The sequence below is a fragment of the Lepus europaeus genome, chromosome 4 (genome assembly GCF_033115175.1).
Source record: "Lepus europaeus isolate LE1 chromosome 4, mLepTim1.pri, whole genome shotgun sequence".
Classification (NCBI taxonomy): Eukaryota; Metazoa; Chordata; class Mammalia; order Lagomorpha; family Leporidae; genus Lepus; species Lepus europaeus.
The window spans coordinates 146,098,559-146,379,792 of NC_084830.1; the positions used below are offsets into that span (position 1 = coordinate 146,098,559).

The 281,234-nt window shown below is 48.1% G+C and overlaps 9 protein-coding genes, 1 long non-coding RNA gene and 1 pseudogene across 29 annotated transcripts in view; 6 read left to right on the forward strand and 5 right to left on the reverse strand.

Moving 5' to 3' along the window:
* Positions 1–1,404: 1,404 nt before the first annotated feature.
* Positions 1,405–7,470, reverse strand: LOC133758059 (uncharacterized). The gene is made up of 3 exons (XR_009865757.1): positions 7,290–7,470; positions 2,577–2,762; positions 1,405–1,743 (listed from the first exon to the last, which is right to left on the reverse strand). It is a non-coding gene; the product is annotated as an uncharacterized LOC133758059 (long non-coding RNA).
* AFF4 (ALF transcription elongation factor 4) lies at positions 6,958–106,170 on the forward strand. 3 transcript variants are annotated; one of them, XM_062189172.1, is made up of 21 exons: positions 6,958–7,128; positions 40,703–40,829; positions 43,679–44,476; positions 48,168–48,212; positions 52,132–52,218; positions 68,265–68,301; positions 71,681–71,729; positions 73,790–73,844; positions 74,300–74,337; positions 75,323–75,485; positions 76,226–77,143; positions 85,767–85,855; positions 86,432–86,672; positions 93,012–93,106; positions 93,656–93,719; positions 93,831–93,967; positions 94,272–94,343; positions 97,175–97,268; positions 97,949–97,992; positions 99,091–99,311; positions 101,926–106,170. In XM_062189172.1, the coding sequence occupies exons 2-21, from the start codon at positions 40,707–40,709 to the stop codon at positions 102,051–102,053; spliced, it is 3,498 nt and encodes a 1,165-aa protein (XP_062045156.1). In that variant the 5' UTR covers positions 6,958–7,128; positions 40,703–40,706; the 3' UTR covers positions 102,054–106,170. The 3 variants fall into 3 exon arrangements, with proteins under 3 accessions (XP_062045156.1, XP_062045154.1, XP_062045155.1); XM_062189170.1 differs by lacking the exon at positions 6,958–7,128 and adding an exon at positions 35,059–35,079; XM_062189171.1 differs by lacking the exons at positions 6,958–7,128; positions 52,132–52,218 and adding an exon at positions 35,059–35,079.
* On the reverse strand, positions 28,580–29,238 carry LOC133758588 (high mobility group protein B1-like; annotated as a pseudogene).
* LOC133758201 (transmembrane protein 14C-like) lies at positions 81,069–81,401 on the forward strand. The gene is given in 3 exon segments (XM_062189390.1): positions 81,069–81,247; positions 81,249–81,274; positions 81,277–81,401. Coding segments are annotated over 3 exon segments (312 nt in total). The 5' UTR covers positions 81,069–81,086.
* A 2,008-nt stretch (positions 106,171–108,178) lies between the features above and the next one.
* LEAP2 (liver enriched antimicrobial peptide 2) lies at positions 108,179–109,046 on the reverse strand. Its single transcript, XM_062189769.1, has 3 exons — positions 108,940–109,046; positions 108,653–108,792; positions 108,179–108,466 (listed from the first exon to the last, which is right to left on the reverse strand). Exons 1-3 carry the CDS (start codon positions 108,994–108,996, stop codon positions 108,430–108,432), a joined length of 234 nt encoding a protein of 77 aa, XP_062045753.1. The 5' UTR covers positions 108,997–109,046; the 3' UTR covers positions 108,179–108,429.
* Positions 109,047–113,854: 4,808 nt separating this feature from the next.
* GDF9 (growth differentiation factor 9) lies at positions 113,855–125,173 on the forward strand. 8 transcript variants are annotated; one of them, XM_062189177.1, is made up of 4 exons: positions 113,855–113,969; positions 121,717–121,905; positions 122,356–122,666; positions 123,845–125,173. In XM_062189177.1, the coding sequence occupies exons 2-4, from the start codon at positions 121,805–121,807 to the stop codon at positions 124,804–124,806; spliced, it is 1,374 nt and encodes a 457-aa protein (XP_062045161.1). In that variant the 5' UTR covers positions 113,855–113,969; positions 121,717–121,804; the 3' UTR covers positions 124,807–125,173. The 8 variants fall into 8 exon arrangements, 7 of the variants coding, with proteins under 7 accessions (XP_062045161.1, XP_062045162.1, XP_062045157.1 ...); XM_062189173.1 differs by lacking the exon at positions 113,855–113,969 and adding an exon at positions 116,821–117,495 and having other exon boundaries at positions 121,209–121,905; XM_062189175.1 differs by lacking the exon at positions 113,855–113,969 and adding an exon at positions 116,821–117,495.
* LOC133758590 (cytochrome b-c1 complex subunit 8) lies at positions 115,316–116,549 on the reverse strand. 2 transcript variants are annotated; one of them, XM_062189772.1, is made up of 3 exons: positions 116,479–116,549; positions 116,163–116,329; positions 115,316–115,744 (listed from the first exon to the last, which is right to left on the reverse strand). In XM_062189772.1, the coding sequence occupies exons 2-3, from the start codon at positions 116,314–116,316 to the stop codon at positions 115,650–115,652; spliced, it is 249 nt and encodes an 82-aa protein (XP_062045756.1). In that variant the 5' UTR covers positions 116,317–116,329; positions 116,479–116,549; the 3' UTR covers positions 115,316–115,649. The 2 variants fall into 2 exon arrangements, with proteins under 2 accessions (XP_062045756.1, XP_062045754.1); XM_062189770.1 differs by having other exon boundaries at positions 116,462–116,539.
* An 18,516-nt stretch (positions 125,174–143,689) lies between the features above and the next one.
* SHROOM1 (shroom family member 1) lies at positions 143,690–152,124 on the forward strand. 3 transcript variants are annotated; one of them, XM_062189182.1, is made up of 8 exons: positions 143,690–143,747; positions 148,507–149,481; positions 149,560–149,615; positions 149,735–149,983; positions 150,247–150,798; positions 150,884–151,022; positions 151,108–151,380; positions 151,497–152,124. In XM_062189182.1, the coding sequence occupies exons 1-8, from the start codon at positions 143,697–143,699 to the stop codon at positions 151,827–151,829; spliced, it is 2,628 nt and encodes an 875-aa protein (XP_062045166.1). In that variant the 5' UTR covers positions 143,690–143,696; the 3' UTR covers positions 151,830–152,124. The 3 variants fall into 3 exon arrangements, with proteins under 3 accessions (XP_062045166.1, XP_062045165.1, XP_062045167.1); XM_062189181.1 differs by lacking the exon at positions 143,690–143,747 and adding an exon at positions 144,149–144,395; XM_062189183.1 differs by lacking the exon at positions 143,690–143,747 and adding an exon at positions 145,118–145,257.
* Positions 152,125–162,136: 10,012 nt separating this feature from the next.
* Positions 162,137–163,777, reverse strand: SOWAHA (sosondowah ankyrin repeat domain family member A). The gene has a single exon (XM_062189773.1). It carries the CDS (start codon positions 163,775–163,777, stop codon positions 162,137–162,139), a length of 1,641 nt encoding a protein of 546 aa, XP_062045757.1.
* Positions 163,778–201,430: 37,653 nt separating this feature from the next.
* On the forward strand, positions 201,431–225,025 carry SEPTIN8 (septin 8). Of its 6 annotated transcripts, none has more exons than XM_062189185.1 (10): positions 201,431–201,536; positions 212,117–212,237; positions 213,080–213,275; positions 213,559–213,745; positions 214,469–214,630; positions 215,198–215,294; positions 215,489–215,657; positions 215,822–215,954; positions 216,045–216,229; positions 224,538–225,025. In XM_062189185.1, the coding sequence occupies exons 1-10, from the start codon at positions 201,507–201,509 to the stop codon at positions 224,701–224,703; spliced, it is 1,446 nt and encodes a 481-aa protein (XP_062045169.1). In that variant the 5' UTR covers positions 201,431–201,506; the 3' UTR covers positions 224,704–225,025. The 6 variants fall into 6 exon arrangements, with proteins under 6 accessions (XP_062045169.1, XP_062045170.1, XP_062045171.1 ...); XM_062189186.1 differs by having other exon boundaries at positions 224,541–225,025; XM_062189187.1 differs by having other exon boundaries at positions 213,565–213,745.
* Positions 225,026–233,152: 8,127 nt separating this feature from the next.
* KIF3A (kinesin family member 3A) overlaps positions 233,153–281,234 on the forward strand; it is a 61,914-nt gene continuing 13,832 nt past the window's right edge. Inside the window, exons 1-11 of one of the 3 annotated variants that reach the window (XM_062189191.1) lie at positions 233,153–233,287; positions 236,044–236,317; positions 254,678–254,822; positions 254,954–255,038; positions 259,926–260,031; positions 263,221–263,360; positions 263,710–263,907; positions 264,187–264,361; positions 274,706–274,804; positions 276,308–276,379; positions 278,448–278,456. In XM_062189191.1, the coding sequence (XP_062045175.1) occupies positions 233,282–233,287; positions 236,044–236,317; positions 254,678–254,822; positions 254,954–255,038; positions 259,926–260,031; positions 263,221–263,360; positions 263,710–263,907; positions 264,187–264,361; positions 274,706–274,804; positions 276,308–276,379; positions 278,448–278,456 (1,309 nt within the window). In that variant the 5' untranslated portion in view covers positions 233,153–233,281. The remainder of the gene's footprint in view (positions 233,288–236,043; positions 236,318–254,677; positions 254,823–254,953; positions 255,039–259,925; positions 260,032–263,220; positions 263,361–263,709; positions 263,908–264,186; positions 264,362–274,705; positions 274,805–276,307; positions 276,380–278,447; positions 278,457–281,234) is intronic. The other 2 variants (XM_062189192.1, XM_062189193.1) reach the window with 2 other exon arrangements.

Here is a 281,234-nt window from a genome sequence, read left to right on the forward strand (position 1 = left end):
CTGATCTGAAGCCAGGAGCCAGGAGCTTCCTCTGGGTCTCCCACACAGGTGCAAGGGGCCCAAGGACTTGAGCCATCTTCCACTGTTTTCCCAGGCCATAGCAGAGAGCTGGATTGGAAGAGGAGCAGCCAGGACTCGAACCGGCGCCCACATGGGATATCAGCGCTTGCCGCAGGCAGAGGCTTAGCTTACTACGCCTCGGCACCAGTCCAGTAATAATTTCTTGACATAGGTAACTAACATACTATACAATTCACCCATCTAAAATGTACTATTCAGAACTGTGCAGCCATCACTAGAATAAATTTTGGAACATTCTCATCACCCCAGAAAGAAATCCTATTAGGAATCATTACCCATCCCCTGCTCTCCCCTTGACCCCAAGCCAATAGCCATAGACTACCACTAATCTATCTTCTGTCTCTAGATTTGTGTATTGGGAACATTTCATAGAAATGGAATCATAAAACAAATTTTCCCTTGTGACTGACTCATTCAGTGTAATGTTTTCAAAGTTTGTTCATGTTGTGACTTGTATTAGTATTTCTTTTTATTACCAAACATATTCCATTATGCGTACATACTAAGTATATTTATCCATTCATCATTTGAAGAACATTTAAGTTGTTTTCTACTTTTTGGCTCTTATAAAAAATGTTTCCATGAATATTCATGTACAGGTTTTGTGTAGAAATGTGTTTTGAATTTTCTTGGGTATCCATGTATGAGTGGAATTTCTGGGTCATTTGGCAACCATGTGGAACCTTTTGATTAACTGACAGACTGCTTTCCAAAGCAGCTGTTCTATTTTACACACTCCCTAGTAATCTGTAAGTATTCCAGTTCCTCCATGCCTTACTAACAGTGTCATTTTCCATTACAGCCATCTTAAGGGTTGTGAAGTGGCACCTCACTGTTTTCATTTGCATTTTCTTGATGTTTAATGATGTTGATCATTTTCTTAGTGCTCTTAGGTCTTTTGTACATCTTCTTTGGAGAAATCCCTACTGAGATTCTCTGCTCAGTTAAAAAAAACAAAAACAAAACTGGGATTGTCTATTGTCTATTTTCTTAGCCTAGTGAGCCGCAGTGCTGGCCAATAAATAAAGTTTTAAAAAAGAAAAAGATAAAGAAGTGTTTCTTGTGTGGCCGAGCTCATTCTGCCTTCTCGTCTCCCAGTCCTCCTATTTGGTTGTGACTTTTTACAGGACAGAGAAAAAGTTCTGCCTTGGGGCCTGCTGAGAGGGAGCTGTCTTCACCAACTCCCCAGACTTGTCACAGCCAGCTCCAGCTACCTGGTTCTTGCATGGTCTTGGCACCAGAGCCTGTTTTTTCCTAATTGGTCAATGAAATTCTTTTTTTTAAAAAAGATTTTATTTATTTATTTCTTTATTTGAAAGTCAGAGTTACACAGAGAGGAGAGGGGGAGAGAGAGAGAGGGAGGGAGAGGTCTTCCATCCGATGGTTTACTTCCCAACTGGCTACAATGGCTGGAGCTGCGCTGATCTGAAGCCAGGAGCCAGGGGCTTCTTTTGGGTCTCCCACGTGGGTGCAGGGGCCTAAGGACTTGGGGCATCTTCTACTGCTTTCCCAGGCCATAGCAGAGAGCTGGATCAAAAGAGGAGCAGCCGGCACCAGAACGGGCATCCATATGGGATGCTGGCGCCTAAGGCCAAAGGCCAAGGCATTAACCCACTGTGCCACAGCACCAGCCGCATGATTATGTTTCTTAACAAGTTCAACCTAAAATTAAAGTCAAAACAATTTTTACATGTAAAACTCCTATTACATTTCAAGCAACAAAAACTTAAGTCAAACTAAATGTCAAGTTGCTTTATATCTTGCTGTATTGCCTAAGTTAACACAAGAAATGAGATGCCCATTACACATAAATTTGCAGCAGACATCTTTGGACTTCACTTCAGGTATAAAGGAAAATTTCATGTTTCAGAATCAATTCAAGTGTACAGTTGAGGGTCTCTCACATAACCCTCAGCTAGAGGTTACTGCTCCTGATTTATAACAATATGCTTAAAAACATCAAGAGAAGAAGCTAACTGAATTTTGGAAATGTCTTTCAAGCAATGAATAGTCTCAGTTAAGATCATATGCCAGTGGACTGATGCCTTTCTGTGTGAAAGGATATTTCCAGGGGGCTGGTGCTGTGGTGTGATGAGTTAAACCACTGACTGCAGCATCCCATATGGGCGCCAGTTACTGTCCCAGCTGCTCCATTTCCGATCCAGCTCCCTGCTAATGTGCCTGGGGAAGCAGCATAGGATGGCCTACATGCTTGGGCTCCTGCACCCACGTGGGAGACCTGGAGGAAGCTCCTGGCTCCTGGCTTCAACCTGGCTCAGCAGTGGTCATTGTGACCACCTGAGGATTGACCCAGCAGATGGAAGATCTCTATTTCTCCCTCTCTCTCTCTGTAACTCTACCTTTCAAATAAATAAACAAATCTTTAAGACAGCAAAATATATTTTCAAAAGTGAATTACAAGCAATCTCATTACAGATTAGCATTAACAGAAGAATATTTGAAATCGTTTCAAAACTTTTTAAAGATATATTTACTTATTTGAAAAGCAGAGTCACAGAGGGAAAGTGAGAGACAGAGATCTTCCATCTGCTGGTTTACTCCCCAGATGGCCACAATAGCCAGTGCTGGTCCAGGCAGAAGCCAGTAGCCAGGAGCTTCTTCCAGATCTTCCATACAGCTAGGAAGGGCCCAAGCACTTGGGCATTTTCTGCTGCTTTTTCCTGGGTATTTCAAAAAATTCATGGAAAATGTAATTAAAAGATAAATTCTGGGTTGGGCATTTGGCACAGTGGTTAACTCATCACATAGGATGCCCAGATTTCAAACTGGAAATCTGGTTTGAGTCCTGGCTCCTGTGCTTCCCACTCTGCTTTCTGCTAATGTGCACCTTGGAACATCACAGATAATAGTTCAAGTCCTTGGGATCCTTTTACCCATGTGGGAGACTCTGGCTGAAATTGTGGCTTCTAGCTTCTGGCTTTGGTCTGGCCTAGCCCTTGCTGTTGCAGGCATTTGGGGAGTGAACCAGTAGATGGGATTCCTCTTCTTGTCCCTCTCTTCCAAATAAAAGAAAACCATAAAAAATAAGATAAAATTTCAGTTTAGTTGGCCATAAGGGCCACTTGGGGGGTGAACCAATGGAAAAAGGAAGACCTTTCTCTCTGTCTCTCTCTCTCTCTGTCTAACTCTGCCTGTCTAAAAAAAAAAAAAAAAAAAACCAAAACAGAAGCAGGGATAAAGACCTTAGAGGAATGGAATTGGTAATTCTATCTAGCCTATTGTCATGATAAAACAAAGGGTTGCTAAAGGCAGCCTGGGCGGGGTAGGGTGGGGTAGGGTGGGGGTGGGGAGGGGTGGGGGGGTGGTGGTGAGGGTGGGTGGTGGTGGTGGTGGTGGTGGGAAGCAAACACTTTGTTTAAAGCAGGAAAACCATATTTGCAGGACAATGCTAAAGAAAAGTCCACATTCACCATACTTTCTCTCCTTTGCTTTTTAAAGAAGGTCTCATTTGTACTGAAAAATTATCACAATCCTTTATGGAACAAAAAGCATAGTATTGTTTGGGTTCATCAAATAAAGTTCCAAAAGAAGCAAAGACACTTTATTAGAAGTCTTTAAAATATTTTTTCGATATGCATTTATTTTTTTTTTGACAGGCAGAGTAGACAGTGAGAGAGAGAGACAGGGAGAAAGGTCTTCCTTTGCCGTTGGTTCACCCTCCAATGGCCGCTGTGGCCGGCGCGCTACAGCCAGCGCACCACGCTGATCCGAAGGCAGGAGCCAGGTGCTTCTCCTGGTCTCCCATGCGGGTGCAGGGCCCAAGCACTTGGGCCATCCTCCTCTGCACTCCCGGGGCATAGCAGAGAGCTGGCCTGGAAGAGGGGCAACCGGGACAGAATCCGGCGCCCCGACCGGGACTAGAACCTGGTGTGCTGGCGCCGCAAGGCGGAGGATTAGCTTGATGAGCCACAGCACCGGCCTCAATATGCTTAAATTTATTTACTTAAATATATTATTGTGCAAAATGACAAATATTCTTTCCTTTTGCTATTTTCCTTCCACTCCTTATACAATATGGTAAATATTAAGCTTAATTCTAAAGAAAGCAAATGAAACTGGCAGCACTTCAATGTAATTTGGCAGTATCTATTGAAATTAAAAATATCTTTTGATGTAAGGATTCCAGTCTAATTATGAGGTAGGCACAATTGCCCAATGTATTGGATATTTCATGGCAGCTAAGCTAAATACCCGCCTGCAGCACACAATGGAATATTATATAGCTTCTAAGAAGAAAGAGACAGTTTTTTATTTACTAACATAGAAGGACACTCAAAATATTTTTAGTGATAAAACAAAGGACTGAACAGTGCATGTAGCAATTATGTAAAAATAACTATCAGGGCTGGCACTGTGGCGTAACAGGTAAAGCTGCCGCCTTCAGTGTTGGCATTGCATATGGGCGCCTGTTCGAGACCAGGCTGCTCCACTTCCCATCCAGCTCTCTGCTATGGCCTGGGAAAGCAGTGGAGGATGGCCTAAATCCTTGGGCCCCTGTACCTACGTGGGAGACCCAGAAGAATCATCCTGGCTCCTGGCTTTGGATTGGCTCAGCTCTGGCCATTGGGCCCATCTAGGGAATGAACCAGTGAATGAAGGATCTCTCTCTCTCTCTCTCTCTCTCTCTCTCTGCCTCCACCTCTCTAACTCTGCTTTTCAAATAAACAAATAAATCTTTAAAAAACTATCCCTGTATTTATATATATATATATTTATATTTATAACATATATATGGAAGGATCCATTAGAAAACACTAAATGGTTTCCTCCAAGATGAGTAGCTGAAAAGCAGGGATGCAGAAGCAATTATTTCTCATTGTATTAGGTCATGTTTTGAGTTTTGCATTAGATGGCCGGCGCCACAGCTCAACAGGCTAATCCTCTGCCTGTGGCGCCTGCTCACCAGGTTCTAGTCCCGGTCGGGGCACCGGATTCTGTCCCGGTTGCCCCTCTTCCAGTCCAGCTCTCTGCTGTGGCCTCGGAAGGCAGTGGAGGATGGCCCAAGTGCTTGGGCCCTGCACCCGCATGGGAGACCACAAGAAGCACCTGGCTCCTGGCTTTGAATCAGCGTGGTGCGCCGGCCGCAGCAGCCATTGGAGGGTGAACCAAAGGTAAAGGAAGACCTTTCTGTCTCTCTCTCTCTCTCACTGTCCACTCTGCCTGTCAAAAAAGAAAAAAAAAATTCATCAGATATAAAAAAGCTATGAATTGAGTTTTGCATTAGAATTCTTAATTTATATAGATATAAATTTAAAAAGATAAAGAATGAGGCTTCAAAGAAATAGTAGGTGTTCTGTTAGATTTTTTTTTTTTAATTTATTTACTTGAAAGGCAGAGTTAACCCTAGAGAAATCTTCCTTTTGTTGGTTCAATCCCCAAATGGCCACAATGGCCATGACTGGGTCAGGCTGAAGCCAAGGAGCCAGGTGCTTCTTCCAGGACTCCCACCTGGGTACAGGGGCCCAAGGACCTAGGCCATCTTCAACTGCTTTCCCGGGCACCTTAGCAGGGAGCTGGATAGGAAGTGGAGCAGCTGGGATGCCACCCAGCATCCATATGGGATGCTAGTGCTGCAGGCCTTGGCTTTACCTAATGGTACAATGCCAGCCCCCTGTTAGAAATTTTAAAACCAAAATTATTTTATTTCTGTTGATGCTAGTGGATTACCAGCCTTGGGGGCTGATAAAAGCATGCGATTTTGCACATTTCTTATATTACTTCATGACAATCCCCCCAAACCTTCGGATTTCATGAAAAACAATCTTTAAAACGTGTCCTTCAAAATAGGAAAGCTTAAAACACACACACATACTTCACGAGCCTCCTTCAGATAAAGAAAGCAAGTAGGAGCCATGAGTTGGTCAAGTGTTTTTCAAAGGATGGACAAGAGGTGGTCTCTGGACGGTTGACGCGCTGGGCTGTGAGACCCTGCGACCATCCTGAGAGGTCTCCCAACTCTGCCTTAAGTCTCGGGTCACTTCTGGGCGGGGAAAGACACGCAGCAAAGGGCTGAGAGTGATGTTCTAAAAAAAATCACTCGCGGTAGGAAACGCTGAGATGACAAGCAAGGGAAGAGCGGCGGCCAGCCTGGCTGCCTTGGAGCTGCTCCAGCGCCGTCCCGCGCCGCCTCCCGCACCATTCCCTGTCCCTTGTCCCTTTCCGCGGGACCCGCTGGGGGCCTCTGGATTCGAGGCTGCACGGCCGGGAAGCCGGGTCCACAGGGCTTCAGCTTGAGCCAGACCCTACCGAGGGGCGGCGGCCTGGGCCCCTCACCTCAGCCCAGAACCTGTCGATCCGGCTCGGCCCGCCTCGCCCTTCCGAACCTCACTAGCGGGCTGCGCGCGGGAGGGCGTGCGCGCCCGGACTTGCAGGCCCGGTCCTGCCTGGCCAGCCCTGCCCGGCGCGACCGCCGTGCCCAGGGGCTCGGGTCTGCACCACCTGGGCGGGTCCTCGGCCGGCCCCGGGTCTCCGGAGCCGACAGCCGGGCACGTCAGCTCCGCCGGGCGTCGCCTCGCAGCGCCGCAGGCCCGCAGCCCCTTAACTCTACCGGCGGGGCGGGGCGCGAAGGCGTCACGTGACGCCCCGCACCCGCCCGGCCCCGGTCACATGGGCGGCACGGCCGCTGCGTCAGTCACAGCCCTGGCTGCGGGAGACGAGCCGCCGCCGCCGCCGCCGCCAGCGGACGGGGCGGGGATCGCGGTGCCAGGTCCTCGTCCGGCCGCCCCCGCCGCCTCAGTCAGCAGCTCCCGGCTGGGCCCGACCGTCATGGAGCGGGGCGGGACCTCGGCCTCTGCCGACTGAGGTGCGCCGCTGCCGCCGCCGTCGCCTCAGCCGCCTCAGCCTTCCGAGGCCTCCGGAACCCCCGTCGCCGCCCCGAGCCCCTCGCCCTTGGCAGCCTGTCGCCGCCCCCTGGGCGGGCCCGAATGCGCGTCCGGTGAAGGTGCAGGCCCGGCGCCGCCGCTGCCGCTGCCGCTGCCGCTGCCGCAGCCGGGAGATGGTTCGGGCCTAGCGGAGCCGAGACTGGAGGTGAGGAGGGAGCGCCGGCGGCGCGGGGGAGGGGCCGGGGCGCGGGGCTCCCCCGGGCCGGGCCGCCGCGCACGGCTTCGGCCCTCGTCTTCGCGTCCCGGCCGCCAGCCAGATGAGAACACAAACCAGTGAGAGCGAGAAAAAGGCCGACCCCGTCCTACCCAGCATTCCCAGAAACGCATCTTTGTGCCGCTTCGCCCTTCCTCCCTCGGCGCTGGATCCACTCGGTACCTCAGACAGGCCAGCGGCTGGTTTGTCAGTCTGCGCTGCCCTCCTCTGTTTCGGGTTATGTCCAGGGAAAGAGAAAATAGGCCCAGATGCTGGCTATCATGACCCAACTAGTTCTCGCCTCCCTTCTCGCGATTCTGCGCGCCTCCCTCTTTCCCCCTCTGCAAGAGAAAAAAAGCGGGGGGGGGGGCGGATTTCCGCCTTTAACTGGCGAAGGGGGGGTGACTGAAAATGGGGACGTGGGGGTGCAGAGCTCGACGACCCCCGCAGCCTGCGTGCAGCCGCGGCCCCGCTCGGCCCCCTGGCTGCCTTTGGATCGGGCTGTCGCGGCCTTGCCTCCAGCTGCCCGAGCTCGGGGTTAATCTCGTAATTGACGTCAGTGCTTTGTTCCTTCCCCTCTTTGAGGATGGATCCTGGGGTGTAGGAGTTTGGGGGACGTCCCTTACTGCCTTTTCATTCACAGACGGCATCATCTATGGGAGCTGAGAGAACAAATGCGAAATGCTTGTGTATGGAGTTCAGACGAGGGCCAGGAGTTCTATTTAGCGTTCTCAGAGTTGGCTCAGTTGCAATTCAGAATTGTGAGGGTTTTTTTTTTTTTTTTTTCTTTCCCCCGGCCCGTGCCTTTTCCAATGACCAGTGTTGTTCTTGATGGAACCTAAGCTGTAGGTGACTAGGCTGTTTGTAAATGTGACGTTTGAAATGTGTGCTGTTGTTTTTAGGGCTCAGAAGCCGAAAGCTGCAAGCTTTGTTTCTGTGTTGATTCTGCAAAGCTTTGTAAAGTGCTTCGTTTATTTAACTGTCCTTTAACCTATCGAAATGGAAACGTTTATGAGAACTTTGTTAATTTGGGATTTGATAAGGGGCCTTTGTGGCTGTGAGTCTGCCTGAAATCATCTTTGGTCATATATGCATAAAGAAGTGTTGGCAAGTGGCCACTTGGTTTTCAACAAAGCTGGCTTCTTTAAATCTCTCAGGTTTATTTTCCTTATTTATCACTGCATCTTTCAGTCTAGACATGAGAAAAAAAAGTTATTTTTAATTATATTTTTGAGTTAGCTTACCAGTTTTTCTTTACACCAGAAGTTTCATTTCGTTTCCAGTGGTTTGCAGACTTATGACTTTAATTTTTGTTGGCTCTCTAGCAGTAGGCAAATTTTACTTGTAAGTAAAAATTTGCTTCACAGGGGAACAAGGTTGGAAAGTCTGTTTGATTAGCTGTGTTAATTGGAATGTGGTCCACAATCTTGGGGTGTAAAGGTGATTGCAGTGCTTTGCTGAAGCTGTGTAGTTAAGAATTCTTAAAGACAGAATATTTTTGTTCCAGTTCACTCTCTACTTGTCAGAGTCTCACATTCAGAGTCATACATTATCTTCTCTGTTTTTGACTTACTCAAACAGGTGATATATTCTGCTTTGAATTGCAGTTTTCTTGTAGTCTTTTATAATGTGTTTAGGGTGAGTACAGTATTAATTTTTCTATTTATCCTCCCCAGTATTATATACAATTATTAGATTAATTTGAATGTGGTACTATTTTGAATTTGAAGCTACTGTTGTGTTAAGTTACCCAATCTGAGATTCACAGGATAGTGTAGGTTAAGAAAGCTATATGAGGAAGTGATTGGCATTTGAAGGGGAAGAGTATCAGCTTCAGAATATGCAGGCTTCCAAAAGTTATGGATCTTAGCTTTTTTGAGGAGGTAAGGCAAATGTCAAGGTTTTATGTGTACTACCTGACAGGAACAAAGAAAACAGGTATTTCTTCTTTTGTGGCCATCTACTGGTTTAGAATGGAGTCCAAAATGAATGAGGCCTCCCTTTTCTTTGTAGTATTTCCCATACAATCAGAGAAGTGTTCTGAAGTATTGAGAGCACACCAAGAAGTGCAGTGTAGTATATTTCAAAAATTGATGAGTTAGATTTTATTTTTTAAGTCAGCCCTATTCTAAGGGTATCTTCTGTGATAACTTTTCTGTGTACTATAAAGGGTTTCTAGCTTCTCCCCACTCCTCATTATGTTTTACTTATTTTCTTTTTCTCTGATAATTTGGAATGATTCTATTTGATTTCTGGGAGGGTGTTGGCCAGCCTCAGTTATTGTGAAATAAGATGTAGTTAGTGACTAAAGACTGCTTAAGGCGAACATGAATTATTCCCTTGGTGATTTTTCCTTTGGTTTAAGGGAAGCACCCCCACTCCCTACACATACCCACCCATCTTGCTTTTTTGAAGTGATTCTTTAATACTTGGAAGAGATTGGTAACGAGCATTCTAGTTAGTAAGTTTTGGCTGATCCTTTGCATTCCTTTTTGTCTCGATGTTCATTTTCACTGGCATCATATCTGGAGAATTTTGATGGTACTAGCACATAGAAAACATTAGAACCACTGAATTTAGTTCCAAAATATTCCAAAACATTTTAATGTTGGGATCACTATTCTATTTTTGAAGGGAAAAAAATTTTACTTGAGTTCTACCTGCTGTATCAATTATACTTTATTTCAAAAGCATGTAACCTTAGGAATGTCTCCAGGAAGGCATTTCCTGTAACTTTACTGTTCTTGAAGTCCTTAGTGAATCATGGTGTGGATTTTAGGCAAAGAAACAGTTTGTTAGTGAGTACTGCTTTGAACTAATTATTATGGTAATTATTTTCTAGTATAGGTGAAAGAACCCTCCATCCCAAGATTTTGGGGTAAAAAAGTCAGAGACTGACATGCATAGATTGCCCTGGAAAGCCAGTGCATTTTGGTTACCCCGAGATTTTGGTGTGCTGTCCTGGGACCTGGCTGCCAGGGACTGCTTTAGGTTGAATGCCTCTCCCACCGTTTGGTCAATTTGGAGTTGCCTGGTGGGTTATGATGGTTCACTTTGACTCTCCTCATGTAATTATTAGGGAAGGGAGTACTGTGGAAAGCTGAATACACACTAGTGCTTTGCATAGACAGCTTTCTTGTGCTTTGACCATTGCTTCTGTCTCCTCCATCTGGACTATTGGTTTTCCTTTTTCATTTTCTACCTGGTAAAATTTGACCATCTTTTAAAGACCTAATTCAGGTACCATTGTCTTCCTAAAGTTTTGCTTGGTTCTTCACTCTGTGCCAATTGTGATCTACTTTCTTTGAATCTCTGCATCATTTTGCATTTATGGTAGTTATTTGTTATGCAGTTATACTGGAAATACAGACTGCTGGGGTACATCAAGCACAAGGTGTCAGGGAAGACACACTAAGAAAGGAAAGATTCTAAGTGTTGTAGCATTTCATTAAGTATCTAAAGATAAAGATTAAAACAGTAGTCACAATTTTATACACTAAAAATATGAACACCAGTTACTTAGTGTCATCAATATGCAGGCAGTGTTCACATTTCTTTCATTACAGTTCTTGTTCTGTTTTTACAATTTGTTTGAATTAGGATACAAAGAAGGTTCATACGTTACATCAGGTTTATTTGTGTCTCAACCCTCTTTGTTTTATTTTCTGAATCTGTAGGCTCTCCTTTATCTTTTTGTTGTAACTGTTCTCACACTATTGGTTTGTTGAAAATACCAAGTCTTTGAGAGTTCTCAGAGTCTGAATTGTGCTGCTGGCATCCCTGTGGTTGCATGTGTATTCCTCTCTCCCCTGAATTTCGTGTAAATTAACTATATCTAGAAACTTTATAGAGTTCAGACTTGAGTATTTTTTTAAAGACTTTATTTATTTGAAAGGCAGAGTTACAGAAAGAGGGAGAGGCAGACATAATCTTCCATGTGCTGGTTCCCTCCTCAAATGGCCGCAATGACTGGGACTGGGCCAGGCTGAAGCCAGGAGCCAGGAGCTTCCTCTAGGTCCTCCATATGAGTGAAGGTGCCCAAGGGCTTGGGCCATCCTCTACTGCCTTCCCAGGTGCACTAGCAGAGAGCTAGATCAGAAGTGGAGAGCCGGGACTTGAACCAGTGTCCATATGGGATGCTGGTGTTGCAGGTGGCAACTTAATCTACACCATAATGCTGACCTCTTGAATTTTTTAAAGGCAAAATACTAATTCGATAGTGTTGTGTGCTTCTTTTTTACATTTTTTTAAAAAATTTTATTTGTTTGAAAGGCAGAGTTATAGAGAGGGAGAGGCAAAAAGGGAGAGAGGGAAAGAGAAGAGAGAGAAAGGTCTTCCATCCTCTGATTCACTCTCCAGATGGCCACAACAGCTGGAGCTGCACCAATCCGAAGTTAGAAGGCAGGAGCTTCCTCTGGGGCTCCCATGTGGGTACAGGGTCCCAAGCACTTGGACCATCTTCTGTTTTCCCAGGCCATAGCAGAGAGCTGGATCAGAAGTGGACCAGCCAGGACTCAGACTGGCACCCATATAGGCCTCTGGCACTGCAGATGGTGGCTTTTCCAGCTGTACCACAGTGCTGGCCCTTCTTGTTTACTCGAATCTTCAGCCTTATTTCTATTTCTATCATGCCAGAGATTGTGTTCTTACTGAGGCTGTCTGTAATCTATGTATTGCCAAATTATATGTTCATTGCTTTCTTTACATCTTTCTGTAGCTGATACTGTTAACCATTTTCTCCATACTGTTTTCTTCCTTGACTTTTATGACTACCTCTTTCCTGCCTTTTGTTCTAATGGCTATTGTTCTGTACACACTGTTAGTTCTCTGCTAATCCTTTGATATTGGTAGTTCTTGATATAGATATTGCTATTGGTAGTTCTGGGTTTTAGCCTTGGCCTTTTCTTTTTTCTCTTCTTGGTGATCTCATACATTTCGGTTGCTTTAGCTGCCATATTTTGTGAGCACCAAAATCACTTCATCTAACTGAGTACCTCTTTTTTTTTTTTTTTAAGATAATTTATTTATTCGAAAGTCAAACTTAGAGTGTGTGAGTTGGATATCATTCCATCTTCCATTCGCTGGTTCAGTCCCCAAGTGGCCACAATAGCCAGAACTGGGCCGGACTAAAGTAAGGAGCCTGGAACTCCATCCAAATCTCCCTACGCGGTAGCTGGGAGTTAAGCACTTGGGCCATCTTCTGATGCTTTCCCAGGCACATTAGCAGTGAGCTAGATGGAAGTGGAGCAGCCAGGACTTGAGACAGTGCCCTTATGGGATATTGGCATTTCAGGCAGTGGCTTAACCTTCCATATCACAACGCCAGCCCTCTGAATACATACCTAACTTAAGCAAAAAAAATTAATTTGTGGTGAATATACTAGGTACCTATGAATTCTAAGAAAGATGATCAAGCCATAAGAGGACAACTGCAACTCAGGAACAGTTGGATCTGGGAGCTCAAAAATCTGATTGGGAATGTCTGTTTGTCATCTAAGATACAATGTTCAGTTAGTTCTCTCTTGCTGCAAATAGATTTTAACACTTGCTAATATCCTCTGAGTTTTGGGTCTTACCTTCTGCCATTAGACCTGACACCTTGGATCATCAGCTTTGATTAGGAGCCTATATTGCAATAACACACTTTAGTTGTGACATCCTGTGGAGAACTGGAGTAAAGGACACTTTAAAGCCTAACTGTCCACCTGGTTTATCCTGTGGCCATTTTGTACATGTTCATAGCCCTACTGTTTTCTAGGTGTAGTAAATATTTTTTGTTTACCATAATCTATGTACATCGGCAAATACCCTTGTTTCTTTGTCTATGAGAGAGAACTGATTTTCATAACTAGCAACCACATCCAGATTTCACAGGTCCTTTTTTTTTTTTTTAAATCAGAGTTACAGAGGGAGAAGGAGAGAGAATTTTCGGTCTGCTGGTTCACTCCCTTAATGGCTGCAATGGCCAGAGCTGGGTCGCTTTGAAGCTAGGAGCCAGGAGTTTCTTACAGGTCTACAGGGGCCCAAGGAAATGGCCATCTTCTGCAGCTTTCCTAGCCACATTATCTGGGAGCAGGATCAGAAGTGGAGCAGCTGGGACTTGAACTGGTGCCCTTATGGGATGCTGATGTTGCAGGTGGCAGCTTAACCCACTGAACCACTACACTCCGAGATCACAGTTCTTTTTTTTTTTTTTTTGACAGGCAGAGTGGACAGTGAGAGAGAGACAGAGAGAAAGGTCTTCCTTTTGCCGTTGGTTCACCCTCCAATGGCTGCTGTGGCCGGCGCACCGCGCTGATCCGATGGCAGGAGCCAGGTGCTTCTCCTGGTCTCCCATGGGGTGCAGAGCCCAAGCACTTGGGCCATCCTCCACTGCACTCCCTGGCCATAGCAGAGAGCTGGCCTGGAAGAGGGGCAACCGGGACAGGATCGGTGCCCCGACTGGGACTAGAACCCGGTGTGCCGGCGCCGCAAGGCGGAGGATTAGCCTAGTGAGCCGCGGCACCAGCCGAGATCACAGTTCTTAAATTCCAAATTCTTTTTTTTATTTTTTATTTATTTTTTATTTTTTTATTTTTTGACAGGCAGAGTGGACAGAGAGAAAGGTCTTCCTTTTGCTGTTGGTTCACCCTCCAATGGCCGCCATGGTTGGCGCACTGCGGCCGGCGCACCACGCTGATCCGATGGCAGGAGCCAGGTGCTTCTCCTGGTCTCCCATGGGGTGCAGGGCCCAAGTACTTGGGCCATCCTCTACTGCACTCCCTGGCCACAGCAGAGAGCTGGCCTGGAAGAGGGGCAACCGGGACAGAATCCGGTGCCCCGACCGGGACTAGAACCCGGTGTGCCGGCGCCGCAAGGCGGAGGATTAGCCTAGTGAGCCACGGCGCCGGCTTAAATTCCAAATTCTAAAGTTGATATCCTCCGTTAATATGGCCTAGATAGGGTTTGTCACAAGTCTGAAAACTATGACTAAGTACTGAATGTAATCATCTCTAACAACTGATACACAAAGTTTGGGGGAGAAGAAGGTATCATTGTCCCAAAACTTAAACCAAACCTCTCTGGACAGACACAGTATAAGGTAAATGACAGAACTGGTCCTTTGTGTAGGCTATGATTTGTTGGATCACTTCTTGCAGACATAGTGGGTTCTTTGGTCAGCCAAGTGAAGGTTTTCAACTCTGTCCACTGAGGTGATTTTATTTGTTGTCTTTTTTTTTTTTAAAGAATTGAGAGACCAGCTTACTAACTTCTCTTTTATAATACTCTGTTTATTTGAAAAAGAGGGCTCTCCCATCTTCTGGTTCACTCTCCAAATACCCACAATAGCCAGGGCTTGCCAGGCTGAGCCTGGGAGCTGAGGACTCAGTCCAGGTCTTCCACATGAGTGGCAGGGTCCAAGCATTTGAGCCATCATCTGCTGCCTCCCAGGGTGCGCATTAGCAGGGAGGTGGAATGAAAGCAGAGTTGGGACTCAAACCCAGGCACTTCAATATGGGATGCAGATGTCCCAAGTGGTAGCTAGACGGCTGTGCCAAACACTTGTTCTCTCTATTATCTTAGGTTAAGGTTAACACCAAGAAGACATTTGGGAAAACGTTGAGGGGAGGGTAATTCCTTAGCATAAGAGTTGGTAAATTATGATCCAGTAGGCCTAGTACAGTCTGCTGCCTGGTTTTCTATGTTGTGTGGGTTGACAGTGAGTTTCAAAGTTTTTAAATCAAAACATTGTTTTTGGTAGGTGAACATAACAGGAAACTCAAATTTTAGTGTTCATAAATAAAGTTGCGTTATAAAAAACAGCACATGGATTTGTTTATGAATTGTCTGTGGCTGCTTTTGCTGCCATGGAGGGAGAATTGCATAGCCTGCCAAACCTAAAATATTTACTGCTTGGCCTTAATAAAGTTTGTTGACTCCTGCTTTAGCAAATCAGGTGGAACTTGAGTCTGAGGATTGTCTTAAGATTGAACAATTAGTTACAGGCTCTCTATTTACTTTGGCATCTATTAGAGGTGTTTTTTTGGTGTGTAGACTGATATATATTTATATATTACACGAAATGTGTAATATTATAAAACAATTATATATAGATTTCTAGAATATATACTACATGGTATAAATATATGTAGCATATTGTATAGTAGTAATGCTGTTTCTTATTATATATTACATAGTATATATAGTGTGTATATTTAGTTACATATGAGATTACCTGAAAAGGTTTGTGTAAATGTAATTAAGCTTATTTTGATGCAAATTTTTTAAAAATTTTTTTGTTTTTTTTTTGTTGTCCTTTTTTGTTTTTTTGTTTATTTTTTAGTTTTTTTTGGTTTTTTTTTCTTTTGTTGATGCAAAATTTTAAAATTTATGCATCATTCTTTCATAATGCACATTTTCCATGAACTTTCTGAAGGACACACGCACAACAGGTGAATCTGAGCATTGACCTAGTTTTATTTGGGAAATCCAGCACCCTTGATCAGTAGTACCTTGAGAGCAGGATCATATTATATTACCTTGGAACATGTTTGTTCTTAATTCAGTTTGTGGATGGGGAGAGAATTTCCAGAAAAGCTGGGCATAAGTGAGGCTAGAAACTTATCAGTTAGTCTCTGGAAGTGTTCAGCAAATACAGATGAATGATTTTACTGCTTCTCAACCCCCTCACTTCCAAATCCTAGTTTTCCCCCCTTTCCCTGGGGAATGCTGCTACTAATACCACTCTTCCCAGAAATCTGCAAATGGTTCCATTTTTTTTTTTTTAAGATTTTATTTATTTATTTGAGAGGTAGAGTTACAGGCAGAGAGGAGAGACAGTAAGAAAGATCTTCCATCCACTAGTTCACTCCCCAAATGGCCGCAAAGGCCTGAAGCCGGGAGCCAGAATCGTTTTCCAGGTCTCCTACGCAGGTGCAGGGGCCCAAGGACTTGGACCATCCTCCACTGCTTTTCCCAGGCCATAGCAGAGAGCTGGATTGCAAATGGAGCAGCCAGGACTTGAACCGGTGCCCATGTGGGATGCCGGCACCGTGGGCATTGGCGTTACTTGCTATGGCACAGTGCTGACCCCTCTGTTTTGCTTTTCACATCTAGCTGGCACTCAGGATTCTAGTTGTTTAACATCTTTGAATCCAAGTCCTTTCTTGACATTACCAACATTTCTGTTGTTTCTGCCTTAATTCAAGTCTTCATTTCTCACCTGAATTATATAATAAGTTGTTCATTTGTGCCTTTATTGCAGTCTAATCTTCACCTTGTAGCAAAGTGATTTTCCCCTGTAAACTGCATTTTTTTTTTTTTTAATTTGACAGGTAGAGTCATAGACAGAGAGAGACACACACACACAGAGAGAGAGAGAGAGAGAGAGAGAGAAAGTCTTCCTTCCGTTGGTTCACTCCCCAAGTGAGTGGCTGCTATGGCCGGCGCTGCGCCAATCCAAAGCCAGGAGCCTGGTGCCTCCTCCTGGTCTCCCATGGGGGTGCAGGGCCCAAGCACTTGGGCCATCCTCCACTGCCTTCCCGGGCTACAGCAGAGAGCTAGACTGGAAGAGGAGCAACCGGGACTAGAACCCGGCGCCCATGTGGGATGCCAGCACCGCAGGTGGAGGATTAACCAAGTGAGCCACGGTGCCGGCCCAACAAATTTGTTTTTACTTTGCATCTTAAAACTCCTTAGAGGTGTTCTGTTTTTTTGTAGTTTTCTTCTTTCCAGGGGATTCTTGGACATTAATGAGTTTTCTGAAACTTTTGAAGGGCTATTTTATAGCTAGATTCTCTCATGGGGCTTTGTCGTTGTCTTTAGATTTTGCTGTTACTGATTTGTGACAAGTTATACTGTACTAGTGATGATTTCGCAGTGCCTTATGCAGGGAACGATGGTGAGTAAAGTTGGATCTTGACATGGTATGTGTTAGTACAGACAAGCCAACCCTGGAAGAACCTTGGTGTGGTAGTTGGATTGTGTATTCACTGTGAATTTTATCTGGTGGATGCCATCCATCAAAGTTTGTAGTGTAAGTGTTTTGTTGCTGTGTTCATCAGTGGTCATAGGTGATACAAACAGAAAGCAGATATCAGTAAGGTAGTTAGCCACAAATGAATAAGATAGATTGCCAGAGTTAACAGGTGAGGCCTCTGGAAAATCAGCTTTTCAGGACGGCCAATTGGTATGGTAGTGTAGAGTTGGATTTCACTGTACCAACAAATAAAGAATTGCAGTTGTCAGATTCATGTAGTATAACATAAGCATTTCCTGCATTAATATTATTGAAGTCGAATTATAGAAAGGGATTAAAAATATAGAACCAGACACAAGACTCCATATTTCAATGATTAAATGCATTGTTGGTCAAATTTCATTAATCTTATCTTAAATTTTGTATTTTGAAAGGTGTTTTTTTTTTTTTTTTTTTTTGGACAGGCAGAGTGGATAGTGAGAGAGAGAGAGACAGAGAGAAAGGTCTTCCTTTTTGCCGGTGGTTCACCCTCCAATGGCCGCTGCGGCCGGCGCATCTCGCTGATCCGAAGCCAGGAGCCAGGTGCTTCCTCCTGGTCTCCCATGCAGGTGCAGGGCCCAAGCACTTGGGCCATCCTCCACTGCCTTCCTGGGCCATAGCAGAGAGCTGGCCTGGAAGAGGGGCAACCGGGATAGAATCCGGCGCCCCAACCGGGACTAGAACCCGGTGTGCCGGCGCCGCAAGGCGGAGGATTAGCGTATTAAGCCACGGTGCCGGCCTGTATTTTGAAAGTTTTATATCTAGACTTATATCAGGGCTTTAAGATGAGCTTAAATCCAATTTTATGTTTATACTATAATTAATGTAATAAGATAATTGAAGTCAATACTCAAGATCTGAGAGTTTATTTTTTTGCCTTTTTTTTTTTTTTTTTGTTAATGATTTATTGTATTTATTTGAAAGACAGAGTTAAAGCGAGAGGTAGAGACAGAGAGAGAGGTCTTCCATCGCTGGTTCACACCCCAGATGACAGCAATGGCTGGAGCTGCGCCAATCCAAAGGCAGGAGCCAGGAGCTTCTTCTGGGTCTCCCACGCGGGTGCAGGGGCCCAAGAATTTGGACCATCTTCTACTGCTTTCCCAGGTGCATTATCAGGGAGCTGGATTGGAAGTGGATCAGGTTGGACTCGAACTGGCTCCCATACAGGATGCTGGCATTTCAGGTGGCGTCTTAACCCATTGTTCAACAACGGAGAACCTGATTTTTTGCCTTTAATATAGCATCTTTTTTTTTTTTTTTAATTTTTTTTGACAGGCAGAATGGACAGTGAGAGAGAGAGACAGAGAGAAAGGTCTTCCTTTTGCCGTTGGTTTACCCTCCAGTGGCCACCGTGGCTGGCGCGCTGCGGCCGGCGCACCGCACTGATCTGAAGCCAGGTGCTTATCGGGGTCTCCCATGTGGGTGCAGGGCCCAAGCACTTGGGCCATCCTCCACTGCCCTCCCGGGCCACAGCAGAGAGCTGGCCTGGAAGAGGGGCAACCGGGACAGAATCCGGCGCCCTGACCGGGACTAGAACCCAATGTGCCGGCGCCACAGGCGGAAGATTAGCCTATTGAGCCTGGCGCCGGCCTAATATAGCATCTTGAACATTTCAGTTTGAGAAACAAACTCACAGGCTTATTCAACCCATTGCAGTCATCTTTAGTTTGTACCTCCTGCCATTCTTGCTTCCCAGCTACTTCCATTCTCTGGGCTTGCAGTGCCCTCTCCTCTTCTGGGCTATTGTGCATGTTGTTCTCTCTGCCTGGCACACATGCTCCTCCTAGGCAGGCTAGCTGCCAGCAGATCTTACCTGAGGTGAGAGACAATGCACCTGCTGGGACAAAGGTAATTATTTGTATATGTTTAGCTCTAGTGCAGTCCGTGGCACAGTATATTCACCAGTTAAGTAGTTGTTGAACGAATTACATTAACAGTAAAGCCCTGTCCTGAAGAGGCAGATTTTATTTATAGTTTGTGAACTTTGAAAAGTAAAGGATTGGGCCAGTGCTGTGGTGCAGTGGGTTAATGCCCCAGCCTGGAGCGCCAGCATCCCATATGGGCGCAGGTTTGAGACCTGGCTGCTCCACTTCCAGTTCAGCTCTCTGCTGTGTCCTGGGAAATCAGTGGAAGACGGCCCAAGGCCTTGGGCCCTTGCACCTAAGTGGGAGACCCAGAAGAAGCTCCTGGCTCCAGGCTTCATGATGGCGAAGTTCCAGCCGTTGTGGCTAGTTGGGGAGTGAGCCATCTGATGGAAGACCTCTCTCTCTCTTTCTCTCTCTCTCTCTCTCTCTCTCTGCCTCTCCTCTCTCTGTGTAACTCTTTCAAATAAATAAATAAATCTTTAAATAAATAAAAAAAGTAAAGGATTTAAGTTAAAACAGATGTTGATCATTTCTGTACATGTTTTTTCCTTGCAATGTTATTTTTATCTTAGATATATTATTTTAGAAAAACTACTTTTAAAAACAGTGGAATTATTAGTGTCATTATTGCTTTAATGAATTATTAACGTATTATTAACATGTGAGAAAAAGATCTACTTTTTTAAAAAGATTGATTTATTTATTTGAAAGGTAGAGTTACAGAGAGGCAGAGAGACAGATGTCTTCCTTCTGCTGGTTCACTCCCCAGATGGCCACAACGGCTGGATTGCACCGATCTGAAGCCAGGAGCTACCTTGGGTCTCCCATGCAGGTGCAGGGGTCCAGAGACTTGGGCTATCTTCTACTGCTTTCCCAGGCCATAGCAAAGAGCTGGATAGAAAATGAAGCAGCCAGGACTTGAACCTGCACCCATATGGGATGCTGGTACTGCAGGTGGCGGCTTTACCTGCTATGCCACAGCACTGGCCCCCAAAACCTTTTTATTTTATTTATTTGAAAGGCAGAGTTACAAAGAAAGAGATGGAGATACAGAAAGAGTGAGTGAGATCTTCTGTCCACAGGTTCACTTCTTGAATGGCCATAGTGGCTGGGCCTAGGCCAGGCATGGAGCTTCTTCCAGGTCTCCCACATTGGTGCAGGGGCCCAAGAACTTGGACCATCCTCTGTCATTTTCCCAGAAGCATTAACAGAGAGCTGGAGAGGGAGTGGAGCAGCTAGGACTCGAACTGCCCTGGTATGGGATGCCAGTGTTGCCGACAGCGGCTTAACCCATTATGCCAGGATGCCAGACTCAAGACCTTTCTTAATGTTATCGAATACATCAAAAATCTTAGGGAGCAAATGAGAGGCAAATGAGAGACTATCTGTGGGTAGGAAAAGATGAATAACATCAGGTTCTTTTTTTTTTTTTTTTTAAAGATTTTTTTTTATTTACTTGAAAGGTAGAGTTACAAAGAAAGGAAAGATATGGAGAGAGAAATCTTCCATCTACTGGTTCACAAAAACTGGAGCTGGGCCAGAACCAGGAACCTGGAGCTTCAACCTGGTTTCCCATGTGGGTGCAGGGGCCCAAGTACTTGGGCCATCCTCTGCTGCTTTCCCAAGCACATTAGCGTGGAGTTGGATCAGAAGAGAAGCAACCAGGACTCAAACTGGTGCCGAAAAGGGATGCTATGTCCCAAGTGGGAAGCTTAATCCATTAACCCAGCCCCAACATTATATTCTTTTTTTTTTTTTATTAAACATTTATTTATTTATTTGGAAGGCAGAGCGAAGAGAAGGAGAGTCAGAGAGAGATCTTCCATCTGCTGGTTCATTCCCCTAATGGCCTGAACTGAAGCCAGGAGCCAGGCACTTTGTCCAGGTCTCCCATATGGGTGTGGGGGCACAGGGACTTGGGCCATCCTCTGCTGCTTTCCCAGGCACATTAGCAGAGAGCTGGATTGGAAGTAGAGCAGCCGGGACTTGAACCGGCACCCATATGGGATGCCAGCAACTGCAGGCCATGGCTTTACTTGCTATACCACAGCGCAGGCCCCTTATGGTAAACCTTGAAATGGTTATGTGCATACATTACTCAAATAAATACCTTTTAGGATTTTAGATACTTGGATTTTTTTAAGTTAACAGTGCATCATTTAGTTAAATTTATTTTTTTTTAAAAAAATGATTTAATTTTAATTTATTTCAAAGACAGAGAGACAAATGCTTCTTCTACTGGTTAACTCCCCAGTGTCTGTAATAGCCAGTGCTAGGCTCTGTCTTTCAAATAAATAAAAATAAATCTTTAGGCTGGCACCGCAGCTCACTAGGCTAATCATCCACCTGCGGCGCCGGCACCCCGGGTTCTAGTCCCGGTCAGGGCACCGGATTCTGTCCTGGTTGGGTGATAGGGACTCAAGTACTTGAACCATATTCTGCTGCTTTCCTGGGCTCATTAGCAGGGACCTAGATTGGAAGCAGAGCAGTTGAGACTTGAACTGGCACTCTGACATGGGATGCTGTCCTTGCCAGCAGCGTCTTAACCCTGTGACACACCGCTGGCCTCAGAGCTCCGACTTTTAAGAAGTCTGGTATGTTGAGTGGGAGGAGCCAGAGAAGCTGGGAAAACTGGGAAGGCTAGGTGTTCTATTGTATGTCAGGAGTCACAGATGGCTGACTGGTAAAGTGATAAAGTGCTTGTTGGATGTAGCAACCTGGAAATCACTAGTGATCTACAAGGAGTGGAATGTGGCAAGTTGTAAACAGTGGAATGTTGAATTCTGATTTGGTGCAACATTTTGGAAAGTACTTTAGGTAGATCTACAAAAAAATAAAGATGCTTAGACTAAAACACAGTAGTTCCACTTCTGGTTACCTGTTCTTGAACTATCTGATTAGCACAAAGAGAAATGCATAGCAGTTGTAATTACAGCATTGTTTATAATGGCAGAAAAAGAGGAAACTACCTAAATATTCATCAGCTGGAGAGTGGTTGACTAAACACAGCATTGAAAATAAGTGAACTGGGGCCACTGCTGTGGCAGAGGGGGTATAGCCGCCACCTGCAGTCCCAGATGCTCCACTTCCAATCCAGCTCTCTGCTGTGGCCTGGGAAAGCAGTAGAAGATGGCCCAAGTCCTTGGGCCCCTGCACCCACATGGGAGATCCGGAAGAAGCTCCTGGATCCTGGCTCAGATCAGTGGAGCTCCAGCTGTTGGAGGCAATCTGGGGAGTGAACCAGCAGTTTGAAGACCTCTCTGTCTCTCTGCCTCTGTCTCTCTGTAACTCTACCTTTCAAATAAGTAAATAAATCTTTTAAAAGAAAAGGAACTATAATAACATGTCAAGGTGGATTAACCTCATAATGCTGCGGATTAAAGAAGCTCAGAATCTTTCAGATATGCCCCTTTTTATAAAACTGAAAAGCATGCAGACGTTTTAGTGTCTTGTTTAGGGATACGTACATGTATAGTGAAAATATAAACAAATTTATGAGAATGATGAACACTAGCCGGCGCCACGGCTCAATAGGCTAATCCTCCACCTGCGGTGCCGGCACCCCGGGGTCTAGTCTCGGTCGGGGCGCCGGATTCTGTCCCAGTTGCCCCTCTTCCAGTCCAGCTCTCTGCTATGGCCCAGGAGTGCAGTGGAGGATAGCCCAAGTGCTCCTGGCTTCAGATCAGCGCAGTGGCCATTGTGGGGTGAACCAGTGGAAAAAGGAAGACCTTTCTGTCAGTCTGTCTCTCTCACTGTCCCCTCTGCCTGTCAAAAAAAAAAAAAAAAAAAGTGAATGATGAACACTAAGATCAGGATAGTGGCTGTTCCTGGTAGGGGGAGGAAGCACCCTAGGTATGATCCAGGAAGAGTGCAACATGATTTTAACTATTGAGGATGCTTGATTTCCTACAGTGGTTGATACATAAACAAGTGTTTGCTGTATTGCTCTTTTTTTTTTTTTTAAGAATTATTTATTTTATTTGAAAGAGTTACATAGAGCATGAGAGGCAGAGAGAAAGAGAGCTCTTCCACCTGCTGGTCCACTCCTCATTTGGCCACAACGTCCGGAGCTGTGCCGATCCGAAGCCAGGAACCAGGAGCTTCTTCTGAGTCTTCCACGCGGGTACAGGGGCCCAAGGATTTGGAGCTTCTTCTACTGCTTTCCCAGGCCATAACAGAGAGCTGGATCGGAAGTGGAGCAGCCGGAACTCGAACCGGCTCCCATATGGGATGCTGGCACTGGCAGGCAGCGGCTTTACCCGCTACGCCACAGCACCGGCCCCAGCTCCTTATCTGTTTTGGGGGCAACTTTTTACAAAATGAATGGTTGCTGAGTGTTTTTGTGAAGCCTGGCCCTGAAGGATAGTAGAGAAGAGACAGGGTGGTAGCTGGAGGTAAGGAATCAATGAAGACTTTTTTTTTTTTCAAGAATATGTTTGATCATGGAAAGGATTCATTGGAGAGCGAGAAGATCAAGTTGCTGGAGAGAAGGCAGTGACTGATAAAGTTCCACAAGATAGACAAATAGGGATAATTTTGGTTTTTTTGTTTTTTGTTTTTTTGTTTTTGTTTTTTGTTTTGACAGAATTAGACAGTGAGAGAGAGAGAGAAAGGTCTTCCTTCCATTGGTTCACCCCCAAATGGCTGCTACGGCTGGCACGCTGCGCTGATCCGAGCAACTGGGACAGAATCCGGCGCCCCAACTGGGACTAGAACCCAGAGTGCCAGTGCCACAGGCAGAGGATTAGCCTAGTGATCCCTGGTACTGGCTGATAATTGTTTTTTGATAGGAAGAGAGCTTTTTTTTTCAACCTTAAAGAAAGGAGAATAGATGTAGATGCCGATAGTTTGAAAGCTGATGGTTAATGGGAAGCTTTCTGATTTTTACTTTATTTTTTTAAAAATACTTATTTTTTTGAAAGTCAGAGTTACATCAAGAGAGAATGAGAGTCAGAGAGAGAGAAGTCTTCCATATGCTGCTTCACTCCCCAATTGGCCTCAACGGCTGGAGTTGTGCTGATCCAAAGCCAGGAGCCAGGAACTTCCTCCAGGTCTCCCACATGGGTGCAGGGACCCAAGAATTTGGGCCATCTTCTGCTGCTTTCCCAGACCACAGCAGAGAGTTGGATTGGAAGTGGAACAGCCGGTCTTGAACTGGCACCCATATGGGATGCTGGCGCTGCAGGCAGCAGCTTTACCTGATACACCACAGTGCTGGCTCCAATTTTTACTTTATTCTTAAAAATCTTTGTCCTGGCCGGCGCCATGGCTTAACAGGCTAATCCTCCGCCTTGTGACGCTGGCACACCAGGTTCTAGTCCCGGTCGGGGCGCCGGATTCTATCCCGGTTGCCCCTCTTCCAGACCAGCTCTCTGCTATGGCCCGGGAAGGCAGTGGAGGATGGCCCAAGTGCTTGGGCCCTGCACCCGCATGGGAGACCACGAGAAGCACCTGGCTCCTGGCTTCGGATCAGCGCGATGCGCCGGCTGCAGCGGCCATTAGAGGGTGAACCACCGGCAAAAAGGAAGACCTTTCTCTCTGTCTCTCTCTTCACTATCCACTCTGCCTGTCAAAAAAAAAAAAAAAAAAAAAAACCAAAAAACTTTGTCCTAAGACAAAGTCATTTGTGGAATGGAAAGTGGCTTTGAAGGAAAGTCATAAGATTGCAAGAAGTACTTGCAGAATAGGAAAGAACAATCACCAGACAAAAATCAGATGATTTCGGAGAAGCTTTGTGGACTTAGTTGGGTCTGATTTGTGTAGTAGGAAGATGAGAAACTCAGATAATAAAGATGTGATGAAGAAGGCAAAAATTGTGTAGAATTATCTTTGCATCTGTGTTTTTCACCAAATCACTTTATATTTGAAGGCTAGAAAAGTCTCATGACTAACTTTGGGGTGAGAACCTCTGTGCCATGTACTATCTTGGGACAGTGTTTTGTTAGTTTTGTTCTGGTCTCTGAGTATACAATTGTTGTTTACCTGCCTCGTAGGAAGTAGCTTCTTTAGACTCTATAATGAGTAGAGAAATCTTGTCAAACAAGACCAAGATAGGTTTCCTTACCAGGAAGCTTTATACTTTAACAGTGCATTGTGAATTTACAGTTAAATAGCAGTTGTTGTCTTTGGAGTTTGAAGGGATTTTTTTTTTTTTTTTAACATTTATTTATTTGAGACGCAGAGTTACAGAGACAGAGAAAGGTCTTCCATCCGCTGGTTCACCCTCCAATGGCCAGACCTGGGCTGATCTGAAGCCAGCAGCCAGGAGCTTCTTCCTAGTCTATCATGCGAGTGCAGGGGCCCATGCACTTGGGCCATCTTCCACTGCTTTCCCAGGCCCATCAACAGAGAGTTGTATTGGAAGAGGAGTAGCCAGGATACCAACCAGCACCCATATGAGATGTCTACCACACACAGAAGCTTAGCCTACTACGCCATAGCGCTGGCCCCTGAAAGGAATTGAAATCTTAGCTCAAGTCTCATTTTGAGTTTCAGAGTTCAAATTACTCAATAATTTGGTAGTTGCATGGCCCCATTTTTCAGTAAGAAAATTATTCTAAGAAACAGTGTAACAGATTGATTTCTGCTTAAAAGGGGAAAGTTAAACGTTACACATTTTACCCTTTAACCTGTTTAGAATTTTTAAATTAAACTTTTAAAGAATTATAATATATGTGTTTATAAAAAATTGTAGGGGCCGAGGCTGTGGCATAGTAGCTTAAGCCTCTGCCTGTAGCACATCCCATATGAGCACCAGTTCGAGTCCTGGCTGCTCCTCTTCCGACCCAGCTCTCTGTATGGCCTGAGAAAACAGTGGAGGATGGTCCAAGTGCTTGGACCTCTGCACCCACTTGGGAGACCTGGTGCAATCTCCTAGCCCCTGGCTTCGGATCGGCCCAGCTCAGGCCATTGACAGCCATTTGGGGAGTGAAAACTTCTCTCTCTGTCCCTCCTTCTCTCTGTCTGTAACTCTGCCTGTCAAATAAATAAATCTTTTAAAAAAATTGTAGAAGATGAATTTCCAATTGATTGGGAATGCACATTTAAATTTTTAATAGGTGCTAATTTTTTATTGTAAACTATACACATGAAATTTATTATTGGCTGGCGCCGTGGCTTAACAGGCCAATCCTCCGCCTTGCAGCGGCAGCATACCAGGTTCTAGTCCCGGTCAGGGTGCCGGATTCTATCCCGGTTGCCCCTCTTCCAGGCCAGCTCTCTGCTGTGGCCCAGGAAGGCAGTGGAGGATGGCCCAAGTGCTTGGGCCCTGCACCCGCATGGGAGACCAGGAGAAGCACCTGGCTCCTGGCTTCAGATCAGTGCGGTGCGCCGGCTGCAGCGGCCATTGGAGGGTGAACCACCGGCAAAAAGGAAGACCTTTCTCTCAGTCTCTCTCTCTCACTATCCACTCTGCCTGTCAAAAAATTAAAAAAAAATTATTATTTTAAATATGTAATTTGGTGACTTTAGATATATTCATAGTGTTGTATATCTGTCAGCACCGACCATTTCTGGAACTTTTTCATTATCCCAGAAACTCTGTAGAACAGTATTTCTCTGTTCCTCCATCTCTGTTCTGTTTTCTGTCCCTGTGAATCTGCCTGTCCCTGGTGTTTCATATTAAGTGGAAACTTTTTTTTTCTTTTTTTCTTTGACAAGTAGAGATACAGACAGTGAGAGAGAGAGAGAAAGGCCTTCCTTCCTTTGGTTCACTCCCCAAATGGCTGCTGTGGCTGGCACTGCGCCAATCCGAAGCCAGGAGCCAGGTGCTTCTTCCTGGTCTCCCATGCAGGTGCAGGGACCCAAGCACTTGGACCATCCTCTACTGCCCTGCTGGGCCACAGCAGAGAGCTGGACTGGAAGAGGGGCAACCGGGACTAGAACCCGGCGCCCATATGGGATGCCGGCACTGCAGGTGGAGGATTAACAAAGTGAGCCATGTTGCCAGCCCCAAGTGGAATCATATATGTGTGGTGGTGTCTGGTTTATTTCATATAAATTTTTAAAATTCATCCATGTTGCAGCATTTATCAGAATTTCATTACTTTTTTTTTTTGTCAAAAAATATTCCCTGGTTTGTGAGATATATAGATATATATCTATATATATCTATATATCTCACAAACCAGGGGAAAAAAATATATATATATATATATATATATAGCACATTTTGCTTATCAAGCTGTTGGGAGACACTTGGGTTGTTTCCGTCTTTTGATGATAGTAAATAATGCAGTTATGAATATTTGTGAACAAGGATCTGCTTATGTCCCTGCTTCTGATTCTTATGAATACTACCTGGGGATAAGATTGCGGAATCATATGGTAATTCTTTGTTACAGTTTTTGAGAAACCGTCAGACTGTTTAGCACAGCAGCTGAACGATTATACATTTCTACCAGCAATGCATGATGGCTCCAATTTCTCCACATGATTGCCAACATTAATTTTCTGTAGTTTTTAGAAAAGATTTATTTATTCAAAAGGCAGGATACAGAGAGGAGAGAGGGGAGAGGAAGACATAGAGAGAGAGAATCTTCTATCTGCTGATTCACTCCCCATAGGACCACAATGGCTAGGTCTGGGCCAGAATGAAGCAGGAATGGGGAGCTTCCTCCAGGTTTCCCACATGGGTGCAGGGGCTAAGGCTGTGCATTGGGCCATCCTCTGCTGCCTTCCCAGGTGCATTAGCTGGGAGCTGGATCAGAAGTGGAGCAGCCAGGACTCAAACTGGTGCCGCTTGGGATGCTGGAGTCAAAGGTGGCAGATTTATCCACTACACAACAGCGGCCCCTCGTTTTCTGTAATTAAAAAAAAAAAAAAAACTGTTAATAACTATCCTAATGGACATGAAGAGACATTTTACTGTGGTTTTATAGTTTGCAGAGTGTAAATTTTATACTTATTTGGTTGAGTTTGTATTCCATTTGATAAGTGGAATTATTTTCTAAATTTCTGTTTTGGTTTGTTTATTGCTTTGATGCGTGTTTAGAAATGCATTTGATTTTCTATGTATTGATCTTCTATCCTGCATTCTTGCTGAATTCATTTATTAACACCAAAAGATTTTTAGTGGATTCTTTTTTTTAATTAAAAAAATTGTATTTACTTAGAAGTATTCAGAATGTCAACAAAACAGCTGCAGCTTTTTTTTTTTTTGCAATTACAGAGTGGTATTCAGTTAACAGAACAATTATTTTGTATAAGCTGCATCAGAGACAACTGAAGATGAAAAAACTACCATCCCCATATATAAATAATTTGTGCTGTGCACCAACAAGAACCTGCTTTAAATTTTCATGCCAGTTTACAACTGCATAGTGTACCAGGCAAGGTTAGTGGCTATTGAAAATATCACCAGGACAGGGCTATCTAAAGACACATTCGGTAGTGTGTTAACTATACAGAAAAGACACTGTTCAGTTTAAAAACAAATCTTACACAGCCTTATATTTCAATTTTTTTTCTTTAAAAAGAGTGAGTTGTGTACAGGGGGGTTAAATGCTTTATAGACAAGAAAAAAAACTGCGCTAGAACCAACTTATTCATCATCATCATCATCTTCATCTTCCTCTTCCTCTTCCTCTTCCTTCTCATCCTCTTCATTTTCATCTTCCTCCTCTTCCTTCTTTTTCTTGCTCTTTTCAGCCTTGACGACTCCCTTTTTCGCTGCATCAGGTTTTCCTTTAGCTCAGTATGTGGCAATATCCTTCTCGTACTTTTCCTTCAGCTTGGCAGCCTTCTTCTCGTAGGGCTGCTTGTCATCTGCAGCAGTGTTATTCCACATCTCTCCTAGTTTGTTAGCAACATCACCAATGGACAGGCCAGGATGCTCTCCTTTGATTTTGGGGCGATACTCAGAACAGAACAAGAAAAAGGCCGAAGGAGGCCTCTTGGGCACATTGGGATCCTTGAACTTCTTTTTTGTCTCCCCTTTAGGAGGGATATAGGTTTTCATTTCTCTATCATAACGAGCTTTGTCCGCCTTTGCTATGTCTTCAAATTTTCCCTTCTCTTTAGCAGACATGGTCTTCCACCTCTCTGAGCACTTCTTAGAAAACTCTGAGAAGTTGATGGAAGCATCTGGGTGCTTCTTCTTATTCTCCTTCCAGCAAGTTTGCACAAAGAATGCATATGATGACATTTTGCCTCTCGGCTTCTTAGGATCTCCTTTGCCCATGTTTAGTTATTTTTCCTCAGCGAGGCCCACTGCTCGTCCGGCTCTCACTTGCCCTGGCGCTGTCTCTATGGAGCTCAATGTACTGCAATGGCTGTGAGAGCAGGAGCCAGACGCAGCCTCACTCTCTCCGCTCTGTAACCTTAGTGGATTCTTTAGGGTTTTCTGTATACAAGTTAATCATCTTACCTCCTCCGTTCTAGTATGAATGCTTTTTATTTACTTTTCTTGCATAATTCCTTTTTTTTTTTTTTTTTTAAGATTTATTTATTTGAGTTACACAGAGAGGAGAGGCATAGAGAGAGATCCTCCATCTGATGGTTCACTCCCCAGATGGCCCCAACGGCCGGAGCTGCGCCATTCCGAAGCCAGGAGCCAAGAGCTTCCTCTGAGTCTCCAACACGGTTGCAGGGGCTCAAGGACTTGGGCCATCTTCCACTGCCTTCCCAGGCCATAGCAGAGAGCTGGATAGGAAGCAGAGCAGCCAGGTCTAGAACCAGCGCCCATATGGGATGCCAGTGCCTCAGGCCAGGGCATTAACCCACTGAGCCACAGCCCTGGCCCCGCATTATTCTTTTGTTAATCATCTCCAATATGGTGTTGAATAGAAATGGTGAAAGCAGATGTCTTGGTGCTGATCTCTCACCATTAATTGTGATGAATTTTTTTTTTTTTTTTTTTTTTTTTGGAAAATGCCCTTTATTAGGTTTAAGAAGACCTCTTCTATTCCTACTTTGTTGAATGTTTTTAGCAAGAAGGAGTTTTAAAATTTGTCAGATTTTTTTCCCCCTCCATTTGTTGAGACAATCATTTGGTTCTTGTCCTTTATTCTATTTATGTGGTGTATTACATTGATTGATATTTATGTGTCAAACCAACCTACTTTTCCTGTATAAATCTCACTTGGTCATTGTGTGTAATCGTTGGATTAGTTTGCCAGTGTTTTGTTGAGAACTTTTTGTATTTATATTATAAACTTTTTTTTGATCTCCAGTTTTCTTATAATAGCTTTGTCTGGTGTAGGTAGCAGAGTAATATTGGCCTTATGGAATGAGTTGAGAGTTTTCTTTCATTTTTGGAAGACTTTGGCAAGGATTAACATTAATTCCTCTTTAAATTTTTGTAGGAATTACCAGTGAAGCCATCTGATTCTGGACTTTTCATTATAGGAAAGTTTTTTTTTTTTTTTTGTATGACTAATAAAATCTCCTTATTTGTTACAGGTTTATTCAGGCTTTCGATTACTTTTTTTTTTTTTTAAGATTTATTTATTTGTTTATTTGAAAGAGTTACAGAGAGAAGGAAAGACAGAGAAAGAGATATCTTCCATCCTCTGGTTCACTCCCCAAATAAACACAACAAGCCAGGACCAGACCACGGGAAGCCACGGAGCCAAAATCTTCATAAGAGGTTTTCATAAGGATGTGAGAGGCTCAAGTACTTGAACCATCTTACGCTGCTTTCCCAGGCGCGTTAGCGGGGAGCTAGATTGGAAATGGAACAACTGGAACTTGAACCTGCAACCATATGGAGTGCTTGGTGTTGCAGGTGGTGCTTAACCTGCGGTACCGCAGCACTGGTCCCTGTATTGTCTCGAGTCGGTTTTGTTAGTTTATTTCCTTTTTGGAATGTTGTCCATTTTGTTCATTGGTGAGTGTAGTTTTTCTTAGTATTCCCCTTTAATCCTTTTTATTTCTATAAGATTGGCAGCGTTGCCATCTTTCTCATTCTCCATTTTAGTAATTTGAATTTTCTTTTTTTCTTCGTCATTGTAGCTGAAGGTATGTCTGTTTTCTTGATCTTTTCAAAGAACCAACTTTTGGTTTTGTTGATGTTTATCTGCTGTTTCCTTATTCTCTATTTCTGCTTTGAACGTTATTTCCTTCCTTCTGTTTGGTTTGAGTTTGCCAGGCTCTTCTTTTAGTTTCTTAAGATTAGGTTAGTGATTAGAGATCCGGTTTTTTTAGGTTTATTTTATTTATTTGTGAGGCTGAGTCACAGGTAGAGAGAGAGGGAGAGAGACAGAGAGAGAGGTCTTCCATCTGCTGGTTCACTCTCCAGATGGCTGCAACAACCGGAGCTGAGCAAATCCAAAGCCAGGAGCCAGGAGCTTTTTCCAGGTCTCCCACATGAGTGCAGAGATCCAAAGACTTGGGACATCTTCCACTGCTTTCCCAGGCTGTTAACAGGGAGCTGGAGTGGAAGTGGAGCAAGCAGGACTGGAACCCCTGCCTATATGGGATGTGGGCACTATAGGTGGAGGCTTAACCTGCTCCATCACAATGCCTGCACCAGATATTTCTTCTTTATTAAAATCAGTGTTGTAAATTTCCCTTTAAGCACTGCTTTAGCTGCATTCCATAAATTTTGGTATGTTGTGTTTTTTCTTTTCATTATCCTTTTTTTGAAATGATTTATTTATTTTATTTATGTATTTATTTTTTGAGAGGCAGAGTTACAGAGATCCTCCATCCATTGGTTCACTCCCCAAATGGCCACATGGCTTAGTCTCGGCCACACTGAAGCCAGGACCCGGACCCTCTGGATTTTCCATGTGGGTGTAGTTGAGCTGTCTTGGGCTATCCTCCAGTGCTTTTCCAGGTGCATTAGCAGGGAGCTGGATAGGAAGTAGAGCAGCTGAATCTCAAACTAGTACACATATGGAATGGCAGCCTTGCAGGCAGTAACTTAACTTGCTGTGCCACAACATCATGCCTCTGTTTTATGTATTTGAAAGGCAGAAACAGCACTGGCTGGCCCCAAAATTACATGTGTTTTTTGTTTGTTTGTTTGTTTGTTTTAAGGTAAGTATAAAAAGACACATGTTAGTGGCTGGCACCCCGGCTCAATAGGCTAATCCTCCACCTATGGCGCCAGCACACCAGGTTTTAGTTCCGGTCGGGGCGCTCCTCTTCCTGTCCAGCTCTCTGCTGTGGCCCAGGAGTGCAGTGGAGGATGGCCCAAGTGCTTGGGCCCTGCACCCGCATGGGAAACCAGGAGAAGCACCTGGCTCCTGACTTCAGATCAGCGTGGTGCACGTGCCACAGCGCGCTGGCTGCAGCGGCCATTGTGGGGTGAACCAACGGCAAAGGAAGACCTTTCTCTCTGTCTCTCTCTCACACTGTCCACTCTGCCTGTCAAAAAAAAAAAAAAAAAAAGACACATGTTAGGGCTAGTGTTGTGGCATAATGCAGCTGCCGGCCACAACAGCATCCCATATAGGCACCTGTTTGAATCTCGGCTGCTTCACTTCCAATCCAGCTCTCTACTAATGGTCTGGGAAAGCAGTAGAATATGGGCCAAGTGCTTGGGTCCCTGCATCCATGTGGGAGACCGGGAAGAAGCTCCTGCCTCAACTCTGGCTGTTGCAGCCATCTGGGAAGTGAACCAGTGGATGGAAGACCTCTCTTTGTGTCTCTCACTCTCTCTGTCACTCTTCCTCTCAAATAAGTAAATTTTAAAAGAAAGAAAGAATGGCAAAGAGAGACAATGAAAGAGAGATCTATCCACTGGTTCATTCCCCAAATGGCTACAATGACTGGGGCTGGGTCAGGCCTAAGCCAGGAGCCAAGAACTCTGTCCAGGTCTCCCATGTGGGTAGCACTTGGGCCGTCCTCCTCTGCTTTCCCAGGCACATTAGCAGGGAGCTGGATTGGAAGTGAAGCACCTGGGACTACAGCCTGTGCTCTGGTTTGGGATGCTAACATCACAGGCAGTAGTTTAACCTGCTCTGCTACAATGCCAGGCCACCTAATTTCCTTTTATAATTCTCCTTGACCCATTGGTTATTTAGGAGGGTGTTGTTTAACTTCTACATATTGCTGAATTTTCCAATTTTCTTTATGTTCTTAAGTTTCTTATTTCTTTCTATTGTGATTAGAGAACATACTTTATATGATTTGATTCCTTTTAAGTTTATTTAGATGTGTTTTATGGCTTAGCATGTAATCTGTTTTGGGAAATGTTACATGAAGTATAGTTTAAATATCTGGCAGGTCTAGTTTATTGTAGTATCTTTCATGTTTAACATTTCAAATCCTGGGAGGCTGATTGTAATATATTCAAGTACTTCTCAAGTCTAGTGTTCTAATCCTTATCATCAGATTAAGTGATGTGAACTTTTCATAAAAGATAAAACAGATTTAGCTAAATTTCTTGCCTGAGCCGTGTATCAAGTATGTTATATAAGCAGAACTTGAAGATCAGGTGTCCTTAATTGTCCCATATACTAGATTACAGTGCCTTAGCTATTTATACTTCATTTGAGATTTGGCCCTTACAGTACTTTGTTAAGATATTTAAGAAGCTAATTAGAGAAAATCGCTTTTGATTTTTGTTTATGTTTGACAGTATTTATTATCAAGGATACTGCTCTACATCAGAATAATCCATATCAATCAGTAGTTCTTAGTTATAACTAAACCCCCTGAATCATCTATGATTTCAGGAGCTGCATTGGAAGATAAAGGGTCATCTGAAAATTACTGCCTTAGCCTTTTTAATGTTGATTATAGAGTATTATAGAGTAGTATGATGAAATGCTTTGCCAACTAGTTCCATCATGCTTGGGATAGGAATCATTCCTTTGTCCAGCATGTCTGTGTTATACATGCTACCCTCCTGTTACTTAGTAGTCATCTCGGTTATCACATCAACTTTCCTATTGCAGTGTTTGTGTTGTTTCATGGATCTCCAAAGGGCAAGAGTAGTGATGCTGGCAATTTGGATGTGCCAGAGAGAAGCTTTGACAACTTTTGTAAACTGGGAAGGTGAAAGTTTCTTTCCTCCAGTGAGGAAAGAAAAACAGTATATGCTGTATGCTGCTGAGATTGCTCAAGTCTGAAGTGACGTCGAATTTTCAGGGGCTGGCGCTGTGACGTGGTGGGTTAAGCATTTGCTGTCAACGCCGGCATCCATTGTGGGCGCCTGTTTGAGGGCTGGCTACTCCACTCCTGATCCAGCTCCCTGTTAATGTGCCTGGGATAGCACCAGAAGATGGTTCAAGTACTTGGGCTCCTGCATCCACATGAGCGACGTGGAAGAGGCTCCTGGCTTTGGCCTGGCCCAGTTCTGGCTGTTGAGGCTATTTGGGAAGCGAATCATCAGATGGAAGATCTTTCTCTACTCCCCTCCTCCCTTCTTCCCTCCCTCTCTCTCCCTGTCCCTCTCCCACCCTCCCTCCCTCCCTCTCTCTCTGTAACTCTGCCTGTCAAATAAGATAAATAAATGTTAAAAAATGAATTTTCTGCCCATGAAATTATGAACAAGGGAAAAAATTGATGCAAATTTTGCTAATGTATTGCAAACTACAAAAATTAATAGCTGGAGCTGGGGTAGCAGGTAAAGCCGCCACCTGCAGTGCCAGCATCCCATATCGGTGCTGGTTCAAGTTCTGGCTGCTCCACTTCCTATCCAGCTCTGCTATAGCCTAGGAAAGCAGTAGAAGATGTCCCCTGTCTTTGGGCCTCTGCACCTGCGTGGGAGACCTGGAAGAAGCTTCTGGCTCCTGGCTTCTGATTGGCGCAAGTCTGGCTGTTGTGGTCAATTGGGGAGTGGACCTGTGGATTGAAGACCTCCCTCTCTCTCTCTCTCTCCCTCTCCCTCTCCCTCTCCCTCTCCCTCTCTCTCTCTCTCTCTCTAACTCTTCCTTTCGAATAAATAAATAAATCTTTTTTTTTTTTTAAAAGGGTTAACAGCCACAGTGATTGGCCAGTGTTGAGAGATAGAAAATGCATCAGAAAATGTAGGGGAAAGACATGAACAGAAAATGTATTCTGATTGATGGTATTGTATTGTGCTGGAAGGAGCCTATATGAAGTCTTCAGCAAGGGATCCCTTGAAACTAGTGGCACCAAGCTGCTTAGGTAACTTTTTTTTAATAGATTTATTTGATTTTTTTGAAAGACAAAGTTACAGAGGGAGGTAGAGAGAGAGTTCTTCCATCTGCTGGTTAACCCCAGATGGCCACAAGGGCCAGAGCTGAGCTGGTCTTAAGCTAGAAGCTTCTTCTTAGTCTCCCACAAGGACTTGAGCCATCTTTTGCTGCTTTCCCAGGAGTGTTAGCAGGGAACTGGATCAGAAGTGGAGCAGCCAGGACTCAAACTGGTGCTCAGATGGGATGGTGGCAGTGCAGGCTGGGGCTTTAACCCACTGTGCCACAGTGCCGGCCCCATGGTAACTTTTGTTGTATTATATTGTTACATTTTAATTTTATTGCTTTTGATTTATTTTGCCTAATTTATAGATAAACTTTATCATAGGTAAGTATGTATAGGACAAAACATAATATTTGAGAGGTTTGGTACAGCTTGGGATTTGGGGCATCTGCTAAGGATCTTGGAACATATACAGGGCCGGCGCCACGGCTCAATAGGCTAATCCTCCGCCTGTGGCGCTAGCACACCGGGTTCTAGTCCCGGTTGGGGTGCCGGATTCTGTCCTGGTTGCTCCTCTTTCAGTCCAGCTCTCTGCTGTGGCCCAGGAGTGCAGTGGAGGATGGCCCAAGTGCTTGGGCCCTGCACCCACATAGGAGACCTGCCTCATGGCTTTGGATCAGCGCAGTGCGCCGGCCTGGCGGCCACTGGAAAATAAACCAACAGAAAAGGAAGACCATTCTCTCTCACTGTCCACTCTGCCTGTCAAAAAAAAAAAAAAAAAAAAAAAAAAAAGAACATATACAGATAAGAGGTGGAATTGTTATATAACCATGGGTGGTAAAAGATGCTCGTCAAAGCCAGACCTTTCCTTTCCAGAGCACCCCAACGCCATGTTGTCCACAGTTAGATTCACTTTTTATTTCTTTAGGTATTAGTTGAGCATGTCTACTCTGAAAGTCTAGAGTCTTCCTAAATATGAAACTTTTTAAGTGCTTACATGACATAAAAGTTTTCAGATTTGGAAGAAATTTTGCTTTTTGGGGTGAGAAATGTTTAACTTACTAGAATCTGTGGTTAATATTCCAAAATCTGAAGAAAAAAGGAACCCAAATCTGAAATATTTCTGATCCCAAATATTTCATTAAAATTTCATTTTATGTAACTGAGAAATAAAAATTATAGTGTCTGCAATAGGGAATTAAAATTATTTAATTAGATTAATTAGTTACCTCACAGAAACTTTAAAAAACTCCAGTGAGACTACACAGAGGCAGAAGGAATGGAAAGCAGAGCAGGCAGTCAAAAGTGCATGAGGGACCGACACTGTGGCATAGCTGGTAAAGCCTCCGCCTCCAGTGCCAGCATCTCATATGGACGCTGGTTTGATTCCCAGCTGCTCCACTTCTGATCCAGCTCTCTGCTATGGCCTGGAAATCGGCAGCAGATGGCTCAAATCCTTGGGCCCCTGCTCCTGAGTGGGATACCCAGAATTCTCCTGGCTCCTGGCTTTGGATTGGACCAGCTCTGCCAGTTGCAGCCCTTGGGGAGTGAACCAGAGGATGGAAGACTTTCTCTGTCTCTCTGTTTCTGGCTCTCTATAACTCCACCTTTCAAATAAATAAATAAATCTTTTTTAAAAAAAGGTGTATGGGGCCGGCGCCGCGGCTCAATAGGCTAATCCTCCGCCTTGCGGCGCCAGCACACCGGGTTCTAGTCCTGGTCGGGGCGCCGGATTCTGTCCCGGTTGCCCCTCTTCCAGGCCAGCTCTCTGCTGTGGCCAGGGAGTGCAGTGGAGGATGGCCCAAGTACTTGGGCCCTGCACCCCATGGGAGTCCAGGAGAAGCACCTGGCTCCTGCCATCGGATCAGCTCGGTGCGCCGGCCGCAGCGGCCATTGGAGGGTGAACCAACGGCAAAAAGGAAGACCTTTCTCTCTGTCTCTCTCTCTCTCACTGTCCACTCTGCCTGTCAAAAACTAAAAAAAAAAAAAAAAGTGGAGGGACTGGAGAGAGTATTGATAGTTCTGGACAAATTGCAATGGGGTTTGTGTCTTACTAAACAGATTGAAGAGATTTTGAAAATAGAGTAGTGGTAGAGTTGGAAGTATGTCTGAAGGAGAAGACAGAATTTGAAGTCAATAGAGTCAGATTTAATCTTAACCTTATATTCCCCAGTTAAAAGTAGATGACAGATTAAGAAAAGCATGGTTATTAGATAATCGAAAGTCTGCTACTATAATAGAAAATGGATAAAAGTGGCTCCCTGCTAATGTGCCTGGGAAAGCAGTGGAGGATGGCCCAATTACTTGGGCCCCTACACGCACCCTGCACCCTGGAAGAAGCTCTAGACTCCTGGCTTCCTCCTGGGCCAGCCCCAGCCATTGCAGTCATTTGGGGAGTGAACCTGCAGATGGAAGATCTCTCAGTCTTTGTCTCTTCCTCTCTATTTGTAACTTTGCCTTTCAAATAAAATAAATAAATATTTTTTTTAAAGAAATATTCAGTTAACCCATTGCTTGAGCAATGAAAACAAAGCTTCTTTTATAATGAATCATAAAAAGAATTTTTTGTAGGAATCATGTTTATTTTTAGGACTTATTTATTTGAATGAAAGGCAGTTAGAGAGGGGCAGGGCGGTGGAGAGAGAGAGAGAGAGAGATCTTCCATTCCACTAGTTTATTGCAGAAGCCAGGTGCACAGAATTCCATCCAGGTTTGCCACATGGGTGGCAGGGGCTCAAGTACTTGGGCCATCCTCCATTGTGTTCCTAGGTGCATTTGCAGGGAGCTGGATTGAAAGTGGAGCAGCTGGGACTTAAACCGGCACTCTGATAGGGAATGCTGGCATCATAGGTGGTGGGCTTAACCCATTGCCTCACAACGGAATGCCCCAGGAATCTATTTTTACAATATGTATATAAATATTTATTGAATGATTATTTTACTGACATTGCATACAGAAAATTAAATTATTTTCAGTAAATTTTCTGATCATTCAGAGATTGAATTTAGCAAACTTAAGAATATTGGTAGCTAACATGCCCCTTATACCTTATCAGATGTCAATAGCTTTGTAAAATGGTAACATTATAGCTCAAGAGGTCTGTTTGAAGCAAGCTTGGGTGTTAGTATAAAAATCATTGGTTGATCTAAATGTGCTGAAGGATAATGTTTTCTTTGTATATATTGCCTCTGAATACTTAAGTATAGATGTATTATGATAATCATTAGGCAAAGATTGAAATACCTTCTGTGGTTCTGTAGGGTGCTAAGTACCAAGGAAGCCAAAGAAAGCACACACTATTTCTGTTCGCTGCAGTATATTCATATTCTTGGCTAAATTTATTAGGATATTGCACAAGAAACAACTTGAATATGAATGTGAAACATTTAAAACATTTTTTGTACATTAAATTGCTTTATTTCCATAATACTAAGTGGTACAAATTAAGTTTTGTTTTTGGATGTCAGTTTTCACTGTTCTTTTTTTTTTCTTTTTTTTGACAGGCAGAGTGGACAGTGAGAGAGAGACAGAGAGAAAGGTCTTCCTTTTTGCTGTTGGTTCACCCTCCAATGGCTGCCGCGGCCGCCGTGATGCTGCCGGCACACCACACTGATCTGAAGGCAGGAGCCAGGTGCTTATCCTGGTCTCCCATGGGGTGCAGGGCCCAAGCACTTGGGCCATCCTCCACTGCACTCCCTGGCCACAGCAGAGAGCTGGCCTGAAAGGGGGGAAACCAGGATAGAATCCGGTGCCCCGACCGGGACTAGAACCTGGTGTGCCGGCGCCACAAGGCGGAGGATTAGCCTGTTGAGCCACAGCGCCGGCCAGCTTTCACTGTTCTAATCACTGATAAATGTCCACCCTCAAGAGTGTTATTTTTTTTTTTCTTTTTTGACAATTTATTTACTTGAGAGAGGCAGAGTTGCAGAGAGAGGGAGAGAGAGGTCTTCCATCTGCTGGTTCACGCTCCAAATGGCCGCAGCCGGTGGAGCTGGGTCCATCCAAAGCCAGGCTCCAAGAGCTCCCTCCCAAGTTCTCCCATGCAAGTGCATAGGCCCAAGCACCTGGCCGTTCCTCTTCTGCTTTCCTAGGCCATCTGGGAGCTGGATTGGAAGTGGAGCAGCCAGTATGGGTACCCCATAAGGGATACTGGCACCACAGCCAGATAGATAAATGCTTAACCTACCACACCACAGCGCCAGCCCCCAGTGTGTTGGTTCTGTCATTTCTAGTTGTATTTTTATAGTCTCCCTTGATTTTGATTTATGTTAATTTTCTGATTTGATTCATGAATTTCATTCTAGAAATACTCCATAGATATAACCTGCTTTTCCCCCTTTGCTTCCAATAGCCACCTTCCCCCGTTTGTTTTGTTTTGTATTAAAGCCAGGACACATAGTTTATAAAGTGTCTGCAGGGAAGAGTGTTGCAGAATTCCTGGTAATCTCTAGTTTCAGGGTTTGACAAGTTTTTTTTTTTGACAGGCAGAGTGGACAGTAGAGGGAGACAGAGAGAAAGTTCTTCCTTTTTGCCGTTGGTTCACCCTCCAATGGCCGCCGCGGTAGGCACGCTGCGGCTGGCGCACCGCGCCGTTCCGATGGCAGGAGCCAGGTGCTTATCCTGGTCTCCCATGGGGTGCAGAGCCCAAGCACTTGGGCCATCCTCCACTGCACTCCCTGGCCACAGCAGAGAGCTGGCCTGGAAGAGGGGCAACTGGGACAGGATCGGTGCCCCAACGGGGACTAGAACCCGGTGTGCTGGCGCCACAAGGTGGAGGATTAGCCTGTTAAGCCACGGCGCCGGCCTTTGACAAGTTTTTCATAATTGTCTGTTTAACCTGAATCCCTGCTGTTAACAAATGAGCTGTTTCTCTTGGTTTATTTAGTGGAAAGGCAGTATATTGTCGTGATTATAGAAGTGACACTCCCATTTTTTTCACCTACCTCTCAAGACTTTTTCAGTTCAATTTCAGGTTCTGTTACTAACTGAAGTTAACTTTGGAGTGTTACTGAAAAACTCAGTTTTGCCGTTTTGAGGTGTTAATTGAAATATTAATATATTTAGAGCAGAAATGTCATTTTTTAGGGAATCTAGAGCAACAGCAAAGCTGAGGTCAAACTGCCATGAGGATGGACACCAAAAAAGCTATATTTGGGACAAAAAGAAATCGAGATAAGGTAGATGCAAAGTAGAGAAAAGAACTGGACTCTGGGGCGGGGGAGGAGGGTAGTAGGTAGGAATGGGCTGTCTGCCACTAAGAACAAAGAGTAGATTCCCCGAGAGGAAGCCATTATAGGAAACAGTGAAGTTTTGGGTTTAAAGTACTATATAAGCTTTGGCTCACAGAGCGCTTTGAAAACTGGTAGGACCTAGTGATCTCATGAGTGGGTTCTCCCATTCTGGGCTGGAGTTGCTCCTCTGGATACTTGTGGAAGATGCTGTGAAAGACGCTGTTGGTGTTGATAAAGCTTGCCAAGACCCAGCTTCTGCTCTAATGCTGGTTATTACTAGGAAATCTCCAGTTGAACATGAAATAAACGAAATAAGTACAAAGAATTTAATTTTCCTTTTTTTCTTTTTGTGATGTAAAGCTTGTTTCTGTCTTCATAGCAACATGAACCGTGAAGACCGGAATGTGCTGCGTATGAAAGAACGGGAAAGGCGGAATCAGGAAATTCAGCAGGGCGAAGACGCCTTCCCACCTAGCTCTCCTCTCTTTGCTGAGCCTTACAAAGTTGTAAGTTATTCTGCTTTGAATGTTTTGTTTTCCTAATTAATAAGACAGTTTTGCTTTTAAAATGTTCTAATCTTGAATTTTTACATAGAAAAGAATTACTATGACTATTTAGCATTGTTTCCTTTCATCTAAGTAGAACATAATTTTTTGAAATAAACTTTTTAAAAGTATAATATGCATATAAAACAGTACAGAAGAAAGTTATGGGTTGAGCAAATTTTACAATGTAAATGACCTCATGTAATCAGTATTCACTAAAAGCACTTCCAGCACCTCAGAGTCCTCCATTCTTATCTGTACTCCAACAGTGTGGTCTGAGTTGCCTTCAGCATTCATCTCTCCTACTCCTGGCTATGCAACTATCCATGGGCAGGCATTCACCTTCCTGAGCTTTGAATTAAAGTTAAAAATTTTGTGAATCAGTATGTTGTTTCCTAAGTGCTTTTTGGATAAAATGTCAGTCAACGATGAATATTTCATAGATATGGTTTTTTCTCCCATTGACATTGTTAATTGCCATTCACATGCTTAATTTACTAAATTTTAGTGATTATTAATGGGTTTGAATAAATGTGTCTTTAGTATCAATTCAGTTCTTTTTGTATGATTGACCAAATTCTCTAATTTTCCTTCTAATGCTTTCAGTGATTGACAGTATCAGATTTATAGTAAAGCATGCTGCCAGACTTGTTTAATAAATAGAATCAATCACTATTTTCATTACTATCATTGAACTTGGTTTGAGATGTTACATAAAACACTGAATGGTACCATTTTTGGTGATTCTAATGTAACTTTTGTGGCCACACATATCTATCATTTGATTTGGCTTTGGATTGTATTTGAATTGTTCTTTACATTTTAAAGGTTACACCATATGTATAATAGCAAAAATATGAAGGTACTTTTAAAGGTTCATGGAAAAATGGAGTTAAGTTTATTTTTCCAAAAACTTTTAGAAGTACTCATGTACCCTGTATTACAACAGTAATGATTGTTCCTTTATAGTATGGTATTGTGTTAGACTTTTTTTCTGATGAAATATTAAAAGGAACAGCATAATCTAAGTTTAGTTTACTCCTATAACATTTAGATTTTGTGGAAGCTGTTTATGTGTTTTACCTGTAAAATCCAGTTGTCCAGAGTTTTTAAGCATTTTCTAATTCAAAGGCTGTCATGCCTATATCACTTATGTGAATGTAACACAAAACCTAAAATTAGGGTTTACACTAGAGAGTAAAAGTGCGATAGCCAAAAGAGGACCAGACGTTTATTCCAGAATGTCTGAATCATGCTATCATTTATTGTGTAATTGTACTGCAAAAAACTGTGTTTGATTTCTAATCTTGATGTTGTCTAAATAGATCTGTATTTTTCATTTAGTAGGATCAGATAGATTTTTAAAGAATCTAAAGTCATTGATTCTTGCCAATATCATAATAAATATTGGTGGCTCACTTTTAATTTCTCTTTAATGCAATCAGTGTTGTTCTTTGTGTATGAATATGAAAGACTCCTAAAACCTATAGACATCTTGGACATTTTATCATTTATGAATGGTTTTTTTAAAGATTTATTTATTTATTTGAAAGAGTTACAGAGAGAAAGGAGAGGCAGAGAAAGAGAAGGCCTCTGTCCGATGGCTCACTCCTCAGATGGCCACAATGGCCGGAGCTGCGCCAATCCAAAGCCAGGAGCCTCCTCCATGTCCTCCACTGCCTTCCCAGGCTATAGCAGAGAGCTGGACCAGAACTGGCAACCATATGGGATGCTGGCGCTTCAGGCCAGGGCGCCAGCCCACTGCACAACAGCGCCAGCCCCATAAATGATTTTTTATAACTTAAAGTATGTACTGTTGACTTGGAAGGTTGAAACATTTCTTGGTCAGAGATAATAGCCAGGATTTAAAACTTTATCAAGGAATTATCTATTGAATTTGCTTGAAGACTTTTATTAACATGGTGAATCACAATTACAGAGGAGGTTGAAATTTAAAAAACCATCAACCTGGATATATAACTTGTTTCACTAAATTTTTGTTTCTGCTTCTGAATTATGAGGAATAAATTCTTCATTGAATTAGGAGGAATAAAATTTTTGAAAGACTAACAAAATATGAATGTTAGCTAATCAGCTGGCCTAAAAGTTAACATTTAAGGGCATATTACTTTTCTTTCTTTTTTTTTTAAAAGACTTTTGCTGTTCCAGTATTTTTATTGGTAAAACTTAAGTCCCCCATCCCCTTAGAATCTATTGTATATCTATCTCGTTGTCCTGTAGTATATGTGCATATATAGTATATATGTAGTAATAGATGTATATTTTTAAAGATTTATTTATTCACTTGAAAGAGTTACAGAGAGGAAGACAGACACATGCACGCACACACACACACAGAACACCTGTGTGCATGTACACGGGCACTTCTATCTGCTGATTCACTCTCTAGATGGCCACAATGGTGAGGGCTGGCCCAGGCAGTACTTGGGCCATTACCACTGACTGCCCTTCCCAGGCCATTACAGGGAGCTGGCTCGGAAGAGGAGCAGCTGGGACTTGAACTGGTACCCATATAGGATGCCAGTGTTGCAGGTGGCAGCTTTACCTGCTGTGTCGCAGCACCAGCCCCTAGAATATTTATATTTTAGCATGATTAGTTTTAGACACATTGAGTGAATTTTTTTCACTATAAAGTTACATGTTTAGTTTGCTTCTAAATGTTGACTTTAAGCTATGAGGCCTTCATTTGAAAATCCTCTGTGCATTTGAAGTTTGGAAAATAAATTTTGACGTATATTTTATTGCTGACTATACTAATTATATACTTTTATTTTACTTTTTTTTTGTAGACTAGCAAAGAAGATAAGTTATCAAGTCGCATTCAGAGTATGCTTGGAGACTACGATGAAATGAAGGAGGATTTCATAGGAGACAGATCTATACCAAAGCTTGTTGCAATTCCCAAGCCTACAGTACCACCAACAGCAGATGAAAAATCTAATCCAAATTTCTTTGAACAAAGACATGGAGGTTCTCATCAGAGTAGCAAATGGACTCCGGTAGGACCTGCACCCAGCACTTCTCAGTCTCAGAAACGGTCCTCAGGCTTACAGAGTGGACATAGTAGCCAGCGGACCAGTGCAAGTGGAGGTAGTAGCACTAACAGTAGTGGCCAGAGGCATGACCGTGACTCATACAGCAGTAGTGGGAGCAGTAGCCGGAAAAAAAGCCAACATGGATCAGAACACTCCAAATCACGCTCTTCTAGCCCTGGAAAACCCCAGGCTGTTTCTTCGTTAAGCTCTAGTCATTCCAGATCTCATGGGAATGATCACCATAGCAAGGAACATCAGCGTTCCAAATCACCTCGGGACCCTGATGCACACTGGGATTCTCCTTCTCGTGTACCTTTTTCGAGTGGGCAACACTCAAATCAGGCTTTCCCACCTTCATTGATGTCAAAGTCTAGTTCCATGTTACAGAAACCCACTGCCTATGTGCGGCCCATGGATGGACAGGAGTCCATGGAACCAAAGCTATCCTCTGAGCACTACAGCAGCCAGTCCCATGGTAACAGCACGACTGAGCTGAAGCCCAGCAGCAAGGCACATCTTACCAAGCTGAAAATACCCTCCCAACCACTGGATGTAAGTCTTACATGTAGAGCTTTTAACACTGTGACTTTGTGAACATGTTGACCATAAATTCTGATTGAACTTGAACTGCCTATTTGCCTTAATAGTTAGGAATGTAGAATTTTAAAGATTAAAAAAAAATGTCCAAAGAAAGACTTGTGAGTGACTCCCAAATGGATCTTGCAACTGTTAGCTTCCATTCTTAGGAAATAGAGAAAATGTCATTCATGGATTTCATTTTAATAAATGACAAATCAATTAGGGAAAATTAAAGCATGATTCATCAATGTCTTGTATTTCCTGTTTTTTGATATGAAATAATATGTGTTTCTTTTGTTTAAAAGGAAACTTAGTTTCTCTATTCTTTTTGTTTACTTATTTATTTATTTATTTGACAGGCAGAGTGGACAGTGAGAGAGAGAGACAGAGAGAGAGAGGTCTTCCTTTTCTGTTGGTTCACCCCTCTGTGGCTGCTGCGACTGGTGCATCGTGCTGATCCGAAGCTAGGAGCCAGGTGCTTCCTCCTGGTCTCCCATGCGGGTGCAGGGCCCAGGCACTTGGGCCATCCTCCACTGCACTCCCAGGCCACAGCAGAGAGCTGGACAGGAAGAGTAGCAACCGGGACAGAATCCGGCGCCCCGACCGGGACTAGAACCTGGTGTGCCGGCGCCACAGGTGGAGGATTACCCCCAGTGAGCCGCGGTGCCGGCCACTTATTTATTTTTTATTTGAGGTATAGAGCCTGTATAAACTGGTCCACTCCCCCAAATGTTCACATCAGCTGTGGGGTTGAACACAGGACCTGAGAACACAATCCAGGTCTCCCATGTGGGTGGCAGGAGCCTAATTACTTGAGTCATCACTGCTGCCCCCAAGCATCTGCGGTAGCAGGAAAATGGAGTCAGGAGCCAGAGGCAATAATCAAACTGAGGCACTGCAGTGTGAGGCGCAGGCATCTCAATCACTAAGCTAAACACCCACTCCGACTTCTCTATTATAGTGATACTTAGGGATGAGATGTGGGCCCTGGTTCACGGTGAGAAATATAGGGACTGTGGGTCCATGGAGATGGGGATGTTGTAGAGTTGGAATGCTGTGGGTATTTTCTTTGGTTATACTTAGAGAATTGGGCCAGTTGCTCCAAATTGATAGGGGGTAGTTTGAAATTTACCATGTTTATAACTGTATACTACAATGTGATACTCAAAATAATCAGGGAAGTGAGCATTTATTATGAACCAGGTGAGATTTTTATTTTTCAGTACAATTCATACAATAAGGATTTTTTTTTTTTTTTTTTTTTTTTTTTTTGGACAGAGTGGATAGAGAGAGAGAGAGAAAGGTCTTCCTTTTTGCTGCTGGTTCACCCTCCAATGGCCGCTGCTGCCGCCGGCGCATCGCGCTGATCCGAAGTCAGGAGCCAGGTGCTTCTCCTGGTCTCCCATGCGGGTGCAGGGCCCAAGCACTTGGGTCATCCTCCACTGCCTTCCTGGGCCATAGCAGAAAGCTGGTCTGGAAGAGGGGCAACCGGGATAGAATCCGGCGCCCCAACCGGGACTAGAACCCGGTGTGCCAGCACCGCAAGGCAGAGGATTAGCCTGTTAAGCCACGGCACTGGCCATAATAAGGATATTAAAACAGAATGTTGGGGCGGGTGCCGCGGCTCAGTTAATCCTCTGCCTGCAGTGCTGGCATCCCATATGGGCACCAGTTTTAGTCCTGGCTGCTCCTCTTCCAGTTCAGCTCTCTGCTGTGGCCCAAAAAGGCAGTGGAGGATGGCCCAAGTGCTTGGGCCCTGTACCTGCATGGGAGACTGGGAGGAAGCACCTGGCTCCTGGCTTCCGATCGGCATAACTCTGGCCATAACGGCCATTTAGGGGATGAACCAATGGCAGGAAGACCTTTCTCTCTCTCTCTCTCTCTCACTGTCTCTTAACTCTATCTGTCAAAAAAAAAAAAAAAAAAAAGCCAGAAATTTATTAACCAGAAATCAGTTAATAACTGTGGGATTAAGAGTTAGGGATAGGCGAGATAAGAATCTTTCCTGTGGTCCTGGGAAACTTGGTGTTAGTGACATTTGTCATCTAATTATGCCTCTCAAGCTAGCAGTAAATTGAGGATTTGTTTTTCCTTCAAATAGCATGGTGCTTAGTCAGTCTTGAGTTCAGCTTTCTAATTCCTATTTGTGCTTTAAAATAAGCAACTTGCTGTTTGTGATTTAAGAAAGACTATGTAAAATGCATGTCATGTTCCAGGCCAGTAGTCTTTTGATAATACTTGCATTATGAAAATGGTTTATTTCAGTATCATGATGAAATGGTTTATTTCAGTATCATGATGTATTTGTATATAAGGACACTTTTAAATTTTTCGACAAGCTGCTTACTGAAAAATCATGTCTTAAAAGTTGTTTCTCAGGCCGGTGCCGTGGCTTAACAGGCTAATCCTCTACCTTGCGGCGCCGGCACACCGGGTTCTAGTCCCGGTTGGGGTGCCGGATTCTGTCCCGGTTGCCCCTCTTCCAGGCCAGCTCTCTGCTATGGCCCGGGAAGGCAGTGGAGGATGGCCCAAGTGCTTGGGCCCTGCACCTGCATGGGAGACCAGGAGAAGCACCTGGCTCCTGGCTTCGGATCAGCGCGATGCGCTGGCCGCAGCGGCCATTGGAGGGTGAACCAGCAGCAAAAAGGAAGACCTTTCTCTCTCTCTCTCTCTCTATCCACTCTGCCTGTCAAAAAAAAAAAAAAAAAGTGTCTCTCGGTCTGGCGCCGTGGCTTAACAGGCTAATCCTCCACCTTGCGGCGCCGGCACACCGGGTTCTAGTCCCGGTCGGGGCGCCGGATTCTATCCCGGTTCCCCTCTTCCAGGCCAGCTCTCTGCTGTGGCCCGGGAAGGCAGTGGAGGATGGCCCAAGTGCTTGGGCCCTGCACCCGCATGGGAGACCAGGAGAAGCACCTGGCTCCTGGCTTCGGATCAGCGCGATGCGCCGGCAGCAGCGGCCATTGGAGGGTGAACCAACGGCAAAAAGGAAGATCTTTGTCTCTCTCTCACTATCCACTCTGCCTGTAAAAAAAAAAAAAAAAAAAAAAAAGTTGTTTCTCAATCTGAAGGATAAGATAAAATTTTTAAAACTTTTAAAAATACAAATTTATCCAAACTATGTATTGTTTGGTGATTAAAATTTCAAATGCTTCAAAATTCGTATTTGAGGAAATTAATCAAAAGATTCTAACTAGTGTTCTGATTTAATAAGCTAGTAGGATCATGAATGCATTTTTTTTTCCTTAAAGATTTATTTATTTATTTATTTGAAAGGCAGAGTGACAGGGAGAGAGAGAGATCTTCCATTCCCTTGCTCACTACTGAAGTGCCTGCAATAACTGGGCTAGACCATAGCCAGGAGCAGGAACTTCATCCTCTCTCACATGGGTGACTGGTGCTCAGGCACTTCGGCCATCCTCCGTAGTCTTTGCAGTTACATTAGCAGGGAGCTGAATTGGGAGCAGAGCAGCTGGGACACTGACTGACACTCCAGTGTGTGATGCTGGTGTCATGTGCTGCAGCTTAACCTGTTGTGCCATGACACCAACCCTCATGAATATTTACTTAAATTTTATTTCATTTCTGATAATTTTTAAAAATGTGTGCAACTAGTATTAAAAAACTAATAGTGCTTCAAATGTGTGTTTCTTTTTTTCTTTCTAAGGCATCAGCTTCTGGTGATGTGAGCTGTGTGGATGAAATTCTTAAAGTAAGTTTTTTTTTTTTAATTGTTTCATTCTTTTTAATATGATTCTCTGCCACCTTCTTACCCTCTTTCCACCAAAATTTCACAAAGGATTCAAAGCAACAAATGGCTTATGTGTATAACTTGATTTTGTTCATCATAAATAATTGACTGTTTTGCTTTTACCTGTGTTCTGAATCATGTGGCTTTTTTGTTTTATTGTTTGCCTTCAAAGAGCTGGTTTTGTTTTTTGTTTTTAAGTAAAACAAATTCCTGTTCTAACAGTTTACCTTGAAAAGAAACATAACTGCACTTTCTCAGCTTATCAGTTAATAATTTGAAGTGCTTAAAAAACTCAGTAGTTACCAAACCTTTACCTTGAAAATAGCTGGTTTTGTAATTCATTTGTACATACTGGTTAAAAATCTGACAGTAAAAGACTTCTAAGTACTGTACTTTTTGTAGTTTAATGGAATTTTGTAGTTTAATGGAATGCATTTAAAAACACCATGTGACCAAAATGTGCATTTCGTTGTTAGAAGAAAATGTTGTTGAAAAAAGAAAAAGTCTAGTAACTGAGTGATAATGATTCGTTTTGCTCCTTAGAAAAAACTGTCAGTCTGATATTACTTGTACTTTCTTGGATTTTTTTTTTCCTTGTGAATTCTTAAATTTTTGTGTCTATAGTTGCATTTCACTGTAGGTATTTCTGGGACTACCTGCATCAGCTGCTTCAACTCTGTTCTCTCGTGTTGCTTATCTGAACCCACTGTAACCTTCCTTTCTCCTCTGCCATTTTGCTGAACCTGTTTCAGGTCATTACCTTCTCATTCATCTAGGGGCTTCATGTGCATTCTCTGCTATTTTAAGAGTTTAAAGTTCTTCCTTCTGGAAGCATGATTCTTCCCTTGACTGTTGTAAAGCTGCATTGTTTTTATTTCGCTGGTATTTTCCTTAGCTCTCTTGCTACCTTTTTGGAATCCTGGTGTCTGCTGTTTGCTAAGTATGAGGGCGTCCTTGCAGCTCCATTGGTTTTCTTTATGCTCTTTGGCTCTTTCCGCCAGTCACAGCTTTTTCTGTTAGTTCTTTGGTCTTTATCACCTCCTTGGCCTCATTTGCTTCTTAGCTGGGTTTCCTTTTGGTATTTCTCTTTGCTTCTTCAAACTTAACACGTCTACAGCCATATTTACCAGACTTCCTTCTGTTAGTAGTACTTCCATTCTGTCAAACCTGTATGTAGAGTATAGAATCTAATTATTATTCCTCTCATGTTCTTTTTAATCATAAAAGTAGATGTAGACTTTCATATTTGTTTGAAAATACCCATTGTTTCCAGTTCTGTGACCTTGAGCTTCAGTGATTGTAACAAAGAGACCTCAGTCTGCCTGTCTGTCTCCAGAGTCCACCTGCTTCTCTGTCTTCTGAATTACTACCGTATTCTTCACTTCAGTCCCTGGGCTTCATAATATTTTTCCTTAAGAAATTTTCAGTGACTCTGTGAAGACCCATTAAAGAGTGAGAAGTATCTAAATTTAATGTTGCAGCCCTCCCACAGGCCAGTCCTAACTTCTCAATTACGGATTGATTGTTTTTGCTAAACTGGTTTCCCTAGCCATACTTTTTTTTTTTTTTTTTTACTTCCTTAAAGTAATCTTTCTTGGATTGTGTTTCTCTTTCCTCTTTAGTTATATATAGATTCTCTGTATTCTTAGAATCCCAATGAAATCCTTCTTCTCACCTGTGTCAGACCACAGTGGTAACTTGCCTTTTTCAGTTGCCATGTATATTAAAATTCTAAGGGAGCATGTGCTTATTTCCCTGAATCTTCAGCAGTGCATGGAATTTTAGCTGGAACATTGCCTTACATTTAATTATATCTTTGACGGTACAGACCGTTTATCCTGTATTTTATATATACAGAGCTTGGCACATGGCCTGCAATATAATAGGTGCTCAGTCACTTCATGATAGAGAGTTCAGTAGATTTTTTTTTCATTGAGAGTATTTAAGATGCAAAATGTCAACCCCCAAACCCGGAGGCATATGTGATTCTGCTTCCTTCCCCTTCCCTATTTGCCGAGGGCAGGGAACTTCAGATTCACCTCCATTTTTCGTTTTCTTCAAATTTGTAGTTATACTGTTTCAGGAACCCCATGTGAACTTAAAAAATAATTTCTTAAATCTAAATGTAATATATGTTTATTTTAAAAATTGACCTATTAGATCAGAGCACGCTAATTGAACACCTGCTACGTGTCCAAGCACTGGGGATATATTGACAATTGTTTCACATTCTGTAGCAGGAGGTGGGAAGTCAGCATCTATGTCCTATTCAGAAAGTGAAATGCTGGGGCTGGCGCCGTGGCTCACTTGCTTAGTCCTCTGCTTTGTGGTGCCGGCATCCCATATGGGCGCTGGGTTCTAGTTCAGGTTGTTCCTCTTCCAGGCCAGCTCTCTGCTGTGGCCTGGGAGGGCAGTGGAGGATAGCCCAAGTACTTGGGTCCCTGCACCCATGTGGGAGACAAGGAGAAGCACCTGGCCTCTGGCTTCGGATCGGCAGTGCCGGCTGTAGTGGCCATTTGGGGAATGAACCAACGGAAGGAAGCCCTTTCTCTCTCTCTTCCTCTCACTTTCTATAACTCTACCTGTCAAATAAATAAAAAATAAATAAATAAAAGAAAGTGAAATGCTATAAGAAATAAAGAATTGTGAGAGATAAGGAGGAAATACGTACAGGTGGCTGTTCTAAGAGGTTCACAAGACTAGATCAGGTGACCTTGTCTCGTCTTCCTTCTGTTATTTTTTTGCCTAAGGGTAGCTAATAGTAACTATCCTTCCATAGGTCTTTTCTCCATATGTAAACATTTACTAGGACATAGACTGTGATTTGTGTTTGTTACTTAACAATAATACTATGCACATCATTTCATGTTACTTAATTTCTTGTTTTGTCTGCTTGGTGTTCCATTGCATGGCTGGCTGGTAATTGCTTTAATCATTACTATGCTGTTGTAGTAGAAGGTTGTTTCTAGTTTTTAGGTGTGAACCTTTGAATATATATCTTCATTTAACTGTGAGTATAGCTATAGGATAAAATCCTAGGTTCTATACCACCTTTGATTGACCTGATGGTTACTTTGAACTAAATGCCTAAAACAAAATATTCCCTCTTTATTATAAATCTGATTATCCCCCCCCACACACCAGCTCCTTTAACATACACATTGTGATCTTATCCATATCTCACATGACCATATTAGGCATATGATTACATGGAAAAAGGCTGAAGGCCCTCCTTTTCTGTTTTCCTCTTTTTTGCTTTTGAAGTCTCTTTCTGATTTCTCACCTGAGAAGATTTTCCTGTCAACACATGGGCTTACTGTAGCCAGACTTTTCTAGGATGAAATTCCATGTCCACTACTTACTGTGTGACTTTGAATAAATGACTTCATCTGTCTGCTTCAGTTTCATCCTGAGTTGGGATAATAATGTCTACCTCACAATGGCATTGTGAGTACTAAATGAGTAACAGACATGTAAAACATTTAGCCTAGTGTCTGGCACATTAAAGGTACATAATAAATGTTAGCTGCTTTCCTGATCATTCTCCCCCTCCTACCACTCCCACGGCAAGCTGTCCCTTGGTAGTATTTTGTTATGCCCCTAGTATTTCATCACAAGCTGATTTCTGTAACTATTCGCAGGTTTGCTTGTCCTCACTGCAAACTCCTTTCAGCCAGGGAGTGTTTATTATTTATACTCCTTTCACCAACCCCATAGTGCCTTGCACACAGTTGTGCTTGATTAATACTTATTGACTCATTATGTATAATTTTGGAGGAGCAGTCATGAAACCAGCATTTATAAATACAAATCTGGTTTTTAGCTGTATAATTTTTATCCTTAACCTGGTTGAAAACAAACTGTAATAATTACATTTCAGGAGATGACGCATTCATGGCCTCCCCCTCTAACGGCTATTCATACACCATGCAAAACAGAACCTTCCAAATTTCCTTTTCCAACTAAGGTAAGTAAATAAAATGTGTCTTTGATACTGTAAGAAAACTCTGAATGGCTTGACTAATCATATGAAATTCAGAATCGTCTTGCCATTCCCATTCTAGTGGGAGACAGACAATAAGTAAGTGAATAACTAGGTAAGTTCAGATAGTGACAGCTGCTAAGAAGAAAATTAAACAGGGTAATGGAGTGTGAGCATTTGGATTGAGAGGTACTTGAGAAAGCTTTGAAGGCAGTAGGGGAAGAGACTTACAAGGCATTGATGTTTGTTGCAAACTGTTGTGGTATATTACAGGCCAGAGGTGGTGTGGGCTTCTCAGGCCGTTGACTGACAGAGCCTTCTCCACAGGACATGGCAGTGCACCTGTGTCCCAATGTTCTCTGGAAAGGGGTTCCTCAGAAAACATTTCTTAGTGCATCTAAAATCAGTGGATTAATTTTTTTTTTGCCTTAATTTATTCTTGGAAAAATAATACAAAAATATATTTCCCTTTTGAAAGTTTGACCAGGATCTGTAATAATACATAGGTCTTTTCCTAATCTGCCACCTCCTTCCATGTGTACCTTTGCAGGTCTTTTATATGCATTTATATATATTTGTATAATCATTACCTGTAAGACTTTTCCATTTAATTTGTTTCTGTACAGATATGTTGTTATGTATCTTTAATCAGCCAGCAATGGGTCTTTTGAAGACTTTTCCACATCAGTACATGCAGAGGTGTTTCTTTTCTGTAACTGCTCTCAGTGTAAATGCATCTAAGTTTATTTAGCCTTTTCTCTGTGATAAATTGTTTCTTTAGTGGATTTCGCTGTGCCTGCCTCCTTGTGTGCATATAAATTTCTTTAGAATAAGCAGTGAAATTGCTAAGCATTAAAAGTATATGCAATGCATACTCTAAAATTCTGTCCATGCTCCCACAACTATTAACTGTTGTTCCTTATATGCACACCACCAGCTGATATTATTAAATACTAATCTTTTGAGAGAAAAATGGCATTATATTTCCTAGATGGGCAGTGAGGTTCATCGTCTTTACACAGTTGGCATCCACATGACCTCTTTTTGTATCAGTTTGGCTGTTCCTCGTTACCCTTTGGGTTGCAACTTTAATGAGTCTTAGAGGGACATTTTTTGTTTTATATTGTTTATTTTGTTAGAATTCTCATTCTAGCAATGTTGCAAATATATCTCTCGATTAGATACTTGTCTTTTAAGTTTTCTAGTCTAGAAGATTTTAATTTTGATGAATAAGATGTATCCTTCTCTTCCTTTACCTTTTGCTTTCTAATGTTTTGTTGAAGAATTTTCACTCCCCCCTTCCTACCAAGGCTTATAAGCTACCCTCTGTTTTTCTTTTAATGTAATTTTAGTTTTAGTTTTGATTTTAATCTTTAGCTCATTTTACTTTTGTGGATGATGTGAGGTAGAGGATAACTTTCTATCTTTATGCATGCCATGTCACTCTGTTGCTTTATACAGAATGCACTTGCATTTAATGTAAAGTTGGAGTTTTGTGAGTTCTATGTACCCTGCTTAGGGGTTAGAACAGTTCCATCAATTCCAGCCTTCGTTTTCCTTTGTAGTCCACCTCATCCCTAACACTGGCAGCACACAATTACTCATCTGTTTTATGTCACTGTAGATTATTTTTACTTTTCTAAAATTTCACAGAATTAGAATCCAAAAACTGTGTATTTGTTTTGTGTGTTTGCCTTCTTAGCATATGCTTTTGGAATTCTTCCATGTTCTTGAGGATATTGGTAGTTTTTTGTTTTTATTCCAAGTTAGTATTCTGTTGTTTGACAGTATCAAAATTTGTTTATCCATTTACTTTTTGATGAACATTTGTGTTTTTTCTAGATTTAAACCATTAAGAATAAAGCATCTGGGGTAGGTGTTTGGCATAGCAATTAAGATGCTGCTTGGGATGTCCTTGTTCTGTATGAGGACATCTGGCTTTCAGTCCCAGTGTTGTTTATAATTCCAGTTTCCTGCTAAGACTATGGAAGGTAGCTGGTGATGGCTCAAGGTCTTTGATACCTAGCACCCACATAGGAGACTCAAATGGAGTTCCAGGCTGCTTGCTTTGGCCTGGCCCAGTCCTGACTGTTGTGGGCATGTGGGGAGAGAACCAGTAGATGGGCGATCTCTGTCTTCCTGCCTTTCAAACTAAATAATTGAGTAAGTCTATAAACATTAATTCATAAGTCTTTATATGACTTAGGTTTTCTTTTCCCTTACGTAAACTTAAACTGAGATTTCTAGCAAAAAGTAGAATTGCTGGGAAATATGATATTATACATGTTAAATTTAGGATAAACTGGAAATTATTCTACCACATTCCTACCTTACCCAAGTCCCACTTAACAGCAATGTGTGATAGTTCCATCATTCTTTGCCCTTGTCTACATTTACTGTTATCAGTCTATTTTAGCCATTTTATTGGGCATGTAGAGGTGTATCATTTTGGTTCTAATGTGTACTTTCCTGATGACTGATAATATTGAACCACTTTTTTTTTTTTTTTTTTTTGACAGCCAGAGTGGATAGTGAGAGAGAGAGAGACAGAGAGAAAGGTCTTCCTTTTTGCCGTTGGTTCACCCCTCAATGGCCGCTGCAGCCGGCGCATCGTTTTGATCCGAAGCCAGGAGCCAGGTGCTTCTCCTGGTCTCCCATGTGGGTGCAGGGGCCCAAGGACATAGGCCGTCTTCCACTGCTTTCCCAGGCCATAGCCGAGAGCTGCATTGGAAGTGGAATAGCTGGCACACGAAAACCCTGCAGGCGGAGGCTTAGCCTGTTATGCTACAGCATGGGCCCCCAAAATTTATTTTTTAGTTCCGTTTTTCTACAGGCTTTTTATTGAAGTACCCTCATTTCCGTGATTTCTAAGAACTTTCTTTTAGAAGTATTTTTGTTTTTATTGTGATTGTTATCTTTCTGCATATGTTGAGTGTCATTTGTTTTTCTTCTAGCTTCTTAAGGTAGAAGCTTAGATAATTGATTTAAAATTTTTTTTTTTTCTAATACAGCTTTTAAAGCTGTCAGTTTCACTCCAAGTACTGCTTTAGGTATAGACCGTGCGTTTTGTTGTGTTCTGTTTTCATTATATTCAGTGAAGATACTTTCTAATTTCTTATGTGGCTTCTTTGATCCATGGATAGTTTCGAATTATGTGAATTTGTTTTCCAGTGTTTGAGTATATTCTAGGTACTGTTCCTGGTTTCCAATTTATTTATATTTTTAGCAGATAATAAATCCTGTATGATTTTATTTAAGATTTATTGAAATTTGTTTCACAGTCCTGTATGTGATATTTCTTGGTTGCTATTTGATGTCCACTGGACATAGTGTAAATAGTTTATATATCTCAGATCATCTTGGTTGAGGATCACTAACGTCCATCTACTTACTGATTACTGAGAGGAGTATTGATAGAATTTGTAGCTTTGTCTTATTTCTCCTTTCAGAAAGTTGTCTGTTTTTGGTTCATGTATTTTGAAACTTTGTCTTAGGTACATACACATGAAAGATTTCTATGTCTTTCTGATTGAATTTATCTTTGTTTTATTTTTCTTAATCATTTGAAAGGCAACAACACATAGAGATCTCTTATCCGATGGTTTACTCCCCAAATGCCCCTACAGCCAGGGCTGGGCCATGCTGAAGCCAGGAGTCTGGAACTCAGTCCAAGTTTCCTACTTGAGTGATAGGGACCTGGTATCTAAACTGTCATCTCTGCCTCCCAGGTTGTGCTTTAGCAGGAGTCAGGAGTTGGAGCTAGATATCAATCTCAGATACTCAAATAATGCAATATGGGATGTGGGTGTCTTAACTGCTGGGATAAATGCCCACCCTAATCCATCCTTCCTTCCTTCCTTCTTGATTGATTGATTGACTGATTGCAAAGGCAGAGTTACAGACAGAGAAGTGGGGGGAAGAAAGATAACTAGATCTTCCATCAGCTGGTTCATTGCCCAAATGGCCACAACAGCTGGGGCTGAGCTATGCAGAAGCCAGAAGCATGGAACTCCTTGTGGGTCTCATTTGTGGGTGGCAGGGGCTCAAGCATGTGGCTATCTTCCAGTGCTTTCCCAGGCACATTGGCAGGAAGCTGGGTTGGATGCTGTATTGTAGGTGGCAGCTTGACCTGCTGTGCCACAATGCCTGCCCCCAATCCTTTTTAAATTATGAGTTGTCTGTCTTTATCTCTGTTACTAGTTTGTTCTGAAGTCTGTTTTGTCTGATAGTAAAATATAGTTACTCCAGTTTCCATTTATTTTTAGGCATTTTCCCATTTGCCATTCTTTTACTTTTTTTTTTTTTTAATATATTTTATTAAAAGGCAAAGTTATGGAAAGTGAGAGAAAGAGATCTTCCATCCTCTACTTCATTCCCCAAATGATCACCGAATCTGAGCCTGGGCCAGACAGGAACCAGCAGCTTCATCCAGGTCTCCCATGTAGGTGCAGGGGCCCAAGCACTTGGGCCATCTGCTGCTGCCTTCCCAGGCACATTAGCAGGGAGCTGGATAAGAAGTGAGTAGCCAGGACTTGAAATGGCACCAACATGGGGTGCCAGCACTGCAGGCGTGGCTTACCCTTTTGGGACACAACACTGGCCCCTTATTCTTTTATTTCTAATCTGTCTGTTAAAGTATTTGATTTCTTTAAGGAAGCATGTTATTGAGTCTTGATTTTTTTCCTTAGTCTACAAGTCTTTGATATTTAATCATGGAATATTTAACCTATTTTTATTTTTTATTTTTAAATTTTAGATTTTTATATGAGACACAGAGAGAAAGAGAGACACCCAGCTACTGGTTCATTCTTGAGATGGACTCAGTTGATGACAATGGGCTGAGACTAGAGCCACAGGCTAGGAACATAATCCATATCTTCCTTGTGGGGGCAGAAACCCAATTCCTTGAATCATCAACACTGCCTCCCAGGATATTTCACGGAAGCTGGAGTCAGAAACCAGAGCTTAGAATCGAACCTAGGCACTCTACTATGGGACATGGGCATCTTAACTGCTCAGGGTAGATGCCCATTTCCTGAACTGTCTCTTTTTAGTGTAATTATTACTAATTTAATAGAAAACAATGACAAAGTTTACCTGAGTGAGAACAAAGTTCCACATCTAGACATCATTCTATTTTTTTAAAGGTTTATTTTTATTTATTTAAAAGGCAGAGATAGAGAGATCTTGTATCCATGGGTTCAATCCTCAAATGGCCGCAATGGCCAGAGCTGGGCTGATTGAAAATCAGGAGCCAGGAGCTTCTTATAGGTCTCCCATCTGGGTGCAGGGACCCAAGCACTTGATCCATCTTCTGCTGTTTTCCCAGGCACATTTAGCAGGGAGCTGAATCAGAAGAGGAGCAGCTGGGACATGAACTGGTGCCCATATGGGATGCCTGTCCTGCAGATAGTGACTGGCTCCAGGATATCATTCTAGACTAAAGATGAATCAGATGGCTGGCGCCGCGGCTCACTAGGCTAATCCTCCGCCTTGCGGCACCGGCACACCGGGTTCTAGTCGCGGTCGGGGCACCGATCCTGTCCCGGTTGCCCCTCTTCCAGGCCAGCTCTCTGCTGTGGCCAGGGAGTGCAGTGGAGGATGGCCCAAGTCCTTGGGTCCTGCACCCCATGGGAGACCAGGAGAAGCACCTGGCTCCTGCCATCGGAACAGCGCGGTGCGCCGGCCGCAGCGGCGGCCATTGGAGGGTGAACCAACGGCAAAAGGAAGACCTTTCTCACTGTCCACTCTGCCTGTCAAAAAAAAAAAAAAAAGATGAATCAGAGTGCCCATTCCTCCTCTTTCTCTCGCTGCCCCCCTACAAGCTATATTTATAGTCATTGAAAAGAAAGTAATATGCAGAAGCAATCTGATTTGGCTGCAATTGACATTTTCCTTATATGAACATGATGTAGTAAGTATGCAGCCTGTGATTAACTAAGATTCACTTGTTTAGTGAAAAGGATAAACTGTTTTTTTTTTAAGGATTAAAAAAATTTTTTTTAATTTGATAGGCAGAGAGGGGGAGGGAGAAAGATGTATGTTCCATCCACTGGTTCACTCCCCAAATGGCTACAATGGCGAAGGCTAGGCTGGACCTCAGCTGGAAGCCAGGAGCTTCACTAGAGTCTCCCACATGAGAAGCAGGGGCCCAAGTATTTGGGTCATCTTCTGCTGCTTTTTCAGGTGCATTAGCAGGGAGCTAGATCAAAACTGAGCAGCTGGTATTTGAGCCAGCGCCCATATGGCAACTCCAGCCCAAAAAAGGGTATGCTGTTAGGTTAGTTTACAGTTTGTGTGCATGTCCAGCTAGGGCACAGTGTACTATGTATAAAGGCTACTCTGGAACAAATTTGTCAAATCAAGTACAGAGTACAGACTTAGCCCAAATTTATTTCAGTCCAACAATATTTTGGGTTTTAAATGTATCTTTTTTAAATTTTTTAAAATTTTTTAATTTTTTTATTTTTGACAGGCAGAGTGGACAGTGAGAGAGAGAGACAGACAGAGAGAAAGGTCTTCCTTTTTGCCGTCGGTTCACCCTCCAATGGCCGCTGAGGCCGGTGCACCACGCTGATCTGAAGGCAGGAGCCAGGTGCTTCTCCTGGTCTCCCATGGGGTGCAGGGCCCAAGCACTTGGGCCATCCTCCACTGCCTTCCCGGGCCATAGCAGAGAGCTGGCCTGGAAGAGGGGCAACCGGGACAGAATCTGGCGCCCCGACCGGGACTAGAACCTGGTGTGCCGGCGCCACAAGGCGGAGGCTTAGCCTGTTGAGCCAAGGCGCCGGCCCTAAATGTATCTTTTTACTGTTTGTTCACTCTTCCTCGCATCTGCTGTTTCTTTGTTTCCTTTCTTGAGCTTCTTTTAGATTAAATTATTATTTTTAAATATTCCATATTTTTCATATACTTAATAATCATTCCTTTTTTTAAGTTGTAAAATTAAAGCTAGTGTTTATCAGAATATTTTGAATATAAATTCATTGTTCTGGTTAATACCAACTTTTTTGCCAACAGTTTTTTATCAAGACATAGTACATAATTTACGCGTTTAAAATGTACAGTTCAGCTGCCGGTGCTGTGGCTCAGTGGGTTAAAGCCACAGCCTGCAATGACAGCATCCCCTGTGGTCATTGGCTCAAGACCCGGCTGCTCCACTTCCTATCCAGCTCCCTGCTAATGAGCCTGGGAAAGCAGTGAAATATGGCCCAGGTCACTGGGCCCTGGAATCCACATGGGAGACCTGGAGGCAGCTCCTGGCTCCTGCTTTGGGCGAACCCAGCCCTGGCTTTTGCAGCCAATTGAGGAGTAAACCAGTAGATGGAAGATCTCTTTCTCTGTAACTCTTTCAAATAAATAAATAAATAAATAAATAAATCTTAAAAACAAATAAAAGTAAAGTGAACTATTCGGGCCAGTGTTGTGGTATAGCAGGTTAAGCTGGCTGCCTGCAACTCTGGCATCCCATCTGGATACTGGTTCAAGTCCCACGTGCTCCATTTCTGATCTAACTCCTTGCTAATGTACTTGGAAAAGCAGTGGAGGATGGCCCAAGTGCTTGGGCCCTTGGATCCATGTGGGAGTCCTAGAAGAAGCTCCTGGCTTCTGGCTTTGACCTGGGCCTTCCCTGGCCTTTGGCAGGCACTTCAGGAGTGAACCAACAGATGGACGAGCTCTCTGTCTCTCTCTCTCTCTCAACTCTAGCTTTCAAATAAATAAATAAATCCTTTCTTTAAAAGTGTACAGTTCAGGACTGGCATTGTGACACAGCAGGTTAAGCCACTGCCTGAGATGCTGACATCCCACACTAGCACTGGTTCAAGCCCTGGCTGCTACATTTCCAATCCAACTTCCTGCTAATGTATGCGGGAAAGCATTGAAAGATGGCCCAAGTATTTGGGCCCCTGCCAAACATGTGAGAGACCTGAATAATGCTCCTGATTCCTGGTTTTGGCCTGGCCTAGCCATGGCCATTGCAGCCTTTGAGAAGTAAACCAGCAGATGGAAGATCTCCATCTCTCCCTCTCTTTATGTAACTCTGCCTTTCAAATAAATCTTTTTTTAAATATACAGTTCACTCATTTTTTGTATACTCATGTGAATCATTGTAGAACATTTTCATGAGTCCCAAAAGACACCCGATACCCTTTAGCAGTCACCCTTCCTCATCTTCCAGGGTCCCCTTCTTTAAGCATCCTAGCTCTCCCTATTGTATGTTGTATCTCCATGGATTTGCCTTTTCTGGACATTTTGTTATAAATAGAATCACACGCTATGTTATTTTGTGACAGTTTTCTTACTTAGCATGAGGTTTTCAAGGTTTATTCCTATCGTAGCATGTATCAGTACTTCATTCCTTTTAATGACTGTATACAGTCCATTATATGGCTGTATCACATTTTATTTCTCCACAGTGGTTAGATATTTGTTTTCTTTCCACTTTTTGGCTGTTATGAATGTTTCTGCATTGCATAAAGAAGTATGTATGTGTGGACATGTTTTCAGTTTTGGTTATATACCTAAAAGTGAAGTTGCTGAGTTATATGGTAACTCTGTGTTTAATTATTTGGGGAAGTGCCAGATGATTTCCAAAGTGGCTATTATACTTTACACTCCCATCAGCAGCATTTAAGAATTCTAATTATTCCATATCTTGGCCAACTTGTCATTATCTTCCTTTTATTATAGCCATTTTAGTGGATGTGAAATGGTTTTGACTTGCCCTTCCCTGATGGCTAACAATATTGAACACTTTTAATGTGCTTACTGGCTTTTATAAATTTTACTTAGAGAAATAAGTCTATTTTGTTTATTTTTAAATTTTACTTTCTTTATATTTTTTTAAAGATTGGTTTATTAGTAAGTCAGAGTTACACGGAGAGAGAAGGAGAGGCAGAGGGAGACAGTGGTCTCACAACCATCGGTTCACTCCCCAGTTGGCCGCACTGGCCAGAGCTGTGCTAGTCCGAAGCCAGGAGCCAGGAGCCTCCTCTGGGTCTCCCACGCAGGTGCGGGGGTCCAAGGACTTGGGCAATCTTCTGTTTACCCAGGCCATAGCAGAGAGCTGGATCGGAAGTGGAGCAACCGGGACCCAAACCAGTACCCATAAGGGATGCCGGCAGTGCTACACCACAGCGCCGGCCCCATCTTTCTTTATTATTGAAGTGTAAGAGCTTTTATATGTTATGGAGACCAGTTCCTTGTCAGATACATGGTTTGTAAATATCTCCTGTTCTGTAGGTTTTTTGCTTTCTTGTATTTTTTGAAATATGAAAGTTTTTAATTTTGACATCTAATTTACCTACTTTGTTGTGATTGCTTATGCTTTTGGTGTTATACCTAACAAACCAAGTCACAATCCAAAGTTACAAAGATTTATACCTGGTTTTCCAAGAATTTTACTGTTTTAGCTCTTTTTTTTTATTTTGAATATTTATTTATTTCCTTGAGATGCAAAGTTATAGGGGGAGGGAGAGACAGAGAATCTTCCATCCACTGGTTTACTCCCCGAATGACCGTAATGGCCAGAGCTGGACTGATCCAAAGCCAGGAGCCAGGAGCTTCTTCTGGGTCTCCAACATGGATGCAGGGGGGGCCGAGTTCTTGGGCCATCTTCTACTGCTTTCCCAGGCCATTAGCAGAGAGCTGGAGCAGAAGAGGAGCAGCTAGGACTAGAACTGGCGCCCATTTGGGATGTGGGCACTACAGGTTGGGGCTTTAACCCACTGTGCCACAGCGCTGCCCTTGAATACTGTTTTTAATCCAGTTCTTCCTTATGTCCCTTGGTGCATTGCTCATCCGGGTTTATTCCCTCTGGCTGCTTCTTTTTCTCTTCTTTCTATAACTGCCTCTGGTAACAGTTTTCATAGCAATTTGGTGAATACTGTAAGGATATACAAAAGAAGAAATATTTTTTATGTCAGGGTGCCAAATATTTGCTTGTGGAAATGCAATAAAAGAAAGAAATTATTTGTTAGTGCTTAGTTGGGTACATAGTTGATTGCATCTTTTGTGTGACTATGGCATCCGAAGGAACCAAATGTCAGAGTAAGTCCATCTAGTGTCAGACCTTTGAAGCACTATATTTTCTTGTGTAAGAATGCTTTTGTTTTCAGTAATAAGAGGAATTTAAAAGTGACTGTAAAGTCTTACTTCATTTTTATTTTATCCCTTTAAAATCTCAACATTTTAATTTTATATATAGCATGTGTATTGGTTAAATAGGAATACATACAGTGTACTTAATTTGGAGGTAAAACAGAAGATTTGTTTTGGAAATGGAGTACGTGATCAGAACTTGGAGGCCAACTTGCTTGCTTCCACTGTAGTCATCTACCTGTACTACTGCAATAGCCTCCTAGCAGGTTATCTTTACTTCCATTCTGGTTTCTCAAAGCTGTTGTCAATTCCTAGAATGATTTTCCCAATTTGTACATATGGTTGGGTAAGTCTTCCACTTAATAAACTTGGACCACACAAATCTTTAATACGGTCTATAAATTTCTTACCATTCTTCTCCCTCTCTGCAGCCTGTAAGACCCTATATGGGCTGCTCTCTTCCCCCTTTGGCCTTTACGTCAGTTCTTCCCTGAGCATTTGCCTATTTTGTCTTTTCCCAGTTTCCTTCCTAAACATAAACATCTTTCCAATCTCACCGTGAATGATACTTCCTCAGGAAAGCCTTTCCTCATCTTCCTGCCTAGTTCTCTTGCTCACACACACAGGTGACAGCTCTTACATGATAACTGTGTGTGTACTTGCCCTTTATTGTACTGATCATAGTTGCCATTTTACCTTTATTTGCATGAGTACTTGCAAAGATAGTCATTATTCATCTTATTCAAATTGGTGCTAAACTCTCTGACGGCAAGTCCCTTGTCTGTTTAGTTTTTTTTGTTTTGTTTTGTTTTTTTTAAGATTTATTCAATTATTTGAAAGGAAGACTTACAGAGAAGCAGAGGCAGAGAGAGAGAGAGGGAGGTCTTCCATCTGCTGGTTCACTCCCCAATGGCCACAAGAAGTGGAGCTGGGCCGATCCAAAGCCAGGAGCCAGGAACTTCTTATGTCTCCCACACAGGTGCAGGGACCCAAGCACTTGGGCCATCTTGTACTGCTTGACCAGGCCGTAGCATAGAGATAGATCAGCAGTGGAGTAGCCGAGTGTTGAACTGGCATCCATATGGGATGCTGGCACTGCAGGCGGCTTCTTTACCCAGCACGCCACAGCACCAGCTACCCTTGTCTGTCTTTGCCTATCATTATGTATTCCCAGTATTTAGGTACAGAAGTGAATGCGATGCCAAAGAACTTGGGTTTCTTTCCTAGGAAAAACAGAGCCATTTTGATTCCTCTGTAAAATAGAATAGCAGTGATGATGCAGAGTAAGACTGGGGCTTTGAAAAGGCCAACCGGAAGGTGCAGCCGAGGAAAACAGAGTCTGAAGCCAAGGAGATCCATTGTAGATGAAGGAAAAAGATGAGGACCTAAAGTCTTTACACAGTAGATGGAGAAGAGATGATGTTGAAGTTAGTAGTATTTCAGAGACATAATCCACACTAGTCTTTAATATAATCCTGTAGTATTTAGTTATCGGTTATCAGTTGTGAGAAAAAGTTGTCAGTGATTATTTGGAAGCTTTGACTTTGAATTTAAAGAGGAGATTTGTTTATTTGAATGTTTGACAAAACAACAGAGAAGGAGAGGAGAGAGGGAAGGATGGAGAGAGAGAGAATAAATGAGAATATCTGCGTATCCTCTCCCATGGTTGCAACAACCATAGCTGGGCCAGGCTGAAGCCAGGAGCCAGGAACTCCATCCTGGTCTCCCACATGAGTGGCAGGGACCCACATATTTAGGCCATCTTCTGCCTTCCCAAATATTATCAGGAATGCCAGATCAAAAGTGGAACAGCCAGGACTCGAACTGGCATTCCAATGTGAGAATCCAGTGTCACAAGTAGTGGCTTCACCTGCTGCACCACAGTGTTGGTCCAGTGCTGTTAACTTTAGGCCGTTTACCTAGTAAACAAGGCAGTAAGCAGTTAAAATGCATGGAAACGGTTCAGTGCAGCAAGTTAAGTGGCAGCCTGTGATGCTAGCCTTCCATTCGAGTGACTTTGAGTCCTGGCTGCTTCACTTCCTATTCGTCTCCCTACTAATGCTCCTGGGAAAGCAGAGGAAGGTGGTCCAAGTACTTGGGCCCCTGCTTCTCATGTGGGGGACCCAGATGGAATTCTGGCTTTCCAGCTTCAGCCTGACCCAGCCCCAGCTATTGTGGCCATTTTGGAGAGTAAACCAGTAGTTGAAAGAGCATGTACGCTCTCTCTTTTCCTCTTTCTCTGTTTCTGTAACTCTGCCTTTCAACTAAATAAATAAATCTTTTATAAGGGGGCCTGGGATAGAAGAATCTTGAATTTTCGGGAAAAAAATTTATCTATTTATTTACGTGAAAGGCAGAATGACGGGTTGAGGGGGAGCATTTCCATCTGCTGGTTCATTCCCAAAATGCCCATTTGAGATAGGGCTGGGCTAGGCTGAAAGCAGGAGCATGAAACTTCATCCAGGGCTCCCATGTGGGTGGCAGGGGCCACAGTACTTGAACCATAATCCACTGCTTTCCCAGATATATTAGCAGAAAGTTGGATCAAAAGCAGAGCATCCTGAATCAGTACTCCAGTAAGGGTTTTTGGCATTTCAAATGGTGGTTTAACCCACTGCACAATGTCTAACACAACAAAGAGTGACCTCTTGGCTACTGTTCTATTTTTAGATTTTTAAACAGTGGTATTAAGATATAACTCACTTATATATTCACTTATGTGAAGTCACCCATTTGTTTGATCTTTTTAAAGGTTTCTTTATTTGAAAGGCAGAGTTACACACACATGCACACACACACAACAGAGAGAGAGAGAGAAATCTTCTATCTTCCATCCCCTGGTTCACTCCCCAAGTGGCTTCAAAGGCTGGAGGTAGGAGCCAGGAGATTTTTACAGGTCTCCCATGTGGGTGGTAGAGGCCCAAGTACTTCGACCATCTTCCACTGCTTTTCACAGGACATTAGCAAAGAGCTGGATCAGAAGTGGAACAGCCAGGACATGAACTGGTGCCCATATGGAATGCTGGCATTATACGCAGTAGCTTTACCTGTTAGGCCGTAATGCTTGCTCCGTGAATTCACTCATTTAAAGTATGACTTCCAAGGGGTGGCACTGTGGTGTAGTAAATTAAGTTGCCTCCTGCGATACTGGCATCATGCCCGTATTGGAGTGCCGGTGAAGTCTCAGCAGCTCCACTTCTGATCCAGCTCCCTGTTGATGCACCTGGGAAGGCAGTGAAGGATGGCCCAAGTGCTTGTGCCCAAGCATCCTCGTGAGAGATGAGGATGGAATTCCTGGCTCCTGGCATTAGTTTGGCCAATCTGGGGGTGGGGGTGGGGGTGGGGGTGGGGGTGGGAGAGTGAACCAGCAAATGGATGTCAGTCTGTCTGTCTGTCTGTCTCTCTGTAATTGCCTTTCAAATAAATAAAATAAGTCTTTAAAAAGTAATGATAGGGCCAGCACTGTGACATAGTGGGCTAAACCTCTGCCTGTGGCACCATCATGCCATGTGGGCACTGGTTCGAGTACTATCTGCTCCACTTCTGACCCAGCTCTCTGCTATGGCCTGGGAAGGCAATGGAAGATGGCCTAAGCACTTGAGCCCCTGCAACTGTATGGGCGACTTGGGAAGAAGCTTCTGGCTCCTGGCTTTGGATCGGCCCAGCTCCGGCTGTTGTGGCCATTTGGGAAGTGAACCAGCGGATGGAGGATCTTTTTCTCTGTCCCTCCCTCTCTGTAACTACCTCTCAAATAAATAAAATATTTTTTAAAAGTTAACTTTATAAAGAACTTTTAAAAAAACAAGCAATGATAAAGTATACATTGCATTAATTATATTTATAGATCTGTGCAGTCATCACCATAGGAAGAAACTCTTCACCCTTGGCTGTTATCCTGCTTCCCCTCTAACCTCTCTCTCCCCCAACCCCAAGGAACCACTAATATGCTCTCTGTATTGATTTTCCTATTCTAGACATTAAATGAATCATATAAAATAGTCTTTTGAGTCTGATGTTTTCAAAGCTTATTCAAGTTGTACCATGTATCAGAATATTATTCCTTTTTGTGGCCAAATTATATTCCATTGTATGGATGTACATCACATTTTATTGAATCATCTGATGGACATTCCACTTATTTCTATTTTTGCTTATTACAGAATGTGCTGCTATCAACATTCATGTAGAAGCATTTATGTGGGGATATGTGCTTATTTCACTTAGTTTTATACTGAAGAATATATTTATTGTATATTTATTGTATTTATTGTATTTATAGTTATATACCTTTGAGTAGAATTGCTAGGTCATATGGTCATTTTGTGTTTAATCATCTGAGGAACCTCCTCTAACTTTTCCAAAGCAGTACACCAATTTACATTTCCACAAAGACTCCAGTTTCTCCTCATCTTCGTCTACATTTGTTACGATCTTTTTGATTCTACTAATCTTAGTGAGTGTGAAGTGGTAGGCCTCTCCTTGTGGGCTTGATTTGTATTTCCCTAATGACAAATGGTATCATGCATCTTTTCATGTGCTTATTGGCCACTTGTAAATCTTTCTTGGAGAAATATCTGTTCAGATGCTTTTCCCAGTTTTTAGTTGGATCTCTTGTTATCTATGAATTACAAGAGCTCTTTATATATATATATATATATATATATATATATATATATATATATATACACACACACACACACACACGCAAGTACATATGAAGTATGATTTGCAAATATTCTTTCCCATTTTGTGAGTTCTTTTTTTATTTCCCTAATGGTATCCTTTGAAACACAAAATTTCTTACTTTTCCTGAAGTTCAGTTTATTTTACTTTTATGTATTTCATATTTTTGATAACATATGTATATAAAAATTATTTGCCAGATCTTTGGTCATTAAAATATGACATTGTGTTTTCTTACGAGTGTGATAACTTTAGCTTTTACATTTACTTCTTTGATCCATTTTGAGTTAACTTTTCCACAGTGTGTGACATAAAAGAACAACTTCATTCTTTAGCATGTGGCTACTTACTTGTCCTAGCCTATTTGTCGTCCATTTGTTGAAAGGACTATTCTTTTTCTATTGGATGGTGTTGACACCTTTCCTAAAAACCATTTTGACTATAGATGCATGTTTACAGCTTTTCTTAACAAGAAGGTTATTTTAACTTTCTTATTGTTTAGATGGTTCTTTCACAGATATTCTGTTACTGAAGAAAGCTTATGTTTATTTTTAAGTACTTTAGGGATTATACCACAGACTTTTATCTAGAATGAGACACTGTTTTCAGCATCAAACAGCTATTCTGGTCATGAAAGTTGAGTTTGTAAAACCATGTTTCTTGAACTAAAGGTGACATTTTTAGCTTCCATTCTACTGGTGCTTCCTGAGTGCTAGGAACCATGCTATTCTAAGGCTTACAAAAAATACATGGCAGTCTTTTCCTCAGGCTGCTAATTATTTAAAAGATACTGGGAGCAGAGAGAGGGAGGGAATAACATGACATGAGGATAGCCTCATGGAATTTTTTTAGCTAATAAAAGTGCTATATTTTGAATGTATATAGAGTGTATAGCTGTTTTTACCTATACACTGTTTATAATGTTAACTTTTTTTGGTAAAGTAAGCATTTTCTTAAGACCCAAATCTTCACTTGCAATTCTTTACTCTTGTTCAAAGCTCTGAATTAAGATGAGTATCATGAATGCTGCAGAAAAGAAAGATGATAAAGCAAGATGATTGGGTAGCCCCATGTTATTATTGTCATGCTCTTGGAAAGTCCATTGTTGGCCACAAGATTGTTGAAGCTCATCACACAGAATCGTAACATTCTTTCCATGTCTTTTCTTTCATGTAATTTGAAGCATTTTTCCCTAATGAGTCTTTCCTTCTTAATGTCATTTTGTATAATTTTATGTTCCTTTTTCTTAGGAGCCTCAGCAGTCCAACTTTGGTCCTGGAGAACAAAGTGAGTATTTTTTTTGCTCTTGGTTTTCAAAGTAATCTATTTACTAAGTATTTGATTCTCGTGGTCTCACCATATATTGCTTTAGTAATTCTTTTGCGCTTCTTACCCTAATTTTTATGATCTGATAAGTAGTAATGGGTTGAACTAAATCTTGGTATGCTTAAAAAACATCAAGGTCAGTGTCTATGGGTCTTGGGAAATTAAAATAAACTTCACTAAAATAGTTGAAAGTTCATATATTTGGATGGTCACCTCATAAACTCAAGAGTCATTCTTCTGACTTTCTTTTTTTTTTTTTTTTTAATTTTATTTGTTTATTTGAGAAGTGGAGTCACAGGCAGTGAGAGGGAGAGACAGAGAGAAAAGTCTTATATCTGCTGGTTCACTCCCCAAATGGCCACAATAGCCGGAGCTGAGCCAATCCGACCCAGGAGCCAGGAGCTTCTTCTGGTCTCCCACACAGTTGCGCAGGCCCAAGTGCTTGGGTCATCTTCTACTGCTTTCTCAGGCCATAGCTGAGAGCTGGGTCAGAAGAGGAGCAGCCGGGATGGGAACTGGAGCCCATATCATATGCTGGCGCTGCGTAATAACCATGCCTCATTCTTCTGACTTTCTTCTTCTTTCATGAAGATACTTGGTTTTTTGATGGTAAAACTTCAGGCAAGAAAGGGTCATCGTGGCCGGCGCCGCAGCCCACTAGGCTAATCCTCTGCCTGCGGCGCCGGCACCCCGGGTTCTAGTCCTAGTTGGGGAGCTGAATTCTGTCCCGGTTGCTCCTCTTCCAGTCCAGCTCTCTACTGTGGCCCAGAAGGCAGTGGAGGATGGCCCAAGTGCTTGGGCCCTGCACCCCATGGGAGACCAGGAGAAGCACCTGGCTCCTGGCTTTGGATCGGTGCAGCGCGCCGGCCGTGGCAGCCATTTGGGGGGCGAACCAACGGAAAAAGGAAGACCTTTCTCTCTGTCTCTCTCTCTCTCTCACTGTCTAACTCTGCCTGTCTTAAAAAAAAAAGGGGGTGGGGGGTCATCGTAGCTGAATATGGCTCTTCTCTTCCCAAGTCTGTACATTCCCAATTTATGCTTCCTTGGTCTTCTGGTCTGGGTGGAAAGCCTGGTCTGCTGTGTGCTACATCCCAGTCTTTACCTCTACTCTCTTGACCTCTCAGAAGAACCTAAAAAGAAGAGAACTTTAGGGAATGCAAATATGGTCCCAAGGGATACTGATTGTGTACATTGATAGTGATAATGTCAGGAACCATTACAAATGTGGGAGCTTCACCCTATACCTCTGTTAACAAAATAGGTAGTCTTTTTGCCAAGAGTAACAACTTCTTAAATAAGGTAGTTTTATACTGGTTTTAAGGTGAGTGGGAAAATGAAAATGAGGAACTTTTGAATGCTTGCTAGTTCTTTTTAGTGATCTTAAAGAGATGAAACTAAGGGGTTGGCACTGTGAAATAGCTGGTAAAGACGCCGCCTGCAGTACCAACATCCCGTATGGGCACCAGTTCAAGACCTAGTTGTTCCTCTTCCGGTGCAGCTCCCTGCTGTGGCCTGGGAAAGCAGTAGAAGATGGTTCAAGTCCTTGGGCCCCTACACCCACATGGGAGACCCAGAAGAAGCTCCTGGCTCCTGGCTTTGGATCTGCCCAGTTCCGGCTGTAATGGCCATTTGGGGAGTGAACCAGAGGATGGAAGACCTTTCTGTGTCTTCTCTTTCTCTTTCTCTCTCTTTCTGCCTCTGCCTCTCTGTAACTTTGCCTTTCAAATAAATAAATCTTAAAAAATAAAAAAGATGAAAATTAAATTTTTACATGAAATTTTGAAGTACCATTATATATAGACTTAAGGGGGACTTCAGAAAGTTTGAGGAAAATGTAATTAAGTGATAATTTAAGTGCAAAAATTTTGAAACACACATGTGCACTGTCTTCAGAAAGTTAATAAAAATGTTACTATAAAAGAACTTGCATGAATTTCAGAATTTTTAAACCAAAATAAACTTGTCTTTTAAATACATTTTTCCACAAAGATTTTGACATACCCTTGTAGAATTCTTAGTTCTTCCTTGAAGGTGTAGGTATTCAAAAAAAGGAGCTTGATATTTTTGATGCACAGAAAATAGCTAACTGTATGCCAGAAAATTGAAATTTTCTCTTTTTTTATTTTTTATTTATTTATTTTTGACAGGCAGAGTTAGAGAGAGACAGAGAAAAAGATCTTCCTTCTGACTCCCCTAATGGCTGCCACGGCCGGCCGTCTGCACCGATCCGAAGCCAGGAGCCAGGTGCCTCCTCCTGGTTTCCCATGTGGGTGCAGGGCCCAAGCACTTAGGCCATCCTCCACTGCCTTCCCGGGCCACAGCAGAGAGCTGGACTGGAAGAGGAGCAACAGGGACTAGAACCCCGGGGTGCCGGCACCAGAGGCAGAGGATTAGCCAAGTTCTCTTTAAGAACATATCATCCTTACTCCTCCCCCATTTTCTCTCCCCAAAGCTAAGTATTGGCAAGTGGGATTATAGCTGCACCTGTTCTTTGTAACTTTGTATTTTTTTCACTTAAGTTATTTTAGAGCTGTTTATCAATATAAAGCTCTAATTCATTCTTTGTAATGTTAAAATTGTACTATAGCTGGTGCTGTGGCGTAGTAGGCTAAGCCTCCACCTGTGGTAGCAGTATCCTATAGGAGCTTCAGTTCGTGTCCTGGCTGCTCCTCTTCCAATCCAGCTCTCTGCTTATGGCCTGGGAAGGCAGCGGATAGCCCAAGTGCTTGGTCCCTTGCACCCGGAAGAAGCTCCTGGTTCCTGGCTTTGGATAGCTCAGTTCTGGCCCTTGCAGCCATTTGGGCAGTGAACCAGATGATGGAAGACCTTTCTCTCTGTCTCTCCCTCTGTCTGTCTGTAACTCTACCTCTCAAATAAATAAATAAAGTATTTTTTAAATTTAAAAATTGTACTATATTATATGAAAGAATCATTATTTAACTAGTCATTTACTGATGGACATTTGTTTTCAGTTTCTCCTGTTAGAAATATAAGTATTCGTGTGCGTGTGTCTATTTCTCCAGATACACCTGTAAGGTAAATTCCTTTCATTGGAATTGCCAGGTCAGTAGCAGTATAGTTATAGTATTGATGAGATAATATTGCCAGATTGCCTTCTAGAAAGATCATATAAGTCTGCATTCCTACCAATAGCATGTAAGCGTGTCTACTTCTGGAGTACTTACCAACCAGTGTCTCATATTATTGAGCTTTAATGTTTTGCCATTTACATGGGTAAAGAATTATATCTCATTGTTTTGATTTATATTTATTTGAGGATAGATATTTTACAGTCTAAATAGCCAATCATTTGCTTAGTTACACATTCTTTTTGTTCTAGAAAGATATAACCCTTCTTCTAAAACTTCAAATGGACACCAACCTAAATCGTAAGTTTACTTACTTATTTAACTTTTTATTAAAATTTTTTTGCTAAAAGTAGTTTGTGATATCTGAATATTTTGGACAGTACTTAGAAATATTTACTTAATCTTTTAAGGCAAGAGTGGACAAACTGTTATGTAAAGGACCTGATAGTGAAATATTTGAGACTTTCAGGACTACCTTGTCTATGTACTGTCTTTAATTCTGCTGTTGTAGTATGAAAGCAGCCAGAGACCATGGGTATCACTGTGTTGCAAGAAGACTTTCCTTGCAAAAAAGCTGATAGGCTGAATTTGGCTTGTGGGCCATAGTTTGCCTATCTCTGCTCTGAGATCACAGTTTCTTTCCTCATCTCTCACAGGTTTTGTGTATGTGTGTGTGTTCATAGTTCGTATTTAATAAGTCATAGCCACTCAGTGTAAGAACCAACGTAGTTTACTGTCTTTAAGATTTTCCAATTTTATGTAGTCAGAACCAGGAAGATACATCAAAATGTGATAGGATGATGATAAAATTTCAACTTACACAATGAACTGAGTTCCTGTTACCTCAGTGACTAAAATGAAATTCTAAAGAAACCATGGCCCATAGTGTCAGGTCCCTATGTCATAGCCACCAACTGCTGATAACCTGTCTGGCACCACTGCAATCAGCATAGGGAGAACCAAGTAAAAATGAACAGGTATGAATACATGCTCCCCTCTGCCACTTCTGAAAAATTGAAATTGTATTTCTATTTATCATATAAATACATGCACTGTTCAGTGCCTACTATAAATGTGCACATCGTTTTGTTGAAGATAAGAAAGCATAAGTAGTCTGATAAAATTTTGGACATACTCACATGTGTGAACAGGTTCATTGAGTTGCCATTATTAAATCAGAAGGATTGAGGGAATTCAGAATAAGTATATTTCCCTGCGTAGAGATCCACTAAAGCTCATGTCCTAAAGAATACTCTGTCTATCCCACTTTCTTGGGCCAGCTTTTAAAGTCTTTTCATAATTCTATAATCATCTGTTTACTTAATTTCAAGGTGGTCTTTTGTATAATATTTTGAGCATTTCTTTCCCACTGATGGGACACTGATATGAAATTTTTAAAAGAAAAGTAATGGGGCTACTTTAATGAGAAATTACATATTTTCTGGCTGCATTTCTCTTTAAACTGCATAATAATTTTTCCTCTCCTATAAAAAGACATAGTGTTTGTAAATTGTTACTCAGTTTTTAAGTGTAATGGTTTTGATTTTGTGGCATTAGTAAATTTAGATCTTTAATTTTACTTTCAAAACACATTCTAAAAACTGTTGGCTTATCTATTAGTTTTAGTATGTGGTTTTTAAGTTAGTATTAGTATTAAATTAGTATTATTGGGTGGTTTTTAAACTTGATTTGGATTTTGAGGACTTGGAACCTGGAGTTTTTAAAACTCCTACATGGTCATTTCTGTTGTGTAACCAAGGCTGTCACCCAAAAGTGTTGCTTCTATGGAGGGCACTTATCTTTCATAGCAAGGCATTTGTGAGCGAGAACTTTGGCTTAGGGTATTGTGTTCTTCTGATTTTTACAATTACCCAGTTGCCAGCAGTTACCCAAATCTGTCTTCATGGAACACTGGAGACAAAGAAAGAATTGCTTGATCCTTTCATTTTTATCTTCCCTCTTTTTAGGAGTTAAGTCTTCCTAGTGCACGGTTAGGTATGGCTATGTTAATTTGTTTTAATAGTGATATAATGTGTGTGGGAGTGCAATTTGAGGAAACTTCTAGATTACAGAAATGAGTATGAGAGTTTATAGAAAGTAGCTTTGACTTAATAGAAAAGAAAGGTGAACATATTACCCATGGAAAGGTTAGAGTTTATGAAATGGTTAAATTACTCTGTTTTTATTCTAAATGAATGAAACTGAGAGTAAGACTTGGGCTTTCTTTTTTCTTTGTTTTTCAATTAAATCTTTGACGACTGCAATGATTATTTCTAGAATTGCTGGTAGATATTTAATATTCTGGCATGCCATGTTAAACTGTTTCAGATATAATAATCCTTTCTTCCTTTTCCCTCTAGTATGTTAAAAGATGACTTAAAACTCAGCAGCAGTGAAGACAGTGATGGGGAACAGGTATGTTTACTATGTGATTTTTGCCTGTCTCATCCAGTATTTATTTCATTGTATTTTATGTGTAATTGAATCATATATTTGTGATCCATTTATTTAAAATAAATTTCTTCCTGCAGGCTTTCTGACATTCAAATGTTTTAGTTTTCTACTCTGTGTTTTATCTTCCATTTGTTTTCTTATTTTACCAGTATTGACTTTTCCTTAACATTTGTTATGGATCAAAGGATATTCATGAAGCAGGAGGTTATTGATAAGAAAGACTATTAGCAGATCTTTTGATCTCATCCTGACAGTTGTGTTATTCTTTAGGTAAAACACTATGAATGTTAAGTAAGCATTGATACATGCATTAGAGAATGCCAGTTTCTTCATCAGGAATTCAACTTTTGTTCATTTTAGGCAAATAGAGTACTGTTTATTCATTAATAGATTTTCTTCTTGTGCTTTTATTTTAGGATTGTGATAAAACAATGCCAAGAAGTACACCAGGAAGGTAGACATTGTTTCTTTTTTTTTAATTTGGAGGGATAAGGTCAACCTGATAATATTGTAGTGATATAATAAGTGGCCTTATAAAATGTATGTTATCAATTGTCATAGTGGTTGTACAACTAAATTAAAAATCATTGAATTCTGTTAATGGGTGAATTTTGTATATAAATTAGACTTCAAATTATTTTTAACATTTAGTTAATTTATTTTCAAATTCTGGATTCACAGAATTGTAACAGCTTAACAAATAATAAACATTTAGGGAGCACACCTGTAGCCTAGTGGGTAAAACTTCTGTGTCCCACATAAGAGTATCTGTGTTTGATTCCTGACTCTTGGCTCCAGCCTTCAGCTTCCTGCTAATGCAGATCCTGGGAAGCAATGGTGATGGCTCAAGTACTCGAATTCCTTTCACCCTTGTAGGAGACCTGAAGTGCATCCCAGCTCCCAGTTGCTGCCCTAGCCCAGTTCCAGCTGTTGTAGGTATTTTGGGAGTGAACCAGAGAATGGGAGCTCTCTGTATGGCTCTATCTGTCTTTCTTCCTTTCTCTCACAAACAAATGAAAACTTTTTTTTAAAAAAAATATTTATTTATTTGAAAGGGTTACAGAGAGAGAGAGTTCTTCCTTCTACTGGTTCACTCCCCAGATGGCTGCAATGGCCATGGCTAAGCCAGGCCGAAACCAGGAGTTTCTTCTGGGTCTCCCACATGAGTGGCAGTGATCCAAGCAGTATGACCATCTTTTGGTGCTTTCTCAGGCCACTAGCAGGGAACTGGATCAAAAGTGGAGCAGCCAGGACACAAACTGGCGCCCATGTGAGATGCCGATGTCACAGGCAGCGGCTTAACCGGCTATACCACAACACTGGCCTCTAAATAAAAACTTCTGAAAAATAGCAAACATTTTAAATAAAGTTGATTGTCAGATTTGAATGTTTTCCTGTTGTCACTATATTAAAAAATGTTCGTTTTTAATCTCTTTCAGTAACTCTGAACCTTCACATCATAATAGTGAAGGGGCAGATAACTCCAGAGATGATTCTAGCAGCCACAGTGGGTCTGAAAGCAGCTCTGGATCTGACTCCGAGAGTGAAAGTAGTTCCAGTGATAGTGAGGCAAATGAGCCATCCCAGAGTGCATCTCCTGAGGTGAGACAGAGGGAAGAGCTACCTTCCATAGCCCTCTTAGGGCTCTTGGTGATGTTTGCTTCAGACCCAACTCCAGTGTGAGAGGTGAAGGAAAGCAGGTTACATGTTCCAACAAAGGGAAATTCAACTATGTCTTTTAGAAAAAAACTAGATACTTCAGTTTCCTTGTTCTTTGAATGGACATTTCATCTAGATTAGGAAATGCTTGCAGAGCATTTAAATACTGAATTTATTTTTGTGTTTCAACATGATAATTCATATTGTGTAGTAATTGTGAATAAAATGAGTCATATAATTTCACTGTGGCTTAGTAAAATTTAGGTAAAAATCTGTCTTGCTACCTATATTATTTACTTCCTGGAATTAAATATTTTGTGTGGTCATTTGTCAGAATGCCTTTGAATTTGAATTCCTAACATGAATATTTGCTGTTTTAAAGTCCATACTTGGGGAAGTTTTAAAAATTTCATAGGAAATGGATTCTTCACGGATCCCAAATTTTTTTGCAGCACAATAAACTTAGATTTTAATGCTATGTCTCACAGAATTTTTAAAGTGTCCTTATATAACATTAAGTTCATAATCTCATTGAAGTAATTAGAGCTGATAAGATGCTTTGATTCAGTCAGAACTATGAAAAAGCAATGCTTTTGTTGCATTAGACATTGTCTTCTTTCCTTCTGATTATAAAAGAGAAAGTTTCAATATTGAAAAAGTATATATATATATTTGTTTTTCAGCCTGAACCACCACCAACAAACAAATGGCAACTAGATAATTGGTTGAATAAAGTGAACCCACATAAGGTGTCTCCAGCGTCTTCTGTGGATAGTAACATCCCATCATCTCAAGGCTACAAAAAGGAGGGCCGAGAACAGAGCACTGGGAATAGCTACACTGAGACCAGTGCACCTAAAGAAACAAGTTCCGCTACTCCTGGGCGAGACTCTAAAACCATCCAAAAGGGATCAGAAAGTGGGCGCGGAAGGCAGAAGTCTCCTGCACAGAGTGACAGCACAACACAGAGGAGAACTGTAGGCAAAAAACAACCCAAAAAGGCCGAGAAGGCAGCTGTTGAAGAACCCCGTGGAGGCCTGAAGATAGAAAGTGAGACGCCTGTCGACATGACTGCCAGCATGCCCTCCAGCAGACACAAAGCAGCCACCAAAGGCTCAAGGAAACCCAATATAAAGAAGGAGTCTAAATCTTCCCCTCGGCCTCCAGCAGAGAAAAAGAAATACAAGTCAACGAGTAAGTCTTCCCAGAAATCAAGGGAAATCATAGAAACAGATACCTCATCCTCAGATTCAGATGAAAGTGAGAGCCTTCCTCCTTCCTCTCAAACTCCTAAATACCCTGACAGCAATAGGACTCCTGTTAAACCCTCCTCAGTGGAGGAAGAAGATAGCTTTTTTCGGCAGCGAATGTTCTCTCCTATGGAAGAGAAGGAACTTCTTTCACCCCTTAGTGAGCCTGATGACAGGTATCCACTTATTGTGAAGATTGACCTGAATCTCTTGACTAGAATACCAGGAAAGCCTTACAAAGAGACAGAGCCACCTAAGGGGGAAAAGAAAAATGTGCCAGAAAAGCACACAAGAGAGGCCCAGAAGCAAGCCTCAGAGAAAGTGTCCAACAAAGGCAAGAGGAAACATAAGGTATGTAAAGATTGTATTGTTACTCTCATTCTTTTTTATTAGAGAGAGTGAGCGAGCGAGCGAGCGAGCAAGCAATCTCCCATCTGCTGATTCATACCCCAGTTACCTGCAGCAGCTAGGACTAGTCTGGGCGAAAACTGGGGAGCTGGGAAAACAGTCCAGGTCTCTCTCCTGGATGGTAGGAAACCAGTTACTTGAGCTGTCAATGCTGCTTCCTGGGATCTGCATTAGCTGGAAGCTGGAGTCAGGAGCTGGAGCCCTAGTTGCATATCAAACCCAGGCACTCTGGTAGGGAGTGCAGGCATGGTAATCTCTAGGACAAATGCCTGTCTCCATTTGTTTTTGTTTTTTGTAAAGATCTATTTTATTTATTTCAAAGAGTTACAGAGATCTGTAGAGACAAGAGAGAGAAAGGTCTTCCATGTGCTGGTTCATCCCCAGATGGCTGCAGTAGCCGAGAGCGAGAGAGAAAGAGAGGGAGAGAGAGAGAGAGAAAGGTCTTCCATGTGCTGGTTCACTCCCCAAATGGCTGCAATAGCTGGAGCTGAGCTGATAAGAAACCAGGAGCCAGGAGCTCCTTCTGGGTCTCCTACATAAGTGCAGGGGCCCAAGGACTTGAGACATCCTCCCCTGCTTTCCCAGGAGCATTACCAAGGAGCTAGATTGGAAGTGGAGCAGCTGGGACTCCAACCGGCACCCATATGGGATGCTGGCACTGCAGGCTGGGGCTTTAACCTGCTGCACCACTTTTTTTTTTTTTTTTTAAGATTTATTTATTTATTTGAAAGTCAGTGTTACACAGAGAGAAAAGGAGAGGCAGAGAGAGAGGTCTTCATCCCCTGGTGCACTCCCCAGTTGCCGCAGCGGCCACAGCTGGGCCAATCCGAAGCCAGGAGCTTCTTTCAGGTCTCTCATGTGGGTGCAGTGGTCCAAGGACTTGAGCCATCTTCTACTGCTTTCCCATGCTGTAACAGAGAGACAGAGAGCTGCATAGAGAAGTGCAGTAGCTGGGACTTGAACTGGCGCCCATATGGGATGTGTGCACTGCAGGCGCCAGCCCCCCGTTTGTTTTTACTAAAGATTTATATATTTGACAAACAGGCAGAGGCAGAGAGAGAGGTCTTTCATCTGCTGTTTCACTCTCCAAATGGCTACAACAGCCAGAGCTGGGCTGATCTCAAGCCAAGAGCCTGGAGCTTCTTCTGGGTCGCCCACTTGGGTGTAGGGGCCCAAGTACTTGGGCCATCCTCCACTGCTTTCATAGGCACATTAGCATGGAGCTGGATCAGAAGTGGAGCAGCCAGTACTTGAACCAGCACCCAAATTGGATGCCATCACTGCAGGCAGCAACTTTACCGATTATGCCACAGCACCAGCACCTCCATTTGTTTTTTAAACATCATAATTTGAAATGCTGTGGAAATCTCAGTAAGCCACAAATTTACATATATAGTGGAGACTTCTGAGGGAAAAATAGCTTTTTTTTTTTTTTATATTTTTAAGTTTTATTTATTTATTTGAAAGGCAGAGTTAGAGAGAGATCTTCCGTCCACTGGTTCACCCCTGAAATGGCCACAGTGGCCAGACCTAGGCCAGTTTGAAGCCGGGAGCCAGGAACCAGGAGCTTCTTCCGGGTCTCCCATGTGGATGCACGGGCCCAAGTGCATCTTCCACTGCTTTCCCAGGCACAGTAGCAAGAAACTGGGTCGGAAGTGGAGCAGCCGGGACTCGAATGGGCGCCCATATGGGATGCCAGCACCATAGGTGGCAGCTTTACCTGCTATACCACAGTGCCATCTCTAAAGAACAACTTTTTATATCTTTTCTGCTGTAGTGAGGAATTTTTAGAGGAAGGTAAACTTTTAAATAATCTTTATTGAAGAATACTGTAGTTTCCCCTAATGCATACCTTTGAGTGTGATTGTAAAAGACATAAAGTTGAACTTCAACGGGTGAACAGATAGGTACCGAGACTGGCCTTATCAAGTAAACCTAGGAGATAAACCCCAGTCAAGCTGACTTGAGAATCACAAACAGGATAGAGAGATTATTTCCTTAACAAAATCATCCAGAGATGTTTTTCTGCTCTCCTTTTATTAAATCCCCAGTGCAGATGCTATTCTAACAAATGAAAATCTTCAGAGATTTACATTGTCCATATTATTTGAATTTCTAGAAAACTGAGGCATATTATTTTATTTGCTCTAGCCAATGAGTTTCCAAAGCTATTTAGAGAACTATGTATGGCTGGTGGCTCTTGTAGCCAACAGCCTCAGATTGTTAGATGTGGTTATGGGGTTTAATTTGTAGAATTGTATAAAACAGGAATTATATATAGTATATATTATACATAATTATAATATATGTTATATATTATAGAGTCTACTCTTTAGAAACAGTTGTTTATTATGACATTTAAAAAATTGTCCTTTTGTGCTTTTAAAAATTGTATATCTTTTTAAGATTTATTTATTTATTTATTTATTTGAAAGAGTTACACAGAGAGAAGAGAGGCAGAGAGAGAGAGAGAGAGAGGTCTTCCATCCAATGGTTCAATCCCCAATTGGCTGCAGTAGTCGGAGCAGCGCTGATCCGAAGCCAGGAGCTTCCTCCAGGCTTCCTCCGGGCCTCCCACGCGGGTGCAGGGGCCCAAGGCCTTGGGCCATCTTCTACTGCTTTCCCAGACCATAGCAGAGAGCTGGATCGGAAGTGGAGCAGCCGGGTCCCGAACTGGCGCCCATATGGGATGCTGGCGCTTCAGGCCAGGGCATCAACCTACTGCGCCACAGTGCCGGCCCCTATTATATATTCTTTATAACATATTCAGACATTTAGAATATAGAAATTGAATGTCCTTTTTAATCTTGTTTAAAATGTTCACTATGTAGACTTGTAATTAAAAAATCCTCGTCCTTCAAAAGTGTCTCTTATCTCCCCCCTTCCCCATAACTCATTGGTGTTTTTTTCTAGAAAGTTTGTTTTATATCAATGACTATTTAAGTCACATTTTTATTTCATAAAATGTATAATGCTACAAAACTCAGTAATGATTTTTAAGACTCATGACATTGGTAAAAACAAAGTGTCAGAGGCCTTTCCTAGAGATAAAGCAGATATTGAGAGAGATCCCAGTCAAGGTCAGTGAAAGGTATGGATTCATTTCTTTCATCTTTTCATTTATCCGTATTTAATCATTTCTGCAAGGGAACAATCACATTTTTATCATAGTAGAATATTGACATTTTTTAAAAAACTGTTTACTTACTCACTTTTGTTTATTTGAAAGGCAAAGTGACAAAGAGAGACAGAAAGTTTATCTCTGTATGCTTGCAACAGTCAGGGCTAGACCAGACTGAAACCAGAAGCCAGGATCTGGCTTTCCTACATGGGTAGCGGGCACTCAAGTGCTTGAGCCATTATCTGCTGCCTCCCAGGAGCATTTAACAGAAAGTTGGGTCAGATGGTGGACACAGAACTCAATCCTAGACACTCTAGCTTGGGATGAGGGTATCCCAACACCCTCCCAAATATTTGCTTTTTTTGTGTTCTGATATGTGAAGTAATAGGAAACCTTATTTTTATACAGAAAGTAACACAGACAATAGATAAGCCTACCACTTACGTTTTTAGTCAAAAAGTTTTTGAAAAGTCATTAGGCTTGGCTATAATCAGAAGGACAGATCATAGCAAATATTGGTCCAGTTGTGGGAGTTAGAAGTTTTCATGCAGTGCTAAAACTTTCATATAGCATACAATGATATAGCTCCTTTAGAACACGTTTTGACAGTACCTCAAAAGTGCAACCAAAAGAGCTCTTAGTTCCTAGCTTTGTGGCTTGCATGTCTTCAGCCTGCAGCCAATGACTTTGGGAGAGCAGGCCTAGTGTAGTACCCTGCCTGGACAGAGCGAGAAGAGAACTATACAGAAAAACATAGGTCCAACAATGCCTTTACATAATTTTGACTCTGGCTACACCGCACTGGTTGCTACTAGTGAAATCAATGGCTACACAACAGCAGCTGGTGTGCCCTCCCGGGCTCCAGCACTCCTTTTTGGGTGTCTTGCAGGCCTGGTCGTTTACCACCTGTCTAAGGATACAAGGAACATGGATTTTCCTGGCTACATCTAGGACTTTGGCATTATGGGAATGACATTCTACCACTCTGGAAAATTTATGCCCACATGTTTAATTACAGGTGCCAATTTGTTGTTGATCACCAAACTTGGAAGTAGGTTGTTGAATAGACCCCATCAGTAGGAGTCATTTCCCTGTCTGGACATGTGGAAAATTTAAAATTGGCAAACTTTGACTATTTTCAGTGTAGTAAGAGAAATAAGTGCAACATTTTTATGTACTGTGACATTTTACATTTAAAAATGACACACAGGGGCCAGCATTGTGGCATGGCTGGTAGAGCTGCCACCTATGATGCCCGCATCCCATATGCGTGCTGATTCAAGTCCTGGCTGCAAATCTTCTGGTCCAGCTCCCTGCTAATGGTCTAGGAAAAGCACCAGAAGATGGCCGAAGTGTTTGGGCGCTTTACCCATGTGGAAGATCCAGATGGAGTCCCAGGCTTCTGACTTCGGCCTAGCTCAGTCCCGGCTATTGCAGCCATTTGGGGAGTGAACCAGCAGGTGTAAATTCTCCCTTTCTGTGTGTCTCTCCCTCTCTTTGTAATCCTGACTTCCTAAATAAATCTTTTAAAAAAAAAAAAGAACTCAGGGAAAAATTAGTCATTACCATTACAACCCTACAAAGGTGTCAAGAACTCATTGAGCCGCACCGTGGTTCAATAGGCTAATCCTCCGCCTTGCGGTGCCGGCACACGGGGTTCTAGTCCCGGATGGGGTGCCGGATTCTGTCCCGGTTGCCCCTCTTCCAGGCCAGCTCTCTGCTGTGGCCCGGGCGTGCAGTGGAGGATGGCCCAAGTGCTTGGGCCCTGCACCCACATGGGAGACCAGGAGAAGCACCTGGCTCCTGCCATCGGATCAGCGCAGTGTGCCGGCCACAGCACGCCGGCCATGGTGGCCATTGGGGAGTGAACCAATGGCAAAGGAAGGACCTTTCTCTCTGTCTGTCTCTCTCACTGTCCACTCTGCCTGTCCAAAAAAAAAACCTCACTGATAGCATCATACAGCTTAATTTTTGCATTTTGATGTTTTCTCTTTTTTCTATATCTGTGGATAAGTCTCAAGGTAAAAAAAGTTACAGGTCAGCACTGGGGGCCCTGAGATCCTATGCTTTCGCTGGAGGAAATAGCTTGATGAGATTTAGTGTATGTTCTTTGGCTCATCTTTGAGCACAGAACTACTTTCAAATTACGTTAAATGAAATATCCATGAAAATAAAGTTTATCATAAATAGAAGATAAACCTATTTACCATATAACCTAGCAGTTGTACTCCTAACCATATACCCAAGAGATATAAAAATGTGTATTCATACAAAAACTAGTATTTAGGGACAGGCATTTTGTGTAGTGTTTAAGATGTTGCTTGGGATATTTGCATCCCGTTTTGGAATGTTTCTGTTCAAATCCAGCTCCAGTCATGCTTCCAGCTGCCGGACATTTTGTACCATGGGAAGCACAGGTGATAGTTCAAGAATGTGGGTCACTGCCTTCCTTGTGGGATACCTGGACTGAGTTCCTAGCTCCTTGCTTTTACAACTGTTCTTGTCCTAGCTGTTGCAGGGAGTGAACCAGTAGATGAGAGATCACCCTGTCAGTCTGTCTCTGTCTGCCTTTCAAATAAATCAATTAAATAAAAATTTAAATTAAAAAATGTGTTCATTTTCATAGTAGCCTTCATCATACTAGCAAAAGATTGTTGACGACCCTGGGCAGGTGCTGTGGTATAGTAGGCTAAGCCTCTGCCTCTGGTGCCAGCATCCCATATGGGCACTGGTTCATGTCCTGCCCTGGCCGGTCATCTTTTTTTTTTTTTTTTTTTGACAGGCAGAGTTAGAGAGAGAAAGACAGAGAGAAAGGTCTTCCTTTTCCGTTGATTCACCCCCCAAATGGCTGTTACAGCTGGCGGGCTGTGCCAATTCAATGCCAGGAACCACGTGCTTCCTCCTGGTCTTCCATGCAGGTGCAGGGCCCAAAGCACTTGGGCCATCCTCCACTGCCTTCCCGAGCCACAGCAGAGAGCTGGACTAGAAGAGGAGCAACCAGGACAGAATCTGGCACCCTGACCAGGACTAGAACCCGGGGTGCCGGCGCCACAGGTGGAGGATTAGCCTAGTGAGCCGCGGCGCCGTCCCCTTTTTTTTTTTTTTGAGATTGATTCATTTTATTTGAAAGTTAGAGTTACACAGAGAGAGGAGAGGCAGAGAAAGAGGTCTTCCATCCGCTGGCTTACTCCCCACATGGCCACAATGGCCGGAGCTGCGTCAATCAGGAGCCAGGAGCTTCTTCCAGGTCTCTCATGTGGATGCAGGGGCCCAAGGGTTTGGGCCATCTTCTACTGCTTTCCCAGGCCACAGGAGAGAGCTGGATTGGAAGTGGAGCAGCCAGGACTTGAACCAGCACCCATATGGGATGCCAGCACTGCAGGCAGCGGCTTTACCTGTTATGCCACAGTGCCAGCCCCAGGTCATCTTCTGATCTGGTTCCCTGCTATGGCCTGGGAAAGCAGTAGAAGATGGCTAAGTACTTTTGCCCCTGCACTCATGTGGGCAACCTGGAAAAAGCTGCTGCCTCCTGGCTTTGGATCGGCCCAGCTCCAGCCGATGCAACTGTTTGAGGAGCTGATCATTGGATGGAAGCCCTTTCTCTCTCTCCCTCTCTTTCCCTCTCCCTCTCCCTCTCCCCCTCTCCCCCTCTCCTCCTCTCCTCCTCTCCTCCTCTCCTTCTCTCCTTCTCTCCCCCTCTCCCCCTCTCCCCCTTTCCCCCTTTCCCCCTCTCACCCTCTCCCCCTCCTCTCAAATAAGTAAAGTCTTTAAAAACCCAAATGGTCATCAGCTGATGAATGAATAAAGTGTGGCATATCCATATAGTGGAGTGCTGTCCACGTATAAGTGGAAGTAAAGTACTAATCCATGCTGTATATGGCTGAACCTCAAAAATACTATGCTGGGGCCAGGACTATGGTGCAGCAGGTTAAGCCACCACTGGTAGCCCTAGAATCCCATATGGGTACCCGTTTGAGTACCAGCTGTTCTACTTCTGATCCAATTCCTTGCTAATTGTACCTGGGAAAACAGCAGAACTTGCCCAAGTCCGTGGGCCGCAACCATCCATGTAGAAAATCCTAGAGAACTCCTGACTTCATCCTGGCCCAGCCCCTGCCATTGTGGCCATTTGGGGAGTGAACCAGTAGATACAAGATCTCTCTTTGTAACTCTGCTTTTCAAGTAAATAAATCTTTAAGAAAAATATTATGCTAAGTGAAAAGAACCAGACAAAAAAGGCCACACATACCATATGATCCCTTTAGAGGAAGTGTCTAGAATAAGCAAATACAAAAAGACTATGTGGTGGTTGCCAGGACCTGAGAGAGAACAGATTGAAAAGTGACCATTCGTGGGATATAGGGTGTGTTTTTCAGATGATCAAAATGTTCTAAAGTTGATTGTTGTGATAGTTGTATGGTAATATGAATATATTAATGCTATAGAATTGTGCATTTTTAAACAGTGAATTTTATGATATGTGAATTTTATCTTCATTTTATTTTTATGGATAGCTCTAATCCCTAAAGTCATTACATGAAGAAGATACCATCAGAAAGCTGGATGTATCTGCAACTGGATGTATCTTTCCAGCCTTATGACCAGATTTAGGGACCGTGTTGTGGTATAGGGGGTTAAACCATTGCCTACAATGCCAGCTTTCTATTTGGGTGCTGGTTGGTGTCCCAGCCACTCCATGTAGATCCAGCTCCCTGGTAATGTGCCTGGGAAAGGATTGGAAGTTGGCTCAAATGCTTTGGGCCCCTGTCACCCATGTGGGAGACCCAGATGTAGTTCCATGCTCCTGGCTTTTGCCTGTCCCATTCCCAGCTGTTGTGGCCATTTTTCAGAGTAAACCAGCAGGTGAACTAGCTCGCTCTCTCTCTGTTTCTGTCTCTTCTTCTCTCTCTATAATTCTGTCTTTAATCTTTAAAAAAGACCAGATTTACAGGACATTGTTTAAATGAGTCCTTTGACTTATCATTTGTCTTACATCTTTTTAGGATTTTTGTTTGTTTTTGAAAGGTAGAGCAGCAGAAAGAGGGGAAACAAAGAGACAGCAAGAGAAATCTTCCGTCTGCTGGTTCACTCCCCCAAATAGCTGCAACAGCTATAGTGGGGTAAAGCCAAAGCCAGAAGCTAGGAACTTCTCCCACATGGGTGGTATAAGCCACTGTACATAGGTCGTTAGTATTGACTTTCTAAATACATTAGCAAAAAGCTGCATCCAAAGCAGAGCAGTCAGGACTTGAACCAGCACCTGATAGGAAATGCTAGCATCATAAGTGGCAGCCTCACCCACTGTGTCACCACCCTGGCTCCTCATTTGTCTTATTTCTAAAGTTTTATCAAAGATAAACAATTGAGGTATGACTGGTGCTGGACACTGAAGTTACATGAATGAAAATCAAACTTAGTATCTGCCATTTTCTGTTTCTCATCCAGAGTGAAGATGATAACCGAGCCAGTGAGAGCAAGAAACCCAAAACAGAAGATAAGAATTCAACAAGCCACAAGCCATCCAGCAATCGAGAGTATGTCCACCAAACATGCTGTATACCATTGTTGTTAACATGTCTGTCAGTTGGTACTGGGTTCTTTCTAATATTCTTTCATGGTGTTCGATGTAGTAAATTTCTGTGATACACATGCATTCATACATCAAATACTGGGAGCTTTTAATTTTTAGCTAATAGGGATAGAAAAGATATAAGATTCAGTTACTTCTTCCTGTCTTTTTAATAGGACAGGGGTAAGCGCAGGGTAAGAACATTATATGGCATGCTTACCTATAAATCCTGAATGACTAATTGGTAAGTTGAGAAGTTGGTCTCTTCATTCATGATTCATATGTTGATTCACTCAACCAGTACTTACTGAGTGCTTATTGTATAGCAGGCGGTTTAAGATACCATACAGCTATTGGGGAAAAAGAAACAGGCAGGATGCCCACCATCGTGGACTTTACAGCCTTTTTTGTAGAAATCTTACATCCTAATAATCAAATGGGGAAAAAGATACTTGTCTTGAAAGCAGATAAAGAAAATGAAAAAATCCATCAACCTTATATTACTATGTGGAAAAATAAGAACATTTTTTTGGTTTGGCAGGTCATCTAAGCAGAGTACTGCAAAAGAAAAGGATTTGTTGCCTTCTCCTGCTGGGCCTGTTCCTTCAAAAGATCCAAAATCAGAGCATAGTTCTCGAAAGAGGACTATTAGTCAGTCATCTTCCTTGAAGTCAAGCAGTAACAGCAATAAGGAGAACAGTGGCAGCAGCAAAAGCAGTTCCTCCACATCAAAGCAGAAAAAGACTGAAGGGAAGACTTCAAGTAGCTCCAAGGAGGTTAAGGTATGGTGTTGGGGTCTCAGAGACTTTGAGAAATCATTCTCGAGGCCAGCACTGTGACAGAGCAGGTTAAGCCCCCACTTGCCACGCTGGCAAACCACATGAGCTGATTTGAGTCCTGGCTGCTTCACTTCCCATGCTGCTCCCTGTTAACGTGCTTGGGAAAGCAGCAGAAGATGGTTTGAGTGCTTGAGTCTCTGCTCCCTCTGTGGGAGACCTGCATAGAATTTCAGGCTTCTGGATTTGGCCTGCTCCAGCCCTAGCTGTTGCCTCTCTATCTCTTGCTCCTCCCCTGTAGCTTTGCCTTTCAAATAAATAAATCATAAATATGTGTGTGTGTGTGTATTAAGTGATATATAAGGGAAATCATTCTCAATTCCATGTGACTTTTTCAGGGTGATACTTTGAAGTTTTTGTAAACGTCCTATTTAATGTATAGGCCTGTGTGCTTTGCTCCCAATGTCATATTTCTTTATGTTTCTAATGACGTATTTATTTATTTAAAAAGGCAAGTGACAAAAAGGGAGAGAGTGAGATTTTCTTATTTATTTATTTATTTATTTTATTTTTGACAGGCAGAGTGGACAGTGAGAGACAGAGAAAGGTCTTCCTTTTGCTGTTGGTTCACCCTCCAATGGCTGCCACGGCTGGTGCACTGCAGCCGGCGCATTGCGCTGATCTGAAGCCAGGAGCCAGGTGCTTCTCCTGGTCTCCCATGTGGGTGCAGGGCCCAAGCACTTGGGCCATCCTCCACTGCCTTCCCGGGCCACAGCAGAGAGCTGGCCTGGAAGAGGGGCAACCGGGACAGAATCTGACGCCCCAACCAGGACTAGAACCCGGTGTGCCGGCGCCGCAGGTGGAGGATTAGCCTATTGAGCTGCGATGCCGGCTGAGAGTGAGATTTTCTATCCACTGGTTCACTCCCCAAATGGCCACACCAGCCAAGGAGGCTCATCTGGGGCTGCACTAGGATGCCCAGAACTCCAGCTGGGCAAGTGAGTGGCAGAGGCCCAAGTATTTGAGATATCTTCTCCTTCTTTCCCAGTTTCATTAGCAGAAAGCTGGGTTGGAAATAAGGCAACTGGGGACTCAAACAAGCTCTGTGATATGGGATACCAGTGTCTCAATAAGCAGCTTAACCTACTGTATACCACAGCGCTAGCCCCTATGATAGAATCTTAATGCTAAGCTTCTACAATAATCTGAGGCAGTGGAAGCAGTTAGTCATCTGGCCACATGCATATTAATTAATATAGAAATCCAAAATAGGGGCCGGTGCCGCGGCTCAATAGGCTAATCCTCGGCCTGCAGCGCCGGCATACCGGGTTCTAGTCCCATTCAGGGCACCAGATTCTGTCCCGGTTGCTCCTCTTCCAGTCCAGCTCTGCTGTGGCCTGGGAGTGCAGTGGAGGATGGCCCAAGTCCTTGGGCCCTGCACCCGCATGGGAGACCAGGAGAAGCACCTGGCTCCTGGCTTCAGATCACCACGGTGCGCCGGCTGCAGCGCACTGGCCACAGCGGCCATTGGGGGGTGAACCAACGGAAAAAGAAGACCTGAATCTCTCTGTCTGTCTCTCTCACTGTCCACTCTGCCTGTCAAAAAAAAAAAAAAAAAAAGAAAAGAAAAGAAAAGAAAAGAAAAGAAAGAAAGAAAGAAAGAAAGAAAGAAAGAAAGAAAGAAAGAAAGAAAGAAAGAAATCCAAAATAGGAAAAGTTGGCTTTGGAAGTTTTTATTTCTGTTTCTGTTTTTTTAGTTACATATATTTACTTTACCTGAAAGGAAGAGAGAGAGAGAGACAGACACACAAAGTGAGAGAGATCTGTCCATTGATTACTTTCCAAATTCCACAGCAGTCAGGTCTGGGCAAGGCTGAAGCCAGGAATCCAGAACTAAATTCTGGTCCACCACATGGGTGACAGAGACCCAAGTACTTGAGCCATCACCTGCTGCCTTCCAGGATGCATATCAATAGGAAGTTGGATCAGAAACAAAGCCAGAACTCACACCAAGCACTGTGATATGGGATGGAAGGCATCCCAAGCAACATCATAAGCTAAATGCTCAACCATGGAAGTTTTTTTTTTTTTTTGAAAGACTTAATTATTTCTTTGAAAGAGTTACACACAGAGAGAAGGAGAGGCAGAAAGAGGGAGAGAGAGGTCTTCCAACCACTGGTTCACTCCCCAGTTGGCTGCAATGGCCAGAGCTGTGCAGATCCAAAGCCAGGAGCCAGGAGCTTGGGCTCAGGGGCCCAAGGACTTAGGCCATCTTCTGTGCTCTCCCAGGCCATACCAAGGAGACGGATCAGAAGTGGAGCAGCCAGGACTCGAACTGGCACACATAATGGGATGCCGGCCCTGCAGGCAGCGGTTTTACATACTATGCCACAGCACTGGCCCCGGAAGTTTTTAAAATAATAACTGAATGGCTCCAACTGCTGAAGTTTCAGATGGGCTTTGAGTTTTTTAGAATTAGACTTTATAAATAAGTTACATTACGTGAAGTGACAAAGCAACTATTTGGCTTAATTCATGAAATAGAGAAAAATCTATTCAGTTTAGCATTGAAATTCCTCATTATTATTATCCCTAGCACACTGATAATGTGGAGGAATGTTCCTCATATTTGTGGACGGGGATTTGGATCAGGTACCTCAGTACTGTTGACTGACCTTCTGTTTGTGTACTGTATTGTTGGCATTGCTTTCTAGACTGTTGTAATCAGAAGTAAACTCCCTGAAATCAGAGTATACAAAACAAAATTTATGAAAATAACTAAATTTTAAAAGCATAATTCATTGTATTACTGTTACACAGTAAAGCAAAAATTTGAGGGTTGAAAAATTAGACTTGGTAAAGGCTGTTTGTCATGCTTACTAAGTGTGATGATTAAATTTTTAATTGAGGTCATTTTGATTATGAACAGTTATCAAACTGAGACACACAGAAGGCTTTTTCCCAGCTGCACACCCTCCTGCAGCAGTTTATCCTGCTAATTATCCCTAACGTCCCAAGGACCTGACTCTAACTCACTGCCCCAGATCCCTGTCCGCCTGCTGACTGGCTTTCTCCACCTCCCATCTGTTAACTGTAGAATTTGAGGCCTCTGTTCTTGAAAGCTTCTATCACTTTTTGTTTTTGAAAGAGAGAGTTATCTGCTCATTTGGCTTTTCTTTTGGCATATATAAAAATTCCTGTCTCTTTCTCTTCCTTATGAAGGAAGGAAGTTCCTTTTAGAAGTTTATCAGCATCCTGAAAACAGAAATTTGTGTCTTGAGTTTTCTCCAGGACTTAACTTCCTGAGTAACTAGGAAATATTTATTGGATCAAATGCAGTATATATTTTTAAAAGATTTTTATTTATTTATTTGACAGGTAGAGTTACAGACAGTGAGAGAGAGAGAGAAAGGTCTTCCTTTGGTTGGTTCACTCCCCAAATGGCCACAACAGCCGGAACTATGCCTATCCGAAGCCAGGAGCTAGGTGCCTCCTCCTGGTCTCCCATGCTGGTGCAGGGACCCAAGCACCTGTTCCATCCTCCACTGCCTTCACAGGCCACATCAGACAGCTGGACTGGAAGAGGAGCAACTGGGACTAGAACCCGGCACCCATGTGGGATGCCGGCGCAACAGGCAGAGGGTTAACCTAGTGCGCCATGGCGCTGGCCCCCTCGAATGCAGTATATTTCAGCAAAATATTGAATAGGCTCCTACCACTTTGATTTCAAGACCATAAGAGCACTACACAGTTACTAAAATTGTATTGTTAGTCTTGAGAGTTTCCCATTTAGGCAATTAGATATGGGTTTATTAAAGAAAAATCCAGGGCTGGTACTGTGGCATAGTGGGTAAAGCCACCGCCTGCAGTGTTGGCATTCCTTATGACCACCTGTCCGAGTCCCCACTGCTCCACTTACAGTCCAGCTCTCTGGGGCTGGCGCCGTGGCGCAGTAGGTTAATCCTCCACCGGTGGCACCAGCATCCCATATGGGCGCCAGTTCTTGTCCCGGCTTCCCCTCTTCCAATCCATCTCTCTGCTATGGCCTGGGAAAGCAGTAACAGATGGCCCAAGTGCTTGGGTCCCTGCATCTGTGTGGGAGGCCAGGAGGAAGCACCTGGCTCCTGGCTTCGGGTCGGCGCAGCTCCGGCCGTGGCGGCCATTGAGGAGTGGACCAACAGAAGGAAGACCTTTCTCACTCTCTCTCCCTCTCACTGTCTGTAACTCTACCTCTCAAATAAATAAATAAGTAAATTTAAAAAAAATAATAATAATCCAGCTCCCTGCTATGGCCTGGGAAAGCAATAAAAGATGGTCCAAGTCCTTGGGTCTCTGCACCCTTGTGGGAGACCCAGAAGAAGCTCCTGGCTCCTGGCTCCTAGCTGGTCTGGACATTGCTGCCATTGGGGAGTGAGCCACCAAGTGGAAGACCTCTTTTTATCTCTACCTCTGCCTCTCTGTAACTCTGCCTTTCACATAAATAAATAAATCTTTTTTAAAAAAAGAAAAGTCCACAATTTAGGTAGAAAGTATGCTGTTTTTTACCTAAACTAAAGAAAAATTAGGGGGCCAGCACTGTGGCACAGCAAGTTAAAGCCCTGGCCTGAAGCGCCAGTATCCCATTTGGGCTCCGGTTCTAGTCCCGGCAGCTCCTCTTCCGACCCAGCTCTCTGCCATGGCCTGGGATAGCAGTAGAAGATGGCCCAAGTTCTTGGGCCACTGCACTCTTGTGGGAAACTGGAAGAAGCTCCTGGCTCCTGGCTTCAGATAGGCACAGCTCCAGCCATTGAGGCCATCTGGGGAGTGAACCAGCGGATGGAAGACCTCTCTCTCTGTCTCTGCCTCTGTAGCTCTGTCTTTCAAATAGATAAAAATAAATCTTTTAGGCTGGCGCTGAGGCTCACTAGGCTAATCCTCCGCCTGCGGCGCCAGCACCCCAGGTTCTAGTCCTGGTCAGGGCGCCGGATTCTGTCCCAGTTGCTCCTCTTCCAGTCCAGCTCTCTACTGTGGCCCGGAAGGCAGTGGAGGATGGCCCAAGTCCTTGGGCCTTGCACCCGCATGGGAGACCAGGAGAAGCACCTGGCTCCTGGCTTCGGATTGGTGCAGCGCCGGCTGTAACAGCCATTTGAGGGGTGAACCAACGGAAGGAAGACCTTTCTCTCTGTCTCTCTCTCACTGTCTAACTCTGCCTGTCAAAAAAATAAATAAATAAATCTTTAAAAAAAGAAAAATTAGGTAATCTAGAAGGCCAGGATTTCTTACACATTTTTTCTGTAATAATAAAGTATGTTGACAGTTTTTTTTTGTTTGTTTTTTCTTCAGAAAACTTTCCATTTTCCTTAAATCAAAACTCATTTAAAAAAATATATTTATTTATTTATTTATTTGAAAGAGTTACACAGGGAGAGGAGAGGCAGAGAGAGAGAGAGAGAGAGAGAGAGAGGTCTTTCATCTGATGGTTCATTCCCCAACTGGCCATAACAGCTGGAACCAGGAGCTTCTTCCTGGTCTCCCACACAGGTGCAAGGGCCCAAGGACTTGGCTATCTCTGCTGCTTTCCCAGGCCACAGCAGAGAGCTGGATTGGTAGTGGAGTATCCAGATCTCAAACCTGCACCCATATAGGATACCGGCACTTCAGGCCAGGATGTTAACCCACTGTGGCACAACGCCGGCCCCCGTGTATTTTTTTTTTTAAGATTTGTTTATTTACTTGAAAGAGAGGGAGAGACAGAAAGGGGAATCTTCCACCCTCTGGTTCCTTCCCCAGATGGCCCCAACGGCCAGGGCTGAAGCAGGCTGAAGCCAGGAGTCCAGAGCTTCTTTTATGTCTCCCATGTGGGTCACAGGGACCCAAACACTTCAGCCATCTTCTGCTGCTTTTCCCAAGGCCATTAGCAGGGAACTAGATGGGAAGTGGAGCAGATTGGACACAAATCGGCACCCACATGGGCTGCTTTTTTACTTGCTACACCACAACACTGGCCTCTAAAATTCAGGTGCTTTTAGGTCTGTACAAAACAGAAGAAAAGGTATCCTAGAAATTTTACACTGAAACATAAAATTCAGAAAGCTATTTCCTAACTAAACAGGCAAATTTTACTGTAAAGAACTTAGAATTTACTCTGATCTCATGAGTTACATTTTTGGTATTTTTAGATGGATATTAAGCCCAACTAGTAAAATAATGTGGTGTTGGGTGTTCTCATGGTGAAATATTCATACATCCACGGGGTAGATTTAATTATCGAAGGCAGTGGAATTTGTTTCTTTTTTACCAGTGGCTGAAGAAACACTATGAATTTCACTCACAGTTTTCAATGTGATTATATATTTTGTTGGTCAGGAAAAGGCTCCGAATAGCACCTCTAATTGTCCTCCATCTACACCGACTCCTGATGCTTCTAAGCCTCGAAGAACAAAACTTGCCTTTGATGACAGGTGAATTTTTTTTTATTCTTTTATGCCCTAAAGAAATCATTCCTGTCAGAAGCTCATTTTAATTTCTGTCTGCAGTCAGAAGGATTCATATTTGTATGTGACCCATAGAATATTTAGGCTTGAGTTTGAAAGGTACCCACTAGGCCACATACTGCTCCATTGACTTTACTTCTGTGATTTGATAAGCAAGGTAAATGATGTGCCTTCCAGAAAAACCTTATTGCTGCTGATGTCACTGTTTAAGGTAGGGATTTTCTTACACAAAGAAGAGCAGTGTTCTTTTTTTCCATTTTGGTAAAAGGTTGTTTCTGCTAGTCACATCTTAATTACTCCTAATCTTTCAAGCAACTTGGGCAAATTAGTATTGAACTAAGTAGTTTGATTTGCTGTGAGTTGGTGAACACGACTGATGCTCTTAACCTGATAGAAACATTTGTGAGAAAAGAACTGAACTGAGCATGTAGTAGCAGCTCACTTTCTTTACTTGCAGACAAGAAAACTAATATTATTATCTTATCATGTCACTTAAAATGAAAATTTCCCTTGCAGAAGTTACTCCGCAGACCATTATTTACAAGAAGCAAAAAAGTTAAAGCACAATGCAGATGCATTGGTATGTAAATTTTCTCCTCACTTTTGTCTTTAATCATACTAACTTAACCTCATTTCTTTGTTTGTAGTAATGGTAGATCATTGCTCACTATTTTTATTCTCCTTTCTTCAGTCTGATAGGTTTGAGAAAGCTGTCTACTATCTTGATGCTGTGGTATCTTTCATTGAATGTGGGAACGCTTTGGAGAAAAATGCTCAGGAATCTAAATCCCCATTCCCTATGTATTCAGAGACAGTGGAGCTCATCAAGTAAGTGGGAGAACTTGTCACATCCTGGGCAGTCACAATTTTGGTTTGTCTAGGCAGAGGCTCAAATCTCTATATGCAGTGAACTGAAGGGGATGCTTAACCCTTTATTTTCCTTGGATGAGGAGAGCTAGATCATTCAGTGGGGTTGTTTTTTTTTGTTTGTTTTTGTTTTTTCTGTTTTTTGTTGTTGTTGTTTTGCCTATGCTTAGGTTTGATTCTTATGCTTGGAGGACAACAGAAATCGTGAGATCAAGATAAAGACTTACATTGAGTTTGTCATTTGTTTGTTATTTGTAACTCACAGGTACACTATGAAGCTGAAGAGTTACTTGGCACCAGACGCTACAGCTGCAGATAAGAGACTCACAGTACTCTGGTAAGTGTTGTATATTCTAGCTTCTGCTAATGACAAGCAGTTTCTTAGTAAATTGTGTGTGCTCTTCCCAGTGTTACCCTGGAATCAAACTTCTGTAACCCTGGCATAATTCTGTTCTTGATGGATGGGCAGGAAATAACTCTAAATTACTACTGAAAGATATTAGTTGTTGTCAATCTCTGATCCATTGCCCTCTTAATGGAAGCCATGGTAGGGTGAGGCTGATATTAGAACCCTCCATTATCTTTTTTTTTTTTTTAAAGATTATATTTATTTGACAGAGTTACAGAGAGAGAGAGAGTGACAGAGAGAAAAGTCTTCCATCCGCTGGTTCACTCCCCAGATGTCCAGAGCAGAGCTGGTCCACTCGAAGCCAGGAGCCAGGAGCTTCCTCTGGGCCTCCCACTCGGGTACAGGGTTGGGCCATCCTCTGCTGCTTTCCCAGGCAGTAGTAGAGAGCTGGATTGGAAGAAGGCAGCCAGGATATGAACCAGCTCTCATAGGGATGCCGTGCTACGGGCGGAGGCTTAATCTACTGTGCCACAGTGCCAGCCCCATCCTCTATTATCTTTTTTTTTTCTTTCAATATTTATTTTATTTTTTTGAAAGAGTTATAGAGAGAGGTAGCAGAGAGAGAGAGGTCTTCCATCTGCTATTTCACTCCCCAAATGGCTGCAACAGCTGGAGCTGAGCCGATCCGAAGCCAGGAATTAGGAGCTTCTTCTGGGTCTCCCATGTGAGTGCAGGGGCCCAAGGACTTGAGCCATCCTCCGCTGCTTTCCCAGGCACATTAGCAGAGAGCTGGATTGGAAGTGGAGCAGCTGGGACTCCAACCGGCACCCATATGGGATGCTGGCCCTACAGGTGGGGTCTTTAACCCATTGTGCCACAGCGCCAGCCCCCTCTATGACCTTAAATGGTCACTTTTCCAGAGTGTTCTGGCTTTTGTGATTTTTTTTTTTTTTTTTTTTTTTTTTTTTGGAAAGTACAGAGTTAGAAAAGTCTTCCATCTACTGGCTCACTCTCCAAATGCCTGCAACAGCTGAGGCTGGGCCAAGCTAAAGCTGGCAAGGAGTAACTCAGTTCAGTCTCTCATGTAGGTGATACAGACCCAGATGTTTGAGCTATCACCACTGTTTTCCAAGGTGTGCATTAGCAGGAAACTGGGATGGGAAGTGGAGCCAAGAGTCAAACTCAGGCACTTGATATGGGATGTGGATGTTTCAGGTGGCGTCCTCACCAAGCCAAATGCACACTCCTTCCCCACAGTTCCCAGGACCCTTTTGGTGCCCTTTTCTCTCCCCTTCACCTTAGGGAGCAAGCACCTAGCTTGCCCAGAATACAGAATGTAATTTTTTTTGTCCCAGGGAGATTTTGTGAGTTAGTTTTGTTAATAGACATTTTCTTTACCTGTCCCTGTGTTTAACAGTGGGAATGCAACTGTGAATAAAACAGACACAGTCCTGTTTGTCATGGAATTTTTAGTATGGTGTGAGGAGACAGAAAGTAAGGAACTAAGTCCCTTGACAGGAAAGTATATGCAACTCTGAGTATAAGAATAGAGGGTGGGAGCAGGCACTTAGGTTAGTGGTTAGGACACCCACATCCTACATCAGAGAAGCTGGGTTCAATTCCCGGCTACAACTCTGGCTCCTGATTACAGCTCCTGTTGCACGTTTGGGATGTAGTGAAGATGACTCAAGTAATTATATTCCTGCCACTCACAAGAGAGACCCGGATTGAATTTCCAGCTCTCTAGTTTCTGAGTCATCTCCTACCTCCCTTAATCCTGCTGCCATTGTGGGTGTTTGGAGAGTGCACCAGCAGACAGAGTCAGTCATTCTGTCTGTCTGTCCCTCTCTTTCTCTCTCCAGTCCTCTCAAATAAATAATTTTTAAAAAATAAAAAAATTAGGGACAGGGAGACCTACTCTAGGCGAAAGGAACAACATGGGTGGTGGAAAGGAATAAAGTAGGAGACAGAAAAAGAAGAGCAATGAGAAGTGGTCGTGGCTGGGTAGGGATGAGGGACGGTCTTGCAGGATCTTCCTAAGCCATGTTAAGATTTATATGTTCCATCAGAGTTGTAAGTTAATACTTGAATTTCCTAGTTTTTTTTTTTTAATTCAGATTGTTTATAATTTGATTTGGAGATTCTGCCCCTTAGCAGTTTTGTTTTTAATGCATACATCACTAGGACATACTTGTGTCCTATGGGTTTTGAGTTTGAATGTCAGCAAATAATGGGGGCTAGTCCTAGGTTTCTTTTTTCTTTTTTTTTTTTTAAAGATTTATTTATTTATATGAAAGGCAGAGTTACAGGCAGGCAGAAGCAGAGAGAGAGAGAAAGAAGTCTTCCACCTGCTGATTCATTCCCCAAATGGCCGTAACGGCCGGAAGTGGGTGAATCCAAAGCCAGGAGGCAGGAGCTTCTTCTGGGTCTACCACATGGGTGCAGGAGCCCAAGGACTTGGACCATCTTCTGCTGCTTTCCCTGGCCATAGTAGAGAGCTGGATAGGAAGTGGAACATCTGGGACTCGAACCAGTGCCCTTATGGGATGCTGGCACTACAGGCGGCAGCTTTACCCACTACTCCACAGTGCCAGTCCCTAGTCCTAGGTTTCTTAGCCATATTCCCCTACTCCAGGGTATGTACTATAAGTGTAGCACATTTTTTGGTTTTGCTTAAAGGCTGATGTTGTTGTTGACATTATACCCGGGTCTGCTGTCAAAAGCCAATGTTGTACTCTTGCAAAATGCAAAGATCGTCTGTGCAGACATGTCCAGAGACTGCTGTCCTAGTAAGCAAACTGCCCTTTTTCATTTGCCAGCCTGCGATGCCAGTCTTTGCTGTACCTGAGGCTATTCAAGCTGAAGAAGGAGAATGCTCTGAAGTACTCAAAGACACTGACAGAGCACCTCAAGGTAAGTGTGTCGGTCCAGTGCCTAGGAGACAGAAGTTATAGGCTCCCATTGCCACCCCAAAAGTACTCTTGTGTTTAGGTAAAATAGGAGGCCAGGAGCTACTGTTAGGGAACTTTCAGATAAGTTTGAGGTTTCTGGGAACGCATTTAAATGCACGTATGGCTCAGTGCAGGCAAATGTAGCTGCCATATCTACACTTCGTTAGTCATCTTTTGTTTACTCAACTGTCCTCCTTTAAACTGTTGTCTTAGCTTCCTGAAACATCTTCTGTGGTTTTCAGAGCAGCAGTAGCTTAGCAGTGCCTACAGCATCAAGTTTAAACTCCTTACCCTGGCTTCTTAGTCCCTCATAATCTTGTTCCTTGCTTGTGCTAACCTTTGCTGTGGGTAACTGTTATGGGTCACGTACCTTGTCTCTTTGTATTCAGCTCTCTGCCCTTACTTCTCCCCTTTATCTTTCTGAATGTGATTCATTGGCCCCTTGCCTTCTGTAAATTCTTCCAGATTCCATCTCTCACTTAATAACTTCTTTCTGTTGTATGTTCATAAATAGCCATGCATACATGTTTTGGTGTCTTAAATGTATAAAGCTTAACATCAGCTCTGGCTCAGTACTTTTCAGTATATTTAGTACTTCTTATGTAAAAGGGTTTTTTTCAAGTACATTTTATTTTTCCACAGAATTCTTATAATAATTCTCAAGCACCATCCCCTGGCTTGGGAAGGTAGGTAAAATTTTATTACATAAAATATTATTTGTGACAGGTTTATTAATTGATAATATAAAGGTGGAATGGGTAGGGTCCAGTTCCCAAAAATGGAAAGGTGACTATTTAAAAAATAAAACCCATTTTTAATGAAGTATTTTTAAAAATTTTTTCCTCTTTTGTATAAATGTAAAGATATAAATGAATGAATCCTAGAAAGGCTGGAGATGGAACATTTTTATCATGCAGCAATCTTGATTTTTTAACAGCACCTCCACTCTTCTAGCATTTGATTTCCAGCAACTTGAGTGTGTTAGCTTCACTCAAGTGTTGGCATTACCAGAATTTAATGAAAGTGGCGTGATTGTGGCTTGTCCTCCAACCCTACATCACTACCTCACCCCAAAGGAGGAGAATCAAATGAAATCTTTTTTATTTTATAGTTTTATGTGTTCAGTTATTATGCTTACGTGAACGGACATTCTGTCTCTGCCCAGCCAAGTTTATCACGCTAAAAGTGCAGGTAAAAGTATAAACAAACAGCTTTTTACCCCAGCTTTTGTTTAATTTTCCTTTTTCAGTGTGTGACCGTAGTGTTTGGCATTTCTGCAAACTGAGCACTCTTTCAATAAACATGAAAGATTTCAATGTATGTGTTTCCTAAAAAGTATTTAATTGATAGGAATTTTAAGATGATTGTAGTTGATTAAAAAGGTGTGCCTCTTGGTCACTTTTGAAAAATGCCAGCAATTATGAGGTTCAGAACAATTTGAAAAAGAGGTAATTACGTGTCTGACTAGATGGGAGATGTGTGCTGGGCCAGAGTGAGGGGATGTGGCTTCCAAGCCACTGAACTGCTGCTAATAAGGTGTATGAGTTCTTCAGTCCTGCCATCTATTCTTCTGTTGTTACTCATTGTAATAAAGGATCTAGAGAAGATTATAATTCGCTGTGGCGTTTAGTTCTTATTTAGAAAAAATGGTACTTCTCTGAAAAGCCTTCTAGTTAAAAGAATCATTAAATTTCCAAAACCGTGGTGTAGAAGGATTCCAGTATACGTTGATTATAATGTTTACCATGTCTGTTTGAACCTGCTTCCTGTTTTTCTGTGTGTAGCAAAGCTGTTGGGATGCCTTCCCCAGTTTCTCCAAAGCTGTCACCAGGCAATTCAGGAAATTACTCTTCTGGGGCCAGTAGTGCTTCAGCAAGTGGCTCATCAGTGACCATTTCACAGAAGATCCACCAGATGGCAGCCATCTATGTTCAGGTTACATCCAACTTCCTCTATGCCACCGAAATCTGGGACCAAGCTGAACAGCTTTCCAAAGAACAAAAAGGTAGATAGGTCTCTGGATAAACTTTGAAGGATAGAATTGTTCAGAGAAACTGTTACAATGTAGTTAAATAAATGGCTGTTCTGTATTTAGTTTGTTACCTGGTTTAGAGCTAACAGTATAATCAGTTAGCTAATAATCATATTAAATGTAACTGAATTTGTTCAAAAATATATGTCATGAAACTAACGACGGCCGGCGCTGCAGCTCAATAGGCTAATCCTCCACCTGTGGCGCCGGCACACCGGGTTCTAGTTCCGGTCGGGGTGCCGGATTCTGTCCCGGTTGCTCCTCTTCCAGTCCAGCTTTCTTCTGTGGCCCGGGAGGGCAGTGGAGGATGGCCCAAGTGCTTGGGCCCTGCACCCCATGGGAGACCAGGAGGAAGTACCTGGCTCCTGGCTTCGGATCAGTGCGGTGCGCTAGCCGCAGCAGCCATTGAGGGGTGAACCAACGGAAAAGGAAGGACCTTTCTCTCTGTCTTTCTCTCTCACTGTCCACTCTGCCTGTCCAAAAAAAAAAAAAAAGATAGGAAGAAACTAATGACTCAAACTAAACTAAACTGGTTCTTGGTCTAAGACAAACAAATATGCCTGTATTCTGGCACATTTAAATGCAGCACTTACCATAAAAGTCATAAAATATGTCCTGTTTTGGGATTATTACCAGTAAATTTGGTTAGAGGTATAGGATTACATCCAGACGTCTTTTACACCTGAGATACTTAAGAAAAAGCTTTTGTACTAGCATCAACACAGGTAGATCTTTTACAGAGAATCATTGAAGGAGTCCACCAGTTGGTGTTGTCACAGTGTGCATCTACATACTTAGAGTACTGACAGACCATCAGGTGCAAATCAGATTCTTATCCCTAACGAGGAATAATGGAGAGAGAAAGGTAGAAGACAGATGCCAGTATTTAACATAAAGTTAGGTTTTTAAAAACCTGATTTGCTTCTGAAATTTAAAATGCTGTTGGTAGTGCCCAGGAGAGGTTGTAGAGCTGAAATCCTCCCAAGGCAGCCTGCTCCCCGTTCTCCCATGCTGGTCCTCTGGCCTCTGCTTTCTTCTTCTTTACTTGTTGCATGGCAATTTGAAATGCTGACTGAGGAAGGGAAAGGTTTAATGAACCACCTGCACCTCTCATTTAGCTTTGTCTTCAACAACACAGCATTTTGCCAGTTTTCTTCCCTTACTTTCTCTATCTCATAACGTTTCCTACCCCCACAAGTATTTTAGAGTGGATACAAGACACAATGACATATTACCGGAAAATACTTTGGTAGTACTAAGGGCTTTCCAAAACAATGCCCACCACGCCTTCAATACAGCTGCTGAGGTTTGCCATAGCTGCCTTACACCAACTTGTCTCTAGTCTCCTATCACACTTTCTCATGTTGTGACAAGTAGGCCTGTTGAAAAATCAGTTTGTTTCATTTCACACAGAATCCAAGCCATGTCTGCACGTCCCTGATAGACTCTTTAGTCCCTCCCCCTCCTCGATGTCTTTGGCCGTGCCGTTGCTGTTGAGGAGAAGCCATAGAATGTGTAATATTCTGTATTTCACTGATGCTTTCTTCCTGATACCGCATAACTTGTTCTGCCCACTCAATTTCTTTATACAGTGGTTTCATCTTGATACTTGATTAAGTTAAAGTTCAGCGTTGTAGGTGGGCATGTTTCATGCATGGTGCTCTAGATTTCCTGCTGCATCATGTTTGGAAGCATGTAATAATTGGTCAGTGGATTCATTCTGGTGGTATCACCCTGACCATTTTGATGTCAGATTCCCTATTAAACTCTAACTGAAACTTGTAGCATTCATTGACAGTCATTGCCTAGATCCATTATTCTGTTAAGAAATAGAAAATTCACCAAGAGTTTTCTATTCTGAAATTTCTTCTTTGTTTATTAACTCAAATTCTGTTAGGGAGAGTCCTCTCAAGTGTTTAGGTACTTCTTGCCTTGTTTGACTAATAGGAGAGGTTACACTGGGCTCCAACCTTAGGATGCCGTGCTCCTTCCTTCCCTCCACACCACCCCTTCATTGCTTGCTTACAGCCTGTATTTGTTCATACGGGAAGAATCCTTATTTCAATCACTTTAATTTAAAAAAATCTGAAAATATGACATTTAATTTATCAGTGATGAATGACAAACAGAGCAGAAAGGTTGGATACAGGCTGTCATTAAGTATCTAACCTCACATGGGCTGTTATGGGAAACAGGTAAAAGTAATCTTCCTTTTTTCTGCCATTTGCTTTTCATACAAAACAGACAATATTTTGAAGTAATCACATGGTATGTTGTAACACTAGGTCTCCATTTAATGATGTTTACTGTATAATAGAAATTTATAATTTCTGTCAGTGGAATTCTTTTTGTATGTATAACACTTAATTCCTGACCATGCATCCTGTTGAAAATGTTGTATTATTAGGAAACAAATATAACTAGAGAGACTAGGGGGTGCTTTGTTCTAAAAGATAAACAGTAATATTTTAGTGTAGAGAGTAATATTTTTGATTTGATGTAAATGCTCTTTTATGGTCTAGATACAAAATTTTAAAGCAGTGATTCGAAAGAGTGTGCATTATTTAATAAATATCTTTGTTTCTAGAATTCTTTGCTGAACTGGATAAAGTAATGGGCCCGCTCATCTTTAATGCAAGCATCATGACAGATCTGGTTCGTTATACCCGGCAGGGACTGCACTGGCTTCGCCAGGATACCAAGTTGATGTCTTGAACTGAACGTATTCTTGTTGCCTCTGATTTTCTCCACAACACTGTGTCACATCACAAAGGAAAACTGCCATAACACGCCACTTAGTTGACACTAAGAATGGGGAATGGTGTTCTCCTCCTTGGTTCATGTGTTGTTTTTTATAACTCAAACCATCATGTCAGTTGACCCTTTAAATATTCCCAATGTGAAAAGTTATTTAAATGCTTTTAAATCTGCAGCACACTTATAAGATGGTTTTAGTGATCTATAATAAGATTGGAATTCCAGTTGTGATTCATAACTAATGCAATGAAATTTTATTTATTTTAATTTTTTAAGTTCCCAGATTGGGGCTTGTTTAAAACCTTGCTATTTCTGCCTATAAATTTACTCTGTTGAATATTTAGCATAAATTTAACGTAGGCATTTTTATTTATATACTTTGGGGAGGTTTGTTACCTAATAATGTCTTTTGTGGTAGCTCTTCTAAGAGTAAGAGTTGGTTCATCTAAAATATGAACCTGTTCTTTCTGTACCTACTACCTGATACTGTTTCAGATCTTAACTACAATTTTATTATTGTAGAATTGATGCTTAATATTAAGGATATTCTACACATGAAAAATCACTTAAATATGAGAGATGTCATTGTACGTGGATGTGAAATGAAATGTGTCTGATTTGGTGTGCATTATTTCAGAAACTGTGAATGTGTGTTTATAACACTATAGCAATCACAAGGTGACTATGATTTGCATTTAATGCATTACAGAAGAGAAAAGGCAACTTTCCAGGAGAAATACATCATTTTGAACAGTTTCATAAAAGGACAATCTTGAACTGTATGGATTTTATTAAAACCGTATGTTCTTTTTGTTGCTAATCCTTTGACACTTAATTGAAGTAGAATAAGTTACTACTGAAAAAAAAAAAAGATCCAGCTCCTGAGGGTTGTTGCCTGTGTCTCTTGAATTGATAATATTTGAAGGTTAAAATCCCTTTTCAAATTACTTTTTCCCATAGTAGATTACACTGCTCTGAGAAGAGCTTGTGCAGCGACTGATGTGGAGATGGGCTGGAGCTTTGGTGTGTGTGCTTTTGCTATACAGCTTACAGTTCTAATACCTAATGTGGAGATGATGAATTTTTCTCAGTTTTTAAATATATCTTGTATTTGCTCCCTTTGTGTTACGAAGGCCCTCATCAATGATGTATGTTTCTGATGGGATCAGAAATTTCACACTAGACATGTACCTAACTTGGTTCATGATGAGCTCTCTTGGGAAGGGGAGGGGACCTGGGGCAGAGCTTAAGAAACCAGCCCCATGAGTGTTGTATATCAAAGTACCTTTCCCTGCGAGGGACATGGAGAAGTCACATGTGAAAGCTGGACGCTCCATATTTTGTTTTTAGTGCCCATATCTTCTCTAGTGTGCCTTAAATCTTACCTTTAAATGAAAACTCTACAGATTGTTTACAGATGAAGTTTTACACTAGAAGCAGATCATCCATACGTGGTTGGTCTTCTGTAGTAATGTTAAATTCTCTTTCCTTTCAAATTTTCCCTTAGGGCCACATCAGTCTTTTCAAAAAAACCAATGCTTTGGTACTAATGACTTAGTCTAACCAGTTGGGTAATGTTGCTTCAAAAAATAGTTTGTCCTTCTTCCCATTCCAAAAATGAATCCATCCAATCAGAAGAAAAGGTTGCCCTACTAAGTGTAGATGATTGCTAAGGCTTGAAATTGGAAAGGGAAAAGACAGGATGGAAAATCTCAAAGTTTAATGGTGCAGTGAATCTTTTTGTGTGTGTTTGAGTCTCTTTTACACTTCTTTCTGAAACTAGTGAAATTTCATCGTCCTGTGGCCTGTTCTTAACCTGTTTTGTACCTCAAGTTATTTTTTATATATCATTGACAATTGCAATCTATAAATTATGTTGGATTTAACGTTTTTCCCTTGGAGAAATTGCCTCTTCAATCTTTCTGATGTAACTTCAGTGTGTTCTTGAAACAGTTTTCCTTAAGAGGAGAACTTCTCAGTGATCATAATAGCTATTTAGTGAGAAATAACTTGTTAATCAAGTTAGACGTGTGCCGTGCCCTCTGATTTCTCTGACTCTGTAATCTGCTGTGATGTCTGAGAAATGGAATCAATATCGTCTGGGCTTTTCAACTTTGAGCAGCAGCAGCCCCCAGGGCACCTCTGAGTTCCCAGTGTGTTCTAGTCTCTTATGTGTCCTGAAAGGCAGCCAGAGCACTTCTCGTGTCCCACTGATATTTTCCTAAAGCCGAGTTTCCTGCGTATCTTATGGTGCTGCTCTGTGATATTTTCTCTTTAAAACAATTCTTTGAAAATGAATTTTGCAAACTTTTCATTGTGGAGGGTATTTCCCAGCAGGTGGAAATGGGCAATGCATCAGAATCCCATCCTAAACAGTGGAGTCTTCACTGTTGTAGTCTGTGGAAATGCCTCCCTGTCTCCCACGTCTGTCTTTCCCAGCATTCTGTGTCGTCATCTGCTCTGGCACAGACTTTGGACTCCTTTACAGGTGCCCATTCCTCCCTCCTCAGTAGGTGTCCTCAGGGTCTCCTCACCATTTAAAACTAAATTTTGACAAGTGGCTAAAAACTTACTTAGTCTGAAACCTAGGCTTAATACATAGAAATTATAGAAATAGCAGCTATTTCAAAAGGTATTCTGTTGACTGCTCTTTTGAGACCACACTTGTTTGCCAGGAGGCAGCAGGCCACACAGCTGGACTCTTTACAGGCAACCAGCGAACCGTGGGGGATGAAGTTGTCACGGTAGCCTTGCCCGAGCTGACTGAGCTGTGGGGAGCACTCCCAGATGATTCAGGCTTCCACAGCCCAGCCCAGGCTCCAGTCTAGACGGCATCCAGCCCATTCCTTGCCTCGTCACCTTTTTCTGGCAAGGAGCCACGACTTGAGTTTTTAAGCAGTGAATACTTCAGATAAATTCACAGCTATAGTTGCTGAAGAGTGGAGAAGATTGTCCACCACTGATTAAATTCTCCAGTATCAAAGCAGCTTAGGGTAACGCGTGCGCCTGCCCACGCACGCCTATCCTTCCCGGGAGCTCTCGCACTGGGGACTCCCTAGGCATCTGGGCTGTACTTTGAGTGACATACTTGCGGCTTTATTAGAGTCACTGTTTTTGTTTTAATTGTTGTTTGTTTTTTTCATTAAAGGTTTAATCAGCCAGCTCAGAAGGCATCATTTTGTATTTAATGACAGGAACTTTGGTACATGAACTTGCAGTGAAGCAAGAGCCTACGGAAGGCACCTGTAACGAATGAAAGTGCTGGCTCCAGAGGCCAGGACACGGGGAAGGTTCAGACATGCTTAGTTGTGTGGAGGAGAGTACGCCGTGCACTCTTCCGGGTATGAGGGTCTGCAACTTTGGATCTTAAAATTATGTACACATACACACTTTATATATATGTATGTATGTATGTATGAAAACATGAAATTAGTTCGTCAAAATGTGTGTGTTTAGTATTTTAGCTTAGTGCAGCTATTTCCACATTATTTATTAAATTGATCTAAGACACTTTCTTGTTGACACCTTGAATATTAATGTTCAAGGGTGCAATGTGTATTCCTTTAGATTGTTAAAGCTTAATTACTATGATTTGTAGTAAATTAACTTTTAAAATATATTTGAGCCCTTCTATAGTGTAACAGGGCTCTTATGGGGTGGGGGGGAAGAATTTTAATTTTCCAGTCGCTAATTGAACAAACTGGCTTCATTGTGTTTTTGATTTATAGGAGATTGTGTCTGGTCCCAGGAACATCTCCTGGGGGTGACATATTCTGGGTGTTCTAGACAGATTGTGATGCCTTAGGTTTTACAAAAAACCTAAGTAACTTGGGGAGCCAGAGTATTTCAGATCCATATAGACTCCTGTAACTCATACTCCCGGATTGAAAGGAACACAGATTTTCATTTCAGCTTCGTGTATCATTGTGTGTGGAAGAGGCAGATTTTTTCCAGTAATAATACTGCATATTTAAGGTTGCTATTCAGTAATATCAATAGAAAAGAGCTAACCATTGAATGGCTTGGAAGGTGTAGGGACAAAAGCCAAATTGGTCGTGTTTGTGAGAGTATCTTTCACATACTCACAAATGAAGAAATTCTGTTTAGACCTAGACCCTAAAACCAAGCAAACGACGGGAAGAAAGTTATTACTTGGTAGAGTGGAAACTGGTCTTTAGTTCCTATTCACGTGAACCTGTGATTGATTGTAAACAAACAAATGAAAAAAATGTGCTGTCTGCAGAAAAGGGGATGGGAGAAGTGGCTAATTCTCTTCTTTTAGTGGAATTTGGTCACAGGATAAGGTATCTGGTTGTCTAAACTGAGTCCTATAAATCCTAGTAAGCAGCCTAAAACTGGCAGCCTCAAGTGTCCTTGTAAGGAGCTGAGTCCAGGAATGCAGCATCGCTCTACCACCACTGTCCAGCTGAGTAGAAATCGCCATTCTTAAAGCTTCCTGAACGAGCATAGAAAAGCTCCCGTCTAGAAGTTCTAGTGATACTCGGTTTGACCTCTTACTGCTTCCATGTGAGGTTTCTTTTCAGCTTTTAATCATTGGGGTTTTCTGTGTTCCTCTCTGGAGAATAGCTTTTTGAAAATACTGCCTTTCAAATCAGTGCCGTGGTTACCTATACTGTTGAGTTTGTTGTTGCTGTTTAAGAAGTGTCCCCATTTTACAACGTTTTGCACGCACCTGGCAAATCACTGACATGAGCATTCAACAGTACTGGGATTGGGGTGGGAGGGTGGGGCTCACCAACAAAGCTGGCCCAGTTGGCAGTACCTGGAAAGGCACCACCTTTGGGGGCCAAATACGGGGTTGGTAAGCACAGTTATAAAAATGAAACTTTCTGTCTAGCCTCCGTTTTGAGTGGTTTTAAGAAACTTTGTATATGGAGGATGGAAATGCTTATATATTTATTGAAAAGTCCTTTTATTTGAAATTAAAATTATTTGGTAAATAATGGTTTGATATTTGGGGAGGGTTTGGAGGGGAGATGATACTGTTGATAAACTTAAAGCCTGTTGACTCAGCGGAAAGGTACTGTTCGTGACTGGGAGGACGCCTTTGTTTTGTACATGACCCAGATGTTCTGCATTTCTTTTATCTCAAATATCTAGGTATCTGACATTTTCAACCAAAATTTCAATTATATACTGTGTTTTTTATATGTTACAATACATTAAAATTTCAGAGGTACTTTGGGGTTCAAAAGCTAGGATTTCTAAGTCAGTATGTGCATTTCACATAAGAAAGCTGTTAATGGTGAGCAAAGTATTATATACTAACTAGATTTTTCCACATCTGTATAGTATATTATATGTATTTTGTGGTATTGAGATTATAGAAAGTTTAGAGTGTCAAACATGCGTTTAATGTGTATTTTTAAACAAATTTATGGCAATTAAAATATTTGGAGACAAGGGTATCACATTTCAATTTGTAAAGATCTTTTTAACTCTACTGTGTCATTAAGATGCTTTGTATAATGCCAAACCATAGCTGGAGAAACTAAGTTTAATAAATATCAAATAGATTTTCTGTATTAAAGTCTGTGTACACTGTGCTCTTTCTCAGCTCATACTCTGTCTTTTCGTGCAGTTCCTGTTTTGCCTTTTAGGGTTTCTCCATGGATCTGGTCCTCCCAGTCTCACTTTCTGACTACAGAAATTCTGAACATGCCAGCTGTGGGTCCTTATGCACAGACCAAAATTCACCCTGCCCCAGCAGGAACCCCAAGTCCTTTAGGTGTTCTTGGTGGTTTGAGCTTTTGTGATGTTATGAAACCAGTTGTTTCTGCCAGTTCCTCCTCATGCTCATGCAGTCAAGAAGAAAGCTGGGCCCAATCCTGCCCATTTGTGACACCCGCCCCCCCTCCCCAAGTTCTGCATGTGGAGCGAAGGGCCACAGTGTGTGGACTTGCCACGACTAAGTAGCTATTGCTAGGTTTTTGCCTTTAAACTGCCATTGTGTTCTTTATGAGATTTTTGAAAAAATGTTACCTCTCGCCACACTGTATGGATGCTGGGGTTTTGCTATAGTAGACGCATTGAGCCCCCTCAGAAGCTTGGACTCCAACTGCCAAAGTTTCGACGAGACATTTAATAGTATCCATAGAAAAATAAACTCTAAATTGTAAAGGTTAGTTATGTTCATCCATATGTCAGCATTCTAAGAAGAAATGGAGACCAGTTTAAAGCATCTGTCTTTAAATATTAAAAACACAAGGTTGCTTCACTTGGACATCTCCAGCCAGAACATAGTTAGTCAACATTCCATAGAACGGAGCATTGTCAGAGGTGACTGCTGTCCTCTCTTCCCCTAGAGTGGACATCATTCCTGGGCCACACTCAGGGAGCAGCGTCTTTTTCTAGGGGAAAGGAAAACAACTTAAGACATCGGGTCTAGGAGCGTCCAGAGCCACCTCTGCTGCGCCTCCATCGATCGAGTCTTAGGGAAGACGGGCGATAGGAGGCCTCACCCTTTCCCAGGGCTCACTTCCTAACCCCAGCCCTCCCAGGCACTCCTCTTTCCCAGCTCCAGGCTCACGGAGTACCTGCATAGCCTTGTGACACACTCAGCATTGTCCCGACACGAGGCTCCAATGGGCCTGAGGGAGACCCCTCTCCAAAACGGGGTCATTCTCTGTGGCCGCCTCTTTGCTGAGCTCAGCTCTGGTACTGGGGAGCCATCTACCTGTAGAGCAAAAGCAGATTTACCCCTTAAGGGGAGAGGTGACACCCTGCTGCACACCTTGGAAAATGGTCATTGCCAAGGACACTCAAGGCAGAGGAGCCACTGCCATTGCCATTTCCACACTGCCACACCCAGAACCCTGCTTACCTGGCCCAACAGCAACAGGCAGATCATGAGCACTGCAAAGAGTTTGAGGTGCCACATCTTAGAGGGACGATGTCGGAGCCTGAGAGCCACGGACAGCTCCCACTTTCTTTTATAGACTGATGTCTGCCTCCTCCGTGGTTGCCAGGTGAGATGGGGGCAAAGTTTGTATTTGTAATCAGGATCAGTTTAATAAGTTAATGTCTACCAGAGGAATGTGCTCAGGAGTTGCCTTTCAGGCACATTGTATTGACTGATCCCTCATCTGGACTTTGAGTGGTGGCATTGCTGGCCTGGACTTTTTCACCCATTTTCCCAAAAGTCAGCACTCCCTTTGAAAGCCACGTGAAACCACTGAGGGAGGCAAGGCACCTGGCCACGTTTCTGTTCCAAAATAGCTCAATGAGATCACTCTCATCAAAATAGAATTCTAACAATGAAATCTTCAGAAATACTGTTGACCTCTTGTGGCCTTGTCTGGGAAGGAAGCACTGGTTACTGTGTACAGGCGGTTAGCTGGCCATGGCCCTCGCCTCCCACACACAGGACGGGGGGACTTAGGCAGTTGTGAGCTGCAGTGCCCTGGACCCCCCACTGCATGTATGAACTGTCAGCCTGACGATGCCATTTCATTCTCCTAGCAGAATGAAGACCCAGCTGTCTGGCCTCCCTGCCTGCCCTCTCGCAGGGCTGTGAGGACTGAAGTAGGACTTAGTGGAGCCAGGGGTGAGTTGAATGAATGGTTATAGGTGGTTTTACTTTTTAAAACATGGATGAGGAGGTAGCAGGAGCTCCAGGATGGAGCTCAGTGGCTGAACTTGTAGAATGGCAAGTGCTTCTGGGAGCCTTGATTCATGGGGCTTTCTTCCCAGGAGTTCCCTGGGGCCATTTCCTTCCAGCAGCCTCAGGGCAGCAGGTGTAAGGCTGAGCTGTCTCAAAGTCCAAAACATCCATAGATCTACATCTTGCTGTAACCTGGAAGGGTAAGCCAAGACCTACAACGAGATGTCCGCTTGGTTTCTCACTAAACACTTAGCCACACCTCATCCCACAGCTCTTCCCGTCCTCCCAGGTTAGGTGTTCAGGTGAGAGCCTGCTTGCTCTCTTACCCCAAGGAACAGTAGATGAGATACTGCACAGCTGAGGGGGGAGCAGGATGGGCCACCAGCAGTCCTGCAGCCAGGCCAGTAGTGTTGCTTGTTGCTAAGGGAGGAGGGGGTGAAATGTGACTTCACAGATCAGTTTGACATAGTCCCTGTCCTCTCAGGACCATGCAACCACTGCTTAGACTTGAGGTACACTGACGGGTAAACTATATACCAAGCCCTCCTGACAGTTCTGCAGATGGAAGATGAGCGAGCTGCTCCCTCCCTGTCCTGAGCTTGGATACAGATAGCTCTGGAGAGGAAGCCTGTTAAGGAACTTTAGCAGGGTCGCAAAGAGGTTGTGTGATAACCGAGTGAACACTGGGTAAAGAACACAAATCTGATTAGATAAGCAAAAGACTGAACAACGTGATGTCCTGGAGCCAGCTGGGTCTGTAGACTCGGTGCCAGCCTCCCCTTCGCCACCCCAGCAGCCTTGGTGACATGCCACGTGGGATCTGGAGGTGGGGTTTCTTCTAGCCTTCCACTTCTGGCCCTGCATTCTGAGCACAAACTAGGCTTTTAAGTTCACATGTCATGCCTACGCCGCAGTCCAGGAAGGAGTGTGGAGTCCTGGGCCCCTTGTGCAGATGGGAAAAAGAGCCACCCTCCCCAGGGGTGCAGCACTGCAGAAGCCTTCGCAGCTGGAGCCTCTGCCTTTTTTGGCCACCACCTTCCCAAAAGACGCAAAACCCATCAGTGTCTGTGGAGGGCATTTCAGCATCCACGAACATGAGCTGGGAAGTTGTTTTAGTTACATTAAATTCAGAGCAAAAACCAAACTTAGAAGCAAAGCAGCACACAACTGAATTGACAGCAGTTGTCCACAGCTATCTCTTAGCCTCGAGAGTGAAGGGAGGCCAGTTTCTAATTTTTTAAATTCATGCCCTCTGCAAATCAAGTCTTTTGCTGAGTGTACAGACGTAACTACATGCTCCTCCTTCCAACAAGGGCTTCAGCAGCCCTCAACAACGCCAGTCTTGAGAAGTTGCTCGACTGCGAGGCAGGAGCCTGGGATCCACAGCCTAGGGCTGAGCTAGGCCAGCCCTGTCCACCTGGGGCTTCAGTCTGTGGTTCTATCCGTGAGAGAGTAGACCTGGAGCCTCCCCAGGACTGACATTTGGATGTAGGAATGATGCATTTACATAAAGAAATGACCCTGGAAGTTTGCTAGCTGAGAGCTTGGCCTCTCTGGACTCTGCTCACGGGGACTCTGCGTCAGAGGTGGGGGCCTGGGTTGTAAGGGGAGAAACAGGCTGAGGATACCGGAGCTGCTGTTTCAGACTCTTTCCAGGCAGAGGGCGGATCATTAGGACCGGTGGTAACTGGAAACTTCTGTTGTCCCTGAGCAGGAGGAGCCTAATAAAAGATGAAAGACTGAAACGGGAAAACTTTTCCAGGTAAAATTTCAATGCAGGGGCAAAGTGTATTTGCTTTTTTTGCTGGCTGGAATGGGCACGGACTTGTGGGCCTGCACCAGGTAGACCTGCACCCTGGGATCTGTGTTGGCTGACTGAAGAGAGCTTCATCCAGAGAAACGTGGGAGAAGAAGGGTAATGGAGCCAAGTAGGCCAGCAGAAGTGAGGCAGCCACACCCAGGGCTGGGGGCTCCAGGTAATCAGCTCATAGGCAGTGAGGCCCCGCACAGCTGTCATTAAAAAGGCCTTTCTCAAGTCCCTAAAAACATCGCAGATCGCCCGTCCAGTTCAGAAGCACCGAGCTATGACAGCTCACCACATTGCACACCCCGGCTGCCTCAGTGCCCAGGCCACGGCTGACATCCCTGCAGCTTAGGGAAGCCCCTGGGTGAGACAGGCTCAGAGCAGCCTTTAACATGTGAGCCAAACACGGCTTGTGGGGCCGAAACCAGGGTTCTCAGAGAGCACTCCTGGGACACAGAGAACTCAGATGAGCAGGCGCAGTGCCTGGGCTGGGCTGAGGAGTGAGGGTGAGGTTGCTTCTTTAGAGCTGGTATCGCCAAAGGACTCAAAGAGGCACACAGACATCGGCCAAGGGTAAGACAAGGCCAGGAAGACAGGAGAGGACAGCCAGCCCCTTAGGGACCTCCCCCAGCTGGCAGCGCTGCCTGATCTGCAGGGCAAGGCTGGCTGAATTGACACTGTTTTCAGTTGTGCAGCGCTCATCGATTCTCAAGCATGTTGCAAGACCTGTGAATAAATGTGAACAAAGAGCCACACAGGGAGATCGGACCATGCCTGAGGTTTCCCCAGACAGCTGCCCCTGTGAAGCCTGCACCACCTTACCAGACACCTGTCACTCACTGCTCCATCTCCACTCCCCAAGGACTGTGTATTAACAGTCCCATTTTCTGAGTGAGACACCCGTAGCTGAAGAATGCCAGCTGTTTGCCTCTATCACAGCATGGAAGTGACTGCATTTATTTCCAAGATTTAGAGCGAGCTTCCATCTGCTGGTTCATTCCCCAACTGGCTCCTACAGCCAGGGTTTTACCAGGCCAATGCCAGGAGCCTGGAGCTTCAGCCAGGTCTCCCGTGTGGATGTGAGGGCCCAAGCATTTGGGCCATCTTCCACCGCTTTCCCACACACATTAGCAGGGAGCTGGATCAGAAGTGGAGCAGCCGAGACTCGATCTGGCATTGTAGGCAGTGACAACTCATTATGCCAAGAGACCATCCCCAAAATGACCACTTAAGGTATGGGTCCAACTGTCTGACCCAGCCACTGCCCCACATCCTGCCTTAGAATCAGTGCAATTTTTCTTGGATTTTAAAGTAGTTTGATATTGGACTTTGTTTAGTACTTTCGAGTTCCCTTCTGCAGGTTCACTTCCCAGGGCTGGTGGCAGGAATCCAATCACTTGAGCCATCACAGGTGCCTCCCAGGGTCTGCATTCGCAGGAAGGTAGAGGCAGGTGTGGAACCCAGGTACTCCAACTGAGGAGTTGTTTGGGGAGAGGTGGGTCTCGACTCCTATTTAAACACTAGATTAAATGTCCACCCTTAATTTTGATTCTTAAAAAGCATTACTGGGGGTCCAGCATTGTGGTGTAGCACGTTACACCTCACCTGCAGCACTAGCATCCCATATGGGCACTGGTTTGGGTCCCAGCTGCTCTACCTCTCCAGCTCCCTGCTAATGGTCTTGGGAAGCAGTGTAAGATGACTCAAGTTCTTGGGCCCTTGAACTCGCATGAGAGACCAGGAAGAAGCTCCTGGCTCCTGACTTTGGATTGCCCAGCTCCAGCCATTGCAACCAATTGAGGAGTGAACCAGAGATGGAAGACCACTCTCTCTGTAACTGCCTCTCAAATAAATAAATCTTAAAAAAAAAAAAAAAAAAAAAAAGCATACCGGGGCTGGTATGCATGGATAAATCTCTCCATGTAACTATTTCAAATAAAGAAATCTTCAAAAAAAAGAGAAAAGCCATAGCAGTCATTAAAATAAGGGAAAATATGGGGCCAGCTTTGTGGTAGAGCAGGCTAAAGCTGCCGCCTGTAACATCGTAACTGCACACTGAGCAATGGTTCAGGTCCCAGCTGCTCTACTTCCATTCCTGCTAATGCACCCTGGGGAAGCAGCAGCAGATGGCCTGAGTGCCTGAGCCTCTACCACCCATCTGGGAGACTGGGATGGAATTCTTGGCTCCTGGCTTCAGCCTGGCCCAGTCCCAGCCTTTGTGGTCAATGAACCAGGGGACAGAAGTGCTTTCTCCCCCAACTATTTAAAATAATCTATAAAAGGGAGTGGCGGGGAGGGAGTTCAGCCTGAGCCTGCCTGTGAGAGCTGCTAACGAGCAGGAAGCATCCTTAGAGGGTTCCAAAATGACAGCAGGAGCACAAACTGCCAACCACACCTATCACCATTATCTCCGGATGAAGAAAGCAGCACTCTTCCTACTCAAAAGGTAATTCAAGGCCGGCGCAGTGCCTCACCAGGCTAATCCTCTGCCTGTTGCGCCGGCACCCCGGATTCTAGTCCTGGTTTGGGCGCCGGATTCTGTCCCGGTTGCTCCTCTTCCAGGCCAGCTCTCTGCTGTGGCCCGGGAAGGCAGTGGAGGATGGCCCAAGTGCTTGGGCCCTGCACCCGCATGGGAGACCAGGAGAAGCACCTGGCTCCTGGCTTTGGATCAGCACGATGCGCCAGCCGCAGCGGCCATTGGAGGGTGAACCAATGGAAGGGAGACCTTTCTCTTTCTCACTGTCTTAACTCTGCCTGTCAAAAAAAAAAAGGTAATTCAAAGGCTCTAGAGCGGGATCATAAACCTTTTTTTCTTAAAAGATGAAGTGGGGGCTGGCACTGTGGCACAGCAGGTAAAATGGCCACCTGCAGTGCAGGCACCCCATATGGGCACCGGTTTGAGTCCCAGCTGCTCCACTTCCAATCCAGCTCTCTGCTATGGCCTGGGAAAGTGTGGGAGACTCAGAAGAAGCTCCTGGCTCCTGACTTTGGATTGGCCCAGCTCAAGCCATTGAGGCCATTTGGGGAGTGAATCAGAGGATGGAAGACCTCTCTCTGCCTTTGAAATAAATAAATCGTTAAAAAAAAAAAAAAGAGAGATGGTAGTGGCACTGCCAAAATACACAGCAGTGAACATAAATGCAGTACAGCCGCTGCCTGCAGTGCTGGCATCCTATATGGGCTTCGAATTGCACAGCTCCAGCAGTTGCAGCCATCTGGGGAATGAACCAGTAGATGGAAGACTCTCTCTCTCCTTTTAAATAAATAAATCTTTTTAAAAAAATTATGGGGACCAGTGTTGTGCCACAGACAGACTGGGGCAACCACCTGGGGCCTTCCCAGGCACATTAGCAGGAAGCTGGACCAGAAGCTGAGCAGCCAGGACTTGAACCAGGCTGGCAGCACCTTACCTAGCTGCACCACAGTGCCCACCTAGGGGCAAGGTTTTCTGACAGAGGGCCAGAGTAAGTACCCGAGGCTCTCCGGACCACAAAGGATTAGAAACCCTTGCTGATTCCCAGTGTAAGCAGAGCCAGAGTTCACTGACCCTTGCTGCAGAGGCCAAGGGGTCACCCCATCTCTCCCTTCCCAGCCGGCCTCGCCGCCAGCTCCCGCTGGGCTTGGGAGGCAAGGCGGCGCAGCATCACTGTAGGGAGCCACCCTCCGGTGCCAGGCCCCACCGTGTAACAACTGGGCAAACGACCTGCTGCCTCTGCACACGCATACAGCGCTACCTCAGCGGTGTGAAATGTCAAGTGCATCGTGTAACCAAGAAAGCTCGAGTACACGCAGTCCTGTGCTCGCTGGCTGGAGTTTATTGTTCCTCTGGGAGCAGGAAGTCACAGCCCAAATCCGGAAGCCGCACAGACATTCTCGTTGCTGACAGAACAAGCTGTGGGCCCTGTTCTTTCACCAAAGCCCCAGCAGGTGAGACCGCTCAGGCTTCCTGCCGAGGAGGGGCGCGCCGGGGGTAACAGTAACTGGAATAGCGTTCAGCAGCGGCCACACCAGAGTCCGCCACACACACGTAAAAGGACAACAGGGCAGCCCAGAGGCGTTTATGGCGTCTTCAGCCGCGACAGCGCGGGCTCCTCTCCCGAGGGAAAGCGCCCTCCGGACCGCTGGCTCACTTGTCATGTTCGTAGGCAGCGGGATTCTTCCTCTTGGATTTCTCAAACTCCTCGTTCCCCCAGGTGTAGATAAGGTAAAACACGACAAATGCTTTGGGAACCAAAAGGGAGAGTGAGCACGGGGCACCCCGCCCTCCAGCCCCCGCGGTCTCAAGAGAGGGGCTGTCCGCACCCCTTATGGGTCACCTTAGGGGTGACCGAAGCGCCCTCACCTCGCCCCGCTGCACATTAAACAGGAAACTGGACGGGGTACGCGCGGTAAGGGTCGCCGGCCCCAAACGGGCGCACCCTTCGCGGGGTCAGGGCACCGTCGCCATGTCCCCAACGACCACCACCCTCTGCTGCACACACGTCACCCAAAAAGCCTTCACCACCGGCAAGAGGGGTGGACAGAGAGGGCCTCGGGGGCAGCCGGCGGTGTCTGCAGGTGACCCGAGGCCGCGCACGGCCAGGTCCCGCTGCCAGGCTGGGGGCGACACGACCGGCCCCCGCCCGGCCCCGACACTCACGCGGCACCACGCGAAGCACGGACTCCCGGGTGCGGCGCAGCAGGTTGGGGATGCCCTTGCTGAAGAAGTGCGGGAAGGCGCGCTGCTCGAAGGGCGACAAGCTGTAGCTGATCACATGCCGCACCCGCGTCAGGTTCCCAAACTCGCGGCCCATGGTGGCGGCGGCCCTGTGGGACGCAAGGCGGACAGGCGCGCGGGGCTCAGCCTCGGCACGCGGCGCAGCACCAGAGGCCCAGCCCGGGCAGCACCGCGCACCCTCACCCGCCCGGGACCATCAGAACCACGCCACCTGCCCCCACCTCCACACCAGGGTCACCTCGCCCTCCAAGCTCAGGGAGCGAGCCGCCTCCGTGCGTCACTTCCGGCAGAAGCGGAAGCCGCTCTCGGGGGCCCTGAGCGAACTTCCGGGCGGTACCATTTTGTGGCTGTCTGCGGGGGAAGACGCCGTTGTCCCCCCCGTTCTAGAGAGAAGTGGCCTGCCCGGTCGAGCCGGTGTCGGGCCGGGGGAGGGGCCTGCAGCGCGGCCGGCCCGGGAGGCGTCCGTTCCTCGCCTCAGGGACGTAGGGGCCGGGCAGGAGGCGGCCGGTGCTCGGGCCGGGGGAGGGACGCGGAGGTGACGAGGCCGGGCCAGCCGGCCTGGCGGAGCGCGGCGCCGGTCTCGGGCCTGTGGCGGCCTCGGGCTCGGACGTGCCGGCGCCGCGCCTCACACGGGTCCCGCTCGCCCCGGGTGGAGGCCCGCGAGGGCCCGCGGGGCCGTAGGGTGCCAGCCGGGCAGCACTGCCGCGGGGGTTCGGGCGGGCGTTTCCCTCACGGTTCCTGAGGTGCAGCCTCAGGGTGAGGGTGCGGTGCTGAGGCGGAGCCTCCTCTCCACACGCGTGGGCGCGCGGTCCGTCCTCGGAAGTGGCCGCTCGGGTCGTCTGCTGTTGCCTGCCTTTGTGTTCTGGGTGTGACACCCCCTGTCAGAGGTGCAGCCCGCAGTGTCTTCTCCCCTTCAGTTTGACGAAGTCCACCTGTTCCCGTGTCTTGCCTTCACTCCCTGTGCTGTTGGGATCCGATCTGGAAAACAGTGGAGCATCCCAGTGTCCCGAAGTGCTTTGCCTCCGCCTTCTTCTAACAGCTTGAAAGTTTCAGGCCTCATAGTTAGGCCTTCAGTTCATTTTGAGTTGATTTTTTTGTACGTAGTTTCATTCTTCTGCATGTGGACATGAAATTTTCCCAGCACTATTTGTTAAAAACGCTGTGCTGCTAATTCATGTTCTTGGCACCTCTGTCGGAGATCTGCTGGCTCTATATGCCTGGATTTCTTTCTAGAGTCTTCTCCATTGGCTTGTAGGTATGTTTCTGCCCATACCATGCTGTTGTAATTACTGTAGCTTGATAATAAATTTTAAAGCTATGTAGTGTAGTGTTTCCTGCTTTGTTCTTTTTGCTCTAGGTCATTTTGGCTTCTTAGAGATTTTTGTGGTTCCGTATAAATTTCAGTAGTGTTTTTTTCTAGTTCTATGAAAATCATTGGGATTTTAGTAAGATGTCAATGAATCTGTAAATCACTTTGAGTAGCATTTTAACATTTTAATAATAATGATTCTTCCAGTCTCTGAACGTGAAACGTCTTTCCATTGTTTTGTGCCCTCTTCAATTTCCTTCATCAATAACTTAACAGTTTTCATTGTTGAGATCTTTCACCTCAACCTGGGAGATGTATTTCTAGATGTTTTATTTATTTATACATTTTTGTACCTTTTAAAAATGGGATTGGTTTCTTTCTGTTTCAGATGATTCGCTATTGGTATATAACAGTGCTACTGACTTTGTGTGTGTGTGTGTGTGTGTTTTGCATTCCTTTTTTTTTAACTTTTATTTAATGAATATAAATTTCCAGTGTACAGCTTATGGATTACAATGGCTTCCCCCTCCCATAACTTCCCTCCCACCCGCAACCCTCCCCTCTCCCACTCCCTCTCCCCTTCCATTCACATCAAGATTCATTTTCAATTCTCTTTATATACAGAAGATCAATTTAGTATAAAGATTTCAACAGTTTAGTGGTACTGACTTTTTAAAAGATTTATTTAGTGGGGCCGGTTCCATGGCTCACTTGGTTAATCCTCTGCCTGCGGCGCTCCGGCATCCCATATGGGTGCTGGTTCTAGTCCGGCTGCTCCTCTTCCAGTCCAGCTCTCTGCTGTGGCCCGGGAGGGCAGTGGAGGATGGCCCAGGTGCTTGGGCCCTGCACCCACATGGGGGACCAGGAGGAAACACCTGGCACCTGGCTTCAAATCAGAGTAGCTCTGGCCGTAGCGGCCATTTGAGTGGTGAACCAACGGAAGGAAGACTTTTCTCTCTGTCTCTCCCTCTCACTGTCTAACTCTATATGTCAAATTAAAAAAAAAAAAAAAAGATTTATTTGTTTATTGAAAGGCAAAGTTAGAGAGGGATCTTCCATCCCCTCATCACTGCCCACATGGCTGCAATGGCCAGGGCTTGGCCAGGGCTAGGCCGTGCAGAAGCCAGGAGCCAAGATCTTCAACTAAGTCTCCCATAGGAGTTCAGGGGCCCAAGTAATTGGGTCATCTTCCTCTGCTTTCCCAGGCACATTAGCAGGGAACTGGATGGAAAGTGGAACAACCGCGGCTCAAACCAGTGTCCATATGGGTTGCTGGCGTCGCAGGTGGCAGGTTAACCTGCTATGCCACAACAACGGCCCCAATGCTGCTGATTTCTTAAGAGGCGTTTACTTATTTGGAAGGCAGAACAAGAGAGAGAGAGAGAGATCTTCCATGCATTGGTTCACTTCCCCAAGTGGCCACAGTAGCCAGGGCTGGACCACCAGGAGCCAGGAACTCCATTGGGATTTCCCAACTGAATGGCAGGGACCCAACAATTTGGGCCATCTTCCACAGCCTTCTCAAGTGTATTAGCAGGAAGCTGGATCAGAAACAGCACAGCTGAGATGCAGGCCAGGCATACTAACCAGCAGCTTAAGCCGCTGTGCCACCATGCCAGGCCTGTGCTATTGACTTTATATCCTGCAGCTTTGCTGAATTTATTCATTAGTTCTAACAGCTTTTTGGTGGAGTCTTGGTGTGTTTCTGCATAGGAACATGTCATCTACAGTGACAGTCTGACTTCCTCTTTTTCAGTTCAGATAGATATTTCTGTCTTGGCCAGTTGCTCCAACTGGGACTTCCAGCACTATGTTGAATGTACGTGGTGAAAGTGAGCTTCCTTGTCTTGTTCCTGGTCTTAAGATCAAGCCTCCAGTTGTCCCCCATTCAGTGTGTTAGCTATTGACTTGTTACATATGGACTTTATTAACATTGCATTGGAAACGACCTGGGTGTCCATCAGCTGATGAAGGACTAAAGGAAACATGCAAATACATAATACAGTATTACTCAGCCATCAAAAAGGATGCCATCTTGTCATTCACAACAACATGGATGCAATTGCAAGTCATTATGTTAAGTGAAATAAGCCAAGCAGAGAAAGGCAAATGGCGTGTGATCTCAACTGAGTCTAAAATATAGGTGCTCTCATACAGTGGCTACCAGAGGATGGAGAAGGCAGTGGACACAAAAAATGTTAAATACTTGGATTAATATATTTACCCCGATTGGCTATAACACAATGTATATGTGTACCCCATAATAGCCACAGTTTGTGTGTCTGTTTAAAAAATGTTAATTAAAAGAGGAAATACAAACATCCCCCCCAGTGCAGCCTCGGCAGTCATGGCGTCATCGTCAAGCACTCAGTGAACACTGTTGGTGGTGGATGAGGGAGAGAAGGGGCCGTCTCCACAGCACAGCCGTGTGCTCTGGCCTGGGAGTGGCGGCGTCTCGCAGCCCGAATTCCTCCTCCTGCCCAAGGAGGGAGGCAGGGGCTATGGCATGTGTTTCCCCCAAGTGCACGGTGCTGCTCGTCGCACTCGCTTCTACTCTGCATGTTTTGTTAGCACAAGTGTTGGCCATAGGTACTCTAGACCTAAACGCTCACCCAGCAGTTTTATAACCTTGCTTACTCGCCTCAGATCAGGGAAGTTTGGCTGACAGCAAACTTTTTTATTTTTTTTTATTATTTTTTTAATTTTTGACAGGCAGAGTGGACAGTGAGAGAGAGACAGAAAGGTCTTCCTTTTGCCGTTGGTTCACCCTCCAATGGCCACCGCGGCTGGCGTGCTGCGGCCGGTGATTCATGCTGATCCGAAGCCAGGAGCCAGGTGCTTCTCCTGGTCTCCTATGTGGGTGCAGGGCCCAAGCACTTGGGCCATCCTCCACTGCCTTCCCGGGCCACAGCAGAGAGCTGGCCTGGAAGAGGAGCAACCGGGACAGAATCCGGCGCCCTGACCGGGACTAGAACCCGGTGTGCCGGCGCCGCAGGTGGATTAGCCTATTGAGCCGCGGCGCCAGCCACATTTTTTTTTTTTTTAAGATTTATTTATTTATTTGAAAGGCAGAGATACAGCGATAGAGAGAGAGCTTTCTTCCTGTGGTTCACTCCCCAAATGGCTGCAAATGGCAGGGGCTGGGCCAGGCTGAAGCCAGGAGCTCCTTCCCAGATGCAGGGGCCCAAGTACTTGGGCCATCCACTGCTTTCCCAAGTGAATTAACAGGGAGCTCGATCAGAAGTGGGACCTAAACCAGTGCCCATATGCTTAACCTATGCCCCAGCGCTAGCCCCTGTAGACAGCAAACACATTTTATAACCATATAATCAGTTTTATTAATCTAAATACTGCACAAACTGGTTTTGTGTATGGAACCATGACTATAGGTTGGTTGACTTTCTGCCAACAGTCTCCCTCAGTGTGGCCCTTGGTATTCTCCTAGCTCAGTTTTTCATGACGCATCTTTGTCTCATTTTTTAAAATATGCCTGGCCCCATCTCAGCTCCAAGACAAGAACATAAAATACAACACCTAAAGAGAAAAATACTGTAGTGAATCCTACCACCATTTGGGTGATTAGTAAAAAATAAAACATTACTTTGCAGCATCTGCAAACATCTCAAAACCTTTCAAAACAATTGTTTTTTATTTGACAGAGTTAGTGTGAGAGAGAGACAGAGAAAGATCTTTCTTCCGTTGGTTCACCCCCCAAATGGCTGCTGCGGCCAGCGCGCTGCTCTGATCCGAAGCCAGGTGCCAGGTGTTTCCCCCTGGTCTCCCATGCGGGTGCAGGGCCCAAGCACTTGGGCCATCCTCCACTGCCTTCCCGGGCCACGGCAGAGAGCTGGACTGGAAGAGGAGCAACTGGGTCTAGAACCCGGTGCCCATATGAGATGCCCGTGCCATAGACAGAGGATTAACCAAGTGAGCCATGGTGCTGGCCCCTCAAAAAAATGTTTATACACAGGCACATTAGGCAGCGGAAGGTGGTCGAGATCCTAGGCTTTAAAAGTGGGAGCTCCCCCACTTCAAAGTACACCACCAGGATAACTGCCGTGCTCCCAGTACGTGTTTTGTCCTCAGCCGCCTGGAAGGACCGGGCAAGCTCACTGTTGCGTGCTCTGGAATGGTTAGACCCATTGTGACTTCCTCTCACCCTCTGAGGCACCACGCAGGACAGGATGACTTACCCTGAGCACCTGGAAGTGGGAGCGACTGCGCCGAGGGAGAGCAGACAGCACATCTGAGTGTCATGAATCCTGAGCCTTTCCACATGCCCTGGCCATTTCATCAAGCACCTAAGGACCGTTTTAAGAACCTTGCTGTCTCCAGAAGAAACAAAAACGATGAAAGGTTTAATTTGAAGGTCATTCCTCTGTGTTCCTTGGACTCCCAGCTGTATAGCTAGTCCATTGGTAAAACAATGAGTTTTCAGTAAATGCCGGGGTGGGTGGTGATGGTTGAGGGAGAGGAACACTAAATGATGAAATCAATCTGTATCTAATGAGCATCCATTAGATAAAGGACAGCATCAGCTGGCTGGCATAGAGCTGATAAAAATCACCTTCAGCTAGGCGTCCTTGAGGTCTGATTACAAAAGGGAGGCTACTCCACGCACACACCTAAAATTTATTTAAGAGACCAAGCCAGGGCCTTCCTGGCCTTTGGGGAGGAGACTGGCATGGGGAGATGTTTTCCTTGCTAGTTCTCCCCAGCCATGGCACTTCCCAGCAAATTCCTTCTGTGGTTTTGCTGTTTTGCCTGCATGTGTTTTTCAGCTTGCTTTGGTTCTCACCCTCCCAGGGCAGAAGCTTGGGTTGCCGCCAATGCTGCGTTGGAGTCTGAGGTTGAGCCTTGGTCCTCGTTGTGGCCTGCAGATGGGAGAGACCGACCTGGCCTCCTTCCGCCTCTCTTCAAAGTTCTGTCTGATGGGCGAGGTGAGGCCCCTAGGCTGCAGCCGGACTCCAGAGCGTTGCAGTACATGAAGAAGCTTTACAAGGCTTACGCTACGAAGGAGGGGATTCCTAAAGCCAACAGAAGTCACCTCTACAACACAGTTCGACTCTTCACACCCTGGGTCCAGCAGAAGCAGGCTCCAGGACGTCAGGAAACAGGTGTGTAAGAGCAGATGGGGGGGGGGGGGGGGGTCCGTGTGTAGCGGGAACCTCTTAGAAGCTTCTGCATTTCAGTTACAGAAAGGAGCTGAGCCTTGCCTTTGAATTGCATATTTGTGTGAGATTGACAGCCAAACAGGTCTGGCACTTGATCTTCTGCTTCTCACTCATGCTCTCATCGTTGAGGTGGGCTCGTATGATAAGAGTTTCCCAGCCAGGTGAGGTTTGCTCGGGGCTAGAACTGGTGGAGAAGGTTACCGTCTCTCTCTCTGGTCTGCGGAGCTGTTGGCCCAGAAATGCATCTGCACCATCCCTCACACCTGTGTGTGTGCGTGAACCAGGGCATGAGAGGAGCGCTGCCGTCCCCACGTGGGGCAGTTGGTGTCGGGGAGAACAAGGTGTTTGTAACAAGTTGCCCCATCTGCAGTGTGTGAGGGGGGAGCAAATGCTCTGTGCCGTACCGGCTTGAGCCGGTTTCTAACTCAGCCGGGCGGTCGTGGCTGATGGAAACCCTCCCTGCTTCCTGAATCCCCGATTTCACTGGTTCTTGATTGTCCCTGCGGTTTTCCAACCCAAGTGTTCTACATTAACTTGGACAACTGAGTTTTGAATCGGCTTCATTCAGTCGGGGCCTAAGGCATCTGCCTTCTTGAAAAAAGACTGATGGCGTTTTTAACTACCATTTTCCGTCTGGAGGATCTCCATGAAAAATTACTTCCTTGATGAGTGTCCTTGGTGTTCGGAGCAAATGACGAAGACTGAAACCTCAGGATGATGTAATGATGCCCTGTTAACGTCAGTTCATCCCCAAAGCGTGCCGAGTTGGTGGAGACGAAATGGCCGGTTGTGGCTGCTGGGAATTAGTGGTGGTGTCCATGGTCTCTGCCATATTTATTAACCCTCCACCACCCCTCCCCGTGTCTTTGTGGCTTAGGGAAATTGGGGGGTGGGCAGCACATACTACAAAGCATCAGGGGCCTTCAGAAAGTTTGTGGAAAATGTGTATTCTTAACAATAACAACAACAACAAAATCCGCAGATCTTTGCATTCCTTTGCACTAACATAAGCTTTCCATTTGGGTTTTCCCTGAGCCTTGTGAAGTGCCCTAGTGCTGCTTCCTGACTGCCTGTGTGTGGGGTTGCCACTCAAGCGCTGCTGGTGGCTTGTGTTTCTGCAGGAGTCCTGCCGTCCGTGGACCTGCTGTTTAACCTGGATCGTGTTACTGCCGTGGAACACCTGATCAAGTCGGTCCTGCTCTACACTCTCGACAGCTCCGTCTCTTTCTCGAGCGCTGTGCAGTGTGTGTGCAGCCTGGTGATGAAGGAACCAGGGACTTGCAGCGAGACGCAGGCAGCGACTCCACGCCCATTCACCTTGCAGTCACGGTTTGAATTTAGGAAGAAACACAAGTGGGCTGAGATAGACGTGACCCCACTCCTTGAGCCTCTCGTGGCCTCCAGTGAGAGCCACGTGCACCTGTCTGGAAACTGCACTTGTGTGAAAGACGAGCAGCAGCGTCCCACTGCACAGGAGGGTCCCTTGAACCTAACTGGGCTAGCGTCCGCCTCCCTGATCTTGTATTTGAATGACACCAGTGCACAGGCCTATCACGGGTGGTATTCCCTACCCTACAGAAGGAGGCCTTCACGGGGTCTCCAGCAGCAAAGTCGGCCTGCCCCTGGGGCAGGAGAAGAGGCTGCGCAGGTGGGCAGGTCGTCCAGGCGTCAGAGAGGTCAGGCTGCCGTCGGCTCTCAACTGAAGCAGCCCCTGGTTACAGCTTCTTTAAATCTGAGTGAATACTTCAAACAGTTTGTCTTTCCCCAGGATGAGTGTGAGCTCCATGACTTTCGCCTTAGCTTCAGTCAGCTGAAATGGGACAACTGGATCGTGGCGCCACACAGGTACAACCCTCGATACTGTAAGGGGGACTGTCCCAGGGCCGTCGGGCACCGGTATGGCTCTCCGGTTCACACCGTGGTGCAGAACATCATCTACGAGAAGCTCGACTCCTCGGTGCCGAGGCCGTCGTGTGTACCTGCCAGATACAGCCCCCTGAGTGTTCTGACCATTGAGCCCGGCGGCTCCATTGCCTACAAAGAGTATGAAGATATGATAGCTACCAAGTGCACCTGTCGTTAGCATGTGCTTCTCCAGACTACTGCCGTGAGCCTGTTGGGCAGAGTGAGTGCTGGGCGCCTATCTGAACCTTGTGGAGAAAGCTTCCTAGGTCACATGTGAGCTGGCGTGTTGTATGAAGAGGGCATGTGCAGATGAGTAAATGGCGTGGCATCTTTCAGTGCAAAGGGAATCGTTGCTATTGGCCTATTTCCACATTTAAGTGAAACATTATTTGGGGGAAATTTAATTTTTTCTTACTGAGTGTTTTTCTTTTTCATAAATATCTTAATTTTGATGAAAAAATATTAGAATTAATTTTGGGTGCAATGGCAACTCTGCATTGATAACCCTGATTATTGTAGTCTTAATGGAAGAATAAATTAATTTCAATGGCATAGTTTTGTGTGTATGTTGTATTAAAATTACTTTTTTTTTCTTATTTTTTTGGGCGGCAGAGTGGACAGTGAGACAGAGAAAGGTCTTCCTTTGCCGTTGGTTCACACCCCGCCAATGGCCACTGTGGCCAGCACACCGTGCTGGTCCAAAGCCAGGAGCCAGGTGCTTATCCTGGTCTCCCATGGGGTGCAGGGCCCAAGTACTTGGGCCATCCTCCACTGCCTTCCCGGGCCACAGCAGAGAGCTGGACTGGAAGAGGGGCAACTGGGACAGAATCTGGCACCCTGACCAGGACTAGAACCCGGTGTGCCGGCACTGCAAGTGGAGGATTAGCCTAGTGATCCGCAGTGCTGGCCTAAAGATTACTTTTAAGTGATCATTCCAGAGAGTTGCTAAAAGCTGGCCTGGGCTGAGCTGTTGAACTTGTTGGCAGAGTGAAAGGAAGGCTAGCTTCTGACCTCCATCCTGATGAAGGGAGACTGACGAGGAGAGCAAGCAGGGGACCGTTTCTGTGGTCTTGGTGTGCTTGCTGCACAGTACACCAGCTCTGCTCATTCACTGCCTTGCATGGATCAGCCGCCTCACACACAATAATAGAACATTTGTCCCACTCATTGAGAGGAAACTGCTGTGCAGATTGTTCTGAGCAAAGCTGCATTCGAGACTTACGATGCATTGTCTCCTGTTTGATCTGAAAGCTCTGACCTTGGAGAAGGCTTTTGTTGGGGCAGGTGGGGGAGTTGACAGACTGCCTTGAGTTAACGCCTTCCACAGTGTATAGACAGGTGGTTTTCCAGGTGGGCTTAGGGTAGTTCCTCCTAAGCTAAACTGGTAGTGAAGGGGGTTTTACTACCAAAGAGCTTTAGGTAGATACAAGGGCTGTTAGAGGGGCATTCAGAAAAGCTAGCTGGATGGAAAAGCTCGCCCGGGATTTCAAGGGTCTGTTGTAACAAAATTAACACGGATTTGAATCCCATTTTCCGTGAACGTTTTGAAGCATCCTCATCTATGAGTTTTAATATACTCCCTACCCTGAGAGCCCTGGGTACACACACATAGGGCTGATGGAGTGACTTCTGTGTTTGGGTTTTTACAGCCCTAGTCTACAACCCAAAAGTTATCCCTAGAAGCAAGAAATAATGGCCCTTTTTGTAAATGATCTTTTCTTGATTCTAGTTTCTAAGCTTGATGAGATTTAATCACCATACAAGATAATTGGCCCACTTAGTATAACTCAGTGGCTTATAATACAATCACAAAGGTAGAACACTACTAGCATCATGAATTTTAGAACGTTTTCATCAGTTGAAAATGAAAGCCATATGCTTTAGCTGTGTACCTCCCTAGACCCTGTCGTGTCCGACTCCAAGCTCGAAGCAATCGGTAACCTGGCTTGAGGTTGCCTTACTGTGGACTTGGTATGAATGAGATCATATGCTAGGTGGCTTCTCAGGCCTGGCTTTCACGTAGCATGTTCTCGTGGTTCTTTGACGTAGCAGCATGTGTCAAAACTTCATTTTTTTTGGTTGGTGAAGAACATTCCATTGTAGGGTCATACGCAGTTTTGTTTATCTGTTTGGCTGTTGATGGCTACTTAGATTGTTTCCATGCTTTGGCTGTTGTGTGTAATCCTGGTAGACAGTATACCTGGGAATGGAATTGCTGAGTCATGGGGTACATCTGAGGTTCAGAACTGCTTGTCTGTTTTCCCAAGCAGTTGCACTGCTTTATATTCCCACCATGGGTTCTGAATTGACTGCATCCTTGAGACTGTTTTTTGTTTTGTTTGTTTGTTTGTTTTGACAGGCAGAGTGGACAGTGAGAGAGACAGAGAGAAAGGTCTTCCTTTGCCGTTGGTTCACCCTCCAATGGCCGCCGCGGCCAGTGCGCTGCAGCCGGCGCACCGTGCTGATCCAATGGCAGGAGCCAGCTGCTTCTGGTCTCCCATGGGGTGCAGGGCCCAAGAACTTGGGCCATCCTCCACTGCACTCCCTGGCCACAGCAGAGAGCTGGCCTGGAAGAGGGGCAACCGGAACAGAATCCGGCACCCCGACCAGGACTAGAATCCGGTGTGCCGGCGCCGCAAGGCGGAGGATTAGCCTAGTGAGCCGCGGCGCTGGCAAGACTGAATTTTTTTATTCTAGCTGTCCAAGTGGTATGAAATGATATCTCACTATGATTTTGATGTGCATTCCTCAGATAATGATATGGTGTGTCTTTGTTAGGGTTTGTCAGCCACTTGTATTTTTTTTTTTCTCTTCGATTCATTTGCTTGATAGGTAGAGTGGCAAAGACCAAGAGAGAGAAAGAGATTGTTGAGCCGGAGGTTTAATTCCCAAATGCCTGCAACATCTGGGACTGAGCAAGGCCAAAGCCACAGGTCAGAAAGCCCAGCTCAGGGCAGGGACAAAAGTACTTGAGTCAATTGCTTCTCAGCTTTTTGGCTAAGATCAAGTGTAAAAGTATTGGAGTCATCATCTGCTGCCTTCCCAGGCCGTTGAGCAAGAGCTGGAATGGAAGCAGAGGAGGGGGAGGCTAACTGACGTTCAGATTGGGGTTGTTATGTCCCAATCGACGGCTTGACCTCTTGCACCACAATGCCTGCCCCAGCCATGAGTGTTGGAGGAAATGTCTGTCAGGTTCCTTTTGACTGTTCTCTTAGCAGGTTATCTTTTTTTTTTTTTTTTTTGGTTACAGAATTTGATCGTATTTCAGACCAAAGTCTCTTCTGAGATAGTATTTCCAAATCTTTACCATTCTGTGGATCACATTTTTATTGTTGAGGTAAAATATCCTTATCAAAATTGTAACCACTACAGCACAGTGCTGGCCCTGAAAAGGTTTTTTCAGAAGTGGAACTAAAAATTGAGGGGTCCAAGAATTCTGTAGCTTAATAACATTGCTATATCATGTCATTTGAGAGAGAGATAACTATTTTGTGAGGTTGAAAGTCGAAGACTGAGAGCTGAATGTTGTTTCAAAGATTTTCTACCACCTTCTGTCTTTTTTTTAAAAAAAGATGTATTTGAGAGGCAGAGTTAGAAAGAGACAGGTCTTCAATCCACTAATGGACTCTCTAAATGGTCAAGATGGCCAGAGCTGGGGCAATCCAAAGCCAGGAGCTACTTTTGGGTCTCCCATGTGGATGCAGGGGCCCAAGCACTTGGGCCATCTTCCTCTGCTTTCCCAGGCCATAGCAGAGTGGGGGTCGGAAGAGGAGCAGCCAGGATTCAAACTGGTGCCCATAGGGGATGCCAGTGCTGCAGGCATAGCCCGCTATGCCACAGTGCCATCCCCATTTTGTCATTGTTGAGGATAAAAAAAAAACTTCATGGAATGGAAAGGGCACGATTATTGGTAATGATGCACAGTTGCTTTCAAATGGATCATGTGGGCTGGCACCGTTGAGTAGTGGGTTCAGCTTTGGCTAACAGTGCTGCCATCTGATATGGAGGCCAATTGGAGTCCTGGCTGCTCCAATTGAGATCCAATTCCCTGCTAGTGCTCCTGGGGAAAAAAGCAGCCAGAGATGACCCAAGTCCCCTTCACCCACATGGGTTACTTGGAAGAAGCTTCTGGCTTTAGCCTTATCATTGAGACCATTTGGGGAGTGAACCAGCAGATTAAAGATCTATCCTTCTCTCTCATTCTGTGTGTTAACTTTTGAATAAATAACTCTTAAAGAATCACATGAAACTGATTTAAGGGATAACTTAGTCACTAAACTACTCTAAATTGATTTATAAGCACACAAGTGTATGTGGAGTCTTCAAACGTTGATGGAAAATTGAAAGTATCTTTTAATTCAATTTCAGTGAATTTCTTGATATGCCTGTGAATGCAGCCATACGTGTTTCTCCTGCCAGAATAAGGAGGTTGGTGGGGTTGTTGGTGTGTCATGTGATGGCTGAGTATGGAATGTGGTCTGAATCTGATTTCAAAAAGAAGAAAAGAGTAGTTTGGTTGGGAATTCAATATTGGAACCAAAATTAGGAGCAGAAAAATAGCTGGTGGTTATTGCTGGTGAATCCTCAGATGTGCTTTTTTGCATGGTGCTAGGGCGCTACAGCCGAGCAGTCATAGCTCCAAGAACTAAGGGTGGCCTGGAAAAGATCTTTAGACTTGTAAATCATAGGACAACGTGAATCCTCAGGGCTGATCCATCTCTCAGTTTAAACTGGAGAGGTTCTCTCCCACAATGCTGAGAAGAGTGCGCTGGTCCCCTGACTCCCTGCTCCACATGCAGCCTATTTTTCTTCAGTTTCTTTGACAAAAGCTGTCACTTTAGAAAATAACCAAGAACGGACAACAGTGATTTAAATCTGGAAATTCAAGGATGATGCTACATCTGCCGTAAATAGATGCATTCAGCTTTGGTATTTAGTGCAGATGAGATAGGCAGGCGCTGGGAGCAGTGAGGGGCGCAGTGTGCCGCGGAACAATGGGGCATGTCAGGAGCTGGTTTTGCTTCAGCTCTGAGTTTCCTGCTGTTTATCGGTTTGAATCAACTCCTGTGTTAGTTGAATACCTCCTGTTTGACTCACTGGTTCCCAGAGCCGCGGCAGCCCCTCACTGGGTTTCGGGCTCCATTTGGACAGCCTGTAGGCAGAATAAAGCTGCCCTTTCATGGGGAGGAGGAGAGGGAGCTGCGGCCTTCCGCAGAGAACGCTCCAGTGCAAGAATTGGGCGTGTGTCAAACCTTAGGTGGCCAATCGTAATTGGTAACTTGCTTGGGACGTGACTTGTAAAATGACAAATGAAACGAACCCGACATGCTGTGAGCACTGTTCTAGAGGACACCAGTCCCACAAATACTTCTTGGATCCATAGACCAACTAAGAGGATTGATAGAATAGTTGGGTGCTTTACATGTTAACAGTTCTGACTAGAAGGGAAAAAGGAACCACAGGGCTGAGCACAGCATTGCCATGTTGAGTAGTGGACTTTGGCGTGGTTCCTTCCCATAGCACGCATTTCCAGTGGTCCCACCTTATCCACATAATGGTTCCTGGGACCCCCAGTGGATGCCTGCCACTGTGGCTTGCACTTAATTGATTCAAGCACGTACTGTTTTTTCCTATATGGATGTATGTATGTATGATCAAGTGTAAATTTTTTTTTTATTTGACAGTAGAGTTAGACAGTAAGAGAAAGGTCTTCCCTCTGTTGGTTCACTCCCCAAATGGCTGCTACAGCCAACGTGCTGCGCTGATCTGAAGCCAGGAGCCAGGTGCTTCCTCCTGGTCTCCCACGCGGGTGCAGGCGCCCAAGCACTTGGGCCATCCTCCACTGCCCTCCTGGGCCACAGCAGAGAGCTGGACTGGAAGAGGAACAGCCGGGACTAGAAACCAGTGCCCATATGGGTGTTGGCGCTGCAGGCGGAGGATTAGCTAAGTGAGCCACGATGCCGGCCCCGATAAAGTGTAACTTATAATTTAGGTACAGCATTGACAATAATGGAGAAATACAGTTGGGGCTGGCACTGTGGCACAGCAGGTTAAAGCCCTGGCCTGAAGTGCCGGCCTCCCATATGGGCACCAGTTCTAATCCCGGCTGCTCCTCTTCCAATCCAGCTCTCTACTATGGCCTGGGAAAGCAGTAGAGGATGGCTCAAGTCCTTGGGCCCCTGCACCCAGGTGGGAGACCTGGAGGAAGCTCCTGGCTCCTGGCTTCAGATCTGCACAACTCTGACTATTGCAGCCATCTGGGGAGTGAACCAGCAGATGGAAGATCTCTCTCTGTCTCTACCTTTCTCTGTAACTCTTTCAAATAAGTCTTTTAAAAAATGACAGCGAAATACAGCAATTATAACATAGTGATGTAAACTATGTGAATATGGTGTCATTCTCTCTCAAAATATCTTCACTTGCTAAGTAGTCAGATCGACTGTTGGGCGTTTCTGCTTGTGTTTGAGGAACCATTGTTTCACTTAGTCAAGGCCCCAAAGTGCAGTAGTCACAGGGCAGGGAGTTCAGAGAGGCCAAAGAGAAGCCTTTGCACTTGATTCTTAGCTTCCATGAGAAGGCGAAAGCTTCTGGCTTGATAAGGAAAGAAATCTTATGGTATGCTTGTTAAGTTCTGTGTAAGAGCAAATCTTTGCTTTGTGAAACCTTGATCACTTTTGGAAATGGCCTTGAGTTGCTAATAAGACCAGGTCTATTTTAGTATCTGTTTTAAAATAGGATTGTCCAGGTAGCTTGGCAGGGTGTTCATCATACCTTAGTATGCAATGCAGTTTGAATTGAAGAATCGAAGTTAAGTATGTGGATGAGGGTCACCTGTACATTTGGGGCATTTTACTGTTCTCAGAATAAGTGCTTGTGAACAGTTGTTCATAGACTGGTCTTCGGTGCTGATGAACACAGCCTGGGCCTAGGTGTCATACGGGTCTTCTCAGAAATAATTAGCTCAATGAATAAATATTGATTTAACACTGACGATAGGCCAGGTACTATTTGTGGCTAAGAAGAGCATTGGGTGTCCTCAGAACCTGGACGAGTCCATCACCCGTCAGAAATGGACGTTACATTTATTGCCCTGAGTTCTACCAGTGGGCATTTACCAGGGCAAAACATTCTCTGGAGGAGCCTGCTGTGGGGTGGTATTCTATAAGCAGGCTTAAAACTAACTGATCTCTTGGAGTAGAATTTTTTTTAATGATTTATTTGCAGGTTAGTATAGAGACAGAGGAAGAGAGCCCTCATTCTTTGGTTCACTCACCAGATGGCCACAATGGTAAGGGCTTGGCCAGACTGAAGCCAGGTGCCAGGAGCTTCATCTGGGTCTCCCTCATGGGATGCAGGGGCCCAAGTACTTGGGCCATCTTCCTCTGCTTTCCCCAGGCTGTTGGCAGGGAGCTGGGTTGAAAGTGGAGTAGCCAGTACACAAACCAGCGCCCATATGGGACGTTGGTGTTGCAGGCCATGGCTTCACCTGCTATATCACAACACTAGCCCCAGAGTAGAATTTTTTTTTAAGATTTATCTATTTAAAGGATAGGATGACAGATCTTCCATCCCCTGGCTCACTTTCCAAATGCCCACAACAGCTGGGCTGGGCTAAATTCAGACACCAAGAACTCAATCCAAGTATCCCATATATTTTTTTTTTAATACAAGATTTATTTGAAAGAGTTAAACGGAGACTCTTCCATCTGCTGATTCACTCCCCAGTTGGCCACAATGGCCAAAGCTGCACCAATCCGAAGCCAGGAGCTTCTTCCAGTTCTCTCACAGGGGTACAAGAAATTAGGCCATTGCAGAGCTGGATCGGAAGCGGAGCAGCCTGGAGTTGAACTGGTGCCCCTATGTGATGTAGGCACTGCAAGCGGCGGCTTTACCTGCCTAGCCACATCACCAGCCCCCAACACGGGTTTCAGGAACCCAGCTGCCTGGGCTGTCACCTGCTGGTCCCCAGGTGCATTAGCAGGAAGCCAGACAGGAAACAGTAGCCAAGACTCAGACTACACACTGGAATAGGAGAGGCCGGCTTTCCCAGCGGTGCCATAACTCGCTGCACAGTAATAGATTTGCATGTATTATAAGAAGTAATAGAACAATCTCAAGTATCCTTTATCCAGTTCCCTCAATGCTAACATTTTGCAAAACTACACCATAATATCCCAACCAGAATACTGACAGAGATAGAAGGGTCTTCGATCCACTAGTTCATTTCCCAAATGACCGCAACAGCCAGGCCTAGGCAAAGCTGAAGCCAGGACTTCGATCCAGGTCTCCCACGTAGGTGGCAGGGGCCCAAGTACTTGGGGCCGTCTTCTGCTGCCTTCCCAGGCACACTAGCAGGGAGCTGGATCAGAAACAGAGCAGCAGGGACTGGAACTGGCACTTTGATGTGGGCTGTCCGCTGGACCACACCTTCCCTGATGAAATTTCTGACTTTGAAACCTACCTGCGCAAAGGAGAAAGTTGATCCTAACATCGACAGTTTTCTAGATCCCTTGAGGACATAACTTAATGGTTAAATGCTTTTTGCCCTACACAGTCATGTACAGGTGTTCCTGCAGAGGTAGTAATGGCTCATGGGATTGACACAGTGCTTGGTCTCATGGAACTTAAGTTACAGTATCTGAGACAGTGACCAAGTGAACATTGGATATGAGTGGCACATGGGAGAGAGGGAATGGGAGTGAGATGGAGGGGAGTACAGACCCTGTGAAAGAACCTTCTTGGCCAGCACAATTCCACAAGCAGCCATGAAGAGTGTTTCATCAGAATGGATTCTTTAACCTTTGGAGAGGCAGAACTCCTATCTGCCCGTTCACCCCCAGCTGCCCGCAAGAGCAGGGGGTCCCAAGCCAGAAGCTGGGAACCCCCGCAGGTGTCCACATGGGCGGCAGTCATCGCTGCTGCCTCTCAGGGTCTGCATCAGCAGGAAGATGGAGTCGGGATTCGGAGCGGACATGAGGGGCGAGGTGAGGGCATTTGGGCCACATCTTAACCACTAGGCCAATTGTCGACCTTGGTTGGATCTGCAAAAAATACTCGGAGTATCCTGAGAATGTGGTGGGAAGTAGCTGAAGCGGGAGACCTTGGGTCAGGGGCAGCTGTTTTCCTGGCTCAGATGAGGGGTGGTGCTGTTTTGGAAGATAGCGGTAGAGATGGGGTGCCAAGAGGTAAAAACACTTGGAATTTATTTTTGTGGCTTCTCTCTGTCACTTGGCCTGAGTTTGTAGGGTTGCATTGAATGAGAGGAGGAGTGTCTGGTCTTTGAGTGAGATGAAATGATAAAATTATCCATTCATGTTTTCATCTAAGGAGGTGCTTTTTATTTTCTGAGGTTTTCTAATTTTCCTGAAGTTTTGCATTGTTTCATCTGGATTTTGCTTTGCTTTGGTTGGTGTTGGCCTTAGCATTTCCTGATGGAGGTGTTCATAGGTGCTTCTCTTGTCCACTTACACACGTGTGGCCCTAGGAAGCTGTCCGAAGCTCTGTCTCGGAGGACGGGATCTGTTTGAACTCTTCGGTTTGAGGCTCTTGTCCACTTCCTGTGGTTCCTCTATGGAAGGATTATCCAGTCTGTGGTGGGAGGAAGATGGGTGAAGACATGCACTTCACTGCTGGTGGGTGTGGGGCCCTGCACAGCCAGGACTTGGGGCTCATCGTTTACCGCATACATGTACACTGGACCCCACTTGCCCCAGCCTCTGCTGTGCCTGGAGCTCACTTGCTGGAAGCTCTTGGAAACTCTTGCTCAGGATCAGCCCCTAGTCTCCTGCTGATTGGGAGAGGGCTAATCCTAGGCTGCCTTAGATGGGCGTGTACCCTGGAGTATGACTCCCTGCTACAACTTCCCCCTACAGCTGGAGCAGGCACCACCCTAGCATCTTCATTTTCCAAGTTTTCCCCGGGGTTCTGAGTCCTGACTTGGCTGGTTTCTCATTGACAACTTGCCCCCAGCAAGTTGCGCTTTTCCCTAGTTCTAGTCCTCAGCCCATCTCAAGCTTCCAAAAAGTCGAGGGCACGTTCCTGCTGAGCTCTCCTCCCCTACTGCTGACGCGTATACATATATCTGCCCTCCTCTGGCTCGGCTGTTAGTGAGAGAGAGTCGTGAGAAGTGTGCGTATTCAGTTCTCCAGGGCCAAAGGTGCTTCCCTCAGTATGGTGCAAAGTCCATGTTGACATCTCACTCAGAGAAAGTGGCTAAGAAAGGTTTGTAGGAAATTCCAGTTGCTTTGTGACTGGCCAAGACTTGGTTATGTGTCCTTAAGCTGAGCCTCTTGGAGTTTCTGTATTTCACCCCCATATAGTCAGTTCTGGGTAGGCAAAGTAGGGACATTTCTAAGGACAATGTCAGTGCTTGGGCTGTATACCATATTTGACTTTAAAAAAGTAGCTCATTAGGAATGGGCATTTGGCCCAGCTGTGTGTGTTTATTCAAATTTATTTGGAAGGCAGAGTTACAAAGAGAAGAGACATATTTTTCATGCACTGGTTTACTCCCTCAAATGTGTGCAATAACCAGGGCTTGGCCAGGCTGAAGCCAAGTTTCCTCCAGATCTCCAGGTGGTACAGAGGCCCAAACACTTGAGCCATCTTCAGCTGCTTTCCCAGATGCATTAGCAAGGAGCTGGATCAGAAGTGGAACAGCCAGGACTCAAACCAGCATGTACATGGGATGCCGGCATTGCAGGTGGCAGTTTAACCCTCTGCCTCCCAACACAAGCCCCTGGTCCAGCTGTTAAGATGCCTGTGTCCTCCGTCAGAGTACCTGGCTTTGGTTGCCAGTTTGAGCTCCTAACTTGAGCTTCCTGCCAGTGCAGACCCTGGAGAGCAGCAGTGGTGGGGGGAACAACTGGATCCCTGCCACCTACATGGCGTACCTGGGTTGCAGCTCCAGGCTTTGGACGTTTGGGGAGTGAACCAGCAGATGAGATGTTTACTCTCTCTCTCCCTGTCTCTCACTGTCTTTTTTTTTTTTTCTCTCAATCTAAAATTTTAAAAATGAAAAAAGCGCCTCATTAGATGCTATTACCCAGCAGGACTAAAGTACTTGCCAACAAGTAATCTGAAGTTTTGTCTAAACGTAGGAAAGAGGAGTTCATTTGTACCTTTAAAGAAAGGACAGTTCAGTATTTAAGTGGAAAGAAGAGGTTAACATGCCCGGCTCTCATTGCATCATCCTCTGGGAGAATTTGTGCAGTGAACTTTGCAAAGCATTGCATGATGGGAGGAGAAAGTGATAGGCGTCACCAGTTTGCATTGTGTTCGTGCCCTTGACCACTGTCAGCTTGTGAAATACTCGACCCGTGCTGAAGCAGGATTGTGGGAGATGGAGTCCTGGTGATGCCCTTTCTGGATCTGAAGGGTCCAGGACTCCATATCCTAAGTTCCTTCTCCAACAGAACCATGCACAAAGGAAGTAAACAGTATTGCCAACAGAGCAGTACTTGGTTTATTATCACCTGCCGAGAGGTAGAGGGAGAGGATGGTAGGCAGGCCCCCAGGAGTAGCAGAACAGCTAAAAACGCAAGATCTGGAACCACCCTGGCTTTGAATTTTGACAAATGAGTCAAGCCCTCAGGAACTCCTTTTCGTGCTCCATAGAATGGGACAATGACAATTCCCACAGGTGTTTCAGAGGGTTGCCCTGAGGATCAAGGGAGTTAAGAAGGTGAGAGCTTAGAACAATGCTTACCAGCCAGATTCTCAACAGATGCTGCATTGAACAGCAGTGCCACCCATGGCCCATGCAGGGCAGCAGCCCCTGGTCAGTGTAACTACTGAGCGTGGACCATGTAGAGTGTCGAATGGAGAAGAGCTCCAAGTGTGTTTTCACACCAGATATCAAAGACTAACAAAGTCTCTTTGCAAAGTTATTAGTTTGAGGGGAAGAAAGAGTTCCTATCTGTCAGTTCTCTCCTAGATGCCTGTGAGAGTGAGGACTGGACTAGGCTGGGCAGAAGCCAAGGCCCGGGAGTACAGGCCAGGTCTCACGTAGGTGGTGGGAACGCAGCTCCTGGAGCCAGTACTGCTGTTGCCTAGGGTTTGCGTTATCAGGAGTGGAGCCAGGTGTCCTACTCAGGCTCCCTGCTGTGGGCCAACCTTCTACCTCTAAAAACACTCTTCATTCAAAGACAGAGTTTGAAAAAAATATGTAAAATACCTCCATTTAGCATACTGATTACATGCAGAAGTGGTATTTTGATATATAGGATCCATCTGGATATATTAGATGTCTGTATATGTTAATCTGTTTCCTTTTACTTTTTACGTGTGGTTCTCAGATCATTCAAAACCGCATCGGTGGCTCACAATCTGTTTCTGTTGGACGGCACAGGAGTTCCTTCACAGGATTCTACTCTAACTTGTTCGCTGAGGGGCTGGTGTTGAGGCGCGGTACGCTAAGCCCTGCTTGCAACTCCAGCATCCCACAGCAGAGTGCCAGTTTGAGTCCCTGCTACTCTGCTTCCAGTCTAGCTCCCAACTAACACCTGTAGGCATAGCTTAAGTACTTGGGTGCCTGCCACCCATGTGGGAGACCAGGATGTGGTTCTGGGCCTCTGGCTTCAGCCTGGCCCAGACCTGGCTGTTGCAGCCATTTGGGGAGCGAGCCAGAAGATGGGCCTCGCTCTCTTCCTTTCCTGAAGCTTGTGACATGAAGCTGAGGACTATCCTGCAAATACACATGTACACATCGCTCTCAGGGTTTGGGGTATGCCTTGCCTTGATAGGACTTGAGGGTGGTTCGGCCATCTGGGGAGTGAACTAGTGGATCGAAGATCTGTGTCTCTCTGTCATTGTCTGTAACTCCACCTCTCAAATAAAAAAAAAATTTTTTTTTGACAGGCAGAGTGGACAGAGACAGAGAGAAAGGTCTTCCTTTGCTGTTGGTTCACCCTCCAATGGCCGCCGCGGCCGGCGCACCGCGCTGATCCGATGGCAGGAGCCAGGTGCTTCTCCTGGTCTCCCATGGGGTGCAGGGCCCAAGCACTTGGGCCATCCTCCACTGCACTCCCTGGCCACAGCAGAGAGCTGGCCTGGAAGAGGGGCAACCGGGACAGAATCTGGTGCCCCGACCGGGACTAGAATCTGGTGTGCCGGCACCGCTAGGTGGAGGATTAGCCTAGTGAGCCATGGCGCTGGCCAAATAATTTTTTAAGAAATGAATAATTGGGGGGAAAAGGCTGAAAGTTGGGAAGTCAATCCAGGTCTCCCACAGGTGACAGAGACCCAGCTACATGAGCGATGACCTGCTGCCTCCCAGGGTCTGGAAGCAGAAATACGGGAGTCGAGCATCAAAACCAGCATTACAGCTACAAGGCCAAACACCTGCCCCCAGATACATCGCATTTTGTATATCTGTTCGTCTGGTGATGGTTGTTTAGATTTCCATTATTTGGCTGTTAGGAATAATGGTGATGAAAACACTTGTGATGCAGAGTGGACATGGATTCATTTGGGTATATACCCAGGAAGGAAATCGATGAGCCTGTATATGCTAATTCTATATTTAGTCATTTGATGAACTGACAAACTAGTTTATTATTTTTTTTAAAGATTTGCTTGTTTAAGAGGTAGAGCTACAGACAGTGAGGGTGAGAGGTCTTCATTCACTGGTTCACTCCCCAAATGGCCTTCATGGCTGGAGCTGGGCTGATCTGAAGCTAGGAGCCAGGAGCTTCCTACGTGTGTTCAGAGACCCAAGGACTTTGCCCATCTTCTACTGCTTTCCCAGGCCACAGCAGAGAGCTGGATCAGAAGAAGAGCAGCTGGGACTTGAACAGGCACCCATATGGAATGCTGATGCCACAGGTGGATGCTTAACCCACCATGGCACAGCACCGGCCCCCAAACTAGTTTTCTACATCAGTTACACCATTTTACATTTCCACTAACGGTTCCACTGTACTCACATCCTTTTCAAAACTTACTACCTGACTTCAGATTACAGCCTTTGTAACAGGTATGAACTAGTATCTCACTTTAATTTTTGTTTTTAAAGATTTATTTGAAAGGTGGAGTGGGGGAGGGAGGGAGAGCTTCTATCCACTGGTTCACTCATGTGAGTGGCAGGGACCCAAGCACTTGGATCATCTTCTGCCCTCTCAGGTGCATTAGCAGGGAGCTGGGTCAGGGTGGAGCATCCAGGACTCCAGCTGGGCTCACATGGGATGCCGCAGGTTGTGGCTTGACTTGCTGTGTCACAATGCTGGCAGCATTTTTTCGTGCTTCTTGACAATCTGTGGATCTTCCTGGGGGAATTTCTTATTCCCCCTGTTCAGATCCTCAGCCTAGTTTTAAGAACTGGATTATTTGTCTTTTTATTGTGGAACTGTTAGTTGCTAAGCTGATTAGGGTAAACTGAATTTAGGTAAACCACTCTGGGCTTCCGGAATACCAGGGGGTTGAGGTTTGGATTTATTTTTAATCCTTTTTAGGCACTTACCAAGTTTTTGAAAAGAACCCTTGTTCACAGAATAGCTGTAAAGTAAGTCCTACTGCCACCACTAATAACGGTTGTTAATCCAGTCCCAAGAACTAATGAAAAGGATGTGGAAATCCAAGCAGGCTGTGGCTGGCCCTGCCATAGCTCTGCCCCACTGAGTGAGTAGTGTGTGCTGGAAAGGAGGCGGCCTCTCCACTGTGCTAAGTCACCTTTTTGTTAAAACCACCATGGGAGAGAGCGGAGCAGGAGCTGTGGGGACCGGTAGGAAATGGCCAGTCTGGGTCCCGTGCTGCTTTAAAAGTGTGTTCCCAGGGATGGAGGGCTGACCGTGCATCCCCCATGGGCACAGCCCCCAGGCCCTGCAAGGGTTGCTCACAACGGCTCTCTGGGCTGGGAAGGACGCTGCTGATTTCCTCCATGGCCCTAGTGCTCTGCCCCGTGCCTCAGGTCCAGGCAGATTCGTGCACAGGTGCTCGGTAGTAGTTTGCTGGAAGATTAGAGCTGCTTTGCCCACCCACCCCAACAGGAGGGCTGCTTCGTGCCTAAAATGCTGTGTATGTGGCCTTTCCTGCACCCTTCCCACATCTCAAACCTACACTCTGGGGCTTGGAGGCCAGGGCCATCCCTGGATGTCACTGTCCAACAACAGGGGACTGACAGAGCATCGGGTCTGGCACATGCGTTCAGTCAACAAGCACTGATGTTGCCTTGGAGCCGGGTACTGCTGGGGATGCTGCTGGGTTTCCCAGCGCTCACTGTCTGTGTAACAGGGCAGATGATTAAATGACCATGTAGTCTACACTCTAGTATTAGGGAGAGCAGGGAACAACAAACTGTGCACAGAGATATCAAAGAAGACTTCACTGAGGAGATGTCGCTTGCTTTAGGGGTTGTGACACACCACTGTCACGAGTCCTCACCAGGGATGCTAGCTAGTGGAAGAGCGCAGCTCAAAGGGAATGAGCACAGGCCCTGTGGACAGCAGCCATGGGATGCAGGCCTGCGGCTCCGGGCTCCAGACGGGCGCTCCGTGGCCTGACGTCAGTGTTTTGGCCCCAGCTGGTGTGAAGAAAGGTGCACCCAGGGCCAACCCTCCTGAGTACAGGAAGAGGAAAAAGCAACCCATTTCTTGATTTTCTTGCCTTTGATTTTATGTTTGTCAAGGGAAACTTCGTTCTTACTTCGATAGCAGATGCGGGTGGCTTGGCACCAGGAACTGGCCTGTTTGTGTTTCTCCTGGACTGCTTTATCCTGTTTCCCGAGCGTTGCTGAGATGGTGCGCGACCTGACAGAGGCCTTCCAGCTAGATCAAAGGGTACAGCCTGCCTCCCAGAGCCCCAGCTCCGTTGCCGGAGATCTCTCCTACCCTCTTCGCTGGTGGTTGCTTTTCCAGGGAAAGAGGAGCTCTGAATAGCCAGATCCACCTAGGTTGCCTTTCTGCCTAACTCTGGCATTCTGGTATCTGGTGGTTCACGGAATTGACTAGAAGGCTGGAGAACGCAGCTGTGAAAATAGATAAGACCCAAAGGAGGCTGCAGGAGCCGGTGCCAGGGTAGGACCCCTCGCATCGCTGCATCCCAGCCTCTTGACAGTTGCTCACCTGTTCCTGCACCTGTCCCTCAGAGAAAAGCTGTAGTCTCTGGCGGGAGCATCATGTGGGTCAAGTCCAGGTCTCAGGCCTGCAGTTGGCTTGGTTGCTGTTGATGGAGGGAACTGACAGCTCTCTGAAGTAGGACAATTGGTTCTGTGTCCCCAAGACTTACAGAATATGGGGTTTCCCCAAGGAAGGAGGAGGTGGTCTAATGTCTATCACAGCCCTGTTTGAGGGAGGGGTGAGTAAAGTTCAGGAGATGAGCTACCAACAGTAGGGACAACACCCGTGGGAGACCCCCGATGTATGAACCAACCCTTCAAGATAAAATTGGGGCTGTTTCATTGTAGTGGTCACCAGAGAAACCCAAGTGAGGAACAGTACTGACAACTGGTGCCACTCATCCATGGCTCCCGTGAGCTTGGTGCTGAGGTCGCCTGATGAAATCTCTGGCTTTTCCTGGCAGGTATGGGACAGTATTCCTGCTTCATGGATAACGAAATGGAGGTTCAGGAAGGGCGGGTACCTTCAGGGTCACACAACTACTGACAATGGAATTTAGGTCTGCTAGACTTCGGAACTCACACTTCACTGATACACTGGTTTGTCCATCCTTTGGATACACCTGTCTGTCCCATTTCCACTGTGAGAAATCAAGGCTGGGCGATGGGCCAGCCTGCGAGCCCTCCTCTACCACTTCCAGACAGATGCTGTTGGCTACAGAAAGCCTTTATTGTCATCCAGTGGACAAATTTGTATTCCCCCTTCACCTTGCTAGGAAAGTCAGAAGTAACTTCCTATCTGTTGTCCTGTTTGTTTTACTTCTCTGGATGCTCCTGTTGAAGTGGAAAGAGCTGCTAACAAGATTCTGTGTGTGTGTGTTCAAGCAGGATAGATATTGAATGCATGGCAGTGATGGGTGCCGGACATCCCAGCCCCCGGGTTTCAAAGCCTCCTCTGTGTGTGTAACTGACCAGATACACCAGTTAAAATCGGCAAGGTTTTCTTCTTGCGTATGTGTGTTTCAATTCCACATATTGCAGAGAAACAGCCACAGGGAGATCGTGCAACTGCTGGTTTACACCCCAAGTGCCTGTGACAGCTGGGGCCGAGCCAGGTTGAAGCCAGGAGCTGAGAATCAGCCCAGTTGTTCACTTTTTAGTATGTTTATCCAGTAGATCTACAGTCCATCTTTGACGCAAAAGATGTATCTTTCTTCTAGGCAGCGGCTACATAGCTGTCTCAGTGATTCAGAGATTGTGATGTGTTGGTTCAGGCACAATCAAGGTCGTAGATCTCCAAGCAAGATCCTGTTGGCTATCTTTGGAAACCCAACAAAGCATCGACCATGGCTTACACACAAATGTCTCCTTAAATTACAGGTACTCCTTTGGGTCAAGTCTAGTAGCTTTTAAATCATGCAATCAATTCACAGTTGTCCAAAGAGAGGTCTTTGAAAGAAGGTAGTCACAAAAACAAAGTGCAGGGAGAAGGAAGTCCCCCTTCCCCTGTGGGGGTCTGCATAGGTGAGGCCTCAGAGAGGCTGGGGAGGGCTGGTGACCCAGGCATGGGACCAGGAGTCCCTTCGAGATGAGCACCTGCTGCGGAGGATTGCTGGGCTGTTCCATTCCTGGCAAGTGCACATTATAGAGGTACTTCCCATGGTTCACGGAAAACAATTAAAACGTGAGGCTTCTTTGGTGCAAAAAAAGTAGAAATCCTCATACAGCTTTTCCATAGTACATATTTTCCATGGACTTGTTGGAAACCCTTCATATGTATGTATGGATTTAACTTTTTTTTTTTTTGCAAACAAGTAAACTGATCTCTGGCATTGCATTTTTCACTTCTCCGTGAGGAGTCCTTGTGGTACCTTCCCTGGCAGACACAGAGTGACGCAGCCTTGTTTGTTATCATTCTTAGTCTGGCATGCCCTTGTTCACATGTGACTCACACATCCTAGGACAGCAGAGGACAAGTGAGTTATATGGTTACATGGGTATGGGCTTCTCTCTTCTCCTGCCAACTTCTCCAGATCCAAATTAAGTGGTGGTCAAATTAGTTTTTCCACTTAGCTCCTGTTTTGGTTCTCAAGGACAGAACCTAAGGCTCTGGATAAGATGCCCGCAGCACGGCCTGGACAGGGCAGCAGTCCCTGCTGTGTCCAGACTCTGAGAAGCAATGCAACGTTCTCCTCAAGCCCTCTGTCCGAGCTGAGCTTCCCAGACCTCTGCTGGCCGAAGCGCCTCCAGGTCGGCGTTGGGAACAGCGGTCCCATTTTGGAGCTCCATGCCCAGGGTTGCACACACAAGCTGTGTGTGGGACTTGGGGCAGAGCTGGTGCCCAGCGGAGCCAGCTGAGTGTGGGCTTCATTTGGGCTGCTGCCTCCGGAGATGGAGAGTGTGTGCCTTACGGTTCACTCGGAAGACATTCCAAATGGGGTGGCTGTTTGGTGCAGTGGTTGACATCTACTTCCCTTTTGAGTCTCTAGGTTCAAATCCTGGCTCCCCATCTGACTCCAGCTGCCTGCTAACGCGCACGTGGGGGCAGCAGGTGATGGCTCAGGACTTCAGTCCCTGCCGTCCACATGGCTCGGCCTCTCCCCACTCCTTTCTGCCTTTCAAATAAAAGCAAGCCAAATAAAAAGGCATAAACTTCAGAAAACACTGGCCTCATGTAGGAAAAGGTGCTAATTGCCTTAATATATAAAGAGACCTTATGTCTCAAAAAGACCAATCTAATAGAACAAGCAAAGGAAATGGACACATCAGACCAGTGAGTGCAAGTGACCTTAATTTTTTATTTACTTTAGATACCGAAAGATAAGCACGCAGGCAGATCCTGGGAGAGGCTGGGGGCGGCAGGACAGTGGCAGAGACCTGGAGCTCCTCCGAGGAGTGGAGTGCGTCTTGGCCGGCTTATTTATCAGATGCAGTTTGGGACTGCAGGGACAGTGAACCGGGTTCCAAAGCGAGGAGGAGAGCACGGTGGCGCGCGCAGGCAGAGTAGTTTGGGGAGCATGAAGATCCGGGAAGGCGAAAGCTTTGAGAGCCAGACCCCAGCCACTGGGGTACGCGCAGATTGCAAAGGGGCCACCGCGGGCAGTGGGAATGAACCCCTAAAGTCGCAGGGCCTGTCCTCCAGGTGGCCTGGAGGCTGGGCTTTCTGACCCGCGGTGGGATTCCAAGTGCTGGAAAGGTTTGGGAAGCGAAGCGGCGGTCTGGAGCCTTGGTCAAGAGGCGCGGACTGCGCTCAGAGGGACGCGACAGAGGCACGAGCCCTGGGCCGATCTTGTTGGCGGGGCTGGAAAGGGAAAGGGTGACCATCTGGTGCTCCGGGGATCCGGCTCGGACTTCCCCGAGAAGGGGCGGTGTCGGGGTCTCCGGAGACCCGGGCCCGCGCCTCGCAGGCGCGCGGGAGGCAGTGGGCGGTCCCCGGGGCCAGCCTCCCTCCCCCTGCGCTCCCGTTCCTCCGGCCTGGGGCCACAGGCCTGTGCCCGGCGGGGAAACAAAGGGTCCACTCGCCAGCCCCGGCACTAGGCCCGCGGGCAGTCAGGACCGAGGGGCGGCGGCTCCCGCCCCCGGGGCCGGACGTGGCGCCTCCCCTGCCGCGGCGGCCGGACTCTGGAGGTGGGGTCGGGAGCCGGGAGCCCGGGACTCTGATGTCACCGCTTGGCCGTGGCGCCCGGCCGAGCGTCTCGGGCGGGATGGAGCTTCAGGTACGCGGCGGGGTCGAGGGTCGGGGCGCGGGGTGGGGTCCGCGCCTCCTTGGAGGAGGCCGGGGCCGCGCTGGGGAGGCGCGCAGCGGGGCCGCCGAGCCACGGCCGCGTCGTCCGGTCTCGGGTCCGACTCGGTGCCGAGCGTGGCTGCGCAGTCCAAGTGGACCGGTGCGCGCCTTTACTCTCTGTTTGGGGGAGGAGACCCACGGACCCACCCAGCCGGCGGCGCTGCAGGGGCGCCGCGTGTGCCCACCGTGCATGGGGGGGCCTCTATCTCGCGACCCGGCTTGTGCCCTTCGGTCGCGGAGCAGCCGAAGAATCGGGGTCCTCGCGCCCGGAATCGCGCGGTCTGAGTCCTCCTTCCCCGACGGTGAACCCCACAGGAAAGGCCGAGAAAAGCGCGGGTCAGCGGCCATCCGCTCCCTCCCGGCTCCGCGTGACTCTGCCGCCCCCTGCGGTCGCCGAGGCCTGCGCCTTTCTTCGGAGCTCGAAGCCCCAGGCCCGCAGTCCGTCCGCCCGCGGGCGCCTCTGCCCGGTGCCGCCAACACCTGCACGTCCTGAGCGCGGCCCGCGGCTCCGGAGGCTGACCCCGGGGCTGCAGAAGCCGTGAAGCACCGCGCAGCAGCCGCTCCCCGCGGCGCGCACTCGCTCGGCGAACGCGGCCTGGGAAAGCCGGGGAGCTTTCCAGAACGCCCACCTGGCCGGCTTAGCCTCGGGTGCTGAGAGTCCTGATCCGGCCCGCGACGTCGGTCTGCAGGGACGCGGCTGTGCAGACAGCGCCCCCGCCGTGAGCCCAGGACAGAGGAGGACCCGCGGGTGGGGAAGTGGGGACCGGCCGGGTGTGAGGGGGCCTTGGAGAGAGGTGCGGTTTGGTTCCTGATGTTGGTTGCGTTTGCCGCTGTTTGTTCCCTTCGCCCCTCTGGCCAGCGCAGCTGGATCCGCTGCCATTGTTCTGGTCTGATTGCATCAACCAGAAACTGGCGTTGTTTCTCCCACGACCTCCGTTTCGGTAGCTGGTCTGCCTGTTGACCCCAGAGCGCCCGCTGAGGGGGCTCTGGACCCCTTAGCCAGTCCCCGGTCCCAGCCTCCTCCTTGCATACTGGTGCCCACCTTCCAGGCCCCTAACTGTGAACCCTGGACTTACCTGTGTCCCCTCGTCCTCTCGTGCTCTGTCACTCGGGTGGCAGAGACCCCTGGAACATCTCCCCCACCCTGAGGACCCCACTCTGGTTTTCTAGCAGGGATTCCACGCTGCTCCTTGCCCCACACAGAGCTTTTTTTTTTTTTTTAAATTTATGGGGCTGGCACTGGCATAGCAGGTAAAGCTACTGTGTACAGTGCTGGCCTCCCATGTAGGCACCAATCCCAGCTGCTCCACTTCTGATCCACTCTCTGCTATGGTATGAGAAAGCAGTGGAAGATGGCCCAAGTTCTTGGGCCCCTGCATCCGCGTGGGAACACCTGGAGGAAGCTCCTGGGTTCGGATTGGCACAGCTCTGGCCATTGCGGCCATTTGGGGAGTGAACCAGCGGATGGAAGACTTTTATTTCTCACTCTGCTTGTGCTTCTGCCTCTCTGTAACTCTGCCTTTCAAATAAATATTTGAAAGAGTTCTTTCAAATAAATTATTTAAAAGAATTAGAGAGACAGAAAGGTCTTCCATCTGCTGGTTCACTCCCCAAATGGCTGCAACAGCTAGGACTGGGCCAGACTAAAGCCAGGAGCCAGGAGCTTCTTCCGGGTCTCCCACGTGGGTGCAGGGGCCCAGGCGCTTTGGCCATCCTCCGCTGCTTTTCCAGGCACATTGGTAGGGAACCAGACCAGAAATGGAGCAGCCTAGACTTGAACTGCAGCCCACAGGGGATGCCAGCAACTCGGGCAGTGGCCTAACCCGCTGTGCTGCTGTGCTGGCCCCCTGTCCAGCTTTTTGAGCTCCCACTCCAGAATTTCTGTTCAGCAAGGAACAGGGTCAGTCCAGCCCATAACCGCCCCAACACTGGGGCCCCCAGGACCTGGCTACTTGCAGCCACAGGGGCTCGTTGGCCTACAAGCCGCTCCCTGCAGCAGGACGAGTCTGGAAACTCTTTAGTCTTTGTGCTGAGGTCCCAAACGCACCCCAGAGCAGCCGAGTCCTCCTGGCACAACAGGTTCTCCAAAGGGCACCCCGTGAGCCTTGTGTGTGGACGTCAGCTTGCTGGGGCCACCAGTTAGGGTCAGTGAGAAGGCAGGTGTCTGTGGTCCGTTGTCCACTCAGGCCGTTCGGAATCCCTTGTTAATGCAGCCCTTCACAGATGTGGTTGCTGAAGTCCCCTGAGCGAACGCGGTTGCTTGTGTGGCTGCAGCACGCCAACCAGGGCAAGCACGGAAAGCATGGGGCACAGGCACTGCTCCAAGGCTAGGCCCAGAGGGACTGGAGAGAGAGGGCTGGTGTCTGAGTCCCAGGGTGGAGCTTCTGCAGGAGGTAGCTGTCCTCCCAGGAGCTGCTGCCTGCCTGGCCTTGGAAGTCTAGACAGCAGAGACCCTTTGCAATGGAGGCCTTAGTGGGAGGACCACCTGCAGGGCTGGGCGTGGTGGGCATTAGAATGCCCCCACATGGGTGAGGTCAAGATGTTTGTAGCCTGGGTCTCCTGGAAAGTCCTGGGAATGCGGAGGAGCCACCTCTCCTTTTTAGGAAACATCAGGTCCTGCACCTGCACCCACCCGCCATGCTGCGCAGCCTTCAGCGGCCTCCTGGGCTTCAGAGGTTGTGGGGGCAGGGCTGCTCTGAGCTCCAGTGTCTGGGAGGCTCAGCGTTTTGATCCCTACCCTCTCAGGTTGTGTGCCATCCTCCATGCACTCCCCACAAGCAGCTGGGAAGCCTGCCCTCCCGCATGGCTCACAGGGAGCCCCAGCGGCCGAGCCTCCGAGCTGCTGTCACTGTGACCCAGCACACTCTCTCACCTCTTCCTCTTGTCCCCTCTCCCGGCACTGGGGAGCTATTGATTGCTGGCCAGTCCTGCGGCACGCTGTGCTCGCCTGCTCTGTTTGTTCCTGGTGTTGCGCAAGCAACCTGGTCGCTGTCCCTAGGTCAGGCATCCCCTCCCCCAGAAAAGGTTATTAATAGGGAAAGGAGAGAGTGGGCAGAGCCAGGAGGCCGCCCCTGCTTCTGCTGCCTGCCAGTCTGCTCCTTCCCTTGTCATCCGACAAATAGTTACCTTGACCCTAAGCCAAACGCCATGCCGGGCATGGAAGCGTGCAGTGTGAATAAGGGCAGGGCCTGCCCTGGGGACGCCAGGGAGTGGGGGGACTCTCAAGCAAGCCAGCAATGACAGCGCAGGGTCAGGAGTGTTGTGACAGGGCAAGCTCGAGACATCTCCAAGCTGAGTCCTATGGGAGAAGCAAAAATATCAGGGCAAAGGGGAAGTGACAGCCGGTCACTTCACAGACAGAGGCAGGGGACCATTATTCTGGGGCCTGCCGATAGCGCCTAGGGAGATGGAGCCAACCCCTTCCCACTGTGGAGTTGGGGCCCAGTTTGGGGGGGGGGGGGCACAGTAAACTACTTTCAGCAGAGTTTGCTTCCAGGCAACTGATTCCTGCCCTGCAGTGAGCCTGCGGGCTGGCCGTGATTCCAGGCCGAGCTCTGCCGCTTAGCTGTGTGCCCCGCACAGATCATGTCCTCCCCCCCCCCCCCCCCAGTCTCCGTGCCCCCATCTGCAGAGGCAGGTAGGCTTGTGAGTCCAGGGAGGGAGGCAGGCTGTGCTGCTGGCCCTGCCCGCTGGCTGCGTCTTGGCTCCCTGTGACCTCAGTGTTCCCTGCCATTGTGTATCGGCTTAAGATCACAGGAGAGCCTGGCAGAGCGGCCCGGAAGCGGTGTGGGTGGAGCGGCCTCCTTAGGGCAAGAGCCCCGCTGTGGGCTGGGCACTGCAGGGGTGGCCGGGTAGAGGCCCACGGCTGTGCTAGCAGGGAGTCTTCCTCAGAGCTGGATTAACCCCCTGGGTCTGGCCTACTGTCCCTACCATTCGTGCACCCACGGCAGCTCAGCCAGAATGGAGGGGTGTGGCCGGGCCTGACCCTCGTGGTGCAGGACCGCAGGCTGTCCTAACTCATTATCCCGTCTCTGTCTTTTCAGGACCCCCAGAGCCAGCCAGCTTCAGCACCTACCAGTGCAACCATGGAGGCCTTGGGTCCCGGGGATGACCGCGCCTCCCCCGCCTCGAGCACTCGAAGCCTGGATCTGCGGCTGTCCGCGCGTGCCGACTCGGCCTACAGCTCTTTCTCGGCGGCCTCTGGCGGCCCTGAGCCACGCACGCCATCGCCCGGGCCCGACCCCCTCCCTTACCTGGACTGGGACTACGTGCGTGTGGTGTGGGGCGGCCCTGGCCCCGCTCCGCCCGACGCTGGCCCGCGCACCTGCCCGCGGCCCCGGCCCGCGGTGGCGGCCCGTTGTGGGCCGCGGCCCCCGGCCGTGCAGGGGACGCCAGGGCCACTCAGCAGGCAGGCCACTCCGCTGCTGTACGCGCTGGCGGCCGAGGCGGAGGCCGCGACACGCGCCGTCGAGCCGCCCAGCCCGCCGGCCTCGCGGGCCGCCTACCGCCAGCGACTGCAGGGCGCGCAGCGGCGGGTGCTGCGGGAGACGTCCTTCCAGCGCAAGGAGCTCCGCATGAGCCTGCCTGCCCGCCTGCGGCCCGCGGCCCCCGCGCGGCAGCCCACCGCGCACCCGCGCTCCGCCTCGCTCAGCCACCCGGGTGGGGAGGTGGAGCTGCCGCGCTGCCCGGCCCCCGCGCCAGGAACCGCCGACCCGGAACGCCTCGCCAGCCAGCAGCGGAAGTGGTGCTTCTCGGAGCCGGGGAAGCTGGACCGCCTGGGACGGGGTGTCGGGGCGGCAGGGGAATGCTTGGGTGAGGCCAGCACCGTCGCCGGCGGCCCGGTTGGGCCTGAGCTGGCCGGGTGCAGAGGGCTGCCCGAGATCCAGCCCCAAGGCCCAGCAGACTGTGGGTCCCAGAAGTTTGCTCCTGCCTACCGGCCTGCTGGTCGCAGTAGGAGTGCTTCCGGCGAAGCCTTAGGCCCCTGGGGAGGTCCAGGAGGGACCATGTCAGTGGCCCAGGTATGGAAGATAGGCAGATAGGGGTGGTCGGGATGGAGCCCCTGGGATACTGACAACTCCAGCTGTCCACCTTTGCAGGCTCTTCCCCAACGAGCACAACCGCCCAGGCCGTTGTTTCAGACCAAGGTTTCCAGGTGAGAGACGAGCGCCCAGGCTGGGCTGTGACCCAGGAAAGGAGCAGGTGCCTTCCCTACGCCCAGCCTGAGCCTTCTGACTCTTGCAGACTGTGAACCCTGCTGTCTCCCTTGTACAGCGCCAAGAACTTCCTCCCCAGTCGCTGCGGTGGGTGTGAGGCCCCTGCCTCCAGGTGCTCAACTCAGAAGGAGGCTGCAGTGACCTGTCCCACAGAGCTCCCCGCCAGCAGCCCTGCCGACTCTGAGCAGAGGGTCTCGGAGACCTGCCGTGGTCCTGCCCGGCTTCCCTCCCTCCCTGACGATGAGGTCTTCCTGGAAGAGGCCTCGATGGGCAGAGTGACGTCACCTCCAGGCTCCCAGGCCGAAAAGTGAGATGCTTCTCCTCTCTCTCTCTCTCTCCCTCTCTCTCTCTCTCTCTCTCTCTCTCTCTCTCTCTCCCTCTCTCTGTCTCTCTCTCTCTCTCTCTCACACACACACACACACACACCTGGAAAATGCTAAGGGAGCCGGGAACCTTCTCCTGGCCAGAGCCTGGGAGCCCAGGCGGTGGGGTGGAGGCAGGCAGCCCTTGGAGGCCACCGTTGTCAGTGGCCAGAGCCTCTTCTGATTCACTGTCTTCTTCTGCTTCCAGTGCCCGTGCCTCTGATGAGCAGAACGGAACTGGCCTGGGCCACGGGTCTGGCAGAGTCCCCGCAGAGTGTCCCCTCCACGGGTGTCCTGGGTCGGCAGGGGCAGATGAGGGCTGGCAAGGGGTGAACGGGTCTGTGGGTGTTTGCGGGCCCACAGGCTCTAGCACCCCTGGGACTGCAAATGGTGACATCCCAACCAGTGACCCCTCGGGAGTGCTGGCCACTGAGCCCCCTGCAAGCCCAGAGAGTGACCCCATGAAGCCTCTCCCTGTGGACAGCCCAGGACCTTCAGACAGTCACACCCAAGGGCCTGTTGGCCACACTGCGCTGGGCTGGGGCACTGGCCAGCCTGGTTCCTGGCCAGCATGGTCCAGTCAGCGCCTCGAGGAGCTGGTTCAGGAGCTGGCCAGACTGGATCCCTCTCTGAGTGACACGTTAGCCGCCCAGCCGAGTGCAGAGCCACCCCTGGGCCTGCTGGATGGGCTCATCCCTTCCGCCGAGGTCTGGGCTGCCATGTCAGCAGCAGAGGAGGCTGCTGGCACTTCCGAGTCAGGGTGAGTGGGGGCGCCAAGGACTGGGGGTCACATGCCCCTGCTGCGTGGGGCAGGACGGCCCAGGGAGCTGTGGCTTTGTCCCCAGGTCCAATCAGCTCAGCTTCCCCCAGCTCCTGCCAACTTCTCAGGAGACAAGGCCTGAGGACCCTGGTGCACACCCCGTGCCTGACCAGCTGTGTCGCCAGGGCCTGCCTGCACCACACAGCAGCATCCAGGCCAGGAAAGTGAGTGTGGGCGTCTGGTGGGGGGTGGTAGGGGCAGGGGCCCAGGCGTCCTGGGCATGGCCCGAGTACCCGGCCCTCCCTGCAGGTGGAGCTCGCCGACCTCCTCCAAAAGATGCTTGGAGAACTTCATGCTGAGCAGGAGCGGCTGCACCACAGGGCTCACAAGTGGGCCAGCGGCCAGGCGGCCCTGGAGGCTGCGGTGGGCCAGGCCTGTGCTCCCCGAGAGCTGGAGCGCTTCCGCCGCTTCCTGGCCGACCTGGAGCGAGTGCTGGGGCTCCTGCTGCTGCTGGGCAGTCGCCTGGTCCGCGTGCGCCGCGCCCTGGCCCGGGCGGGTTCAGACGGCGACCCCGACGAGCACGTAAGGCGGTGCGGGTTGGGAGGGCACCGGGCGGTGAGCGGCCCGCCGTCCCCGGCTGGCACCGTGGCGGGCGGCGGGCGGCCGCGCTCACCTGCGCTCTGCCCCGCGCGCTCTAGGCCTCCGTGCTGCAGCGGTTCCGGCTTCTGCAGCGGCAGCAGGAGGACGCCAGGGAGCTGAAGGAGCACGTGGCGCGGCGCGAGCGGGCCCTGCGCGAGGCGCTGGAGCGGGCGCTGCCCGCGGAGCAGCTGCGCTCCTACTGCGCCCTGCTGGCCGGCAAGGCCGCCATGCTGGCCCAGCAGCGCAGCCTGGACGAGCGCGTCCGGCTCCTTCAGGACCGGCTGGACGCCATCAGCAGGGACCTGGGCCGTCGGCCCCTGTCTCCCAGGCTGGTCTGGCCTCCTGGGACCTGTCCACGGGATGACCCGCCCTTCCCCCCTCCCATGGTCTAGCTAGGGGAAGGGGAAGCCTTGCCCACGCCTCTCACCCGCGGGGCTGGGTTACTCGGTGCTTTTTCCACCAGTGCTGGGGAGGCCTAAGCTCGCCCTCCCAGGATCCTGTTTCCCAGAGTTCCTATGGCCTTACCTAAGTCAGCTGGGTCATTTGGTAATTAACTTACAGGTTTTAGACACAGCAGTAGGCCCCTCTTCTTGATGGCCGGAAGGAGAGGACACAGAGGAGCACTTCGGGTGCAAATCCTGTTTTTCCAATAAAATTGGTTAAAGTGTGTGTGTCACCTGCAGCACATTGGTGGAAAGGTTTTTTGTTTTTGTTTTTTTTTTTCCCAAAAAAAGGTTTATTTGGGGGGGGGGGGTATCTTCCATCTGTTGGTTCAATCCCCAGATGGCCACAATGCCAGGGCTGGGCAGGGCCGAAACCAGGAGCTTCTGATGGGCCTCCCATTGGGTGCAGGGACCCAAGCACTTGGGTCATCTGCTGCTGCTTTCCCAGGTCATCAGCAGGGAGCTGGATTGGAAGTGGAGCAGCCAGGAATCCAGCTGGTGCCAAAATGGAGTGCCTGCCTCATAGGCGGTGGCTTTACCCATGATGCCACAACACCGGAGTCTGGTTGACGGGATGCCGGCTTCAGCCCAGTGTGCTACAGAAGGCAGCCTTGCAGGCAGGTCAGCCGCAGGCCTGGCGGTGTAGAGGAAGACTGGAGGAGGGAAGGACCTTCAACTCCATTGGCACGGTGACCCCAGCCCCTTCGGTCACTGCCTCCTTGCCTCTGGGGCCTAGGTCTGGCTGGGTGAGCCCAGGTCTCTAGGGCTGGTCGTGACTAGACCCCCACCACCAGTAGTGGGAGGGTATTGCTCTCTGGTGGGTATCTGATATACTGGGACATCTGGGGACCTCACAGCCAGCCCCAGAAAGAAGTTTCCCTTCCAATTATGCTACTAAACCTGGGCTTTTCCCACTCTCCTTGGGAGACACTACTGGGACAGTGGGCCCTGAGCAGGGCGCTTGAGATTAGGGGCCGAAGTGGGGGAGGAATGGCGACCTGCATATCTTGCATTTGGGGGGGGGGAGGGCTGAGGACCTGGACAGCCATGGCTGACTGCCTGAGAGGCTGATGCAGGGCACTGAGAAACAGGGTGGCCTCCCCTGGGATCCAGGCTGTATTCTCAGATACATTTGAGCAAACCGGCTTCAGTGTCTGCAGGTGCAAACAGACAGCCATGTTGTTCTGCAGAGGGTTAGCGAGTGAATGTGTTCAGTGCCAAGCGACCTCAGGAATCTGCTGCTGGGCTTTTTAAATATACATACATACATACATACATACATACATTTATTTATTTATTTGAAAGGTAGGGTTTAGAGAAAGGAGAGACATTTCCCATCTGCTGGTTCACTCCCCAAATGGCTGCAGCCTGGCCGACGTCAGGAGCCAGGAGCTTCTTCCCGGTCTCCCACATGGGTGCAGGGGCCCAAGGACTTGGACCATCTTCCACTGCTTTTCCAGGCGCTTTAGCAGGGAGCTGGATGGGACATGGGGCAGCCAGGAACCGGCGCCCAGCGCCGACACTGCCGGCCTGGCTTAACCGGCTGGTCTGTACGCCCCTGGGGTTCTTCGCTGTCGCCCGCTGTCACTAAGTACAACCGGCTGGGCCCTTTTTGTTTAAGTGGTGGCTTCATACCAGAGCCGCGCTGCGGAGTGCAGAACAATGCTCTCATTGTGCCTTTTTATAATGAACAGGATAGGTCCCCGCGGCGGCGCCCGGGCGGGTTCTAGTGCGCTCTGGGGCTCGGCTCTCGCCGGGTCCTCGCCCTCAGGACTCAAGTTTCTGCCTTCTGCTCCGCACGGTCGCCACCGCGTTCTCCTGCGGCGAGCGTAGTCCGCAGGCGGCTGGGAGGGGCAAGGCCGGCGGTGCAGCCGGGCTGGGCTGGGCGCGGCTGCCATCTCCCATTCGGCGGGACCCGGACTCCGTGCGGGGTGGTCCGTGAGGGGTACGGGGCTTCTGTGCTGCCCCCTGCCGTTCCCGCGCGGCTCCCGCCGGCTCTCCGCTGCCGGAGAGCTGCTCCCTGCGGGCACCAGCGAAAGCTCGCGGCTGACCTGCCGCTGGGAGGCATGGCCCCTTCCCGGCCACTGACAGCAGGGGGCACTGCTGTCCCTGTGGCAAAAGTTTGGCCCCCGCAGCCCCCGCCCCGCCCCGCAGCTCCGCCAGGCGCAGGGCCCCGCGGAGTCTGGGCTTCGTGCAGCTGCCGGAACGCAGCCCTGTCCAGCCAGGAGGGGACAGGCTGACCCGCTCGACTTTGCCCGGAGGTCTGACTTGTGTGGTTGCAAGCCTGTGGGCTGTTGAGAAAGAAAGGGTAGAGCTGCCCTCGGGGGTCAAGGTCGCCAAGAGCCTCCAGGGCGGAAAACAGGTTCCCAGGGGTCTCTAATTAGGGGTTTCTGCCCGTCCCCGCCATCCCTCCAACTACCCACGTCTCCTGCCCCATCTCCTCCACCCCCCACCGCCATCGCCTCCTACTCTGCTCTCCCCACCCCCACCTCCCTACCCCTCCCCATCTCTCCCCAACCTCATCTCCCCCAACTTCCAGTCTCCCCCATCTCCTCCGTGCCCCCCATCTCCCCACCTCCACCCTCATACCTCTTTTCCCCTCCCCATCTCTCGGGAAGCCCATCTCCCCCAACATCCAGTCTCCCCCCTCCCTGGCTCTCCCATTCCCGCCCCCATCTCCCCCAACATCCAGTCTCCTCCCTCCCCGGCTCTCCCATTCCCGCCCCCATCTCCCCCAACATCCAGTCTCCCCCTTCCCCGGCTCTCCTATTCCCGCCCCCATCTCCCCCAACATCCAGTCTCCCCGCTCCCGGCTCTCCCATTCCCGCCCCCATCTCCCCCAACATCCAGTCTCCCCCCGTCCCGGCTCTCCCATTCCCGCCCCCATCTCCCCCAACATCCAGTCTCCCCCCTCCCGGCTCTCCCATTCCCGCCCCCATCTCCCCCAACATCCAGTCTCCCCGCTCCCCGGCTCTCCCATTCCCGCCCCCATCTCCCCCAACATCCAGTCTCCCCCCTCCCGGCTCTCCCATTCCTGCCCCCATCTCCCCCAACATCCAGTCTCCCCCCTCCCGGCTCTCCCATTCCCGCCCCCATCTCCCCCAACATCCAGTCTCCCCCCCGCCCCGGCTCTCCCATTCCCGCCCCCATCTCCCCCAACATCCAGTCTCCCCCCTCCCGGCTCTCCCATTCCCGCCCCCATCTCCCCCAACATCCAGTCTCCCCGCTCCCCGGCTCTCCCATTCCCGCCCCCATCTCCCCCAACATCCAGTCTCCCCCCTCCCGGCTCTCCCATTCCCGCCCCCATCTCCCCCAACATCCAGTCTCCCCCCTCCCGGCTCTCCCATTCCCGCCCCCATCTCCCCCAACATCCAGTCTCCCCCCCGCCCCGGCTCTCCCATTCCCGCCCCCATCTCCCCCAACATCCAGTCTCCCCCCCGCCCCGGCTCTCCCATTCCCGCCCCCATCTCCCCCAACATCCAGTCTCCTCCCTCCCCGGCTCTCCCATTCCCGCCCCCATCTCCCCCAACATCCAGTCTCCCCCCTCCCGGCTCTCCCATTCCCGCCCCCATCTCCCCCAACATCCAGTCTCCCCGCTCCCCGGCTCTCCCATTCCCGCCCCCATCTCCCCCAACATCCAGTCTCCCCCCTCCCGGCTCTCCCATTCCCGCCCCCATCTCCCCCAACATCCAGTCTCCCCCCGTCCCGGCTCTCCCATTCCCGCCCCCATCTCCCCCAACATCCAGTCTCCCCCCTCCCGGCTCTCCCATTCCCGCCCCCATCTCCCCCAACATCCAGTCTCCCCCCCGCCCCGGCTCTCCCATTCCCGCCCCCATCTCCCCCAACATCCAGTCTCCTCCCTCCCCGGCTCTCCCATTCCCGCCCCCATCTCCCCCAACATCCAGTCTCCCCCCTCCCGGCTCTCCCATTCCCGCCCCCATCTCCCTCATTATCCAGTCTCCCCCCTCCCGGCTCTCCCATTCCCGCCCCCATCTCCCCCAACATCCAGTCTCCCCCCTCCCGGCTCTCCCATTCCCGCCCCCATCTCCCCCAACATCCAGTCTCCCCCCGCCCCGGCTCTCCCATTCCCGCCCCCATCTCCCCCAACATCCAGTCTCCTCTCTCCCCGGCTCTCCCATTCCCGCCCCCATCTCCCCCAACATCCAGTCTCCCCCCGTCCCGGCTCTCCCATTCCCGCCCCCATCTCCCTCATTATCCAGTCTCCCCCCCGCCCCGGCTCTCCCATTCCCGCCCCCATCTCTCCCAACATCCAGTCTCCCCCCTCCCGGCTCTCCCATTCCCGCCCCCATCTCCCCCAACATCCAGTCTCCCCCCTGCCCCGGCTCTCCCATTCCCGCCCCCATCTCCCCCAACATCCAGTCTCCCCCCTCCCGGCTCTCCCATTCCCGCCCCCATCTCCCCCAACATCCAGTCTCCCCCCTCCCGGCTCTCCCATTCCCGCCCCCATCTCCCCCAACATCCAGTCTCCCCCCCGCCCCGGCTCTCCCATTCCCGCCCCCATCTCCCCCAACATCCAGTCTCCTCCCTCCCCGGCTCTCCCATTCCCGCCCCCATCTCCCCCAACATCCAGTCTCCCCCCTCCCGGCTCTCCCATTCCCGCCCCCATCTCCCTCATTATCCAGTCTCCCCCCTCCCGGCTCTCCCATTCCCGCCCCCATCTCCCCCAACATCCAGTCTCCCCCCTCCCGGCTCTCCCATTCCCGCCCCCATCTCCCCCAACATCCAGTCTCCCCCCGCCCCGGCTCTCCCATTCCCGCCCCCATCTCCCCCAACATCCAGTCTCCTCTCTCCCCGGCTCTCCCATTCCCGCCCCCATCTCCCCCAACATCCAGTCTCCCCCCTCCCGGCTCTCCCATTCCCGCCCCCATCTCCCCCAACATCCAGTCTCCCCGCTCCCCGGCTCTCCCATTCCCGCCCCCATCTCCCCCAACATCCAGTCTCCCCCCTCCCGGCTCTCCCATTCCCGCCCCCATCTCCCCCAACATCCAGTCTCCCCCCGTCCCGGCTCTCCCATTCCCGCCCCCATCTCCCCCAACATCCAGTCTCCCCCCTCCCGGCTCTCCCATTCCCGCCCCCATCTCCCCCAACATCCAGTCTCCCCCCCGCCCCGGCTCTCCCATTCCCGCCCCCATCTCCCCCAACATCCAGTCTCCTCCCTCCCCGGCTCTCCCATTCCCGCCCCCATCTCCCCCAACATCCAGTCTCCCCCCTCCCGGCTCTCCCATTCCCGCCCCCATCTCCCTCATTATCCAGTCTCCCCCCTCCCGGCTCTCCCATTCCCGCCCCCATCTCCCCCAACATCCAGTCTCCCCCCTCCCGGCTCTCCCATTCCCGCCCCCATCTCCCCCAACATCCAGTCTCCCCCCGCCCCGGCTCTCCCATTCCCGCCCCCATCTCCCCCAACATCCAGTCTCCTCTCTCCCCGGCTCTCCCATTCCCGCCCCCATCTCCCCCAACATCCAGTCTCCCCCCGTCCCGGCTCTCCCATTCCCGCCCCCATCTCCCTCATTATCCAGTCTCCCCCCCGCCCCGGCTCTCCCATTCCCGCCCCCATCTCTCCCAACATCCAGTCTCCCCCCTCCCGGCTCTCCCATTCCCGCCCCCATCTCCCCCAACATCCAGTCTCCCCCCTGCCCCGGCTCTCCCATTCCCGCCCCCATCTCCCCCAACATCCAGTCTCCCCCCTCCCGGCTCTCCCATTCCCGCCCCCATCTCCCCCAACATCCAGTCTCCCCCCTCCCGGCTCTCCCATTCCCGCCCCCATCTCCCCCAACATCCAGTCTCCCCCCCGCCCCGGCTCTCCCATTCCCGCCCCCATCTCCCCCAACATCCAGTCTCCTCCCTCCCCGGCTCTCCCATTCCCGCCCCCATCTCCCCCAACATCCAGTCTCCCCCCTCCCGGCTCTCCCATTCCCGCCCCCATCTCCCTCATTATCCAGTCTCCCCCCTCCCGGCTCTCCCATTCCCGCCCCCATCTCCCCCAACATCCAGTCTCCCCCCTCCCGGCTCTCCCATTCCCGCCCCCATCTCCCCCAACATCCAGTCTCCCCCCGCCCCGGCTCTCCCATTCCCGCCCCCATCTCCCCCAACATCCAGTCTCCTCTCTCCCCGGCTCTCCCATTCCCGCCCCCATCTCCCCCAACATCCAGTCTCCCCCCGTCCCGGCTCTCCCATTCCCGCCCCCATCTCCCCCAACATCCAGTCTCCCCCCTCCCGGCTCTCCCATTCCCGCCCCCATCTCCCCCAACATCCAGTCTCCCCGCTCCCCGGCTCTCCCATTCCCGCCCCCAGCTCTCCCAGCTCACCACCGGCCGCCCGCGCTGGCCTTTAGGGACCGCGCGGCCGCGTGGTTGCTGGGGAACGGGCGTCCGCCCCCGCGGCTCCTCGGAACGCGGGCGTCACGAGTGCACTTTCTACCCTGGGGCTGCGCCTCTCCAGCGCAAGAGGGAAGCGGTGTTCGCGGTGCCCCAGCCGGCGCGCAATCTGCTCGGCGCAGGCCGTCCCCGGCAGGGAACAAATCGCCATGCGGTGCGCTCCCGCGCTCCCAGGCTGCGGGGCAAACTCAGGACGGGGAGCGTTAGACAGCGGTCTCCAGAACCGAGGTTTAGACACGCGCGCCCCAGGCAGATCCTGCGAGACAGCCCGTGACAACTGAAGGAGTTTGGGAGACCTGGATTTCATTCCTGGCTCCTTCCGGACTGCCCCGCGGACGGCCAGCTGCAGTTGGCATTCGGAGAGTGAACTAACTGTCTCACATCTTAAAGGACCCCATAGCGTGAGCTTTGTAGCCTGGCTACGGCTTACGTGGCTACAATGGAGGCTCACTTTGTTGTCCTTAGTATTTAAACCAGCACCCACTTCCCACTGGGAGGATTTTTTTTCCTGTAGGGGAGAGGTCTGTATCTGTGTGTCTCCCAGGTCACCCCGGCTTCACAGGTCTTCAGCCTGGAGGTGCAGACCAAGGTAAAGGCTGTCCGGAGAGGAGCGGACAATCTATCAAACCATTTTAAATGGCCAAATAATTTCTTCCAGGAAAGGGTAAAAAATGGGGGAGGGGAGAGGATAAGGGTCTTGGGTGGGTCTATGGGTGTATGGGTCTTGGCTTTCACGCCCCCTGAATGCATGGCAGGGGGGTTAGGACTCCCCGGAGGGGCAGGGATGGCCAGAGCACTTGAGTCAGGAAAGACACTGCTGCTCCTGTGTTAACTAAAAGGTGTCAGTGCAGAACGTGGGTGACTCCCTGCCTGGCAGGGCCAGTTATTTCGGTACACACAGGCTCCCAGTAAAAGCATGAGCATCTTCTTAAGCAAATTAGGGGGTGCGGCCATCTGCACCGTGGAACCAGCTCTGCACCCCTGCAAGTATCTCATGGAGAGCCCCGCGTATGCCCTCAGAGGAGCGGGATGGAGCTTGGAGAAGGGGGTGACTTCCCCAAGGCCACCGCCTGGATAGAGGCCGTGACAGCACAGCAGCAGGATGACCGGCATCTCTGCCGCTTCCTGGCTGTGTGGCCCGGACAAGTTACGCACAGCTCCTCTGGGCATCGGCTGCCTTGCTCTAAAGTCAACACACTAGAAGTTAGGACCTTGCAAGAATGTGGTTAACACCTGCGGAGTGCTTAGAAGTCTGCCGGGTACTTGACAAGCTGTGTGCACTGCTCGAACCCTGGGTCTCTACGAGGTCCACGAGGCGAGCCCAAAAATACCCTGCAGTCTCCGTTGGAGGACATGAGAGCCATTTAAAAGCTGGCCACCCATGCGACTCCAAATCCACACCAACAATTAATCTCTCCCCACCAAAAGGAGGCGCCTCCTCCCTGTGAGAACTCTTGCCACCTAAATTGCCTCTTTGTCAGTTGTTAGAAGTCCTCTACAAGTGTGCTGCCTGCTGGGTAAGATTTAAGATTGACTGACAGAGTGATGGGCAGGGGGTGGGGGAAGGAGGAGGAGAGATTTTCCAGCTACTGCTTCATTCCAGAAATGTCCTCAATAGCCAGAGCCGCACCACAAACCAGTCCCTTGGTCTCTGTCTTAATCATATGGTTCTTGCAGATTTACCATCTGCATACCCAACTATAATTTTCTACCAACTTACCTTGCAGTTTCAGAAAATGTCTGCAAGGCAATAACCGTGGTCTCTTTCTTTTTCCAATGCTTGGTTTATCTACGTGAAAGGTGATGAGAGTCCAGTCCAGTCTTCCCATCCAGTTTGCTGCTAATGTGCACCCTGCGAACCAGCAGCCAATGGCTCAGCACTTGGGTCCCTGCCACCGATAGGGCAGACTGGGATGGCGCTCCATCCAGGCCTCAGCCTGGTCCAGCCCTGGCTGTTTCGGTCATCAGGAGAGTGAGTATGGCATGCAGGTGTCGCAAGGGGCAGCTTAACCTGCAGGCCCCGTTGCCTAAGCCTTCACAGGAGTTTCTACCACCTGGGCTCTAGGGTTGAAACCCCAAGACCCTGCTGGCCGAGTTCAAGGGGCCCCGGTGCGCCATCAGCCTGCGTCACTGTTATCACGACCTTGCTAGGGCAGATCGTCTTTCTACAGGTAGCGCCCGTGTCTGTGAACCCCGTGACCCCGTCAGGCCTCTCCCTCAGCACAGAAGACCTCCAGTACTTAATTCTGTCTCCTACCTCCTCAGCCACACAGATCGCTGCAATTATTGCCTCCCACGGTTCTTCCTGCAGAGGCAGAAGATTTCATTTGCATTTTAAAATAATTTCTGCAGACTAGCTGGAGCTCTCGGGAGGGGTCAGATCCGGGGCCTGCATTCATCCGCAGGTCCTGGCTACGGTTTCCTTGTGTGGTAGACTTCTGCACTTCGCACAGCAATCCAAGTTCCTTAATTATTTCAGTGCTTGGAAGAGGAGAAGAATGAGGGAGAGAGGAAGAATTAAGAAGACAGAAAATACAGTGGCAAAAGCTGCAGAGCCTTCAGGGGAAGTAAATCTCACCAAAGCAGAATAAAACGGGATGTTTATTTCATCGCTTAAATCAAAACATTCCACGAATGATTGCCTTTAGTAAATTCAACTCACTGACTATTTGAGGGAAGCCCCATCACAGAGCTATAAAAACTGTGTGACACCACTAATAACATGCAAATGTAATTTGCAAAAGCAGAGAATTATCACAATACAATATGAAAAAGGTTGGCTGAACAAACACATTCCACATCTTTGAAACAGAAAGGAAAAAAAAAGAGCCATAGTAAGTACGCGGTGCAGGCCCTGGAAAACCACAGCAGTGCCCACACATCACCGGGCTGTGCAGATGGGGACCAGGTGTGTGTGTGTGTGGGGGAGCTGCCCCAGCCGGGCTACTCAGAGAAGAGTCTGCATTTGCGGTTTCTCAGTAAACTGTTTTCAAAAAATGCAAATAAGGTACTTTGTTTGTACAGGACTTGCATATACAACACCTGCTCCTAAGTTAACGTGCGACTGTGCCATCAGGTACTGTTCTGTAGCCAAGACAGGTTTTCTCTGATTCTCCACCCACTGTACCCAAGGGCTCCAGATTGGGAAACCACGGACTCAGAAACACAGCACGGAGGTGCACTTCACAAACACGTCACCATTTTTAAACGCTAAATATCCAGGTCCAAGCCAAAGAGCCACCCAGCATTTACACTGCACGATCAAGACAAGCACAGAGCAAAAGCATCTGCTAAAAAGTCTCTCCTCCGCGCCTGGGCCAATCGCCGATGCTCGATGCTCGGCACTCACAGTACAGCCGAAATCCATTACATTCGTAAGGGTCACGGGGTTATTCCGTGTTCAAGATTTTTCCAGAATCTTGATCACCTAAAATGAGGTAGATAAACTTTTCAGAGTTTTGTTGGTTGGGACTAATTTCCTTTAGATCTCTGTACTTTTATATATTTTTTTTAAATAGAATTCCAAAATACTTAGCAAAAGATGGAAAATGAGCACTTTGCCTAGAAATGAAAAAATATAATTCCACAGGTTCTTAGGAAAGTTGCTTTACCTCATTTTAATTTAAAAACGGAGTAAAACCACCCAATTACAAAAGCCCCTTCCCACGGAGAGCGGCCAGCGCGCCCGCCGCGCCGGCTCGGGCGAGCCCTCGGGCCCGGCCAGCTGCTGCCCCGTCCCCCTTGCCCGAAGCTCAGGTGTCCTGCAGAGGCCGGCGCCGGCCGCCAGGGGGACAGGCGTGGCGGGCAGAGCTGCGCGGCCGCCCGCCCGTGACGCTCACTCAAGCCGCGGCCCCGGCGGCCTCAGGTGGCGGGGGGCACGCCGGGCACCAGGCCAGCCAGGGGCCCCGGCGGGGGCCGGCGAGGGCCTTCCGAGAAGGCCGGCAGCGCGCCCCGGACCTTGGTCTTCTTGCGGGGCGCCGTGGGCGAGGCGCCCAGGAACCTGCTGAAGGAGCCCGACTTCCTCAAGCCGCGGGCCAGGTCCTGGAGCACCAGGTCGTCGGCCAGGACGCCCAGGAAGGCGCTGGTGGTGGAGCTGAGGATGGTGGCGGCCACCTGCACCGGACGCCGCGGCGCCAGGCCGCCCCCTGCGCCCCCGACGGCGTCGAGCTCGGCGCCGCGCAGGCCCGGCTCGCCCAGCAGGCGGCGCAGCGCGTACGAGGAGCCGGGCCGCAGGTACTGGTAGGCGCGCCGCCCGCTGTGGTCGCGCACGTGCACCTGCGCGCCGAGGCGCACGACGAGCAGCACGGCGGCGTCCTCGTGGCCGTGCAGCGCGGCCAGGTGCAGCGGCGTGTAGCCGCCGTGCGAGCGCGCGTTCACGTCGACGGGCGCGCCCCCGCGCCGCGCCGCCTCCACCAGCTGCAGCGCCATCTCGCGGTCGCCGCTCTTGGCGGCCCAGTGCAGGGCGGTGAAGCCGGACATGAAGTCGCGCTTGGCCGCCAGGCCGCGGTCGCGCAGCAGCAGCCCGTGCAGCTGGTGGGTCCAGCGGCCGCCGGCCGCCCGCACCAGCCACTCGTGCTCGGCCGGCTCCAGGGGCACGGCGGAGGGCGGCGGCGGCGGCGCGGCGGGCGCCTCCTCGGTGTCGGGGCTCAGCAGGCGGGGGCCGGCGCGCGACAGGCGCCGCAGGTGCGGGGAGCGGCCCGGGCCCAGGCCGGTCTCCTCTACCGACAGCCTCCTCAGCAGCAGCGGGGAGCTGCGCGGGCTCGGCTCCTCCGACAGCTGCCGGCGCAGGCCCTGCTCCTCGGCCCGGACGCGGAGCGCGGCGGGGCCCGGCACGCAGCGCACCGGCAGCATGCAGGGCTTCGGCGGCGGCGGCCCCGGGGCTGGGCCCGGCGCCTGTGCGCAGGGCGAGGCGACCTCGGGCAGCCCCGCAGACGGCGGGGCCGCGTCCACGCAGGCTGCCTCCGAGGACCGGGCCAGCTCAAAGGCAGGCACCCGGGGCTCTGCGGGGCCCTCGGGCTTGCGGGCCAGGCCGCTAGGCAGCTCCCTAGCGGGCGAGGTGGGCTCGCTGGCCGGGACCCCCGGGGCATCCTGCGGCGCGCTCTGCCCGGCCGGGTCCTCCGGGGGCGCCTGGATCTGCAGCGCGGGGCCCCAGGAAGCGGCCTCGGGCGCGGAGCTGTCTCCCGGGGCGGCGGCGGGCGGCGGCGGCGGCGCTGCGGGGCCGGGGGGCAGCGGCTCGGGCCCCGCCGGGCGCCGCGGCTTCTTTCTTAGCACCACGAACTTGACGCCGTCGAGCTCCTTGACCACGGCCACGTCGTTGACGAACTGCTTGAAGCGGTCCCTGCGCGCGGCGCGGCCGCGCGGGTCGCCGGCCTCCAGCAGCGGCCGGAAGCGGCTCAGCAGCTCCGAGTTGCGCACCTGCCCGCCGCGCTCCTGCAGGAAGCCGAGCACCGCCGCCTGGCTCACCCCGGCGGCCGCGGCGGCCGCGGCGGCGGCCAGCGCCATGGCCGGAGTCTGCCCGCCGTGCGGGAGCGCGGGGTGCCGCCGGGGCGCGTCCGCGAGGCTGGACTTGGGTCAGGGGCCGGGCCGTCGGCGGGCTCGGGCAGCCGGGGGCCGCGGCCAGCGCCCGCCGCGCGGGGCCCCCAGGCCTCTGCCTGCCTGCTCCGTCCAGCGGGCGCGGGGCTCCATCACCCGCGGGTGACGACTGCGGCGGGCGCGGCGGAGGGAGCGGGGGCGGGCGTTAAAGGCGCCGCGCCGCTGCGGGGCTCGCGGTTGCTAGGTGGGCGAGGCGTGCGTGCGCGCGTGAGCTGTAAGTAGCGGCTGCCCACCGAGGACGACGGGTCGTGATGAACAGCGCTGCCTCTCCGGTTTGCTCGTGCGTTCCTGCAGGCAGGATGAAGTGTTGCTTCCACGTAGGGCTTGGGGGATAAAACCAGGGGGAACCATGGGGGCTGACATCGCCGCTCGCGTTTTGGGATATTTCTGTGCTCCCTCCTCCTGCCCACACACATGCGTGTACGTAGTCATGCTTTTAAATAAGAACGCAAACTTGGAGTAACGCTATGCTTGAGTTTTTTAAATTTTTATTTCGAAAAGCAGACAGGGAGCCCCTGTCCACTGATTGATTCTCCAAGTGCCCACAGCGCTGGGAGGCGGGGGTGGACCGAAGCTGGGCAGAGGAGCTCAGTCCAGGTCTCCTGCGTCTGTGGTTGGGGCCCAACTACTTGACCCTCCAGGGGTCTGCATTAGCAGGGAGCCCAGGGAATGGGGGTGCGGGAGTCCTAAACCCCAGGCCTAACCCCGAGGCCAACCTCCTGCGTGTTCTAAGTCTCTCTTACTAGACAAGTACTGACTGAGCACAACCTCAGGCTGACAGGTGAGCGAGAAAGGCGAGAACCCTCACCTAGTGGAGCGCTTACACTGGGGAGACAGAAATAGCGTGTGAACCTAAAAACGGTGATGCGCTTGATGGGTACTGTGAGAAGCAGGAGGGACAGGTGGTCAGGGCGGGCCCTGGCCCGAGGGTGACGGTTAAGCGGGGACCGCCAGGGCGAAGGCGGGATCCACTTCTCTGTGCGCAAGGTCGTTAGATGTCAGACGGGACCAGAGGCGCTGTGCGGTGATGCTCAGAGCAAGACTGGCGTGGGCACTCAGAATCCTGGCTGCACCTTAGGGGTTGCTTGATCTCCCTGCACCTCAGTTTTCTTGTCTGTAAATGGGGAACAGAGTCCCGACCTGCTCAGGGGCTTGTAAGGATTAAATGGGGTTACCGACAACATCTTCCGGTACTGTTTTTTTTTTTCTTTGTTGATTGCGTACATTGGTGATTAAGTATTTATGAGTAGTGCAGGCGCTCCCGTTACGACTCCCTGGAAGGATAACAGTAAAATGCAAAGGGCCCCACTCCGGCCAGTGCCAGTTTCCCAGAGCAAGTTCTGTCTCCAGCCTGTGTCTGGGGCGCATGGGATTTAAATTTCACCCCTTTATTTTGTGAGCATTTGCCCCAACGACAATAGCTGTTTCCCACAAGTACGCAGTTTTTAATGATAGCATAGAAGAAATGTAGTGCCACACTTTGATTTCTGATTTTGGGTTGTCTATATTATTTCTGTATTTTAAAGCTTATGGATGTTGCTGCTTAGGTATAAAATTTTGTGGGGCCGGTGCTGTGACATAGCCGGTAAAGCCGCTGCCTGCAGTGCTGGCATCCCACAGGGACGCTGGTTCTAGTCCCGGCTGCTCCTCTTCTGATCCCGCTCTCTGCTATGGCCTGGGAAAGCAGTGGAAGATGGCCTGGTCCTTGTGCCCTGCACCTGCATGGGAGACCTGGAGGAATGTTTATCTTACTTTAATTTACATTTATTTCATTATAGTGAAGGTAGAACTTTTTCCCTCCTATATATTTGGATGTGTTCTTTTGTGAACTGCTATATCTCCTTTGACCCATTTATTGGTGTTTTTCTTGTAGTTTTCATGTAGTTACCCATTCTCTGTTAGATGTCATGCTTACCCAGGGTGTCATTTGTCTTTTAATATTTTCTGATGACACCTTCATTTTTAGGTAACTGATTTTTTTTAAAGATTTTATTTATTTATTTGAGAGGTAGAGTTACAGACAGTTAGAGGGAGAGACAGAGAGAAAGGTCTTCCTTCCATTGGTTCACTCCCCAAATGGCCACAACTGCTGGAACTATGCCTATCCAAAGCCAGGAGCCAGGTGCTTCTTCCTGGTCTCCCATGTGGGTACAGGGGACCAAGGACCTGGGCCATCTTCCACTAGGCTCTCCCAGGCCACAGCAGAGAGCTGAACTGGAAGAGGGGTAGCCAGGACTAGAACCCGGTGCCCATATGGGCACCACAGGCAAAGGATTAACCTACTGTGCAATCGTGCCAGCTCCTGGTAACTGGTTTTTAATTATGAATGTTACCTCTTTAGCTTAAGAATATAAGTACAAAAAGAGAAAGCATAGCTCCCATTGAAAGGAGCACTTTCAGGAACAGTGTATCCTATGCTGTTCAGCAGAGTGATGACCTCAGAAGGAAAGCAATGCCCTTGGAGGCAGTCCTGTGTTTTTAATGCACGGTGATCCTACAGTCAGCTGTCAGTTCTCTCTACGTATTATCCCTTTTGAAGCCTGCACCAAGCCCCAGCCCTGCAAAGCCTTCTGCAGCTGCCTGTGGTATATGGTGCTCTGTGCTTCCGTGAATTACTGAATATATTTAGGCGTAAAGCACTGAGCCAGATGCTCTGGAAAGAAGACATAACTACCTTGGAAGAGTCAATTGCTTAGTAGGGGAGAGAAAAATACAAAATTATTTGTTACACAGCTAATGAAACGAATGTTCCAGGTGCTTCCCAGAGGGTTGGTTCTAGGGACAGAGGGCAGATTGTGAGGAGGGCTGGGCTAAGGCTGGAGGGGGACTGTGGAGCTGGGTCCAGAGTAAAGAGTCTGGTGTGTTTGCAGTTTAGGGTGTGTGCTGGGATACGGAGAGAGATAGTGTCGGCCAAGTCACAGGGCGTGGGTAGACCTTATTAAATGCTCATTTGAACTTTATCCTGTTTGCCATTGAAAGCTTCCTTTGTTTTTAAAAAGTAGCTTTAATAGTTTCTGATTATAAAATTAATAATGTTATTTTCCCAATTCTCAAATAGTTTCCAAAAACAAGAAGACAAGTCTCATGTTAGAGAGCCATTCTTAATGTTCCTGGGTTTGTACTGTGAGTTTTTCTCCACGTCTCCTTAAACATACACATGACCATGTACTCCACTCTGTGCAGGTTAGACACATTGTCTCACGGGCCATGCAGCTTCAGTGGCTGCTGTGACAATGCTGGTGCAGCGAATGGCTGGAGGGGGCCGTGATAGGTGGAGCCAGGTTGGTGAGCTGGGTGCCAGGTGGTCTTGTGTTTCAGAGATACTTACAATGCAGAAATTGCAGTATATTGCCTTTTCATTTTTCAATGGCACATTCTCCCTGTTGCAACTGTTATTTCAGTGACTACATTTTGTATTTTAATTTTCTTGATTTTTCAGGGAAAATGGCTAGGATCCTTGAAAATTCACCTCCTTGATCTTACAGCTGGTGGAGGCATCAGTCAGTTTGGGCCTTGGTTCCTGCTCCCTCTCTCCAAGGCAAGGAGGGAGAGGACCCCCTCTCTTGTTAGAGATTTGTGTGGGTTAAACTCATTTTGACTGATCACTAGGACCAAACGATTCAATACTGATTGAATAGGAGTTGCTGGTACAAGCAAAATTTATTGACAGTGCTTAATAGGCTTCAGGCACTGAGCTATACAAAGAAACTTGTCCAAGGTCACAGTGAATAATTGGTTGAACCTGCACTGGAACCCCAGGCTGTCTGCTTGTGCTCATTTTCCATGCAAAGTTAGATCACCAATTATTTAAAATCGATGTTCTGAACGTTGAGTAAGTAAAGTCAAATAAAACTCCTACAAATCAAGCTTCAACCTTTCTGCTTGTGCATCTGAACCCGTGCTGCTTTAATATTTTAAGTGTTTAGCTTCTAGTTTGAGCAAATGTTAGGGCAAGCCTGCCAATGACATCCAGCTCCCCAGGCTGCTTTTTAATGTTGCTGCCGGAAAGGCCACAGAATCAATTCTCCCAGTGACCCAGCAGTTTGCTCATAAATGTTAGGAAAATCAAAGATAAAATGCATATCCCTCACAAGGGTAAAACTCCACCACGTGACTCAAACATACAGAAGGTCATGGTAAGGTTGTCAGTTCTTAGTGTCTTTGGTTTGGAGAAAGTCAGAGTAGAGACCCTCTGCAGTTTTAAAAGGCACGTTGAATGCTCACAAAGTTAAAAACTCTCCATGATCATGTGTTGTAGTCCATTGCCTATTGCAACCCATCCTACCCTCTGAACCCCAAGCCCTAGTGTCGCTGGGAGTGGTGGCGGATGCTTGCTTTGCAACTGCCTTGTGCCCTGTTGGGCAGCATGGGTCGGCCCCTTCCCTGGGCCTTGCCCCCTCGCAGGCTGCCAGGTCTCCTTGGCAAACAAGAGCAGTGTTTCGGGCCCCAGAAGGCTTGGGCTCCTGGGGCGTGGGGGGACGGGCTGCCCAGCAGCGGCTGTTGAGGGACTTTGCCCAACCCAGCTTCCGGAACAAATTGGATTTTATTTTTGCTTCCCAGTCCAGGGGAAGTCAGAGGGGCCTCTCCTTTCTGAGGCCTGCAGTGGGTTCAGCCCTGTCCTCTCTAGGTCCCGGGGGCTTGTGACCGGTGTCCAGCGTCGGCCCTGTGGGCAGAGGCTGCCACAAACAGCCCTGTGCTTTTCAGGCTGCTGCCCTGACTCCTCAGACTGCTGCTTGGTTACTCGGGGAGCACTGGCCCGGTCAGGTGGACCGGGGCGGTTGTCGCCTTCGAGCTCCTGCCCGGATGGTCCCTCTTGGTTTAGTCCGCCCCCCCCCCCCCCACGCCTTTTGGGACTTGGCTTCTCTTTCATGCAGGTTAGTGTCTAAATCAGGAAGGGCCCAACTTGAGAGAGAACAAAGTGCTGGTCTGAGCATTTTGCCCAATAATGGGATGGGGCCCCTGTTTGAGCATGGTGGGTGACTGGGCCACTCAGAGGCCAGAGTTCCCTTCTGCTGTGGCTGCCATTCCCATGAGCTTGGAGCTGGCAGCCCTGGGTTTTGGAAATGTGAAACCCACCTGCATGTGTCCCTAGTGGCTTCTTGACTGCTATGCCACCTGCCCATCCTTTCTGTTTAAAGATTGATTTATTTATTTGAAAATCAGAGTTAGAGAGGGAGAGGGAAAAATAGAGAGAAGGAGAGAGAGAGATCTTCCGTCCACTGGTTCACTCCTCAGATGGCCACAACAGCTAGGGCTGGGCCAGGCTGCAGCCAGGAGCTTCATCCGGGTCTCCCCCATGAGTCTCATGGTGACAGAGACTCAAGCACTCAGGCCATCTTCCATTGCTTTCCCAGGCCCTTTGCAGAAAGTGGAGCAGCTGGAACTTGAACTGGTGCCCATATGGGATACCTGCGTTGCAGGTGAGGCTTAACCTGCTGCTCCACAGCACTGGCCCCAGTACAGGTTTCTTATTTAAACACCTATGACATTGTAGCAATGCCAAATGAAACAAGGATATGTGTATGTATAGGTCATTGTCAGCTCCTGATCCCTAACATGACTTAAGCCTGGGAGTAAGGCACTCTGTCCTTGTTAGTTGGCTGTAGCTCTAGATTTTCAGTAAATACTGATAATAATGAGAAGGCAAAGATTTGTCATATAATGCTGATTGTCAACACTCTGATTTTTCTTTCCTTGAATAGGCTCAGAGGTTACTGTCTTTATTTTTGTGTTCAGTAGCTATTGATTATGACAGAATAATTCATTACATGGTGTTAACTGCTACTACTTTGAGGTTTTTCTTGTTGCATATGAAGTCAGGGACAGGTGTCTGGCCTAGAGACTGAGACCCCTGTGTCCCACATTGGAAAGCCTGGGTTTGGCTCCCTGCCCTGGCTCCTTTCTCCAGCTTCCGGCTAGTGCAGACCCTGGATGACAGTCAGTGGAGATGTTTAAAGTGACTGGGTTCCTGCCTCTCATTTGGGAGACCTGGGTGGAGTTCCCACCTCCTGGTTTCAGCGCTCCAGCCACTGAGGGTGTTTGGGAAGTGAACCAGCAGATGGGAGCTCTCTGTATTGCTGCCTCCTAAGTAAATAAATGGAATTTCAACAATGAGGGCAGAGGTGACCGTCTGCCCGCCTGATCCTCTTGGGCTGAGAATGCGCCGACAGCTTGGGCTATGTTGCAGTAGAGAAAAGCAGCTCGGGCCCCATCATTTCAGGGGCCGTGCGTGAAGCCGTGGCGAGGGGAGCTTATGTGGGACTTTGTGAACCTGAGCTGGCTGCTCCCTCAGTGCTGATGGGGTGGAGGTGCGTGTGGCAGGGCTGCAGCACAGGCGTCCTCACTGGCCCTGCAGGGAGGGCTCTGATTCCCGATAGAGTGGTTGGAACGAATGAACACAGATGGCGCTGGCGGCGCTGGGCGGGAGGCAGGGCTCCGCTTCCCACCGAACAGGAGCTCCTGTGGCTTTCTCTCCGACAGGAAAGAGGCTGGAGGCTGAAACTTAGCTATTCATGCCCGGCACTGGGTTCCTTCCTCTCTTCTTCCTTCTCCAGGCTTTCTCCGTTTGCAGTGATGATAGAATTTCCTGGGCAAAAAAGTCCTTTCTGTTTTCGCTGGAAAATTTTGGCAAAATGTCCCAGTGTTCTAATGTCCTAAGAGCTCAGCATACTGGGCCTTAGAAAGAGTCCAGCAGGGGGACAATGAGACCACAGTCTGCCCAGAGCCTTCTGCGTGGCCGTGACAGAGCAGAGAACAATCGTGTTGATGTTGCTCACTGGGATTGGGCTCCTTTGTGCTAGCTGTTCGCTATTCAGTCTCCGTTCTTAAAGAACCTTGTTTGTGCTTCCGTTAAGAGAAACTGTTTATGAGTCCAAGCTAACAAACCATATTTGTCATTTTCCACTCAGAAAGTATCATGTGTTGAATGGTGGTCCTCAAAGGTTATGTCTGTCCCAGAATCTGTGAGTGTGACTTTATTTGGAAAAAGGATCTTTGCAGATGTACTTAAAGGGAAGATATATCAAGTTGAGGACATGCTGGTGGGCCCTAAACCCGATGACAGGTGCACCTGTAAGAGGCAGAAGAGGAGACCCAGTGGGAGAACAGGCAAGCGCCATCGGGAGATGGAGGCAGAGTTTGGGGTGATGTCACCGAGGAATGCCTGGGGCCACCCAAAGCTGGGAGAGGCAAGGAACCGTGTCACTCCTCGGCTTTCAGAGGTGGCCAGACCCTGCTAACACCTTGACTTTGGAGATCTGGCCTCCAGAACTGTAAGAGAAAAAATATTTCTGTTAAGTTGCCTGGTTTGTGGTCATTGGTTATGGATACTGCTAGAAACCAGTATGGAAGTTTGGGAGGAAACAGTTCATCCAGCTGGTGCTGGTGCTGGTGTGGATAATTCCATCCAAAATGAGCCAAGCAGGCATTTAGCCTGGCCATTAGGATACCTGCATCCCCCGTGGGAGTGTCTGTGTTCCATTCCCGGCTCTGGCTCCTGACCCCTTTCCTGCCCGTGCAGACCCCAGGAGGCAGCAGTGGTGGCGCAGGAGCTGGGTTTGTGACACCTGCACAAGGCAACCGAATTGAGATCCCAGCCCCCAGCTTTGGCCTAACCCATCTGTGGCTGTTGCAGGCATTTGAGAAGTAACCCAGTGGATGGAGTGCTCTCTCACTCCCTTCTTTTGCCTCTCAAATATATAAATACATAAATTTTTTCTTTAGTAAGGGTGGCGTTCCTCAGGTCCCTAGGACACAGGTGACCCAGGCCTGTGAAACCATCACAGCACTGTCTCAACCAAAAACCATGCTTTGGCTGCAGCTTGGAGAGTCCTGATGTGCACCTGATGTGTTTAACCTGCTACACCACAGCGCTGGCCCTGACACTTTTTTATTTCCCAGCGTCCCCACAACCAGCCCGCACGCCTGCTGCAGGTTATCATCATCGGGCTGACAGAGTTGACAATGAGACACCTCATTGCTTCTATCTTTAAACTGTTGTTTTTTTTTTTTTTTTTTTGGGGGGGGGGGAGGAGGGAGAGAGAGAGAGAGAGCGAGCGAGCACTCCCATCTACTGGTTCACTCTCCAAATGCCCACAACAGCTGAGCCTGGGCCAGGCCACAGCTGCGAGCTGGGAACTCAGTCTGCGTCTCCCACGTGGTAGTAGGAAGTGGATCACCTGAGCCACCAGCTGCTGCCTTGCAGCATGCAGCAGGAAGCTGGAATCAGAGGCTGCGCAGCCAGGACCTGAACCCAGGTACTCAGATATGGGATACAGGCGTCCCAATCCCTGCGTCGCACGTGTGCTGCAACCCTTCTCGTGTCAGAGATAAAAGTACAAAGGATGATGAGTGACAGTTCCTCCCATCTGTGAGACATCCACTGGGGGGGAAGACTATAATCCCTAGGGGGATGTGGTTGGCACCAGGCAGTGATGAGCTAGGGGCCCAGGGCGCTGGGAGAGGAGAGCTGTCCTTGGAGGGTCGTTGAGTTCTGAGAAGGTGGCATTCGAACTGAGTGACCCCAGGAGGTGTGCAGGCTGGGAAGGGAGAAGTGAGCATCCCAGCAGAGGCAGCAGCAAACACAGAGGCACGTGGTGTGTTTGTGGAGCTGCAAGAGGCCCCAGGGGATGGAGAGCTGGGCTGGGATTGAGGGAGGCAGAAACGGGGTGGAGGGAGCGGTTGGTGCAGACCATCGAGGGCCCCTACAACCTCCATGATCCAAAGGGAGCAGTTGAGCTGGTTACCTTCTTCCCATCCTCCTGCCTCTCCCCTGGACTTCTTCAGTTCATGAAAGGGCCCTGGGCACCTGGCCTGACCCTGCCTGGCCCCCTTAGAACCTCCTGAAGCCTGCTCAGGGCAGGCCATCAGCACCTCCCACCTGGACGTCTGCAGCGTGCTCCCTCCACCTGCAGCCCAGCGGCCGCCTGTGACACTCTCCCTGCAGCCGGAGCATTCTGCATAGGAGGCAGAGCTGCTCCTGTCACTTGGCTGCTCTTATAATTCCATCCGCTGCTGTACGTGGCTCCCCAGGGCCCACCTCACCACAGCTTCTGATCGGAACAGTGCAGCACACAGGGACTGCTGAGGGAGAGCCCAGGATTTCCCTGGCCCAAGGCTTCCTCCCATGGAACCTCTCTTGTCCAGGCTGGAGGCTGGAGGTCTCCATGACCCTCAATATTGTGCTTAACACTGCAGCTTCTGTATTTGTCAACCTTGCATATCCTAGTATCATAAAGAAGGGCTTATGGCCGGCGCCACGGCTCACTAGGCTAATCCTCCGCCTTGCAGCGCCGGCACACCGGGTTCTAGTCCCGGTTGGGGCACTGATCCTGTCCCAGTTGCCCCTCTTCCAGGCCAGCTCTCTGCTGTGGCCCGGGAGTGCAGTGGAGGATGGCCCAATGGGAGACCCCATGGGAGACCAGGAGAAGTACCTGGCTCCTGCCATCGGATCAGCGCGGTGCGCAGGCCGCAGCGCGCTACCACGGCGGCCATTGGAGGGTGAACCAACGGCAAAAAGGAAGACCTTTCTCTCTGTCTCTCTCTCTCACTGTCCACTCTGCCTGTCAAAAATAATAAAAAAAAAAAAAAAAAAAAGAAGGGCTTAGTGGCCTTTTTTTTGTTTTTTAAAGATTTATTTATTTATTTGAAAGGCAGAATTAGAGAGAGGCAGAGGCAGAGAGAGAGGTCTTCCATCTGCTGGTTCACTCCCCGATTGGCCACAATGGCCGGAGCTGTGCCGATCCGAAACCTGGAGCCAGGAGTTTCCTCCTGGTCTCCCAGGCAGGTGCGAAAGGCCCAAAGACTTGAGCCATCTTCCACTTCTTTCACAGGCCATAGCAGAGAGCTGGATTGGAAGTGGAGCAGCTGAGACTTGAACTGGTGCCCATAGGGGATGCCGGCACTGCAGATGGCGGCTTTACCTGCTATGCACAGTGCCGGCCCCAGCTTAGTAGCCTTCTAATGCTTTTTGTCTCATTTTCCCTCCTTTAGACTGTTCCTGATTCCTCCTCAAGTGTGTTTGCAAAACTCAAAAAATCTACTGGAAACCCCAGTGTTTTGCCTCCTTGGTCACAACCCATCCCCTGGACTTAGCAGGTGGGCGTTGGGAACACTGGCTCCTACCACTCCTTCCATGCCTGTAGTTTGACATGTAGCACACCACTTCAGAATACTTAGGTTCCATCTAACCATGGTGGAATCTTCCAGAAGTTCACAGTTGATTCTAAAAGGAAGGAGAATGTTGATTTAATAGTAGCCATGAAAAATGGCGCTCACCTTAGCCAACTCTGTGATATGTCAGTTTGCTTCGTGTTTGGCTTGGACGTTTCTTGTCTACGTTTTTGTGAAGTGTAGCTGGTTTCTTTTTTGTTTCTGCGTGTTCTAGGTTTTCCAAGCCATCAGCTATAGCATCCATCCTGGTGATGACTCCTCCCCAGCACCCCACCTCTTCCCAGGAGCCTGGGGACAACCTGGCCCAGTTGCTGGCCCAGTTTCTGCCCAGCTCTCAGCCCTGTCCTGGGGCTTGCTTGTTCTCCTGGGTTGGCCCTGCTTCTGCATGCTGTAGCTTTCTGTTTTGCTTGCTAAGTTTTGAAGTTACTCCGTCAGCAACTTCCTAAGAACAGGTGCTTGGGGAGTAATTTTGTTACCTGTTTGTTATGGAGAGAAAGTAATGTAATAAACTCATACAGCCATCACCCAGCTCTGGGAATTACCAACCCTTGGCCAACCGTGTCTAGCCACTCCTCACCACCCCCAGAATATGCTGAAGCAAATTCCATATCTAGTATCACCAGAAAATATTTACTTATATATCTCAAAATGATAAGAGGTCGGGGGAAAAAACCACGGGGAGCAGGTGAATGTTTGGTGTCGAGGGTGACATAGCCTGTGAGGGCCGAATCCCATGTTGGAGGGTTTGCACCCAGGCTCCTCAGCTGGTTCCAGTTCCCGGTTAATGGGGAGGCAGCAGTGGGGGCTCAGGTACTGCCACTCACGTGAGAACTCTGGATTGAGTTCTTGGCTCCCAGCGGCAGCCTGGGTGGTTCTAGCTGTTGCAGGCATTTGGGGAGTGAAGCAGTGGATGGGAGTTCTGTCTCTCTGCCTTTCAAATAAAAAATATAATTGCTATAGCATTAGCACACCTAAAGTACTGGTAATAATTTCTCAATGTCTTCAAGTAAGACTGATCAGTTAAATATCTGACATGTTTGAATTGGATCTAATTATAGTCACTCATTTATTTTTCAAGATTTATTTATTTCAGAAAGGACGAGTTATGGAAAGAGAGAGGGAGAGACAGAGAAATCTCCCATCTGCTGGTTTACTCTCTAAATGGCCCCAATGGCTAGGGCTGGGCCAGGCTGAAGTCAGGTCTCCTGCATGGGTGCAGAGGCCCAAGGACTTGGGCCACCCTCTGTTGCTTCCCCAGGTGCATCAGCAGGGAGCCATATTGGAAGTGGAGCAGTCTTGATCAGATTCAGGTTGGGTTATTTAGGGGGTACCTTCATGGTGGGTGTTGTGTGCTCCCAAAGGAGACTTATCTGTCCTATTGGTCTCACTCATGCTGTGTCCATTGACAATCTCTGTGTAGTCGTGGTCACAGCATGGTGACATTCTAATTCTCTCAACTTCAGCTGTTGGCTGGAAGATTCCCACGTTACAGGGCCAGTGCTGTGGCACAGTAGGTTAAGCATCCGCCTATGGCGCCGACATCCCATATGAATGTTAATTTGAGTCCCAGTTGCTTCTCTTCCGATCTAGTTCTCTGCTTATGGCCTGGGAAAGCAGAGGAGGATGGTCTAAGTGCTTGAGCCCCTGTACCCACATGGGAGACCCTGAAGAAGTTCCTGGCTCCTGACTTTGGACTGGCCCAGCTCCAGTCGCTTTGGCCATTTGGAGAGTGAACCAGCGGGTAGAAGACTTCTCTCTGTCTCTCCCTTTCTCTATCTGTAACTCTGCCCCTCAAATAAATAAGTAAATTTTTTTGTACATATTTCCATGTTGGAGAGAAATTTTTCCTCCTCTGTTATTTTGTTACCCTGAAGTTTGCATGGAATAGACAGGATGAATTTTTGATTTTTCCCATTTATTAACCATTTCTTAATGAATGCCTAATATCTTCCAAAGACAACTGGAAGTTACACATTTTTTTTCATAAATTTGAACAAATTTGGCATGTTTCAACTTGGTACAGTTATAGTCTTTAGTCATGCTTGTGTTACCCCTACTTTTGCCAGTAGAAAGCTGTCAGTCGGCTCAGAGCCTCCAACCTTGACCCATCTTTGATGCCTGTTCCTTCCTTAGACCTGGGAGAAATTTATCCTCATTGTTCCTGGACTGACAATCTTTCTAGGCCTTTCTAGTGGTCAGAGCTAGAAATATTTTTTAAAAAGGATTTATTTATTTATTTGGAAGACAGAGTGATAGGGAGAGGGAGGGGGAGAGAGAGTGAGAGCTTCCAACTGCTGGTTCATGCCCCAGATGGCCGTATCAGCCAGGGCTGGGCCCTGCTGAAGCCAGGAGCCAGGAACTCATCCAAGTGTCCCACATAGGTGACAGGGGCCCAAGTACTTGGACCATCGTCCAGACACAGTAACAGGGAGTTGGATAGAAAGGGCGACCAGTACTTGAACCAGAGCTCCAGTATGAGATGGCGTCATCACATGTGGCAGCTTAACCTGCTCTGCCACAGCACTGGCTCTGGAAATGAATTTCTTTAAAGGAAGAAAAAACATTAATCCATACTCAAACTTCAAAATCAAATTGAAAACGAAGGCTCTTTAACTGATATCATGGATCTTTTTCCTGCTTTATTGCATACCAACATGAGTTAAGTTTTTCACCCTTTTTAAATATCTAAGCACATCTTTGTTTTCCCTTGGCTTAGTCAGAAATCTGTATTGAAAATATTTTTCCTTGGCCGGTGCCGTGGCCCAACAGGCTAATCCTCTGCCTTGCGGCGCCGGCACACGGGGTTCTAGTCCCAGTTGGGGCGCCGGATTCTATCCCGGTTGCCTCTCTTCCAGGCCAGCTCTCTGCTGTGGCCCGGGAGTGCAGTGGAGGATGGCCCAAGTGCTTGGGTCCTGCACCCCATGGGAGACCAGGAGAAGTACCTGGCTCCTGCCATCAGATCAGCGCGGTGCGCCGGCAGCAGCGTGCCTACCACGGCAGCCATTGGAGGGTGAACCAATGGCAAAAAGGAAGACCTTTCTCTCTGTCTCTTTCTCTCACTGTCCACTCTGCCTGTCAAAAAAAATTTATTTATTTATTTGAAAAAGACACACACAGAGACAGACCAGAGATCTCTCATCAACTGATTGACTCCCCAGATATTTGCAGTGGCCCAAGAACTGCAAACTCATCCCAGGTCCCCTGTGTGGGTGGCAAGGACCCAAGTGGCTGAGCCACCGTCTGCCTCCCAGGGTGCTCATTGGCAGGATGCTGGGATTGGGAGTGGAGCCGGCTCTTGAACACAGGCAGTCTCCAGGGATGCAGGCATCCTGAGCAGTGTCTTAACTGCTACCCCAAAAGCCTTGAGCAGTCGTTATAAGTTTAATCCTTTTGTGTATGGCCTGCCTTTTTCCTTTTTTTTTTTTTTTTTCTTTTAATGTAAGGGAGCTTTGAGCTTATTCTGTTTCTGAAATCTCACCACGGTATGTTTAGGTGACTCTTTTTTGAAACTTCCTGTTTTGTTTATTTGTTTGAAATAGAGCTCCTATCTACTGGTTCATTACCAAAATGCCTGGCTGGGGGCAAAGCTGGGAGCCAGGAGCTGGGAGCTCAATCCAGGGCTCCCATGTGGGTGTCAGGGACCCAACTGCTTAAGCCATCATCTGCTGCCTCCCAGGGTCTGGATTAGCAGGGTTCTGGAACCAGGAGCGGAGCTGGGAATTGAACCCAGGCACTTTGAAATGAGACACATGGATCGTGACCACTAGTGCTCGGCGCCGTCCTCGTCCAGCAAGAGACAGAGACCGAACACTTTGCACGGGGTTCCTTTATTGCTCGGCAAGCAGGAGATCCAGCTTCGATCTCTTCTGGGCAGGAACTTCCCTTACACCCGCGTAGCAAGGGTTTATATGCACAATACACGTCACAAATCAGGTGATAGGCTAGAAGCGCGGGGATAGGACAATCTCGTGGCAAGGCGGGAAGGAGCGAGCTAGAGCGGGAAATCTAAGGCGGGAAGGAGCGAGCAAGAGCGGGAACTCCCTGAGATGAGGAAGAACCCGGAAGCAGGGAGTCGGCGCCATCTTAGGGGCACGGTTCCTCCGGTCTGGTTCCCTACATCTCCCTCCTTTTGTTTTTGCACAAATCACATCCCCGACGGCCCTGGCTCATGAGGGCCGGGAGAATATTTACTAGGCAGAGAGTAGAGGTGCATACCCAGCGTGCTTGTGATCCGTTAGTTACGGAACTTCAAGGGCCTGGCCACAACCCCTGATGTCTCCGTTAGGGATCAGTTTTTATTCCCTTTTGCTGGGGCAGGCTGGGAATTGAACCTGCATGCATATGCATATGCTCTCCCAGGACCCCCGGAACCCCCGGGTGGACTCCTGCTGCAGTACCTTTGGTCTCGCATACCCAGTTTTCGCTCCCCGTCAGGGATGGGTGATACAGCCCAATGAATGAGAGGGGGAACAAGACAACTCGAGGAAGGTGTGTGCCTGATGGAGGCATTGTCCATATGTGAGGCGTGAGTAGGGATGGGGGGACGAGGGTTTTAATCGCTGGTATGGACCCGGTCATAAGTCATGCGAGCCAGCATGGCATATGCATCCGGATCACGGTGATGGAGAGCAGCATACGCTGCCGCGCGGAACTGATGTCTGACGCTCTCCAACTTGTTGTTGATGAAGGAGCTCACCCAGCGAAGTACACAGGGACGTCTCGTTGTTTTGTTGCAATTTGTCGTCCTGTGAGAGCGTGGTAATCTCGGTTATCTCGGGGGAGATGTCGTCCGTAGGTGATAGAGGTGTATCTTGTGGCGGCGGGGCTGTTTTTCTGACCAATCTTTCCGGTATCCAGAGAGGTTCTCTTCCAGATTCCTGTGGGAAGACACAGACCGCGCCTCGGTTCCAGCATAATACCGGATCCGGGCCGTACCACTTTCCCGTGAGGACATCTTTCCAACGGACATAGCCTCGTGAAGATGGCTCCTTTAACATGTGTCTCTCAGCGGGGGACATAGAATGATCTGTCAAATTCAAAAAGTTTATAGTAAACAGTGCAAGGGAGAGGCGCATTCGAGGGGTTTTGCCCGTGGCAATTCCCTCCTTTTGTTTTAAGAGAAAAGCCTTGAGGGTTCGATGAGCCCTTTCAATTATGGCCTGTCCCTGAGGGTTATAAGGGATTCCAGTTTTATGTTGTACCTGCATACGGGTGCAGAAATCTTGGAATGATTTACTTGTGTATGCAGGACCATTATCTGTTTTTAAAGTTTTTGGTTTGCCCCAGGCTGCCCATGCAGCAAGGCAGTGATTAATGACATGGGTGGTACGCTCACCCGTCTCCAGAGAAGCAAAAATTACTTGGGAACAGGTGTCAACTGACACATGAACATACTTTAAGGTCCCAAACTCGGATATGTGGGTGACATCCATCTGCCAGATATGTCCTGGTAGTAATCCTCGGGGATTAACCCCCACCGAAGGCACAGGGGTTAAAGTAGGGCATGCGGCACAATGGCGAACAATATCGCGAGCGGCAGCACGAGAAAGACCGAATTTGGCGGCAAGGGTTTTTGCGTTTACATGGAACTCTGAATGAAACTGGATAGCCTGCTCTTCTGGGGAAGAAAATTGGAGTATCCAAATGGGGCGTGTGGCTTGATCAGCTATAGCATTGCCTGTGGTCATGGGTCCAGGTAAGGAAGAATGAGCTCTAATATGAGTAATAAAGAAAGGAGCAGACCGATTCCAAATAGATTTTTGCAGGGTGAGGAAAACTGTCGCTACGGAGGATGAAGAATTGACTAGTCCTGCGGCCTCAAGGATAGACACAGAATTAACCACATAGCGTGAATCAGACACAATATTGACAGGTCCGGGGAAATCAGAGAAGACTTGGTTAACTATAAGAAGTTCAGTTACCTGGGGGGAGTTAGTAGCGAATTGGAATGTTTTTGGCACAGATCCTGAAACAACATATGCACCGACTCCTGTTTTAGAACCGTCGGTATACACTACTGGGGCTCCCTGTAAGGGCTTTTGGGATGTGGACTTTGGAAAAATAACTGGGTGAGACTGAACAAAGGTTAGCAAAGGATCAGAGGGTGTTCTGTTTGTAATAGTTGCGGAAGTGGAGCAGACTAAAACCGCCCAAGCATCAGTACAAGCGATTAGCACACGTACCTGTTCCATGGAATAGGGGACAACAATGGTGGATGGTTCGCGTCCAAAATGTTGGATAGCCCTCTGAATGGCTAGGAGAGTTATCTCCGCCACTGCCACGGGATAGTAACTAATAGATCTAGTAGATGACATTGAGGGATGGATCCAGAGGAGAGGCCCATCCTGCCATAGGACCGCGGTGGGCTGTTTAAGGGTGTCGAGGACCCAAAGAGTAAGGTCTCCCGCAGGGTCCCAACGTTTTAGGGCAGCTTTACTAAGGGCATCGTTGACAATTGACAGTGCTTGTTTGGCCTCAGAGGTGAAGGTTCGGGGGGAAGCAAGATCCGGGTCTCCTTTAAGTATATTAAAGAGGGGCTGCAATGCAGCATTAGGAATGTTAAGGTAGGGCCTAATCCAATTGATATCCCCTAAAAGTTTTTGTAAGTCATTTAGAGTGGAGATAGCATTGATTTTTATTTGAATTTTTTGAGGTCTAATTTGAGTAGGGGCGACTATAGCCCCAAGATAAGAAACTACAGACGACAATTGCACCTTATTAGGTGCAATATGCAGCCCTGCCCCTTCCAGCACTTGTTGGAGTGTACTGTATAAGGCCAGGAGCCTCTCTGCTGTGGGGGCTGCACACAGTAGGTCGTCCATATAATGTAGGCACCTGCAGTCGGAATATCGGTCTCTAAGAGGTTTTAGTACTTGGGCTACATAGACTTGACACATGGTGGGGCTATTAGTCATACCCTGAGGCAAGACTGTCCACTCCCAACGCTTGTCCGGTTGTTCCTGGTTCTGGGTGGGGACAGTAAAAGCAAAACGTGGGGTATCCTTTTTGTCCAATGGAATGGAAAAGAAACAATCCTTAAGATCTATTACAATAACAGGCCATTGGTTGGGAAGTGCCGAAAGCAGAGGAAGACCACGTTGCACAGGGCCCATAGGCTGCATCTGTGCGTTGACTGCCCTAAGATCATGTAAGAGTCTCCATTGACCTAATTTTTTGCGGATGGCAAAAATAGGCGTATTCCATGGAGAGGTGGATGGGATCAAATGACCAGCGTTGACCTGCTCCAAGACCAGAGTGTTGACTGCCTCCAGTTTCTCCTGAGATAGGGGCCACTGTGGAACCCAGACGGGTACGTCCGTTAGCCACGAGATGGGTAAAGGCTCCACTGGTTTAGGAGGCGAAACAGTGACCCCTAGGAAAAACCCAGGCCAACTTTACTTGGTCTTTGTTTTGGTTCAATGGGGGAAGGGTGGCCCTGGAGCTGGACACCGAGTCCCTTGCCTGGGACGTAACCCATATTTTGTAGCATAGATCGTACTGCAGGGGAAGTGGTGACCAAAGCAACATCCATTTCGGCCAGGACGTCTCTCCCCCAAAGGGAAATGGGTAGAGGTAAAATGAATGGAGAAAACTGTCCTCTATGACCCTCGCTATCCTGCCATGACAACAAGGCTGCACTGATTTTTGGGAAATGAGCAAAACCAAGTCCTTGCAAGGTTTGTTCCGCCACATTTGTAGGCCATGTACTAGGCCAGTCCTTTGTTGCTATAATGGATTTGTCGGCTCCTGTGTCTAAAAGTCCCTTAATGTCCTTGCCATTAATCTGCAACACTAAAGTGGGACGTTCATTTAAAAGCATATGTAAGCCGGTAAAATTAATGCCAGAGGACCCAAAGTTACCAGCGCCGCGAACGTGGTTTTTAGCTGGGATTAAAGAGTGAAGACTGGGCAGTAATAACATTTGTGCGATACGGTCTCCAGGATTGATTACTAAAGGTCCCTGAGGGGCCTGAACCATGATCTTTACTTTACCAGTGAAATCAGAGTCAACTACCCCGGGGATCACAGCTAGCCCTCGGAGGGCGGCGGAGGACCGACCCAACACTAATCCAACCGAATCCGGGGGCAGAGGACCGGAGCAGTCGCTCTCCACTAATTGTACCCCCATCTCCGGAGTTAAGAGGAGAGGGGAGGTGGCGCGGAGGTCCAGGCCTGCGGACCCGTGAGTGGCACGGGCTGAGGGTGCACTGGGTGTAGCGCAGACACGGGAGGTGGAACCTGAGAGTAGATTTGATTTTGGGGGCTCCTCGCTGGGTTGGGGAGCCCCCTCTGGCCGTTTTTTGGCCCCTGGGCGCTACCTGTAAGTGGGTTGCCATCGATATCGAAAGCAGAACGGCATACCTCTGCCCTATGAGGGCCCTTGCGGCAACGGCGACAAGGCTCTATGCCTGAAGGCTGTGCCGTGGAATACCCATGGCTGAGATTGGGGCAATCGCGTTTTCTGTGACCCGGTTGATGACATTGGAAGCAAAGTCCTGAAGATATGGGGGGTCGGGTCGATTTAGATTTTGGACTGTTTTCTTTGACTTTTGCCAGCATCGCAGCTAGGCCCGCATTAGTAAGTGGCCCACCGGTATCTCTGCAGTATTTTAACCAGGAGTCCAGAGATTTATGTCTATATTGTCGAAGAATGTTTTTGCACTCTTTATTAGCCTGCTCAAAAATAATTTGTTTGACCAGTGGCTGAACGTCAACCTCGGAAGGGAAAATACGCGACGCAGCCTCAAGTATGCGAGCGACAAAATCAGCGAAGGGTTCGGCCGTGCCCTGAACGATCTTGGTGAGGTGGCTAGCTGAGTCACTTGGATTGGACGCCTGCCTCCACGCACGTTGGGCACAGTTGGAAATTTGCCTGTATACTTGTCTAGGGAATTGGGTCTGGTCAGCCTGATAAGGTCCACGCCCTAAAAGCATATCAGCATTCCACGTAGGGTGGCCGTCCTCAGCATTTTCATCTGCCTGGTCATGACAGCACTCTGTATTCATAGATTGCCACAAAAGAAAGCCGCCTGGACTTAAACAGGCCCGAGCCAATTGGGTCCAGTCGCTAGGTGTTAAAATGGACTGGCCGACTGATTCAAGGAGTGACAATGTGAATGGGGCTGTGGGTCCATAGTCATGGACCGCAGCCTTAAGTTGTTTTAATACTGTCATGTCCAATGGTTCGTGCCGGGCCTCTCGCGTGCCCAAAGCCAAAACAGGGTAAGCCTGAGCGGGGGCAGCGGGAGCGCCAGTTCGCAACTGTTTCCAGGCTTGTTGATGAAACTGTCTGCCTGAAAAAGGTGGCACATTTGGGACGTTTAATGGCCATGGCGGCACGGGTGTTAGATGGGGCTGAGGCACGCCTACATGACCGCCAGTAGGAGGCGCTGCGTCTTTAATCTGATGGGCGGGCACGACATCGATAGGAGGAGCCGTAGGCACTAGAGGGCGTAAACAGGCATCTTTTAACTTTTGCCGCAGCTGCGCATACGTAGGAGGCGGGGATTTAGGATCGCCGTCCCCTTCCCCCTCAGACTCAGAGGAGGCGGAGCCACATTCGGAGCCTGAGGCCAGTGAGGAAGTCTGGCATCCCGTGTCCTTAAATTGTATGAGGTCTCGGGCGCCGTCCGAGCTCTGAGAACGAACTTCCTCGAGAGCCTCGCGAACCGCCGTAAAAGTCGGGCGGTCCGCTCCCACCGACCTCTCCTCTTGGAGGCACGCCCGCAGTAGTTCCCATAAGGGGAGAACAACGGGGTCGATATCGGGTTCCTGGGGATCGTTAACTGTGCGCCGGAGATCCTTTCCTAATTTCTCCCAAGACTCAAGAGTTATTTGGCCCTCGTGGGTGAGCCACGGCGCAAAGAAATCAACACTTCCAAGGAACCTGACAAGTGTGGTCTTAGAAACCTTAATCCCTTTGCTACGCAATAATGCTTTTAACGGATTAAGCAACATTGAATGGCTAGATGAATTTCCCATTTTCAGTTTAAAGCGGGAAGACACGTCCGCTATCTTATTTTCAGTTTAAAGCGGGGGAACAAGTCTGCTATTCTTTCAGTTTAAAGCGGGGAAACACGTCCGCTATTCTTTCAGTTTAAAGCGGGGAAACACGTCCGCTATCTTAGGGTGCGTCCACCCTCCAACCACGAGATATACCTCACTCGCGGGGCCCAGACGGTAAGACTGACCTCGCTTACCTTCTACTTACCGGGCAACGTAGAGGAAGCTCCCCGTACGGGCCACCAGCTGCTCGGCGCCGTCCTCGTCCAGCAAGAGACAGAGACCGAACACTTTGCACGGGGTTCCTTTATTGCTCGGCAAGCAGGAGATCCAGCTTCGATCTCTTCTGGGCAGGAACTTCCCTTACACCCGCGTAGCAAGGGTTTATATGCACAATACACGTCACAAATCAGGTGATAGGCTAGAAGCGCGGGGATAGGACAATCTCGTGGCAAGGCGGGAAGGAGCGAGCTAGAGCGGGAAATCTAAGGCGGGAAGGAGCGAGCAAGAGCGGGAACTCCCTGAGATGAGGAAGAACCCGGAAGCAGGGAGTCGGCGCCATCTTAGGGGCACGGTTCCTCCGGTCTGGTTCCCTACACACTAGGCCAAACACCTGCCTACGATTGCCTCTAGGCATGGGTCTATCAAAGTTACCCATGCTCTCCACACGTGGCTGGGCAGGTGGATGGTGGGAGATATTCTCTGTGCGGGTGGCGCATCCACCTCTGACTTCCTGCCGCTCTGCTGGTACCTGCCTCCATGGCATTCGTGGCTCCTGAGTCCAGAGCCTGGTGTGGGCAGGGGTGTCCAAGCAGGTGTGTGCATCGCTGCTCTGTGGGGTTCAGGGCTTCACCCACTCCCCCTCACCCCTGAACATTCCTCCTTCCACTTGTTGTCTCCCAGACTTTTGTGGAAATCTTGTGTCTGCAAATGTCATTTCTTCTTGTTTCCTGGGCCATAGGAGAAAGGAATACATTAGAATTCCTTCACCTTATAATCAATGCAATGAGATCTTGGAGAGCAAGGCCATCTCCCAGCACACCCCCAGCCCCTGGCCCTCCCTGCTTCTCAGACGGGTCACGTGTTCTATTAGATGCACTCAAATTCTGTTCCTTCGTCCTGGAATGGCTCCCCTCCTCCACCTCCCACCCCACACACTCTGTGTACCTGGGGAGCTCCTGCTCACCTTCCAGGCTGGGCCTCTTCCTCAAGATGGTCTCTGATCGGCCACTAGACCAAGTGCCCGCTGTCTGTGCACCGGGCGCACCCTGTGCGGTCTGCCATTGCCTGTTGGGTGCCTGTCTGCAGGGCTCCTTCTCCATGAGCAGAGGCAACATTGCAGAGAGTGGCAGGGGCTGAGCACAGCATGGGTGCAGGAGGCTCAGGATGGAAAAGAAGACACTGGCTTTGGCCGTGAAGACAGCGCCGATGACCTCAACAAGAAGTTTCCTTGGGGTTCTGGAGACACAAGGCCTAAGTCCCACAGGAGGGACAGGAGAGGGTCCCCTCTCCCTAGCAGAGGGTGGGGGCGGCCGCCTCAGCGGCAGGCTTTGCAGGCAAGAGACCTGAGGTATTGGCTACCTAAGGGGGTAACAGAAGGAGGACAGGGAGGGCTTGGAGTTGTGGAAAAGGGAAGGAATAACAGACTACGTGGGGGCTGCTCCCATGAGGGGGGTGCTCCCAGGAGGGGGTGCTCTCAGGAGGGGCTGCTCCCAGAAGGGGGTGCTCGCAGGAGGGGGGTGCTCCCAGGAGGGGGGTGCTCCCAGGAGGGGATGTCCCCAGGAGGGGGTGCTCCCAGGAGGGGGTGCTCCCAGGAAGAATCGGGCATGTCTTCCGTGGAGCCTCAGGCCTCCGGGCGGCACTGGAGGGAGCTGGAGTGTGGGGTTCAGGTGAGGGTTCTGAGGCCAGCCCATGTCTAGCAGCTCCGGATTCAGGCTGCCTGCCCACCCCTGTGCCGTGCCCGTCTGAACTTTCCTGAGCCCCCACCATACTGTCAGTGAGAACCAAGTCTGATTTAGCATACAGCAGACCTTTAATAGATACTTGTCAGCTGAATAAATGGATTTTCTTTGTTAAAAAAAAAAAAAAAAAAAGATGGGAGCAAGGTGTCGGCTGCGTGGGGGCGGGGGGTTAGCGTTGGGGCAGCTGCTGCAGAACTTCCAGGCAGCCTTGGGCCACCGGCCGAGCCCGGAGCCACCAGCTCTCGCGCTGTCAGGCAGCAAGGTCCGTGATGCTTTCTGTGTCCCGTGGCTCTGTGCAGCTCAGAAGCCTGCCAGGAGAGCAGATGGGTTTCTGTAACGTTTGCTGACCTGCTGTTCTTCTCCCAGTGGTGGCCGGGAAGAGTCCGTGTTACTCCCCTAGGCCCTGGCTTCCTTCCCAGAGGCTGTTTCTGTCTTGGGTGGGCTCATCCTTTGTGTTCGAAGCTGCTGCTGACCACAGCAAATTAGTGTCTCAGCCCCGGCCCCACTGTCACCCCCGGGGAAGCCCTCTCCCTCCCTCTCCCTCCCTCTCCCTCCCTCTCCCTCCCTCTCCCTCTCTCTCCCTCCATCTCCCTCCCTCTCCCTCCTCATCCTCGTCTAGATCCCTGGCAGGGGTACCTCCTGATGCGCCTTTGTTCATGCCGCCTGTGACAGCGGGGCTGCAGGGCGGAGGACACCCTGGGAAGGTGAGAGCTGGGTTGAGCTGCAGGCCGTGGGTAGGACTGCCCAGCGGAGGAGGTCAGGGACAGCGGCAGTAGCTGCAACACAGGGCTCTGGAGGCCAGTGTCACTCTGGCTAAGTGGTTGAGACAGGAACAGGGAGGACAAGGCGGAGATGGCCATGAGAGCATGAGCAGCTGCTGGCACAGGTGCTCTGATCTGGGCTACACACCGCTGAGGTGCATGCCCTTGGATCTCACTCCCAGATTAGTGTGGCTGGTGTGTGTTTTTATAATTAATACTTGTTGTGTTTGCTCTCCTGTGGCAGGTGGGAACCATGCTTGTTTGTCCTCATGTCCACCATGCAGAGTAAGGGCTTAGTAAAGCTTGGTTGAGCGCGTGATTGAATGGCCTCAATGTTCAGTCTGTCCGGGAGTCTCCATGTTCATGGTAACCTGGGCTCACTGCATCCTAGGAAGTGAGCCCGCCCCCAAGAGGGACTGCACAGGTGAAAACAAAGACTCTGAATCCATAATTTATCAGTAAAACAAAGTTTCCTAAAAAAACGAAAAAAAGCACGCTCCTTCCCAACCGCATTCTCCTCTCTCCCTGCCAGGACTCCTCTCTCCCTACCAGGACTCTGGCTTTTTTCACATAGCAGTGGGCTCGACCCTGGGGCACATTATTGTTCATCATGTGGAAAATTGTCCTGATGCAGTGTAGCTTCCAAGTGCTCCATCACACCAGCTGTTGGGAGGTCAGGAGCAGAAGGACTTCTGGACCAATTATTATTTTTTAATTATTATTTATGTGAGACAAAGTGCTCTCGCTGCTGCTTCAATCTGCAGGTGCGCACACGGCTGGGAGCTGAAGCCAGGGGCGGGCAGTCTATCCAGGTCTCCTGTGTGGGTGGCAGGAGCCCAGTCGGTTGAGCCACCACTGCTGCCTCTCAGGGTCTGCATTAGCCGGAAGCTGCAGCCAGGAGTCCGAGCCAAGGTTTGGCCCCCAGGCACTCCCACGTGGGACATGGAAATCTTTGTCACTAGACTAAACACCCGCCCCTCATGGATTGATGGCTCAATTATGCACCTTGCTGATTGAATGTAAAGCTTACAGGAGAGGGGCGGGGGTTGTGGCACAGGTGGTAAAGCTGCTGCTTCGAATGCCTGTCTTCCGTATCAGAGTGCCTGGTTTGAGTCCCGGATATTCTGCGCTTCTGATCCAGACTAATGCGTCTGGGAGGTGGCAGGTAATGGCCCAAGAATTTGTGTTTCTGCCACCCACATGGAAGACCTGGGTGGGGTTTCTGGCTCCTGGTTTCGGCTCTGCCTAGCCCAGCCCTGGCTTTTGTAGCTGTTTGGGTGAGTAAACCAGTGGGCTCTTGCTCTCTCTCTCTCTTTCTCATTCCCTCCCCGTCTCTCCCACAGTACACTCTTTGGCTCTCCCCTCCTCTCTCTATCTTTCCATGAGGTGCAAGGGGAAATCGAGGGATAGGCTTGCCCACGTCTTAACTGGTAGACTAAATGCCTGTCCTATAACTTGAGTTTTCAACCCCTTTGTATCTGCAAGGAACACTCTTGCATATTCTATTCTTTTTATCTATGCTTAGCACACATACGGTTCATTTATTCTATGTCTAACGTGTCTCCCATGTTAGCTACTTACTAGCTATACATAACGGGTCTTACGGATTTTGCCTACTGTTTGTTTTTCTTGCCCTCTCTAGCAGATTGAAATAGTCTCAGTAACACAGTCAACACACATTGCATCAGCCTGAGCCTACCTTTGGCAATCGTGAAACGTCAGTGTGTTCCCGTGGCTCGGGTCTGGCCAATGAGACACCAGGGAGTTTGCAGGAAATGTGTGAAAAGACGCCTTCCTTGGTGACAGAGCAGGGTGCTGCACGAAGAAGCCCTTGGTCCCCTTGCCTCTTTGCCCATGTCCTTGCACCTGACCAAGTGGCTGGTCTGTAATAGACACTTGCTCAGGTTTGGACGTGATTTATCCCCAGAAGCTCCCAAGCTGGAGGCTTGGTCCCCAGTGTGGTGGTGGCACCTTTAAGAGGTGGGGCCCTCCCAAAGGCATCTAGGTCAGGAGCTGACCAACCGTGACTCATCTCAAGTCATCATGAACAGGTTAATGCTGTCTCCTGGGAGCAAGTCCGGGCCACGTGGCTGGACTGGTTCTCCTGTGTGGGTGGTTACAAAGTGAGGTCACTGTGTGCCTGGTCCCTTCTGCACATGGCCAGTTCCTCTTCCACCTCTCCGCCATGTTGTGAAGCGGCCAGGGCTCCTCAGGATACGGGTGCCACCCTGCTTGGACCTTCCGCCCACCATGTGATTGTCTAAACAGTTCCCAGGGCCAGGCATTTTCTTTTCTTTTTTTAAAAGCAGGTTTATTTATTTATTTGAAAGGCAGAGCTACAGAGAGACAGAGGGAGAGAGATCTTTGATCTGCTGGTTCACACCCCAAATGGCCACAACGAAGCCGGAGCTTCATCCAGGTCCCCACGTGGGTGCAGGGGCCCAAGCACATGGGCCATCCTCTCTGTCCTCCCAGGCACATTAACAGGGAGCTGGATCAGAAGTGGAACAGCCAGGACTCGAACCTGCACCCATGTGGGATGTGGGTGGCGGCTATACCTGCTACACCACAGTGCCAGCTCCCAGGCATTTTCTTACAGCAGCACAATGGGGAACACTTAGCCAGAGTTTCACCAAATGAGTGAGCGAGTGGTGCTGGCGCCCAGGCTTAACGCCTGTGACGCGGACAGCACACTTTGTCTTCCAGTCAGGCTTTCATTTCTCAGTCTGGAATAGGAGAGGTGAAAGTACAGCTTGAGTTGACATTTTTAAAAATTATTATTTATTTGCGATGCAGAGCGACACACAGAGAGAGCTAGCCAGAGCGCGCCCCCATCCCCTGAACCTAATGCCCACAATGGCTGCTGCAGCGCTGGCTGAAGTCCAGAGGCTGGAACTCAGTCCAGGTCTCCCTCGTGGGTGGCAAGAGTGCAATCGCTTGAGCTGTCACCACGGCCTTCGAGGGTCTGCGGGAGCAGGAAGCTAAGTCAGAGCTGGACAGTGAACCCCGGTGCTCCAGGGTGGCACACGAGCGTCTGAACCAGTGTCCTCACTGCGAGGCTGAACGCCTGCCCTTTAGATGCCAATTTAAGAAGAATACCAATGTTAGCATCAGCTAACATTTATTGAAAAGCTTACTGTGTCAGAAATGGTTCTAAACACTTCACATTTAATCCTACCATAACCAGGGTGAGTGCTTGGAGCAGCAGCTAAGACACCTGTTGGCTCTCCTGCCTGCCTGCATTTGAGTCCTGGCTTCGTGCCCTAGTGCAGCTTCCTGGGAGACAGCAAGTGATGGCTCCCATACCTGGGCCCCTGCCGTCCATGTGGGAGAGAGCTGGGTGGAGTTCTGGGCTCCTGGCTTCACCCTGACCCAGCCCCAGCTGTTGCAGGCATGTGGGACATGAATCAACAGATGGAAAATCTCTGTCTGCCTCTGCCTTTCAAATTAAATGAAAATAAATTAAAAACTTCATCCTCACAGTAACTATATACAGTGGGAATTATTATCATTTTCATTTTCCACCTGAGAATATTGAGGCAAAGAATGAAGGTAACTTACCTCAGGTCGCTCAGCTGGTGGGGTGGGGGTTGCCCTGCAGTTAGCATCCAGACTGCGTTCAGAAAGTTCACGAGCCGGCACTGTGGCTTAGTAAGCTAAGCCTTGCCTGCCGTGCCGGCATCCCACATGGGCAGCGGTTCAAGTCCTGGCTGCTCCTCTGCCGATCCAGCTCTCTGCTTGTGGCCTAGGAAAGCCATAGAAGATGGCCTGAGTGCTTGGGTCCCTGTAACCATGTGGAAGACCCAGAAGAGGCTCCTGGCTCTGGCCATTGTGGCCATCTGGGGAGTGAACTCTTAGAGGCAGAGCCACCGGTGTTGGTTCCCTATTGCTGTGACCACAGAGGGGCCGCAGCGTGGGTCAGAGCAGCGCAGGCTTGCTGCGTGGCCGTTCTGGTGGTCGGCAGTGAACACTGTCGGGCTCCCAGCACTGTGCTCCCGAGGCTCTGGGCTGGACCCATCTCCTCGGCTGTTTCATCCCCAGAGCTGCCCAAAATCCGGTTTCCTGGTAATGTGTATCCAGGGAGGCAGTAGGTGATGGCTTAAGTACCCTGGTCCCTACCACCCACCTGAAAGATTCACACTCAGTTCCTGACTTAAAGGCGCATCTCTCAGTTCCGTGTCTCTTTTATTTGTAAAGTTTATTCATTTATTTTTATTTGAAAGTCAGAGTGATAGAAAATGAGAGAGATCTTCCTTTCACTGGCTCATTTTCTAAATGCCCACAATAGCTGCAGCTGGGTGAGGCTGAAGCCAGGAGCCAGGAACTCCATCCAAGTCTCCTGGTCATCATCTGCTGTCCCCGGGGTATGCATTAGCAGGAAGCTGGATTGGAAGTAGAGGTAGGACACGCACGTAGGCACTCTGATGTGGGATGTGGGTGCCCTAAGTGGTGCACTATAGCACCTGCCCTGAATTTTATGTATGTATTTAATTTATCTGAGAGGCAGTGAGAGGGAGAGCGTGCTCTCTCCTCCACTAGTGCACTTCCCAAATACCTGCAACAGCTAGGCTTGGGCCAGCTGAAACCGGGAACCAGGAACTGAGTGTGAATCTTTCAGGTGGGTGGTAGGGACCAGGGTACTTAAGCCATCACCTGCTGCCTCCCTGGATACACATTACCAGGAAACCGGAATAGGAAGTGAAGCCAGGAGTCAAATCCAGGTACTCCCATGTGGGATCTGCTTTCGTCCTGAGCCGTGCTTCAGCGTGGCACTGAGCGCCCGCCCCTCTGATCTCTTGCTGTCTCATCGTCGCTGACCCTCCTGCTTCCCTCTTTGTAATGGGGCCAGCAGTGTGGTATAGCAGGTAGAACTGTCACTTGCAATGCTGGCATCGCATATGGGCACTGGTACGAGAGTCAGCTGCTCCATTTCTGATCCAGTTCCCTGCTAATGGCCTGGGAAAAGCAGCAGAGGATGGGCCCCTGCCATGCACACGGGAAATGTGGAAGAAGCTGCTGGCTTCTGGCCATCTGGGGAGTGAACCAACAGGTGGAAGATACCTGTCTCCCTTTCTTTGTAACGCTGACTTTCCAACAAATAAAAAAATAGGTTTTTTTTTTTTAAAGAACCCTTGTGATGACCTTGGGGCCACCTAGATAATGATGGATAATCATCCCATCTCGATACCCTTGAGCTAATCACATGAAAAAGTGCCTTTTCCATGCAAGGTAGCATGCTTGCAGGCTCTGTGGGTGAGGTCACGGGCGTCTTTGCAGGACCATTGTTGTGACTGCCACACCCCCCACTTGTGGGTCCTCCAGCAGGAACCAAGCCGCCTGTCCTGCACGAGTGGAAACCCAGGAATGGAAGGGTGTTCCTGTGAACCTTCTGCCGCCTTCCCAAGGTTTCTGCCCTGTTACCCCTCCCTCACAAGCACCCCTGCCCAGCAGGGGAGACACTGTTGGTGAACTGTAGTATGAACCAAACAGCTGATTGCAGGCCCTGGGCCTGTTGTTCATCGGCTCATGTCGACTGGATTCCATACTTGAATCAGGTCCTCGGCTTTGTTTTCAACCCCAGTTGGCTGCCCCATCCTGTCTGTGTGTGTGTGTGTGTTCTTTCTTGCTAATTTACTATTGTTTCTACACCTAATTCAAGTGAGTGTGACTGCTCTCGGCTCCCTGGAGCCCTTTCTCTTGTTCTTCCCCTGCCCCCAGCCAAGCCCTTGGTCCCGGGAGAATCTGCAGCTCTTGGTGACTACACACACACTCAGTGGTTTCCCGGTTGCTCCCAGCAGCAGCTTTTTCCAGACTCGTGTTGTCTGTCTGAATAAAACCAGAGATGTGGTTTTCACACTTATTTTTAGCTGCAGAAGAACCTTTTGTGGAACTCAAAGTTCAACGTAGAAAGCAGATGGAATGGAGTGGCTGTGGGCGGGGTTGGGGGCAGGCAGAACCCCACCCCGCAGGGCCCTCTCTCTTGGTCCCTTACGACCTCTTGGGCCTGTCTGAAAACCACTGCTTTGCAGACCCCTCCCATCCTCAGAGCTGCCTGGCCCATTTGCCTTTCCATGGTTCTCTGGTGGCTTCTTGCAGTGCCTTGGACAGTGAGGAGCATTCTTTCTGTCTCCACTGTCATGCTCTCTGAAGGTCACATTTTTCCAAAAAAGCAAAACATATTGTTTAGGTTTTTTTTTTTTTTTTTTTTTTTGAAAAGCAGAGAGTCTCTCTCTCTCTCGCTCTCTCTCACACACACACACACACACACATCTTTTATTTGTAGGTTCACTCCCTAAATGCCTGCCAACATCTAGGGCTGGGCCAGGCTGAAGCCAAAAGCCCAAAATTCCATCCAGGTCTTGCAAGTGGGTGGCAGGAGCCCAGGCACTTGGGCCATCATTCATTGCCTTCCAGAATGCATGTTGGTAGAAAGCTGGATCCAAAGTGGAGTAGCTGGGACTTGAACAGGCATTCTAACATGGGATGCATGTGTCCCGTGTGTCAGCCTAACCTGCTGCACCACAATCCCCGCCCCCAGAGCAAAACGACTTCCTCATCTCTGCCTAGCCGTGTCACCATGTGGGACTCCCTCTCACCTGCTTGTGTCCCACCTGTTCCTGCTCCTGGACGGAGGCTGCATGAGGTGGACTGGCCAGCAAGCTGTACACCCCGGCCTCCTTGTGCACTGAGCATCTTAGATGTGTCTGCCCATATGAACTCTTTGGTTGCTGGACAGTTGGCATTTTTCCCTAGAGAATTCTTTTTGGCCACACCCACCCTGAAAGAGCAGAATGCTTACCCCTGGCAGAGGGGTGGACAGGCTGTGGGCAAACGCTTTGGCTTAACGGTGTGCAGCCCCTTGTAAATTTGGTGTCCGGCCCTGCTCTGGGGCCTTCAGAGCCTGGCTAGGAGTGGAGCTGCCTCCCTCACGGGCAGCTCCGGACCATGCGGTTGTTTCAGGGATCCCTGGAGAGTCAGCGACTGGGGAGCTGTGGGTGTCTCAGCGACCCACTGACCCTAGGCCTCGTGAAATTCACAAAGCTTCTAGTTTCACGCTTCACTCGCAAGGGTTCCTCCCGAGTCCTATAAATAAGGAATTCCTTCTGTGTCTTTATAACTTGAGGTTTCTTTTTCTTCAAGAAAGCCTGCTCTAAGCTTTAGGCTCTGGAAAACCTGGAAGTATCCCTGGGAACCTTGGACTCAGAAGACGGCAGATTCTCAGCCCCGGGGCTTTCTGCCTCCTCCCTGGCCTCCTCCAGGGTACCATGCCACACGTCCTGGTGGGCATCAGGGAGCTCCCTGCCCCCCATGCACCATGCAGGTGCACACTGGCAGTCCGAGACGAAGCACAGCCAGAAACCCGTGAGGCCCTCAGGGGAGGGCTGCTTTCTCTCGGATGTTCCCCCTGTGCCACCGGCTCCTGCCCCTGCCTCGAGGAGAACTGGTGGGGCTTCCAGGCAGAGGGAGCCAAAACAGGCTCTTCTCTCCAGCCAGCAGCTCTGTCGGGCCAGGACTCCCTCTAAGCTGCAGCTGGGCAGTTCCGCTGTTAGCTTGTGACTCCTGAGTCTGGCTCTTAGGGATCACGTTTTGCAAAGCGGAAGGTTTTGCCTACGTGCAGGACCTCTCAGGTGCCTGGGACCCAGCATGCTCTGCGGCTTGCTCTTCCTTTGGGCTAGTTCAGCAGCCGTTGGTCCAAGTCAGGCCTGAAAACCAGAGATGTATGGGGACACTTCTAGGGACAGGCAGTGGCTCAGAGCCTCCCCACACAATATCCTTTTCTTGGTCCCTAACAAAATGAAAGAGAGCAGATAAAATCAAGGGGACACTTACTGTTAGCACCCAGGGCAGCCCACTGCCAATGCAGCCTCTGAAAAAAAAGGTGCAAGTACTCAGAGGTGTCAAGGAGACACACAGCCCCATAGCTGCCTCCTGGCCTCCACACCCAGGAACTGATGAGTGGCTCCCAGCCACTCCCGAATCTGAAAGGAACCCATGTGAGCTGTGGCAGGAGTGGCACCGAGACAGGTGCTGCAGACGGAGAGGCCAGCAGGAGCGCAGCCGGGCTGACCCCAGAACAACAGGCCTGCAGGTGGGCACGCGGGCCCCAAGCCTGGGCTATGCCCTGCCCATGGAAGAGGTGTAACCTCTCCGCTCTGCAGCCCCATCAGGTGGCGTGAGCCTCCCATGGGACAGTGACCAGAGCCACAGCCTGACCCTTCTCTGGTTCAGCTCCCCTCCTCCCCTCCCTTCATACTGCAGAGAAGCCAGAATCACAGGGAACCCAAACATCCAACATGCACATCGATCGGTAGGGAGGGAGCAGCTTGGTCTCACACAGTGGAGGGTAGGAAGAAGGTCTGTACTGAGCCATCACACCAAATAATGAGAAAAAAGCACATGGCAGCAACAGATTTACAATAAAGAAGGGAAAACAGAGGAAAAAACCAACACCCCCCTGCCCCCAACCCAGCAAGAAAACATCTCAGAACGGACTCCTGACACCTGCTTCTGGGCATAAAACAACTTAACCAGAACAGGGCCAAGCGTGGGAGGATGGAAGAAGACAATGAGCTAGAAGGGAGCAAAGTGAAGACGAAACATCAATTACAAAACAGGCAAACATCAGAACCAGCGAGAAAGAAAGCAGCCCACTGCTGCTCAGGGACCCACGGGGCAGCACAGCCAGTGCAGAGTGAAGCAGGCAGGCGAGCAGAGGCGGGAGGGACAAGGATGGCCTGGGACCAGCTTTGATGGGTACCCCTGAAGAGGAGACCAGAAGCAGAAGAGAAGTCCTCCAAACAGGGAAAAGAACTGAAAAAGAGCACTGTGTTCCAGAAAGGGTGGATTCAGGATGTTTGATGCTAAGACATGCCTTAGGTGATTGAATTAAAAGAAGAAGAAGAAGAAGAAGAAGAAGAAGACGACAAGGAGCAACTTCTGTAGGTGTCCAAGCAGGTACAATGTCACCTTTCAGGGGGAAGGCACATTCTACCACATTCTGTGGGAGAGAAGGTATGGTTCCAGTGGAGAGGCAACAGACACATTTCTCTCTCTCTCTCTCTCATAGGCAGAATGGACAGTGAGAGAGAGACAGAGAGAAAGGTCTTTCTTTTTCCGTTGGTTCAGCGGCCGGTGCTGATCCGAAGTCAGGAGCCAGGTGCTTCTCCTGGTCTCCCATGCGGGTGCAGGGCCCAAGGACTTGAGCCATCCTCCACTGTACTCCTGGGCCACAGCAGAGAGCTGGACTGGAAGAGGAGCAACCGGGACAGAATCCGGCGCCCCAACCGGGACTAGAACCCGGGGTGCTGGCGCCGCAGGCAGAGGATTAGCCTAGTGAGCAGCGGCGCTGGCCAACAGACACATTTCTTCCTTTCTTGTTTCCTTCCTTCCTTCCCTCCCTCCTTCCCTCCCTTTCTTCCTTCCTTTCTTTTCATTTTATTTTATTTTATTTATTTATTTATTTATTTGAGAGAGAGAGGGAGACAGGAAAACAAAGTTCTTTCTCCCCAGATACTCCTAACATCCAGAGCTGGGCCAGGCTGAAGCCAGGAGTCTGGAACTCAATCCAGGTCTTCCACGTGGGTGGCGGGGACCCAGGCACGTGAGCCATCACTGCTGCCTCCCAAGGTGTGTATTGGCGGGAAGCTGGGTCAGAAGCAGAGTCAGAACTCGACCAGGCAATCTGGCGGGCGACAGATGTTCGTGTCCCAAGCAGCTGCTCAAGGGCTGAGCCGAACGCCCACCCCCGACAGACATTCTCATACTTCTGAAACTCCTCTTGGAAAGACAGCTTAACAATGACATGTGTCCATTGAGAGGAATTGAAATAGCTCGCAAATGGAGAAGGCTTTGTGTGGAGACAGTGCTGGAAGCTGAAGTCATTGGAATGTGGAAGACACACCAACTATGAAATTATGTTAACAGCACACAGTGGTTGCAACATGCAGAGACAGTGTAACAATGAATAACAAAAGCCAGGAGGCAGGGTCTGGGGGTGGAGAGAATCAGCACCGCTAATTTTTCAAAGCAGTGAACACACGCACACTCATATATAATTGAAAAGGGTAATTTAAGAAATGACTAACCTCTTAAAGTTTTTCACAATGTTTGTTTAACCTCAGAGGTACCTTTCAGGAAGTTGTATCTCTGTGGTCAAGAAACATTCTTAGAAGTTGAGCTCTTCCTTTAGTTTCACTTCAACTTTCTTTTTCTTTTTTTATAGTCAATTAAAATTTCATTTAACACTTTGTATGTAAGTAGTATCTGTATTATAGTCCGAATTATTTTAACATTTCTCTGTTATCTTTCTTCCTACCTGAAACCATACCTGGAAAACTTTCTGTAGGTGATGATGGTCGTTCCTGGGTGTTGGGAGTTGGATACTGGACACCTTTCTGTGTTAAAGTGCACGTGTACCATTTTTATAAAAACCAGGCAATTTTTCAATAAAAGGGGTAGGTAGGCTAAGAAATGATCTCTGCTTCACTGTGGATGTTCTTAAATTATTTATTTATTTATCTTATTTACGAGAGAGAGAGAGAGAGAGAGAGAGAGAGAACTTCTAGCTGCTGGTTTATTCCAGGTTTCCTACCTGGGTGGCAGGGACCCAACCATTTGAGCTATCACCGCTGCTTCTCAGAAAGCCAGAATTGGGAATGGAGCTGGGACTCAAATTCAGGAACTGCAATATGAGATGCCCTGTCCCAAGGTGGGACAAAAGCCTGCCTCTGGGGTTATTGGGAGTGGTGGTAGACAGATGATTATTTTCTTGTTGTCATTTTTAAACATGTTTTAATGTTCCAACAAATAAATAAAAATGTTAAGTATTAGAAAAGAAATTCTTTTCATGGAGCAGAATAAACAGCCCAGAAAATACCTTGGCAGGGATTGCTTTGTCTCCCAAGGTCTGCTCTCCTTTGTGACTATTTTAGGAATTTTTAGCTGCACCTGATGGCCACGCCCCATTTCCCAGCTCTGGCCAATAGGGTGTAAGCAGAAGGGCCAAGTGGCAGCTCCTGGAATTATTTGAGACTGTGTGCTCATTTTATCTATTTCCATTCTCCCTTGCTCTCTGGAATACAGAAATCATTATATTGCACTGTGAGGGCCAGGCCAGTCATTATCAAGCAGCAAGATGGAAACTGTGCAGAGAGAGGCAGGTAAACCCTGGACTGCTGCCTCAGTGGTGTCAGAAGAGATTTCGAGGGGGCGTTTGGCTTTGTGGTTAAGGTGCTGTGTAAGACGCCCACATCTCAAGTCAGAATGCCTCAGTCCGGTTCCTGTCTCTGGCTCCTGACTCCAGCTTCCTGCCAATGCACGTGGATACTTGGAGGCAGTCAAGTACTTGGGTCCCTGCTGGCCTCCTGGCATTAGCCTGGCCCCAGCCCCAACTGTCGTCGGCATTCGGAGAGTAAACCACAGATCGGTGTGCTCGCTCTCTGTATCTCACCCTCTCCCTCTCCCTCTCTGGTTACAAAAAGAAAGAGGGAAATAAGTAAATACATTTCTGTCTTGTTGAACCAAAGAAGCCTAATCCTAATGAGCATGAGACCTACACACACACACACACACAGATGGAAATTTATTCTGTGGTGCTGTTTGCATTGTACACCAGTGGGGAAAGATGAAACAAACAGTCCAGCATACACACATAACATGATGAACTTGTTAAAATTCTGTAGGAAATACAAATAGAGTATGTGTATGGGGGCCGGTGCTGTGGCATAGCGGGCTAAGCCTTCACCTGCGGCACCAGCATCCCTTTTGGACACTGGTTCATATCCTGGCTGCTCCAGTTCCAATTTAGCTCTCTGCTACAGCTTGGGAGAGCAGTAGAAGTTAGCACAAGTGCTTGGGCCCCTGCACCTGTGTAGGAGACCAGGAGGAAGCTCCTGGCTCCTGGCTTCAGATTGGCCCAGCTCTGCTCATTTCGGCCATATGGGGATAGAAGACCTCTCTCTCTGTTTCTCCTTCTCTCTCTGTAACTCTGCCTTTCAAATAAATAAACCTTAAAAAAGAAAAAAGAATGTGTGTATGAACTTGAGCTAGGAAAGGATTTTTTTTTAAGAAGGAGACAACTACAAAGAAAATAACAGATAAACTAAAAAAATTTAAACTCATATGATAAAAAAGAAACTGTAAACACAATTTAGAGGTGAGCAAGAGCCCAGGAGGGAGATGTGCGGTGTTCAGAGTGGGGTGTGTGTTGGGAGGGTCAGCCAAGTTGGGGGAGAGGCTGCAAAGTCTCCCTTCTTCTCGAGTGGTGAGGATGCATGTTAGCTAACCCGGAGCTCTGAGGGCTTCTACGGGGAGCTTTTTGCCATGTGGAACTCTGCATTCCCAGAGTGACTTGGCTGTGGCTCCGATCTCCAGGTGTGAGATCTAGGACTTCCCCTCGCTGTGTAAGGAACACTCGGAAACACGGCCGTAAGAAATAGCTCTTTACCATGCGAGAGAACAGTGCTACATTCACTTTTTGAGACCTTCTCATTCTTCCAGAAGTTCTGACACCAGTAGCACGAAATGGAATAATAATCATAATGATAAAGAAACGTGAGGTTTGGAGAATCGGAAAATTCTCTTGGTAAACAAATCCCAAGAGAAGAAAGTCAGGGGCCATCCGGGCTTTTCCTACTTCTAGCCACTGGCTCAGAGTGCTAGAAGTAGATGTTCTGAAATAGGCCCGACTCGGAATAAAAGACAGTCCTAAGGATGATTTAGAGGGGGTCAGCTCTGCGGTGCAGCAGGTTAAGACTGTGTGTGGCTCAGGCATCCCATGTGGAAGCGCCAGTTGCAGTGCCAGCTGCTCCACTTCTGATGCAGCTTCCTGCTCGTGTGACTGGGAAGGCAGTGGAAGATAGCCCAAGTATCGGGTCCCTGTCACCCAGCTGGAAGACCTGCGTGGAGCTCCTGGCTCCTGGTTTCAGCCTGGCCCAGCCCTGGCCCAGCCCTGGCCCAGCCCTGGCTGTTTCGGCCTTTGGGGAGCGAACCAGTGGGTGCACAACCTCTCTCTCTCTCTCTCTCTGTAACTCTACTTTTCAACTCAATCAGTCAAGCAATATTTTTCCAAGATCTTCTAGGTCAGATCTCAGGGAGCTGTGATGTAGAAAATGGCGGCTGGGTGTGATTCTCGCTAGTTATAGGAAAAGAAGGAAAGGGCAGATAGGGTCCACGAGATGGAATCGGTGTGCACTGCCCACACAGTGTCTGGCCTCTGACGTTAAGGGCCTCCGGAGTCTGGAGAGAGAGCTTGTATTAAGCATTCTGTTTCAACTACATTTTAAAACCCTGTACTTATTTTATCTTTTTTAATCCGGTGACATAGGCACTATAATTACTGTCATTTTTAGGATAAGGAAGGGGAGCCACAGTTAACTAACTTGCCCAACTAGGATTAAAAGGCTAGCAAGGGGTGGAGACAGGATTTCCCCCAGAGAGCTGCTGCAGATCTGGCTTCCGTGCCCACCGCCCTGGCGGTGTGGGCAGGTTCTGGTGGGTTACTACAACCAGCCCACGAAACAGCTTCCTGGAGCAAGGGGCGAGACGCGGGGCTGCCAGGAGAGAGTGGCGGGACCTGGGGCCGCCGGGACACGCAGCTAGTGCGAGGGCAGAGGAAGGACACAGATGGTCAGCGGCCCACAGCCAGGGCAGGGCAGGGCGGGGCAGGGCGGGGCAGGGCGGGCCCTCCTCCGGTGTGGCGAGCCCAGTGCTGGTCTCTAGGTTCCTGGGAAGAGGGAGGGTTGCTCCTCGCAGGGATATTGGGGGTGTGGTGTGGGCGTGGAGGGTGGGCTGCCTGGGATGAGGCCTTGTGGAGGAGGTAAGGCCAGATTTTGCTCCATCCCCAAGAGAGAAAAGAGGGGTAGAAGGAGAAGAGAGAGATTTCCGGGATTTGGGAGCTGGAGTTTGGATGGACACGCAGCACGGAGGAGGGCGCGGCGCCCCCGGGGCCTCGGATTGGCACGGTCTGGGTCGTGCCCCTGCTAAGGGAATGGGCATGCACTGGGAGCCGCGGCGCCCCGACCCCAGGCCCGGGCAGGCGCGGCGCTAGGGGCGTGCAGTCTGCCGTCCCGAGCGTCGAGCGCGCGTTTCCAGTGCCTGGACCGCGCGTCCTGCTCATTCCTTGCGCAAGGAGCCGCAGATTGGTCCCTCGCCCGGGAAGGCCGCCCGGCCGGACGCGCGGGTCCCGCCCGAGTTCCCGCCCTAGCTCGGGCCAGAGCATCAGGTGGGGCCCAGGGCTGGCGCGGACCAGGCTGAGGCGGCCTTTCCCGGCGCCGCCCAGCCGCCCGTCGACCCCCGGGCCACTTGCAGGCTCGTTCCGTGGAGGCGGCGCCAGCGGCTCCCCACGCAGCGCGCGCCCTAGCGCGAGGCCCCGACACCCCTAGGCCGGCCTGGGCCCGGGCTCCTCGGGACACACGGCGGCCCCCGGCCCCCGAGCCGCGGACTGCAAGTCCCAGCAGCTCCGCCGCGGGCGCGCGCGCCCCGCTCCAAGACCCTCGGCCGTGCGAGCCGCGGGGCCCCGGCTGCGCTGGGTCGGGGCCGGGCCGGGCGGGGAGGCCGGTCCCGCGAGCGGGGGCGGGGGCGGCTCCGCGGCTTCTCCCGCCGCCGCCGCCAAGGGGAGTTTCCAGGAAGTGGCCATATTGGATCCATTCAGCCGCAGCCGCCCGGGCGGAGCGCGTCCCGCAGCCGGCTCGTCTCCGTCGCGACCCCGGCGCTTGCTCCAGCCCGGCCGCCCGGCGCGAGCTTGCCATGGCGGCCACGGACCTGGAACGCTGCTCGGTGAGGGCCACGCGGCTCGGGAGAGCGCCCTGCGGGGTCGGGGCGCGCGGCGGGTTGTCAACGGGGCGGCGGGCGGGGGCGCCTGTGGCTCGCGGGCTGGGGTCGCCCCCTCCGGCGCGGGAGAGGCAAACCCAGTGCGCGGGAAGACGCAGAGACCCGCCGGGCTCCGGGCAGGTGCGAAGCCGGACTGCAGCTCCGCAGGCTGGGGGAGGATGCAGGACACCCCGACCCGCGTCGCCCCAGGGTGCTGCTTTCGGCGTGGCGGGGGCGATCGCTGGCCGCGCAGGTGCTGTTGGCTGGACACGGCCGGTGAGGATGCAGCCCCGGGGACCAAGGGAGGCCGCCCGGAGAGCTCAGGGCAGTTGCGGGCTTGGGTCCTGAGGCTCCTGGGCCTGCTTTTCCTATCTGGACCGAACCTCGCTCCTGATCCCCGCAGCCGGATCCTGGGTGCGACTCCAGACAGGGCAGGCCTCAGTGGTCGGGTCTGCGGCAGCCATTCCCGGGGAACCGAGCCGGTCCGGAGCCCGCCCTGTGCGCGTTTGTCTGGGTCCCCGTTGGGGTCTGCCCTCTGTGTGGCTGACATCCTTGGTGGTCCCTGCAGGGGTCTCTCTGAACTCCTGCCAGTCCAGAGCCAACTTCCTAAAGGTTTCTAATCCCCCTGGGGAGAGAGGCCTTGGGGGAGTTGTGTCTGTTAGTCCTCGGGCATCTAGGGCTGGATCTGGGTGTGTCTGGGATGTTCTGCCGTGACAGCGAAGGAGCTGGGTCCAGTGCCAGCCTGAGAGGCCCTGGGTGGACCTAGGGGAGGCAGGCTTGGGGCTGTTGGGGGGAAGGAAGGGGGTTCTGAATGTGTGACTGATAAGAAATGGGTTCTGAGGCTAAATGAGGGATCCAGGGACTTATGTAATTAATGCTATAAATACTGTCATCTGAATTTATATATGTAAATTTCCCCTTTTAATCTGAAAATACATTTGTTGTTCTACTTTGGAAGTGTGTGTCACTGAAGCAGGGCCCGTGGTTTCATCATTTCCAGGCTGGTGTTTTGTTCCCGCGGGGGAGAGGGCTGTGTGTCGGCCAAGTCAGTTAGAATACCTGGCAGGGTCCAGGAGGGGGCTCATCAGAGGCTGCCTTCACCCCTGTGCTGGACCCCTGGGCAGCACCTGAGTCCCGCCCCCCAGCTGGAGGTTAGAAGACCCCCGGGTGCCCGAGCTGCCTCTGTGTGTCTGGCCGGCCGAGCAGACGGTTATGTGTGGGTCTTGTCTGTGGCCGGTTGTTCTGCAGGTGGGAATGGTATGTGGAGCAACCAGAATCAGGCCGCCTGATTTGAATCCTAGATGCTGCTTGTTGGCCATGTGACCTTGGGCAAGTTCTTTAACCCCTCAGTGTTCTCATCTGTTCAATGGGATAAAACTACTGCCGCCCTCCTGAGGTTGTTGTTGAGGATTCAATGAGAGACTGCAGGTGAGGGACTGAGAGCGGGGCCTGGTGTGCATGTGGACGGGAAGGTGGCCCTGCATGGCAGGCGGCGGCAGAGAGCAGGTTCGCCCTGTTGCATGGCAGTCTCCGTGCAGGCTCCTGTCCAGAGATGGTCCTCACAGCGTCAGCAGAGGCCCCTGCCTGCCAGGCTGTGGGTTTGGGGGGGCCTCCCTCAGCCCCCTGTGTCTGCCCCTGCATTGTTTCTGTGAGGGGGTTGGAGTAATCCGCTCCGAGGGTCCAGACCCAGAGAGGGCACTGCCTCAGGGAAGGGTGTGGTGCCGGGGTCAGGGGACTTGGGCTCAGTGTCAGGCTAAGCCAGAGGAATGGATGCCTTCCACGCCCGCCACACTCTGGGCCAGTGGTGTTCTGGGAGGACTTGGGTGGGGACCTCGGGTGGAGTCTGGCCTGAATTTCAGGGTCTGGACTGTGTTCTCCCCTCCTGGCATGTCGTCCTGGGAAAGTTGTTTCTCCCTTTCTTGCTTTAGGGCAGGCACACAGACCTGTTCTGGAAAGTGCCTTCTGTGGCCTGGCGTTGTATGTTTGGAGCTCAGGGGTCAGAGCACCCTGGAAAGGTTGGCAGCCGTCCCGAGACCTGCGGTGCACAGAAGCACACGCGTCATGCTTTGGGATGGAGCTGTTCTGGGCTTCTGTGTCCCCACGTGATGTGATGCACTGGGCCCAGCTCAGGCCTCCATCAGGACCGGTGTCATCTCCGCGCGTGTTGGGCCCTCTGGCAACTTTGTTCGCCCTGTGGACCGCTGGGCTCCTGTTTGCTCTTGCTCTGTGCCTCCTCCTTGCTGAGACCCCGATGCTGAGGCCCCCCCTTTCTGCCTGCAGGGCCAGCTCCTGTGTTGCCCCTGTCCGTCTCAGGGTGAGGGGCATGAAGCTGCAGGGGCCGAGGAGGAAGTATGCGGCAGGGCAGCCGCCTGCCTGGCCTTCTGCCCAACCGGTCATGTACCCCCCGTCTCTGCTTATCCCCAGCACCATCTGTCACTTCCCTGAGTCGCGGACTCTCCTGGCAGGGCCGTGGGAGGCAGCGTCTCGCCCAGGGGGCTTGGCCTCTTTCAGAGCGTGGTGGGGAGATGACCACTAACTGCCTTGCAGAGCCATTCTAAAGGAGAAAGGGGAGCCAAGCGAGATGGCTGTGCAGCTCTCTGGGCCTGGTGGCACTGGGGACTCACTTGTGGCACCGTCTCCAGAGCTTGCACTGTGCCGCCACGCCCCAGGGGTGGGTCTGGCCTGCCCTCCCCCTCCTGGGGGCAGTGAGCCATTCCCTGGGCGCTTGCTTTAAGAAGGGCTGCTGGGATCTTAACTGGGGTGGGTGAGAGCTCAGGGCCGGTGGGAAGGCATTGTGGGTACAGAATTCAGATGAGGCACAGACCAGAGTGGGAACTGAGAGGGTGGCAGGAAGGACAGACTGTCAGAGTGCCTGCCGAGAGGCTGGGAGCCCAGGGCCTGGCTCTTGTCAGAGGCTTTGGTGGCAGGGCGGGCGCTGGATGCTTTGTGCCTCTTATCTTGTTGATGCCAAAGCCTGCAGGTGGGTGAGAAAGCTGATGTGGTGGTCGGCTCCAGACTCAAACCACAGCACTCCAGGACCCTTGAGATAACAGGGTGGGGCCCTCTGAGTTCCGAGCCCGGAATGGGATAGGCGGAGGGCGACTGGGGCAGTCACTCCCACAGATGTCACTGTGGCTCGGGTCCCAGCACTGGAAGCAGTCAGCTGCAGGATGACAGAGCAAAGGGCCTGGGGGTGGCCAGCCAGCTCCGTGTGTCCTCTGCTGCCTCCCTGGCCTTCCTGCCTCAGTGCTTTGTACTTAGGACTCCGGATCCCCAGGCAGGGCCCCAAGGCACAAGCTTTGCCAGACACCCGGATGTGGAGCTGTGTGGGCAGGAGGGAGGCGCGTCTGCCCAGGAGAGGGACACCTGCTGACGTCAGCCATGCTGTGGAGCTGGGTGCTCCCTGCTGGCTGCCTTGGGGCTGCCTGCATCCTCAGGACCCACGTGAGCAACCGTGACTGGGAAGAGGGTGAGGGCAAGGCGAGGGGCATTTTGGCAGCAGCTGCACATGCCCTGGGTGCCCTTGGGGCAAGTTGGATGTCCTCCTCCTCCCTGGGACGCCTGGCACCCAGCTGGTTCTCAGCCCCCATCCTGTAGGCCACGTTAGAGGGATGGAACCTGGGCAGTGAGGGCCCGTGTGAGACAGGCCGTGTTCTCTGAGGGGCTTCCTGGCTAGGGCTGCCTGGAGCCCGGGGTTCTGGAGGGGCTGTGGCTGTGGAACCGAGTCTACTCTCCAACCTGGCTGTGGGGCTGGGGGCACACCTGCAGCCCTGCCTGGGTGGTCGGGGCGAGGTACAGAAGTACGACCATGCTGCCCTGTGCCGCGTCTGGCCATGTCGGTGCCTCTGTGTTCTGTTCCTGCCCCAGCACTGGTGTCCCTCCAGCCACCTTTGCTGCCCATGCCCCCTCCTAAGCGGGGCGGGGGTCTCGTTCACTGTGGAGCACAGGCTGCCTCCTCCTTCCAGCGGTGTCTTTTGCAAGGCGGTGGTGTTTGCCACCAGAGTCCCTGAGCCAAGCGAGGAAGGATGATGAATGCCTGGGGTTCTGGTACATTCTGTGGCCTAGAGCACCTGCCCCATCTGCTCTGTTGTGGGGTGGCTCACTCCATCTCAGGCAGTACAGCTGAGTCCAAGAACACTGTGTCCTAGGCCTGGGGTTGGGGTGGTGGGCGTGGACCCAGTACCCTGTAATGTGCCCTTGGCTTCCTGGAAACCTGATTTTGCTAGGAGAAGCGGGAAACACACCATCCCGAATAAACAAGCTGCAGTCCTGACACATGCAGAAGGAGAGGAGAAAGTGTGACTTAGAGAAGGCGCCCAGGGAGCAGAATGCTGGGGTCTGGAGGGGGTGGCCTCGGGTTTGCTCCCAGATTTCCTGTTCCTTCTAGGACAGGTGGAAAGGGGACATGTGGTCTGTGGGAGTGACCGGTGGCCCATCTGGTTTCGTGCCAGTGTTACCTTGTAGCACCAGGCTGGCGCCATGCAGACTGAGCGAGTGCTGCGTGCGTCCTCGCCCACGTTTTCTCTTGCCGCCAAAGCAGAGAGACACTTGAGTTCCCCGTGTCCTCTTGACTTGGGACAGGTAAACCCTGCCTCTGTCTTCCTCTCAGGCTTAGGGTAGCAGCTTCCCCACCCTCACCCTCCCACATGCGCCCCTCTGGCTGTTTCCCGTAACCTCTGACCTGGGATTTGAGGCTGGCTGTGGAATCCTGGGACCAGAGCCTAAGCCCTTCCTGGGAAAATTCCTCGGATTCCTCTTGGGCTCAAGGACAGTTGTGCTCATGAGACCATGGGTTCTGGCAGAGGCCTGTGCTCTGGCTATTTAAGGTCCAGGCTGCTGGGAGTAGCTGCAGCCAGGGTTGGGTGGTTCGTGTCGGGAAGGTGGGTGGAGAAGGCTCCCGGTGACGCAATGACTTGTGGGTCTGTTGCTCAGTGACTTAATGGGCTTCCCCCAGGGCTGGAGCTCTCCTGGGGACTGAGTGCACAGGCCTGTGGGTGCTAGGCATGGGATCCCAGAGGGAGATGAGCATCTAAAGTCAAGAACGCTATGGGTCAGGAGCCTCATGCAGCTAGCTGGTGTGGTATCCCCTCCCCTTCCCCCCAGCAAACAGACTTGTGTGGAAGGTTTGAGCCCAGTGATTTTTTGTTTGTTTGTTTATTTGCTTTAGAGTGAGCTGCTTTTTTGTTGTTGTTATTTATTTATTAAGATTTATTTGGGGCCAGCGCCGAGGCTCACTTGGTTAATCCTCTGCCTATGGTGCTGGCATCCCATATGGGTACCGGGTTCTAGTCCCGGTTGCTCCTCTTCCAGTCCAGCTCTCTGCTGTGACCCAGGAGGGCAGTGGAGGATGGCCCAAGTGCTTGGGCTCCTGCACCTGCATGGGAGACCAGGAAGAAGCACCTGGCTTCTGGCTCCTGGCTTCAGATTGGTGCAGCGCCGGCCGTGGCGGCCATTTGGGGAGTGAACCAACAGAAGACCTTTCTCTCTGTCTCTCTCTCTCATTGTCTATAACTCTACCTGTCTATATTTATTTATTTATTTATTCGAAAGGCAGAGTTACAGAGAGGTAGAGGCAGAGAGACAGAGAGAGAAAGGGCTTCCATCCACTAACTAGTTCACTCCCCAAATGGACCCAATGGCTGGAGCTGCACCAATCCAAAGCCAGAAGCCAGGTGCCTCCCCTGAGTCTCCCACACAGGTGCAGGGCCCCAAGCAGTTGGGCCATCTTCTACTGCTTTCCCAGGCCATAGCAGAGAGCTGGATTGGAAATGGAGAAGCCATATGGGATGCTGGCACTGCAGGTGGTGGCTTTTACCCGCTGTGCCACAGGGCTGGGCCCTCCACTTTCCCTGGCTCTGTTGGTTTAGACGTTCAGTGGGGTTCCAGTCCCTCCTGGATGGAGGCCCATTTGTGGAGGGGGTAAGCCGTGCAGTGCGGACTCTCCGTACATCCAGCCTCATTCTTGGGAACAGGGTCGTCGTCTCTTGGCTGGCCACGAGGGCTGTTCCAGAGGCGCTGACGGGGCGTTTCCTGACCAGGAGAGGGACAGCCTGGTTCTCCACTGGGCTGCGAAATGGGATGCCCTTCCCCGCTTCATGCTGGAGAGCCAGGTGTGGCGGGACACAGCCCGCCGGTGCAGGGATTATTTTGGTTGTTATCTTTGATTTGCCAAAGAAATGATGTCACAGGGACCTGGACCTCGCTCAGGAGCCAAACGCTGGTGAGCGACCTGAGAGGGGGTGATGTCCCTGTGGCGTTCTCACTGTGTGCCGAGCGCTCAGGGCTGCCAGCTCTGTCTGTGACCCGGCTTCTGAAGATGTTCAGAGCTCCTGTTCCGCAGTGAGCACCCTGGGAGCTGGGTGTTCGGGAAGGGCCAGAGGCAGTCGCCTCTCACCAGCTCCAAGGGCAGCTGCCCTCCAGCTCGCTTGCCTCCCGGTCCCGGGCTGCAGACTGCCAGGCCTTTGGCCCACACCAGTGCTCTGACATACTGTGTTGGGCCTGCTAGGTTTTCTCAGTCTGTACCGGTTGCCAACACTTAAAGATGAGGGGATTTTGCATGCTATCTAGATTTCTGGATTTTTCACATGCTGTTTAGATTTCTGGATTCTCTTGACAAATTGGAAGATTTGGCAGTGCTCGGCCTGCATCCCCACAGTGGGCCGAGCACCAGTGTGGGCCAGGCAGTTCCGCACTGTTCCCACCTCTTCCTGGGGGGCCTGTCACGTGGCCAAGTCAGTGGCCATCTGCCATCCAGCGGCACCTCAGCAAGGAGGCTGGACCGTCTTCTAGTGTCTGCCTCCAATCCTGGCTTCTCCCTCCCAGGAGTGTGGTCTCAAGCCAATCACTTAATCTCGCGGTGCCTCGACCGTCTCATCTGTGTGCTGGAGAGCACGCGAAAGCCGACCTCGTGGGCTCATGAGTGGAGTGGGTGAGAGGAGATGAGGGTTTGTCACCGTCCTTGTTATTCCTTTGCCGCCAGCCTGGTCTCTGTGAGCCCTGAGTGTAGACGGAGCCCTGCGCCCAAGGAGCAGGTGTCCCCTCCCCTAATCAGTGGCTGCCTCGGTGCCTGGACTTGGTGGATGTGTCCAGTGGGTGTGTTGAGTGACTCAGTGCATGGGATAGGAGCCTGCTAAGGACCAGGGAGGCAGTGTACAGAGAGGTTTGGGGCAGAGGCTTGGCCTACTCTGAGTCCAAGACCCCTGCCCTGGGTGATTCTCTGGCCTTTGTGTGCCTCAGTTTCTTCAGCTGTAAAATGGGGGTGTTTACAGTGTCTGTCACCCAGAGTGGGAAAGAACCAGGTGACCAGGTGAGAGGCTTGGTCTGCAGGGGGTGGTCCTTGGCAGGGAGTTGGCGTCGGCCTTGACCACCACTCCTGCCTTTGGCTGTAAACTCCCAGATGCTTTTCTTCCCACCCTGCCTCCGTCAGCTCCCTCTCCTCGCACTGTCCCTGTCCTCTGCGTCCCGAGTGCCACACAGGAGACGGCAGGAGTGCAGAGACACTCCACTGCGGGTTACCTGCTGACTGCACTCCACTAGTTGAGCACTGACAGGATGCCTGGCCGGGGCAAAGGGGAAAGGCCAGAGGTCAGGCAGACCCCAGCTCCGTCTTCGATGTTCTCAGCTCTGCTGTCCTCTACCAGTGGGCTTTGGCCTTAGGCTGACTCTCGTAATGGTCAGAAAGAGGGTCCTAAAGCTGCAGCCTGGCTCACCCGGCTCTCTTTGAACCAGTCGTGGGTTTGTGCCAATTGGCTGCCACCAACCACGCTGCCAGGCTCACAGCCAGAGAGGGGCCTGCCTTGATTTCCTAGTTGGAGGTAGCTTGGACATGCAACCATGATGCATCTGGGGCTGCTGGCTCCTCCTGGGCTGCCACCCCGGTCATTTTAGCAGGGACACCTGCAGTGAGTGATGCACCTTGGGTCGTGTGTCGTTGTTGCCAAATTTATGATGGGGGTTGGCGTTAGTGAGTCACCCTTTAGGAAGACTAGGAGGTCAGGCCTGTCTCCTGAACTAGGGAGGAGCACTGTGTCCCTCAGGGCCTGCAGCCATTCACGTCTCTCTGTGTGTGAGTGGGTGGGTGCGTGCACGTGTGTGCTGCACTTGCTGTTGACTGACATCCCAGCTCCCTGAGGCTCCTAAGCAAACACTGCCCTTGGTCTGTGGCCCCTGTAAGAGCAGAGCAGCCTGGGCAGCACCATGGGGCTAAGACCTCCCGGGGATCCCCATGGGCAGAGCAGGCCGGAATGCTCAGCCTGGAGGGGTGGGCTTATGTGAGACCCCACTCCCGGGACTTCTCTTGATCTCTGGAGACTAGAATTGTGACAGAGTGTGAGTGTGTATGTGAGGGGGGATGGGAGGCAGGATGGCCTCTATTTCCCTGCAGGTCCTTTGTGGTAGAGTGTGTATGTGTGTGCGTGCACGTGCGTGTGTTGTGTGAATGCGTGTATGTATGTGTGTTCTCTGTGTGTGTGTGTGTGGCTTCCAGACACAGCTGGCCTGGTGGGTTTTGGCCACAGGCTACAGGAAGTTGGACAGAGTCCCGATTGTGTCACCCTCGGACGAGGAGGATGAATAAACACGTCGCCTTCTCTGCAAGCAGGGCGCGCCTTTCATCTTGGAGATTTTCAGGGTTATTCTGTCCTCCGTTTGATCCTCAGGCATCCACAGGCAGGTGGAGCTGCCTGAACAGTGAAGCCTGTGTCGGCTGGGCAGACGGCTGGTGCTGCAGCCGGTGGAGGTGGTGTACGGCCGCTGGCAAGTGGCGTGTTGTCAGCCATGTTGGCCGCAGTGGTGCGAGGGAGGGCAGGATGGAAAAGCTGACCTCTCCCAACCTTCAGTCAAGTTCTGGAAGTCTGTGGACTGGGTGGGGAACTATGCTGTGCAGCATGAAGGAACTGGCGTCACGGCAGTGAGGGGTGAGGGATGTAAGAACTTAGAGACCAGGTGAGAGCAGGTGCCAGAGAAAAGGTGGCGCCTGGGGAAGGGGCAGCGCTGGATGGGTGAGTGCAGAGGGAGGGCTGGGCTGGAACCTGTGTACCAGGGTTTGGCCTGACCCAGCATGTCCGAGGCTCTGTTGACTGCTTGTTATGTGGCATCAGTGAGTGGAAGCTGTCTTGCAGACTCCACATAGGGGTCCCGGGCTTGAGGGTGTTGATTGGCTGCGAGTTTCTGTGGTCAGGGGACAGGGAGGGATGACCAGCTGTAGGAACAGAGGCTCCGATGAAGAGCAGGTTTAGAGGTACCTTTGACTTTTGGAGGGGCTCATGCAGCTGTCCAGAGAGGCCACCTGGGGTCATCGGTGCAGGGCTCCAGCTGGCAGGGGCAGGCATCGGTAGGGGACATGAGCAGGGTGGGCTCTGGTGGAGGGGAAGAGGGGCCACCGGGGTTCTGGCCAAGGCAGCAGGCTGCACTGCAGCCAGGCCCAGCACTCCGCTGCTGTGGAGATGGCCCTGCAGGGCAGCAGCCACCCCTCACATCCGGTCCTGGGCGTCCACATGCACAAGGGCTGCTCTGCACTGACCGGTGTCTTCCGGGCTGTCCTCCACCGTGTCCACCTCCCTTCTCTAGAGCTGTGGGCAGCATGGGCAGGTAAGGCTCTGCCTGCTGCCCTCTCCTGTTCTTGCTCTTTCCGGCTGGCTGGCTGGGCAGAGCGGCTCAGGAGGAGGCCCAGCGTGGAGCTGCCTGGGGCCTGCCCTCATGGGAGCTGAGCCTGGGAACCTTGCCTTGGAGAGCAATGTCTCCCCCCATTCCCAAGGAAGCCAGAGAAACCAGCCACACAAAGTGGAGTCTGACCTTGACCTTCTGCTTCAGGTCCTCGTGGTTTCTTTTTTTAGTGCAATGGGCCAGCTCCAGTGGCTCTAGCTCTCTTGAAATTGCTGCTCAACTGTTTGCCAAGGCCATGCCCCCACTTTTTCACCTGGAGCACTCTGTGCAAATGACCAGGGCTGCAGTGGGGGTGGGAAGGTGGTAGGAGCTGGAGCCTGGGGTGAGGGGTGTCGTCTCTGCAGAATACCACTGAGTCAGGAGGCTGGAGGCCTCCTCTGTGCCCAGGTGGTGGGCTGAGCAGGTGAGTGGCGGCTGCTTTAGCAAGGCCCATGTGCGTATCCCATGCTTGGGTGCATGAGGAGCTGAGGGCTGGCCGTGGAGCACCTGAGCGCGGCCTGATTGGCCCAGGTCTAGGGGAGCAGCCCCAGCACCCCATCCTCAGAGTTAGCAGTCTGTACTTGCTAGAGTCTCCATTTAAGATCCAGGGAGCCCTGGGCAGGAAGAGAATTGGCCTTGGGACCACCTGTGCTAGGAGAGGCCCTGGCCATCCCAGGTGCGGCAGAGCCATGGGGAGAAAGGCCTTTTCCAAGGTGGAGCTTAGGGAAGCTGAGGCTCGTTGGTTCCCTCTTGGGAACTTGGCCTCGAGCTGGAGCTCTGGAGCGCGAGATCCACTGAGTCCGGACAGGAGGCACGGGGCTGGCGTAACTCAGGGTCGGTCACCCCCCGGCTTGGCTTGGCTTCCCCAGTGGGCTCACTGCCTGGCTCTGCATCTCTCTCGGCAGAACGCGGAGCCAGAGCCCCGGAGCCTCTCGCTGGGTGGCCATGTGGGCTTCGACAGCCTCCCCGACCAGCTGGTCAGCAAGTCGGTCACTCAGGGCTTCAGCTTCAACATCCTCTGTGTGGGTGAGTGTCGTGGGGGGGGGGGCGGCCTCCCACACAGGACAGAGGAGAGCCCTCTGGGAGGTGGCACGCTGCAGCTCTGATCGCCTGTCAGTTCAGCCACCAGGGGGCGCGCCAGGCACCATGAAGCATGGGAGGGAGGGGACGAGGGTTGGTTGAGGCCTGCCCAGCCAGGGCCTGACGCAGTTGTCACGGAGAGTGGGCAGGATTCAGCACACGGAAGTGCTTCTGTGAGCTGTGGGAGCTTGCCTTGCAGATTTAGCTTTGTTTGTTGTACAAACACTGACCCATTCCACGTCACCGCCCTCCCTCACAGCATCTCCACAACTCCAACCCCACACAGGGGGCTGTATGAGGCCCCCTGTGCTCTGCTGCGGCCTCCATAGGTGTCTGGGGGGAAGGGGCCTGCCCTGAGCACCCCACTGCCTGGTTAAAACTGCCCAGAACTGGGGCATCTGGGCCGACGCTCCAGACTCTGTCCCTGCATGCTGTGCACCAGGCAGAGGCTGGGTGGTGACCAGGTCCCCTTGAGGCCACCGGAGACCAATGTCCAGTGATGTCCCCACGGCCTCTGGGCCCTCGCTCTGCCCTTCCCTGAGGACATGTCACATGTCCCAGAGTCCCAGATGCCATATCTGGTGTCTAAGTTTCCCTGCTGGCTTGCTCTCTGCGCACTGTTTCTGAGGCCCCCAGAGAAGGGTTTGAGGTCAGTGAGGTGTGGAGTGGGGGCTGTCCCTCTCTCCTGTGTGGCTCCGAGGGTGCCTGCGCCCCACTCGCCCAGCCGCCACGGAGGCGTCTGGTTCCAGCCTTTGGCTTCCCTTCCTCCCCTCCCTCCTGCTGCCCAGGGGAGACTGGCATCGGCAAGTCCACACTGATGAACACGCTCTTCAACACGACCTTTGAGACCGAGGAAGCCAGCCACCACGAGGCCAGTGTGCGCCTGCGGCCCCAGACCTACGACCTCCAGGAGAGCAACGTGCAGCTCAAGCTGACCATTGTGGACGCCGTGGGCTTTGGGGACCAGATCAACAAGGATGAGAGGCAAGAGGCGGGAAGGGCGGGGCCCCCCAGCCTCAGCCCACGTCACCCCCAGTGGCCACAGTTCCAGGACTCATCCCAAGCAGTCCTCACTGCCGGCTGCCCCAGCAGGGAGGCCAGGGGAGGGCATCTGGGGGAATATCAGAAGCCCTGCGGCCTCTGACCACCCAGCTCCTCCTTGGAGGGATCGGCCACCTGCACGCACACAGGGATCCTCAGACAGAGACGGCCCTGAGCACTGGCTGTGGCCACACGGCCGCCTCCCAGGTGATGGAGCTGTCTGTAGTTACAGGCCCATCGTCGACTACATCGACGCGCAGTTTGAAAACTATCTGCAGGAGGAGCTCAAGATCCGCCGCTCCCTGTTTGACTACCATGACACGAGGGTCCACGTTTGCCTCTACTTCATCACGCCCACGGGTCACTCCCTGAAGTCCCTCGATCTGGTGACCATGAAGAAACTGGACAGCAAGGTGCAGACAGCCTCCTTGTCCCTGGTGTCTCCCGTTCTCCCGCTGTCGCTGTCCACTGGGGCTCCGCCTCTACGCTCACTGCCTCTCCACCCCACGCCACTGTTCCTGCTCTGCCCTCCCCTCCCCTCCCTGACATGCATTCCCCGGGGTTCCCTCTGAGCTCTCTGGGCAGAGAAGAGTGAAGCCCCTGAACTGGAATGGGGATGGGGAGAGGCGTGGTGAGGGCAGAGGGGGCAGCTTCTCGAGGACATGGGGGAGGGTCTGGGTCCTGGAGGGTGCGTGATCCCACAGTCACCTGTCCGTGTTTGTGACTGCCCTCCCCGTTTTCACTGTGGAAAGCAGGGGAACCTTGGCCTGGGAGGTTCTGGGCTCTTCATGAGGTGACTGCTGGTGGATTACCTTAGCTGTGTCGTGGGGAGCTCTGGCCCCTGCCACTGCTTCCTCAGGCCCCAGGCCGGTTAAGGCTCCCGAGAGCATTCTGGTGCAAAGCTGGGTATGCCCAGGGGGCCAATGTGGAGGCTGGATCGTGGTTTAGAGGACCCAGGGCTGTCAGGAGCACCGCAGCTGATGGGTCCAGCCCATCAGAACCTCTGCAGGAGGCTGGGATTGGGCTGAGACTGCCCATGGGAGCAGCTCCAGGGACGTGGCCTGGGCAGGGCTGTCCACTGTCAGGGAGCCATTGCTCAAAGTGACCGTCTGCTGTCCCTGCCTCCATCCCGGCAGGTTAACATCATTCCCATCATCGCCAAGGCAGACACCATCTCCAAGAGCGAGCTCCACAAGTTCAAGATCAAGATCATGGGTGAGCTGGTCAGCAACGGCGTCCAGATCTACCAGTTTCCCACGGACGACGAGGCTGTCGCAGAGATTAATGCCGTCATGAATGTGAGCACTGGCTGAGGGCCTCAGGCCTCCGGGACCCAGGGCTGGGGAAGCTGGCAGATGTCACACATGGCCTCCGGAGACTCTCGCTCCCCAGGAATCCAGCCTTAGCTTTCCCAGGGTAAATGGGTGGGTGTCGGAAACCAGCCAGTCAGTCCTGTGTCCTGTGTCCTGTGTCCTGTGTCCTGTGGGCAGGGGACAGGAAGAATCAGTTATGGGAGCAGGGGTTCCCCACGTTGAAGTGTCACACATGTGGGCACAGGGTGGGAGCCTGTAGGAGTGAGCAGGCCTGAGGCCTGGGTCTGGGAACCTGAAAGGGGTCCAGGCCCTCGGGGTCCTTTCAGGGTTCTCTGATAGCCCCTAGGGAGCCCAAGGTCTGAAAGAAGCCCTTGGGAGTCTGGGGACACTGAGAGAGCAAGTCCCCCCTGGGAGATTGTGGGACGCTTCTGCAGAGGAGAGCTGGGGAGGGCGGGTCTGGCCACCACCCTGTGGGCTCCGGGGGCAGCGAGGCAGCCTGCTTGTCAGCCTGTGGTCAGCTCGGCACTCACAGCACCCCGGGCCCCTTTCCAGGCGCACCTGCCGTTCGCTGTGGTGGGCAGCACGGAGGAAGTGAAGGTGGGGAACAAGCTGGTGCGAGCGCGGCAGTACCCCTGGGGCGTGGTGCAGGGTGAGTGTGGGGCCCGTCCTCGGCTGCAGCCCGGACTTGGTCCTTGTCCTGCCCTGCTGCCTGCTGCCTGCAGCCCCTGTCCTCTGTCCTGCCTGTGCCTGTGCCTCTAGCCCTCTGCCTGCTGTCCTGTGCACGGGCCTGCCCCGGGCCTGTCGGCGTGCCCGCCTGATGTCCCGCGCGCCCTCCGTTTTCAGTGGAGAACGAGAATCACTGTGACTTCGTGAAGCTCCGGGAGATGCTGATCCGCGTGAACATGGAGGACCTGCGCGAGCAGACCCACACGCGGCACTACGAGCTCTACCGCCGCTGCAAGCTGGAGGAGATGGGCTTCCAGGACAGCGATGGAGACAGCCAGCCCTTCAGGTGAGCACCTGCGCCAGCGGGAGCCCGCCTTGGCGGCCACAGGGCCTCATGAGCCAGGCCAAGGGGGTTGGGACGCCGGGACTGGCGCGTGCACTTCTCAGGCTGTGTCGTGATCCCTCCCTTCTTCTTCGGATCTTCTCCGAATCTTCTTCGGATCTCCGCAGCCTACAGGAGACGTATGAGGCCAAGAGGAAGGAGTTCCTGAGCGAGCTGCAGAGGAAGGAGGAAGAGATGAGGCAGATGTTCGTGAACAAAGTGAAGGAGACAGAGCTGGAGCTGAAGGAGAAGGAGAGGGAGGTGTGTGCTGGCCCCGGGGACGGGGACGGGAGAGGCCGGCGGGGCTGGCACCTCCCTGGCTCGTGCTGAATGCCCACCCGCCGCTCCCAGCTCCACGAGAAGTTCGAGCACCTGAAGTGGATCCACCAGGAGGAGAAGCGCAAGGTGGAGGAGAAGCGCCGGGAGCTGGAGGAGGAGACCAGCGCCTTCAGCCGCAGGAAGGTGGAGGCCCTGCAGTCGCAGGCCCTGCAGGCCACCTCGCAGCAGCCGCTGCGCAAGGACAAGGACAAGAAGAAGTAGGTGGCGGCCCCTTCTGCGCCGGCCCCTCTCCTGGCCTCGGGGCTCTGCTTCTGCTTGGCTCCTGCTCTCTCTCACTCAGCCCTGCCGCTCTCTCCCTCTCTCTCTCTCTCTCTCTCTCTCCCCCTCTCTCCCTTGGTTTCACTCATTTCACTCTCTCGTCTCCACTGGTTCTTCTGCCTCTGTCTAGCTCACCGCCTTTTTTCTTTCTCTTCTCTCACTTGTCACTGTGGAGTGCCACCACCCAGGTCTCTCTGCCTCTCTGGTGACCTTGCACTCCCTCCTCCTCTTTTTCCTTCCCTCACTGGTTCTCCTGCAGCCGGGGCCTGTGGGCCACAAGGCAGGGTGCGCCTACCCCACCCCCCCGAGGCTGTAGCAGCAGGGATTCTCAGGGAAGGTCTTTCAGGCCAGGAGAGGGCCAGGGCCTTGGAAGATGTGTTTCCAGCACAGGTGCTCCTGCGGTGCCTGCCAGGTCAGCCGTGGAGCATCCCCCCCCCCCCCCCCCCCGTCTCTGAGGCCGGGGCTGCAGGACCCACCCTGGCTGCACGTGGTGACCAGGTGCAGCCAGCGCTGCCCCCGGGGATGCTGGTCCCCGTGCAGCTGGTCTGCAGGGCCTTTGGCTCTGTGCAGGGGCCTTGGTGTTTGCTGGGAAGGGAGGCTGCCCTCCTGGACAGGCTGGAGCTGTTCCTGCTGAGGAAGGAGAGGGGAGGGATGGGGGTGGCGAGGTTTGTCCCAGCATCCAGGAGGACGGTCACTTCCCCATGGCCTTTTGTATCACCTGTCTCACCACTTTTAGCTGAGGTCCAGATGCCTGTCCCTGGGCTCTCAGCCTCCCCCACGCTTCATCACAGCCTATATCACGCTCTGAGGGTCTCATCTCTCCCTGTCCCTGCTCTTGGCTGACCCTCTCCTGCCAACCTGGGAGCTTAGCTAGCCCACCCATGCTGGCCTTCTCTCTTGGGCTGCATTTCCTCCTGGGAGGTTTGTGGGTATGGTGCCCAGGCCTGTCCTTTCTTGTTGGCAGTGGGGCCTAGTGGTTAGGGCCGTGAAGTGCTTAGTTAGCTGTGGCCTTGGGCTTTTGCTTGTGTCTTTAGCACCACTCCCCTCTGCACTGCCCCTCCCCACCCCATGTTGCATTCCCTAACATGCACATGCGGGTGTGTGCACAGACTACCTGCCAACACAGCACATGGTACACATGTGTGTGGAGACACAAAGGCAAACGAAGCATGAGGGGCTTCTCCCGGCGGGAGAACCGGGGGTGAGAGGCAGAGCCAGGCATTTAGGAATGCTGTTCTCATCCCGAGGGCCTATTGTCCACTTCAGGCAGGCCCTCCTCCTCTTTGTAGTCCCCCCCATCCCAGTGCCCAGCGGCTGCTGCTGTGCTGGGACACACGAGCCCTGCCTGTCCCTGGAGAGGACTTGGCCCCATGCTCCTCTCAGCTCCACAAGTGCTCCTCTGCTTCGGATTTACTTCCTGTCCTGGTCCCACATCCAGCTCCTGGCTTGGCAGGTGTGGGGGCTAGGCTGGAACCTGGTGGCTCAGAAATCTGATTTCTGCTGGGAGGGGGCGGAGGTTAATGACCCAGGTGTCCCCACCCAAGTGACTCTGCTCTGCCCCCTGCCTGCTGGGCCCAGGCCGTCTTGTTTGGGAAATCCGCTGTGGAGACACCACTCAGAAACTGAGGACAGAGATCTGGGGGGCTGTCATGGCTGTCTGGGCTCCAAGGGTCGCTTTCAGGGCCTGTTCTGTTGGCTGGAGCTGCCAGAAAGCTTCAGTCAGTTAGGCCCCTGGGAGAGGGAAGTCTCCTCCTGCCAGCCTCATGGGGGCCAGGAGTGGGGTGGGGAGGGGAGTTGGGGGCGGGCAGGGCACTCCTTCCTCCTGCCCTGGTCCAGGGAACAGGGTGAGTCAGGAGCGTGTTTGGGAAGTCGGGGAGACAGACATTTTTCAGAATCGTTTAGTTGGGAGGCTTTGGCTGGTCGTACTTTTTCTTCACATTTTAATGCACTTTTGCAACATTACTTCCCAGTCAGATCTTGACCCTCAGCCTGGGACGCCACACACTGCCGCGAACTCTCTGCTTTGCTCCTCACTCGTGCCAAACTGACTGCCCTCTCCCAGTGTCCGTCTCGCTGCCTTCCGCTCATTTGGTTTGGTCTGCTTGTCTTTTAATGTGTCTGTTTTTGTTTTGTTTGTTTTATTTTTATTTTCCAGTTAACGCACGCACAGACTGACGTGCCGAGAGTGGACTTTAGACTGTCAGGCGTTAATTTGCTTGAGTTAACGCCATGTGGCCCATCTCCCATAACTTGGTGCGAGGACGGACTGGGAGCCGGTGCAGCCTCCAGGGTTCACAGCCTTGCTTGCGCCCTCGCCCCGGCCCCGGGCCGCCCTTGCGGCTGGCGGCCCACTCCTCTCTATGCAAATACGGAAAAGCCATGGATGCTGGAATCCAAAACTGACGAGGTTTATTTCTTTCAGAGCCAGTGGCTGGTCTTCCATTTACAGTGTCACTATTCCCTGACGGAGCCATGACGGGCCCCCCCTAGCCAAGGCCCCAGCCGGCGATGCTGGGCCTGAGCGGTCGGCGTCGAGACGGCAGCTCGCACGGGGCCCTAGGTGCGGCCACCCCGTCTGGTAGACACGCTGCACACTTTGCCTGTCCCCCTCTTTGTTTTAATTTTTCTAACCTAGAGCTTGACTTTAGTAATAACTTTCCAATACTTCTAAAAAAATTTTTTTTATTTGGGCACCAGCATAAGGATGAATAATATCCTCTCCATTATTTTCATGAATAACACAGAGTCCCTGATTATTTTTAAAACTAAAACTATCTCTAAACCTTTCTCGTGTATAAAGCACCCCGCCCCCACAATAAACCTATAGGGAGAGGTGGGAAATAAACTTGCTGTGACGGCGGCGTTTGCAGTTTCTTTACGGATGACGGGGGCACCCGGACAAGCCCACGTGCAGCGTTTTTACTGTGAATGTAAATGGAACAGCAGCCCTCAGCCGTCGTCCGTGTGTCCCACAGGTGCTACCTATAACCAGGGAGCCGTCCCACGTGTGTGTTCAGTGTTCGCCTCCGGCTGAGAGTCCCAGGCCAGTCGTTTCTGCCAGAGGCAGAGGTGCTGGGGGGATCGGGCCGTTGCCTGCAGGTCGCTCGCTCTTCTCTCCTGAGCTGTGGAGGTGGAGGCGGCTGATGGACGCAGGCAGTTTCCGAGAGCTGCGGCTCCAGCAGCGCGCTGCAGTGTCCTTTCCAGAAAGCGCCTGGGTGCTTCCGAGAGCCCGTGGAGAATGGAGTGGAAGAGATAACTGTTATCTTGGTGCAAAATACCCCGAGATCCGTGCGTAGTTTTTTCACCTTACTTTGGGAACCTTCTTTGAAGGCCTTGTGTGTGCGTGGATTTCGAGGTTTTTGTTTTCGGCCTCAGAATAAGTGTGTTTTCATTCCATTCTCCCCAGACGTTTCGAAGTACCCTGGTGCCTGCAGCATCAATTTTTCTATGCTCCTATTTACAAGTGAAGGGTCATGGCCTGGCTCAGTGGGAGACGTGGAGACAAGGAGATGGGAGGAAGGGTGGCCCTCCACGTGGGTGCAGCACGGGCGACCTTGCTGGAAGCCCCCGGAGGCCGTGCTGACGCGGTGTTGGGTTGTTTCCCCATCTTGCCAGCCCCCAGCACCGTCTCCCGCTCTCTGCCTGGCCTGCCTATTGCTTCCCGGGACGGCAGACGTTCGGTTTGGAGGGAGGCGGAGGGGCGAGCTGTGTGTGGGCGTCTCCTGTGTGGGGGTCCCCACACCCCGAACACAGCAGGCTCTGTCTGCACCCAGGCACTCCACCACAACCAGGAGGGGATCCAGGTTTTGTGGGGCTGGAAACCTGGACTATTCTGAATTATTTCTTTAAGAATATAAGATATGCATTTGGAAACAGGGCCTTGGAAGGGGCTCTGAGGACGATGCCTCGTTAGCGTCATGTTACATCCACTTCTGGTTGGGACGGAAGGCAGATGCTTTGGTGTGGCTTGCTCACGAGGTTAGCCTGCATCTCGTCCTCGGGGTCATCAGATGCCTGAGCGTGCGGGTTCAGTTGGGTTCCACCTCTCTCGGCTCACATGTGTGAAGAGGAGGCTCGGTGCCCCAGCAGGAGGACCCCTGGTCCATGTGCCAGCCTGGGGACGCTGCCGTGGGCAGGTTCTGCCCGCCGTCCCCTGCTGCCTGTGGGCCCGAGGCTTGCTCGCTTCTGCGGGGAGACATGACATCCTCTGCGGTCCGAGCTGCCGCCTTGGGTGCATTGGCCACGGCAAGCCTCATCGCACCCCTCCCCTGCTATCTGTGTTTGGGATGTTGTTGTCCTTAGCTGAGACCAAATGAATCCTTGACTCACGAGCTGAGTTTAAAACTGGCCATTGTTTAGCAAGCTACGCTTCACGGGATGCGGTCCTGCTTGCCGGCTCTCGTGTAGCTCAGACTGGTTTCCGTTGCCTTTAGTAGGGTTGTCATATAGGGTCAGGTTGGAATCTACTCTCGTGAACTTCAGGAACCATGCTGGCTTGGAATAGAATCACCTTACAATTTACTGTCCCAGCCAGCACTCTGGAGAGGAAACAGGGATGCTGCTGATCGCTATGCCAGATCAGCAGGCATCAGCCAGAAGGAAGTGTCCCCAGCAAACCAAGTCCAGTGGTTTATAATTGTGCAAACTGCATACATGTTTGTGTGTGTCTGTGTGTGCACCCCCTGTGAAGCGGGGCTCGCGTTCCGGGATCAGAGGCCCGAAGGAGGCGTGGCTTGCTTGTCTGTTACGTCAGCATGCTTTTCTAAACCTGCTGCATTCGTTGACCCATTTATGCCTTCATTCATGGACTGTTTTGTTCTTTTCCATTCACTTTGTACTCCTTTTTGTTCCCCCATTAAATTTTGCATTTCTTTTGAGTTTTTATGGTGTCTTTTTTTGGGCAGTAGCTTTTCTGATTTAACAAGTGTCCTGAGCCTGTTGAGCCCCTCCAGCTGTAATACAAGGCAGCTTGTCTTTTCTGTGTCCTCTGTGGGGGAGATCTGCTGTGCTGAGAGACCTGTTTTCATAGCGAATCCTGCTGTGGACAGCAGTGGGAGGTGCGTGGGTGGGCTTGGAACAGAGGAAAGAGTCACAGGGAGCAAAAGGTGAGCGCAGAGCTCAGGCATCTTGCTGGGTACAGGCTTGGCACAGGGTGGCTAGTATATGGGTACTTCTGGTGTGCCAGGTTTGCTCTGAAGGGTGTGACATGCATTATTAACCCTTCTAATCCTACAATTAAATACCACTGTTCTGCCCATCTTATGGGCAAGGCAGAGAGGGGTTAGATAAATGACCCCAGTCACACATGTCGGGATTTGAACATTGGTCATGTATCCTGGATTCCTGAGCTACAGCCGGCTGCTTGGCGTGTCATTGAGATGATGGAAGACCAGTATACAAGTGACAGTGGTGAAGCTGGTGGACAGTGTGGGCTGGTGGACCTGAAATGGTTTTGTTGTGATGGGAAGCCCTGGGGGACAGGGAAATGGTCGAGGGGAAGACACCTGGGTCCATTTGTTGAGCTTTGTCTATCTGCCATTAGGAAGATTCTGGAGAGACCAAAATGAGCCAATGGCAAGTGAGGTTGTGGAGCTCAACAGGGAGACTGCTATGAAGATACAGTTCTGCTCCACCTGTGGGAGGCAGGGAGGCAAAGTCTTTAACCAGCTTTGGGGGGCAGTTTCCAGAAAGATGGGGAGAAGGCCCTCCCTGGCTCACCCATTTTGGAGAAGTAACTTCTGACAAGTTTAAGTAAGGCCCATGATGGTCTCACCCCCTGAGCCTGCCTAGCCCCTTGCCAGTGCACCTGCCTTGGGGCTTCCTGCCAACTCCACTCTGCACAGTCCTTCAGCAATCCCTGCCCAGCTAGGGACATCAGGAAGATGGACTGTGTCCCTGTTCCCCTGCAACGATCCTGCACCTCTGATCTCACGTGGGAGCTGAGAGCTGAGAGCCCAAGGCGATCTGGAACAGCACCCCAAGACTCTGCACACTCACGGGCAGCACCTGGGCACTGCTGCAGCCGGCTTTCACAGAGTAGCCGGTTCGCAGCAAGGGGGAGCACCACGGCTGCTCCTCATCCTGCTCCTGAGGCTCCCGGCTCTGCCTGCTCCTTTTTCCAAGGGTTTGAGAGTTGCATCAGCTCTGGGGACCTGGCTCACATCTAGAGCCATGTAGTAAAGAGGCCCAGAGGCTTCCAGGCTGTCTTCCAAAACCCGAGACAGCCTGAGTTCCTATGGGCCCCCAGGGTGAGCTCCCACCCCACCTGCTACAGTGCCTACTGGTGCTAGATAAGCGGCAGCAGAAGGCAGTGGGGCCCACCACTGGGAGCTGTGGCTGGGAGCAACGAGCCCCCCAGCATGCCCACCGCAGAGATACTGGACTTGGGGATGGGAAACATTGTTCCAGCACAGGTCACTCCAGCCAGACTAAGCACATGGGATCCCATTCACATCACCAACAATTAGATACTATTTTCAGACGTTCCAGCACACAAATTTGTGTTAAAAAAAAAAAAAAAAAGCAGAGTTTGTGCTGACTCTGAGAACCAGCCCGTCTAGCTCAGCTGCTCCTGGGCCATGTGCGCCCCTGCCCCAGCCCAGCACATCCACAAGACAAGTGCTGCAGTGGGAAGATGTCCCACATCACCGCTAGATGTGTCCCACGGCCGTTCAGATCCTTGGCCCTCCTTACACAGCCCCAGCTGGCATCCTTGGCAGCTGCATGCCGCCGCTCAGAGGCGGCTCTGTAGGCCCAGGGCATCAGAGGCAGCTGGCTTCCCCCCAAGGCTTGAGGGCAGCCTCCTCCTGCTAGTACAGGGCGTGCAGCAGGCTGGGCCTGCAGACCTGCTCATTCCAACAAGCAGCTCCTGGAGCTGTGCCTCCCCTTGCAGGTGTTACCCTGCCGCACCTGTTTGTTACACTGTTCCTCATCACTTGGGCTACTTGGCTGAGATGTGCTCCAGTTACTGCACATTCAATGAAACATACTTTGACTTGCAGTCCTTGTGAAGGACGACCCAAGTACTGGGCGTGCCAGGGGAGAGGGGCTCAGAGACTCCTGTTCCTGGGGCTGCAGCCAGGGCAGGCGGGCCTGCAAGTGGCACAGGAGTCCAGGAGAAGCCTGGCAGGCAGAGCAGCAAGAACCAGTCAGTCAGGGGTAGGGCCCCGAGTCAGCCCCACTTCCGGCCTCACCTGCCAGCTCTTAGGGGCCAATCCCAGTCCTTGCTGGAAAAAGGAAAATCAAGGGCAGTTTGTGCATCCATACATTTATTCTTTCACTCTCTAGTTTTGGGTCATGTGCACACACAGGGGAGGCTGGGCTGTGGTCCAGCAGACCGTATGTAAGCTGTACCAGCCCTACCCCCTGCTCTTCTGGGGCCCTCTTGCCTTCTGGTTAGGGGGTTCACGAAGGCCAGAACTCAGAGGAGCTCAAACACGGAGGCTCTGGCTGTGCTCTGCCCATGCAGGGGCTGGGCAGGTGGACCAGCAAGTCTGTGCAGAGGGGCAGCTAGAAACTCCTCAGCTGCTGCTTGACAAGTTCTTTGCAGGGCACATACTGCTCCATACTGACCTGTGTGAAAACAGAACGGTCACCCTGGAGCAGGAGCATCTTAGTCCGTATGAATAGGCAAATAGGCAGTGGGCTGCCACCATGTGAATACGAAGCCATCAGGAGGGCCTGATGGCCCAAAGCATGCGTATTAACCCCTCCATCTCAGGGACCTCTGTTTCCTTGGTAACTGCCAGTGGTCTAACCATGCATCGCCTCTAACCTATCTGTCTGGGGGGCGGGGTGTAGATTCTGACAGCCCACCCTCTCTACTTCCCTTCACCTGCCTCAGGACCCACTGGTGCCTGCCACATACACTCAAAGGGGGAGGGGTCTGGGGTTGACATTTCCGATATTAAGCTCAGAGGCACTTCCTCCCATGCTGAACATACTCCCACTCCCACTCCTCTTGAATATCAGGGCTGCCATGGAGAAATTTGCTGTCAGAGTCCCCTCCCCACCACAGTGGTGGGAGCCTGTGGCCCATTCCCAAGTCCACAGAGCATGGCATGTGTGGGAAGCATAGGCCTCAGGCAGACTCTTCCCAGAGCTGTCACAGTCAGATCATCTTCTGGAGCCCAACAGGGCCACGGAGAGCCACGGGTGCCCTGTTTGGGGGCAGAGTGTGTCGGTGAAAGGGGCACAACTCGGAGCCTGGTCTGGGGCGAAGTTGATGTCTACCTGTGCTTTCTTCAGCAGATCAGATATAGGAGCACAGCAGTCGGGCCTGAGCCTCTCCAACTCTAAGGTGATGATGACCAAGGCCAGTGTGGAGCCCTTGAACTGCAGCAGCTGGTGGCCGGCCATACAGTGCTGCAGCTGCCTGGTCAGGGACGCGACGTGGAGGGAAGGATTCCTCTGAGGCAGCAGCTCCATCACTTGGGGCCAGCTCAGGACCACCAGGGCGTGGAACTGGAGACCATGATTTTTAATGTTAGAACAGAAAACCCCATACGTTTCCTATGTCAATGACCAAAAGTGCACACAATTTAACTTTCCATCAGGGAGCACCAGATGTTGCCCAACCCTCTCCATTCTCATCCATGGCCCCACAAGCGTGGGGCAGGGTGTGGGGATGAGGCTTAATGCCCATGTGGCCAGAGAGACAGCTTGCTTTGTGACAGGGTCATTTTGAATTTAAAGTACCTAGCTGACAATGTTTCAATGCTCAAAAAAAAAAGAAACATGTTATTCAAGATCCAAGTAGCAGAAAAGGTTACTTGTATCAGCTTGAGAGAAGAAACTGGGACTTGGCAACAGTGGCCAGTCTTCAAGCGAAGCAGTCCTGGGTGATTCAATCCTCCTGCTTCCTAACAGACCAAACCCTCATGGCATTTCCACATTGCATAATTTTGCCTTACTAATAGAATCATATCCTTACAGATGCCATCATCCCCCCCAAACAACACAAACTAACGTATGATATTTTTTTAAGTGCCGGATCAATATGGTCTAAAGCTTCCGTAAGGATTGTGTGTAGATGAATCGAGACAGCTAAGTGAATGTGTGTAAAGGGAGCAAGAGCAGATAGCTATTTATGTACCATAGTCACAGAATGCAAAGTGAAATATTTTTGCAGTGTGTATTCAAAAGAGAAATTCACCATAGTAGTGCCGTCTAAAAATCTTTGTAAAGTTAACGTCCTCTTGAAGCGGAGTTTGGTGTTGGACTCGAGACACAGTTTCACTCTTCTGTATGTCACGGGCCTTGTGGGTCACCTCTGTGTGGTGCATGTGAGGACCTGTGCACGCCCTGCTTGGCCGTCCAGTGTGTGAACAGCTGTTCCAAGGCACCAATGAGTCTGAGGCAGATTCTGTAACCTCCTTGTGCTTACCAGAGTCAAGAAATCCAGCGGCGTCGCGAGATACAGGTCCCAGTGCAGTCTGTCCAGAATAGCCAGCTCCATCCTCAGCAGCTCACTGGGGCTGTAGCCAGAGCCATAGTGCTTTATGAAGTCTTTTACATGTGGAATTAACTGTAAAAAGAAAATAAAGAGGCCAAAGCCCTACACCATGTCATAGTAGCTTCTGTTTTCTTACCCATGGGGACCGGGCGTCCACGACCTTGGCGCCATGGCCTTTGGGGGTCTGCCAGACAAAGTGCTTCTCAAAGAAAAGCCAGACCAGATGTTACTGTCACATCCCCCAGGGAGTTGTGACCACCTGCAGTGCCTGTTGCATGGTGACCCTCTGCTAACAGGTTTTGATCCCCAGCTGCATGCCAGCACGTACCCCAGGATGCTGTGGGGCTGAGGCTGTGCCCCCTCCCCTGTCCTGAAGCTCTCCAGGAGCTGTGGGTTCTGCCCATCTCTGGTCCTCATCCTGCCCCTGGCTGGTTCCTTGTCATCCAAGGGGCAATTATGCCTTTGAGCTTCTTGATGTGCACCAGACAGACTCATTGACAGAATCTCCCACGGTTTCTGCAGCATAGCAACTGCAAACATTCCCTTCCACCTTGATTTAAGGTGGTCCAGTTCTGGGGAAACCGACTTCCAGAGATACTAGCAAGGCCTGCCTATGAGTAAACATGCAAGGATCAAGTGCCTGACAGACTGTCTGACCTTTTTAGAGGAAAAAAGTACTGATACAACCCCTAGGAATATTCCTTAGAGTGCAGTTAGCCTGCACGACACCCCAAAGCAACTTTGGGGAGGGGGCACAGATCCTATCTAATAGACAAGGGTTAAGAACATTTGTATTGAAGGTTTGCAGCTGTATACACAAGCAACCTTATCCCTGCTTCCTCTGACCCAGGGATCAGCTGAGGGAGGCCCTGTGGCAAATGCAGTGGTTTCACCTTCCCCAGAGTGGAAGAGGTCAAAGGTCAGGGGAGGTAGGGGAGGGAATCGGGAGATTATGGCCTCCTGAACACAGGCCACAGAGAAACTCTCAAGTCCATGCACATCTGAAGCGCCATGGGGCTTCTCTAACCCCAGCTTGGCCCTCCTGCCCCTCTCAGAGAAAAGTCCCAGCATCCTCTGGGCCCACGTTCAGAGACATGGTCACTTTATCAGTTCACTGGCAGCTTTCTGAGACATTGTATCTAGGGGTGGACATTGGGCCACAGGGCTGAGCGGTTTCTTCCTAGTTTGGCAGCAGACACTGTGTCAATCAGTGGGACAAGACGGATCTGCCAGGGGTCAGGGGCTAGCAGAGCTCAGCTGTGCTCCCCATCTGTGGGGTTCCAGGGTCCAACTAGCCTAAGGAAGGGGCACCAGAGGCCCACGCAGTTAGTGACTTTTCCATAAGGCCCCTCGCTCTCAAGGGGACAGGGGACAGTTGCCTCTCAGGAATCCGGGATCTCCAGAGCAGCCCACAGCCCAGTGTGGACATCCAGGGCCACACACCTCCTCCTCCTCGTTCACTTTCACAGCAAGTCTCAAGGAAGTCACCATGATGATGTGGAGTAACTTCTCGTTCACCTGCAGCACAAAATCAGCACACGTGGGCGGAATCCGAACACCTCAACCTGAGCAGCACCTGTTTTTCTTTCAACATCCCCTCCCCTTCCAAAAAGGGCCAGTTGTGCTCCTGTTCCTCCAGGACAAGTGAGAGGCATTTCAAGACTTGACCAAGAAACACGCTCCCGATGCTGGAGCCACGACATTCCCTCACTAGACTAGGGAGAGAAACATGGCACCTTCTCAGGGAAGGGAGACCGTGCTGGCCTCACCTGCGCTGGGCAGGTCCAGACAAGCAGAATGCTCAACACACAGCAAATCCTTTTCCAAACCAGAGCCTCTCATTCTCCCGGCGTCCAGCCCTGACCGCCGACCCAGAGCTAGACTCCGTGGGAGATGGTGTGCGCAGAGGCGCCTGTCGCCAGCTCTCCCAGGTAAGCCAAGGCACGGGGCTCATGTGCTCTGCTTTGAGCATCCGGGAGGGCTGACCTGTTGGGCAACAATGGGGAGCAGAAGGGACCACGTCCTTCCCTCCTCTGTCACCATCCCTCTGAGGCTGCCTTACCTTCACTGAAGCTAGGAGGTGGCTGAAGATGGTGAGGGCCAAGTTGAAGGTGGCCTGAGAGAAGTGAAAAATGTTGGGAAGCCGCAGGAGCCCCTGCACGACGCCCGAGAAGGCGGCGCAGATCTCAGGCTGCAATGCAAGAGGGACGGCAGGGGTCAGGGAAGGCGTCGGTGGTCAGCGCCGGTTAAGCGTGGGTAAGAGCTGCCCACTCGCGGGGACTGGAGCGCGGGTGACAAGCCGCTTCAACATAAACCCTTTGGGTCACCCGCCTCTGTGGCCCGCTAGGCAGAGCTGTCCTTCTCAACTGCCCTCTTCCGAAGCAAGACACCCTCCAGCTGGGAGGAACAAGGGATGCTCCTGTGAGGCGCCACGCCTAGGGAAGGGCCCGGGCGCTTGGGCGCAGAGCGCAGGAGCGCAGGCCCAGGTGCACCCGTTCATTTGCCCTGTGCGGTAGCAAGGCCCGCAGCAGGCACCGGTACCTGGAGTTGGCAGCCCCGCCACTGGCGCTCCTCGCGGTCCTGGGCCAGCTGCAGCCGCACAAGCAGCCGGCGCTGGTCCTGGCTTCTTGGGTCGCAGGGCACTGGCCGCGGCACGGACGGGGACAGCTGCTGCACGGGCTGCAGGACCTGCGCAGTCTGGCGCCGGAGTGCTCTGGCCAAAGGCGGCGGCGTGGAGAGCAAGGCGGCCTCTGGAGGGCGTGACCTCGGGAACCTGCCGCACGTGGAGGGCAGAGACGCGGCCCGTGGACGCGGCGGGAGCAGAAAGCAACGGGCCGCTTGATCCGGACGCCTGTCGGGACTCCCGCCAGCCCTTACCCACGACCGCGAACGCTGCCGCTCTTCCGAGGCCATAGTGGCTGCGGGAAACCCACCTTTGGCGCGCGTTGTAAACCGGCTTTTTATAACCCAGCACCCGAGTAACGTGGCGCACCTGGGGCCGCCACCGTTCGGGGCGGGCTCAGCGGCTGCACCTGGACTCCTCTCTGGGCGCTGCCCGGGTGCCGCGGGGCCCACCTTCCAGGCCCTCGCCTGGGGTCGGGTGGTGTGCACCTGAGGGCAGCAGAAGCCAGAGCGCGCAGGTGAGTGAGGAATCACCCAGGGTCTCCTCCCAGGCCCATTTCAGCCTGCGGGACCCCCTTCCGAAGCCCGCGCTCCATGCGCAGAGCACCCAGCCTGGGGCACGCCAGCTGGTGACCACGCCGGCCCCGGGCAGGGACTCCCGGCTACCTCATAGCACACGGTGCAGATCTGGGGACGCAAGACCAGGTAGAGCAGCAGCCTCAAGAGCTTGCCCCGGGTCGGACAGGCTGGGGTGTGCGACCTCCTGCTTGTTTTTGATCTTTCAGGCCCCCCGAGCGATCTCTTTCCTAACAAGAGACCCCTGTCTCTGTTACAAGGAAGTTCCTTCAGGCAGGCACTTATGCACTCAGCAGTTGTTTATTGAAGGCCTACTATGTGTTGGGCATTGGTACATAACTGAGCAAAATAACTGGGACTTAGGTCCTAGTTAGGAGAGAAAGACAATAAATGTGGGGAGGGTGTATGGATCAGCAATTCCACTCCTGGGCATATGCCCAACAGAAATGTGTACATGCGCATGAAAAGATACCTACGTAATGCACATAGCAACACTATTTGCAATATCTGCAAGCTGGATACAAGACAAATGTCATCAACAGTTGCACAGGATCGACAAATTGAGGTATATTCACTACTGCTACAAAGGACAAATCGTGGCTGGCGCTGTGGCTCAACAGGCTAATCCTCCGCCTTGCAGCGCCGGCACACCGGGTTCTAGTCCCGGTCGGGGCACCGATCCTGTCTCGGTTGCCCCTCTTCCAGGCCAGCTCTCTGCTGTGGCCAGGGAGTGCAGTGGAGGATGGCCCAAGTGTTTGGGCTCTGCACCCCATGGGAGACCAGGATAAGCACCTGGCTCCTGCCATCGGAACAGCACGGTGCGCCAGCCGCAGCGTGCTACCGCGGCAGCCATTGGAGGGTGAACCAACGGCAAAGGAAGACCTTTCTCTCTGTCTCTCTCTCTCACTGTCCACTCTGCCTGTCAAAAAGAAAAAAAAAAAGTCCATACTGTATGACTCCATTTATGTAGAGTATTTTTCAAAAAGAAAGCTGATGTTAGAATCAAGACAGTGGTTGCCCTTGGGGATGGGTAGATAATGACTGGAAGGAAGCCCAAGGAGCTTGTAAGGGGTTGGTCATGTTCTTTATGGAGATGCTGATTACACAGGTGTGTTCATCTTGTGAAAACTGATCAAAGTATATACTTATGGGGAACAGAGATTTAGCCAAGTTGTTAAGATGCCTGTATGCCATGTTAGAGTACTTGGGCTAGATTCCTAGCTCTCCCACCTGGCTCCAGCTCCTGAGTCCAGCTTCTTGCCAATGAAAATTGAGAGGCATGGCCGGCGCCGTGGCTCAATAGGCTAATCCTCCACCTGCGGCGCCAGCACACCGGGTTCTAGTCCCGGTCGGGGCACTGGATTCGGTCCCAGTTGCTCCTCTTCCAGTCCAGCTCTCTGCTGTGGCTTGGGATAGCAGTAGCAGATGGCCCAAGTGCTTGGGTCCCTGCACCCATGTGGGAGACCCAGAGGAGGCTCTTGGCTCCTGGCTTCAGATCAGCACAGTTCCTGCCGTTGCGGCCAATTGGGGAGTGAACCAGTGGATGGAAGACCTCTCTCTCTTTCTCTCTCTCTCTGCCTCTCCTCTCTACGTGTAATTCCCAAGTAACAAATAAATAAATCTTTGAAAAAAAAAACCCATAAGATTGATCCATAGATTCAACATAATCTCTGTTAAAAATTCCAGCTGCATATTTGCATAAGTTGACAAAGTGTCCCTAAAATTCCTATGAAAATGCCAAGGATTCTGCATGGTCATCAAAACAATCTTGAAAAAGGATGAGGTTGGAGGCCTCACACCACCTGACTTCAAAGCTACGGCAGGCAATGCAGTGTCGTCCTGGCACTGCGCTGGACGCAGAGATCAGTGCAGAGTCTATAAAGTGACACTGACATTTATGATCGACTTCAACAAAGGTGTCAGCTCAGTGGGGGAAGAATAGCCTTTGTGGCAAATGGTGCTGCGATAGCTGGATCTGTACATGCACCATATGCAAAAGTAACTTGACATAGATCTTAGTCCTGAGTGTAAGTGGTTAAACTATAAAACTCTTAGAAGAAGAAAATCTTCATGATGCTGAGTTAAGAAATAGCTTCTTGGCCAGCGCCATGGCTTAACAGGCTAATCCTCCGCCTTGTGGCGCCAGCACACCGGGTTGTAGTCCCGGTCGGGGCGCCGGATTCTATCCCTGTTGCCCCTCTTCCAGGCCAGCTCTCTGCTATGGCCCGGGAAGGCAGTGGAGGATGGCCCAAGTGCTTGGGCCCTGCACCCGCATGGGAGGCCAGGAGAAGCACCTGGCTCCTGGCTTTGGATCAGCGCGATGCGCTGGCCGCAGAGGCCATTGGAGGGTGAACCAATGGCAAAAAGGAAGACCTTTCTCTCTGTCTCTCTCTCTCACTATTCACTCTGCCTGTCAAAAAAAAAAAAAAATAGCTTCTTGGGGCTGGCACTGTGGTACAGCAGGTTAAAGCCCTGGCCTGAGGCGCTGGCATCCCATAAGGGCACTGGTTCTGGTCCTGGCTGCTCCACTTCCGATCCAGCTCTCTGCTATGGCCTGGGAAAGCAGTAGAAGATGGCCCAAGTCCTTGGGCCCCTGCAGCCACATGGGAGACCCAGAGGAAGCTCCTGGCTCCTGGCTTTGGATCAGCCCAGCTTGCCCATTGCAGCCATTTGGGGAGTGAACCAATGGATGAAAGACCTCTCTCTCTCTGACTCTACCTCTCTCTGTAACTCTGTCTTTCAAATACATAACACAAATCTTAGGAAAAAAAAAAAAAGAAAGAAATGGCTTCTTACATTTGCACCCAAAGCACAAATACAACAGAAAAAAAAATACAGATTGGACTTGATTAAAATGAAAAATGTTCATGCTTTGAAGGATGCCATCAGGAAAGTACAGACAGGTACCAGTGAAGTGGTGCTGTGGTTTAAGTTGTTGCTTGCAACACCAGCATCCCATATCAGAGTGTCAGTTCAAGTCCCGGCTATTCCACTTCAGATCCAGCATTGCTGCTAATGTATTTGGGCTCTTGCCACCCATGTCGGAGATTTGGACAGAGTTGCAGGCTCCTGGCTTCTGCTTCTGGCCCAGCTTGGCCGTTGCAGTCATTTGAGGAGTGAACCAGCAAATGGAAGATCTCTTCTGTCTCTTTCCCTCTGCATCAAACCCTCCCTCTCTGTAACTCTCTTTCAACTAGATTCACCAAAATCGTTTTAAAAAGACCAAACCTGACTCATGTTTTCACCCCATACCTCCGGCCCCTGTCATCCCTGGTTTCCATGGGGCACCGCCATGGGTACCCAAGTCTTCCGTAGAAAACAGCCTCGTGTTTGCACAGAACACACACACGCCCCTGTGTAATTCAGGTCACCTGTCGGTCACTTACACTAGCTAACGCAATGGGAATGGCTGTGGGACTGTACGGCCCAGGGAACAGCGACACGACCGTGCAGGTTCTCGAGGGCTGTGAGTATGTTCGGAAAATCTTTGCACCTGTAGTTGGTTGAATCCCCGAATGCAGAACCCCGGGGGTGCCGAGGACCGACCGCACGCATCCTCCGCGGAGGAAGCCAGCTGCGAGCCGCTGGAGCGAGGGGACAGTGAGGGGGCAGCCGCGAGGGGATCCAGCGGCGGGCACTGGGCGTTGCGTGCAGAGGAAGAGCCTGACCGCTGACATTTGTTGTCAGAACTCCGCTTCCCAAGAGGGCAGAAGGCCCCGCGGGGTGGAGGCGTCGGCGCTGGCGCTTGCTCGGCTTGAAGTGCCTGTCACACACCCAAGGGAGAGCTTCAGACGCGAAGAGGACGGCTCCTTGGGCCTTTCACAAATGCTTGCTGAGACTCTGCTCTGTGCCCGGGGCTGCGCGTGACACTGGCCACCCTGAGGGTCACAGAGGTCAGAGCGAGTCCGCAGTCAAGCCGGGTAACGCCTTGATGGGACGCAACGCACAATGGCTGGGAACATTCGGGATACTGCCAGAGCGAGGAGATGGGCTTTCACAAGCGCCTCCTCCGCAGCCCCGGGGCCGCCAGGTGTGGCCGCCTCCCCGCCCGCGGCACGGCAGCATTGCGCAGGCGCGGCCTCTGTCCGGAGTCCTGGGAGATCAGCCCGACCCGGCCTCCGCGCAGGCGCCGTTCAGGAGGCCGGGACGCCGCGAGCGGGGCTGGGGCGGGGCGAACTCGGAGTGCGCCTGCGCACTGCGCGCTCTCGCCTGAGGAGCCGCAGTCTGGAGAGCGCCAAGGAGGTGTTCGGGTGTCTGTGGGCAGCCTCTCCCGCGAACTCCAGTGTGGTTGGGCTGCAGCCCGGGCGGGGACATCCGCCGGGCACGGGAGGGGGCCGCCATGCCGGTGAGGAAGCTCGCTCAGTCGCCGGGGTTTCTCCTCATCCCAGCGGCCTGGCCCGGGGGCGCGGCCGTTGCCATGGAGGCGCGGAGCCTGCAGGCGGCCCGGGCGTGGCGGGGCAGGGCCGGGCCCCCAGGCCTCGGCGGCGGAGGGCGCTGGCGGGTCCGGCCGGGGGCCCGCCGGGGTCCAGCCCTCCCTGGGAGGGTCTGGGGAGGCAGGCCCCGTCGCCGGCCTCCCGGGGGCCTGCGCCGCTCGACGGGAAAGCCCTGAGTTGGAGGATGCGCTCTGGCACCCAGCCCTGCGCGCTGGCTGGGGCGTCGGGGGGCGGACGCGGGGGTCTGGAGGATGCTCCGCGCCCGTTGGGCCTCGGCGCCGCCGTTCCTGGCCGGAGCTGTCATTCCTGTGTGGCTGTGGCGCTCACGGTGCAGAGTGTAACCCGTAGAGTCTTTGTGTGTGTTTGGCGCTGCGTTGTATCTACGAGCTTAGAGATCGTGCCCGTCTGAGGAAGGGTCGCAGAGAAAGCTGGAGCCGTGCGCCGCCTTTACTGGCTGGGAGGCCTCGGCCATTATTTAATCCGTCTGGGCCCATAGATACCACGTAATTAAACTTTTCCTCTTGGGGCTGCTATCTGGGTGAAATGAGATAATGAAGGGCGGTGCTTGACATTCAGCGGCCGATGCTCCGTGTTTGTTCCTGTCCGTTGCTTTCAGGTTATTAATTCCTTCAGTGCATAGTGGGCACCAACCGCATGCGAGGCCTTGGAGCTAGAAATAGAGCAGAACCAGCACGTTCTTTGATTTGCCCTCTGCGGTGTTGGTGAACACCGTACACGTTTATGGAGAGAAGACACTTAGAAACGAGCGGATTCTGGTGGGGTGGGAAATGTCGCCATGTGAGATTGCTGAACCACAGATCGACCATTTTTAGAAAGAGAGACTTCAGCAATCGCTCATTTGGTGATATTTTTCAATTTTACCAACTAATTCCTGAGATTTGTAAACACCACGAGCCAAACAAGACATCATTACCTGTTTACAGCCTCTGGTGTAGGCAAACGTTAATCAGGTAGGGTAGAAGCAGAAGTAAAATCAGGTCCACAGAGGGAGAGTGGGGTGCTCTCAGAGCCTGTAAAGTACCTTACCTAGTCCGGGAAAGCTTCCAAGAGGCTTGCACTGAGCTAAGATCTGAGAAATAAGTGGCCGTTTTCTAAGTGAGGAGAGGAGTGAGGAATGTTCTAGGCAAAAGGACCAGCCCCTGGAGAGACCGGCGGTGAGCAGGAGCTTGTCGGTGAGAAGACGCCAGTAAGCCAGTGTGCTGCTGTGGCCGATAGGCCTGAAGCAAGCCTGGAGAGGTAGACGTAGGAAGGAACCCAGTGTTACAGACCGTCTTAAGGGTTTTGATTTTTTGTCCCAACATTTATGGGAAACTTTTTTTTTGTGGAGAATTTTAAAGAGGAAATTGGTTAGATTACTGTTGGCTTTGAGTGCCTTGTCGAGAACAGAGAATGATCTAATCAGATGTCAGAGTACAATTAGGAGGCTGTAATCTAGGGCCCAGATGCTGTTACCTAGACTAGGGTGATGAAGATACAGATGGAGAGAAGTTTATTGTGTCAGTGTATGCTGTTACTTGTCAATGACAATGTCAAAATCAGTGACAGTGACTTAGATTTGTAACTCTTGAATGATTTGAAAGGTATCTGAAGCAAGAATTTACAAGTATCTGTTCAGTTAACCTGTTGAACTTCTTCCCTTCTGTAATGTGATTGTGTTTTAATACAACTTCTTAAATCATATAAAATTTCAAAAATTGAAACTTACACAAATGTTCTTAAGGTTAGATCATACTATGGTATTGTTCTCTGTCTGCTGTTGGGACTTTTTTCCCCCCATCTTTAACTTGCCTTCTGTTGAGAAGATAAATAAATCATATATGATATATGATAGAAAACAGTTTACTAATGCTTTATAGAAAATAAAACTAGCCAGCGCCGCGGCTCAATAGGCTAATCCTCTGCCTTGCGGCGCTGGCACACCGGGTTCTAGTCCCGCTCGGGGCACCGATCCTGTCCCGGTTGCCCCTCTTCCAGGCCAGCTCTCTGCTGTGGCCAGGGAGTGCAGTGGAGGATGGCCCAAGTTCTTGGGCCCTGCACCCCATGGAAGACCAGGATAGGCACCTGGCTCCTGCCATCGGAACAGTGCGGTGCGCCGGCCGCAGCGCACCAGCCGCGGCGGCCATTGGAGGGTGAACCAATGGCAAAAAGGAAGACCTTTCTCTCTGTCTCTCTCTACTGTCCACTCTGCCTGTCAAAAATAAAAAAAAAAAATAATAATAAAATAAAAAAATTTAAAAAATTAAAAAAAAAAAGAAAATAAAACTCGAAGTCTCGGGGTAGCAACTACTATATTCTTGATTCAAGCTTTTACTCACTTCACGTGTGTTTTCCAGTAGGCAGGAAATTCAGAGGATGTTAGAGACTTTTGGGCAGAAAGTCTATAATTTGCGAATTCATTTTCTGCTCGAACAGCATTTACTACAAATGTAAGTGAAGTTTTTCTCTTCTGTGTTGTAAAATTAACTTTTCCCTTTCATCCTTTAATAATCTTTTTCTGTAAAATATCTTTATTTAACAAATCTTTTTGAAGTCCTAACACGTGCAAACCGCTGAGATGACAGGGCACCCTTTTGCGGATTATACATTTAATCTGTTGAGGATAGATGTCAGTGCTCATTTTCATTATTTGTAAAATTGTCTCCACCAGATCAATAAATCAGAGAAGCCAGAAAGCTGCGATAATGTGAAGGTTGTTGTTAGGTGCCGGCCCCTCAATGAGAGAGAGAAATCCATGTTCTACAAGCAGGCTGTCAGTGTGGATGAGATGAGGGGGACCATCACTGTACATAAGACTGATTCTTCCAATGAGCCTCCGAAGACCTTTACTTTTGATACTGTTTTTGGACCAGAGAGCAAACAACTTGATGTTTATAACTTAACTGCAAGACCTATTATTGATTCTGTTCTTGAAGGCTACAATGGTAAGTGAATTCTTTTCATTATCGTAACTGTACAGTTCAGTGAGTTGAAGTAAATGTATGCAGTGGTGAAACCATCACCACAGTGCAGTTTCGGAACACTTGAAACATCAAAAAAAGCTCCTTTTTGCTCACTGCAGTCCTATTCCCCCACCCCCCAGGCAACCAAATGATCTACTTTCTGTCATTGCAATTTTGAAGTTATGGGGTCCTATGGTATATTTATCTTTTGAAGAAACTGCCTGTTTTCCAAAGTGATGGCTATACTTTTTTTCCTTCACCAGTGTGACTTAAAAGTTCTTGTTTCTTCACATTCTCATCAACACTTGAGTTGTTAGTCTATTTAATTACAGCCGTTCTGGAGGAAGGAGCTCTGGTGTTGTATCATTGTGTTTTAAGTTGAGTTTCCCTAAAGCCTAATGATGTTAAGCATCTTTTCATGTACTTATTAGCCTTTTGTATATATTCTTTGATGAAATGCCTCAAAATAGTTTGCCATTTTAAATTTGTTTGTCTTCTTATAAGGGTACTTCAAAGAGTTCATGGAAAATGGAACTAAAGATAAGTTTATTTTGGTGCAAAAAATGTTTGAAAGCCATACATAGTTTTTCTTTTTTATTTTTTTTTAAGACGTATATTTATTTGAAAGTCAGAGCTACACAGAGAAGGAGAGGCGGGGGGGGGGGGGGAGGGAGGGAGGGCTGGAGGGAGAGGGAGGTCTTCCATCTGCTGGTTCACTCCCAGTTGGCCTCAATGGCTGGAGCTGTGCCAATCCGAAGTCAGGAGCGTCTTTCGGGTACAAGGACTTAGGCCATCTTCTCCTGCTTTCCCTGGCCACAGCAGAGAGCTGGATTGGAAGTGGAGCAGCCGGGACTTGAATTGGTGCCCATATGGGATGCCGGCACTACAGGCGGTAGCTTTACTCACTACACCACAGCGCTGGGCCCCTGTTTTTGTTTCTTGCCAATGGATTTCCAGTTGTTGCAGCATCATTTGTTGAGAAGACTGTTCTTTCCTTATTGAATTAATTTGGCACTTTTGTCAAAAATCAGTTGACTACAAATGTGTAGATTTGTTTCCAGACTGTGTATTTTATTTCTTGTCTGTTCTGTGTTGGTTATTAGCTCTGCTTCCAAGACAAGCTGGTAGAGAGAAAAAAAGATCTCTCATCTGCTGGTTCATTTCTCAAATGCCTACAATAAACTTGGCTGGGCTGGGCTGAAGCCAAGAGCCAGTCTTCGCTTGTGGGTGGCAGGAACCTAAGTATGACTCATCATCATGTGTGTCCCAGGCCCCTTAGCAGGAAGCTGGGCTGGAAGCTCTGGCGGTTGTCAATCTCAGCACCGTCATTACGGTTGTAGGAGCCCTAAGGCCTAACCTGTTATGCCACAGTGCCTGCCCCTAGAGTTTTTCTTATGGGAGGTTTTTTATGTTTTGCTAGAGGTTCATTCTTTTAGACATAAGGATATTTAGGTTATCTGTTTTCTCTTGAGTGAGTTTTGATAATTTGTCTGTTATGGCATTTGTGTATTCCATCTGTCAAATTTATTGGCAACCCGGGTTCTAGTCCTGGTTGGGGTGCCAGATTCTGTCCCGGTTGCTCCTCTTCCAGTCCAGCTCTCTGCTGTGGCCCGGGAGTGCAGTAGAGGATGGCCCAAGTCCTTGGGCCCTGCACCCGCATGGGAGACCAGGAGGAAGCACCTGGCTCCTAGCTTCGGATCAGGCAGCGCCGGCCATAGCGGCCATTTGGGGGGTGAACCAACGGAAAGGAAGACCTTTCTCCCTGTCTCTCTCTCTCTCTCACTGTCTAACTCTGCCTGTGAAAAAAAAATTATTGGCAAAAAGTTATTTATACTATTCTTCTATTCTTTTAACATGTTGGAATGTAGTGATACAATTCTATGTCTTTCATGTGCTAGTAATTCGTGTCTTTTTTCCTGTTTAGTTTGGCTAGAGATTTGTCAGTTTTATTGCTATCAGAGAGCTACATCTTGGTTTTATTAATTTTCCTGTTTTTTTTATGTTTTCTACTTCAATGATTTCTGCACTGATCTGTATTGTTTGTTTTCTGCTGCTTACTTTGGGTTTAATCAGGTCTTCTTCTATTTTTTAAGATGGAACCTTAGATCATTGCTTTCAATCAGTCTGTCATTCCCTCCCTCCCTCCCTCCTTCCTTCCTTCCTCTCTCTCTCCCCCTCCCCCTCCCCCTCCCCCCCCCCTCTCCCTCTCCTCCCTTCTCCTATGTAAGGGTTTAATGATATAAATTACCCCTCAAATGCTGTTTTTAGTGGCATCCTGCAGATTTTGAATTTATACTTTACATCTTGATTACTTCTTTGAACTCTGGGTTCTTTAAAAATGTTAGTTTCCAAATATTTTGAGACTATTTTCTCAGAGATTTTTCTGTTACTAATTTCAAGTTGTATTCCATTTAAGTCAGGGAACATAATTTGTATGTTTTCAATCTTTTTAAATTTCTTGAGACTTTTTAATGACCCAGAATATAGTCTTTTAAATGTTTTGTGTGTACTTGAAAAGGATGTGTGTTCTCTTTATTCAGAGTGTTCTATAAATGTCTTTTAGATAAATTTTGTTTGATAGTCTTCAAATTTTTTTATGTATTTGTTTTCAGTCTAGTTGATCTGTAAGTTATCGAGAGAGGGATATTGAATTTCCTGAGTATATTTTTGGATTTGCCAGTTCCTTTTAGTTTTGTCAGTTTCTGCTTCATACATTTAGAAACTGAGTAGGTGCGTAAATGCTGAGGATTTTTATGTACTCTTGATGAATTAACCTCTTTTTCATTATAAAATTACCTATTTTTATTCCTGGTAATATTCTTTTCTCTGAAACCTATTTTGTCTGACACTAATATAGATACTCTATTTTGCTTAGTTTTCACATGGTGTATCTTTTTCCATCCTTTTGCTTTTTATCCATGCTCATGTGTGTGTGTGTGTGTTTAAAGGTTTATTTATTTATTTGAAAAGTAGAGTTAAAGAGAAAGAGAGGAAGACAGAGAGATCTTCCATCCTCTGGTTCACCTCAAAAATAACCTCAATGGCCAGGGCTGTGCCAGGCCGAAGCCGGGAGCCAGGAGCTTCTTTTAGGTCTCCCACTTGGGTACAGGGGGCCCAAGGAGTTGGATCATCTTCTGCTTTCCTAGGAGGCTTAGCAGGGAGCTGGATTAGAAATGGAGGAGCTGGGTCCCAAACTAGCACCCGCATGGTATGCTGGCACTGCTGGGTGCTGTGGCCACTGCTTAACCGGGTGTGCCACAGCACCCAGCACCCCCTATTTGTGTTTTTACATTGAAAACGTATTTCTAGAAAGTAGCTACATTAGAGGTCCATACAGTATCTAGATTCAATGATTGCTAGGAGGACTCATATCGTTGTATCAACAGCCTAAGTTTATTAAAACAAAGTATACCCCCCCCCCCAAAAAAAAAAAAAAGAATCAGCAAAGGGTAAAGGTAAATGCAGGAAAATTTGGAGGAAACCAGAAGCAAACTTCCAAGAGTCCTTTTCCAAGGTGCTGTATGCTTAATTCTTCTAGCATCATAATGACAACAAGTATGAAATATTGTCTATCAGGAAGTCCCACTGGAGGCGTGGTACACCAGGTCTTTGATTGGGTCTGGGCAGATAGGTGCCCTGGAACTCACACAGGCCAGCGTCCCATCTTCTGTGTCTGTGCTTTTCTGCACAGCAGCATGTGCTTGGACTTGCTGTATAAATTGTCTTGCTATTTTTGATTCTTACTTGAGATATTAACACCATTTATATTTAATGAGATATTATGTGGTTGAGTTGAAATCTGCTGTGTTATTTGTTTTTTTTTTTGTTTTTTGCCCATTTGTTCTTCATACTCCCTTTATTATTTTTATGCCTTCTTTTGGATTAATCAAGTCTTTTTGTTATTTCATTTTATCTTTGTTGACTTATAGCAATAGATCTGTGTTTTATTTTAGTGTTTGCTTTAATGTTTATAGTGCAAATATTCAGTGTGCAATGGTGTGCCTTCAAGTGTGATTATACCACTTTATATATAAGAATTTTGTCATAGTGTACTTCTATTTCTCTCTTCCCACACTTTGTGCTATTATTGTCACATATTTTACTTGTACATGTTGTAAACTTCCCACCATGATGTTCTTACCTTTGTTTAACGCATCAGTTATGGGGCCTGGTGCTGTGGTGCAGTGGATTAAGCCACAGTCTGCAGCATTGGCATCCCTTTTGGGCATTCTGCTGCTGCTGCTTTTTTTTTTTTTTTTTTTGAGATTTTATTGTTTTTATTTGAGATGTAGAGTTATGGAGAGACAGAGGGAGAGACAGAGAGGAAGATCTTCCAGGGCCGGCGCCGTGGCACGCTAGGTTAATCCTCCACCTGCGGCACTGGCATCCCATATGGGCGCCGGGTTCTAGTCCTGGTTGCTCCTCTTCCAGTCCAGCTCTCTGCTGTGGCCCTGGAAAGCAGTGAAGGATGACCTAGGTGCTTGGGCCCCGGCATCCACATGGGAGACCAGGAAGAGGCACCTGGCTTCTGGCTTCGGATCGGCGCAGTGCCAGCCACAGCAGCCTTTTGGGGAGTAAACCAAAGGAAGGAAGACCTTTCTCTCTGTACCTATCTCTCACTCTCTGTAACTCTACCTGTCAAATAAATAAATAAAAAATCTTAAAAAAAAAAAAATCTTCCATCCTCTGGTTTATTCCCCAGATGGCCGCAGTGGCTGGTGGCCAGAGCTGAGCCTATCAGGAGACAGGAGCTTCTTCTGGGTCTCCCATGTGCATGCAGGGGGCCATCTTCTGCTGCTTTCCCAGCCCATAGTAGAGAGCTGAATCAGAAGTGGAGCAACCAGGACTCAAACTGGCACCCATATGGGATTCTGGCGCTGTGGGTGGAGGCCTAGCCCATTACCCTACAGCGCTGGCTAAGCACTCCACTTCTGATCCAGCTTCCTGCTAATGTGCCTGGAAAACAGCTTAGCCCAGGTACTTGGGCCCCTTCACCCATGTGGGAGACCTGGGTGGAGTTTCAGGCTCCTGGCTTTTTCATGGTCCAGACCCAGCTGTTAGGGCCATTTGGGAAGTAAACCAGCAAATAGAAGATCTCTGTCTGTTTCTCCCTCTCTCTCTGTAATTCTGATTTCCAAATAAGTGAGTAAATGAGTCTTTTTTAAAGAAAAGCCATCAGGGGCTGGTGCCTTGGCATAATGGAGGCACCAGCATCCCGTTTGTGTGCCAATTCAAGTCCTGGCTGCTCTGCTTCTGATCCAGTTTCCTGCTAATGCTCCTGGGAAAGCATTGGAGGATGGCCCAAGTCCTTGGGCCTCTGCACCCATGTGGAAGACCTGGAGGAAGCTCTTGGCTCCTGGCTTCAGATTGGCGCAGCTGTTTGGGAAATGAGCCAGCAGATGGATGATATCTTTGTTTCTCCCCCTCTCTGTTTCTACCTTTCAGATCTTAAAAAAAAAAGAGCAATTTAAAAAATCCATCAGTTATGCTCTATAGAGACTTAAATAATGAGAAAGATATCTTACATGTTTATTTACTTTTAGGCACTCTTCATTCCTTTTGTAGTACGTATTTCCATCTAAAATACTTTCCTTTGTGCCTAAAGAACTTGATTTAACATTTCTTTCTTTCTTTTTTTTTTTTTTTTTTAAGAGGTAGAGTTACAGAGGTAGAGACAGAATGGTCTTCCATTCCGTTCACTGGTTCATTCCCCAAATAGCCACAATGACTGGAGCTGGGCTAATATGAAGCCAGGAGCTTCTTCCCAGTCTCCCATGTGGGTACAGGGGCCCCAGCACTTGTGCCATCTTCTGCTTTCCCAGGCCATGGCAGGGAGCCAAATTGGAAGAGGAGCAGCTGGGACACAAATAAGCACCTGTGTAGGATGCCGGCACCACAGGCGGAGGCATAGCCTACTACACCACAGTGCCAGCTCCTCATTTAACATTTCTTCTACTGATGATGAATTCTTTCAGCTTTTGTAGTCTAAAGAAGCATTCATTGGAGCTTGAGTTCAAATCTTGGCTTCTCTGATCGCGCTTCTTGCTAAGGCATGTACGAGGCAGTGAATGTTGGCCCAAGTCCTTGGGTTCCTGCTCCCTGTGTAGGAGATCCAGATGGAGTTCCTGGCTCTTGACTTTGGCCTGGTCTAGCTCTGGTTGTTGCCAGGTGAGCCACTGGGTGGAAGATCAATCTGTCTCTCTTTCTGTGTTTCTCCCTCTGTGTGTCACTCTGCTTTTCAAATAAGTAATAAATAAACCTTTTCTTAATTTTTTTTATTATTTATTTGACAGAGTTAGAGAGAGAGAGAGACAGAGAGAAAGGTCCTCCCTCCATTGGTTCACCCCGCAAATGGCCGCCACGGCCAGCACTGTGCCTATCCGAAGCCAGGAGCCAGGTGCTTCTTCCTGGTCTCCCGTTTAGGTGCAAGGCCCAAGCACCTGGGCCGTCCTCCACTGCCCTCCTGGGCCACAGCAGAGAGCTGGACTGGAAGAGGAGCAACTGAGACCAGAACTCGGCATCCACATGGGATGTTGGTGCTGCAGGCAGAGGACTAACCAAGTGAGCCACGGCGCTGGCCCTTAATAAACCTTTAGTATATTTATTCTACCTTTATTTTTGAAAAATCTCTTCCCTTATGTAGTTTTCTAGGTTGATGGTTTCTTTCTTCTGTTTATTTGAAAGGCAGAGATAGAGAAACAGAGAGCAAGAGAGAGCACTTCCATCTGCTGGTTCACTTCCCAGATGGCCACAATGGCCAGAGCTGGGCCCATCCAAAGCTGGGAGATAGGAGCTTCATCTGGTTCTCCCACATGTGTGCAGAGGCCTAAAGACTTGGACCATCTTCCACTGCTTTCTTAGGCACACAAGCAGGAAGCTAGATTGGAAGTGGAGCATCCAGGACTCCAGCCGGCCCCCGTACAGGATGACAGTGCTGCAGCCTTTACCTGCTACACCATGGTGCCAGCCCTGAACAGATAACTTGTACAGCATTACAGGCACAGTACAGCATTATTGTGGTGGTGTGGCCCCTGGCTAGGCCTGATCCAGGTCCTGTCTTCATGGAAGACCTAGAGGTAGAGGTAGGCAGAGTGGCGAAAGCATACGCACTCAGGAAGGAGTGCGGCAGACTCAGGACAGAGCTGCAGTCCTCCAGGAGGCAGGGCCTAACCTCCACTGCAGGGCCAGCTCTGATGGTTTCTGCTTTCAATTCTTTTTTTTTTTTTTTTTTTTTTTAATTTTTTTTTTAATTTTTTTTTTTTTGACAGGCAGAGTGGACAGTGAGAGAGAGAGACAGAGAGAAAGGTCTTCCTTTGCCGTTGGTTCACCCTCTAATGGCCGCCGCGGTAGCGCGCTGCGGCCGGCGCACCGCGCTGTTCCGATGGCAGGAGCCAGGTGCTTCTCCTGGTCTCCCATGGGGTGCAGGGCCCAAGCACTTGGGCCATCCTCCACTGCACTCCCTGGCCACAGCAGAGAGCTGGCCTGGAAGAGGGGCAACCGGGACAGGATCGGTGCCCCGACCGGGACTAGAACCCGGTGTGCCGGCGCCGCAAGGCGGAGGATTAGCCTGTTGAGCCACGGCGCCGGCTGCTTTCAATTCTTGACTGCACTACTGTCTCCTCACTTGTGTTATTTCTGGCCAGAAATTTTTTATCTTTTATCCTTCTCTTTGTTGTTTTTTACAGAACACAACTTTGTTTCTCTGGTTGTTTTTTAAGATTTCCTTCTTTGTACTTGCTTCCGCAGAACATATGCTACAAAATAAGATTTCTTTCTTTATTATTGATTTTGTACAATTTGGTTATGTTATGCTTCAGTGTATTTTTCTTCATGTTTCTTATGTTTGCAAAGCTTCTTGGTGTTGCAGTCTGTAGTGTTCATCAGATTTGGAAAAATTTCAGCCATTATTTTGAAATTTTTTTGTGTCCCCACTCCCTGCCTGTCACTCCAGTGACAGAGCTGCTTAGCATTGTCCCGTAGCTGGTTTGCTTTTTCTCCTTTCTCTCTGAATTGTTTCTGTTGGTATGCTTCAGGTTTACTAATCACTTTTTTCTGGAACATCTGATTGTCCATTAACGCTACCTAGTGTATTTTCATTTCATTCACGGTAGTTTTCATCCCTAGAAGTTTGATTTTGATCTTTATGGCTTCATTTATGTTTCTTCTTAAGTTTTTAACACACAGAATGTAGTTTTTAATAACTATTAATGTCCTTCTTTGCTAATTCTAACATCTATAACAGCTCTGAGTTAATTTTGATTGATGGATTTCTTCATTATGGGTATACTAGTATTTTTGTCTTTCTTGCAAACTCGGCAAATTTTGTTTACTTATTTTTAAAAATATTTTTAAAATATTTATTTACTTATTTTTAAAATATTTATATGGAAGAGAGAGATTGACCTGTCTCCCAGCTGCTTGTCGTTCTATAAATGCATGCATCAGTTGTGTGTGGGCCGGGCAGAAACGAGGAGCTTGGAACTCATTCCAGGTCTGCCACATGGATGGCACAGACCCAGATATTTGAACCAACAGTACTCCTCTCAGGGAGCTCATTAGTAGGAAGCTGGAATTGTGACTGGAACTGGGACTTAAACCCAGACGTTGCAGTAAGATGTGGGTATTCCAGCTGGTGCCTTAATTGCTGTGCCAAACTCCTGCCTCAACTTGGCAATTTTTGGTTGGATGCCAGATGTGAATTTAACCCTGAATCTTGAATATTTTTATATTTCTATAAATAGTTATGAGCTCTGTTCTGGGATATGGTTATTTGAAAAGTTTGATCCTTTCAAGTATTTTTTTTTTATTTGTTATTTAGGGGCCGGAGCAGTGGCTCACTTGGTTAATCCTCCACCTGCAGTGCCGGCATCCCATATGGGCACTGGGTTCTAGTCCCAGTTGCTCCTCTTCCAGTCCAGCTCTCTGCTGTGGCCCGGGAGGGCAGTGGAGGATGGCCCAAGTGCTTGGGCCCCTGCACCCACATGGGAGACCAGGAGAAGCACCTGGCTCCTGGCTTCTGACTTTGGGTCAGCACAGTGCTGGCCTTAGCGGCCATTTGGGGAGTGAACCAACCAAAGGAAGACCTTTCTTTCTGTCTCTCTCTTTCACTGTCTATAACTCTACCTGTCAAGTTTAAAAAAAAAAAATAGATTTGTTATTTAAGACCATAGCAGTATGCAGCCTAAGGTTAATTGTTCTCTACTACTTAGGTAAGACCTTTTTGTATACTGTAACAATGTCATGTCAATCATGGAGTTTTCCAGTCTGAAAATATTCTCCTGGTAGAAAAAGATACTATTTCTGGCCTTTGTAATGCCAGGCACTCTTCCATCTATCCCCCCCGCCCCGCCACGTTTTCATGTAGCTCATCATACTCATGTACTAGTACTCTTTGGAATACTTGAGGACTCTGTTCAGATGTCCAGAGCTCTTTTTGTGCATCTTTGTCCTTTCTGGTACCCTGTCCGACAAACTCCACCCTGTTTGGTTTTACTTTGGAGCTCTCTGAGTTCCTTCTCTTAACTCAGGGAGTATACTACCTGGCTTCCCCTTCCTGCTCTTTGCTTAGATTTTCTCTTCAGACAATACGGTGAGCATTCATAGGGTCTACCTCAACTATTTTCCATCTTTTAGGCATCACAGTCCTTTGTTGAATGCTACCCATTGTCTTGAAACTGTTGTTTTATATGTTTTGTCTACTTTTAGTTTTAACCAATATGGTTGATTTGTCCCTTATTATTCTGTTTTGGTTAGAAATGGAATTGTGACTTGTTTCTTTTAAATTAACAGAAAAATGCCTCTTTAAAAATAAATACTATAAAGGGGCTGGTGTTGTGGCACAGTGGATTAAGTCACCACTTTTGATACCTGGGAAGGTAGTGAAGGGGGTACTTGGAGTACTCCAAGTACTTGGAGTCCTGCCACCCATTTGGGAGACCAGTATGTAGTTTCTGGCTCCTGACTTTGGCCTGGCCCAGACCTGGCTGTTGCAGTCATTTGGGGATTGAACCAGTGGATGCAAGAGTTCTCTCTTTCTCTTTCTCCCTTTCAAATAAACAAATAAGTAAATCTTTAAAAACAACTACTTTATAAAGTAGTATTTGAATGTCAAAGAAGTTTGCACCTGTGTCTTATGCTGACTTTGAAAATGGATAGCAGTAAAAAACATTTTGAAAAAGGATAAATATTGGGAATGTAATAATATATAGTATACTGTGCTCTCCAGTATTCAAATGCTGCTTAGCTATAGCTTTTTATATTCTCAGTGGCAAGTACATATGCATCCTACTATTCAAAAATAGTTTTTAAAAATTAATAAACTTTATTTCTAGAGTTCACAGCAAAATCCACATCTGAAAGTAGATAGTTTCTGTGTAACTCCATTCCCTGCATGTGAACAGCCTCCCTCATCATTGACCCCCACCAGAGGAGCACACGATGAGTCTACACTGATATGTCATTATCACCCAAACTCCATGATTGATGTTAGGGTTCACTATTGGTGTTGTACACTCTGTGAATTTGGATAAATGTATAATGGCATCTTTCTACGATTCTTGTATCATATACAGCATTTTCACTGCCTTAAAATGCTGTCTGTCTCTCTCCCCTGGAATCCCTGGCAGCAACTGATCTTTCTAAAATGACAATAATCAGAATCGTATGAAATGATGTGTCACCATTTTAGATTTGCCTCCTTAGTAATGTGCATTGAGGTCTCCTCCCTGCTTTCATGGCTTTGCCGCTCTTTTCTTGCAGCGCTAAATTGAACATAGCAGTTTGTTTGTTCATTCAGCTACTGAGGACTTCTTGGTGCTTCAACGTTTTGGCAGTAATGAATTATTTGCAGGTTTTGTGTGGAACTTTTACCATTTTTTAAAAGATTTATTTATTTATCTGAAAGTCAAAGTTACACAGAGAGAGGAGAGGCAGAGAGAGAGAGAGAGAGAGAGAGAGAGGTCCTCCAACCGATGGTTCACCTCCCAATTGGCCGCAATGGCTGGAGCTGCGCTGATCTGAAGCCAGGAGCCAGCAGCCTCTCCTGGTCTCTCGCGTGAGTGCAGGGGCCCAAGCACTTGGGCCATCTTCTACTGCTTTCCCAGGCCATAGCAGAGAGCTGGATCAGAAGAGGAGCAGCCAGGACTAGAACCGGCGCCCATATGGGATGCCGGCGCCTCAGGCCAGGGTGTTAACCCGCTGCGCTACAGCGATGGCCCCATCCGTTTACCATTTTTTTAAATATGTTTTTACAATTTATTTGCGAGGAAGGCACATACACAAACATACACACACATATACACACACACACTCAGTGTATCTGCTGGTTCACTCCTCAAATGCCTGCAATGGCTGGAACCAAGCCATGTTGAAGCCTGAAACCAGGAACTCAACCCAGGTCTTCTTAGTGGGTGACAGGGATCCAACTACTTTAGCTATCACTGCTGTTCACAGGGTCTGCACTAGCAGGGAGCTGGAGTAGAGTATTGAATTCAGGCACCGCCATGTATCTTACCTTTAGGAGTCGTAACTGCTAGACTAAATGCTCACTCTTTCTATTGAAAAAATTTTCAACAAAAAAGACAAAGAGCTTTCACCTGCTGGTTTATTCCCCAGTGCCTGCAATGGCTGGGACTCAGTTGGTTCTCCCGTGTGGGTGGAAGGAGCCCCAGTACTTGCGCCTTCATCTGCTTTCTCCCAGGTATGCATTAGCAGGAAGCTGGGATCGGGAGCAGAGCTGCCTTGAACGCAGGCATTCTCATATGTGATGTGTTTCCTAACTGGCGAATTAACCCCTAGGCTAAATGCCTGCCATCTACCGTTTTTTTTTTTACTTTTATTTAGTAAATATAAATTTCCAAAATACAGCTTTTGGATTACAGTGGCTTTTTCCCCCCCATAACTTCCCTCCCATCTCCCACTCCCTCTCCGATTCCATTCACATCAAGATTCATTTTCAATTATCTTTATATACAGAAGATCAATTTAGTATATATTAAGTAAAGATTTCAACAGTTTACACCCACACAGAAACACAAAGTGTAAAATACTGTTTGAGTACTAGTTATAGCATTAATTCACATTGAACAACACATTAAGGACAGAGATCCTACATGAGGAGTAAGTGCACAGTGACTCCTGTTGTTGACTTAACAAATTGACACTCTTGTTTATGGCGTCAATAATCACCCTAGGCTCTTGTCATGAGTTGCCAAATCTATGGAAGCCTTTTGAGTTCGCCGACTTCGATCTTATTTAGACAAGGTCATAGTCACAGTGGAAGTTCTCTCCTCCCTTCAGAGAAAGGTACCTCCTTCTTTGGCCATCTACCATTTTTAATATGTAGTCAGGAAAGGAGGAACCTGGGTAATATTATAAGTGATTTTTAGTTTTTTTTTTTTTTTTTTTTTTGACAGGCAGAGTGGATAGTGAGAGAGAGAGACAGAGAGAAAGCTCTTCCTTTACCGTTGGTTCACCCTCCAATGGCCGCCGCAGCCAGCACACTGCACTAATCCGAAGGCAGGAGCCAGGTGCTTCTCCTGGTCTCCCATGGGGTACAGGGCCCAAGGACTTGGGCCATTCTCCTCTGCACTCCCAGGCCACAGCAGAGAGCTGGCCTGGAAGAGGGGCAACTGGGACAGAATCTGGCGCCCCAACCAGGACTAGAACCTGGTGTGCCAGTGCTGCAAGGCAGAGGATTAGCCTATTGAGCCACTGCGCCGGCTGTGATTTTTTAGTTTTTAAAATTAAACTATTAGTGCTGGTCATGTGGTGCAGCAGGTTAAAGCCCTGTCCGGCCATATGGGTGCTGGTTGGAGTCCCGGCTGCTCCACTTACGATCCAGCTCCCTGCTAATGCATCTGGGAGAGCAGTGGAGGATGACCCAAGTCCTGGAGCCCCTGCACCCACATGGGAGATCCAGAAGAAGCTCCTGACTTCCAGTCAGCTCTGGCTCTTGCGGCCATTTAGGGAGTGAACCAGTTTTGGAGGACCTCTGTCTCTCTGTCTCTGCCTCTCTGTAACTCTTTGAAATAAATAAAATAAATCTTTGAGAAAAAACTTAAACTTTTTTTTAACTAAGTTTTTAGAGAAATTCATGTTGAAGGAAACTATAGAGCATTAGAACTGGTAAGTTGGCCGGCGCCACGGCTCAATAGGCTAATCCTCCACCTGTGGCGCCGGCACACCGAGTTCTAGTCCCGGTCGGGGTGCCGGATTCTATCCCGGTTGCTCCTTTTCCAGTCCAGCTCTCTGCTGTGGTCCAGGAGTGCAGTGGAGGATGGCCCAAGTGCTTGGGCCCTGCACCTGCATGGGAGACCAGGAGAGGCACCTGGCTTCGGATCAAGCGCGATGCGCCGGCCGCAGCGGCCATTGGGGGGTGAACCAACGGAAAAGGAAGACCTTTCTCTCTGTCTCTCTCTTTCTCTCTCACTGTCCACTCTGCCTGTCAAAAAAAATAAATAAATAAATAAATAAATAAATCTGGTAAGTTTGACACTTAAAAGCCAGAAATGGGCCAGCATTGTGGCATAGCAGGTTAAGCTTCCATCTGCACTGCCAGCATTCCCTATAGGTGCTTGTTTCACACCGAGCTGCTGCACTTCCACCCTTGTATCCATGGGGAAGATCGGGAAGAAACTTCTGGCTCCTGGCTTCAGCCTGGCCCAGCCCTGGCAATTATAGCCATTTGGGAATTTGGGGAGTGAAACAGCAAATGGAAGATCTTTCTCTCTCTCTATCTTTTCCTTTCTCTGTAACTCTGACTTTCAAATAAATAAAAAATAAATTTAAAAATTTTTTAAAAAGGCCAGAAATTCTATGGGATCTGTGGTCCTCTTTTCTCAGGTTATAAAATGGTATCTTTTTAAAAATTAGTATTCTTCATGTATTTAATGCATTTGTAGAAACTCTTATTAAAATTAATTTTGGGCTGGCGCCGCGGCTCACTAGGCTAATCCTCCGCCTTGCGGCGCCGGCACACCGGGTTCTAGTCCCGGTCGGGGCACCGATCCTGTCCCGGTTGCCCCTCTTCCAGGCCAGCTCTCTGCTGTGGCCAGGGAGTGCAGTGGAGGATGGCCCAAGTCCTTGGGCCCTGCACCCCATGGGAGACCAGGAGAAGCACCTGGCTCCTGCCATCGGATCAGCGCGGTGCGCCGGCTGCAGCGCGCTACCGCGGCGGCCATTGGAGGGTGAATCAACGGCAAAAGGAAGACCTTTCTCTCTGTCTCTCTCTCACTATCCACTCTGCCTGTCAAAAATAAAAAAATAAAAAAAAATTAATTTTGAGTTACATTTTTGGTTTTGGCCATTAAATACTAGTAAAAATATATGGGCTCTGGAGCCAGATGGACTGTATTCATATCTTATCTCTTATGTCACTTATGACATTAACCAAGTCACTTAATTTCTGTAAATCTTTGTTTTTCTAAATTGTTGAGATTCAAATATTGCCTGTCAGGATTGGAGTGAAAATTAAATGAGATACAATGGCCTACCACATAGCAAATGATCAGTAAATGGTAGCTGTTGTCCTTTTAAAGCTTATTATTTATTTACTAATTGATTGTGCCTATTTTAAAATGCAGTCAATGAGTTCATGTTATTTCCAGTACCTTTGAATGTCATGTTATTCCTAATGGTAGAGTTTGACACATTTAGTCAGAAAAAAATGAGATTTTTTTTTTCTTTTCTCATGTGTGAACAGTGACTCCTGAGATGATTAATTTATTTTCACAAAAAGGTCTGAACATGATATCATTGAGGTTAACTGAATAGTGGTAGATGAGGTTCCTTTTCATTTATGCTGTTATGTCCTAGGCTGTCTTTTCATGCTACACCATTTCTTGGCCAGCTACTCTAGCCCTCTAACTGATTTCTCTCTATCTATCCTTGCTCTCTCCCAGTGTTTGTTTTTATTTTTTATTTTTTTGTCAACAGTATAGCCACAGTAATCATGATGTTACTCCTCTGAAAAATTGTGTTATGCTTTTACTTTGCTCTTAGGATCAGATCTATAAGCTCTTTAAAAAAATTTTTTTTAATTTATTTGGAAGAGTTACAGGGAAAGATAGAGACAGAGAGAGAGGTCTTCCATCTGCTGATTCACTCCCCAGATGACCGCAATGGCCAAAACTGCGCCAATCCGAAGCCAGGAGCCAAGAGCCATGAGCTTCTTCCGGGTCTCCCACATGGGAACAGGGGCCCAAGGACTTGGGCCATCTTCTACTGCTTTCCCAGGCCATAGCAGAGAGCTGGATCAGAAGAGGAGCAGCCGGGATTAGAACCAGTGCCCATATGGGATGCCGGCGCTTTGGACTAGGGCTTTAACCCGCTACACCACAGCGCTGGCCCCAGCTCTTTTTTTTTTTTTTTTTTTAATGAGTTATGTTATTTATTTGAAAGACAAAGTTAAAGAGAGAGACAGAGATCTTTCATCCATTGTTTTACTCCCCAGATGGCTGCTATGGCTGGAGCTGAGCCTATCCGAAGCCAGGAGCTTCTTCCGGGTCTCCCACATGGGTACAAGAGCCCAATGTGCTTTGCCAGGCACATTAGGAAGGAGCTGGATCAGAAGTGTGGAGCCTGTATGGGATGCCGGTGCTGCAGGCAGGGTCTTTAACTCGCTGCACCACAGTGCTGGCCCCAGATCTACAACCTTTAATGTGGTCCTCATGACTCTCCCAGCCACTTTATTTAGCTCTGTCTGCATCTATTTCCCTTTCCATCTTTGTCTTCCATTCTGTTTTTATTTCAGTCTTTTTCTTTTTTCTTTTCTTTTCTTTTTTCTCCTTCCTTCCTTCCTTCCTTCCTTCCTTCCTTCCTTCCTTCCTTCCTTCCTTCCTTTCTCTTTCTTTCTTTCTTTCTTTCTTTCTTTCTTTCTTTCTTTCTTTCTTTCTTTCTATTTTTTTTTTTTTGACAGGCAGAGTTAGACAGAGAGAGATAGAGACAGAGAGAAAGGTCTTCCTTCCATTGGTTCACCCCCCAAATGGCTGCTACGGCCGGCACGCCGCGCAGAAGCCCAGTGCTTTCTCCTGGTCTCCCACGCAGGTGCAGGGCCCAAGGAATTGGGCCATCCTCCACTGCCTTCCTGGGCCATAGCAGAGAGCTGGACTGGAAGAGGAGCAACCGGACAGAACTGGCGCCCCGACTGGGACTAGAACCCGGGGTGCCAGCGCCGCAGGCAGAGGATTAGGCTAGTGAGCCGAGGTGCCGGCCTCTTCCCCTCCCCCACCACTCCCCTTCCCCTCCCCCTTCCTCTCTCCCCTTCCAACTCCCCCTTTCCCCCTCCCCCTCCCCTTCCTTCCTTCCTTCCTTCCTTCCTTCCTTCCTTCCATTTATTTATTTATTTATTTATTTGAAAGTCAGAGTTACAGAGAGAGAGAGGCAGAGAGAGAGAGGGGTCTACCATCTGCTGATTCACTCCCCAATTGGCCACAATGGCCGGAGCTGAGCCTGTCTGGAGCCAGGAGCTTCCTCCGGGTCTCCCATGCAGGTGCATGGGCCCAAAGACTTGGGCTGTCTTCCACTGCTTTCCCAGGCCACAGGAGAGAACCGGATTGGAAGTGGAGCAGCCGGGACTAGAACTGGTGCCCATAAGGGATGCTGGCACTGCAGTTGGCGACCCTACCCACTATGACACGGCACTGGCCCCTTATTTCAGTTTTTCACAATCTGTTCTTTCTTGCCTGTTGCCCTCTGTTCCTGATTACTTGTTCATCAGATGGTATCTTAAGCCTTCTCTTCTGAAAAACCTTTCCTGAATTCCTGTTGCTTCTCTCCACAGCTTTTCTGCAGCCTAGGTTATGTCCTTTACTACCATCTAGTACGGCTTCTCGTTCTTGGTTTGCATCATGCTTGTGATTGTTCTGCTAGTATCTCCTCCCCAAGATTATACACACAATAGTAATGAGGATTGTGTTTTTTCTCAATTTGCTGCTCTGTCGCTGCTGCTTAGCACTATTCTCTATTTGTTGAATGAATGAATTTGGGTATTTAGAAAACTTAGATCGTATTATAATTACTGGTAATAATTAACATCTTTTTTGTTGACACTTCCTGGTTCTTACAGCTGTTACATTTCTTTTGAATAAAGAACTTATTTTAGTATTCATAAATGAAAAGCAGGTGCAGGTGTCTTAGCCTAGCAGTTAAACAACCCCTCATATAGGAGTGCCTGGGTTCAATCCCAACTCCAGCACCTGACTTCAGCTTCATATTAATGCAGATCTTGGGAGGCAGTGGTGATGGCTCAACTAATTGCCACCTACAAGGGAGACCTGGACTGAGTTTGTTTCTCCTGGATTTGTTCATTATGGGCATTTGGGGAATGAACCAACCGATGGGAGTTTGCTTTCACATGTTCATGCACATGCTTTCTTTCTCTGCTTCTCAAATAAATAAGTAAATAGATTAAAAATAAATTTCATGGTATGTTCATTTGGCCCAGTGCTTGAGACACCACTTTGGTTCCAACTTTGGACATCTGTATTCCATATTAGAGTGCCTGGGTTTGAGTCCTGGATCTGTTCCCAATTCCATCTTCCTGCTAATGTATATCCTGGGTGGCAGCAGGTGGTGACTCACGTACTTGGATCCCTGCCACCCATATGAGAGACGAAGCTTGAGATCTGGGCTCCTGGTTTCAGCCTGGCCCAGTCTGGGCTGTTGTGATCATCTGGGACGTGAACTAGTGAATGGAAGATCTCTCTACCTTTCAAATAAATAAAAATAAAAAATAAATTGAAAAAAGAAGAAAAGAGCTATCTTTTATTGGTACTTTATACCAGGCATAATGTTGGTCACTTGAAATAAATTGCTTCCCTTGGTTCTATCAATGTAGAGTAGTTATTCCTATCTCCTTTTTGTGGTTGAGGAGGTGGTTTCTGGGCAGATAACTTGTTCAAGGTCAGGTGGCTAAAAGTGGAAAATGTAGATTCAGACTGAGGTGTCTGTGCTCTAAAGCCTGTATTGTGCTGTTCTTATACTAATTTCTCCAATTTATGCCCATAATAAGTAATTTGTGTGTATATATACATACATACATACATACATATATATAGTAAGAAATTTCTTATGATTATAATTAAAATTTTTGCATTTAGGGTCTGGAACACTTATTATTAATAGGTGGGATTATCTGATTGACTCTGGTGTTTTAACAGTGCTTTGTTCATGTGGCACAGAGTATGTATTGTAATTGTTGATGATAAAGGCAAACTTTGGTGCTGAATTAAATTTTGAATCCAAGGAAGAAATTCTGTCATGGTGTCAAAGGAATTAATTTTAAGAGCTATTTCTTCTAGTGTGAGACTACAACAAGTCACTCTTTCCCTTCATTATTTTCAGGGACTATTTTTGCATATGGTCAAACTGGAACAGGCAAAACTTTCACCATGGAAGGTGTTCGAGCTGTTCCTGAACTAAGAGGAATCATTCCCAATTCATTTGCTCATATATTTGGTCACATTGCAAAGGCAGAGGGTGACACAAGGTAAAAGAGAATTTTTTATTTTCTAATATTAAGGATACGAACATGGAAAGGACATGTATGTTCAAATGTTGTAAAATATTGTAAACTGTTCTTATTTTACTTTTTTTTTTAAAAAAAACTTTTATTTGTAGGTTTTTGGTTCGAGTTTCTTATTTGGAAATATATAATGAAGAAGTTCGTGACCTTTTGGGCAAGGATCAGACACAGAGGTTAGAGGTAAGGATGATTGAAACAGTACTTTCTGAGGCAGTAGAAGGCTTACTAAATTAAGGTCCTTTTTGTATAAAAGATAGCTTTAATATTTTAAATGACCCTGTGTGTATGTCATTTCATACATGTATGTGTCTGAGGGTGAATGACTGAAACAAGACTGTTGTCAGGTGATAAATGATTGGTAAGTTCGATTTTGCCAGGTACTTCAACATTTTAACATACAAGACAACCAAGAAAAGATTAGTCCTTAAAATATTAATATTCCAATTTTGATTAGGGTACCACTGTCAGCATGGTAATTAGAGAGGAGTAACATATGTTGAATGACAGTGGAATAGAATGTAGAACGGCAGCAGCCACCATAACTGACTCTTCCAGTGAGGTTCAGGCATTCAGTGTCGTAACTGGTAGTTAGTGACAGTGGAACACACTTTATTTCATTTAATCATACCAGCAGTTCAGTTTTACTGATGTGGTAATTGAAATTTAGAGGGATTCAATGACTTGCTCAAGATTGCATTGCACATGAATGGTATTGTAATCTAGGGTTAAAAGGATGATTTTTGGGGTCCTACTGTTTCAGCTTGATTTCGGCTATGTTTATTTTATACTTATGCCTCCTAATAGTCTGTGGGTTTATCTTGCAGTCTTAAGAAAAATACCATTTTGAAAGAACATTTTTTGTGCCAGTAATTTCAAATAAAATTTATTCTCAAAAATACTGTCAATGGTTCTCAACTCTGTTAGACCCGATGGGCCTTTTTGTAACGTGTGTTTTGTAATGCCCTTTTGACTGTCCTGAAATGAAATTCTTAAGTGATAAAATCTACCTATGCATGTAATGTTTGAAAAGTCAATATATTGCCTTACTGTAATAAAGGAGAGCAATAATAATTAAAAAACAAGATGCAGGGATGAGCTTTTGGTGTAGCAGTTAGGGTGCTACTTGGGACACCCACACACCATGTGCGAATGCTTGGGTTTGTGTCCCAGCTGCACCGTCAGTTCCAGTTTCCTGCTACTGTGCACTCTGAGAGGCAACAGGTGAATGGCTCAAGCATTTGTGTACCTGCTGCCCGTGTGGGAGACCTGGCTTCGGCCTGGACTAGTCTTGGCTGTTGGAGGCATTTGGGGAGTGAGCCAGCAGGTGGGAGGCCTCTCTGTTTCTGCCTGTCGAAGAAATTGTTTAAACCAGTAAAAAGACCCATGTCATTGATGATAACACCTGTTAAGGCATTCAGATCACCAGTATAACACACCTATAGTACTCTGCACACATAGGTGTTGCAGTCAAGGTGAATAGTTATGCTTCTGACACAAGTTGAGTTCTGGTTTTCTGGCTTGGGCCTTTGCCCAGCTCCAGGTGTTGTAGGTTTGAGAATTGAAGCAGCAAATGGGAGATGTCCATCTTTGAGAGATGAGACAGAGCTTGAGTCTACTGGTTCGCTCCTCAAATACCTGCAGCCACCAGTGGTGGGCTGGGACCAGGAGCCAGGAATGCAATCCACATCTGCCATGTGAGTGTCAGAGCCCAGTTGTTTGAATGATCACCGTTGCCTCTCAGGGTCTGCATTAGCGAATGAAAAGCTGGACTCAGAATCTGGAGCCAGAAATTGAACCGAAGTCCTCTCTGTGGGACATGAGTGTCTTAACCACTAGGCTAACACATGATCCTGATTTGTTCTTTCAGAACAGTTAAGAAAAAAATTACAAAAATAGTAATTAGTTCTTGGAAGAATTCTGAATAAAAGAAAGTAGTAGTATTTCTTCTGTTTTCTTCTGTTCCTGTGTTTTATTGTTATAATTACTATTACCATGGAAAAATACTTTGTCTTTATTTGTAAGATTATGTTATATAATAACTGAGTATAGACTCGGATAATTGTAAATGGTTTTTTTGTCCATGTGAGTATCTGGTAGGTCATTTGCAATTGTGTGGGACTGTTCTTCATTGGGTAAGACACACCCATTTCAGAATGTTTAGAATCCTTATTCTGTTTCTGTAAATACTAATAGTGCCTTCCAGGGAACCAGAAACTCCCCCACAGATTTCTAAAACATTCTTGGCGGAGGAGTAACTGCTTTCATTGAAATCTATTGTTTTAGTGTTATAAAATGTATTTGGTATAGGAAGTAAATTACTTTTTTTTTTTATGATGAAAACTCTTGGTAGCATTACCACCCATTTTTAAAAATTGTCATAAATTTTGAATCATTTTATTCATCTATTCAGTTATCTACACTTAATAATATTGAGTTGATATCATATTGTGATTGGAAAAAATACATAAAGACCTTAGAGTTCTAGTTTGGAGACTGATGTCACTTTGCAGAATGCCTCTAGTCTGCAGTGAGATGAATACAAAAAGTGACTGTAGGTGTTTAAAAACTTTATAGCAATATGCTTTCATAGAGTATGATTTTTGTATTTTGCGAAAGTACTAGTTTTCCAGAAATACACACATTGTCCTTTAGTGTAAAATCTTTTGAGAAGTATCAATATAGACCAATACTATTAAAACTTTTTTAAGGGATTAAAGCCTGAATTTTGCTTTCTCCAAACTAAACCTGAGTTTATTAAATACATGAAAATGAGGCTGTCTTCAGATCCTATCTGGGACTGAAGACCCCCAAAGTCCCTCAGGGTGGTCTTGGTGCCAGCATGACTGAGGATGCTTCTCACAGCGTGATTTCACACCCACTGACTTACAGGGGCCAGTGCACCCCTTTTTCTACTTATAATACTGAGCTTTAATGTATATACTGTGACAAAGGAAAACTTTTCCTAACTTATTAGTCACAAAACCCCCAAATAGATTGAAACTCAGCCCCTGGAATTTGGAGTGACCGCCCTTCTAACTTTGGTCGTTGGATTGTTTTTCAAGTTTTTGTTTGCCTTCCTTGTCTATGAGGTCTTAGTAACTGTGGGATGATTTTCTCCAATGATGGCCACAGGCCGCTGCCTGTTTTACTTTATCCTGTTAGCTTTGGAGATGACTTTTAGGACCCTCAAAATGAATTTTATTTATGAAAAATTATCTGCATCTTTTAAAAAAGATTTATGTATTTATTTGAAAGAGTTACAGAGAGGCAGAGGCAGAGAGAGAAAGAGAGGGGTCCTTCATCCACTGGTTCACTCCCCAGATGGCTGCAACCAGCTGGAGCTGCGCCAATCCGAAGCCAGGAGCCAGGAGCTTCTTCTGAGTCTCCCATGTGGGTTCAGGGGCCCAAGGCTTTGGGCCATCTTCTACTGCTTTCCCAGGCCACAGCAGAGAGCTGGATTGGAAGTGGAGCAGCCAGTACACAAACCAGTGCCCATATGGGATGCTGGCACTGCAGGCTGTGGCTTTACCTGCTATGCCACAGTGCTGGCCCCAAGTATCTGTATTTTAGGTAAATGTGTTCTAAGTATATCCTTCATTTTGGTAAAAGTATTTATATTGTAACAGATAATTTGTTTAATCTTTCATTTAATGAATATAAATTTCCAAAGTACAGCTTATGGATTACAATGGCTTCCCTCCCACCCGCAACCCTCCCCTTTCCCGCTCCCTCTCCCCTTCCATTCACATCAAGATTCATTTTCAATTCTCTTTATATACAGAAAATCAGTTTAGTATATATAAAGATTTCAACAGTTTGCCCTCACATAGCAACACAAAGTGAAAAAATACTGTTGGAGTACTAGTTATAGCATTAAATAACAGTGTACAGCACATTAATGACAGAGATCCTGCATGATATTTTTTTTAAAAATTGATTAATTTTCTATGTAATTTCCAATTGAACACCAAGGTTTTTTTTTTCATTTTCAATTATCTTTATATACAGAAGATCAATTCAGTATATACTAAGTAAAGATTTCATCAGTTTGCACCCACACGTAAACACAAAGTGTAAAAATACTAACATAATATTTTTACATGTATACTGTAGACTTATTTCACTCAGCTGCTGTAAATTCTCCAGCAGTTTCAAGTTGCTGTTACATAAATAACAATAACTGTTCTTAATCTTGATTCTGCAACCAGATTGCATTTTTCTCCTGGTTTCGTGCTCTTTCTAGCTTTCTGTTTTGTTTTGTTCATTTGTTAATACTTTGTAAGTTGCTAGTTTTTTTCCCATTTCAGGGTCCATGCTCATATTCTTCTACTATTCCAATCCAGATTATTGGCTTTCTGTTTCTTCTTCAGGTTTTTAGCTTAAACATCATAATGGAAAAACTTAATCTGATGCCTGCACTAACTTAGTGTCTCTGTGATATATTTCCATGTTGTCCTGTATTTTTTCTTCATTGTATCATCACAATTGAAATGAAGTAGACTGTTACATCTGTTTGTATATGAAGTGTCTGTCTTATTCTTCACTACTTCCCCATTCTCTAGTAGAGTAACAAATACAATAGCAATTCAAAAATTTTGTGAAAAATAGAACTAAAAGATGTTTTAATGCAAAAAACTTTTTTAAAAAAGATTTATTTATTTACTGAAAGTGTAACAGAGAGAGAGGTTGCTGGTTCACTCCCAAGATGACCACAGCTGCCAGGGGTGAGCCAGGCAGGAGCCAGGAGTTTCCTCCAGGGGATGTAGGGGCTTATACACTTGGGCCATCTTCCGATGCTTATCACAGTCTGTTAGCAGGGAGCTGGATCAGAAGTGGAGCAGCAGGAATAGGAACTGGTGCTCAGGGGATGCCAGCATCACAAATGGCAGCTTTACCCACTACACCACAACACCGGCCCCACAAAAAACTTTAGAAATTCATGCATAGTTGTTTCATAATTTGAGTTTTCAAAAACTTTTTCAAGACCCCTTGTAGTAGGTACTCAATAAGTAATTGTAAGAATTATGGATGTCAGTGTAAAGTCTCTTTTGTTTTGTTTTGTTTTAGGTTAAAGAAAGACCTGATGTGGGAGTTTATATCAAAGATTTATCAGCTTATGTTGTAAACAATGCTGATGATATGGATAGGATTATGACTCTAGGCCACAAAAATCGTAAGTGTAGTGCGTAATTGTGATTCAATAAATGTGTGATGAGTAGGCTGGTCTAGAAGCAAAACTGTTATGGCACTTTGCTTATAGAGAGTGCATTTTAGGTTTCTTCAGAACATTCCTGCTTTGATTATTTGCTATGTAGAGAATGTATATGAATGAAAGACATCACAGTTTGTTTTTCCTGCTAACCAAAATTTTTTTAATAGTGTTAAACTTTGAAACTCCTTTGTAGTTGGCTCTTACTAGCTATGAGAGGGCTTCAAAAAGTTCATGGAAAATGGAATTAAAAGATAAGTTTATTTTGGTGTATGTAAAACATTTGTGAAATCCACGCTTTGTTTTTTCTTAATATGCATCTTCATTAGCATTTAATGAACTCTAGGAATATTGGTAACATTTATTGAGCACTTGGTAAGTGGGAAGTGCTTGCTTGTAAGGATGGTCTCTTCTGGCCCTCTCAGAAGAGTAGGAAGCCCTCAGGCTTGCTTGAGTGAGTGACCTGTTCAAGGCAGTGTAATCACTAAGTAGCAGAGGCATTTGAGTGTAGGCCACAAGTATGCATCTGACAGGGGTATACTATCTCCCTTTTGTTGACAAGTGAAGCAAAACAAAATTAAATTTAAAGTTTGCATTCTTTTCGGTAATAATTTCAAACTTTTATTCTCAAGGATAAGAAGCTTCAGTAATACATTTTACACAGATGCTACAGGCCTAGTACTAGGGATGCTGCCAATAGCAGTTAGAGATTGGAAGTAAAATATAAGAACAGAAAGTGAAAAAAAATTTTAAGTTTTTATGACTTCACTATAGACCTAGCAAACCCAAAGAAATTACACAAAAATTTTGAAGGGGCTGGTGCTATGGTGCAGTGGGTTAAACTCACAGCCTGTGGCACTAGCATCCTGTATAGGAACTATATAGCTGCTTCACTTCCAATCCAGCTCTCTGCTAATATGCCTGAGAAAGCAGCAGGAGATGGCTCAAGTCCTTAGGCTCCTGCATCCACGTGGGAGACACAGAGGATGCTCCTGGCTCCTGGCTTCAGCCTGGCCCAGCCCTGTCATTGCTGCTGTTAGGGGAGTGAACCACTGGATAGAAGATCTCTCTCTCTTCTTTGTTTCTTCTCTTTCTCTATAACTCTGCCTTTCAAAATAAATAAATAAATAAATATTTAAAGAAAATCATTTATATTCTAATAAACAATAGGGAAGGACTAATAAAAGGGCCAAATCTTAGGAAAAAATGAGCAAAAGATATGTATGAGTGTGTTATTCACAGAACTGTACACAGCGATAAGCATATGAAAGGATGTTCAACCTTACAATTAATCAGAAAAATGCATATTAAAACAACAATGAGAGATATGTAATCCATCAGAATATATGGAAGATGTCAGGTTGGTGAGACATTGAAGAATGTGAATAGGTACAAGTTTTGGGTTTTTTTTGGTAAGATTTATTTTGTTTGTTTGAAAGGCAGAGTCACAGAGAGAAGGAGAGAGACACTGAGAGAGAAAGAGATCTTCCATCCTCTCTTTACTTCCCAACTGGCTGCAGAGTGGGGCCAGGCCAGGCTAACACCAGGAGCCTAGAACTTCATCTGGCTCTCCCATATGAATGACAGAGGCCCAAATACTTGGGTTATCTGCTGTTGCTTTCCCAGGCACCTATAGCTAGGCGCTGAATTGGAAGTAGACTGCTGGGGCTCAAACTAGCTTAACACCCTGCAGCACAACACTGGCCCTGTAGATAGAGCTTTTTAAAAAGTTTTGTTTGTTTGAAAGGCACAGCATCAGAGGGAGAGGGAGAGAGAGAGAGAGAGAGACCTTCTACCCACTTGTTCACTTCCCAAGTAGCCAGAACAGGCAGGGCTGGGCTAGTTTAAAGCCAGGAGTCAGGCACTCTGTCTTGGTCTCTTCAGTAGGTAGCCAGTGGCCAAGCACTTGGGCCATCTTATGCTGCCTTCCCAGGTGCATTAGCAGGAATCTGGATTGGAAGCTGAGCAGCTGGAACTTGAACTGACACTCTGATATGGAATGCTGAAATTTTTAATTTTTTTTTTTAATTTTTTTTTTAATTTTTTTTATTTTTGACAGGCAGAGTGGACAGTGAGAGAGAGAGAGACAGAGAGAAAGGTCTTCCCTTGCCGTTGGTTCACCCTCCAATGGCCGCCGCGGTAGCGCGCTGCGGCCGGCGCACCGCGCTGTTCCGATGGCAGGAGCCAGGTGCTTATCCTGGTCTCCCATGGAATGCTGAAATTTTAACCCACTCTGCCACAATGCTAGTTCCTAGATAACAGCAATTTTGAAACAGTATCTGTTATAATAGTAACAGTATCTGTTGACATTTAAAGTTTTTAAGTTTTTATATATTTGAGAAGCAGAAAGAGAGCACCAATGCAAATAAGCATTCCTATCCACTGGTTTACTCCCCAAATGGCTGCAGAGCTGGGACTGGGGCTGGCCAAAGACGGGAGCTGGGAATTCATTTGAAGTCTCCCATGTAGGTGGCAGGAACTGAATTACTTGAGCCATTACCTACTGCCTACCAGGGTCTGCATTAGCAGGAAGTAGGAGTAGGGATCTAGAGCTGGGTGTTGAACCTAGGTTCTCCAGTAGGGCATGCAGATGTCTTAACTGCTAGGCCAAACAAGCACTTGTTTGCTGACCTTTTTATTTATTTATTTATTTTTGAAAGGTAGAGTTACAGAGAGGGAAAGAGAAAGAGAGAGATTGATCTTCCATCCACTGATTCATTCCCGAAATGGCCGTAATGGCCAGGACTGGGCCAGACCACAGCCAGGAGCCAGAAGCTTCTTAAGGGTCTCCCACGTGGGTGCAGGGGCCCAGGTACTTGGACCGTCTGTGATTGCCTTCCTAGGTGCATTAGCAGGGAGGTGGATCATTAGTGGAACAGCCAGGACTGGAACTGGCGCCCATATGGGATGCTGACATTGCAGGCGGCAGCTTAACCTGGTATGCCACAACAACTGCCTACAAAGTCTTTTGTTATTGGCATAAATTATATGAGAAATTTCATATAATGGTTAAATACACATCTGTGCTTCTATGGTTTCACTATATTTTCTTGTTTTTACGGTGATGAAATTAAGTCTTTACATTGTTCTGGATAATTATTTTTAAAGGCACTTTCTGCTACACTTTTTAAGAGTTTCCTTTCTTCATTAAAGGTTCTGTTGGTGCAACTAATATGAATGAACATAGTTCCCGTTCCCATGCCATCTTTACGATTACTATAGAATGCAGTGAAAAAGGCATCGATGGTAACATGCATGTCAGGATGGGGAAGCTCCACCTTGTAGATCTTGCTGTAAGTTTCAGGATACTGTACCCTTTCATGTGATCCATTTACATTATACATGAATACAAATTGAAGTAGAAAGGTGTGCTTATATATGATTTTCAAGTTGTAACTCTTGTGTATGTTTAATGAAAGTGTGTGGATGTGTATAGAATGTTGTGATCCTCCCTATATGTATGACTCAACTACAAAAATGTTGTTTCGTCTACTCATCTCCTTCCTTTTTTTTTTTTTTTTTTTTTTTAGTATTTACAAGTGAATTCCAGATAGCATATCAGATTTATTTACTGTTAAATTATAAAAATTTGGGAAGAATACTTTTTAATTTTACCTTTATTTTTATCTCTGTTTATGCTAGGGTTCAGAAAGACAAGCAAAAACTGGAGCTACTGGACAGCGCTTAAAGGAAGCTACAAAAATCAATCTTTCTCTTTCTACGCTTGGCAATGTAATTTCTGCTTTGGTTGATGGGAAAAGCACACATGTGCCTTACCGTAACTCTAAACTGACTCGACTTCTTCAGGATTCCTTAGGAGGAAATTCCAAAACCATGATGGTAAGACTTAACTAATGGTACAGTTAACCTCAGGCAAACTTAAGATTCAATTTTATGCTAATAACTGATATGTATAAAATAATTTTTTAAAATTTGTAGTTATCCTTTGTAGAGTTTACCTTGTGTTTTAGGCTATAGTGTTATTGGGAAACGTGATTGATGCTCTTTTTCAAAATTGGAGTGCATGTGTGCCTTAAAATTTTTGTTTTTATTTATTTGTAATGGTAGTATTAATTTTAACTCTGTATGTATAAAATGACTTCTGTCTAATTTCAACAGTGTGCAAATATTGGGCCAGCAGATTATAATTATGATGAAACTATTAGTACATTACGGTATGCCAACCGTGCTAAGAATATTAAAAATAAAGCTAGAATTAATGAAGATCCAAAGGATGCTTTGCTCCGTCAGTTTCAGAAAGAAATAGAAGAATTGAAGAAAAAGCTTGAAGAAGGTAACTTTTTCCCAAAATATTATGAATATTGGCTAAAATGTGTTGTTAACCACTAAGTTTTTTTTGAAGATTTATTTATTTATTTGAAAGGCAGAGTTACAGAGAGGCGGGGGGAGGGGAGGGTCTTCCATCTGCTGGTTCACTCCCTAGATGGCCACAATGGCTGGAGCTGCACCAATCTGAAATCTGGAGCCAGGACCTTCCTCCGGATCTCCCACTCAGGTGCAGGGGCACAAGCATTTGGGCCATCTTCCACTGCTTTCCCAGGCCATAGCAGAGAGCTGGGTCAGAAGTGGAGTAGCTGAGACTTGAACTGGCACCCATATGGGATGCAGGCACTGCAGGCGGTGGCCTTATCCACTATGCCACAGCTCTGGCACCAACCACTAAGTGTTTTTTTTTTGTTTTTTGTTTTTTTTTTTTTAAGATTTATTTATTTATTTGAAAGTCTGAGTTACAGAGAGAGGAGAGGCAGAAAGAGAGAGAGGTCTTCCTGGTTCATTCTTCCAAGGTTCAATGAACCTTGCTGGTTCATTCCCCAATTGGTCGATCTGAAGCCAGGAGCCAAGAGCTTCTTCTGGGTCTCCCACGTGGGTGCAAGGGCACAAGGACTTGGGCCATCTTCTGCTTTCCCAGGCCATAGCAGAGAGCTGGATGGAAAGTGGAGCAGCTGGGTCTTGAACCAGTGCCCACAAAGGATGCCAGAACTGCATGCCACGGCATTAACCCACTGCGCCACAGTGCTGGCCCCCAACCACTAAGTGTTTTAACAAAAATCACCTATGAAATGATTTTTGCATGTCTAACACTGATATTTAGAAGAGTTTCTGGGAAGTAATTGGTAGTGTATACTTTTTATAATAAACTTAAGCAAAAAGGCCAGCGCCGCGGCTCACCAGGCTAATCCTCTTCCTGCAGTGCCGGCACCCCGGGTTCTAGTCTTGGTTGGGGCGCCGGATTCTGTCCCGGTTGCTCCTCTTCCAGTCCAGCTCTATGCTGTGGCCCGGGAAGGCAGTGGAGGATGGCCCAGGTGCTTGGGCCATGCACCTGCATGGGAGACCAGGAGAAGCACCTGGCTCCTGGCTTTGGATCAGCGTGGTGCGCCAGCCGCAGCACACTGGCCGTAGCGGCCGTTGTGGGGTGAACCAATGGAAAAGGAAGACCTTTCTCTCTGTCCCTCTCTCACTGTCCACTCTTCCTGTGAAACAAAAAAAAAACTTAAGTAAAAATTATATAGTAATTATGTATATAGTTTTTTGAAAAAATAACTTACCTTTAAATTTCTACCTTTTATCCCCATGACATTTATAGATTTTGTATGATTACTTGTTAAATAATGAATTTTTGTTTATCTCTGTGTAAGAGTAAATTCTACCATGAGAATTATTTTTAAATATACATGTTTGTGAGTAGACATTAAGGTCATTACTTAAGTAAAGATAGATATCTGACAGTCATGGGTAAACTAAATTTGCTATGAGAAAAAGTGTATTGCATGGTCTTGGAAATATGCTTTCGTACATAAATTTGAACTTGAGATTTTATTTTGGAAATTCTTTTTTTTTTTTTTTTTTTACTTTTTTCAATTATTTTTGAGATAACATTTTTAATTTATCTTGTAGTCAAAGGCTTAATGTTCTACTAAATAAAGAGTTCAGGGGCCAGCCGGCGCCACGGCTCACTAGGCTAATCCTCCGCCTGCGGTGCCAGCATCCCAGGTTCTAGTCCCAGTTGGGGCACCAGTTCTGTCCTGGTTGCTCCTCTTCCAGTCCAGCTCTCTGCTGTGGCCCAGGAATACAGTGGAGGATGACCCAGGTCCTTGGGCCCTGCACCCGCATGGGAGACCAGGGGGAAGCACCTGGCTCTTGGCTTCAGATCAGCGCAGTGCGGCGGCCTCAACGCACTGGCCGTAGCGGCTACTTGGGTGAACCAACGGAAAAAGGAAGACCTTTGTCTTTGTCTCTCTCTCTCTCTGTCTAACTCTGCCTGTCAAAAAAAAAAAAAAGAGTTCAGGGGCGGGGCCAACACTGTGGCACAGCGGGTTAAAGCCCTGGCCTGAAGCCCGGCATCCCTTATAGGAACTGGTTCTAATCCCGGCTGCTCCTCTTCCGATCCAACTCTCTGCTATTGCCTGGGATAGCAGTGGAAGATGGCCCAAGTCCTTGGGCCCCTGCACCCATGTGGGAGACCCAGAAGAAGCTCCTGGCTCCTGGTCTTGGATCGGCACAGCTCCAGCCGTTGTAGCCATCTGGGGAGTGAACCAGCGGATGGAAGACCTCTCTATATAACTCTCTCTGTTACTCTTTCAAATAAATAAAATAAATCTTTAAAAAAAAAAGTTCACCGGGTTCTAGTCCCGGTCGGGGCACCGGATTCTGTCCCGGTTGCCCCTCTTCCAGGCCAGCTCTCTGCTGTGGCCCGGGAGTGTAGTGGAGGATGGCCCAAGTCCTTGGGCCCTGCACCCCATGGGAGACCAGGAGAAGCACCTGGCTCCTGCCATCGGATCGGCGCGGTGCGCCGGCCGCAGCGCGCCAGCCGTGGCGGCCATTGGAGGGTGAACCAACGGCAAAGGAAGACCTTTCTCTCTGTCTCTCTCTCTCACTGTCCACTCTGCCTGTCAAAAAAAAAAAATTTAAAAAGTTCAACAAATAAAGGCAAGAAGACCATAGTTCAGCAGCAAGGGCTTCAAACAATAATCAAATGAAAAGATGTTCAACTTCACTCACATTGAAGTAAATTTTAAAATGATCAAAAAATCATTAAAACTATAGTAGTATATAATTTTTTTTTTAAGATTTTATTTTATTTATTTGAAAGACAGAGCTACAGTGAGAGGTAGAGACAGAGAGAGAGGTCTTCGATCCGCTGGTTTACTCCCCAGCTGGCTGCAACGGCTGGAGCTGCGCCGATCCAAAGCCAAGAACCAGGAGCTTCCTGCAGGTCTCCCACATGGGTGCAGGAGTCCAAGAACTTGGGCCATCTTCTACAGCTCTCCCAGGCCATAGCAGAGCTGGATCTGAAGAGGAGCAGCCGGGACTAGAACTGGCACCCATTTGGGATGCTGGTGCTTCAGGACAGGGTTTTAACCCACTGTGCCACAGCACCAGCCCCATAGTATATAGTTCTTAACAGGTATGCTAGGTTAGAAATTTTGAAGCTCTTGGGCCGGTGTTGTGATGTAGCTAGTTAAGCCGCTACTTATGATACCAGACTCTCCCATATGGGCACTGGTTCAACTCCTGGCTGCTCTACTTCGCTTCCAGCTCCAATGTACCTAGGAAAGCAGCAAAAGGTGGATCAACTCTTTGGATCCCTGCACCCAGTGAGAGACCCAGATGGGGCTCCTGGCTTGAGCCTCGCAGTCTTGGCCGTTGCGGCCATTTGAGGAGTGAACCTGTGAATTGAAGAGCTCGCTGTTTCGTTCTTGCTCTCTCTCGCACCTTTTCTGGATAACTCTGCCTTTTAAAAAAAAATCAATATTTTTATTTTTTTTAAAGATTTATTTATTTGAAAGAGTACATAGAGAGAAGGAGAGGCATAGAGAGAGGTGTTCCGTCAGCTGGATCACTCCCCAATTGGCCACAATGGATGGAGCTGCACCGATTCGAAGCCAGGAGCCAGGAGCTTCCTTCGGGTCTTCCCACGTGGGTGCAGGGGCCTGATGACTTGGGCCATCCTCCACTGCTTTCCCAGGCCATAGCAGAGAATTGGATCAGAAGTGGAGCAGCTGGGACTTGAACCGGTACTCATATGGGATGCTGGCACTGCAGGCAGCGGCTTCACCTGCTACGCCACAGCGCTGCCCCCTAAATAAATTTTGAGAAAGAAAATTTGAAGATCTTATTAATGAGGGTAAGATATTTCCCAGTCATTAAGTGCTCAGTGACTGTGCTGAGATCTCTGGCACAAAGCTCCTTTGCATACCTGGTAAACAGAGGGTTTTGAAACTGTGCCTTTGCAGTCCATGGGGAGCCTGGTTAGATCACAGATGAAATCCAGAGATGGCAACATCACAGATATTTGGAGAAATTGATGATTAAAAAAACTTGAGTAAGATTATTGAAGAAAAGCAATAAGTGATAGGAGTTTTACTCTTAGTAAAAATTGTTGTTTCAAATCTGACCACTAGGTGGTATTTATAGCCAGTATGTTTTAAAGATTTTTTTTATTGCTTTGTTAATAGTGAGTACATACCTTTTTTTGGCTGACTTTATTTTTTACATTTTTATGTGGTAAAATATACATGCTATAATTTACCACTTTAAACACTAAGTGCATGGTTCAGTGGCATTACGTACATTCACATTGCTGTGCAGCTCTCACCACCGTCCAGCTGCAGAGCTTTGTCATCATCCCAAACAGACGCTACTTTAAATACTTTTCCCATTCTTTCCTCCCCCCAGTCCCTGGTAACCATTCTTCTACTTTCTGTATCTGTTAATTTGAGTAGTCTAGACAACTCATATATGTAAAATAATGCAGTATTTGTCTTTTTTGTGACTGGCCTGTGTCACTTGACATAGTGCTTTCTAGGTTCACCAGTGTTGTGGTATTGAAATTTCTTTCCTTTAATATTCCACTGTGTGCATGAGTATATACTAAATTGCATTTATCCTTTCATCCATTGATGAATCCCTGGGTTGCTTCCACCTCTTGTCTGTTGTGAATATTGCTGCTATGAAAATAGATGCGCTAACATGTTTTTGAGTACTTTTAATTGTTTTGTGTATATATCCAGATGTGAAATCACTGGGTTCTATGGTAATACTGACCCTTTTTTTTTTTTTTTTTTTAAGATTTATTTATTTGAGAGGCCAAGTTACAGAGAGAGGGGGGGAGAGAGAGAGCTTCCATCTGCTGGATCACTCCCAGATGGCTACAGTGGCCAGACCTGGACTCATCCAAAGCCAGGAGCTTCATCTGGGTTTCCCATGTGGTTGCAGAGGCCTAAGCACTTAGGTCATTTGGAAAATGAACCAGCGGATAGAAGACTTCCCTCTATCTCTCTGCCTGTGCCTCTGTGTAACTCTGACTTTCAAGTAAAATAAATAAAGCTTAAAAAAAAAAAAAAAAGCGAGCAGCCGGGACACTAACCAGCACCCATATGGGATGTCGGTGCAACAGGTGGAGTTTTAACCTACTATGCCATAGCACCGGCCCTGATACTGACCCTGTTTAACATTTTATTTGTGCTCTTTGGCCACTTGTTTTTATATTCTAATAGAGTTGGTCATATAAACAAACAAAAAAAACTAGGCAAAAATATTAAAAGAAATTTAAACTTTCTATAAAATGCTTTTAGACTTATACACAACTTGCACATATACCCTTCATCCAAGTTTTCCTAACATTATCATATGTAATCATAGTACATACCGTTATTGAAACCAGGAAATTTGCATTGACACAGTATTATTAATAGATCTACAGAGCTTCAAATCTTGGGGCTGTTGCGGTGATGTAGCAAGTAAAGCCATTGCCTGCAGTGCTGGTGTCCCATATGGGTGCTGGTTTGTCCCAGCTGCTTCACTTTTTTTTTTTTTTTTTTACAGGCAGAGTGGACAGTGAGAGAGAGACAGAGAGAAAGGTCTTCCTTTTGCCGTTGGTTCACCCTCCAATGGCCGCCGCGGTAGGCGCGCTGCGACCGGCGCACCGCGCTGATCCGATGGCAGGAGCCAGGTGCTTATCCTGGTCTCCCATGGAGTGCAGGGCCCAAGGACTTGGGCCATCCTCCACTGCACTCCCTGGCCACAGCAGAGAGCTGGCCTGGAAGAGGGGCAACCGGGACAGGATCGGTGCCCCGACCAGGAGTAGAACCCGGTGTGCCGGCGCCGCAAGGCGGAGGATTAATCTAGTGAGCCGCGGCACCGGCTCACTTCCTATCATGATCTAGCTCCCTGCTAATGGCCTGGGAAGGCAGATGGTGGTCCTAGTGTTTGGGCCTCTGCCACCCTGTGGGAGACCTGAATGAAGCTTCTCGCTTCAGCCTGACCCAGTGCTGGCCACTGCAGCCATCTGGGGGAGTGAACCAGCAGATAGAACATCTCTTTCTCAGTCTCTACCTCTCTTTCTGTAACTGTCTTTCAAATAAATAAAACAAATCTTTAAAAAAATTTATTTTGAAAGTCAGAGTTACAGAGAGAGGTAGTGACAGAGAGAGAGGTCTTCCACCTGCTGGTTTACTCCCCAGATGGCCGCAATGGCCAGAGCTTCATTGATCTGATGCCAGGAGCCAGGAGCTTCCTCCGGGTCTCCCACATGGGTACAGGGGCTGAAGCACTTGGGCCATCCTCCACTGCTTTCCCAGGCCATAGCAGAGAGCTGGATATGAAGAGGAGCAGTCGGGATTAGAACTGGCGCCCATATGGAATGTTGGTGCTTCAGACCAGGGCTTTAACCCACTGTGCCACAGTGCCAGCCCCATAAATAAATTTTCTAAAAAACCCAGAATTTCAGATCTCGCCAGTTATCTTTCCAGTGCCTTTATTTCTGGTACAGGATACAGTCCAGGGTCATACATTGAATTGAATTGATTTTTCATGTCTTCTTATTCTTCTCTAGTTCATCAGTCTTATTTGTCTTTCATGAACCTGATAATTCTGAAGAGTATTGGTTTTATATATTTGTACTGGTTTTATGTATTTATATATATATATACATAAATATATATCTTTTTAAAGATTTATGTGAAAGTTTATTTGAGAGGTAGTATTACAGACAGAGAGAAGGAGAGACAGAGAGAAAGGTCTTTCATCCCCTGGTTCATTCCCCAGATGGCTGCAGTGGCCAGAGCTGGGCTGGTCCAAAACCAGGAGCTTCCTCTAGGTCCCCCATGTGGTGCAAGGACTTGGATCATCTTCCACTGATTTCCCAGGCCATAGCAAGGAAGTGGATCAGAAGAACAGCCAAGACATGAACTGATGCCTATATGGGATGCTGGCATGATAGACAGAGGCTTAACTTACTGTACCCAGTGCCGGCCCCTGGTCATACATTTTTTAGAATGTTCTTTAATTTGAATTTTTTTTTTTAATTTACTTAAAGGCAGAGTTACAGAGAGGCAAAGAGAGGGGGATCTTCTATCTGCTGGTTCACTCCCCAGATGGCCACAATGGCTGAAGCTGTGCTGATCCGAAGCCAGGAGCCAGGAGCTTCTTCTGAGTCTCCCATGTGGGTACAGGGGCCCAAGGAATTGGGCCATCTTGTCCCAGGCTAAAGCAGAGAGCTGGATCAGAAGTGGAGCAGCTGGGACTTGAACTGGCGCCCATATGGGATGCCAGCATTGCAGGCGTGGCTTGACCCACTACGCCACAGCACTGGCTCCTCTTAATTTGAATTTGTCTACAGGTTTTTTTTTTGTAATTGCTCTGCAAGGTTTCTAGTGTAAATCTATTATTTTTCCATTTTTAATTTATATATATATACACCTATCTATCTATCTATCTATATATATATATCTTGTGAGGTGATACTTTCAGACACTACAGAGATCTCGTTTCTCGTCATACTTTACTACTATTATTTTTTTAAAGATTTATTTATTTGAAAGGCAGAGTTACAGAGAGGCAGAGAGAGAGAGAGAGAGAGAGAGAGAGAGAAATCAGTCTTCCATCCACTAGTCCACTGCCAGATGGCCACAACAGCTGGAGCTGTGCCAATCTGAAGCCAGGAGCTTCCTCTGGGTCTCCCACACGGTGCAGGGGCCCAAGGAATTGGGCCATTTTCTACTGCTTTCTCAGGCCATAGCAGAGAGCTGGATTGAAAGAGAAGCAACTGGAACTTGAACTGGTGCCCATATGGTATGCCAGCAACTGCAGGTGGCAGTTTTACCCACTACGATGCACAGTGCTGGTTCCTCTACTTTGAATTTTAACACTCATCAGTGGATCCTGCCTGCAGCAGTAGTTTTGTGGCATTTTCTTGGTGGTAAATTTCTATTTTAATCATTTTTGGATGCTTAATGTTTGAAATTGTGTTGAAGAAAGACCAGTTTGGGGCTGGCTCCATGGCACAATAGTTAATCCTCCACCTGCGGCGGCGCTGGTTCCAGTCCCAGATGCCCCTCTTCCAATCCAGCTCTCTGCTATGGCCTGGGAAAGCAGTAGAAGATGGCCCAAGTGCTTGGGCCCCTGCACCCGTGTGGGAGACCGGAAGAAGTTCCAGACTCCTGGCTTCAGATCTGCGCAGCTCCGGCCATTTCAGCCATCTGGGGAGTGAACCAACAGAAGGAAGACCTTTCTCTCTGTTTCTCCCTTTCACTGTTGTAACTTTACCTCTCAAATAAAGAAATAAAATCTTTTTTTAAAAAAGAAAAAGAAAGACCAGTTCTTCTCCCCGACTCTGTACTGTGGGTTATAATCCTGTACTGTAATTATGTGTTTTGCTTAAATTGTCCCAACTTTGGCTATTAAGAACTCCTTAAAAGTTTTCGTATTTTTTTTTTTTATATCCTTTCAGCACCTTCCCATCAGGTTTTTTAGTGCTAAAAAACATCTGATGCTCCACAATGCTTTAGGTTTGTCTTATATCTTCCCTCCCCATTCTTAAGATCATCCATTATCCCTCATTCCTGTTATTGGAGAATGCTATTTAGAAATCAAGTTTTGGGCAGTCGATGTACTCACTTCTACCAAGATGTCAGTGTTTCTAGGCTTTAAGATAAAATGTTTTTAGGCCGGTGCCGCGGCTCACTAGGGTAATCCTCCGCCTGCAGCGCCGGCACCCCGGGTTCTAGTCCCGGTTGGGGCGCCGGATTCTGTCCTGTTTGCTCCTCTTCCAGTCCAGCTCTATGCTGTGGCCTGGGAAGGCAGTGGAGGATGGCCCAGGTGCTTGGGTTCTGCACCTGCATGGAAGACCAGAGGAAGCACCTTGTTCCTGGCTTAGGATTGGCACAGTGCGCCAGCCATAGTGGCCATTTGGGGGGTGAACCAGTAGAAGGAAGACCTTTGTCTTAGTCTCCCTTTCTCACTGTCTCTGTCAAAAATAAATAAATAAATAAAAAAAAGGTTTTTAATGACTTCCTTCTCTCAAGATTCTGTTTTCTTTCCACCCTTTATTTATAAGTACAGTTATCTGGTTGTGATTAATATGTATTTTGATTTTTACTCCTCATTTACTTTTCTAAAAGTAAATGAAAAGGTAAAAAGACAAAGAGGGAGTTAGAGACAGACAGAGATTTCCCATCTGCTGGTTCACTATTCCCTGCCTGCATCAGCCAGGACTGGCCAGGATGAAACTGGGAGCCAGGGACTCAGTCCAGGTATCCTCCATGAGTGGCGGTGACCCAGCTAGGTGAGCCATCACTGCTGCATCTCAGGGTGTGCGTTAGCAGGATACTGGGATTGGAACTGGAACTGTGACCTGAAGTCAGGCACTCTTGATACTGGACACTGGTTTTACCAATAATCTCTTAAGTTCTGTGCCTAGTGCCCATCCCAGATGTGAATTTTACCCTGAGTCTTGAATATTTTTCTCTTCTTATAAATATTTGTGAGCTTTGTTCTGGGGATGCAGTTACTTGCCTTGCCCGCAGTTGCTTTTTTTTTTTTTTTTTTTTAAATCATTAAACATTTTATGAGTGGATAGTGGTATTTTTCAGTAGCTAATATGAAGGTGCTTCTCAATGTTAGTTTAATAATTTTATTAATTTCTTGATCTTTAAGTTAATATATAGTGGAATCACTGTATTAGATGACAGTTTTTATGCATCTTTAAAAAATGCAGAGCAAGGGGCCAGTGCTATGGTATAAAGCCATCACCTACAATGCTGGCATCCCATATGGGCGCTGGTTCGAGTCCTGGCTGCTCCACTTCTGGTTCAGCTCTGCTTTGGCTTGGGAAAGCAGTAGAAGATGGCCCAAGACCTTGGGTCCCTGCATCCGCATGGAAGACCCAGAAAAAGCTCCTGGCTCTTGGCTTAAGATTGGCACAGCTCCAGCTGTTGCAGCCAGTTGGGGAGTGAACCAGCAAATGGAAGACCTCTCTCTCTGCCTCTCCTTCTCTAACTCTGACTTTCAAATAAATAAATAAATATTTTTTAAAAAATACAGAGCTAATTAATTATTTAAAATCTTAAACAGGAAACTGAGAAGAAAATACTTCCCTAAAGTGGTAATATTTTATAAAGACTGTATTAGTAACTGTAATGTATAATTTTTACATATATTTAGAAATGTCTTAAACTAATTTGTTTTTGTTGTTAGTATATCTGATACATGTGTTGGAGCATTTAAATATGTTGTTTGAGGCAACAGAAACTTAGTGAATAAAGTTGATACAGGCATTTCCTAGGTAGCCCATGACGTGGAACAGAATAAAAATCATTGTATTATATCTCTATCCCAGGGGAAGAAATATCGGGCTCTGATATCAGTGGTTCAGGGGAGGAGGATGATGAAGAGGGTGAGGTTGGAGAAGATGGAGAGAAAAGGAAAAAAAGGAGGGGTGAGTTTTCTTTATATCTATTCCTAGAGCAGTGGAGTGCATGCCTTTTATTTTGCCATTTTTGTTATGTTAGCATTTAGAATGGAAGATGTTTCCATAACTTTGCATTTTTTTTCCCTATACCAATCTTCTGTTTGTAACTGACTGAAATATCATTTGTTCTGTTTTTTTGCCTTTCAAAATTTAGAATACAAAACTCTATAATTAATGGATACACCATTTATAAATGTTATGAAAATTTTTAATTTTATCTAGAGGCTTTCATCTCTGTTAGGAATTCAGTGAACTTTTAAATAATATATATGAGGATTTGATTTTTAAATTGTTTTTCTTTATAAAATCTACTGTCATATCCACAATGTGGTGGGGGCACTTGTTACCAAGTTGAATGAAGATTGTGTTGTCATAAGGATGTAGATAACATATGGAAGCGTTGGATATACCATAATGGCCTACATTTCAAACTTTTTACTCTAAATATTTCTCTCTTCCATTAATGTGAATCATTGTTTTCAAGCTGGTGCATATTTGCTTGTCTTATTAAAATTATCTTGCTGAAAATAAATCCATTATTGCTTAATAAGGACTCTCAAATTTAAGAACTGTAAATATTCAAGTTTCAAACAATAAGAAAAGCATGGTTTAGGGGAGTTGGCCAAATCCAGCTCACCAACTGTTTTTGTAAATAAAATTTTATAAAAACAACCATGCTTGTTTGTTTACATATGGTCTGTAGCTGCTTTCACATGAAATCCTATGGCCTGCAAAGTCTAAAACACTTACTATCTGTCCTTTTGTATAAAATGTTTGTCAGCCCCTAGTTTATTTTGTTTATACCTGGCTTTTCTAGAGTACATTATTTTTTATCAAAATTAAAGCAGAAAATAGATTGGTTAAAACTTTTTTAAATAGAAAAAATGGCTACTGTTTAACATGTAGAAATATTTATATACATTTCTTCTGTGCTTACAAATTTAAAATTTTCAGTGAGTCTTTTCAAAGTTTGTTGTCAAACCTTAAACATATATAATTATATTTGATAGTTCTGTATTTTGGTGGGAGGCAGCAAAATTGAAAATGGACCAGCCTGTCTGTAATGAAGGGTGATTTATCATTCCTGTAATTTTGTATGTGGCTCCATTCCTTTAACTTTCCAACTTAAATAGTTTAAGTAGACTTAGGTGTTTTCAATGACTTATTTATTTTTTATTCTTGTCATTTCTACTCCGGATTTATTATGTTTTAGGTGAGTAAAGGGGTTTGCCTATGGTAGATGCTCAAAGGAATAGTTTTTTAATTCCCCCAGTAAGGTTTGTGAAATAGAGACAAATGGATAGACTGCCACGAATGGTTTTAAGGGAAAGTAAGTTTTGGTTGTTGAAAACAAAGCTTGATTGTCTTTGAAAATTCTTTCTCTGGAACTGAAATTTTCTCCGTATATGTGTTCATTTTCTTGTTTCCTCTTTCTTTGGTTCCCGTTGGGCTCATTTCTTTGTCTTCCAGGCAGTAGCAGCAGCAGTAGTTCAGACTCCACATGTTCTGTCATAGAGAAACCTCTGGATAAGTTCTTGCCTAGTGAGTGGTAGCTCTTCAATTCTCTAACAGAGCTTTGGCTTTGCCGTAACCCATGGGCTTCATTGAGAAATGCTGCACCGCTCCCTGTCATTCCTTGAAGAAAACATGTTGGACCTCTCTGTAGAACAAAGCATGTGACGCTCCCCTCCCTCCTCATTGCTTTCAGTTAACTGTGATTGTTAAACATGTGCTTTAGCTAATGTTTGAGACAATGGAAGAGAGATTCATGCTTTTGCAATTGAGATAATGTAAGAGAGCTAGTAAGCTGTACAAGAGAATGATTCTTGGTTTTTGGGTTTTTTTATGTTTCATGGATACATTTCTAATCCTGGTCAGTATAAGGGACATGCAATAAGAAAGCCTGCATTTGGAAAAATACAGATTGCATTTGGAAATACACCTGTATCCATTATAGTATGTCATACAGTTAACATACAGTTTATACCTTGATGTTCTATTCTTAGCAGTAATTTAAGATTGAAGTCTCTTAAACAAAGAAAAATGTAAAGATTGAAGCAGGTTCAGAGAAATTGAATAGTATTTTGCTTCAAATGAACGCATATTCCTATTTCTAAATCACCTGATTTAAAGACATTTTCTGTGATGTGATTGGAGAATTTAGAACCACAGGAAGACATTTATGTTGCATCTATCTAGACTTATTCCAAACTCAAAGACTTTTCTTGAACCTTAATTAAGTTGAAAAGTATTAATTTTATCTATATTTTATTTCCAGAAAAAAAGAGAAATGAAGTTTTTTGTACTAGCTTGCAGCTTACTGTCTTTTAAAGCATTATCTGTATACTTGCCCTTTCCAAAACTAATAAAAATAATTGCTTATTGTTTTAGCTTTTTAGAGGAAGAATTCCAAGAATATTGGAAATATATTTTCTCTGTTGATAATTTTTAAGCAAGTTACCAAGATAATTTCAGAGGATAGTTTTATAAATATATGAAATTGCTTTAGAAACCATTGTGGAAGTATAATTTTGTATTCTAATCTGTGAACTAGAAGAAAATGTCTGAGTAGGAGGCATTTTAATTTAATTTTTTAGAAGCTTACCTTAATTCTTAAAGAATAGTTAAATAAAAGTATGCTAAGAGTTGTAGTTTATTCACGTTTTAACTGCAGTTTGCTTACCTAGCACTTGACATTTTTTGTTGTAATGTGAGTGTATCAGTGAAGTGGAGAGATGATTGTCCCAGCATGTGGTTGCTGTGTGTAAGTTGTATGTACCCTCCCTTTTACAAAATATGAATGGCCTTTTTTTAGGTGTCTGTTGCTTGAATCATCAGTTGGCATCTACTTCTATAGAATTATTACAGTTATCCTTAATAATTTACCAATAGATTGAATGTAAGCGTCTTACTGCACAGGTGTACTTCATTTTATTTAGAAAATTGCTTGTAAGTCAAATTAGAGAATTAAATATACTGGGAGGACTGGCTATCTTTAAAAATTCTTTCTTAAATCCTTTTTAAACCAAATAATTAGTGCAAATTACCATAATCTGTTTCGTTGGTTCAAATTTTTGTGTTGAATTTTCTTAAAGTGGGGAACACCTGTAATATGGATCTTTATACTAGAAGAAACATTGAATTAGGAAAACTTGGAAGTGAACAATGTGAATTTTGCTTTTTTTAATTTACCTTTTTTAAAAATTGGTTTAATTTTCTGCTTTGTCCTTTTAGATAATTTCCCAGGTCTTAGCAAATTCCCAATTCTATGTCTACCATCAGCATAACCACGTGGTGCTGAACAATTACATTTGCAGGAGTTTGGGAATCAATGTGAGCTCTTGAGATTGATTTGAGTTGTGAAATTAGACTAAATTAATCTTGTTCTTGCTTAAATCACATCTCTCATTGTGTTGAAAATGCTTTCTTTTTACTTGAGCTTTATTTCAGTTTTGATAATGTTTTGATTTATTTCTATACTTATACTATAAATGAATGCTATTATACATTTTTCTTTGTTTTATGAAAGAAATAATGTTTTCCTTTTTTCCTCCTCATCTTTGTGCGTTCGCTTCCTGTCTGCGATTTGCTTACTACTTCTTATTGCAAGATCAAGCAGGTTGGTGTGATTGATTTGCACTCCACATGGTACAATCATTTTTCCTATAAAGACCTTTGTTATTCAAATACATTATATTTTTAAAATTTAATACTTTTTTTACAAGGTAAGTATCCATCTTTTATATTTTAAAAAATCTTGTGGTATCAGCTTTTTTTTTTTTTAAATAAAAAGCTTCCTTTATTCATAAATTCTTAAAGCTGTATTAAACCAGATTTTGGCAATACAAATGTAAATGATTTCATAGTCAAACATTTTCTCTCTCTCTCTCTTTTTTTTTTTTTTTGACAGGCAGAGTGGACAGTGAGAGAGAGAGAGAGAGAGAGAAAGGTCTTCCTTTTCCGTTGGTTCACCCTCTAATGGCTGCTGTGGCTGGCGCGCTGCGCTGATCTGAAGCCAGGAGCCAGGTGCTTCTCCTGGTCTCCTGTGCGGGTGCAGGGCCCAAGCACTTGGGCCATCCTCCACTGCACTCCCAGGCCACAGCATAGAGCTGGCCTGGAAGGGGGCAACCAGGACAGAATGCGGCGCCCCAACCGGGACTAGAACCTGGTGTGCCGGCGCCGCAGGGGGAGGATTAGCCTAGTGAGCCGCAGCGCCAGCCAAACGTTTTCTCTTAAAGTCAGGAGTCAGATGCCTGATATCCTGTGCCCGTGGTGCTCCTGCAATAAAAGTCCCATTCATGCACTCTGTATTCCCTGAGTTTCTTCCCTTGTCCTTTCCTTGGCCAGTTGACCTTCACAGTTTTATTAGAGCACATGGCCATGGACAGTTAAAATGTCACTAGTTCTGTTTCACTCAATTAATGGTTCTTTACACCATTAACTTTTTAATCATTTACTTGAAATTTTTCACTGATTTTTTTGTCATGCAGAATTAAACATTTAATGAAAGTGGCTTTTAACTTTTGCCACATTTTTAAATGCCTGGTTTGAAGATTTGGTGCATATTCACATTTAGTTAAAATATTATTTGGGAAGCAGTACAGTGATTTGCCAAACTGATGCTTGCTAGAGTAATATATTACTTAAATATTAGCCTTTTGAAACTAACCCTAGAAGCATTTGCGTGATCATTATGAAACTGCTATAAGAGGGTAGTAAGATTTTTACTCCTAAAGCATCAGTTTGAAAAAAATTACCTAAATGGTTTTGAGTTACTAAACTGAATTACCTAGTATTAATTCATCAATAGCATGTGGTTTTGTACTTCTACATTAAAAATCTTTTTGTTTTACTGTCTCCTAATGGGTTTTGAAACTTTTTAATTATTAACAAAGCAATTAGAAGCCTAAAAATTATTGTTTGTATAGTTGATCAGTTAATTTTCTCTATACCATTAATATCTATGTCAAAATACATATATTATTTTTGCCTTAACATTTTCTTTAAATAGTTATCTGAAACAAAAAGGAAGTTAGTTTTTTAAATGCATGCACTTTCTGTACACCTAAGCATATACTTTCCTCCCTTAAATTTCTAAGAAATAGTAATACTGATGGGAAATCCTGTCTAGGAATTCCTTTGGGAGTAGGAGTTAAATTATTTTAAAAAAGTTTTTTTGACTGTATCAGATTTGATACAAGTGACTGTGCCAAACAAACCAACAGAATCAGGTCTACATCCTGGCTTTTGGAATGCAATGAATCACACCATACCAGAGCATGAATTTGGATCAGTGCTTTTATTTATTCTTTTATTTAATTTGTTTTATGGCTTAGATTTGCTTTGGACTTAACGGCTCTATAGTGATGAAGGGTAGTGGATTTTTTAAACTATATTTTTGTCCTAAAGAGTTAAAGCCTTTGAGTCATTCTTTGTCTCATAATTCCTGGAAGAATCTATTCAGATATGTATCTCCATCATAATTATTTTTCAGTTCTTTTTCCTTGCTAGCGGGAAGAATTGGAGTTTGAGTGGAGACATTAACAGTTTATAAACTCTGCTGGTCTATCTCTTCTGTGGTCCTTTGGGATGGAAGTTAAAAATGACAGCTTTCAGGAGAGCCTCAGACCAATTCCATGAAAGGTTTGGGTTTCTGAGGGAATGTCTGTTTCTAAGAAATTGTATTACTAGAAATGAATGGTCTTTGATTCCGTTTTCAAAACTAGCTTAATAAGCTAGTTTTCATTTTCTCTTGAGTTTCAGAATTTTTAAGTTCATCAATAAACTTTCATCCAGCCACCTATTAAATATGTATAAAACACTCCGATAGACATTATAATCCAAATAATCCAGTGGGAGCTATATTCCGGATTTTTTATTTGGCAGTATTTCTACTTATATTTGGCACTTAGCATATTTTTTAAAAAAGATTTATGCATTTATTTGAAATGCAGAGTTACTGAGAGGCAGAGTCAGAGAGAGAGAGAAGCCATCCACTGGTTCACTCCACAGTGGTTGGAACTGGGCTGATCCAAAGCTAGGAGTCTGTAGCTTCTTCTGGATCTCCCACGCAGGTGCAGGGACCCAAGTTGGGCCATCCTCTCCTGCCTTCCCAGGCCATAGCTGAGAGCTGGGTCAGAATTGGAGCAGCTGAGACTTGAACCAGTACCCATATGGGATGCCAGCACTGCAGGCGGTGGCTTTACCCACAGTGCTGGTCCCAGTACTTAGCATAGTTAGTCTGACTTAGGGAAGACTTAGGGTCCCGAGTTGGCATAAGAACAAGCTATTTTAGTTATTCGTTTAGATTATGATGATCTAGCATGACAGCTAACCCCCTGTGAGTTACCTGGTCATTGCTATGTAACTGTTGTATAATTAGTATAGAATTTCTTTT

What these genes read in the sequence shown, in the direction of transcription:
- AFF4 (XM_062189172.1), top strand. Translation starts at nt 40,707, where the DNA reads ATGAACCGTGAAGACCGGAATGTGCTGCGTATGAAAGAACGGGAAAGG. An exon ending in AATTTCCTTTTCCAACTAAG is followed by an intron (nt 52,219 to 68,264) that starts GTAAGTAAATAA and finishes CCTTTTTCTTAG; the next exon opens with GAGCCTCAGCAGTCCAACTT. An exon ending in CCAAGAAGTACACCAGGAAG is followed by an intron (nt 74,338 to 75,322) that starts GTAGACATTGTT and finishes AATCTCTTTCAG; the next exon opens with TAACTCTGAACCTTCACATC.
- SOWAHA (XM_062189773.1), bottom strand. Translation starts at nt 163,777, where the DNA reads ATGGCGCTGGCCGCCGCCGCGGCCGCCGCGGCCGCCGGGGTGAGCCAG.
- SHROOM1 (XM_062189181.1), top strand. Translation starts at nt 144,339, where the DNA reads ATGTCACCGCTTGGCCGTGGCGCCCGGCCGAGCGTCTCGGGCGGGATG. An exon ending in CGGGCGGGATGGAGCTTCAG is followed by an intron (nt 144,396 to 148,506) that starts GTACGCGGCGGG and finishes CTGTCTTTTCAG; the next exon opens with GACCCCCAGAGCCAGCCAGC. An exon ending in GCTGGCACTTCCGAGTCAGG is followed by an intron (nt 150,799 to 150,883) that starts GTGAGTGGGGGC and finishes CTTTGTCCCCAG; the next exon opens with GTCCAATCAGCTCAGCTTCC.
- GDF9 (XM_062189177.1), top strand. Translation starts at nt 121,805, where the DNA reads ATGAATCCTGAGCCTTTCCACATGCCCTGGCCATTTCATCAAGCACCT. An exon ending in AGAAACAAAAACGATGAAAG is followed by an intron (nt 121,906 to 122,355) that starts GTTTAATTTGAA and finishes TCACCCTCCCAG; the next exon opens with GGCAGAAGCTTGGGTTGCCG. An exon ending in TCCAGGACGTCAGGAAACAG is followed by an intron (nt 122,667 to 123,844) that starts GTGTGTAAGAGC and finishes GTGTTTCTGCAG; the next exon opens with GAGTCCTGCCGTCCGTGGAC.
- LEAP2 (XM_062189769.1), bottom strand. Translation starts at nt 108,996, where the DNA reads ATGTGGCACCTCAAACTCTTTGCAGTGCTCATGATCTGCCTGTTGCTG. An exon ending in GCCTGTTGCTGTTGGGCCAG is followed by an intron (nt 108,793 to 108,939) that starts GTAAGCAGGGTT and finishes TTTGCTCTACAG; the next exon opens with GTAGATGGCTCCCCAGTACC. An exon ending in TGTGTCACAAGGCTATGCAG is followed by an intron (nt 108,467 to 108,652) that starts GTACTCCGTGAG and finishes CCTTTCCCCTAG; the next exon opens with AAAAAGACGCTGCTCCCTGA.
- SEPTIN8 (XM_062189185.1), top strand. Translation starts at nt 201,507, where the DNA reads ATGGCGGCCACGGACCTGGAACGCTGCTCG. An exon ending in AGATTAATGCCGTCATGAAT is followed by an intron (nt 214,631 to 215,197) that starts GTGAGCACTGGC and finishes GCCCCTTTCCAG; the next exon opens with GCGCACCTGCCGTTCGCTGT. An exon ending in CCCCTGGGGCGTGGTGCAGG is followed by an intron (nt 215,295 to 215,488) that starts GTGAGTGTGGGG and finishes CTCCGTTTTCAG; the next exon opens with TGGAGAACGAGAATCACTGT.
- LOC133758590 (XM_062189772.1), bottom strand. Translation starts at nt 116,316, where the DNA reads ATGGGCCGCGAGTTTGGGAACCTGACGCGGGTGCGGCATGTGATCAGC. An exon ending in CGTGCTTCGCGTGGTGCCGC is followed by an intron (nt 115,745 to 116,162) that starts GTGAGTGTCGGG and finishes TGGTTCCCAAAG; the next exon opens with CATTTGTCGTGTTTTACCTT.